The 248,840-nt window shown below is 42.5% G+C and overlaps 3 protein-coding genes and 2 long non-coding RNA genes across 21 annotated transcripts; 2 read left to right on the top strand and 3 right to left on the bottom strand.

The window, feature by feature from the left end:
* The first annotated feature begins 89,669 nt into the window (after positions 1-89,669).
* Positions 89,670-206,361, top strand: gria4a (glutamate receptor, ionotropic, AMPA 4a). 6 transcript variants are annotated; one of them, XM_037074025.1, is made up of 18 exons: positions 89,670-90,092; positions 92,534-92,692; positions 138,118-138,357; positions 141,385-141,437; positions 141,692-141,823; positions 145,112-145,165; positions 146,766-146,924; positions 152,129-152,296; positions 153,445-153,549; positions 154,426-154,536; positions 165,415-165,621; positions 167,492-167,707; positions 168,439-168,599; positions 183,490-183,688; positions 188,190-188,437; positions 194,530-194,644; positions 196,346-196,483; positions 202,391-206,361. In XM_037074025.1, the coding sequence occupies exons 1-18, from the start codon at positions 89,999-90,001 to the stop codon at positions 202,553-202,555; spliced, it is 2,724 nt and encodes a 907-aa protein (XP_036929920.1). In that variant the 5' UTR covers positions 89,670-89,998; the 3' UTR covers positions 202,556-206,361. The 6 variants fall into 6 exon arrangements, with proteins under 6 accessions (XP_036929920.1, XP_036929910.1, XP_036929939.1 ...); XM_037074015.1 differs by lacking the exon at positions 194,530-194,644 and adding an exon at positions 192,174-192,288; XM_037074044.1 differs by having other exon boundaries at positions 196,346-196,593; positions 202,391-202,529.
* LOC119005933 lies at positions 150,495-165,118 on the bottom strand. 6 transcript variants are annotated; one of them, XR_005070626.1, is made up of 5 exons: positions 161,783-165,118; positions 156,303-156,446; positions 152,972-153,125; positions 152,134-152,256; positions 150,495-152,049 (listed from the first exon to the last, which is right to left on the bottom strand). It is a non-coding gene; the product is annotated as an uncharacterized LOC119005933 (long non-coding RNA). The 6 variants fall into 6 exon arrangements; XR_005070625.1 differs by lacking the exon at positions 152,972-153,125 and having other exon boundaries at positions 150,495-151,035; positions 152,005-152,049; positions 161,783-165,104; XR_005070624.1 differs by lacking the exon at positions 152,972-153,125 and having other exon boundaries at positions 161,783-165,100.
* A 4,086-nt stretch (positions 206,362-210,447) lies between the features above and the next one.
* msantd4 (Myb/SANT-like DNA-binding domain containing 4 with coiled-coils) lies at positions 210,448-220,229 on the bottom strand. 3 transcript variants are annotated; one of them, XM_037118068.1, is made up of 5 exons: positions 220,106-220,229; positions 217,503-218,286; positions 216,276-216,371; positions 215,622-215,921; positions 210,448-213,937 (listed from the first exon to the last, which is right to left on the bottom strand). In XM_037118068.1, exons 2-5 carry the CDS (start codon positions 217,608-217,610, stop codon positions 213,197-213,199), a joined length of 1,245 nt encoding a protein of 414 aa, XP_036973963.1. In that variant the 5' UTR covers positions 217,611-218,286; positions 220,106-220,229; the 3' UTR covers positions 210,448-213,196. The 3 variants fall into 3 exon arrangements, with proteins under 3 accessions (XP_036973963.1, XP_036973970.1, XP_036973979.1); XM_037118075.1 differs by having other exon boundaries at positions 217,503-217,990; positions 220,106-220,185; XM_037118084.1 differs by having other exon boundaries at positions 217,503-217,695; positions 220,106-220,173.
* Positions 220,230-220,409: 180 nt separating this feature from the next.
* On the top strand, positions 220,410-229,009 carry aasdhppt (aminoadipate-semialdehyde dehydrogenase-phosphopantetheinyl transferase). 5 transcript variants are annotated; one of them, XM_037086997.1, is made up of 8 exons: positions 220,419-221,028; positions 221,149-221,262; positions 221,552-221,681; positions 222,402-222,523; positions 223,241-223,402; positions 227,646-227,714; positions 227,993-228,165; positions 228,196-229,009. In XM_037086997.1, the coding sequence occupies exons 1-7, from the start codon at positions 220,885-220,887 to the stop codon at positions 228,146-228,148; spliced, it is 897 nt and encodes a 298-aa protein (XP_036942892.1). In that variant the 5' UTR covers positions 220,419-220,884; the 3' UTR covers positions 228,149-228,165; positions 228,196-229,009. The 5 variants fall into 5 exon arrangements, with proteins under 5 accessions (XP_036942915.1, XP_036942908.1, XP_036942892.1 ...); XM_037087005.1 differs by having other exon boundaries at positions 220,420-221,028; positions 228,202-229,009; XM_037087013.1 differs by having other exon boundaries at positions 220,417-221,028; positions 221,157-221,262; positions 227,993-229,009.
* An 11,295-nt stretch (positions 229,010-240,304) lies between these two features.
* Positions 240,305-243,713, bottom strand: LOC119009383. The gene is made up of 5 exons (XR_005071724.1): positions 243,604-243,713; positions 242,820-242,926; positions 241,973-242,469; positions 241,420-241,478; positions 240,305-241,063 (listed from the first exon to the last, which is right to left on the bottom strand). It is a non-coding gene; the product is annotated as an uncharacterized LOC119009383 (long non-coding RNA).
* Positions 243,714-248,840: the final 5,127 nt, after the last annotated feature.

Here is a 248,840-nt window from a genome sequence, read left to right as displayed (position 1 = left end):
GAGGAGGGAGCACAGGGAGGGTCACCAAAGGCAGGCACAGCAGAGGAAACATGCCATGAACTAACCGAAGAGAGGGGAAGTCTCTTGAGTTCAAGAGCAGCAGGCAGAGAGAGAAAAGGAAACAGCTGACATGAGCGCACTCAGATCCTGGGGACAGAAGGAGGGCCATTAAATATCATATATAACACGCTGCATGTGTTAAATTCAGTGTTAGCTGGAGGAGAACAGGAGGTGGGCATTAGCTATGTGAAATGGCACAGTATATAAAATCATCCCGGAGGTGTAGTAAAGATGGCTGTCATTTCCCCCCCCCCCCCTTTACCATGGAATCAAATGCTTTAAAGAATAACTTTACCCAAAAAGGAACAGTTTTAGTCATTCTCTACTCACCCCCATGCCGATGGAACCTCGGGAGAGGTTTCAAAGTCCACAAAACATTTCTGGAGCTTCACAGCGAAACGGCGTAGCAGCAGTCCCCCTGAAAAGTGGATGGGGACTTACAGATGAAAAGGTTCAAATGGATGTGGAATTTATGGAAACAATGGGATTCCAAATTGACTTGAAAATACTTTATTTACTCAATTTTTTAAAGAATAAGACTTCATTGTAGCTGCTGAGCTAAAGGCGTTAGCTCGTACTAATCTGAGGTGGATGGCACAAGCTCATCCACACATCGAGGGTGTAAATAACGTTGTTTCAAATCAATTTGGGATCTCAGTGCTTCCCAATACATGGATTATGTTGACTGAGCTGTAAAGGGGCCATTATCTTTCTTTCTTTATATTTCTTTGTTGATTTTTTAAAAACATTTTTCTCCCCATCTACATCAGCTGTTTGCGACGCTGTTCTGCTGAAATGTTTTGCAGACTATACAACTCCATATGGCTTTCCATCGGCATGAGGCTGAGTAGAGAATAAACATTTTTCACTTTTTGTGAGAACTTATCCTTTAATTGACAAGAACAATGTCTTTCCCCCTTTGTGTGGTCTCCCTAAGATCACTCACTGTTTAAAGTTCGCCGTCAATAGCCATCTAACGCAACACAGATGACATGATTGCACTTGTTGAGGATTTCTAATGAGCAAATCCTGCCGGTGAACTGCCAGGAATCATTCATTAGGCAGCATTGTGCAAGTCAATGGCAGACAGGCATTATGTTTGAGGTAATTTCTGCAAGTACTTTTCACAGTGATTTACCCGCCGCTGTAAGATGTCAAGGTGTTACATGCTTTATTTTGCAGCCAAACAAAGTAGTGCCATCGACCCTTCCACTGAGTTTATAAATGTGTTTTTGCAATTCCCCTTAAAGCACACTCATAGATTTATTCATCCCCACCTCCTTCACTTCCTGTTTTCTCACACATCACACACTTACCGTCAGCATGGCCCGCTCATTTCTTGTCGCCCGTGTCCGTGTCCCGCCGTCACTTCTCTGTCTTAACACTTATTTTGATTTTTTTACCGGATGAACCCGCTAACTTGAGGTTTCTGCTGACTCTGCGCAAAAAGCCCTTCCCATTACCACAGCAATTGGCTAATGAGTAATGCAGCACCTTTAAAACTTAGAGCCACTTAGGGAATGATATAGGTTATTAATAGAGAGGGGGAATTAATTAAAATTAAAAGCTATTAGAGTACCCTGCTGAGCTTCAAAGGCGTGTGCGCCCGGGGACTGAATCTGTAAGCACACGTAAGGATCGCCGGCGGGGCACAGATGTATCATGCTCACGATGTGCACACGCATGCACGCTGACAGCCCCTCACACACACACACACACACACACACACACACACACACACACACACACACACACACACACACACACACACACACACACACACACACACACACGCACACACACGGATACATTTGAATATTCTTTTATACCGTTATAATTGTAGGAAGTCATAGAAATATCAGGATAAGGCACATAAGTCCCCCACTAAATTAAAAGGTGCTGGTTTAATCCCCATCACTGATAGAGTTGCTGTAACTGCTGAAGCGCCCTTGAGCAAAGCTCTGTGCAGAAATGTGTCTGGTGCGAGGACACTAACGTCGTCACTCACCTGTCATGTCATGACTTGATACTGCCATTTAAATACTGTTGTAACTTAATTTGCACTTCTCACCTTTACCTCTTCGTGGATTTGACTTATTTTTGTACATTCTTGTTTGTATGTGGCAAATTAAACCTCTCTTCAGTGATTCTATGGGCAGCAATCAATACTGCCTCATAAATACTACTTTAAAAAACATGATAAAGAAGTATTTACACAACTGGTTAATACTCCAGTCTTCTGAGTTTGTCAGTTCACTGTTTGTTAAGCCATGTGAGCACAGGTGGATCAATAAACCTGGTGCCTAATGTGATGACCAATGTGGAGTCATGTCAGAGGGTTGCATCTCTTGCCTAATGTGTGCCTCTCCCTTGCAGGTCACCCAGTGCAGTAGCTAAGTTCACCCGGGCCCAGTGTGCTGAAGTTACAGGTTGTAGGCATTTATTCTCTGGACCTCAGCACAGGCACACCACGTTCTGGTTTTGGTTTATGTTATCTTAACTTTATCTTTTTCCACATCTCACGATGAGACTATTTGATTTGATAATCCCTGATTTGATCATTGAAAATTATAATTTGATAATGATTTGGTCTAATTTGGTTTCATAGAGCATTCCTCAAACATTTATTATGGTGCTGTCTCCCTTTTTGTTGCGACCTCGTGAGCCAGGTCATGGACCCAACGACAGCGCTCCAACGTGATAGTGTCGCTGGGAACATTAGCACATGGGGGAGGTGAGCCCTGGGAATAAAGTGGCTAATAACTGTTCTACTGCTTCTTTAAGCTTTGACCCCTCTCCCCGTTTTATAATTTTGCATCTGCCCTTTGCTGCGACTGTCCATTTGTTCTCAGTTTGTATGCAGATTGCTGTGGACAAGACATGAACATGCTTAAATCCCTCAGCAAACATGATAATATGAATCAATTATTGCAATGAATCATTTTGTCTAGTCACCAAAATCTACAAACACATAATTTCTCACTTAGCCTTGTTAGTATCCAGCAGATTTCTTACACAACCTCTATTCAACAGAGGTGACACAATTTATTTTGATTTGCTCGTCACATTGTATCAACATTTGAAAGACTCAAAGGCAATTGTTATGCACCCATTATTCCACATGTTCAGCAGCCTTCAAGTGTGTTTCTTCAGTAGGAAGAAGCACTGTCGGTCCTGCAGATTACTGAGTTCTCTTTTGTCATTGCAATGTTGTTGAATTGTCCCTTTAACATAGTGTTTTTGCATGTGGGAATGCATCAGGATACTGTTTGTATAGTCAGTAAGTTTATTATGCACAAAGTACCCTACTTACTGTAGAATGTTACCAGAGACGTGGTATAAACTCGAGTCATTTGAGAGACAGAGGTGCTATCCACTTCTCTCTCTATTTCAAACACACACACCCTCTCACAAACACGCTGTTATAATAGAGTTTCTGGTTTGGGTCCAACCAGGCTGGTTTCCCAGAATTGGTGTGGTCCTGATATCCATAACTCTGTGTGTGTGTGTGTGTGTGTGTGTGTGTGTGGCCTGATGAAATCCATATTTATTAGATGAACAACAGACCTCCTCAGGTGATGTTTATGGGGCCAGCGTCTGAGCCATCGTGATATGAAGAGCCTGGCAAAAAGAGGGAAAAGAGGCAGAAAAAGAGGTCGAAGAAGAAGAAGGATGGAAAGCTAGGGAAGGAGGGAAAAGATGAGAGCTATTACATTTGGGAATGAAATACAGATACAGGAATCAAAATTAGGACTAAGAGTTCTTTTTGGAGAAAGGGAGGGCGGATGAGGGGATGAACTGAAATTAAGGTGAGACTTTAAACCTGATTTTTTTTCCTCCTTTATATACAACTTTGTGTGTAAAGATCTACTTAAAATTCTTATCGTGCTTTTAAAATGTAGAACCACACCAGCTCAAAATGCCAGCATCTCTGCAGACACCTTACATCAGACGTGCTCAACCACTAATCGCCCGGACATCACCAGTCAGAGGTGACCAGGGCAAAGAGCATTGTTCTATTTTTTTTTCCCCTCTTCCTTTTCTCTGCCTATTTGTCCTCCCTGTCTCATCTCCTGCTCACCTCTTCATCCTTCCATCCTTCGGCTTAATGTCAGATGAAGGGGGATTAGCTTTGGTAGGGGGAGACGTGACCGGTGTTTTAGTGTGGATGTTTCTGTGTGTGTTGGCATATATGCGTGCGCTGACCGAAAGCCTTGGAGTCACGACACAAACTGGCAGTCATCTTTGCCCTTTAAGTCAAAACAGCAGTCGATGAAATGTTAAACTGAGTTCTACAATGAGCAGTCATGAAGTAAAGGCAAAATAAATGACACTATGGTAGATAAAATGTGAGAAAGTGCCCTGCAGGGTGCCATTTCAGTGGACAGACATAGTAAAGTGCCCTCTTAGGTGCCATCCCAAAGAACAAAACTTGGTAAAATCCCCTCTAGGGTGCCTATCCAGTGGACAAAATATGACAAGGTGCCATCTTCGGTGCCATTCAAGTGGACGAAACATGATGAAGTGCCATTCCAGTGCACAAAATGTGATTATGTGCCCTTCCAGTGGACCAAATGTGATAAAATGCCCTGTAGGACACCATTACAGTGAACAAACACGATAAAGTGCCCTCTAGGCTGCCATTCTAGTGGACAAAATGTGATTAAATGACCTCTAGGGTGCCTTTCCAGTGGAAAAAGTACCAGTACCAAAAGTGGCAGAATGTGACAAAGTACCATCTAAGGTGACCATTCCAGTGGACCAAATGTGATTAAATGCCTTCTAGAGTGCCCTTCCAGTATACAGAATTGCCCAATCAGCATATTTCTTATTGTTGATGCAGAACTTTGTGACACAAAGCTGACCTCAGCAGACATTCTCTTCGTAGGAAGAAACATTTAGCAGCCACATCAAAGCCTGCAGGAGGTTAATGTTTGATTCTAAAATGATACTTTTAGGGGCTAGAACTGCCTTCAACTCCCACATTTCTACTCCCATTGCAGACAGAGGTAATCTCCCTGAGATTGTTTGGTCTTTTTCTGAACATGTTTTCCAAATTATTTTTGAGTTTGTGTGCGCTTTCATGTAACATCAGACACTGTTTTGGAGCTGGAGAGGTAAAACTGTTCAAATAGACCCTATAGGCACTATCTGTCAATGATCTCACCCATCATTAATGTAATTCTGTGTAGATGTAGGCCATCGAAATAACAACATGTTACCTTTGCCTATTGTTTCATTTCCGGATCATCTTCAAAGTGTCTTTTCAGGTCAAAGTGGCAGATTCCTCCAGGTTCCCACAGTAGCCTGCCTTTCTTGGCTACCCTCTGGGAATCTCTTAATGAGCTCAACATCTGTGTGTGCACAAACACACAAGTGTGTGCCTACCCGTGCGTGTGCGTGTGTGTGTGTGTGTGTGTGTGTCACAGAGGTGAGTGCACTCTTATGAAGGATGTGGTTGTGTTTGTAGGTAAGTGTGTGTGACCGTGCATGAATGTGTGTGTGTGTGTTCTGACATGCTCCGCTCAGCTGTGCTGCGCTCCCAGTTTTCAGTAATTAGAGATTCTGTATCTCCAGGCTGAGTTATGGCATCCTGTAGTCAGAGGGTGTGACCCTATGACCGTCTGTGTGACGCATGAACACACACAATAGACACACATTAGATTCACATGCAAATCAGCTCTCATTTTAGAGGACTAAAGGCATGATGCTGTATTTACTGATGACCTTTCTGGAAACAGAGCATTTGCTAAATAAAAGTTAACCTTTATAATCAGGACCTGTGACAGAATGCCTTGGAATTTTCAATAAATATAAAAAGCATCATGACATTTAGGCTTTAAAAGTTTTCCAGACAGTTTTACTTGTGAAGTATGTCTTTAATAGTGTAAGAAGAGTTAAAGGGATGGTCCAAAAGAAATCTAAATTTATATTTATGGATAAGGGAGATTGTGGTGAGCTTGATTTGATATCCAATGGCCTCTAATGGTGAGAGTGGAGAGAGGCAGTATGAACGTCTCATTCACTGTCAACCAGTCTGTCACATCGATATCCTGAGTTTGTAAGTATCATATGGTTTAATTAACACATTCTCACTCCCGACTTGTAAAATATGGCAGCTTGGTCAGTGGCCTGAGGCACTGAGCACACAGGGACTCATTGACACAAATGAGGTTGCTTTAAAAACATGCACTACCAGCCATTATTTGTTATTAATGGGAAAATGGTGTGAGTCCAGGCTAAAAAGTTGCCAGAATTTCAACTTAAAAAAACACAAATCAATCTTTCATTCAGGTCTTGAATCCTGCTCTCCTGGGATAAATTCCTGTCTACGACCTGTCCAGCTGAACACAGACTTTTCTTGCTCTTTATACTACTGCACTAGAGGGGCTCTTCAAGAACTGACGGTAGGGCACAGGGTCAATCTTAGAAGAGTAGGGAAACTTACAAGGCTGCTGTATTTTAAACCATGGAAGACGGAAGGGTTTCATATGCCACTTTCATCTCAATCCAAATGCTCATCTCTGTTAAGCCTCTAATTAGAACATGTGCTAGTTTATTCACATGAGAGCACTTCTTCCACTCCTCACACGACTTCTGTATGTACAATTCGTTTTTTTGCGTCAGGGTGTTAAAAAAAAACTCTGATTGCAAGAGTTTTCAATGAAATCACAAAATCTCTGTTTTGTTAATTTGGATCCTCATCAGCTGTGACCATTACAGCAGCAACACTGTGTTATTTTATTAGTCAGAATGAATTTGCTGTGAAAGTTACCAGCCTTATTTGTGCAGCTGGCTAATTTTTGCGACTGCAGTTAGACTTCTGTCTCTGTGTATGTGTGTGTGTGTGTGTGTGTTTGTGCCGGTACGTTTTGTGTACGCTCGTCTGTTGTCTGGCGTGTTTGCGGCACATTATCAGTCGGTACAGTAGGTGTATTAAGCTGGCTTGATACGCAAGGCGAAGGCAGGATTATTATGAAAAAAAGCTTATCTGCTCTCTGATTCTACGCGCTCCACTGACACAGTTCTCTTGTCTACAACTCACTAACACACACACGCTGTATAAACAGTGGCAGACACAACTAAAGGCACACAGGCATAAATAAAGTACAGACATTCAGACACAGAACTCTTTTATGAATCAGACCAATAGATACAAGCACTATCAACACAGCCATAGTGTACATCAGCACTTTATAGGCCTTGTAGTTGCATATTGAACACATGTAATGAACCTAACATAACTCTTTGCATGACTCATTGATGCACATAATGAACATATAAACATGCACACCAATGTAACACATACATTGACAGAAAGCAAAACAGGGTTTAACACACCACTTTCATGAACAAACAAAACATGGAGCATGCACGATGCCCCCCGCCGGCAGAGCTGATAAGGCTTAATTGCCTTAGCTCCTTATTATCAAGCACACAGTAGAGTCATAAAATGTGAAATTAATTTCTTTGCAGTCATTACAAGAATATAAAACACATTATTTAGTGCCTGAGCATTAAATACCAGGATAAAACACAGAGACATTGAGCCCACCGGGATGTGGATACAACTGAGGTTGCATTAAAAAGTAATATTTTCATATTATTACTTTTAACTTAAATGACGCCTTGAGTTTCTGGCTGTTTTTATGAGCTTCGATCTACTAAATCACACTGATCAGAGGACTCTTTATCGCTGCATTCCCATGAGTTGCCTGCACAGGAACACAGTGCTCTCTCCACACTTCATGATCCAAGTGCAGTCTTTCTATTGCAGTATTATGTGACTTGTGCTTGATAAACTTAATTTATATTTTACCATGACATTTTGTGGCTTTATTTTGGGGCACTCACTGTCTGTCACAATGTAACAAGGTGAACCCAAATGCAGGCACATACACAGGGGATTATGCAAAAAGCAAGTTTATTTAGGCACTGCGGATGGTGGAGGTGAGAAAAAGATGGCAAAGTCTGAGCTGTTGAGATGCAGGGACTGCAGTCAGACAGGCAGGCTTGCATATGAGGCGATCCTGAGGCACATGGAATAAATTCATTAAACACCAGTAATCCAAACATGAGTGATGCCACTGAGCAAAATCTAAAGCTATGTTCAGACAGCAGGCAAATACGATTTGTCTCTCGAATCTGATCTGAATGACGCTGTGTCCGCACTGTTTTTTGCTAGTGATCAGATCATTGGAGTTTTGGGTCCGGACATCACCGGCATACTGTATCGGCATTGGTTGCTGTGGTAATAACATAGGCCTCGGTAACTCTGTGTGCAACAATAATCTTGATGTCCAAACACTGTTCCATCTCTCTGGATTTGACATTGTCGTTGTGTGTCATGCTGCGAGTGACGCAAAAGACAGCTTGAAATATCAGATACTAGCGACCAGAGAATCCGGACTCAAATCTGATTTGACTCGCATTCGAACTACCTTCAAATGTGATTTGTCTCTGACCCGGAAAAAATCACATTTCATGTGATTTCTACCATTCAGATTTCCTATAATCAATCTGGATATGGCAAAAAACAGATTTAGGCTGGTGAGGTGAGCACTCAAGTAGAGCCAGAGAGGCAACCACCATGGTACCAACAATGATCCAGCAATGACTGGAACGAAGCCGGGGTTAATATACTGGAGGAGGTGATGATCTGATGAGATGCAGGTAAGCAGACTGGGACAGATGACGGGTTGATATCAGGCGCGTCCACACCCACAGCACCGACACAAAGAGAGACACAAGCAGGAGTGCAGGGACATGGGGAAGGGGGAAAAACAAGAAAACACAAGGGAGGACACTGGAGCACTGTCAAGACTGAACAAAAATAGCAGTAACCGATCATGAGCCAAGAACATTACACTAAGAGTCACATCAAAGATTGTTCAAAGGTCAAGCGATTGTACACGAAATGAATATGCCATAGACCTTAATAAATGAATATGAATAACAATAAAAAAACAAACAGCATATTCTGGTGCCTCTTCTGTTAAAAATGATGCTGATGGGCATCTCGTTGGAAGCCAGAGGTTCCAATAAGTCAACAAATGTCAGCCCCCGAACCACAGTGCAGACATTTTAAACGACATTGCTGATTAGTCAGAAAGTGCAGAAAGCTAAAAGAAAAGCTGATAAATGCTCACCTTGGCATTCTGCCGGCGGATTGTGCCGAACGCTCGAAATTATTCAGCAACATACTCCTGCAGCATGGTCATCATTACTCAGAATCTGTGGGGATCAGGTGGTGCTGGTGGTGGAGGAGATGGGGGCTGGATGTTGGCAGCGCGAGTGGCAGGCAGCGCTCACAGGTGCAGGTAATTGGGTTCATTAAGCGCATGCTGATGAGTGGACGGTTTCAGTGTGGGAACGAGAGCGGAAGCAGGAGATTCAGGCCTCTTTAATATGAAACAGACGGAAGCAGGAAAGAATATGAGAAGATATAATGAGCCAGGAGGTAAAGTTTTGGTGGCAACCTTATTAGAGGATAAGGTTAATATTCCTAAATGGATTTTTGTTAAGCTCCTTCTGATGGGGTGATGACCAGGGGAAAAAGATGATCTTCGTACAAAGAACTGGTGGGTGAATGCTTGGCAGATAGGTACCGATGATGTTCTGCCGTGGAGGAGGTGTGACTCTCTGGGCTCTACTTGTGAGGACGTCCAATATCCAGTTGCAGAGTGTTGCACTCAAGTCCCCAAGAGTGTTAAGTTTTCAAATCAACTTCATGGGCGAAAATTGTGTTGGATGCTGAGGTGAAGTCAACAAAGAGCTTTCTGATGTAGCTGTTCTGATTCTCCAGGTGTGTGAGGACTGAGTGAAGGGCAGTTGATATGGTATCCTTTGTGGATTTGTTGGTTCTGACAGCATACTGGTAATGGTCATGGCTGGCAAGGATGATGAGGTGTTTCCCTTTGAGCTGAAGGTGCCTCCATCCAGATATACACTGTCCATCATCTTTTCAGTTGCATTTTAATTCCGAAGATGTAAAATGATAACAAGTTGTCAGCATACCTACATTTAAGGAACTTGCAAAATGCAACAAGGCAGCATTACATGATCCCAGCATTCAGGTTTCCCACCCTGAGTATGATGTTGGAGGAAACTGGCAGCCTCCTTGAATAAGGTCTATCTACAAACAAAACACACAAAATATGTTTTAATGGCACATACCTATAACATTTTGTCATGTGGATATGGGCTTTTACTGTCCACGTTGAGTTTTATTGCATTTTTGCCCATTATGGAGTTTTATGTAGCCATGTGCACTGATTCGTGACGCACCAGAGGCTACTAACACTGAATATGTCATTTAATCACACTGAAAACTCAAAGTTAGAGCAGAAAATGATGAAAATTCAATAGAACCTCCTTCATAAAAGTGGTTCCACTTGTCCTGGATGCAGTATTGACTAAGTGGCTCCTCTTCCTCCTCCTTTTGATAGATTGTGCCAATGTCCAAACTACCTCAGTTGCAGGACACACTTATTTAAATGATATGTATTTTACTTTTTAAGGAGCTCAAGGTTGGATTCTAGTTATACTGGAGAGTCAAGGCAAAGACAAATGGCCAATAATTTTGCAGGCTGGGCAGAAGCAAGCTGAAGGGTGTATGTGTGTGCTGCTCCACCCCGGGGCTTGTCTGTTTTTACTCAGCCAGTGTATCATCCTGATTTATAAAGTGCTCACACCATGCATAATTTAGCTGAATAGGAAGATTGTTTAACTGATATTGACTTTAAAACTGATGGGCTAGCCTACCTTTACAGTTTATTGATAAATGGGACCGTACATACAGTATGTGTGTCTAACAAACTGTTAATACTGTGAGTCCACTGTTAAATCTACCAGCCAACTTTGATTACACATGTTCTCTCTCTGCATATATCTATGTTTTGTACAATGTTTGTGTGTGTGTGCACATATTGTGTGTGTGTGTGTGTGTGTGTGTGTGTGTGCGTGTGTGTGTGTGTGTGTGTGTGTGGGGGGGGGTGCATGGGGGGGGCTATGTTACGAGGTCTCAGTTGAGCATGGATCAGGTTTGCTAAAATCTCTCAGGTATTTGCCTGTTTACACACCTGCATCCGATTATGTAAGTGGATTTTTGATTCCTGCATTGTTTGCCTGTGCGTCTCTGTGTGTGTGTGTGTGTGTGTGTGTGTGTGTGTGTGTGTGTGTGTGTGTGTGTGCGCCTGTGTGTGCGTGGCAACAGGGGTTGTGTTTCTCATTCCCCGCAGAAGAAATAGGCATCAGAAATGTCAAGTGGCCTCCAATGGCCCATTAATCCCCGTGCTTCACTGGTGGTGGTCTGCAGAGATATTTAGCATGTTACGTGACAGGAGAGCCTGATGTGCGCGCTCACACACAGGCTGAGGCTGCTCAGACAAGGACACACATTCGGACAAGGACTCCCTCCCCGCTTGTCTCTATTTTATCCAGCTCGCTCAGTCTCTATAAAGCTGTGTACAGTTTTGTTTACTGTAAATGCAACTGAGGACTCAGGATTATATGGAGTGTGTGATTCCCCAATGTTAAAACTGTTCAATCCAGCCAAGTCTGAAGGGCACCCACTCACTGTAGCTTTTGATGGTAATACGCCACTGGCTGACAAAACTCCTTTTTTCCACCCCCTTTATTATATTCTCAAACAATTTCAAATTTTTCTCTAGGGAGGAAATATAACGTGGAGAAGGAGTTGTACACTACTGTTGTTGGGAGTGGTTACTAAGGAATAAATCAGGAATATCAATAAGAAGTTTCTGACTAACTCAAGGACGACACAGTAGGTAATGGTAAGCTGCTAGAGAACAGGCTGGGAGATCCTACATGAATACATCATTAAGTAATTAGTTGCGAATGAGTCGTTATTAATTTGTGCCGATTCATAGTTGAACAAGGAACAAGTCCTGAATACCAGATATTTCTCAACTCCCTAATAATTCTCATCGTGTCTCCAAGTCTGTTGTCTGGTCTCTAATTATTATCTACTTAGTAGTCATTAAATCTAAACTAATCTAATTCATGATTCTTTAATTATCAGGAAATTTCTGAGTTGTTCTTTCACTCATTTCACACCATCTACCCCATTATTAAAGTAACTAATACTGTGAATGGGATTTGAGAAGAACACTTTGTTCTATATCTAAGTATTAATTAAATCACACTTAAGTATTTCAATACCAGTAGTTTTGCTTGCAACTGAGTAATAATTCATTAATGTATTTGTAGTGGTACTCGGGTTCAGAGCTATTTGCATTACTGAACAACTTGTACTGTTTTAATGTAAATCCACATCTACAACAAGGCAAATTCATAATACTGTGAGTGAGTGAGCCTATTTTAACTCCTTTGTATTAGTGCTTTTTAATCCCCTGTCTTGCATGATTTAGATGTTTCCGTGCTCCAACAACCCTTAAAATGATCAGCTCGTCATCAAGCTCTGCTGAAGCCTGATACCAAAAACCATGCTTTATATTCTCTGAGCAGATGCGTGATGAAGCTTCGGAGCAACTGAGAAAAAGCAGTGTTAAACCGCACATGGACAATCATTCCTATTGTATACTGAATGAAAAAGTTAAAAAACAAAAACAAAAAAATCCTCAAATGAAAAATGGCGCAATAAGTTATGCATAGACTTACATTTCCTTCATAGCCCGTAAAACAAATTTATGACAGAGGGAGAATGTGCATGAGATGTTAATCAGCTACCTGACAGCAGTGCTACAATGTATTCTCTCCACCTTTTAAATCAGTTTTACAGGAAGGAGTGCTGCCTCAGTGGAGTGCAATATTTCTGAGACATCCGTTCAGAGGCAGCAGCTGAATATCACAGTTTATGTGGCCACAAACTCTTTATGTCCCAAAATGACATACAAAGTTTCATTGGCTTGAGTGACAATAGCTTTGTCAGTTAGTTGTCCTCTACTGGCATTAAAGACTATATTAAACCATATAGGAGCAATTAGCGTGATTAAAATATGCATCTAATAAACAGGCTGTTGTAGTACATATGCAATGCATGTAAGAAACCAAGGTATAAAACAGTTATAGCAGAACAATTCAGCTTGTCTGGATACACTGCTGAACTGAGAGCTAAAAAGTATACATAGAAAAAGTGACTACACTGCACCATCCCTTCACGCATGCTAATTATTCAGAAAAATAATTCCTAAATCCTCCTTTCTTCTTTCTTCTTTAGGGGCTCAGTGGAAACAGGTCAGTGACCTATTTTGCATTTAACAACTCTTAAAACTTTATTTATCCAGGGAACGCCTTCTCTGACACTGCCCTACTTCACATTCATGCACTTCCTTTTTGTATATTCACAGCAGGGAAGCCGCTGTTGACCACTGAGCTGCTCCATTGAAGCAGCCGGGGTTTAAGTGCCTTGTTTTTGTCTGTGCTAGCTTTTTTTTGCCAATTGGAAGGATCAAACCGATGATCCTCTTCTCAAAGGCCTCTTCTTCTCTCAAATGAAGGTCACAGCTACCCAAGCTGATCAAAAAAAAAAAAACAAAAAAAACCTTCGCTTTTACTGAACATAATCATCATCAGTGCTGAAAAAAATGGAAGTTTAACATTTCAAGATGAAAGAAGCTTAAAACTGCAGGTGAATGCCGACTTCTGAAGAAACTTGTCAGCTCAACACCCCAAGATTATCATCCATCAGCTGGTTTGTTTATGCTGCAACAGGAGCAACAACTGACACTAAACTCTCTGAGAATCAATACTGAGCTTTCTGAGGTCATGATCACAAGAAAATGTTTCAGACTGTGATTCCAGATTATGGTCATCCAGCTTCTCTCAGAGTGTGAAATTATCTTGATTATAACAGTTTCAATCGATGCCTGCAGCCCCCAATCCTCTAGGCCATCGCCCTTAAAACTGATGACAAAAATGCCACCATGTCGTACAATTAAGTGAGTTGATAGTTCATTTTATGGTGTCCTGCCCTCCATAAGCCTTGAACTATATTATGCACATATTGCATCATTATTGCACCATTATTGCAGGGATGCATTTCATCATTGTGATGGTATTTGGATGCTTTCCTTATCTTTCTGATTCAAAATGCAAATGGAGAACCAACACTCATTTGCCTAATCAGAGACATATCTTGGACGGATGACTCTATCAAGATGATAACATGACAAATAACATACTCATACAAGACCCGTGGATGTGTTATGTATATATGTCTCCAGGATGTGGAAACAGAAGGGGCCAAAAGAAAAGCAGTTACGACTGTCGAACTACAAGTAAAAAGGACTCAAATGAACGAGTCAGAGGTCAAAGTAGACTAAAGACGTTGGACTAAACTCATGACCTCCAAGTGTTCCATAAAACCAAAAGTTAGAGAGGGACAGACACGATTATACCATATATTTTACGGCATTGTTACACTTGGAAACATATCAAAACCTAATACGAATACTGTCCGTACATTCATCCAACCTCCTCCCCATGAGTGCATCAATTGTTTTGTGACGTTAGACTTCTTCTTATAAGAGGTCGGAAGTTTTCAGGTTCTGAGGTGTCTTGAACACAACATGGGAAAACCAACAAAGTGGTGGTCATACTTATCACTGCAAGACACAGATCGGAGGACACAGGATGCAGAATTTTGTCTTAAATGCGACAAAATGTGAATATTTCAAAATAAAACATGATCTACATGAAACATAATGGATGTGTCAAGGGGCTCGGAATAAAACAAGGCTGATTCTGTCCACCAGCACCGAAAACTCTTGATGACGGATCTTTTTCACAACAGACATTTCAACTTGAAAAAACAGGAAAAGGTGGAATTGGTAACATAAACAATGGCTGCATACCATTTAGTTGAGCTGATTTCGGGGCTCTGGTAACGCGCATGCTCATTCACTGACGTGGCTTGCTGGGACACATTATAGAATGGAGCCATCGTCACACCTGTCAAAATGACTGTTGTGTAGAAAAACTTATATTTTGGGGTAAGAAAATGTGTATTTTTTTAATTTAGCACAGAAGCTACTGCTTCAGACAAGTTGACATCCTTTTTTTTCTTAATAATACTTGTAAGAAAATACATGTATTCACATATATATGAACGATTGTCATAATAACAAAAAAAATACACAATCAAATGTTTGATAAAGTCATTTAAGGGGCATGAAAGGTTGATAGGGCCATATCCCATCTACATGAGAGAAAGATGGAGGTATATACTGTCAGAAGAATAGTGTGATTTACTGCTGATTGAGAGTCATATGAATGACTTCTTCTCTTGGCCCGAGCCCAAAGTGTTGCTGCATTAATAAGAAAAGACTGATATTGTTTTGTTGCATCCCACCCCCGGGACAAACAAAACCGGGCAACAACTGCAAGTGTTCATACTCCAATTATTTAGCAGCTAATTATTCATTCCCCTCTGGCTTGTAGTGCAGAAATGATTGGCACAAAATAAATACGTACTGTAAATAAAGATGGTGAAATCCTTCTTGCGAGCAGCTGAAAGAGATGTATTGCGTGCCGGTCCAAGCGCTGGTGTCAGGCGGAAACATCTATTTCCCTCGCTGCACCCTCAGGCACTCTGAATGAAAGCACCCACTTACATTTACTTAGTGTGTATTACATTTTACAGTATTTTTTTATTATTATTACAGTCATGGCCTCAAGGTGAAGAATTTTTTGGCAAATTTTCCCACTGAGAGGGAATAAGTAATCATATCTTGGTGGTTTTCTTTTGTGTGGAGGCAGGAGGGAGGAGACGTGTTAATACCGGAGAGACTGGCTGGTGTATAGCGATGGAATGAGGGGTGAAAAAGACAAGTTATGTCTGAGGGAGGGAGAGACGGAAGGACTGATACATATAAATGAATCGAGAGTATGAGCATACGCATATCTACATTCTACCAAAGTACACTGCTGATTCAGCTGGGATGATCAAACACTCTCGCCCTGCATGTGCATTTTCTCTGTCTTTATCGCTTCTGTCTCTCCAGTCACCCCTTTCTTTTTCTCTGTTCTCTTTGCGTCTTTCTTATCCTCACCATCTATAAAAGCTGTTATAGATGTGAAGCTTATTGTAAGAAACGAGACATCATCCTTTAGAATTTAGAGTCACATGCTGCCGGGCAAAAGTTCTCTACTCAAGAGGCCTAACACACAAATTCAAGTGCTTTATCTCATTGTCTGTCCTGTTTTACCTGTTTTGAACATGGAAATGTATTAAAATGCTAGACAGAAAGTCCTTCAGCTGGCATCATGTGACTTTCTTTTGATCCCACAATCTTTTCTGTTTATATCTATCTAACATCCATGTTGCTTCCACGGACAGAGCCTCTCGGTGAAAAGTGAAGTCAATGCAAAAGTGCCTTGAACCTGCATTTTTTGTCATTGCCATCAAAGGACAAATCCACTAGCTTCAAAACAAAGTTTGAATGTGTGTAAGCTTATGAGAAAATGACCCAACTTCTACCTCCATTTCTTACCTTAAGAATGTTTCATAATGAGTTTGTGGTTTCAATTGTAGTTCCAAGTTTTACTCAACACAATGATGTTCATTAAATTATGGTCCCATTGAGAGCAAGATTGATGATAAAGCTGGGCATACATTAGGGCTTGACTACCTTGTGATTGACAAGTCACTTCTCAATCGGATCCAATCAGTGTCCTCATCAGCAGAACCTGATCATCCATATCAGTAATCCACTGCTTGGGTCCTCAAAAACTGTTTCGATTGGCATGAAATGCTTGAAGTGCAAACATTCGTGGTCTACAGAAGTTTATCTCAAATGGCTTTAGTGATCCGTTTGACGTTCCTCTTGCACCTCCCAACCCAATTGGCAATCTGTCTGTGTGGTTGAATGTTCTGTTTCTCTTTTGTCAAGTCATTTCATTTGTGCTCTGTTCAGATACAAAAACCACTTGGCTAACGTTAGGAAGGTATCATGGTTCGGCTTAATATACCTGTTTTGGCTGCCATGCTCACAGATGGAGATGGTCTGACTGGGCGAATGTGACATGCCATTTTTGATCACCCCCAGACTTTTCATCACCACTAGGTCAAGGTTTAAACCATCACCATGTTTAGACTTATTTCCAAGTATAATGGCACAAACCCTTCTCCTTCCTCCTTCCCTTCTTCAACCCTTCCTTTGATCTACTTATTCCGTCTTTCTCTTCTTTTACTCTATTACCTAAACCCACAACTCTTTCCAAATCGTCTTTTCATCTCTGCCCCTTCCCTCTTCCCTCCTTTCCATCTCTGTATTTTTACCATTCCGTCCCCTTCTATCTGCCCCCCCCCACACCTCTCACCATCCCTCTCCTTCTTCTCCCTCCTTTCCCGTTGTTACACTCCTTCCTCAATGTCTTTCATCCTCTGTCCCTCCATCCCTCTGTGCTCTGCCCCCACCCTCTTTCTTCTGTCCTCTAATCATCTCTCGTTTTTTAATTTCCCCGGCAGACAGCTCCAGTGCTGGTCCATTTAGTCACAGGCTTTTAATTAGGAGAAAGCAGATTAGGAAGGCCACTCTCTACCCTGCTAATGGTGTACACGGACACACACACACACACACACACACACACACACACACACACACACACACAGAGCCACCTATGCACACAGTATTTATTTAGAAATGCCAGTCCATGTTTCCGAGATGTTTTATGTTCACAAACACATTTATGCACATAACCTGGCACCTAACAGAGGTAAATCAGTGCGTTCGAAAATGTGACTGTATTGCTTTGAAATATTAATACACCCGTGCTCACACACACATACACACACACACACACACACACACACACACACACACACTTTGTCAAATGGAGGCCGAAAGGGAAAGCGCCGTGACTATTCTTCTGGGGAACATTGCTGGCTAGAGTAATGTTATGTAATTAATATTTGAACTGCCCTCACTTCCCCAGTGTTGCTGATGTTGTTGATGAAAGTGGCCGTGTTAGTGCGGGGGCGTCGGTGAGATGTTTGAAAATATATAGTTTTAGGTGTGTAAATATCAGTTTCTCCTCCCGAATAATTTATGCAAATGCAGATCCATCACAGCCGTTTCAGACTCATAGCTATTTCTATAACGGCAGGTCGGACCCATCAGCGCTCTCCTGACACAGCTGTTGAGTCATTCAGGGGCTTTAGATGATTCATAACAAAGTCTAAATGATCTAGTTTAAGCAGTGCTTGGAGAGCAGTGATATGGCAAATTGACAAGAGGAATAACAACAACAGTTATTCCCATTACGTCTTTCGAGGGGAAGGCTTAAAGTAATCCCACTTGATCAGGTGGAAAGACTGCGAGCGAAAGAAGGAATTATGATTCACGGAAAAGTGGTCTTTAATTGGCGCGTGGGAGGAGGAAGGCCGATCACAGCTGTTATAACCCCCGCATTCAAATTAAAGTGAATTCTAAAACAAATCTTAAAGTGTGAACAGACTGTGACATGTGCTATAAATGTGCAGCTTGTGACATTCACAGTGCGGTTTCACAGTTTGGCATGGAGATAAGAAATCTTTCTTCCCTCCCTCAGATGTTTGAAGTGGCATATATACAGCAAAAAAAGAGAGAAGAACAGATTAATAACAGAGCATTCTTACATATACAGTTTTTATTCATTTCATCCAGATATGGCTGGTCTCCATATTCTCACTGCGCAGTTTGCTTGGAATACATATAATCCAACTTGTACGCAAAGAGATTATCACATCTGACACGGAATTTTTACTCTATCCAATCTAATTCTGCGTTTCTGCTGCAGCCACTGAAGATTAGCGGTAAAAACCTTATTTAGATTAGATGAAATGCGCATTGCTTCTTTCCAGCACCTGTCAAAACACAAACACAGAACTCCAGGGAGGAAGTGTTTGTGTATGACTTGTGTATATGTTTGTGTGTGAGCCTATGTCGGTCATCAAGCTCCTCTTAACTTGGAGTTTTCCAGCAGAGTGCACGTGTGTTACTGTCAGCATGGGCCAAATGAGATTTGCCCTTAAGCATATTAAGTGCCTTTCTGTGCACACATACAGACATTAAACTCATGCACGTTATTTGTGTGTTATTCCTCTTAATGGTGGAGTGAATAAACATGAATTTGTCCTTTTCTTGTTTCCTGCCCAGCAGGCAGCTACTGCAGTACGCAACATCAGCAGCTGTTCTTCCTGCAGTCGGACAACAAAGCCAGACTAAATCGTGACACGCACCACGGTGTGATTTTGTTTTTCCCACTATGTGAGACAATTGGAAACTTTTTCTTGAAAGTAGAAAAATGTTCTGCGGAGCCGGGCAGGGCACGTGCCAGCAGAAACGTGTGAATGTGCTCTCCGCTGGAGTTCATCATTCCTCCTTGTCTTGACTAACCAGTTGTTCGTCACACACAAGTTTACTTCGGTTACACTCTGGTTTGGTGCCTCGCGCCAACCTTTCCCTCTGTTCCCTGACGACGCCCACGCACACCACTGAATGCTAAATCGGTGCTGCTGTTTATCACAACAGAGACGGTGATTCACGCCGAGTGAGTGGCTGGCATTTTAACAATACAGAAGAAACATCAGTTTTACAGCTCGCTCATTAAATGATGACCTAGCGGTGCCGATAATACCGCACGATGCGTCTCATCTTTCGGCACTGCGCCGCCGGTGATTCTTTTTCCCCACACTTGATTTATACTTCACGATGATTCTTAAAGGTCACTCTGTGGTGAGGACACACGACCGCATTACTCTCTGATGGAGAAAATGGTGTAATTAACTCTCGTGTCGAGTTAACTCTTTTAGTGAATTGCAGTCATTTGTTACGAGAACCGTGCCATTTTCTTGTTCGTGAGTGTTGACTGGACATAATATCCGTCCTCCTCTGCAGCGGCATATTAAATGTACCTTTCCCCTCTCCCTCACTCGCTCTCTGTTCATTTGCAGCTAATTGAGTGGTCCCACGGAGAAAGTTAGTGATGCGTTAATGTGAGTCGGAGAGAAAGCGGCTGTCTCGCTTCTGGCTTGTAGGGTGTATGTGTGTATTTCTGTTTGCACATTCTGTATGCACTTGTTTGTTTTCGGGTATCTGCCTGCTGATATGCCCTCTGAAGCCAATAAAAGAGCAGCTATTAATAAAGCATTGGTGCATCAGCCCTTTTTCACACGCGCACAGACCCAGATATTAATTCCAGCTCCACTGGTTTTGTCCAAACTGAAGTAACTCTCTCCAGGGCTGTTTTTTTTTTTTTTTCCTGCTGGCATCTTTCTCACAGCCTTGAAGCCAGGCACGGCGTATCATTGAGGAGCAGGCTGCCCTGTGTATTTATGAGTGCATGTGTACTTCTGTTCTCATTCAAATTCAGTGTCCCTTTAATGAGCGCTGCTCTGTATTATAATTATATAATCCTGCTGTCAAAATAAACCACCAATTATTGAGCGAAGTCTGGTCTGTGCTGCAAATTCTAACGTTTTTGAGTGAAAGCCAGCGAAATATCTCCAGATTCGTCCACATGACTACACTCTCCCTGCTTCCAAAGTTTGGGGTCCAATTTGCAGGATGTCAAGATGTTTGACACGTGTGAACACACACGTACAAATGGATATGTAGACATGACTTAATGCTTAATGCAAAGAAAGAGACTTTTGTTTCTGCTCCCCCTTTTTCACAAGTTTAAAAGGGTGGCTTAAAAAGAAAGGGCGGTGGGCGGTGTCAGTACAGTGTCTGAATACAGGTTGTGGGCTTCGTTTTAATGCTTTGACAGATATAGCACCTAGACCTGCATTATAATGAAAAAAAAAAAGACAAGATATCTTACTTTCCACTTTATGGGACCTTTAAGCAGTGGAGGAGCACCATCTATCCGTACTAACTTTTATCTATTTCTTCCAAACAAAGTAGTTCCAATTAAGGATTATCCAGGAGCACTGGATGCTAAAAAAAAACAAAAAAAAAAACAGGAGTGGTGCCATGTTTTTCTAATTTTTCAGAATTCCTGAGCAAAGACCCAGCGAGTGGTGTGTTCATCCAGTCAGGTGTAGAAAGGTTTCAATTTGAGGTCTCAGTGATGGAGAGAGCCGTCAAGCTTCTATTAGACAAGCTTAAAAATACATCTGTCTTAAATTCATGCCTGGCCTCGATGGACAACAGGAGAACAACTGCCTTCATCTGACTAGTCTCATACACACACACACACACACGCACACACACACACACATACAGGTCAGCAGGCTGTCGATTTACCTCCTCCTTTGCACCACTTCATTGCCTAATTGTATGTATACTGATTCAGTACTGCACATGTGTCTGTACAACATATTTATTTGTCCTTAAAGACCTTACAAACCCTCCTTCATGCAGCTATTTCAATTTGTATTTAATCTTCTTGACTTAAAGAACAATAAGAAAAGTTTTTGCCTCATTGCAACTGGTCGGTCTGTTTCTCCCTGTTGTCTGTCTGGCATATGTTCGGTTTCAGTGTGTGTATAATTCAGCCTGAGAAAAGCAGGTTCTGAAGCAGCACTTGGAGAAGTGGGAGGTGAGCTTGAAGGAGCTGATTAAGCAACGGTTCACTCCAAAGCCGAGACAAACACTATCGCTGTCTCTTCATCTCTATCGCTTCATCAGCTACAGCGCTGCATTTATCAGCCACTTACCTTCAGTCTCAGTCAGTCTGTGTCTCTACACACCGGCACAAACTTCAACACACACGCTTCAACACACGCAAACGTGTCACGTTCTCACGTTGTCTGCCTCGACGTCTGTAATGCGATTTTAAACAAAGTGTGTAAAGACGCACAAAGAGTGGTAATATTCAAACACAACTGCCACTAATGATACTGAAAACACACTTAGCACTCACTTCCATGCACACACACTCACACACACACACACACACACACAAGCTCTGTTTTCTCTTTAAGTTTCTAATGTGCCGTGCTGTCTGTGAATGTCAGTCTTCTGGCCTTCAATTCCTCAGGAAGGTCAGCCTTTGCTTTAGAACATGCAGACAGCCGAGGCTTTCGCGTGTGCTTTATCAGACTGAGATATGAGTCATAGCACACATTCCTTCTGTATTTTTTTTTTTATTGGTGAAAAGGTGTAACGATGCGGAAACAAGGACAGAACAACAAGGAAACAAGACATGTACGTAACACACGTTCTCATGTAGTTAGATGACTGCACAGACCCACTGTATAGAAGAGCTGAGCGTGAATCTGTGTGTGTCAGCGTGTCTTTGTGAGAGAGACTGAATGATCTGGCGTTGCGTGTCTGCGGGCTCCGCTTTTAGCTGTGAGCGTCTCTACAGGCCTCTCTGCCTTGCACTCATCTGCACATGTTCATCCATACTGCATAGCTGTGTTGTACACCAGTCGTCATTAGGAGACAGCCCGGTGGATCCATACTGTACCTGCCAATCACACACACACACTGATACACACAGATGTTCAGCTGCTCTGCTTCCTCAGCACCTGTGTTGAATTGCTAGTGGCAGAGCTCTACACTACTGATATGGCTAATGCTAATTAGCTGCTGCATTAGAAATAACACAGTTCACGCTGATAGCCCTGCCACTCATTATTTAAGCCCAACAGGCCACATTAAAGCTGAGGAGAACTTGATTGCCTACAATGCCGCTGCTGTGTGTAGGAGAATGAAGCTCATATGTTAATGTGGAACAGTCTGCCTTTATTGTCATTGTCAGTCGGCAGTACAAGGAAATTTCAGTGCAACTCCTGAGCGGTCATACAAATAAAAACACCTGTATACTTTTTTTTTTTTTTTACATGTATGAAGGGTTGATGTTGGAGTAGAATACTCTTGTGCACACAAAAATAACACTAATTTGAGCACAGTTAGTGCGCAATTATTTGACAAGACAATCCATCCGCCTGACAGGTGTGGCAAATATAATGTACGGATGTGCTTTGGACTGGTCACAACTAAAGGTCCATGTTAAAAGTGTATTGAAAAAAAAAATGTATTAGGCAATGAACAGTGGATTCCAAAGAATAATGGGGGAAGAAGTTGTATCATGCCACACACCATACATAACATCTCCTTCCTGCCGAGTGTAGTGTAAACTGGGATAAACCCTTGAAGAGAGCATTTCTCTCTTAGCTAAATAAATATTTGACCATTCAAGTTGGTCACGACAACAAGCTGCAGTTAGGTTATAAGACCTTGTGGTAGACAAATACAATTTTAACTCAAGCGCAAAAGCTCTGATGAACATTCCTGCGTTCAGCATGCCAAGTGCACATTTCCTCAAAGCTTGCAGCATCTATGGCATTGTGTCGTGTGATGAAACAGAGTGGCCTTTTATTGTGACCAGCCCAAAGAACACACTAATCATGTTGTGTAATCAGTACCTTGATTAGCCACACCTGTCAGGTGGATGGATCATCTTGGCAAAGGTGAAGTTCTATCATGGATTTATCAAATGTGGTCTCAAAGAAACAAAAGTGATGTGCGTTTATTTTTGTTGCGTATAGAAATACAGTACAGGCTTGGCAGCAGCACTCTCCAGTGGTTTGAGTACAGTGAAAGAAATCAGATCAGGGACCACAATTAGCACTGCTCGCGTGTATCTGTGTATGTGTGTGTGTGTGCACCTTAATTAGTGTTTATGGTGTTGCTCCCCTGCTAGTAAAACTAGAGCAGCAGTAAAACAACCTAATTGCCCTCGCAGCCTCTTGAGGTGGAGAGGGACAGAAGGTAAGAGGGGATGGAGTGAGTGAAAGGAGGGATGGAGGAAAGAATGAATGAAACTAGGGCAATTAGGTAACAGAGATGCTTGTTTTGGAGCGGATGGCGCAGGTCTGATGCATTACACTCTTCTGAAAATATTAATTAAATCCTCCTAAAAGAAAGGATGAGAAGACACAAGGCGAGAGTTTACTCAAGTTACATTGATGCTTACCTCAGACATTTCACCTTAATTGTTCTGCGCACCCTCACAGGTGTTTTCACTTATTCTGACTAATTAGGCCGATTAAATTAGGTTTACGTTTGGCGCCTCTACGCTGGGAACTGATAAGGTCACCAAACTCCTTGTACGTAAAAGCCTGTAAGAGGCGTACCTCCGCCCGAACAGATGCAACAGAAGATCACGGTATGTGAACTCACGCACACACGTCTGAGATGCAGTGTTGTTGGCTGAAAACACCTGTGTGGCTGAGGTATGTGTGCGCAGAAGCTTTAAACACACAATATGTGATGTGACTCCTGCTGGTCAGAGGTGGCCAGTTCTTAAGGAGAGGGGTCGGGGCGCAGAGCCAGGACCTTCTGGAGGAATAAACACCCAGAGTCACTCCAGATCGGGCTTTAACTCGGACACGGTCACGGATGGGAGGAGTGCTCAGATACACTCCTGTTTATCAACCTAACTGCAGCAGCAATCCGCTGAGGTGACCTCTGTTATTAGGTGTCTATGTTCTGTGATTTTGACTGCTGAGAGTGAAAATGTTACTGCAATTCATGGTTGCAATGTTATAGAGAGGAGAAAGGGAAATAAAGGAGAGCCAGGGTTTCTGGTGAGTGCTGAGTTTAGTCACTGACCTGAGCGTAAACACACAGATACACACACCCTCTGCAGTAAAGTAATCTGGCAGTTTGGGGTGAATAAATGCTGTGAGGGAATGTTTTAACGTAATGTTTTGTTGCATTTGCAGACTTCCTTCCTCACTCTGTCCTGGAAGTTACAGAGACTGGTGACCAAATGAAACACATCATTAACTTGAATTAAATAACTCAACTAAATGTATAACAAAGATCATCTTTAGACATTTAGACATTAATGCAGAGTTTTTACATATTGTACATGTAATGGAGCACTGGAAACATCTTTTGATAAACACGATTTTACTCTTTTATACACTTAATGGATTGGGGGTATAAAGGTGAATGATATGAGCATATGGACATAAGCATCCATGACCTTAGAGGCTTTGTGTTGTGCATTTGTAAAGGAAATGTCTGCAGCTTTCAATTAAGCTACTTAAATACCATTTCTCCAGAAGAGCTGTTCAAATTCAACCTCCTTTGATATACCATCTCTTTGTGTGGCTGCAGTTTCAATCAAAATTCCACCTCTCCCTATTTATGTATCGCTGAATGACAAAATTAATCGCCAGGGCAGGGTTTGACTGGCTTTATCCAGTTCTGTTAGACAATGATAGCGGCCTTCAAAACTGAAACATTCAGGCACACAATATCCAAGAGAGAAAAGTGCACTTGTTTATGTGGATGCAATTTCACAGATACAGCGCACACCCAAAAGAGTTAGATGCACATGTGTCTCCATGGATGTGCACGCATACATCCTGGTACGAATGATCTCTTATCTCTGATGTGTGTGTGGTTGTGTGCGTGGTTGTGTGTGTGTTTCTATGTCAGATTGTGTACCCAGGCCTCGGAGGTTCCCCTTGTCATGCATTCTGAAATTTGCCCCGTGGCTGTTCCACCGAACAGCTGCTCTCTCCTCAAAGGCTCGCTCTCGTCTTCTGCTCCCATTCCTCCCAAGACCAATCTTTCTGCTTCTGTCTGTTTCCCTTTTCTCTCTCTGTATCTCATTAGCTGTCATGCTTATGTTCTTCCTTCCATTTTCATGAGGGAATATACACGGAGTTGCACCTGGTTACGCCTCTCAGACCTCATTACCCTGTAAACATCTTCACACACTAGACATCCTCCAGATTTCAGTTACTTAGTCGGTTCCTGCAGAAAGATTTGCCAGTTTGAGGACATTTTTCTTGTGTTGCCCTAAAGTGTGTAGAACTTTTTCAGGTCCAGTCTGTAAACTGAAAATCTGCAGGTTCAAGTTACGTTACAAAGTTAGAAGTTAGACCTGGGTCACAAATGATACCTTTGGATACGACCTGGCAAATTTTAAAGTTTAGCCTGAACTATAAGTGTCTTGTGATTTCCCTTGGACTTAAAATAACTTGGAAAGTTAACTTATTGTTGGTATCTATGACAGATGGACAATAATAGCTCAATGTCACTGCTCTTCAAAAAGTAAATTCCTATTCTCCTTACCGTATGTAACAACCAATGGCCAGTTAAACCCATAGCAAAATTGTGATCAGGTATTCAGTAGCTACCATTTGAGAATAGCTATCTTAAACTATTTCCTTAAACTTTAGCTTAAACTGATTTAACTATTAAACAGATGATGATAAAACTTAATACACAGTAATGTCTGTAACATTAATGCACATCAAAGCATTGTATTGGAAAAGTGGTGAAAATCAGTGTGTCCACCTGGGATTCATGTTTCCATCACTGCTGATTGTAGCTAGATTCCCAAAAAAAAAAGAATACCCATGACTACTGCAGAGTCATTTAACCCAGGAATGAATGACGACAAAACCAGAATACAGCAAGTGTCAGGGTTTCTTGCCCAGTGTTAAAGGGGTTTCACTGTGTGTTCACACAAAAAAGCAAAGAGAAAAAAGACCACATCTGTACGAACGAAAGACGACGAAAAGGGGCGAAAGACAGAGAAACAACATAAAGAAATGAAGTATCTGGCAAGTTCTGAGTTTAGTCAGGGGCTGAGTCGCCACAAAAAAAAAAAAAAAAAAATCACATGCACATATCCATGTATCCATTGCTAGCTGGCTTACAGCTAATGTTAATGTTTGCAGAAAATTGACTCAGACTGAACAAACAGCCCAAAAGTCAAAATACACATGGCATGGTTTTTGTCCAAACTAAACTAGTCTTTGTATTGAAATAAAACAGCACATGTAAGATAACAAAAAAGTGGGATAAAGTGTCCTCTCAAAACTTGAACTCTAAATCTTTAGTTCATTTTCCATCTCCTCCATCTCTCTCTGTCAGTTTTAACCCGACGCCCCCTCTACCGCTCCACCTTACTTTTCAATTAGAGAAGTAATGGAAGTGAAACATGACAATGAGGCATTTTTCTATTTCTGCTGGCCGGAGAGGAGCAGACTATTGAATACTGGATGAGAGGAAAGGATAAAGCATAGAAGCAGGCGAGCTGGTGGCTGCTATGAGATGGAAGTGACACGCTCTCTCACGAAACAGAAATGCACTATCGCTCATTCTCTGCACGTCCCTCCATTTTTCATTTTATCTAACACAACTTTCTGTCTCTCATCACAGCTTCCCCTTCTTGAATCACTTTTACCTGTCCATCTCTCCCCTCTAATCTCACTCTCTCTGTGTTTCTGACAAAGTCTTTTCCCATCTACACCCTCCCCCTCAGCGGGCTCTTTAGATTTTTAATGAGCCTATATTTAGCTTTGCTGGATAGGAGAAATGCTTTTTTTTTTTTTTTTTTTTTTTACCCAGAACAGCATTTCTCCTGTCACCTTGGACATTTTTCCCCATCTGCCACATTAGGTTTGTGTCCTACCTTGTACCACTCTCTCTACCTGTCTGTCGATCCTTCCAAGAGATTCATTATGACATATTAGATGCATTAGTGGAGGGAATGGGGGCCAAGTAGGCATGTATCCAAAAAACAACCTGTTTTTTCCATTAGGAACCTCTGTTTCCTCTCATATTTTGTAGGTGTGTTTGTGTGTGGGTTATACCCACATCCATATTTTAAATGTCCAATAGACATTTCACTGTCCCTAAAAAGAAGGTAAGCAGAGTGCATGGTGATGTCTGAAAGTCTCTCCTTTTGACTTTTTGGTGTTTTTCCGACTCTAGATTACATTATCCATCAGTCTAGTGCAGGGACCTACAGTGTGATCTAAATGTTGCAGCTTATGTGAAGAGAAGTCATGTGGTAATTTATTTTGGCAGTGTTAGTCCTCATACATTTCCCTCTGTCATATGTGTCCATATACAATAAAAGGCTTTATTTTATACTGGCATGTATTTTGCACATTCACACATGCAACAGCTGTGCCATTTTGCCATTTTAAATATTCACAATTCAAAATAGTGTCATACAAACTATTAATTTGAATTGTGTGTTGTTTTATATAAATGTTTAACCATTCTTTAAGATGATCTTATAATAAAGGTCTATGGAGGAAAGGCTCTCTGGTACACGGAGGAGTTGTTTTTAATGTTGTAACCCAGATGGCCATGGGGGGAATAAAGCCAGCAAAAAAAAAAAAAAATACATGGGGTGACCTTGCTGTGCTCCATCCCAGGTGAACATCATCCAGAACCAATGACAATAGAGCTTCCTTGGGCCTAAGGACTGCATTTGATTTCATAAGTTTCATAAGTCTAGGACGTCTTTTCATCCTCCTTGCAAGCAACTAAGATAAGGGCCATCAATGTCACAAAACACACATTTGTGTGTTCCTTTCAATTATTTGTACATGTGTAGATTGAAATAGAGACAATACTGGTTAGTGTGAGGATATTCCCCCAAAGTAATATGATCTACATGAAGATATAATTCAAACATGTGTAATGTTATTTTAAAATGTCATAGCTGTGAGCTGCCTGTAGGAACCTTCCAGGACATCATAGTGGGAGCAGTTTTCTCCGAGCATATTACTGCTGTAAGGTGTTTGTGCAAGTACAGTGTTGAAGCTTTCACTACTCCAAACAGGGATTTTGTGGACTGAGGTGCAAAAGCTGAAGAAATGAAAACTTTCTTCAGTAATATGTGCTAGTTGTTGTTCTGTGTTGTCCTTTGGAGTGGAGAACGGAGACCGGTTTAATTGCAGAGTCACACTTTTAGATATTTGACTGATAAAATTATTGATTTCCATTTCATTTTTCCTCTTCTGAGGTGGTGCCCCCTAAAATGAGTGCAAAATGATTGAGATTCCACTCCACAGTTCATTAAATGCAAGGTTGGAGATTTGAGCCCAGAAGGCACATTTTTTAAAAATCTCTAATGTGCAAATACTAGCCTATCGTCATTCTGAAGCCAGATGAAGGAAATGCATCCAAATGTCTCAATTGTGAATGTAACCTTGTTTAAACGTCTTTTCAACTAAAAAATGCTCACTGGGGTAAGATGGGCTGATTTCCAAACCTCATTTCTGTCTCTCCACTTTGATTTCTTCTAATGTCTCTGATCCAGTCTGACATGTCTGTATCTCAACCTGCACACTGACTGCATCATAGCATGGGCCAACAATCATAGTCACTAACAGCTGACATTTTCTTTTTTAATTGATTTTAAGACAAATATCTGACAACTGGAGGAGGGATGCCATCCAGTTCAGTGGATTTATCATCATATTTATGAACACGAAGCATATATAGATGTACTGCACACACCTGGAAGAGGCAAACACACTCACTGGCTTGAGTTCCCTGGCTCAGTAGCTTAGTTTGCTGTCACAGGACTACTTTTTTCTTACACTGTCAGGCTTTTGTGATGGCGGTGAAAAGGCAAAATAACAGTGGAAGGCCACCCTAGCTTAAACAGCACACCATTTTGTTTTGAAAAATCCAGTCCAGGACTGTTTGAAATCTGCCTACAGTGCAGCTGAAGTGATTTTAAAGAAAAAAGATCATATGTTGTCTGAAATAATAGCATGCAATAGTAGCTGATTTTTGAGTGGACCTCCTAGAGGTAGAACAGGCGAAGCTCGTTTTCTTCTATTATAAGTTAGACGATTTTTTTTGCATGATACACAATCTGCTCTGCTCAGGAACACAGACTGTGAAATGTTCCCATGGTTATTATGTTAACACATTTCAGAAATCAAAGGAAAGCATTCTTTAAAAGCAAGACCCCCTGGTCATTTACAACAAAGCCTGCATTCCCCCGTGCAAAAGGTTGTGACCCCGCCATGGAAATGGTTGACACTTAAGGTACACAGGTTCCTCTGGCACACACATACAGGCAAATTAGTGCTGGGTGGAAGCTGGAGTAAAACACAATAGCAGGAAACACACACACACACACACACATACACACACACACACACACACACACACACACTGAAAAACTGTGGAAAAAATATGGTAGATAGAGTGCATGAAGAACAAATGTGCTCAGGTAGGAAAAGACACACACACACACACACACACACACACACACACACACACACACACACACACACACACAGGGCTTTTCTCAGCTGTTTTTTCAGTGCTGGTGGGGGATCAGTGCCGCACCATTAAAATTTAAGCAGAGCTCGCTGTCAGGAAACTGTTCTTTTATCACCTTTGGGTACTACATGAACACATTTGTTTCACATCTGACCATCTTGCCTTTCGTCCACAGCTCCTCTCCTTCATCCTTCATGCCTCTCGGCTCTTTCACTTCCCCTCTCACCTGACGTTCACCTCTCCTTTCCTCAATCCTTTTAGAAACAGAGTTGTGAAAACCGGAGTGTCGACCTGCGAGATGCCCTCTGTTGGTTTTACTGTTTCAGAAAAGGATCAGTATTATTTTCAGCTTGTTTCCTGGCTTTTCCCTTTCTGTTTTTCTTATACTCGGCCTCTTGTGTTACCTCATTACTCTTCAGAATCTTATCTCCCATGTAATTCAATTACATTTAATAGCATTCTTTATAATACCTGCTTTCTGTCCGTCATTCAACTCTCTGTACTCACCTTTCTGCTCTCTTGTCTCTTTCTTTCACAGTTTTTTTCTCATCTTCCTGGAGTCATCGAGGACAGGCTGATCTCCTGGCTGCAGCCTGAACACACACCTAAACCCATGAACACACACCTTAATCAGGAAAGGGATGGGTTCCTTTTCTATAATAGATCATCATGCTGCATGGCCGTGTGCGTGCATCTGTGTGTCTGAATGACGTGGGCCACACTCTGGGTATGTGTGAGGGCATGCGATGGAGGACAATAACAGGTGATCAGGAAATGGGGGAACTCCAGGAAATTCTTCGGGGCATGGGAGAGAGCAGCCACAGGAATGCGCAAACAAGACAAATACATTCAGGAGCATGAATGCACGAACACGTGCACACTCAAACACAAATCAAAGTGCTTATTCCGATTCGCTGGTAGGTTTTCAGTGGGAGCCATTCATAACTTGGCGTTTTGTATATCCTGTGGTGCAAATGTATTTTTCCCCAAAAAGATTTATATCGTAGAAATATCAAAGTAAATCATGAAGGTAAGTAGAGCAACGGTTGTAACTTTTAAGCCAGATGTAACATTTTTTCCTGTCAGTTCTAGACATTTAGAAGGTCTTTTTTCAGACCTCAAGTGTGGCAGAGTAGAGCACAGGATTTTCATTTTTAACATGTTTCTTTTAGACTGCACTTTTACGTGAATGATTCTTATTCTTTATTTTTCAGTTTTTAATCAGCTACAAATGTCAGAGCAAACATTGAGTATAATGCACAGTCACATTTTCAAGAGCAGAAGAAGATTCAATTCTACCACCAGGAGAAGAAAGCTACCTTTTGGATTAGGAGCAGGAGTCTTTGAGTTGAACACTGACCAGACCATCTTTTAACCATCCAACCTGACCAGCCGATCTGCCCCATGGAGGAGATGAAGAGAGTCGGAATTGGGGCCATGCTAATCCATTTTGGATTTAAGTCTACTACTGGCTAATGTCCATTTGCAGGGAAAAGAAAGTGGGACTCAGCTGGCCAAGCAATGGGAAATCAGAGAATGTTGTGGCCATAATGGTACAGAGATCTATCTCAACCACAAAATACCGGCTCAACCAAGGGCGTAAGTTTGCATAAGGAAGATAAGGACAAGCCACAACCAAAGTTTGGGAAAGACAGAGTTGTCCTTACCATTATTTTGATATATTTTAATGTAACTATTTTACTGAAGTGCCCTCGCATCGCAATCTTCAGTGTAACCTGCAAGGCATCAGGTTTAGATATGCTGCCATTTGATTGGCTGAAAGGTTATCATGTTCTCAACACATGAAGGTATCAAAGCCATGTGACTGTTTCATTTGGTCTTGTCATTTTTGCCTGGGTTTCTGCTTTGTAGATGGAAAATGCCACCAAAAGAGAGGAGGAATCCGAAGCTATTTCACCACCCAGAGGGTAAGTAGTAGCCTAGCTGCTAGGCTGTTGTTAGTTAGCTAACTACCCACACAATGCAAGCCTCCTAGCCTAACATTAACACCCATTCTACTATGGAAAAGTGTTATAAAGTTGTCAGTGTGGTCAACATAGGCTAGTATTAAAGCTAACTGACTGCGGGCTCTGTAATGTTTGCGGGTCGATTTGAAGACAAGTGGATGCGGTCCCACACAAATGCAAACATGCTAGCCTAGCGTAATATCCCTAGTCTTCTACTGTGTGAAACATAACTGGTGTCAAGAATTAGTTTCAAGGGTAGTAATAAAGCTAACTGTGTCCCTTCTAGTCTTTCAACCAATGTTAGCAATCACTGCACACAGGAAAAACAGCAGCAGGAAGCTATAAATGTAGAAAAAGCTGGTGATGACTTGAATTTGAGCTTTTTTAAAAAAATTTTTTCCCCTTTGTGGGCTGGACACTGGCAGTGTCCCTACCAAAGCTGAGACCAAAATTATGCCCTTGGGTTCAACAACCATGTTTCAAGCTGACAGAGCACGGGACATGGAGGGATGGACTCTGTGTTTATATCATGGATGCTTTGTGCTCAGACAGTCTGGGCTGATGGACAGGGTTTACCAGATGTCATACTTCTCACGTGAAGGTGCTGAGCATATTATCTTCCCTGTTTTGCTGCTGCTGTGCACATTCACCCAGACTCAAATTCTAAAAATGCACTACAGGCAAAGTTGATCCCTCACTGGCTTCCCACCTACGAATAATGACAGTTCAGAGAGTTGTTTTTGAACCCTACTTGTTGTCATATTTTTTTTCCCCCTCGATAGTTCTACCAATAATAAATCAATAAAAGGTACCACAAAAAAAAAAAATAAATAAACAAAAGGCATGCTAGTGACATCTCAAATCAGTAAACTCTCCTATGCCCATCTATCGTTTGCAGGTATTGCAAAACACAAGTGAACAGCCTTTAACAGAACAGACTCTACAGAAAGCCAATGCCACACACACACACACACACACACACCAGTGCTATTTCCACAACCTTAATTTAAGTGATAATGGTTTCATGCTCTGTCATAAAATGCTTTCCAGCAGAGCTGTGATCTCATGAAGATCAAATGACCACAGCTGAGAAGCGCAGCAGGAATCACGCTGCAGTAACGAACAGACGATGGAATGATGTATTGGGATTGGGAAGCATGAAGGTGAGTCCGGGGCGCTAAACCTACCTGCTGTCTGCAGGAGAGGGAGAATACTGATGAGACTGAAGCAGACAAATGGTGCGCGAGGAGGAGAGAGACGAGGGGAGAGACGGGGGGCCGGGGGTAGATGACATAAAGCAGAGGGGAGGTAATGGTGGTGGTGAAAGGGAGATAAATGGTATGAGAAAGTTAATAACAAGCATTGTGGTTCCTCAGCTCTGAGAGGAGGGAATCATAGAAGAGAAGAGAAATGAGAGGAGGAAAGTGGCTGAAATGTGAAACCCCTCTGAGGACTTCCTCTGTGGTGGAGGAAAGAGTTGAAACAAATGAGATGAACGACTTGGATACCATTCCCTCTTTGATATGAAATAATAAAAAGCAGGCTTAAAGACAAAATAATGCCATTCACGAAAACCACATTTCACACATACAAGATTGCATCGATGGAAAAACCTGCAAAACCAGCGATATAGAGCAGAGAGGTCAATCAATGCGGTGCTCATTTCTGCCAGTGATATCATACAGGAGAACTGCCTATTAACCACTGATCTGGGGATTTTTGTGAATTACTCCCCCAGCTTCTACTTATTCCAGGTGAAGTTTTCTGCATAGTCATATGTTGAACACAGAAACATTATTGTGCCTGAGATACGATTCAATACTGCAGAGGTACTGTTCAGTTGACCCTGTTTGGGCGTCTACATGATCTAGAGGACAACCGTACAGGTTGTTAAACACTCAGACCTTTTTGATCACATATATTTTTGTGATGCGAGTTTTTAAGTAAGTTACATTTTTAGAAATCTTTACTGGCAGCTGCACAAGAAAGCTGCAGTGGAGTGTGGAGGATGAATTGAGGAGTCTCACAGCCTGAGGGAGCGAGTGGCTCTGTTGTCTGGTGGCATGGCAGTGGGTACCTCGCTATCGCTTGTCAGCCGACTGCAGGGTGACTAGGGAGTGTCTGGGCTGGTTGTTTGTCTTGGGCCTCAGCACAAACACCTTACCAATATCACTGTTCTTGGTAGGTGGGTAGCAATACTCTGGGCAGTTGCAATCACCCGCTCCAGAGCCTTGCAGTCCGAGGCTGTGCGCGATACCCACCAGCTTGTCGAAATCAAGATGCCATCCATGAAACCTCAGTACAGCTCTGAGGACTAACTTGAGTAGACTCGGAGAAGACCAGTATCCCAGCAGGAGCTCAGGGGAACTCAGGGCAAGGCTGTTGGCTGCAGAGGTGCTGAAGGCTGGGTAACTGGGAGCTGCTTGGTAGATGAACAAGGTCAAAACACTGAAGGCAAAAGAGCAATAAACTAAGTTAGATCTCTCTAGGGGGGAAAAAAAAAAACATGAGAAAACTCTATAGAGAATTAGCGCGAGCAGGGGCCGTTACCATTTACCACTCAGTACTGACAAAATCATCTGGCAGCAGGCAGCGTGCAGACCAGGGCTTATCAGCAGGCGCTGATTGCCAATCTGCTGCAGGTGCGCGTGAGTCAGCGGCTCCGGTAAGGGAAAAACCCCGCCCAGCCTCTCAGCGCACCTCTGAAAGCACAACAAGCACAGGAAACATAAAACACCACGGCACGAATCCACGACAGAAAAATGACTCAATGTGACACTGCTGGGTTCAACACGCCAACTCCCGAGGATGTGTGTTCGAACTTGACACACCCTCGGCCTAGAGACAGCCTGGATGTTGATGCTACTGATTGAATTGTGTGTACCTAGTTGGCACACAACTGGATGAGTGTGATCTGTATTGGACATATAAAGGGAAGTAGGTGGTCCCTGCTGGAGATGAAGGTGACCACAAACGCTGATGTATTTGGTAGGCGAAACACGCTACAGATGACCAAACTGCGCCAGACAAATCAGGAAAGAGCACTCTGAGGGATAAACAAGGAAGGAGTGAGAAGTGTGCATCCGTGAAATGAGAACATGGACGAGCTGTAGTTGGCGGAGACGAAGATGTCAAAGATATTCCCAAACTGGCTCCAACTGCCACAAACTCAAGACATCAAGAGTGAGGAGTGTGCGAGAAAATGAGCCGATGGGAGCGCGAGATGAGAGCCGCAGGCACTCAGAAAATGAGGAATGTGACACATACAACATGGGATGGCACACATATGTTAGCTCTCTGTCAGCCGCATCTGAGTGAGAGAGAAAAGAGAAAGGTGGCTAAGAGGCAGGGGAGAGACCGACGCAGAGGGAGGCAATTAGTGTGCGAGAGAGAAAAGAGGTATGAGAGAGTGAAAAGATCGAAAGTGACGCCGGGGAAGAGGAGACAGACTGTAAATGGGGGGGGAGTAGGTAGGTCATGGAACAAACAGTAAACAAGTATAAAGTAAAGTGTATGATGCCAACAAAAACTGTTATCATCAAACCCAAATAAGCAGCAGGACATGTTGTTAGTCCTTCAGGTCCCTCCAGGGTCAGGGTTTTCAGATCTGACGCCACTTTGAGCAGGACGACAAATCCCTTTCGCTCTTTCCAAATGTTAAACGTTAAAAAAATAAGTGTTTGATGATGTGGACATGCTGTGGTTATGGGTTGGTTATGTTAAGGAGCTGTACATGTGTTCTTCAAAGCCATTGTTTGTGCGAGATCGGTCTCTGAGGCTATATAGCAGCTGCAAAAGCGCTTTACAGCTTGGGATGCTGCAGTAAGTGTTGCGTCATCGCCAACCCGTTTGCAGCACAGAAATTCAGGATGAAGGAGTTCGTTAACGTTCGCAGAGGTGTGGTTTGAGTCGTCTCACGGCTCACGCAGACTGCGGGAGCTGAAGGACGAATGTGATATTTTCCCTTCATTTATTTAATCGAAGTCAAGATACCAGATGTAAAACAAATCAGTTAAATCACGTGCAAATAGTAATTTCAGATTAAGGATTTGAGTGCACTAAGGTTACCACAATGCTACTTTTTAAGGGGCCTTTTTAAAGACTTCTGTGCGGTTATGTCTTAAAAAACTAAAAGCAGTTCCACCAAGCTCAGCACAAACTTAAGGAACTTTTAGAGAAAGACCAAGTTTACATGGTCAAGAGGTTCCAACTTGCGAAGATGCGATATGAGATGGCAGTTTTCCAATGACGGCTTTGCAGATCAACACAAACAAACACCCATCACGTCTCTGAGACAGAGAAGGCCACCCCAATTTTTTTTTTATTTTTTTTTTTATATATATACAGGATGCAATGATGAGCGCTATAAACATCACCGGTAATAAACTTGAGCGCAGAGTGATAGACAGCATCCAAGGGCTTAAGAGGGGAGGCAGTTGCATGCATATAAATCACATCACTATAATCCATAAGAGAGAGATAAACTGCTTCAATAATCCTCTTCCTGCAAAACACAGGAAAGTTAATTCCTTTTCATATACAAAACTATTTTTTGGCCTAATTTGTTGACCAGATTGTCTCTGCGATGTTTGAAAGTGAGTTTATCATCTATCCAGATACCAATGTATTTGTATTCTGTAAATCTGTCCATAATGAATCCATCCACCTCCTCATTATGTGTCGAAAACTTGTGTGTTGACGTAAACATGTACGCAAAGCTGTGATCCTACACTCTCACCGAAGTTACCAAGTGCAGGAACAAATGATTACAAGTGTATTACAAACCACTGATCTGTCAATTTGAGATATTTAGAAGCTGTTATTTTATGGTAAAAAAAAAAATAAAAAATGACATAATGTTGCTTTCAAGTTAAAAGAAGGTGTCTTTCAGTCAAAAACAAGAAATGAAGTGTTTTCCTTCGTTTTGTTTACCTCCAATGCCCACCTTGACTTTTTCCCCACAAAATGTTGAATTACACATAAAATACACACTAAAAATCACTGGGTTAAATAAAAAGTTGTTTGGTTGGTTTTCTACCCGTGCCCGCAGCCAGGTCCATTCTTAGCCCACTGATTTCCAAAGTGTCCTGTCACCTTCCTCCTTCGCTGCTTTCATAATTACCACAGCTGCTCGAGGGCTTTTGTCACTTGAACGTAAACATATGTTGTTTTTGGGGGCGCTTGCTGAAAGGACCGGCGCCGTCGTTCTTCTTGGGAGGACAATTTCACATTAAGCCGGTCTGAAATTGGATTTATCGGAGGGCTGTTCTTTTGGACCACATTAGATTAAGCTATAAGTGCCCCCAATAAACTGGTAACACAGTGTGTACTGTTATAAATGCTGCAGCTCTGTGGGCTGTGGAATTGTTCAGTGATGATGAAGGTTTGTGCTCCACTCAGTGCATTATAGTATTACTAAGTGTTACACTGCATGTGTCCATTTCATTTACTCTAAGGGCGTCCACTGTTCTCTTGTGTGTGGAAACGTGTTTCTTTCTGTGTGTGCGTGTGTTTCATATTTCAAGATGGCCTATTTATTCCGCTTTTATGTACGCGTCGTTGTGTAGGTTTAGTGCGTGTGTGTGTGGATGTGCTTGGAGAATTGAATATGCATACATACTGTACATGCCTGCGTGTGTGAGCTAATGTGTGCACACTGTATCCACACTGCTATATGGCCATCGTGCTGCAATCCTTCAGCCCCTCGGGGTTACCATCTTAGAGAGAGACGGGGGTGGGGGGGGGGGGTGATAGAGCGACATAAAAGGATGTTTTAAAAAGAGATGCTGCCATTGAAAGAGCTGGGGAAGGGACGGGACAGATGGAGTATTCTAAAGATGAGAGAGTGACTGACATTTTAGGGGGAAGAGTGAGGGGAGATGGCCTGCATACACACATATAAATAAATAAAGGCAAGGAGACATCATGAAGCATCAGTGTTCTAAGAATGTCTGCTTTTGCCGTTTTCACACAAAATCAATTAAAGCCAATCACTATCGTAAACGCGAGATCGAAAACAATAGGACAAACAATGGAGGTTTCTCTGTTATCCGCAAATGTTATTTGCACAAAGACATTAGAAACATGAACAGAAGACAAGAGGGGGGAGACGTACTGTTGAGACAACAATGCCAGAGGCAGAAAAAGAAAACAGCTGAAGATGTTATTTTTTAGTGAGAAGGGATGGAATGGGCCTGAGAGAAAAAAAAAAAAAAAAAGTGGGTGACAAAACCATTGAATGTGAAGATCAAAACAATAACAAGGGAAGAACCAATGTGAGAGACGAGAGGGAGCTGCCGGTTGTGCGTCGTGATGTCGATGCCGACACCCTGCTCCTCCACCGTGTCAGAGGTGCATGAAAAAGACATGAGGCCAGTGAAGCATAGTGTGTAAACAGCTGACAGTTGCACAGAAATGGCAGCGCTCTAGGAGATTTTTTTCACTGAGTAATTTGGGGTTTCAAATGAAGTCGTACCAAAAGCGTGTTCATTGTCACAGCAGGTGAAGTCGAAGGATTAATTAGTGCTGTGCTCTCAGTCGTGCTCCCTCTTTCATTATCATCAATAGACATTCCAGGAAAAAGATTTGTTTTTATCCTCTGTGGCCACACTATTGACTGCTTTTAATAACAAAATGAATGAAATTCTGCTGTTTCACTCATAAAGTCACCAGCTAGTGTTCGACATCAAAGAGGCAATGGGACGGGCGTGAGGATTGAAGCTGAAATGATGACAGCATGACACGTAGAGCAGCGCCGTGTTAAACAGAAGATCAGGCTACAAAGACTATAGGGGCAGAGGAGAAGATGAGATGAAAAGGAATTCAATCTATTTGGCAAATAATGTCACTGATGCTTGTATGCTAATTTCCGCTGTGCAGTAATGTTAGTTTAATTAAAATCTGTGCTTACACGGCAGGCATGACCGCCTAAAACAGCTGCAGCTGGGAGCTGTGACATCAAGCGAGAGCTCGCGACTATCCCCGCTCAAATCACAAGTTGCAGATAAGAAGTCGTGCCATCGTGGGCCAAAAAGACGAGGAAATGACACTGCTGAGATCAAAGTGAAAAGTTACAAACTAGGGGGAGGGTGTGAGAGAGGTAAATGGGGAGCTAAAGGAAGGGAGAGATGAATGAAAGATGAGCCGTGGAACGTGGAGAGGAGGTTAATAGAGAATGCTGAGGTTCAAGGTGGTTGGAGAATAAAGTAAAGAGGTGGATGTCTCATCCTGGGAGAGTAAAATGGAACGAATCGTATCTTTTGAAAAGTTAAATCTTCAGAGTCTGCAGGGAATAACTTACCCTTTCAGATGATTCATGGTTAAGTAAAGAATTACCTTACAAAGTAGATACGTTAAAGGTTCTATATGCCACGTTCACTGCCATTAGATGACGCCTTGGAGCACCAACATCTCAGACCAAAACACATGGGTGAATCTGCCACACCTCCATCCTCCCCAGAAACAGCTGTATCGCTCTCCTCAAAGCCACCAGGCTCCTTTGACAAGGACGGGCCTTTCACTTTACAGAGCACTGTAAAAAGATACTTCATCCAGGAGATCTGGGACAAGAGTCATGCTAATCCAACTTGGATTTAAGGCTGCTCCTGGCTAATGTCCGGGTTGCAGGGAAATGAAAGGAGCAAAGATTGTTATAGGCTGGCCAAGCAACGAGAAATCAGACTGCCGTGCCCACATCAGAGACCTGTCCTCACCACGACATCCCCGATCTGCACTGTTGGACTGGGTGGTGTAACGGGCCAATAGAGCGCAGTGTTTTCATTGGAGTTTGGTTTGTCCACTCTAGGCTACTGTAGGAACATGGTGGATTCCATGGAGGGGGCCTTCGATCTCTCTGCAGATATAAAAAGTCTCATTCTAGGGTAATGAAAACTCAGTGTTCCTTAGTTTCAGCAGATTATAAAAACATAACCATGAATATCATAGTTTGTTTATGCCAATAGATCCCATTTAAACCCACACACTGAAATCTAAATGTTCAGAATCTGATGAATAGAGCCTTTAAGTCGAGTGATAGAAACACACTGCCATATTATTCTCTCGCGTGCGCTCTCTCTCCCTGTAAGCAGAATGCAAGTCTGATGACCGACCAGATGTAACAGATGCATTTACTGCTACAACCATTGTTCAAAATAAGCTCATCAGCAGAAGTGGTGGGTACAAAACAAAGGCACATTGATATAATCTACATTCTACAGTTGTAGCACATTAAAATGTCTGGGGTGTACGCTACCTGATTCTCCTCCACAAAGCACAGTTCAGGCTGAGGCTGCTGGGTACAATAACATCAAGGTATTTTTTTTTCTGCCAGTAGCCAAAGTACCACAAAAATACAATTTCAATTTCATTTCATGCCCACGGTGTGACGGGCGTGATTAAACTGATACTAACAGACCATTTTGCAAAAAAAAAAAAAAACGTCCAAACTATTGGTGTAGCTGAAGAGTCAGAATCAGTAATGGTTGGGTCCTCGGGAGTCTGCTCAAGCATCTGCTGTACTAATGTATTTATTCATTTGTTCTTTCAACTCAGTTAAACATCTGTGAGGAAATGTGCCCACTCTATTGGCCCAATCAGATATCCACTCTCTTATGTCCACGCTAGATTTCTCTAATTGCCCACTTTACATGGATGCACCAAAATGGGGTTATCGTTCATTGCTGCAGTGTGGTGACCAACAGGGAAAGTAATAAAGTCTGAAAAAAAGTCAGACTGGGGGAAAAAAAAAGAGATGATAGTCTGGACAGAGCTGAACCATCATCTCTGCTTTGGGGTTTATTCTAAATGTTTCACCTTTACATTACAATGTAAAGGTGAAACATTTAATTATTCAGAGTTAAAAGTAGTCTATAAATTATAATGTAACCTAGCACATAACTACTTTTAAGTGTTGCATTACAGTTGTGTTAGAAAAAAACATACAGGTTAAAAAAAAAAAGTGCTAGTTTTGTCTTTCTGTGTGTGTGGGTGGGTGGATGTGTGTGTGTATGGTCACGCTTGTGTGTGCATGCTGCTTGGGAAGAATCTGCATGCAGGGCTGCCTGTTCTTTACGTGGAAGATTTCATGATAACTGATATCCACTATATTGATATGGAGCTAGTATTATCACACATGTGGGCAGACACACAGACGTGACACTTAAAGATGCTGTACTGAACACCTAAACAATTGAGCATTTAAACACACACGTGTAAAAAAGACACTAATGCACAGTGCATACAAACATGCACACACACGCTCTTTCCCATTTCCCTCGATGCATAGATTTTCTCCCAGACGCCACAGTAATTGAGATCTTCTTCCATTCAGCGCGCTGGACTTGGTTTCATCCACGCGCTGAACAGTTGTGCAGTCTGTTTGAAGCCCTGGCTGATGTCAGCTCAACAGATTCTCTCTTCTTTCTATCTTTATGTCCATCTTAGATCAGTGATCTCTCTGATTAGCTAGTAGCACATGACTGCACATTTCCAAACTGTTTACATTGGTCGGGGGAGATGAACAATGCTAGTGCTGTAGTCTGACAATGTAGCTGTTTGAAGTTAAACCCAGTCCTGCATCCACAGTGTGTACATTCACGTTTTGTCTGGTTTGACAAAATAACAAACATTTGCAAGCTGCTACATTTCTCAAAATGAATGCAAAATGACGGGGAAAACAATCTCAGTGCTTCGTTAGACCGCCTGCTTGATATACACCAATCAGCCATAAAATTAAAGCCACTGGCAGGTAACGACTGGTTGTCAACCTGGCCTCCAAGCTCCCAGATCCCAATCTGATCGAGCATCTACTAGGTGTCCCTGAACAAGTCCAATCCATGGAGGCCTGATCTTGGATCCAACTTGACTCTGACTGCTGATGTTGCCCGGTGGTGTCTTGTTCCAGCAGGTTCCATGGATGCTGGACTGGATTGGAAACTGAGCAATCTGGAGGTCACGTCTTGTGCTCCTTATTACATTCCCTGGGCCGTCTTAGTGGTGGTGTCCTGCTAAGGACAGGGTTGTTTGTGTTTAGTGGCATCCACATAGATGCTAAGGTTTTCCAGCAGAACAGTGCATTGTTGATGATGACTGTTGTTATCTACTTCCTTTGTCGGTGGTTTTAATGTTCTGGACAATCGGTGTGTCTCCATGAAGTCAATATTGTCCTGCCTTTCTTTTACAATCTTTCCCAGATGCATCACTAACCTCTCTGAAAAAAGCATGAACTTGATCTTCTTCTCTCCTTCTCACCCTTCTTTCCTTTCACTCTTTGCTTCCTGACTCTCCTTCCTCCTTCTCTCTTCCAGTAGTTGTTTCCTCACTAATCTCCTCTTCCCTCTCTTCTTATGTTACCCTACTCTCTCGCCTCGCTGTCCTCCACAGACTCCTCCTGGTTTCTCTCTCTCTTCCTCTCACTCGCCCCTCCCATGCCTCCTCTCCTCTGTCTCTCCCTCTGCGGTCGGAGGTGAAAATTGAATGAGAGTGAAAGAACCCAGTAGAACTCCCATTAGAGATTTCTAAGGTCTTCGCAGTTATTAATTAGCTGCGATATTTATATCGGCATAAGCTGTGGGGAAGGATAACATGAGCAATCCTGAATGTAGATAGAAATGTATACGCAAACACATGCACATGCAGTACACTGGGGAGGAAATGAGGGAAACAATCTTATCTCGTATGATACAATAGCCAAGACCTTCAGAACCAGAGAAAATTAAGTGGGATGTGAGGGGGGTGGAGGTGGGACAGGGGAAATGGAAGAATGGGGGCTATATGTGGCTTGGGTTTGAGATTTTGTCTTTGGAGACCTGGGCTTTAAAGAAATATTCCACTCTGCTGAGTCTCAAACGCTCACTCCCTGTAGGCCTCAAAGGTATAGAAAAGTTTATAACCTCCTGTTGTCAGCTTGGACTCAACAGTTACAATAAATCGCAGGGAATTCGTGGCTCAGGAGGTAGAGCTGTTCAATTGATCCTTGTTGATGCTCGGGCAAGATACCGAGCCCCAAATTGCTCCAATAGCTGTTCCATCTGCGTAAGTGGCTGAGCATAGTTATCATCGGAAGCTTTGGACAGGAAGCACTGTGTCGCTCCTGGTGAACAGGTCGGCTCCTCGCATGGCAGCCTCTGCCGCCAGTTTGCAATTGTGTGTACAGGTGAATGTGACAGCACCTTGAGTAGTTGGTAGGCGGGAAAAGTGAGTCCTTTTACGGTTTACCATGAGTCCTCATGGTGACCTTGAGATTTTTCTTAAAAACATAAATCAAAACATCTATTGAAACCGCTCCTGCAGCACAATGATGAAAAAGCAGCAAGAGATGGATTCACTCACATGTTATGTAAGGACGTCAATAGAGGATCGCTGGCCAGAGGTGTCTGAAGGTAAACATGTTAAGCCCGGCTCATTGAGCAGCAAAACATTTAATGATGGACTGAGTCACTACTGGAAATTCTCATGGCCAGAAAAGAACTCAGCACCGAGTTATGGCCGTGAATTCAGGTCCAGTGCAAAGAGCAGGTAAAGAGCATTAATGTCTTTTTGGCTAAATTAGGCCAGATGATAGATAAAGGCAATAATATGTGTGTGGAATAAGAGGGAACTTTAGTGCTCAACTGAAAATGGGCCATGGTGGATGCATCCCTGGTTTGTCCTTCCTGGGCTACTGTAGAAACATGTCGGTGCAACATGGCGGACCCAGTGGAGGCAGGTGCTGCTCCCTCTGTGGATATGAAGGGCTCATTGTCAGGGACAGTTCTTAGTTTCAGGTAATCATACACAAACAAAGACACAATTATGTTCATTACATTTCTTCCTAAATCCTACACGCTGCAGAAGTAAAGGTTACAATGTCCGCTCCTTCACCCACAAAAAATATACAGACTAAATTTGGAATGTATCCACTTTGGCCCCTTTCTGATCTCTTCACCTGCTGTCACATTCACTCATCTCTGCACTGTCACCTGCAACCTATTTGACTTTCATACATCTGCCCTCACATTTGTACAGTGCATTGCTTGTTGTGATTGCCTGCACCCCCCCCACCCATTTTTAACTTCCCTCTGACAACCTGCTGCAGACACTCACTTCCACCAATTTTCTCTGTTTGCAGCTAGATTACTTAAATGCTTCTCAGCCTTAATTATTATTATCCTAATCATAATTATCACAGTATGTCTGACTTTAAACGGGAAGTCAGTCTGCGGTGCTTATGGGTAGAACATATAAAGCACATGAATTTCACACTATTCATCTCAGACAGTTCATGTCTTGAGATTGTGTGATTTGGTCACTAGATGGTCATAAGCATCTGCCAATTCTGAGTCTTCAATCCACATGTTACTCGGAGGCAGGGGGAAACACTCGAGCGTACAGAGTCACTGAGCCACCTTTTCAGCTTTAGGAGAAGAATGTGCATGTTGTGAGGGGTTGTGAAGGACAATATATACTTACATGCTTTTACAGTCTGCCGCACCCGCGCACACATGCTCACATGCACACATGCACACATATCATGCTGGGTCGATTTGCGTTGTGGATGAATAGTCATTGGCGTGAAGCATTTGTATCGACTGGCAGAACAGCCTTTATTGATAAGGCCATAAAAGACGGGGCATCGTAGTATTAATAACTCACCGCAAAGCTCTCCTCCGTATATAACACAGATATCATTAACTGTGGCACTGCTGTCACACTGGTAATGGCTATAATCAAGCTCCCCGCAGCAGTAAAAAGTTGTGTATGTGTGTGTGTGTGTGTGTACACAGTTGTCTAATGAAGGAGTGTGGAGCAGCCCTTTGAGCCTTGTTTTGACAGAGGATGGATAAAGTAGGGCTGCATGCATGAGAGGAAAGGCTAATTTCGTCTGATATGGCGGTGCCTGACTTGAGGATAATTCTACTTTACAGCCTGTAAGGTCTCATTACACTGGTTCCAACCACATGCCCAAACAGACGGGGCTATTTGTGGTACATGTATGTGTTTGGGGATATTCATAGTTGATAGTTGTACTGCTTAAAACATACACAGTCATTATCCATATGTGATATGTAATGCTGACTATTATTAGAAATTATATATGATTTTTTTAATACATGAAAAGACATACAAGAGACATAGTCTTTTGATCATTTGATTGACAGACATCAGAAATGTTATGTAAATCATGATCAATATAGTCATTTATATGGATGAAATTATAATGAATTATAGTAGACCTCCTGTAACAACCTTACGGACCCCTGGGTGTCTTAAGACCCCCTTTTGATGACCACGGCTTTATAGTACAAGTAAATGGTTCATTTGAAAAAACAAGTTTTTCCATTGATATGTAATCTCATGACTTTGTGTTAAATGATTACTCCCTGCTTTCATCCACATCTGTGGGCAGTTTCAGTGTTTTTACAGGCACTTGAGACACACTCACTTATTTCTGTATTCTTCAACACTCAGACACACTTATTCCCCGACATACATATGTGCTCAGGAGCTCGCCACCAAAGATAGTTTCACTGAAAGCGCTTTTACCCATCTGCTATTTTAGGGTTAAATATGCAGGAATTACCTTCAAATACGGAGAACACAGTTAATGCATTAGCGCGAGCATGTGTAGAACATACAACATATGACATTAAAACATGGAAATCTACTCTAGTCAGTGGGGTTTTTTGAATTAGTTTTTGGCTTAATGCCTGAAATAAGGTCTGTGGTTACCATAGACTTAAGATATTTTTAATCTACAACATCAAATAAATCTGAAATAGTCCCACAATTTAAATATAAAGTATTTATGTGTCTTAAAAAGTGGCTAAATGAGACAACAGAAGTTGTCAAAGACATAAAACAGTCACAGAGAGCACAGAGACTCATCAACTCACCAGTTCAAACTATTTCACAACTTATTGATTGATCGATTGAGAAAAAAAAAAAAAGCATGCAAAGTAATTGTGTACTAAGATGCTTAATGATGTCATTTAAGTCATGTGACTGCAATGTAGTCATTAGCTTTGTAGTTCTAGCAATTTAATTAACGCTTCAAAAAACACAAGTGGTGTTCATCTGTGAGGATGATTCACACGTAAGTATCATACGCCTGTGTTTGCCACAGAGCTAGCTAATCTACATCTAACATATCAGCAGTTGGTCTCCACATTTTCATTTCTGCTCTGACCCAGACTGACAACCACTGGCTCGCTCTGGGAGCTACATCCATTGCTCCATATCTTGCTTTTACCTCTAAATATATGACAACACATAATTATGTGGGATAAATATAACTATACAAGACATTGCAACACATATGTAACTAGTTAGCGAGTCATCCTCTCAGGCGTTTTGTCCTCTAAATGCCCTTCTAAGTCTTCAAGGCTTAGCAGTTGTGCTAAACACAAAAACATGATTCAACATAACAAACTGTAGTCATCATGAATAATTAAAAGGGCCATTCCTTACAGCTGTAAACACAATGTGCTGTACTTGGAAGTGTTGTGTAGGTTGGACCAATGCATGAGTGAACTTGATGAGGTCATGAGTGTGTGTGTATGTGTGTGTGTGTGTGTGTGTGTGCGTGTGTGTGTGTGTGTGCGTGCGTGCGTGTGTGCATGTGTGTTTTCCAAGGAAACAAAAGGAAGAAGGAAATAAATGTTTAAAGACATTATTAGCACATACGGACACACAAAACGACAACACGCACCTACATGAGAGGAATGCATAGTCTTGCTAAATATTGGAAAGATAAATACTTGTCACATCCTTTATGCCAGATGCAGAGTTTGTTAAACATTTAAAAATGTAATGGTTGCTTTACATTTTGAAGTGTTCAACCAATTTCTATTTTACTGACACACAAAGCATGTTAATTGAGAAAGGCAAGCAATGTTTTTGATTATTCGAGGGCCTGTGATACACTTCTGTGTTCAGTTCAAGTCCCCTTCTTTGTTTTTCAGACTCTCTCAAGTCCAATTCGTTCAATGACTGTGGGGTACAGAGGTAACCATTGTATTCATCAAGCCCAGTATATGTTTGGCAGCAGTGTGACATTAGTAATCATTCAATAATGTGTTGATTTTACTCTAAAAACATCAGATCACAGTTACAGATCCAGTCAGACCTGCCTAACATTAAAATTTGACATGCAATGTCACTGATATCCACAGTGTGTCATTGATTCTGACTCAAAGCCAGTGCCGCTGTAGACTATTGATGTTGGGGATTTACAGAGTGTGTGTGTGTGTGTGTGTGTGTGTGTGTAAGTGATTGTGAAATGACAGTTCAGATATAAATAGAGTGGGAGTCACGCAGGTTAAGGGGGAAGTAAAACCCTGGTCATTTATTATGAATGACATGACCGCACCACCTATGGCGAAGAGAGCCAGCGCAACATGAGCGACCAGAAAAATGGCAAAATGAGCGCAGGCTGAAAGACAGAGGGTCACGTTGACATAAAGAAGACCGACTAAACCAAGAAAAACATTTAAAAGGATGGGCAGGGTTGAAAAACCTTTTAAAGAGTGGAGGGAGTGCTAATGTGTGGAAAGTCCTTCTATGCTGAAGGTGAAAGAGTTCTCACCCACTTTTTAGCAGATAGGGTAGCCTATATGGCATTGAGTCATATTTTCGCCTCTGGAAGGGCACCAATCTGTGCCCTTCACAACGGATTTTTCCACTAGGGATGCTGCGTCATGTTTTTTCAAGTTCTATTAGAATGGCACCGGACAAAGGTACTGCATCAGTTTCTCCAAGGGGGAGGGGCACTGTGGAAGGCACGTTATCACATATTTTCCACTGAAAGGGTACCACTGAGAACACTTTATCATGTTTTCTCTTCAATGACAGGGAAACCTAGAAGGCACAGCATTGTGACTTGTCCGATGAAAGGGCACACTAAAAGATTTTTTTGATCACATTTTCTCTTGTTCCCTCATTTATAACATTTTCTCCAATTGAAGGGCACGCTTGAGGGCACTGCAATACATTTTCTCCACTTCATGGGCACCAAATACTGCACTTCAGAACATTTTCTCCACTGGAAGGGATACATTGTGTTGTGTCCAGTGGTATGGCACCGTAGAGGGCACTGTATTGTGTTTCCTCCATTTTTAGGGAACCACACTGTTCACTTCATAACGTGTTTCTCCAGTGGAGGAGCTGCAATGCATTTTCTCCACTTGAAGGGCGTTATAGAGGGCATCAAGTTTTCTCCAATTCAAGGACACACTAGAAGAAAGTTGTCCACATTTTCACCCTAGAGGGCACTACAATTAGTTTTCTCCACTTTATGGACACCTTTGAGTTTTATTAAGTTAAAGCCTGAGACACACCGGGCCAAACTTTAGCTGTCTGAAGCATTTGGGGGACTCGGACGAGTTCGGGAACAAATCTGTTCAGTGTGTTCAGCTGCGTTGGAAGCTTTTGGAAGCGCGCGGACAGCGTCTGCTCCGATTCAACGTGCGAAGTCTGCGAAGGTTGGCTGTTGGCCACCTGGGCCAGTGGATTCTCTGATTGGTTGTGTGCTAGCTGTATGAATATTCTGACTGGCGGTGTGCTAGTGAATCAATGCAGTGTGTGGGAGGGGCGGAATACTGTGCGCGCTTTGTTTTTCCATGCGCTCGTTATGTCATGTCTTGGAGTACTGGCACAAGACTAACGCCACCCTCTGTTAAGGAGGTTTATTGCATCTCTCGCAAGCGCAGAAAGAACATGCTACTGTGGCAGCACATCGAAGCGATATGTTCAGTGCAACTTTTCTGCCAAATGGGTCAGAGAGGCAACAGAGTGGTTGGATAAAGGCAGTTGGCTGTTGGTTTGAGTCTTGGCGGTGTGTAGGGGCCTTAAGGAGCAGCCAAGAAGGCACTGCATCATGTTTTCTCTAATGGATGGGCATCCTAGAGGGTACTTGACCACATTTTCTTTTCTGAAACAGCACTCCAGTGGGCACATGATCACATTTTCTGCATTTTATCCGCCATATAGGGATCCAAGAGGGTACGTTCTCTTCAAATATGGGGGCACCAGGGGGAGCAATTGCCTGCCATCCACCCCTGAATCTATCAGTGTATTTGACTATGCTTCGAATCTCTATGTAATTATTAAATGATTCGTCTGGCAAATAATGGGTTAAGCCCTTCAATCCCTAATCACTGTTAAGAGCAGGGTTCTTGGCTGAGCGAGGAATTACAGCAACACATTTGTTCCATGGAACGACAGAAGGTCTTCTGGCCTCTCGAGAGGATGTCAGGACACAGAGTTATGTAATATCTTCATTGTGGAAACCAAATTAATGAATTTTTCATCTGAGAGGGGCTTCCCGTGGAATCAACACTTTTTCGACAGCCAACACTTTCTGGCATACACAAGCTGTTTGGTTTGTTTTCAAGGTCTGAGGCTTGGAAGCGCTGGCTGCTCGCTGCCTGTGTTGACTACTGCGAGAGCTGCACCCCATCAAGAACAAAACCAAACCAAAGCTTAAACAACAGTTTCAGACGATGTGGGGCACAAGAGTGGTCATCACATCAAGGCTTTGATGACACGAGTGTGATAGCATCTGTCAGTTTGTAGAGGAAAATTAAGACAGCGGAAGTATCGGCACTCACCACAATTAATGATGCCTAATGCTCTGGATTCTGTCAGTAATCAATGAAACAGTACGTGTTCCTGTAAGTGTTATTAGCAGCCTGCATGCATCCTTTTTGTGTCCATCCACTGCAGCAAAACGTGGGTCTGACTGAACTCCAAACTGCTCCCGGTGAGCAGGTTGGCACATTGCACAGCAGTGTTGTGCAATTGTGACGGTGTTGTGAAGCGCTCTGAGTCGTCAATAGCGCTACAGAAATGCAAGTGCATTCACCATTTACATTAAGGGTGAGCGGAAATGTCACCTGAGACAAGATTTCAGCAACTATAAAATACAACTGAGCTACATTTATCCAGGTCTGAAGAGGTTAGGTGGTTCGTGTGACGGCAGGATAAATGAAGGGCCCGTGTCAGAGGGTGATATATATGCACCGTGATCATGTGTGTCGGAGCAATCCCACATCATTTACTTTGTTCACTCGCCATAACGTGACAGCCCATAATTGGATATTTGGATAACAAGCTGACAGCTGATAATAGGCGTTTGTTGTTCTGGATACATAAAGCTTTCTGACTTCGGCAATTATCTACCCACGCTCCGTCATGCTGCTACGTTACTTCGACACACTGATAATGTGCAGTTTTAACCACGAGGATTGACGATTATGATCTGGGGAGGGCCTTCCTGGTTCCACGCGTGCAGATGTGTACGCACCAGCACGATGCAGCACGTACATCAACTGTAGCTTAGAGGGTGTGTGATGATCACGGATAACACTTTGCTGTTACAATGTGTGTAATGTTATTTCGAGGTCACGGTAACCACTCCTTACATAGAGTGCAAATATATTCACAAGAGGTGTTCTTTCCACCTACAGTCTATCTCAGCTGTTTTTCAGTACACAGCAGGGGGCCCCAGCCTCTGTGGGCTGATAATTTATTAATAGTGGAGAGACAGAGACAGAGAGACAGAGAGAGAGACAGAGAGAGAGCATAACAGCGTCCCAACAGAGTCCCAAATGATCACACTTAATGAAAACACGGTCAGAAGAATAAACTGTACCATTTGTGTTACAACAAAATCATTTTTCGTGTTGACCGAACAAAAGGAGCTTCTTAAAGCCGCCCTGCAGCCATCGGACAGAGAGAAACATTGCAAGAGGATCAATGTCACAAAATGATTGTTTTATCATCCAGTTATGTCAGGGAAATCTCTAAATGAGTCGCGTGCTGTATTGGCAAGTGGATACTATGTAAAGATTTTGCTCTTTCGCAAATTTCATTGATTTTGTTGAATTCTTTAATGGGTTTTGAAAATTGCAAAGCGACATACTATATAGGTTACTCATGGGAAATTGCTTATTGACCAGAACTTATTGGCACTAAGTGCATTCATACATTAATTAAACGACATGACCGACAGAAACAAGTAAAACAATGCTCCTCACAGAGGTGAAAAGTAACAGAAAAGTAGAAATACTAGATTTTGACTTTTTCTTCCTACATTTTAACACAAATATCTGTATTTTCTACTCCTCAGATTTTTAAAACAGGGTCTTCAACTTAGTTTCTAATGAACTCTAGGGGAATTATCAATTATTTTGATTCTGTGTCATTGTCTTCACTCCACCTTCCCGGCATAACTTGATCGATTTCAACCCATCAGCGCGGATCGCCAACGGCTAACGTAACAAGAGGGAAACTTGGGAGAGGGAGAGGGAGACTTGGATGGGGAGCAAAGGTGCATTACTGTATCTGCAGAGAACCTGCAGCCCTCGGCCTGGATTCCCTTATTCTCTCTCTTTTCTTTTTTTTTTGCTGTGCTCGCTTTATTGACCCAACATGTAGTTGTTTTACATCCTGGGAACGAAATGACACAATGAAGTATCTTGGTGGTGTGTTTACTAACAGTTCGGACAACTCCTGCTGATTCTACCTTTAGCTTTCATAGTCTTTGAATTATAGTAATGAAGTGAGGTTCAGGTAGCTTTCCTTCAGAGGGATATTTTTTTATCCTTTATACTTCGAGCACAGGTCAGAGCCTGAAACTTCAAGTTGAATCAGTACTTTTGCTTTCCCCAGTCTTTTTTCTCCACCAGTATCTTTACTTCTACTTGAGTAAATAATGTGTCCTTTTGCCCACTATGCCTCCTCAGTCTTTTAAAGTTTTCTCTTTTTTTGCCTTTTAACATAGCAGGGAGCCTCCAGTTGAACTTTGTATGCCATTGTATTTCTCCTAAGCCCCACTGAGCTCCACAGCAACATTTACTCGGGAAAATCAAATCCCTCACACATATTCAGATAAACAAGATGCAATTCCATTTGACTCTTACAGAATTCAGCAAAATAAGAAAGTAAACCAAGTGACCCACAACTAAAAATCACAGTAACTGACGTTTCTTAGTGGCCTCGAAATTGCACAGAGAGTAGTGTTGTTGCACACCATCAGCGGGACCATCTACCGCAGGAAGTGTTTTATTTTTCTGCCCTAACATGATATTGGAGTCCTTCAAATCATACATCACATACAAAGGAAATAAGCTGGCTCACTGCTGTGACGGTGCTGTTGTAACTGTAAAAGCCTCTGCACAAATTCCCCCTTTCTGATTTTGATGTCACCTCTCATTGCTCGGTTTACAGAAGGCAGCTAACGTTAGTTAAGTAACTGAGTTCAGTCTGATCCATGGAGCCCCAGAGGTAATAAGAAAAATCTCACATATCAAAAAGAATAAATAAATAAAAGTTGTTTCAGAGGTAAACATCTGAATCTTTATTTTCAGTATAAAGCCCAAACCACTTGAGGTGTCGAGTTCGGTAAATCAGCGCCTGCATAAACACAATTATTCTCTCCCTTTGATTGTTAATGCTGCTAGTTCAGGAACTCACTGACAATTTTTTTAAGGTTATTGCCTGACAGGAAAATAGAGAGATATAGATGAAATGAAAACCACTCAGACTCCAGACTTCAACTGAAAGAGGTCTTCTTTCAGGGAAAATTCAACCCAAAAAAATGTTTCAGCAGCAGACTGTAAAGTAGCTTCAAAATATCCAGCACAACACACAAGGAGTCTACTTTGCATATAAAAACATGCAAGGGATATAACAAGTTGAATAATGCTGGAATTATTCATTGGGGACAGTGGGAAGTGAGATATTTCTTTGTGTTGTTCTTTTTTCTTATTTTCATTCTCTGTCTTCCAGCCTGGGATGTGACTAACACAGAGGATATCGAGGTCACAGCTTGAATTTTGGAATTTTTATGTTCTGGGGACTTGGAGGAAGTGAAATTCTATAATTAATCTGCTTGTACCAAAATTAAAAAGTTATTAAGAGTATTTTAGACTTAATATATTAAAATCTGACTACCTTTTGGTCATATGAAGTCAAAGAATGAAGAAAGAATTTGACATTCTGTGGGCCTTATTCAGCCAGAAATATATTCTAGGCAAAAACTGAGATTAGAAATACATAAGACATATACAGATTTGAATACACATGCAGTAACATTAAAACAAATAGCAACTTGCAGTCATGACTTTGGTATCTTTAAATTCCTATAGCCCTGATTTATAAACTCCTCGAGCAATTCATTTAAAATCTTTTCTCTGCAGTTCCTCTAAAAATATTCTGCTCCACTTTTTCATTAATTAGAGCAAGACACATGAATGTTCTTCACATCTTACTTGCTATTGCGATAATTGGCTGTTTAGATATCCAACAGCGAAATCTTTTCTGAGGTCATGCACTCGTTCTCTCATATTCCTGTACTAATTGTGAATTTTTAGACGCGCTCGTGTTACGACTCGTAGGATGGCGATGTTGGCCCGCTGGTCCATCCACGGCTTTGGTCCAGTCTGAATTATCTCAACAGCTAATGAACGGATTCCCATGTAACTTTGTGTGGGCTCTCGTGTTCTCCAGAGCATATAGTCTACTGTCGGAGGTGATCCCCTGACCCTCCCTGTGGCGCCACCATGAGGTCCCCCTGTTTGTCTTTTAGGACACGATGAGATGTTTCAATAAAACACTGAATCTGCTAAACATCAGCATGTTAGCCATTTCACTGTGAGCACATTAGCATGCTAGCATTAGCATCTGGCTCATGAGGAACTCCAGAAGGACGCTAGCAAGGAGACACATGCTAATTCTTGTTTTTACAATAACTCGGCTAGGTTTGGTTGGACTGCTGCAAAGCTGGGACAACCCACTGGACCCAAAATCCTGTCCCTGAAGTTTGGACAGGATGAAATTATCAAATGTCGGTGGCCAAAGGTCAAAGGTCAAGGTCACTGTGACCTCATGAAAGACATTTATGTGTGTGTGTCTAATGGCATGGATATTTGGAGATCTTATTTAAGATGGTAACATTCCTTCATTGTTTTGGGGTGAATTGATATAGCACAATTTAGCATACTTTTTTTTTTTTTACTTTATTTTTCTTCAACATTTAGCATACATTTACGTGCGCGCACACACACACACACACACACACACACACACACACACACACACACACACACACGTGGACCAAGAGATAACCATCTCCGTCTTAATTGAAAGATGTAATCTTGCAAATGGAAGCCATGAAACATTGTGTGTGTGTGTGTGTGTGTGTGTGTGTGTGTGTGTGTGTGTAAGCCTCATGAGACTCACTCAGAGACGATTCTGTCTCAATGAGAAAAAAAACCCAAACACTGGTGACCTCCCTCCATCGCCTTTCATCTCCCCCCCTTCCTTTAACGCTCACTCGCTCAGTTCCTCTTCTTCTCCGTTTCCCTCGCGCTCCCCTTATCTCTCTTCCTCACAGCTCCCTCTCCACTCATCCATCCACCCTCATCATTCTCTGTATCTGCATCTCAATCCCTCCCATCCTGACATATCCCACCTCTGTCCCTCATCCACCTCTCCCTTCTCCCCTCCTTCCAATGGCTCACTTCTTTCGCTTTCCCATCATATCTCCTGTCGCCTCTGCTCCCATCTCTCACTTCCATCGCGCCCCTGTCATCCCAGACACTTGTCCACTCAATCACTCTAATTTCTGCCCCTCCCAGTCACACTTGCTCCTAATAGGTACCGTGTCTCTCAGCCCCCGCTCATGTTTTTTTATGCTTTTTCATATCTGTTCTTTTTTTATGTCCACATGTTCCCGGCAACATCTGTCACTCCCAACAATATCTCGCAACGCAGTAATAACTTACTGTGTGCTGCTGTCAGATGGCTACAGGGCCGAATAGGAAAAAGGAAAATATGTTCTGCACTCACATTCCATTTCACAAATGAATAAAAAAAGCATGTATATTTAAAGGGATCTTTGTGTTACTGATATTCACATGCCAACTTGCTACAGTATTGACGATATGAACATATGATTCGTTTACCACAGCTTTCAGTCTATTTTCAAGAATACGTAAAGGAAAACAAAAAGGGGATATAGGTCATAACATAACATATTACACATATTGAAACATGATGTGGCATTTAATGACTACATTTTCTTACAGTCATATTATAGTTGCAGTTGAACTGCAATATCTGACTGTATTTCACACGTTATCAGGTAATTCCTGACGTGGACGAGTCTACACAATGTGCCATTCCAACCCAATCAGCAGACCAAGCGTTTGTGTCTCTGCAAACAAACGTCTCTTCACATTTGTTCTTTACAATTCAATTTTATGTTCTGATAGATGTGATTTAGGGCTAGTTAGGTTTACGCAAAAAAAAACAAAAAAAACTGTTAGGTTTAGGAAAAGATCATGTTTGATGTAAAACACCCTGTTTTATTGCCCCTAAGACAGCTGAGAAATGTCTTGTTATCTGATGTGGTCTCCAACAGTGGTCACTGCCATCCCCTCCTTGACCTCTGTGGGTTAGGGTTAGGGTTATGGTTTGCAGAAGCGTACAATGCCAATGTTTGATGCCAGCCATTACCACAAAATGTTATTTTCATATTCTGTTATTCTATGTAGTTTTGGCAGAATCCATTTCAGACCAAACTTGATAAGAAAATACTTTAATTACAACAGTACAATTATACATATGTGGTGCAGAAACTTACTTAGCTACTTTCTGTGCTTGAATGGTTTTCATCTTGTTTTTGGCCATTTTCTGATGAAATGCTTTTTCAGTGTCCATGCTCTGAATCTTGGTCATGTCATTTTTACCTATTTTTACTTCAAATGGTTATTTTCTGGAAACATTTTCACTTACCCTTGAGAGGAGGTGCAACCCTTTACGATGGTGTCTGTAAACACTGAGACGTACTGTTTGTATTTTCTATGTATCTTTTCACTTCACTTTCTGTCATAGTATGCCTTTAGCAAAATTGCATAATTGTCTATTGAGGCTACTGCTAAAAGGGAGAACTGGTGTCTTAAACCACCCCTGCAATTGAATCCTGCAAATGCTTCTTGTGCACCTGTATTTTTATGCTTTGTATTTGAAACCTGCAAAATGTAACAGTTCGGTTCACCGGGCCTTATTTTCTGCTGATTACTGGTTGTCACTATAATCCGTCCTGCAGTTTTGTTTGGAGAAGGTTGGAAGAGTTCCATTCTCAGAAATTGCAAAATCACCAACATTAACACCATGGATCACAGACGGTCCAGAACATGAAACATCTGACTGATACTGAAAAAAAGAACACCAAAACTGTGTTCATGCATGGCAGTATTAGGAAGAGGTGAGGTTTAGACTTTGAGGGCGTATTTGTGCAGATGTGGTTGCCAGAGAAGTGTGCTCATGTGTGAAGCATCTAGTTGGAGCAGTTGACTCTGAAATGAAGAGAGACACTGCAAAGCAATGGATGTCACTGAGCCTATCACATAACAAAATGCAGGCCCAGAACTAGGGCTCATTAGATTAGAGTTAATCGATCTTTTGATAAGTGGTTCAAGTGATCCATCATCTAGCTCATAGAGGGTCAGAAATATCGGGAAATGCTCAAGTCCAAAGCAGATTTTGCTTAATAAGCAACAATCAAGGTTACACTTCAGACTGAAAAACATCCATCATCATGAGTTAACCACGCAAAAACTCTGGAGACATAAACAACCCCACAATTGTAGGATCATTTAGATTCAAATGTTGCTAAATGATAAATGGAGCAATGGTGCAAGCTATTGAGTGCAACGTCTTTAAACTAGTGCAAAAATACAAAAAGGACATAACACAAAAGTCTAAAAACCACTCTTCACAAGAAGCAGATCAGGGTAAAAACTGGTTATTTTCCCCAGCCAACACTCAAATGTTCCACATGTTCATAGTTGGCAATTTCATAAAACGGAGAAAAGCAAGCAAATCCGAACCTTTCAGAAGCTCTAAGAGAACAGTGGCAGTCTCATTTTCCATTTGACTGCTGGAGGAGAAAATTCCCATGTCAAATTGGTACCTCAGCAATTGGCCACTTTTACAGTTGAAACAACAATCAGGGAAAAGAGATGTCCAACTAGGTTCACCTGCAGGCACTGCTGCTGACATCAGCACTGACGCTGATCACTGAAACGCACTTTAAGACCCATGAAAAGCCGACCTAGCTGTTTGTTCCACATCACATCACATGTGGGATAATTCAGCTGCTCGCTGCTTAACTAGCCAGAGGAAAACAATCAATTGGTTAAAAGCTCAAAATGTGATACAGTACCAGACTCACTTGTTGCCTTAAAGTGAGCGAGGAGAGCGGGCAGAGGGTCATGAAATGAGCTCATCAGGAGGTGCACGACAGATCAGTTCACCAACCGTTAACACTATCACCACAAAAAAGAAGACACTTAGCTGTTTGAATGAAACCCTGGAGCTCACAGCCTCCATCAGAGCTTTGTTCAGTGAGCAGCACCACACTATAGCCACAAATTCAACCGCACACCCTGAGAATGATGGGAAACGGCTGCACCTGCAGAGAGCACCTTTGTTCAGACCCAGCGCTGCTTTCGGAACAGATGGAAGTGTCTATCCGTTTTATTTTTCACATGTTACAGCGTCAAGCAAGCAGCTGTGAGACTGAAGTAAAAGCAGTTGAAGATCATGAGCACGGACCTCACCGCTGTCACGTTGCGCCACACCAGCAGGGTCCATTGACTCTGGTACAGTAGACTGACAGAGAACTGACCTGTGAGTATCACTCACACTTCACTGTTTGGCTGATGGAGGGCAAAGTCACTGGAAACTGACATGTCCGATATGGTTAGGAACAATGAACAAAAGAAGGCAGTGTGTCAAATTTGACTTCAGTGCCAGTCATGTCATTTGCGATCACATTTTTGGTTTGACTGCAGCAAAGTGTGGCCAGTCCGATAAACCCAGTCTGTCCCTGACTGAATGATGCAGTTTGAACAGTGGTCGGTAAAATGTTGGAAGTTTCCGCACTGGCCGCTGCTCATTTAAAAATAGGGTCGCGCAGTCTTGAATTTCTCCCTCTGGAGGTTTTTTATTTCACGACACCAGGATGTGGGTGTCTGCAGATGGGGGGGAGCTATGTACATACCGAGATCTGCGGTAGTCAAGCATTAACCTCACTGGTTAACATCACCCATTGGTTTTTATCGACTACTGTTTTGAGGCTCTGAATTAACCATTTTTGGATGATGGGGTGGAGCATCTCTGTCTGAGAACCTGAGGATAACTAACATGGTAGTGACTTGTCAATTGCATGGTGGCTAGGCCCTAAATCACACCCTGTTTGTACGCATTAAGAAATTATTTACCAAGGTAATACATCAAGTGGGGTCACTTTCCACATAAGCTTAGATACAATCAGTTGATATAGAAAAGACAAAGGTGTAAAGCACTTTAACACTGGCTTCCAGACTCAATGGCTCTGTATCCATTTTATACAGTCCATTGTTACAGTATTGTTCAAAACACATAAAAGACCAGAATTTACTCAAATGTGGAGTTTTAAGATCTCCGCATTTTTCTGTAGCCCTTGAAACTAATTTTCAAGCTTTTGATAAATAAAAACATACACATTAATAATACAAATGATTACATGAGATCTGATAGATAAACACATCGAAGGAAGAGAAGCAGCTAAAGTGTCACTTAGGAAATGTAATGATGGCAGTCAAAAGAGTAAGAGGGAACTTTGCAAGGAGGAATCCTCTGAGGGATGGACAGAGAAAAAGAATCTGAGATGCGGAGTGTGACAGAGGGAGGAGAGAAGGAGAAGCTAATGACACGAGCAGAGCAAGAGCCATTCACTAGATACTCATCCTCGCTCAGATATAGTGAACGCGTTTGAGTTCACTCAGAGGGAGCAAATGGGAGCGAGACAGTTGTAAGGATGGTCAAGATGAGAGTAAGAGTGTGATCCAGAAAGCGACGGGGAAGGGGGGTGGGGGGACGCAGAGACAAGCTCAGAATGGGGGCTCGTCTTCCGCTCAGCTGTGTGTCTTGGCCGGCTGTGAAAAGCAGCTCTCTTCCTGTCAGCACAGGAAGCCCACAGGGCGCCATTGTGCCAGACTCGGAGGGAGAGACAGGGACAGAGAGAGTGACGGACAGCGGTTTGAATAATTTAGCGGAATTATTGATGAATTTAAGTTTCTGAAGGTTAAGTGTGGGTTGATATTCGAGTCACGCTGGTTTGCCTTATACTGCCGTGCTCTTGATTTTGCTGGCCAGTATCAGGCTAGCCACATCAGGAGACTGATTCGTGTTTGCTCGATTGATTCAGTCCAAATCACCACAGAGACGAGAAACAAGGCTGGCTTCAAACACGACGGTCGTCAAGCTAAGCCCCGATATGCCCCCCCTCCCTCCCCCCGTGTCTGTATTTCCCAAGAAATTGAATCATGGTAAATTTTACCCCTGTTTCACAGAAAAACTCTATTGTCTGCTTTTTTGGGGGGTCACAATTGGCACTAATGCCAGTCAGAGATTAGTCTGCAGCGGTGATTGCCTCTCCTCCGGGGAGATGACTCTCTCAGCAAGACGAGAAAATCTTTCATTTCATTTCATTTCATTTTTTTGTAAGTAATTGAGCAAGTCACATACTCAGAGGGAGCTGGCTCAAATAGCGCTGCACAGCTGTGGGTGCACTGGTACAAGAACATGAATCACTTCTCCTGACTCATTCAAGCGCTCGCATTAATCGGCACAAATTGCACATCGCAAGATTACAGTTACATGACAGACCAAATTCTGTCTTTTTATTGTTTTCGTTTCTTTTCTTTCGGTGTCAGAAATCAGTTTGGCTTTGGATTTGTTGTTTGGCTCTTTCTCCTCATCCTTTTTCCTGGCTTTTATTAGATAGAGCAGCTGGAGAAGTGATGGGAAACAGGATGAGAGAGGGGAGGGGTGGCGTGCAGCAGGGGGCCACAGGGCGGATTCGTACCCGCGGCCGCTGCAGCGAGGACACAGCCTCTGTACAATCGGAAGAGCACGCTCTACCAACTGAGCTACCAGGGTGCCACTTTTCATTCTCTCCTCCTTTCTTTGATTTTCTTTTTTCATTATTTGGTCTCCCGGGGAGGCGGTAGAGTTAGTGGAATAAGTTTGGCTTATCAACCACTGAAAACAACGATTCCATTATTCCAGCTCGTTCAGAGAGTAGCTGCTACATATTGCTTTTGACACACCCATTTCCCCTTTACTGTACATCCCCTTTCGTGACCTCATTCAACCGCCTGTCTCCACGCTGTGCGTACCGCAGTGATGTGTGTCGCATTTGTTTGTATGTGAGCGAATAACAGACGCTCAGATGGAGACAGGCTTGTGACCACGGCAGCAGAAAGAAATGGAGCTTCACATCTGTTTATTTGTTGATGTGTAAATGCATGTTTATGGTTGCGTGTTTACATGACCCCACTCGATAGCCCTGTTCAACAATGAAAAAGCGCGTCCATCCAGCTCCATTTACTGAATGTAGGTCTTGTTTTCCCGCACGTGAGGTAGTTTGATATATGGTTGTGACATGGCTCCAGAAATTAGAGTAATTGGTGGCAAGGGTGAAAGGGCAGGAAAAAAAAAAAAGCAGCAGGAGAAAAAAAAAAAAAAAACATAAATAAGAGAAACAAATGCTACAAAAGGAAGAAATAGTTCCTGAACCTGAGAGCAACCGTGAAAAGAAGATGGGATGATCGAGGGATAAATGATGTGAAGCAGTGGATGAAAAAAAATATGTCTGCAAAGAACCCTCACCAGGAGGGAACAGCTCCAGGGAGATCCCTCCACCTTTTGCCGGACTTTCTCTTAGACCTTCCCTTTGTCCTGTTGCAATATCTTCTCCTCTGACACTGTGTTCATTTTTCTGTCCGCCCTTGTTGTTTTTCTCTTTCTTTCTTCCTTCCCCACCATCTTGTGACGTTTTTTTTTCCCCCTCCCCTGTCGGCCGATTTCACTTTTCACCAGGAAATTTACATCCACCGATGCTTCTCCCGTGTTTACTGATTTTATCCTTCTTATAGATCTGCCCCGCAAAGACGTACATGTGGGAAGATTGTGAACAGAATGAATTGTGTCCAGCGCCGCCATCTGTGTCGCTGGGATCGGATAAAGTGTGAAATACATCTCATTTTTTATGCAGGAGACACACCAGACCGTCCTCACTCCCAGGTCCTCAAATATTGATGTTTTGTCACACCCCTTGATGTCTCATACAGACGCCAAAGGTTATTTCGTGCTACAGTAGTACCAGACCTTCAACTCACTCGATGTAAACTCATCCATAGCATATATTACACCCTCAGAGTAATAAGGTGAGGAAGTTTAAAGATCCACAAAGCCCATGTATGTCATCGCAGCTGGAAATGGTGCCCTGAAAAGACACACAGCAGTGTGACACAAACTGTAGCCACTCTATTCGGCAGCCTCTTTGGCTCGTAATAGCTTTGGTACACTGACGTGTCTGTGGTTTGCACAAACGTTTGCTTAACATCATATCCCTGTGTCGGGGCTGCTGTTCCTCAACATTACCCAGGAGTTAGAGAGGCTCGCATGATCACAAAGACACCAAAGGGTACCTTGTGTGTCTGTACGAGATGCTGATGGCTGTGACACAACATTGTGTTTGACGAACTGAGAACGAGAACGGGTTGGACGCACCTACAGCTTACATCTGCCTTTTGATTAACCATAGTCTTCTGTAACCTTAACCATGCTGCAGAGTCCATATGCATATAAAAATGTTGGCACTGGTTTTGAAAAATGACAGTCGTTGAGCATAATTTGTGGTTTAACAGAATCGTCCAATATCACTTTCTTGTCTGGCAGGTTGCCTTTGTTCATATTGCTTTATCCCCGCTCCGACCGATGTGTTTCACTTTTACTTTTTTTCCCCCTCTCACTCTTCTTTCATCTTGCCCTTCCCATTCCTTCACTCGCCCCTCTAAACTAACACTTCCTACTTTCCAAATCCCTGGTCTACTTTCCTCTCCATTATCCTTGCTCCCTCTCCTATCCTGTTTTGTTCTCCTTATTCCGTCTTGTTCTCTCCTTTTGTCTCCAACTCTCCTGCTCCCCCTCTTAAGCCATCCTTTCTTTTCATCTTATCCTTCCATATTCCCACTCTCCCATCTCATACTTTCTCCTCTCTGCGCCAGTCCAATTTCTGATTGCTGCCACTGTGCTTCTTGTTTTTTTGCTCCACTCGTTGCCCTCCCCGCTCTTGGCTTCTTCTTTCATCTTGCCTCCCCTCCTCCCCTGTCATGAACCCCTGCTACCACTGCTCCACCCCCAACAAATGTCACCATGGATCAGCAGTAAGGTAGCCATTCACCCCAATGCCTTTATATTACTGTAAAGCCAGGCCACAGTAGCCAACACAGTGTCTATTTTACACATGGATGATGATGTTTATATAAAACTCCTCGGGCCAGAACATTCTTAAACACTAATTCGATCTAGCTTCCAGCTACTTAATGCACATGCCCTGCTGTATATTAATATGTCGCACCATAACAGCATAAGGGCAGGGTTTTTCCTCAGCTCATGTTTTTCTGTCATTTGATGTAACAGCTCCAATCGGCAGCTAGAGTCTGGCATTCAGATTTATTAACAGCAGCGGGTTGCCGAGCTGACCTAAGCAATGCGTATAACATGAAAAGATTAAATGACAAGAACCATGGAAATACAACACAACATAATACCATACAAGTGCAAACCCAGTGAAGCGGCAGGGGGGTGGAAACAGGATGGAACGCAAACAAAACACTCAGCCAGCACAGACCGACTGACAACTGAAAGGCAGGAAACACAGGAGGCTAATGAGGGACTGGTGAACCTAATCAGGACAATCACAAGGGAGGGAATGTAGAAAGTAATGTCTTGTGTCCACAAGGGCATCATTTGACTTTAGGCCATGCAACGCTTCCCAGCTTTGCAGGCTTGACCAAAAACATGTTACACCCTCAGACGACCACGCAAACACTCAATGGCTACCTCCAATTGGAAGAACGCCATTGCTCTGGGATTTCAAACTGAACCAAAATGTCGACTCGTTTGGAAACTTTCTCTTGTGTTACAAAAACAGCTCAGTGACGTGTTTCTGAAGACATTTTAGGTGGGAAGGTGAAGGCGTTTTAGACACAGACAGGTGAAAAACGTATGGGGAAAAACGACAGTGTCCGGGTAAGGCACTGGTCCAACACCTGCCACCAGAAAAGCTTCAATCCACATTGGTATTGGCTCTGCCAGCCTGTGGATCTCTACTGGAGGGATGGAAACCCAATTTGCCAAAGGATATTCCCTCAGTTGGTTTAGAGAGGATGGTGGTTGAGATCTCTGGCAAGCATGTAGGTCTGGAAACAGCGTAGGTCACAGCATATGATTCCCATCAAACTATTCAGCAAGTCCTCGTGCCCGATGGAAGGGGGCTATTGTCAACCTGTATGAGACCACTTTCATCAGGATAGAGATGTTTCATCAGAGGATACAGGATATCACTCAGAACAACTTTGTTCCAATTTGAAGTGAACCTCCAATGCCCCCTACAGCATAACACTGGTTTATTTCAAAGCATGAATCTGATCCCACATCTTAGCGGTTATTATTGTAACTATGGCTTCTTAACCATAAGAGGTCAATTCAGCCCATATCATGATTGTTCCCTAAACCTAGCCGTGTTGATTTGGTGCCTAAATCTATCAGCCCTTTACCAAAGTGTTATAATATATATTTATTTTTGAATACTAATCCTAATTTGCTTTGGAAGTAACAAAGAAACGGTGTCCTCCTGCAGACTAAAGAACCAGATCAGAAAACCCTTCTATCGGAGTATAGCCTATTTTGAACAGCTAAATTTGGAGAATTTGCAGAGTGTGGCAGTGCTGTAAACTCAGACATGTTTTCTGTCTGTCAGATGTATCACTGTTAACAGATTATGTGCTCCTAAATGTGAAAGAGTGATGACAGGCATTGTGACTATGCAAGGCAATTCTTGAACCCTCAGTGAACTAAACCCAGGGAGCCTCCAGGGAACTAAACTCAACAAAGCTTGTGGTGTTAGGATTCAATACATTCTTTCGATGTAATGACAAAAATATTCAAATTCATTTTCTGTAAAGCCAATTCAGGTGTAAAACCACTTTGTCCCATACAAGAACATCTCATGCACTCAAATGCCTTAACTTTTCCTTGGCAATATAATGAAATATGACAAACTCCTGCTGTGGTGGTGTTTGCGGGGTGGCACCAGGCAGCGCGAGAAAATAAATGAAAAAGATGAAAAAAAATAAAATGTTGATGCCATAAAAATGATCCAGCTGCAGCTTTGCTTGTTACTGCAAAGTTCACCCTCTGCTCCCCTACTGTATGTGAGCACAATTAATTCACTGTGTCACATGTGAAATCTTAATTCTGTGCTACTGTAGCGAGGCGGCTATAGCCTATGTGTTAGAGTGGTGTTGACAGCCACACGTGCACACACATGCATGTACACCCACACAACCACTCGCTGTCACCCGCCATTATCATCATGATCATTTATTAAACGCGGCTTCCGCCAGAACGAGTGAGACTAAGAGTGAGGGAGCTCAGGGGAAGGAGGGATTGCTTTCTTAATTAAACGAGGAGAAAAAAGAGAAGGAGCACGGCGCCACAGGCTGGGCTCCTTTGAATAAAAAACATTTATCTCCTTCACTGCATTCCCCTGCTCCTCGTTTCTCCCTCTCGGAGTTGGCTTAGTTACTCTGTGGCAGACGCGTGCACACACACACACACACACACACACACAGACGTACACACACACACAGCTTCTGCAGTGTGCTGCAGCTCATATTATTTGTAGAGGTGTAACATGAGCATTGTTTCTTTCAATGTCATAAGAAACCATGCTAAATTATATAACGTTAAAGATTCCTGTGCACCTGTCAATTTGGCTACATGCTCTCTGTCTCTCTCTCTCTCTGCCTTGGAGGGCCAGCACATTGTGAACTATTACTGTTGTTTTTTTTCCTCTATGTACAGCAGTTACCGTATCAACTGAATGCCAACTCGCATGCACACATGTGCTCAAAATCAACCTTCAGATAAACACCAAGAAATGATGTCACGGGAACGTCACCTGTGCACTTCGTCTGGTCGATCCCTTGTTGAAACACATCGCAAAATGCTAAATAAGACCTTTAAAGGGACAATGGTTGCTGAGATATTGACATTGCACACGCGATACATTTGATATTCTATGAAAATGATTTAACTGATTTCTCTGTTCATTGTTGTCATTGGTTCGATCAGTGCTGTTTGCATTGCATCACTGAAAAAAAATGCACAGTTCCACAGTGAATTGAAAAGTGCTCTAATGGTCTCTGCAAACATAGCAAACATCTGCTTTTCTTCCTGGTGAGATGATGAGCTGCCATGATTTAAAGTAATTGCTGATGTTCTCAGGTGACTGAGCCGTGGTGTGACGAGACATTTGCTCCTATACATTCTCTATTAGGAAAGTTCATTGACATTGTGGTTTCGCTGACAGCCTGCGATTTTCTTTTTTTTGTTGTTGTTGTGGTTGTTAAAGGTTTCAAGTGTGTTCAAACTTTTGGAACATAAAGGTAGAGAATAATTTCAGACCAAATACCAACCCAAAGCATTGGTATTTGATGACATGAGGATGAGACTCAACAATCAGGTATTTTTCTCCAGAACCCGACAAAGAAACTGCGATGCAGTCGTGGGCGAGAGTTTTGTGTTCACCAACAGTGTAAAATGTCTTTGGAGGAGATGATCCATATCCGCCGACATTAGGCTGTGAAAAAGAGCATTATTTCCTGGGGTTTTGGCAAATATCGTATCCTCGATGCCTCCGCCCCCATACAACCCTGCACCACAGATTAACAGAATAAATATGATGATTAAAAAAAAGAACATAAAGAACATCCAAAACGTAATCAAAAGTATACAACAATGCCAAGACGAGGAAGGAATATGACAGGAATGATGACATGATGCAGTCGACTGATTGTGAATATGGATTTGTGTACAGTGTAATAAGTTGTCCACTCTGAGGTTTTGCACAGAACAGAGTTACATGAGAAAGCGTGGTTCCTCTCATTGGGACGCGCTTTATCCATTTCCAGAGGCAAACTGACCAGAGGGCTTGAGCGACCATGGGAACAATTGACAAGCAATTTGCAGGGTCATTTGCACACGCTCACGTCTCCTTCTGGGTTTGAGTTGCCAGGTAACATTACATATATCCCACACAGAAAACTAAGAAACACGTATTTGATTTGTGTCACTTGGAAACTGTGAGATCAACAGGAGGAATCACCAATCAGGAGATATAAAGATATTGCTAAAAATAGGTATGATGATCATTTTTTCAGTATCTGTTTGTTATCCTTGTTCTTTTGCTTCTAGCTGGCTCTATATAGTTGGGTGTCGAATGAGCTGGTGTCCACAAACCCACAACTAACTTCGTTGGATTGACAGTGGACTGGTGTGGATATTACTCACCTTCCCAGCTGAGGTCGAAGCCAGCGGAAAAGCTATCTTGACAGGGAGGACCTTAAATGAAATCTACTCGATTTGCTCAAGGAGGACTCCAGAGAGCATTGAGCTCCAGCGGAATCTCCCACTGAGGGGATTTAAACACACTCTGTGTCCTCTACCTCTCTCCCTGCAGGAAGCATATTAAGATAAAGTGACTTAACACAGCCCTCTTGCCCGACTTCAACTGACAAGAGGAAATGAGTGACACATACACCTGATAGCAGGATGAGACAAGCCTCTGTCCAGTGGAGGTTGGCGTAAAACAATGTGGAGCTTATTAAGCAGGACAGTGGGGATCTCCTCTTTTGACCATAACACTTGTAAAAAGTCTACTCATGTATAACTTTAGGCAGAACTGATGGACAGAGTAAGTGTACTTTTGTACCTATTTACACCATACTCATCCACCACAAATGGCCTGAAGTGCTATATGGCCTATTGCCAGAGTGACAGCATCATTAGATGAGTCACCCCTGCCATGCACTTGGGTATGTGCGGTCACCACACCGACTGTTCCCGCCTGATCCTCACCAACAGGGGGCATATCAGATGTGGCAGGGGCAGCGCATAAAACAGCTTTCTGCAAGCGCAGCCACCTCCAACAATGGACTGTCATGTTGACTCAAGGGACACCACAGGGGGACAATGGGCAATAGGGCTCCATCCACATGAGCCGGAACTCATGATGCGAGGGTGCTGACAACATAGCATTTATTTTGATATGGCCCACATCTAGATACGACGTCAGAGCTGAGGATGGGGACGCATCAGGAAAAAGAGAGCTGTCAGGGAGAAAATCTCTCCATGGGCCATTTCCTTACCAGCACATGCTCGTAGCAGAGGGGTGGCCTGAAAATGAAGAGGACACAGAGCAGCCCATCCATCATATCCGTCTGTAGTGCGTTGATGTGGCAGCTCCTATCAGCAGGTCACACACCTCCAACTGATTGTGCCATGTAGGTCTGTGGATGTCTCTAGAAGGACACTTCTCAAAGGAGTGTCTTGCTGCAGGGGGGTTCAAGGGGTTTGGGGGCAGATTGATTGCTATATTAATGGTCAGTTGTCAGACTCACAAACAGCATTCATGACAGTTGGAGTATAATTGACAGACATACTATATCTTTGTTGTACCGGACCTGTCTTTACATACAGTTAATATTCTGTTTGTTTTGGTTTAGGCACCAAAGTACTTCAATCATGTTTTGGGTTTAATGAAGTACATTAGTTACACTTGTTACATAAGTTAAAAGTAGATTTGTGAGTCTCATTCCTTACTACTGACCCTTGGGGACTGTCAGTCGTGTCAGCCATCACCCGAAAACATAGATATCTGACAAGTTGGGGATGAGGGTCAAAAATCTATTTTCTTGCAAAGTGGATCCTGGAGAAATAAAGATGTGTTCATCCATCCATCCATCCCAACCTCCTCCGTGTACCTCTGCAACTGCGTCCCCTTACCTCGTTCCTGTCATAATAAAAATTGCTGCAAGAGTTTACTGGCTACAAAGAAATGTAAATATGGATCATAATAAGCTGCTTGCACAGTATATATACACATATGGCATTTTTGTGAATGATGATCAGCTGGTCGTTTCTGGCCCCAGGAGTGGATGTTATCACTTAACTATAAACCTAGACCTTACGAGAGCTTATGAGACCGACTGTAGGAATTAAATGAATGCTGACATAGAGGGAGGCACCAAAACAAGGTACACAGGTTGAGTCAAAGTTGTTGTTATATCACAGCTCTAATAGGTATTTTCAAGTATCATGCAAGTCTCTAATCTCTACCATAGAATATCCTTCTCCTGAAAGATATTCCCTTGTTTGATGTTTCGATCGTTTATGTTGGCAGCCACAGATCACCAAGAGATATTTACTATAATTGGATTAAGATCTAGTGACAGTGAGAGCCACAGCATGCGATTCACATCAAACTACTCACTGACCCCTGATGCCTTGTATGGACACGTTTGCTATGCTTTGTCAGTTAATGCACACAGTACATGCCAATTCTGAGTGCTGAAGTGGAGAGGCTGTGGTTCTGACTCTGAATCTGTGAAATAGAAACTTTCATGCACAAAATACTAAGGAGGCAAAATGAACAGCAGTCAAGTTATGCACACCATCATCAGTCCACAGTATATTCTCTAATTTTACCCTTACATTTCTTAACTTATGACATGCTGTGCTTGGAGTCTGCACCTCCCAGTTCAATGAGGTTTAAAATGATGGGCTATTTCCTCCTCATATATAATGATTGTTATTATTTATTCATCTATCAGGATAAATACCTGCAGAGAGAGGGAGAGAAACCTCATTGCACTGCGGCTAAAAGGTCAGGAAAGGTTAGCAACTCCTCCCACCGCTCACAGCTGGTGCTTGGTCGGAGAGGGGGATGTGGAAGAGGTGAGAGAAGGAGATGGAGAAAGAGGGATGGAGAGTTACTGTAGGAAAGATAGCGGGAGAGCGAGAGAGAGAAGGTGAATTATACAAATGTGAGGATGGATTAAGAAAGGGGAGTTCAGAGAGAATAAATGAAGAGCAAGAGAGAGGAGACCTGACAGATGAAGCTGAAAGAGAATAAAGATGAGCAGACAGAGATGGGGGGAGGTGGAGAGAGAGAGAGAGAGAGAGAGAGAGAGAGAGAGAGAGAGAGAGAGAGAGAGAGAGGGTTTCACACAGCAGACCACTGACGGATGGTTGGCATTTAGCTCCCCACTACCTCCGGAAATAACTAATTAAGCATGGTCTGGCGTGTGTGTGTGTGTGTGCGTGTGTTAGTGAATGTGTTTGTGCATGGGGACAAAGCTAAGAAGTGTGTTGAGAGGATTTTATCTGAATCATGAATGTGTCGTATTTCCATTCAATTTAAAACATTTTTTTTTTCATTTGGTAAAATTGAAAGGTCATTTTTTTTGCTCTGTCAGGTCTTACAGGAGCTTCCTGCATAGATTTGGTTCTTTTGACATGCTTCATTGCTTGATTCTTCAACAACCCCCTCAGTTAAAATGTTTTACATCCTACTGTCCAAAGTAAAATAAAAGTTCACACACACAAGATGATCAAAAGCTGCACAAATCACAGCAACCACACCTGAATCAGCGTTCATCCCGAGCCCCAAATGATGTTAAACTAAACAGGCACAAGAGAGGGTTTGAATTATGCCAAACACCATGATGTCCTGACACACACGCTTTTGTTTCTGTCTATCCCGTCCACCATCAGACTGTCCTCTCCTGGAATCAATTTCCTTTTTTTTTTTTTTTTTCCCCCTCTCTCTGCATGCACACCACATATTTTCTCTAATGCCACTGAGAGCTGTGGGATTGCTTTCGTGGAAGTAGTCCAACACAGTTGTATGGCACGCCAGGAGTATATGACCTCCTGGCAAGTCGCAAGATGATTTTGGAAGGGTATTTTCATATTTTCACCCCTTTCGCTGTCACACCCAAGCCAGAGTGCTGCGATTCTGCCCTTCTGACATTAGCTCAGAGGACCAACATATATTGAAAGTATACTGCACATATAACTTTTGTAAAAAATCTACACTTCAAATGACATTTCAGGAACATGAGAGGATATTAGAGAAGGAAAGTGAGTTATTATGAAATTAAAAAAATGCTAAACAAATATGTTTATTATCATGAAGGGGATTATTCCTCACTAATCTTGAAAGGAGGCACAAGCATAATGCACACGTATTGTTTACTGATTTATCTATTAGTCAAGAGAACACCTTTAAATGTCCTCTGTCCTCTTTCCTCATCTTGGTCATCATCCATGTTTCAGTCATGACATATGATATTAGTCAAAAGACTAATGAACACAGATTGCACATGAAGAAAGCCACTGTTTGCTTAGTGAAGACATCATATTGCTTTTTAATACAGACTCACATAAATGTGACAGAAATCATTAAGCGCATTTTCACAACAGCCCATTGGCTAGATGAAACAGAACCGCTCATTGTTGCCAATGTTTGTGTTGTATATCATGCCTGTCAGGTTCAGAGAGTTTAAACACAGGCTTTCTACGAAGACTATTTTCTCTAATCCATCTGGCATCTTCGTCTGCAGCTCATTTATCCTGTTGATTATGTGGAGGATGGCCAATGAGCCAACAAAGGGTTGGGTTGACAGATTTTGTATTAAATAAACAGAGGAGGGTCTGTTGCACGGTTTGGATTCATTAAAAGTACAAAATTCACACAGCAGAGAATTAGCTGTAAATTTTGATTTAACAGTGATATTTAAGGTGTGTGGCCTCAGTTTAACCAACCAGATTACACCACGATCTTCTGCAGCCAATCTTTGTTGTTGTTGCTCCCAATCTTTGAGTCTCTTCTCTTCTCTGCTGATGTTAGTTATTTCAGTGCGATTGTCACAACCTTCCTCCAACCTGCCAAAAAACCCTAACCCTGCCAAAATCTCAGCCGTTCTCTTCATCCAATCATGTCCACCAGAGTCTGAACTTCATTTTGGTGCAATTCTTAAAGCCAGGTATCAGTACCCCCTTAAAATACTATCACGGTGACAAAACATTTGTGGTTGCAAAATGGTGATATTTTTGATGGGATGTGAGGACATTTCCAGCTGTGTTTTGCCGACCAAAAAAGGTATTTTCAGCCAAACCATGATGTTTACCAAACCCTTACTTTGTGTTTCTTTTGGTACCTAGTCTGAAAATGTCAGTGCGTGGTGACAGTAAAATGCTTACAAACAAGCCCCAATCTACATAAAAATACAATCAAATAAAATGTACATTACAGGGGATGCCAAATGTCAACTACTTATAAAGTAACAAATAAGGACAACCCTGATGCAGGTAGCCTAGTTGACAGTGACTTTTGTGGTTGCTCAACTTGGCTGAAGAGTAAACACAGTTTCACTCAACTGGAATTAAATATTGCAATTGCAGTACGGAAATCTCCATAGGGGCCTGAACAGAACAGAGTCTCTGGCTGGCAATCTAACAGGATGATGTCCGCAGTGCGAGGTCAATTCCCCACCTCTCTTAAGCCTTCACAAAAGGGCACCGTCACACCCTGATTGGCTGGGAGGGAAATGCCCCAAGCTGCTTCCCTTCATTAATTATGACTCAAGTCTCCCCACCTTGCGCACAGGTGATTTGAATCCTTTACACAACGGGACTGCTACAAGTGGATGACAACTGATGCTGCAGACCCTTTTACACCTGGAGCAAATTGCAAATTTGTGCGCACAGCGGTGTAGAGCTAAGTGGCCAAGTTAATGGACCCCCAGAGTGCAGCGGCCATGCAGGTAAACCGTGAACAAACATCAAGTCCTTTTGGGCACAGAGCTGCAGTGTTGAGAAGAGAGGCTGAGTGAGAGGGAGGGGATGTGGGAACAAGAAGTTAAGGACAGAGGGAGAGACACCAAGACCACTGAAGGGAATGAAGAGATGAAAAGGGACACACAGACAGAAAGCTTTTATACCAAACGGTGAAGTGACAAAATGATTGTGAGAAGGAGGGAAAAAGGTCCAAGACACAGAGATGAAAAGAGACAGATACAGCTAAACCCACCCAAAGAGGCAAAGTGCTCTTCAGGTATCTCAAGTTGCTACTAGCAAGCACTTACACACACACACACACACACACACAAAGATGAACAGATAGATGTCACACACCTGAAATGCAGTCACACACATACACACCTTAATTTTCTAAGAAGGGGTTTGACAGACAGTGCCCGCACCCTCATTATATATGAATCTGCCACACACACACACACACACACGGAAAGAAAAAAAAACACCCCACACACACTTCATTTGCTTGACATTGTCTCCACGTATACACATTCGCACAAAGTCATACATCCCATACAAATCTGAAATTAAATAATTGATCACAATGATATTTGCGCGGCGTCTGCCATGCATAAGGTATCGCCATGCAACACTCAGAACACGTACACACACACACACGCGTGCTTTTGTGTCTCGTGCGTACACACACAGTACATGTCGGGGCACGTGCGGAGCGCAGACATGACTTTCTGCAGTTTACAGTGAAAACAAACGAGCGTTCCATTATTCATGTTGATTAAGGAAACAGCTCTGTTTCTGTGTTCCACTAACAAGCTAAACAAGAGGACCGGAAGAGTGGGAAAACGGCACTTGTCTTCCCATCAGCACATTCACAAACACACACACACACACACACACAGAGCTACATTCAGCTAACTGCTTGCAATTCATAAATGACTCATAGCTCATATTTTACATGTCGCAGTGAGTGTGTTCGATTGGTCCTTTGTCTCACACTGGGGGTTTCTCCAGCATACTGATGCTCAAAAATGTTGATCTCACAGACCCAGTGTATTGATACCAGTGTTGTCGACAAATCCCCCTAAACCAAGACGAATCTCGATACCAAGTACTTGTACACTACTCAACACAAAGATGATCTCCACTGAACTCATCATGTGACCCCTCAAATCTGGTTGGACCAGTGATGATTACTCTCCACTGCCAGAATACATGTTGGCAATGTACGTTTCTGCAGAACACTGATGTGTTTTAACTTTATTTTTCTTAATGTTACAACCTCACATTTCTTTTAAATGTCATATTTTGGCTTAAAAGACCTGTTTTGGTCACCACAAATACAGCTGGAGATGTCAAAACTTCCCCTTGAAGATATCTGGTTTTGTTGCCTCAAAAATTGGCTTAAAATTGTCCTGAAGTCTTGTTAAGATGATCCAGTGGTGTCTCTCTTAATAAATCTGTAGTCCCCAGTTGTTTCACGTCAGCAAAGGTTGAGGACCCTTGGAACTCCATTCATAGGCTTGGCAACCTTCCCACCTGGAACTGAACGATCGGCCCTTCCTCCTCGTGATACGAAAACCAAGTCATAAACGTAACGTAAACGTGATATGACAGGTTTTGTAGAAATGTCAATATGGTACACATATGCTTATAAGGAGCTTTCACTTTGACATATTAGGGCAGTTAAGGATTAGATAGATCAGAACAGGATGTCATTACAAATCTCTGGAAATCATGCCTGGGAGTCTCAACATAATTCATGTTGTTTCTTGGAGGGAAATAACCTTGTGATATGTGAAAATGTACAAAGTTGCTGGCACAGAGAAAAGGACTAACTCAGTTTCTTACATTCATACAGAGAACTCTAAGATTCCTGCTAAACTGTGTTTCCCACGGTGAACCCGACTGTGCATACTGATGAGGGACAGGCCACTCGCAGAGAGGCGCCTGTTATGTTGCTAAACTGCTGTTGGAACCGCTGTGATATAAATGCAAGGAAAGAAAAAACATACATATACATTCATATTTCCACATCCCCATATACCCTGAGTGTCTCCATCCCGCCCACATACCTGCCTGCGTGCACACGGGTAATGTTGATTGGGTTGAAAAGCAGACATTTGGACCACTTCCCCTCTGCTGAATATTCATGAGCACCTGCTTTCTGCCAAAACCCATGAGATCACCAACACAGCGCTGCCACAGGCATGTATATGTGCTTCTTTTAGACTTTGTACTGTACTTGTGTGTGAGTCTGTTAGGAGTAAGTCTCGTTGAAGTAGGGAAAACCATTTGAACCTGGAAAGATGGAACATCTGCACTGTATAAATGACAGTGTAATAAATGTGGAGTTTTTTCTTTCATTATATGTATATTCATTCATTTAATGGATGATTTAATTTGAAGCTACTTCAACCTCCAATGGAAGTGGTAGGGATGGATGTAGTGGGCATAATGTTTCATGTGCACATTTTTATCCAAAAATTTATCTCATCAACAGTATATCTAAATTTTAAAGAAAATGTGCAGTTTTGTGTCTTTTTCTCCTGTTATCTACACCTACTCCCCTCTTTTTGGTAATGCCGAGCTTAAAGCAGTTTGTGATTGAACAATATCATTGCCTTCTCATATTTAGAATGACTGTAAATGCCTCGTTATTTGCCGGAAGGAAGAATGACTTTGTCACTGTGAAAAGTGGAGAGCAGAGCCAGCTGTCCTTGCACATAATGTCCATATGATGCTGTGTAATAGGCCTCTGTACAATCTACAACAAAAGCCAAGATAATTTAGTAAAGTATGGCTCAGCTTTATTAGTTTTCTTGGAAATTGCTTAATCTACTTAATGCCAGGAGGCAGAGTTGCCTGATATCTAAATTGCTAACGCTAACAGGCCATTGCCCTTTTTAATCCCTTCCTCCTTCTTTATTGTCGCCAATTCTTATTCTTTTTGGATGTGTTATTGCAAGGTGATAGCACTGTTTGTGGTTATATGTGGAAATGAATGATGGTTACAGTAATAGAGGGGGCAGATTAAAGTGTAAAAAGGTGGAGTTTATTTTTAATACTACACAATATCTAACTGCTGACTAAAAGTGCCAGTATAAAACATTTACATCATTAACTAACATCAACAGAATGTGGAGAAATATCTTGTGTCAAAGACGTTTATGTTCTGTGATACAGAGATTTCATCAGAAGTTAGCATGCTAACCAGCTAGCCCTGGCCTGTCCTGTCTCCTGAGGCTACTTGAGGCACACAAAGTTTCACAAGCTCTCTAAGCTTTTAGTTAATTCTTTACGTCATTAAAACTCAACATAAACAAGTAAAAACTCACTCTAGTAAAACTTACCTAAACAGTTTCGGGTTTCGTGTTTGCACATTCACCGCAGCTGTTTCCCCTGACTTTTTCTCACTAGTGGCTGCCTGCACGGCTAACTGAGCCACAAGCTAATTAGCTAATGGCAGCCACGACTGAGGATAGCTAGCAAAAAGCCTCAGTTGTCAGTTTCTCTGGTGACATGGCGCAAACTTTTTTGAGCTACCTTTGAGTTCTGTCCATATTTTACAATTTACACCTTAAATGCCGATAACACCTCCTTTTTATCATCATAAAAACCACAATAATACTATAAAGAAAAGGAAAGATAATTATTTTAATGCATTATTTACCACTACTTAAATGTGGGTAACACACTCAGACATGTGACCAGGCTTCCTCCCAGCCCTTCAGGTTATTGCCACTTCAAATGCTTCGACTCCTGGTCATATTCACAAAGTTGGTGATGTTTTTTGCCCCGGCAGTCTGAAACACTTTTCAAACATGGTTTATCTGTGTGCAGCAGTATTAGAGGAGGGGGCGTGTGGCTCCGTCTGTGTCAGTTATCAGGAGTCAGATACCATTTGGCTACGGTTTGCTTACAAGGCACTTTTTTTTTCTTTTTTTTTTAATCCTACTACATTATTGGCAACATTGCCTGAGGGGGCCATTACACATTCGTTTGTGCAGTGAATTTATTCTCCGAGGGCATCACATAAACATCAAGAAGAAATAGTAGACTACATGAGCTCTATATGAGTGTTTCTGAAGACATAATGATTATCATTAAACTGGCTTTGCTTAGGATTTTAGCAATGTTTTCTAATCATTTCGAAGGGCCTGTGTGTTGACCTTTGGGAACAATGAAGATTGATTGTACCGAAAAAACAGCTCCAGGTGATGAATTTTAAAGCAGTTCAGGTCAACGATGTCAGTGGTGAGCGTCTGACTGTTACTGCTGATAAGCTTGTTAAAACATGCAAGCGTGTACAGCGTTCCACCCCTCAGAACTCCGCACACCGACACTGCTGTTTAAGCAACAACCATGTGGTGAGGACGTGTCATGTGATGTGCACAAACACACACACGCGCGCGCACGCACACACACACACACACACACACACACACACACACACACACACACACACACACACACACACACTGCAAGTCATATTCGGGCTGACATAAAAACCCCGATGTAGACCCCCACCTTCCCCTTCCAATTCAATTCTCTGCAGGCACATTCACATCACAGTAAAATCTTTCCTCCTGTCATTCACGCACACACAGACATGCACACACAGGCGCACACACACACACAAACACACACATAGCTGTATGCCATGATTGGGGTTAACCCTCGGGTTATTATCGAGGAAGGTGGGTGAGTGAGGGGAACATGGATGGTCAGATATATTGTTTGTGTGTGGGTGTGTATTTGTGTGTGTGTGTGAGTGAGAAAGACAGGAGCTGGAGATTCTGATTTAAAATCTGCTCTTGAAATACCATACCAGTACCAAACCATCCCCCACCACAACAAGCAGAGAGTAAAGGACACACAGAAATCGATTACGTCATAACCAGACACATCTACTGTCATGTATTTAGTTTTTTAGTTTTGTGATTTCCTGTTGAAAATATTTCCCAATTTCTGCTTCTTCTCTTTGTCGGTTGTCCCGCTCTATCTCTGAGTACACCTGTATCTCATTGGTAAATCACTTCCTGTGTCTTCAGGCCAGAGTTTCCCCTCACTCTTGGTTGGCTCATGTGTTATTATTTGTCTTCTGCATCTGTTCCCTGGTCCATTTTATTAAATTATGTTGCTTGTTGTTATCTGCACAGTGCTGTCAGTGCTGGAGAATGGTCTGGCTGCACCTATAATCATGCAGATATAGGGGAAAGAAATGCTCTGGCTTTTTTGTGTTGTTTACAGCCATCACAATCTTAAACCCAGGATGCAGCCACTGTAGAAAGTGTCAGCGAAGGGGAATTTTTTTTAAAAAGGGGAGGCGAGCAATGGCATTAAATTGGTAACTACTGCATGCTCATTAAGGTTCTTCCCTTAGCGACCAGGTAAGGGTTAGCGTAACTTGCCATTTACAGCATGAAGATTGCTAGGAGGTTGTTGCTGTTCACTGTCACAGTGGGATTTTGAAGAAGAGAGGAGAAAATAAAATATTTTTAATTTCTTTTTCCTGGTATTTTCAAGCCATATCATTAAACACAACAAGGCATTGTTACAGAACTTCCTCTGAATTTTGGTTATCAGCATTTTATTGTAATTGGTGACCATCATTCACAAATGACTGCAATACATCATTGCCAGTATGTCAGCTCACGGCCTTATTAATTTTGTCCTCATACTATTTGACATGACAGGAGGAGGTGATAGTAAGTTTCCATATGTATTATAACTGAAAGTGGGCTTGAGATAGGTTAAGTGTTGCTATAAATGTGAAACACATACTGGAGGACCTAATTAGCCACACAGGCACTAATTATAACCTATAAAACATCGAGAGCTACTCAAAGCTGAATTATGTAACTTTCCACACATTGTTGGTGCCAACAGCGAGAGAGGTAAGTGTGTTCATACAACAAAGAGGCGTATCATCCACAGCGACTGTGTGTCACCTCGTTGTTGTTTGCACACATCTGCCTATGTGTAAGTAACCAGGGCTTTTATAACACTGCATATGCTCTCCGTAACGGCTGACTTGACCAATACACAATCATGGTTGAAATGAATGGCATAAAATATATATTAATATATCTTTAAGATTGTTTGCAAAATAAAGAGCTATTAATGTAATATTGTGTCTGTTGTTCCTATTATTTGGGTGTGGAGTTGCCAATTGTGAAACAAGGGTCTCTGCAGATACAGACGCACCACACACTTAATAAGTGATGATGGAGAGGGGTCGCTTTTGCAAAAGTCGGTTGTTTGATGTTTTTTTTTTTTGAGTCCCATGTATCATGCCTTCAAGTGGCACAAATAGGTACAAAGAACAGGAGGGTAGAATTGGATAGAATTCGGAGAAAGAAGCAAGAGATGGGTAAATCATCAGACTAGTGGGGAGGGAGAGAGATAGGAGGACGGAGGCAGAGGTTTGTGACCGCTACATTAGCCTCTGTGCTTGTCCCCCTCCAGCACCATTAGCATATCATTAGAAAACATCTGAACCCACAGATGTTGGACTCTTAGCCTGGCAGGCTTGCTGAGAAGCCAACACACACTACGCACAAACAGGCTCACTGCAAATCTAGTGCACATTCACACACACACACACACACACACACACACACACACACACACACACACACACACACACACACACACACAGTATGAACTCCCAGATGTTTTATGTTGGCCCGTGGCAGGATCAGAGAAGAGGAGAAAGGAGCTGGCACAGATCTGGCTGAGAGATGTTCGGTGTGCATTCATTCAGTAAAAGCATATTAAAGTGCAAAATATTCAAAGATGGACCTGCAGACCCCACAACACATGCCAAGTCTGTCCATTTTAATCTTTTTATTTGTGCACAAATGCATCTGTTAAGATCTGTACTTGAATATAAAGGTAAGAATCCACTGGCATAAGTGCATATTTTTGTGTGTGTGTGTGTGTGTGTGTGTGTGTGCGTGTGTGTGCGTGTGTGTTCATATGGCCATATTACCAAGGCTGTTTATAGCCATCTGCCAGCCTGTGGGGACAGTGCTGTCTATGATCTGTCAAACAGTCTGCATCTAGTCTGCCTTGCCAGAACCCGGGCAGAGCATTTAGACAAGGTGTGTGAAGATCCAGGACCATCGCGCACGAGGGTAATCATTATCTGACAGGCACCCAGGGATGGCGTTTAATGGTTTTGGCAACTAGCCCGACTAAGTCATTTGCCTGCCAGCTCCATACCATCCCTGTAGGGATACGTCAAAAAAACGAGGCGAGGAGGACGAACTGAGACGTGTGTAGACTCAAGTACAGCGAGTGCAGATTCATAAAGGCCCATGATGCACAGGGTGACTTTGAAAATAAACTATTTCAAAACTTAATCTTGCATTCTTCATACATTATGTTGACAAAACGTGCGTGTTCCTTCTTCAGAGGGAAGGACGAGATTTCTGGGAGTTATACTAACCCCAAGCAAGATTATTCAAACGGACTGGACGGTGTTAACACACACAGTGATCATATATTCTCAGCATTAAAAGGTACGTGCACAAAGACAGACAAGCAATGCAACTCCCAGTCAGGTGTTGTGGTAGCATCAGCGCTTGAGTGCATATTGTTGAGTCGCTCCTGTGAGCTCCTGTACATATTTATCTAAGCAGGGTAGAACACTTTCGGCAAACTTACATTATCACAGACATACAAGAGACATACACAGCTATTCATTACAGTATATAAACAAAACGCTTCACCAGTGCAGGACATTGGGAGAATTCAGTATGTTTCTTTGTGTGTTGCAGAGTACATGTGTTATTGTGTGTCTGTGTATTCTTTTTTCAGTAATGAGACTGTCACTCAACTGAAAACTTCTGAGGCTCGCTCCTAACGGATTATTTCAGTGCTACAGAATAAACTCACCGTCCTGACAGGTTGACACAGTACTTTTTTGTGAATCCTCAATGCCTTCCATCTGCAGAGATAAGCAATTACAAAACAACTCTGCTCCTCTACTAGATTGATTACCAGCCGCGACAGCGTCGGCTGGTGATGTTTTCACTTCATTAGTCTTTGTGTGTGTGTGTGTGTGGTCCTGAGGACACCTAGTGTAGTGGGAACTAACACAGAGGCACAGATTTTGTTAACGCAGTAGTCACAACATCTGCGTAAGATGCGGTCATTAAACTTTACAGGTGTGCAGCTTTGTCATATCGCGTGACGATATAGTGACTGTGAATTGTTCATGGGCGGTGCTGCTGTCTGTGCAACAGTGGTGCTGCATTCAGAAATTGTGGGGGCGCCAAATCACACAAAACACCAAAATCAACATCAAATATCGAGTCAACAAAAATCAACCTGAAGCTCCAGTCTAACCATGCTCCTCTGTCTTGTAGCGCTTAAAGCTCCCAGTTCCAGCGCAGACTTTCTACATGAACTCCGCCCTGCAAGGCCTCTTGATGTTGACTCATTTCATGCAGGAGGTCCACTACCAGCCCACGGTGTGTAATAATCACCCCCAGTCTCAGTGAGTTCATCAGGTGAATCACCACCACACACACACACACACACACACACACACACACACACACACACACACACACACACACACTCACACAGATCAATGTTTGGTGTCTCTGCTAACTTTCCAGGTCAATATGAAGGAGCAAAAACAATACACAAGAATCTCTCAGTCCTCTTTTGCTGTTCCCTGATTGTCTGACAATGTGGAACTGTGCCATTCCTCCAGCGACAGGCAGGAGAAACAAAGTGTACCAACCTCTGTCAAATTTCCGTCTTCTCAAACTCTTTGTTCAGTGTGTTTCTGTGTAGGACGCGTATGATTTTCTCATCTGCGTGCTGACAAAGATGAGATCCCTGTCTGTGGATCTGCACCAAGCAGCAGTCGACATGGTGCATGACCTACACCTGCCCCGTCAATGCTCACATGGCCCTCCAGATGCTGCGTGCCAGAACCTGCACGAGGTATGAACTCAAAGCAACAGACTATTTTATTGCCAACATTGTCGAAATCCCTGATGGTGCTCCCTAGGTGCGCGATTTTGTTCCAAGTTGTTCAACCGCGATGTGCTCTCATAATTTCTGTAGCAGTGCTTCTAATTGGAATTGTCCCTCTATTGTGCAGATGTGGCATGCAACCCAAGAGCATCATGGATGATGTGAAGCTGTCTCTGGACCTTACGTTTCGAGGCGCAGTGAGCCAGTGTCTGCAGAATTTACCTGAAAGTTGCACATCTGCTCATTTCCTGACATTTTTCTGTGCTTTCAACCATAACACTTCATCCTGCCTCTTGCTCCTGTTCCCTCCTGACGAGGAACCAGGTGGAATATCGCTGAGAGTCCTGTCGTACTCCGGAGTCATCACAGCAATGGTTCATGGGTCTCCCAAAGTGAGTAACATCATCAGTAAGTCAAATGTGCTAAACAGTTCCAGTCTTCCTCTGTGAACTCGGGAGCTGAACCGACTCCTCCACCTCTTTTCTCTCAACAGTGTGTTGGTCATCCAGCTGCAGAAGCTGGACGTTTGCATGGATTTGGATTTCTGACTCCAACACCACCGAACAGGTAAATCACCATCATCAGAATCAGAATCAGAATAATTTATTAATCCTCAGGGGGAAATTGTTTTTGCTCCAGATGTTCCGAGCAAAGTAGAAATATAAATACAGCATGAAAGGAAACATGAGATAAAGATAAGGATATAAAAAAAGGAAAGTAGACAATAAAATAAGATAATAAAGTATACAATCTCAAGATGACGTTCATTAATGAAAGGAGGCTTTTTACTGTCTGACAGCTTTGTTTTCTGGATATACACTGAAACTTATTTTTGACAGAGTCAACCGTCAGATCGATCTGTCAACTGCAGCACAAGACAGCATACGTGCTGTTCTATGAGAAACAACCATAGAAGAAGCTGCCCACCCTGAGCCTGGATCTGCTAATTGTTACAGATGATGACAGTGGTGTTGCACTCATAAACTGTGGGGTGCACCAAATGACACAAAATGCCAAATTCTATACAATGTTGCTTTAAGATACATCATTTTGTTCTTTACTGTGCTCTATGTTCTATGATCCTGAAAACTGTGAGCACAAATGAGTGGAGTTAGAGAAAACATGAAGACATTAGATTTTTTTTTTGACTGCAAAAGCCACTACATATATTATCAACACAGTTATTTTAGTACGGAGACACAAGTGAAAGAAGTATGGGGTTTTTTTGCAGCAGATGATATTTGATTGTTGAGTCTTGTCAGAAAAGTCTTTGGCACTCAGACTCAGATTCCCCCCATGGAGTCCAGACAGAGGTGGTGGTGGTGGTGGTTGCTGAGACGGACAGGCAGATGGAATGATGAAGCTGCAAGAGAGAATCATATATAAAAAGACTTGCAGCAAGGCGCTCGACCGTGTGTTACTGTGCTATAGACTCTTTTCACAGCAAGCGTTTTGTCTTGTCGAAGCAGGAAAAGCACAGGCGGAACTCCCAACATTAATGATGGCTGCATTCCATTTAGGTGAGCTGGCGAAAGGGCTCTGTTATTGCGCGTGTTCACTCACTGGCACGGCTTAGTGGGACACTTGATAGAAAGGAGTCATTGGTAACGTTATTGGTCATACCTGTGCTTTTTCCTGCTTTGACGAGTCAAAATGTCCACTGTGAAAAAGGGGATCTATTGGATAGATGTGACCGGCTGATAATGATGGCAGGAAATGACGAGCGAGCACGAGCTCGGGAGAATCGGAGTAATTTCTCTCCTCAAGCGCTGTACGTTCGTGCTTTTAATTAGAGCACACATTCTTCACACATTAGACAATGTCACTTTTAAAAAAAAACAAAAAAAAAACACACACACAACACCGCGACTGCATCTTGTCAAGACAATGACGACCACGACGGTGCTGGCTTAATCGCTGAATTACTAGCTACCTCGCGGTTCCAGCCGCCTGTAATTTAGCCTGACGTTAATTCTCGCCGGTAGTCATATTGATGCGGCACACTGCCACTCTGTCACTGAATCAAACCATAATACCATTTATTTACAAGTCACGGTTTATCGCCACAGAGGGCTCTAATTTGACAGGAGAGACTGAGTGGAGTCTGTAACCGTAATGAGCATGCTAGTTCAGTCAATCACCAGTTTGTTCTGCAGAGGCCTTCAAAGCTCCTCGGAGGTTTGTGAGGCTGCAGGACGCGTGGGCTCGTGCGTCAGCCTCGCACTGCTGTAGAACAAGCTGCATTGAGCTGTTATGACACTTTGCTACCCTTTTACATGCGCTGAATGTTTTTAATTGACTTTCAAGACAACATTAGAGCCATCAACACCCACCTCTGATAGAGATGCTTGTTTTCTGGAGGTGGGTTATTTTCCCTCATTCAAGGAAAGTTGTGGTTTTCGCATAAAAATGAGAATAACAACCTGTCTGTCTTTCCTCAACTGCCTTCAGCTCACCAATCCATCCGTCCTTTCAATGAAGACATCAGCCACGAGTCACGGGGGCTGAACAATCGCCGGCGCATGTTATAAATGCACTGTTCACCAGCCGACATTGACTCGCATTGATCGCCACCTTACTTAGAGTAATGCAACGAGTCCCCAGCCGCAACCTCACAGTGTAATGCCGTCAATTGATTTGTATCTGCTAATGTTCTTTTTGTCTGTTTCCAATAAGAGACAAGATAGCTGGAGGGGGTTGTGGGGAGAAGGAGAGAAAAATGAGCGAGAAAGAGAGAAATGAGTGGCAAAAAAAAGAGAGAGAGAGAGATTCTTCAGCAGAAACAAGGAGGAGAAAAAAAGGCGATTTCCCTTGGCACAGCAGGTTGAGTTGGCGGAAAGATGCTTCGGGGCAAATGGGAGATGAAAAGACAAAGGTGAGGTAAGGATACAGAGAGGGCTGGTAGGTACTGATATTACCCTAATTATGCGCTGGAGGAAATGCAGGAGGGTTAACGGGAAGTCGGGGGTTGGAGGAGCGCGGTTGAGGGGGTGAGTCATAGGGCACTCGGCAAAGGTGGCGGGTAAGGGGGGGTGGTAAGAGGAGGATGAGGAGGGCGGGGAAGGGGGAGGACATTTAGATTGATGAGTCATCACACGGATGGGATGGGAGATGGAGGAAGAGGAAGAGAAGGGTGGATGGATGGATGAATGGATGGATGGAGATGAAAGTGAAGGGGAGGAGTGTTATTCTTGTAACCTTTCGAGCTGGGGAGGTGTCTGCTAGCACAGACATAACACCTGTGATGCAACTTTTAATGGCTTGTTTGTAGATAGCTAGCTAGATAGCTAGATAGATAGCTAGATAGATAGATAGCTAGATAGCTAGATAGCTAGCTAGATAGCTAGCTAGATAGATAGCTAGATAGATAGTTGCCTCCATATGTCCTTCTTTCAACAGAGCGATTTTAAAGGCAGCCACTAGCATGGTGTCCATTAGTACATAAGTACGATCTATGGGAGGTCTAACCATAATGACCACCAGCTCTGCATGATGACAGCAAAAATAGATGGAGCTAGGTCAAAGAAAGATGGGGGGGAGGTTTAAATGCGCGCACACACACACACACACACACACACACACACACACACACACACACACACACACACACACATTTTACTGCTTTAATTTACTCCTCACACATCATAGATCCATACAACTCTTCCATGTCAAAAGCGGGTTATTTGTGTCTGTCTTAAACATCCCAGCACACGGGGAGTTCATCTTGACTCCAAGGTCTCGCGCTATTCTCTAACCAATATCAAAAGGTCAACTGCAAGAGGTGGATGGCGATGACAGATACAGATAGGCAGCATTAGTGCTGTTGTGTATCGGCTAACAGAGAGCAGAGTGTGAGTGTCGGAGCGTTACATTGTCTGCCACAGTGGAGTAGCACATTTATAACTCCTTGGCAAGAAGTGCAAAATATGTGCTCTCTAATTCTTTTGAATTTGATCTTGGAATCCTCGTATTTCCTTTTTTTTTTTTTTTTTTTCAGCCAAAGGTAAAATGGGTGAAAAAAAAAGTGTCAATCCCAAAGCTCACTTATGGGTAGCCCATTAGGTCGACTTAGAAGCCAACAAATGAAAGGAAAACAGGGAGAATATGAAAGAATAATTGATTTAATTCAATTCACTTTAATGACCACACAGCGAGGCTGCAGGAATATGATTCTGGTGCATTTTAAAGTTGGACACGATTAAGAAAACGAGCATCACAGAATGACTTCAGTTTTCTCATGTCGTACATAGCACAGCAGTTACATACATACGGAGTAATAGATGCTTTGAGGAGCTGAGGGCTTCAAAGGCCTTATTGAGGGGGAAAGGATGGGAGGTGAGGTGGGTGAGTGGGGATCAGTAGTTGGTCTTTGAGGGTATCCTATTTTTTTTCGAGGGTTTGTGGACAGTGCAGCTTAAGAGTGAAGGGAAATGTCAGGAGAGAGATCGGGCCTGACATGCAGCTAAGGTCCACGGCTCGGATGGGGTGCAAGCTCTACAAACTGAGCTACTGGGGTGCCCCGAGGCTGTACTTCTAGCTACAAATGCCAGCAAGAAAAAAAGTTTAGTAGGTATGAGTTTGATCATGTCATCATCATGCTAATGGAAACTAAATATGAGCATCTGTGGCTGTGCAGGCAGGGTGCAGCGTCCACTAATCGCTGGGTTGATGATGGTTGATGTCCTTGGGCACAAGACTGAACTGCTGTTATGGAACACTGCTCTTAAACTGATTAAAAATGCTTTGCACCGAACAATATGGGAAACAGTGTACAAACAGGATTGGCTCATCAAAATGTACCGAGAAGTATCAGGAGTGAAAGGTAAAGACTTCTTAAATTCACCATCAGCATGTCAATTTTCACCTAATACGGTCCACAGCTAACGTAAGAGTGTCAATTACCACATGCTGATGGGACGCTGTGTTGATGGGCCTCACCAAGGTGGTATATTGACTGGGACTAAGTAATTGACTTTGGTCTCTCCAGCAGTCAGTGACTTTGCCTGGGAGGCAATGGATGTATGGATGGATGGATTAAGATGTATTGGATACTGATGTAAAGATAAAACGTACTTTGTGAAATGGAAGAACGAGCAATATTTTCCCTCTGTGACATCATCCATATTGACTCGCTATGTGCAGAGCAGAAAGATGTTTAACTGTATCTGTGTGCGTAACGTTTTGTGTTGTAACTCTCATTCCATGTGCTATACTGTGTAATAAGATGATGTAGGTCCTGGATTAGCAGAAACATTATTTGGTTTTGCCAGCGCTGTGGAGTATATTGAATTTATGCCCTCACAGAATCCTTTGATTCAGATTTGTTTTCCCTAAAAGGTCTGCTGGTTGGATAAATAATAAAGAAAAACTTTATTCTTAACATTTTATAATGCAGTGCATAAATAATGTATCCCAAGGGCATGGTCCATTTTCTGCAAAATGCAATCTGCTCAAAATGGGAAATAACCAGAGATACAAGGTTTCAGGGGCCAGCAGACAAAATATAATCTTTTTTTTCCCAAAGTACATCACTAGTGCTGGAAAAGGTTGTGGATTTGTTTGCAGGTAAAGCAAGGTATGTCTGCAGGTATGTCTCTTGTTGAGTTGTTTACTTGCGTGCATCATCCCAAAGGCTACCAGCAATCTTCAAACCCAGAGAAAATCCACACACTTACTGTTACAAGAGCGTTTCATGTGCTCGCAAGTTGCTAAATCTGAGACAGGGAACGCATGAACGAAATTAAACATACCATGAATAAATCTTCAAAACATTATCTTGCCTGCGAACTATGTGCCTGAGTCACATCAGATAGATTTTCTTCAGCAGTCGAGGTTGCGTAATGGTGGCTGATTGATTTTTGATTGACCAGCCTGGGGTTAGGATCACACTCATATGAGAACATATGAGTCACTTGGTCGGTTGATGTTGGGCTCTGAAATCTTCGCGCCAGTCGGAGGAAATCACAGACTTCTACCTTTGTGGTATTCTCAGGTAAACTCCTTTTCAGTTTTTTCTCTTTGAATCAAACAAGTACTGGAGCCGACACCTGGAGGCTATGTTTTGATATGAATGTGCAAATCAGCAACAGGGCTCTTCTATTCAAAATAAATAGCCAAAATAAAAACAGTCCTCTGAACATTTACTCACTAAACATTGTTGATATGGGGGCGCATTTACTGGGTGCCTTTTTTCATAAAAAACGCACCATATTCAATTTGTTTTGAACTCGTGTGGATTACTCATAAACAGCCAAAGGTGGATGCTCATAATTATTGTTTTCCAAGAGCCACTGATGTCAGAGGTTCACCATGAACAGTTCCATAAAGAGTTCAGCGAGACACATCCCTTTAAAAGATTCCTGTGAACACCCACCGAGTCATCCCACTGTGCAAGGAAACTATTCCCACTGGGAGGCCTCACAAAGGTGCTGCACCCAAGGGTCTGCATGTTTGTGTTAGTAAAATGCAAGCAGAGCTGAAATTGCACTCTGTTGGGAAAAAAAACACATTTTAAATGTGCAACTGTGTCATGACCTTCTGCTCTATTTACATACTGGCAGTAAAACCTGAGGTCCCAAGTTGGACTGAACATGCATGGAAGCACACTTCCGCAGTCAAAGACAGCGGTGGAAGTCACCGTCACATCCAGCGAGCATTCATAAATAAGTAAGAGACGTGAGTCAGTGAGACATATTGTTCAGAAGTTTACATCTGCAGAGTGAGATGAAGGTAAGCTGCAGTGGCTCAAACAAACAAATCATTGTACAGTGCAGCCACTGCACTGGTTTAACCCTGGTTTACCAAAGGAAAAGTTTAAGAAACTGACTTGAGGTGAGTTTCCCTGCACTGCATCCTGCACACTCTAGTAAGCAGGCTGCTGTACAAATCCTGCACAGAGTGAGGTGGAGCTATTATGGCTGCAAACCTCCTTATATTAGGTTACAGCCAGGGGAAACTACCCAGTCACCATATGCTCATTCAGCTACCTGGAACCAAGCATAAGTTCACCCAAAAGTGAAAATTCAGACATTGAATGCTCCCCATGCTGATGGAAAGTCAGCCCTGGCTCTCCCTGGATGTACTTGCAGCATATTGCCAATGATACTGTGTGTATCTATTACATCCATGTAGCAGGTAAAGCTTGGACTGCCTGTATCTATGGGTCCGGTCTGCAGTAAGCAAAGCATTTTAAAAAATCGGTGAGACATGAGTTGGAAGGCGTCAATCAGAAAATACACTGCGTGCCCCCACAGCCTGGGTTTGTGGCGTGCGGTGCGCACACGGAGGGCCAGGTGAAGGAGTCACAGTCTGCAGCGCGAGGTGATTTTCCTAATTAGCGCACATTTATCCAGAGAGAAGCAACTAATCACTGTAATCTCCCGGCGTGGTGTTTGCTTTCAGCCCTGCCTGCAGCCTCTGTGCCCCCGGTGGCACACGGTGCGAGCGCAGCGGAGAAGGAGCCAGCGCCCCCCCCTCCCCCTCCCCCTCCCGCTCCCCCTCCATCCCCCTGCCGCCAGCACGAAGCGCATCCTGGCTTCAGCACCATGGACAGAGTCCGCCGGAGAGCAGCTGCATTCAGAAATCTGTCTCATGCGCTTCTCCTCCACACGCCTTCCTCTCTCATGCAGCTCCTCGCGCTGAGGCAGATCTAAAAGGCTCCTTTTCGATCATAAAATCAACTCCAAATCAAAGTTGGAGGGGGAGGAGGGGCGGCATCCCAGCGCCCAGCTTGTCATTCAAACTAAATAAGCATCATGTGTTTTTGTAGAATGTGCAATGAAATTTAAAAAATAAAAAATGTTGAATTTGCAGTTTTTCCAGGCTGTTTGATGCTCTGCAGCAGACCGGGGGAAAACCCCTCAGAGATGGACGGACCGCATCTTTCACTGGGACAAGCCGTGAAGCATCCCTTTCGTTTTGCCGTCTGGGGGAAAATGAAACTGTGCTCCCTGCACCGTGTAACTGCGCGATCCCACACCGTCTGTTAGTTTTTGTTTTCTTTTTTTCTTTTTTTTTCTTTCTTTTACCGACCGGCTACCGGCAGGCGAGATGAAACGACTCCGTGAACGGGACACGGCTGTGACACAATGCGCTCTCACAGAATCTGCTCCAGGCTGTGATTCCTCTGCGCCTCTTCCATTCTCTTAATTGTTTAAGCGTCACGTAATTTAATTCACTGATTTGATCATGAATGTTCCCCCCGGATGTTTTTTTTTTTTCTCCCCGCTCATGAGGTCGTGACGTTTAACACGTACGAGGATGATGTTGGCGGCTCCCCAGGGCGCCATCAGTGTCCCGCAGCTGTAAGGTTCCCCCTCGCCGGACCGATGCGTCACGATGGATCGGGTCTGTAATGCAATTAGCCAGGCGCAGGAGGAAGCTGTCTCCTCCCCAAGTCCTCCAAAACATCAAAAAAAAAAAAAAAATCACAACAAATAAGCAGTTCTCATCTGCCACTCACTCTTCACCTTGTTTTTTGCTTTTACGCGCATACATGTCGTGTGACACGCAGACAAATATATGATTCCTGTCAAAGCGCACACACGGGGGGGCACGAAGTAGTGTGCGCAAACACGCACACGCACGCGGATCCCCTTTTTTTTGTGGAGGGCTTTTCCTTACATGAACCCCGGCCAAGCCTTATCAATAGGCTACAGCCGCGAGATTCGTCGCTACAGCAAGTTAAAGAAGGCAGGCAGAGGAAGGGAAAAAGTGTGAGATGGAGAAGAGGGAGGAGGAGAGGGGGAGAGAGGGTGGGGGGGGGTGAGAGAGCAAGGAAAGAGCGTGCGAGAGAGAGAGACGGGGCGCGCATGTCCAGTGCGTCCATGCAGACTGTTCTTCCAGCTCACCAATCATTCAGCGACTTTCCCCACTCTTTCTCCCTCCGTCTTTACATGTGCGCCCGACACACCACCTCCACCTCCACCTCCACCGCCGCCGCCGCTACCAGCACAGCTCTCTCCCGAGTGGACACACTGCAGGGGAAGAAACCAACGAGCCCACCATGGAATAGGAATACAGCCGGGACCAAAAAACGGGGGAAAATAAACCTCTCTCATCTTTCTTCCTTTCTCCCTCTTTTTTTTTTCTTCTTCTTTTTTTTCGCTTTTCTGACGCCTCTCTCGCATCTCTCCCCCCTCCGCACCACCACCTTCTCTCTCGATGTCTCTCAACAGTTTCTGAAGGGATCGAAGGAAAAGGAAAACCATGAGGATTATTATTTTTTCTTGGCACTTTCTCGGGGTGTATTCCGCCCTTTGGGGGCTGGCGGCGGGGGCTTTCCCCAGCTCGGTGCAGATAGGTGAGTTGGAGGATGGCTTTTGCTTTTTTGTTGTTTTGTTTTGTTGTTTTTTGTTTTTTACGCACGGACACTCACACCCGACACACTACACTGCATATTAGTGGCTCTGAGCGGACCGAGGGGAAGGTGTAGGCTGGCGCACCGGGACTCTCCTGAACACACACAAATCCGTGAAAAACTCTAGAAAGATTCCTCTCAGGAAACCACACGTTTCCTTCTGGTGCATCAGTTCCCTCCAAGATCTTTTTTTTTTTTTTTTGCGTTCAGGGGAGACTGAAGCGTCTCCTCTGCTGCCGTGACTCATATGGTTCATAAATGCACTGACTCTTTCACTCCATCCACCCTTTTACTGTATTTGCGTGTATTTTAAAGGCTGTTCTGCGCTCATGAATGTTTCAGCGAGCTTTGTTCCCCCATCTCTCGTCTTCTTCACTGTTTAGACACTGCAGTACTCTCTCTCTCTCTCTCTCTCTCTCTCTCTCCCTCTCTCTCCCTCCATCTTTCTCTCTCTCTGCTCTGCCCTCTCCCAGTCACCCTCGTGTCAGTGCAGTGTCTTACAGATCAAAGATAAAGTTAACTCAATCTGAATAAACCACTGGTGTGCTCAGTGCATATGGACCACACATGCATTGCATCTCCTCTCTCTCCCTCTTACACACACACACACACACACACACACACACACACACACACACACACATTCCTACAGGCATGTGTGTGATAATGAATGCACTGCATCACTCCTTGTAGGGGGGCAGCTGGGAGGTCCTATAATGAGATTCGGCTCCTTGACTCTGTCTCGCTGCAGCTGCCAATGAACTTAATACGCTAAATATTTTCTGCTTGGTACACACACACTCTCTCTCTTTCATACACACACACACACACATCGAGGTTTTCTGCATGCATGTGCACACCAAGTCATAAAAATGCATACATGCTGTGCACACGTCATGCACAAGCAGCGTGTGGGTGCACACTTTTGCACAGGGAGGCACGCATGTGCGCACACATCGTCCTGAGCGTATGGAAGCAGCACACACATGCACTCCTCTCGTCCTCTCCCCCTCCAAACACTCGCACAGGATCATCCACCGGTGATCCTCCGGTTCACTTGAGGAGTCATTTGCATATCTCTGCATTGCACACAAGTGTGATGTCGGTGGGAATGGAGGCACACGCCGCTTCTTTATGCATGAGTTGCGTGTGCGCAGAAGAGACGGGGACTGACACACATGAGAATGTTTGCGAGATTTCTTCGAGGAAACCTGGTGCAGTAAGGTGTCAGGCGCACCTCCACTCCTCATCTGGTCGAAGCAGAGTGTGTGAACGTGTGTGTGCACTCTGCCCACCCTCCCCCCCCCCAAAAAACAGGAGAGTTTAATGAATTATTCCTTTTAATGCATATGCACTCGAGATGCGGTGTCTCGGCGTGTGCATGTTTCAGGCTCGTAATGAGAGATTCCTGGATGCACTGCAGGGAAGTCAGAAAAATCCAAAGATGATGCAAACTTTCAGCACGAAAGGCACACGGTCACACACACACACACACACGAGTGACATGTTGTGTAGTGACGACTGCTCCGTTCAATATGCTCTGCCTCTGGACTCCTCCCCTGTCAGCTTCCCTCCCTCCCTCTCACTTCCCAGTGCGATGTCAAGGCTTCACAGCCTGCAAGTGCAATCCAATTCAGCTGAGTCGAGTCTGATTTTGTCAAACTTAAGTCACATCACTTCAGTTCAACCAACGCAGGAGTGATTTATAGAATTAGCAGAAGAAACCAGTTTGTATCAGAGATATCTGCAGAAACGCAGCCAGTCAACACTACGGCAGAAGACCATTATCTCTCTCGCTCATTCCCACACCTCTTTCCTCTGTTCTTCTGTTATTCTCCTGTCTCTAATCCTTCATTTTTTGTCCGCCTGGACATATTGGTGGACTCTCATCTTTAAAGGCCAACAGATACTTAGCCCTCTCCTCTCTCTCCCCCTTTCTTTTTGCATCCTCCTCCTTTATTTAGCTGACACCTTCTGATCTGCTTTTCTTTTGAGTCCCGTCTGACTCATTTGCCTCTTTGCCCTTACTTTCCTGTCCACTTCTCTTTTCTCTGTCCCTTGCCAACTTTCTCTGATTTCATCAAAGAAAAAATGTGCAGTGTGGCTATCAGCGAGTGTGCACTGTACTCATGTTAATGTGCGCGGATGTGCCGCTAAGACAAATTACCTTTTGTTACAAAGCTAATGAAGATCTTGGCTTTCTCTCTCTGTTTTCTCTGCCCTCCCTCCCTATCTGTCTTCCCCTTCCCCGCATTACTCTCCTTCCTCCTGTCTCTCCCACCACGCTGCCTTCTAACCCCCTCTCCGCCCCACAATAACTCACTTCCTCTCCTCTCCATCATGCTCCTCTCCTCTCTGCCCTCTCTCTTTGTCACTCTCTCCAGGTGGGTTGTTCATTAGGAATACTGATCAGGAGTACACAGCGTTTCGACTAGCTATCTTCCTTCACAACACCAGCCCCAACGCTACGGAAGCTCCCTTTAACCTGGTCCCACATGTGGACAATATAGAGACCGCCAACAGCTTCGCTGTCACCAATGCATGTAAGTATTTAAATGTGCATGGCTGAGAATGGGGGTGTTCCTTTCTCTCCTGCTCTCTCTCTCTGTTTGTGTTTCGGTCTCTGTCACTGTCCTGTTGGATGAACATGGTTTAATTAGGAACCCGAGTTGTTTGAAGAATCAGACAGCACCTACTTTATCTCTGCCACGCACGGAGCAGCTGCTGAGTGGTCCGTGGCGGTGGACGTGGTTTAAAAACGCTGGCTTTTCTGCAACAGCTGGCGAACAAATTTCATTTTGAAATGTTGATTTTAGACTCTGAACTACATTTTAATGATCCCGCACAGAACAGCAATTATGGCCAATACACTTATTTTAGTCACACTTTTGCTCCTTGGATGTTATTCACGGCTATTCCCATGTCCCATCCAATCTGCAAAAACAGAAAAGAAAGCGACAGCACGGATCCCAATTACAGCTTGATACAACTATGAAATTAAACTTGGAACAGTCGCAGACGGTGATGAAAAAGGCTCCTTTGTGTCCAGAACAGAGGGGGAACATTTGGTGCTCGTGCCCTCTCTGATCTGTTGGAGGATGACAGCTAATCTTTCACCATCCCTGTATGATCGCTGGGAGTTGAGATCTAATCTGTCACACTCCCTCATGACCTGGGAGCCTGAGAGAGACTTTGTGATGTTTGTTCTGGCGAGTCAGTGTTAACAAGGCTGTGTGGGCAGCCGACAGTGGCCAGGCTGCCCACTCTTCCCCAAGGACGGGTTAGATGCAGAGTTTCACTATGCTGCACTGAAAGGGATTGTGTGTGACATCATGAAGATCCTCCGCCAAGTAATATCACAGCACATTCTAAATAATATGACAAGTTACTGAAAGTATTTCTGGACTGGAGTCAACAATAGTTGCTGAGCTCTCCACACAGTACCTTTGGCCCCTCTCATACTCTATCTCAGTGCCTCTGCTCGAGGTGGTGAAATAATAAGTAAGTTGCTCTGCCAACTTTTTTTTGTTGTTACAGTCTTTTCTCACTTCTTACATATGCTGTTGTTCGTTGTACATCTGATCTTTCTAAACCGAAGTCGCTGCCCTTTTGCGAACTCCTTCACCGTGGAGCAGGCAGCTGTTAGGTGTTAGCTTTCAGCCATCCTTGTATGTTGCTATGCGTAACGTTATGACGTCATGAAGCAGAACATTACCATTATGATAATATTTCATTACAGTCATATTAAAAATAACACCATCACGTCTTGCTAGACAAAACAACACAAATGATTTCATCAGCGACGGTGGAGGCAACTCTGTTTGCTGCTGCCTGCCTGCAGTGACAGCAGCATGGGTAGGTAGATTAAAAACATAAGACAGTGGCTCCCAGCTATTGATTAAGGAACCTTATTTAGACAGCGATCTTAACATTGTTCAGATTTTTTATGTTACACATATAGCAACAATAGCCCAAATAGATATTGGACAAATGAGAAAAAAAAACAACAACAATGTACTAGCTAGCTTGTGCAATCAATTAAGCGTTGCATTAAAGCCAGTTACTGAGTAAAAACTCCTAACAATCCAGATTACGTAATGAATATGTTTTGTTATGAAGGCATTGACGATTATATCATTAATTTCATTAATGAAATTAATTAATAATCATTTCATAACTTCACAAAAGGCCAACTACACGTCACTCTTAGAGGGTCAGAAACACAATAATACTTTGGAGGACTGCTTTTATTTGAGTAATATTACAAAGCATCAGTATCAGAGCATCAGAGTGGAGCTTTAATTAATCAAATATGATTACAGTCATAAGTTCTGATATTCTTGATCCACTTCTGGCAAACATCTTGGTCCTGACAGGGGGGCTCTTCATGAAGTAAAGGCGTGTCTATTTCACGCTGAGTTTTTTTTTTTCTAAAGTTGAATTTTGCCTGCAGCTGAGAACTGCACAGGGTCGTCTGAGACATTACTGTAAAAAGCAATGTTATAGAAAGTTAAAAGCAGAAAATGATTCACGTCTTAGGACAGTTTGATTCAAGCGCCTACTTCTGGCAATTCCCCAGATTTGGGTGTGCTCAGTGTCTTTGTTGGATATGCTGGACATGCTGGAAGATATTCCTTTAATGTTGCACAACACTTGTGAAAAGCACTGCGACCTACTGAAACCGACCATATATCATCACCAACAAAAGAAGCATTAACATCGTCACAGCCACTGCTTCATTCGCCAGGACTGTGAGATGTTCTTACTTTGCTTACTCTTGGTCTCGCTGACAGTGGCAGAGCTCTGCTGTGGCTCCCTGCATATATTCGCCTGACTTAAGAAGTTTGGTTATTTGCTCTGTGGCATCTGCTGAGTGACACTGGTTTATGCCACGCTGATCTGAATGCCTTTGATGTTGTTAGGTGTGTTTTCTGTGCATGCCTTCGCCTTTGAGATGGGAACAAATCTCCGAAGAATACCCGTTGTGTAATTCTCCCGCTCATCTGCCTCCTGGTGAGATCTTTTCATGTCAGTGCACGAGGAGGGACTGCAGTTCTATTATTACTTTGAACAATGTCATTTAGTTTTGCCTGAATATGGCGAGATTATTTCGTGCGCACTTTGATACCACACAAAATTAAACATTAAAGGAGCGGGGCTGAGCAGTGTGCGGTGGCTTTGTTGATTCAAGAGCACAGCACAATATGAAGATCTGATTGCCTCGCCGTGAAATGTGTTCGGGAGGTTTTTGCAGCGACCTTACAAGCTGAATGTCTCTGAAAAGGTGAGGCGTCTCCTCGTGAACAAGCTCATGCGGTGCATCCATCTTATTTTAGGGACATTTCCGTGTCATTGTACTGTAATCTTTCACCTGCTTATCCCAATAAACTTTAACAAACATCGACCGCAAGGGGCTGTTAACTATAGGCAGGGCAAACAAAATCAATACGCTGTGATACAACAATAGAGTGATATTATATCACAGTGTTTAACAAGATTATTTTACTATCTCCAGGTTGTAAATGAAAGCTCGTGCTCATAGCTGCTCTACAAGCGAGGCAACTGAAAATGGCAGAGTGTTTCAAAGTCTGAATGATCCTGAACGTGATCCAACAATGTACCAGTGTTTGTGTGTGTGTGTGTGTGTGTGTGTGTGTGTGTGTGTGTTTGTAGTACGCATGGGTAAAACAAGGTAAGACATTCTATATCCCCCGGGAGGTGTTTTTTTTTTTATTTTTCAGGATTTAGCTGCCGCCAAATAGAATCATAAATCAAAACTGTGTAATGCAATTTCCTGCCCCCCAGCACTGTAGCCCCACGTGAATGAATAGTCTAGTTAATACAACCTACAATGATTGGAAAATTAATTGTCCATCTAGTACCTCCCACCCACAAATGTAATCAACTGCTGCATCTATTTTCTGCTCTCTGTTAAAGCTGTGTGAGCGGGCAGGTACGCACCGAATGCACATCAGGTTGCTTATGATGTAAGGGGAGGAGTGAGGAATAAAGGGGTGCGCTGAGGGGGGAAATGATTGGGTACAATCACCTCTGAATGCACAAAACAATCCAGTAAATGCTTTACAATGTGTGAGTGCGCAGCTCCTCTGACCTACCTAGATGTGTTACAGCGGGCATCACAAAACCCCGCTCCCCCTTTGTGCTCCTACTCCTACAATATCCACTTAAACCCCAATGACCTGCCAGTGGTTTAGTTATAACAAATTCATGCTGTGCAGCCAAACGTTGTTAAATCCCAGGGAATTTGGTTTAAAAGCCTAGCAGACGTCCTGGAGTTCCCACAGTTATCAAACGTGCCTGGGTAAATTTTGGGGGAAATGTGTTCAGTGTCACGCACAGAAGATCCAGAATGTTTTCCAATTAACCAAAGGGGAAAGTCGTTTTTTTGTGTTTTTTTTTTTTTTTTGGTCAACACATTGAATTAAGGGACAAAACCCATCAAGAAATTGATCAACAAAATATTTCCATTTGTCCGAAATCCACGGAACCAACAACAACAAAAAAAAAACTTTGCTGACAGATCATGAAAGTTGAGGCAATTATCCCAAGAATGGGATGCCTTTCTATGTTGTAAAATGTATACATGTATGAATGCGCGGGGGCGGCTGTAGCTCAGCGGGTAGAGCAGGTCGACTAGTGATCGGAAGGTTCAAATCCCAGCTCCGGGCAGGGCTGAGCTGCATGTCGAAGTGTCCTTGAGCGAGACACTGAACCCCACATTGCTCACTAGTGAGGGCCCTGCGATGAGCTGGCGACCCATCCAGGGAGTACCCTGCCCTCGCCCTGAGACAAGGCTGGGATTGGCTCCAGCAGCAACACCCCGTGACCCCATGGAAAGGGATAAGCGGTTCGGACAATGACATGACATGACATGAATGCGCGGTACCAGCAGGGGGCAATGAGGATGAAAGTAAATGACAACACTGTACAAAGAGGCAGAAAGTTTATAACAAGGGGAGATTGAGGATGGTAGGTCGGTTCACTCATACGACTTTTGGACGACCAGGGTTTATGTTCAGTGTGAGGCTAAAAGTTTATATTCACTTTTGCAGGGAAGCAGTTATTTTAGGGGAAACTGTGATGATTTCCTAACCCTTCGGACGTAGTGTTGATTTATTAATGTGGTGGTCATTTTAAGCCAAACCATGATCTTTACCTTAACCTAACCAAGTAGTTTTGGTGCCTTTATTTTGTTATTGTTATTAGTTATTGCTGACTTGACATTGGAATGAGACCGCATTATTTCCATGGTTTGGCTAGGAAATCCATCCTTCACTACCTTGAACATGATGGTTAAGTTCATTTTAAGTTAAGAGATCTTACTTTGGGAACCAGAAGCATCTGTGAGTTCGTGTTTTATCTGTTCGGGCAGATGTGTCTGGTCCAATTGTTGGACCAGCGGAAAGTCCAACCAAGGTGGATTTGATGAGTTTTATATTATTTTGGTAGAGTTAAAATGAAAAGTATTCTATGATGATCGCCAATGTAAAACTACGATTTTGGTCAATTGAGGTTGCTGTGTGTGAGGAAGGCAGTATTGCGGCTGATTCTGGTCAAATAAAAAGGATTTTAATCCTTAACAAAAAAGTCCATATCTGTAGGGAATCTTTCCATAATGTTGTCAGGCACTAATATAATATGTGTACTGTATAAGTAAGTATGGATGTGTTTTCACTGGCATATTGATGCTCCACCGTCACAGCTAATCTCTACACTCTGAGGCCTGTTTAGCACAGTGATGCTAAGGACCAGCCAACTGCGCCCAGAGGCATTTTGGTCAGTGCCTGTTGATAACGGCCCTTGGAAATCTAAAATGCACTGAGAGGTTCAAGACGTATTTGCATTTGCTAATTGGTCTGGTGTTGCCAGGCTGTATACACTGTCCTGGCGCTGTGAAAATTCGCTGCGCTCAACTAATCCGCCGAGTGTGTATCCCTCCACAGCTCAAAATAGTCCCCAACAAATGCACAATTCATTCGTGTTTGAGTAAAGTTTGCTGAAGCTGCAGTGCCCAGCTGTTTGAGGAAATTAAGCAGCCTATTTAAAAATTAAACTCTATATTTATGACCCAATTTTAAAGATTTATGCCTTCAGTTGAAACGAATGGGCTTAGGGCTCAGAGCCACGACCAGCCGAGGGGAAGTTGGACAGTTTTGAGGGAGACGGACTAACGCATTGTTGGTTCTGGTCTTTTCGTGGGACTTGCTGACAATGAGGAAAGTATACTGTAGAATAATGCCAGCCTTATCCTTTAAGAGGATATACATTTCTTCTCTCTTCTGTGTTTTACTTTATTTGACTTTCTCCTCTACCAACTACCAACTCTCTTGCTGTTATCTTCCTCTCTCTTTCCCGTAGGCCTCTCAACAATTTTCCTTCCCAGAACTGGTCTCTGTCCACCTATCGTCTCTCTACCTGTCTGTTATAGGTGTACACACACACGCACACACACACACTCACACCTACACACACACTTGCAGGCAGTGGGCCATGAGAGGACGAGTGTTTGGAAAATGAAGCTCTTCTATCTGAACCGTCTGCTCTCTCTCCGCAGGCTACACATAACAAGCGTAGCCACCTCTCTCTCACTTTCTCTTTCTCTCTATCCCTCTTTCCCTTCTTCACTTGTTCTATCTTCTCGGTCTCCTCTCCGTCACTCACCCCCTTGTCTCCCCATCTCCCCCGATTCTCTCCCTCTTTACTCCTGCCTCTCTATTTTTCATCGTGTTGTGCCGTCTCTCCCCTCCACACAGGCGTGGTGAATGGATCTCTAAATTAATCCCTGACTCTTGCTCCGGGTGGTGAGCAACGCTCCGCATTAGAATAGGGAATTCTGCCTCTGACCTTGGCCAGTTCCTCTCTATTCTGGTATTCAGGAAGCATGAACGGATCATAAAAAAAAAGTCCTCGTCCCCATCGTTTTCCCTGTTCTCTGAGGAATACAACCCATTTTCTTGTCCCAGGGTCACACGACCATATATGCTCTGCTGCTGTCAGTCTATGTTGTTTCCTGCCTGCACATGCATACCCGTGCGTCCATCTCTTTTGTGGTATATAGACATGTGTTCCTCTGTAGGTGTGTATTTCTTTCAGGCTCTCTCCTTGCTGTGTTTGCACGTGTGTGTATGTGTGTGTGAGAGAGAGAAGCCCACTGGGCTCACCACTCTCCATTCACTGGCTTATAGTAAATAATGCACATGGATTAGCATGACCAAAAAGCTGCAATGAATGTCTGTGTGTGTGTGTTGGCATTTCTGTCCATGACAAACGATGTCAGCAAAGCCGCGTGTGACTGAGGTGCACAGGAATATACGACTGTGTGTGTGTGTGTGTGTGTGTGTGTGTGTGTGTGTGTGTGTGTGTGTGTGTGCGCTGGTGGAAGAAAAGCCGGCTGAGACAGAGCATGATGAAGATAGACAGGAAGTGATAAGGTGAATTAGGGACGGAGGAGCAAGAAATGGAGAGGAAAGGATTTGTAACAAAGAGGTGGTTATGGCTGGTTTGTGGCGCCAGAGCTGAGAGGCACAATGATGTGCTGTCATGGCCGTAAATGTGATCCTTGATAGGAGGGGTAATAATTCTATTTTAATCCATTTCGGGTCCAAAACAAAAGAAAAACGATTCCACTCTGTCCCTCCTGCACTGCAGAGGATTCACGATAATGATGATGATGTGTCGTGTGTTTGTGGTGGTTCCGGTGGTTGATTATTGCGCTGATGCATATCCTCATTCATCACCTAGAGTTAATATAGATCGCCTATAGTGAATCATTCACAAATCAATACTGCTTATATATCGTCGACTGCTGCAGATTGCATTTACATGCAGGCTGCAGCCGATTATCTTTGCAAGTCTGACTGTCGCAGTCAGAATCTCCTTGAGGTGTCTGTCGAGTTGTGTTGTTAGGAGTTAAGGACAGAATTAATTATTGCAGAGTTCGGAAGGCAATTAAGCTTTCTGAATTAGGAATGGTGGTTAGACCTCCGCTCATGACAAGCAAAAGTGGCCATCTCATCGGTCCTCAACATCATTAATTACTGTATTTGCATTAAAATGATATTCTAATAAAATATTTACACTTCACCTCAGTATAACCTTGGCGACCATGCTGGCTCAGAATAAATCTGTGGTTGGGACACTTAGGGACCTGGGTCATATGAAAACATTGCTGATAACATGTAATTGGGAGGTAATCGTGGTGTGAGTTACTCTGGATTGTTCAGATTGAATCTGTGACCACTGCTGTCAAAGAAAGATGTGCATAAAATAGAAGCTGATAATTTGCCTGTTCTTTTCTGATATAACCTGAATTTAAAACAGCCCTAAGACCAGTCGTACTGCCAGATAAAATGTTGGCAATCTAGGATTAAAAACATTGGATATGTTCAAACCTTAATGCTTCTTTATGTTGCTTTAGCTTCAGTTTTGTATTTTATGTTGTGACCACTCTGTGCTTATGGCCTGGTTAGATTGAGGCAAAAAAAAATAATTAAAAAATACTTACTTCGTGTTTGAAAAAAAACACCACATTTTGACTGATTCCAGGTTTGGTCACCACAAACACGGCTGGAGATTAAATACACTTCCTTTTTTCTCCTTAAAGCAACTAGAGTTCTCCAGCTTCCCATCCACAAACATGGCGGGAAATAGTCTGGAGGTCTCATAAAGGCATACATTTGATGTCACACCTACAGATGTTGAAACGCAGCCTCGAACTGTGGTCCCTGGCTTGTGACTGGCTTCTAGCCTGTAACTCCACCACCATCCTCTCCACCTCCTGATGTGAAAGTGAAGCCATAAACATGTTACGATATTGTGATATAACACATTTTATAGAAATATCAACAAAGTGGACAAACTGTGACATCTACAAATGTGTACTGCCGCCATTTTATCCTGGTAAATAAGCTGCAAAACAAACATATTCTGTGTTTGTCCTTATCAACGTCAGTGATTTTTGTTATTATATGCCTATTTTGTATTAGACACATCTCTGTGTTGGGACTGGGTGAGCCGAAAAAACACATGTTACATTTCACAGGTAAACAGGTTAGTTGGTGATAGTATCCTGATTTGATATGAAACAGGCGTCCTCACATTTATTCAATTCATGCATCTACTGTTCCTGTTAAGCCTCTACATCTAGTATTAATCCATCTTAGGAAACATCTCTCCTTTTAGACTCTTGCAAAAATGAGGGTAATTTGTGCAGTCGAAACAATTACGGATTTTCTGTGTAATTCTAAAAGCTCCGTGAACTGATCAATCACAGTTTGAGGTTGGTTGACATAATTGTTCTCAACCCCTCTTAGTGCCATTTCCTTCCCTCCAGGGACTCTTTTTCCAGAGTGCCTTTGCACCTTTCCGCTCATCAAAGATGCCAAGTGGAAACACACCCTCACAAGTCTTTATTCCCATGTTGACAAGAAAGTGACTGCTCCTGTGGTGAGTTAGTTGTTAATTGAAAGGGTGTTAATACAGTGATGACCATACAGACCCGCACAGAAACACAACACCTTCGAAGAGCTTGTCGGTGTTTCACATTCAAGTCCAGGCTTGGAGCTTTGATTGAATGTTCCTGGAACTCTCTGCTACATCTCAGCAACGCCCACACACACTTACACAAATGCATTTTTTTTTTGCAGTCTCTCTGACATGTATACTCATTGATTTGCCAAGCTGCCCGTATATTTCTACGTCCCCACTTATGGCATTTCTCTGTGCCTTTTCCTTGCTCGCTCGTTTCATTAAACGGCTCAGTCGTCTTGTAGATGACGCTCAATAACGGCACTGTACCGGCGTCTTTATTGGTGACGTTTTGCATGGTTATATGTCTTCCTAATGGCCACACTGGGGGAAGTAGAGTGAAAAGATATGTGAAACCCTGGCAAGGCGAGGAGATTTATTTTACAGCGAGCCTTCGTTTATTCATGTTACTGGCATACCGAGAGCGTCGGATGACTCTGACAGCCTCTAAAGGCTTTTCCTGGCATCGAGACACATTATCAGGTTCAGTGCTAATAGCGTCACAATAATGGATCAATTTCATTCAAACTCCACAGGGTTACTGCCGCTTCAATTTGTTGGTCACCTGTTTATGATAACTGTCTTACATAAATGCTTAATATGTTCCATCTAGTCCTGAGTTAAAGTCAGTTTATGTTACTCGAATAATGAAACCGTACAGAAGAGCAATGATACACAGAGATGAATAGCAGTTACTGACTTTATTTGTTATGTGCCTTATGTAACATCAGGAGTCCCGAGCCTGCAAGCTTTACAGATGGCAGATCCACTGATCAAGAGGTTCAAAGCTGCCTCTTGAATTAGATGGCCCTTGTTTCATCCAGTCGAGTCAGTTTAACAGACATTACCACATTTGTATTTGCATTTGGAAGCTTACTGGCTGAAAATCTTTTTCAAATTTATGTGTTATATCATATCGTATCGTATCGTATCGTATCACGTCGCATCGCATCACATCACATCACATCGGGTGGTTGTCAACAGTATTTTATTCAATTACAGCCAACCCAAAAAAACGTTTCCCCATAAGCTTATATTGTGAAAATCGATCGGTCAAACAACTCAGAAGATCTGAGACATTTTGTACCCCGGAAGTCAAGCTGTTTTTTGGCTTCATGATCCAGTGAGCAGTTTTTTTTTTTTTAATGGGAATGAATTCCCAGGAGAATGAGTCTCAAAAATCAGCTGTCTTCATCTAGGATCACACCCCACCTTTAAAGCAATACAATATAACTCCCTGAAGAACGATACTTGATTGGAAAGTCTCATTCTTAGGTTGAAAAATTGTGATGCTTTATGGGTGCCGTTGAACCCGAATGACAACCTGGGGATGAGACTCAGTGATCAACTATCAACAGGAGTTACTGTTTTAAAGCTAACTGCCTCACTACATTATTCATTGATTAAAAACTATTGTTTTGCTAGGACTTAAACAGCCATAGCTTTCTGTTATTTTTCTCATAATGAAAATAAAAAGCACAAAGTAATGCAGGTTTTTGGGTAGCAAGGTGGAGCTGTAAAGGGAAATCTGATTGTGTTTCATTCCCTGCTGCTGTATTACAAATTAAGGGAATGAGACTGCGGAGGAACATCTTGTAGATTCACATTCTGACTCAGACAACTTTATTGATTCCAAGAAGAGCAATTCATTTGCAGCTCACCCAGTCCACAGATACAACCCCAACACAGACACAAGACTCACAGGCAATATGGTTATACATCAGAGGCGAAAAGATCACCATATAGAGGAAATCAGTGACAAGTAGGAATAAATACAACTATTTTTTATAGATCTGTAGTTAATTTAGTCTTAACATAATGGCGAAAATCAATGAATGCTTAAACATTCACAATCTTGTTGGTACTTTAATCTGTTTAGGTCACGCATGCGTTTGTGGTCACATACCTCATTCACTGCAGTATCCTTTAATCACCAGTGACGACCAAAAGCTGAACATTATTCTGTGTGTGTGTGTGTGTGTGTGTGTGTCTGCTTGCTTGGTGGCTCATGTGGCGTGCTTTAAGTGCTCCCTGAAGGATCGCTGTGTTGCATCATTTTCTTCTAGCCTCAGCAGTAATGACCAAACAGCAAGCAATATTATTAGAGCATGCAGCATGTCGCAAAGCATCGGCACATTTGCTCCAGGTAATCTGACTTCATTTAGTTGTACAATAAAACAGACTGTCTCTCAGTGTGTCTCGCCGCTTTCATTAAAAAGTCCACAGCCAGGGAGTAAAACAGACATCCTGCTGCACTGGCAGTAGTCAGTCAGAGGGGTTTTTTAAGGCCAGTGGATTTTCTTTCATTCACAGATAGTGTTGAACGCTGTGATACACCAGCGGCAATATTACAAACTGTTTCTTTTCTTGTCCTGTTTTGCCAGTTGCGCGACAAACACACAGTCCTTTTGATTATTTCAAAGATCCATGGTGAAATCAGTGTTTCTCGTCTTCGCTTGCTGTCATCTTTAATCCTTCGTTCTGCAGAAACGCATCTTTAATATGGTGACAATTGCAGTTTAATTTGACGCTTCTCAAGTGGCTACTTTGTCAGAAGACAAAACAGAGGAGCAACATGTGTACCTCTTCACAGTGCAGCCGAACAAACTCATGCTGCTTTGACAATAGAAGAGACAGACACTCTCACATAGTTTCAACTATGATCCGACTTCATGCTGCAGACAGTGTGAGTAGATTTCTATACCACATCGGTGCTTGGTAAAGTTGGCAACCATGCTGAGGAAAAGCTCACTGTGGCTGCTTTCTCTTGTTCCATTACCCCCTTGCATGTTATAAATGATCATCTGACTAAACTGCAGTTAAAATCCCATTGCATATCCTGTGTCTGCTTCACAACACACACCTCTCTATGTTTCACCAGTTTAATGCTTTTAATGTGACATAGCAGCAGCATCAGCTGCTCTGATACACTAAAGAGAAATGAACAGCAGACAAAGAGGCTGTCATCACCGCTGTCCCTCATGTGGACTTAAAAACCTGAAATCAGTGCAAAAATGGCGGGCAATGCCACCAACAGTAAAGGGCAAAAAAGTTGATGGCTATTGCAGAAGAAAACATAGATGTAGTTAAAAAATGTGACTTGAGGCAAGAAAGAAAAGAGTAGAAAGATAAGAAAATAAAAAAGAAAAGCAACAGCAGCAGTTTAAACCTCAGGGGTTTCACATCAGGTTATACTGACATCAGGTTATACTGAGATACAGTATAAACAGCACTCAGTGAGCACAAGTCGCTCTGTCTGGTAAGACTGACGTGAATGTAAATTGATGGCAAGTGAGCTATATTTATAGAACGCTTCTCTAGTCTTAACAGCTACTCAGAGCACTTTACATTCACACACAAATTCATGCAAGTTGCATGTTCACCTCATCAGGAGCGCTAACTATCCATACGCACTTTGGTGCAAAATGAGGTTCAGTATTCGAGGACACTTTGACATTTAGACTGCTTGATCGGTAAACAACCGCTCTACCTCCTGATCCAAAGCCGCTCCTTATTATGTGTATATCTGACGCGTCTTAGGACTCGTCACCGAAGGCATCTTAAGACTTCATGGACTTAAAATGTTTCTCAAGACATTTCAAAGCAATGCTGAGAGCTGGGTGTGTGTTAGGTACTATCTCTTTTTAAAAGGCAAGGCTGCAAAACTGAACTTTGCCTACACCCTAAAGCCAACAGAGGCAGCTATATCAGTGAAATACGAACACGTCTTCAAAGATCAGTGACGTCAGAAATGGCTTTGGGCCACTGACGTCAGTTGGACCCACTTTGCACTGATGTTCGTTAGCCGCACATCTGACGGTTGGAGCACAGCAACTTTTAGTTATTAGGGTGGGGGAAAAAAGGCCAATGAAAGATGCAGTAAGGGAGTCACACTGATACTAAATCTGCACCGAAACTCGTATTAATGATATTCCTTTTTGTGTGCCTGCACTTCCTCGAGGCGAGATGAGGCAGAGTGAGACAGTCTTATTGCAGGTTTTTACAGACAACCGAGCCTGAAGCTGGCTGAGTGAAATCCTCCCACAACATGCAGCAGTGTTTTGTCTGGTTCAGCCAAGTGATTTTAAAGCAACAATCAGAAGAAAAGAAGAAAATGTTTTAATTAACTTGCAGAGGGGGACGTCAATCAGCAGAACGGAGGGGATTTTCATGAATTCGAGGTCAGCGCTGTTATTCTCTCGCCTGTTTGTTCAGGCCCCAGTAGTAATGAACACTGGGTAATATTATTAGACCATGCAGTGTGTCTCATTGAATAGCCATGTTCCCTCCAGGTAATCTGACTTCGTTGGGATAAAAGGCGGACCGCGTCTCTTTAACCCACACGCTGACCCACACCTACACACTTGCGTACACACACACACACACACACACACACACACACACACACACACATACCGTTAAGAGCCTCGACTGCCTCTGTCTGTCTAATGTGTTTCATTAAAAACCTCTATTTTCCCACTGGGTATGGTAGCTGCGCTGTAAACAGAAAAAAAAAGTGTCTGTTTCCTCTGTTTGTTTTTCACGCTGTGGCGTTTGGAAGATGAAAAAGCATGAGAGGAGATGACAGCGGATTTTAAGTGTTACCCATCGCCTTAGCAAAACACAGGGGTGTTTATACTGAATGGAGCCATGTACGCAGTAATTGTCTGTGACGTCTTTTTGTTGTTCTTAGCTCTCTCGGCTTAGCTGCCGTTGTTTTCATGTTCTGATCAAAGGATTCCTATTTCCAGTCTTTCTTCTGTGCTCCCTCTCTTTCATTCCCCTCACTTTAGCTTTTTTTTTTCATGCGCTTATGAGCGCAAGCGTGCACTTGCGCATAATCGCTCACAAGCACGAACCCGGCATGCTTTCTCTGTTGTCTTGTTTTTTTTTTTTCTGTTGTCTTTTATTCTCACCTTCAGTTTCCTCGATGACGACGCTCGCCATTTGTCTTTTGTTTTCACCACACTTACAGTACTTCCTTCCTCGGCATCTCTCTGTCTCTGTCTCCCTCGCACTCCCACCTGTCTGTCATTGCTCTGTCTCATTACTCATTAGCTGTTAAGTGGCTCTTGGTGTGGGATAAAAGCTGTGATGTGTGTGTGTGTAGTGGGTTTCTTTAATCTCCAACTGACACTTCAGCTGCTGAAGTGTACCTACACCTACGTCACCACATCTGTCACCCACAGTCCCTGTGTTTGTTATGATTTGTCCATCTCTGCTCATCTCTCCTGTGCATTTTATTTGTGTTTCGTCCACCATCTGAAACTTGTATTTATGTAGACTTTTACTGTATAACTGGCTGCACGAAATATTCTTATTGTGATCATTTTGACAGGTATTGGGACTGCGATATGATCAACCCAATCCCCAGGAAGAATTTAGCAAATAAAGTTTCTGCAAAAATGAGTTTATACTTTAAGTTTCTTCATGTTGCAACTTCACATTTTCTTAGCTTTAATATTCTATCACTCTCTTGTCACAACACTGTGCTTATAGTCTGGTTAGAGTTAGGCAGGAAAATCACTTGGTTAGGGTCAGGGAAACATTTTTATACTGTCCCAAGGTTTCCTTATAAAATATCCAGTGGTGTCGAGCTTACAAAATGTTGAGACATTGGGCCCCCTGACAGACATTTGCCCAGTCGCCAGGATATAATGTAATTAACTTTTCTGCAAACCGCAGATACCTTCAAGGTTGACATGTGGAGCAAACGTGGAATATCACATTCACATTTAAGCCTTATTAGCTAATGTTCAAATCAAAAGGACGAATGGAAGGTGGCGGCACCATTACAGCCAGCAAGGCTGCCAAACAGCCAACGACAGTTCGAGTCACACGCGGGGACATTACCACGTGTTTGGGACGGGTCAAAAGTGGGAGTTTTTGTACAGAGACCGACAGACATTTCCAGCAATTTTTGTGGCGACCATTTCCATCAATGATTGTGACAAATTTAAGACAAATCATGACGTTATCTGAACCTTAATCAAGTGGCACACCCTAAAGAAATGTTTAACTTCTCTTTAGTTTTGCAGAACAGTACTTAGCTGACATTTATTCTGGTGACTGGGCTGACAAAAATTACTGAAAGACAGATTCAAGGTGAGGTCACGGGTTTGACAGCCTTATTGCCTATAACACCACCAACACTCACTCCACCTCCTGATATGAAAGTCAGTAACATTCACAATTAGTAGAAATGATTATTTTTTTCATCACAATTTCAATTCTCAACAACTAATGAAAAAATCATAATGCTGTAACATTTGTTGGTGTCCATACCAAACAAACATGTTTTCTTACATCTGGAGAACAGGATTGACAGGCTGAGGTGTTTCCATCGTACTAGGACTTGATTATAATGTTGATTTGTCCAAGATTTTTCAATTTCCTAACACTGCTGCTTCTGCGATCTCTAGACAAATATTTAAGGCACACTGTAATACTGCAGCATTGTAGATTTGGATATTTCTTTTAGATCATAAGATTCACCATGTGGTCTCCGTTTCTCTGGTCTCTCCCTCTCTCTCACACACACACACACACACACACACACACACACACACACACACACACTCACTCACTCACACAAGACACGCAACAACTCGTCCCAAACCCTCATGTGTGTGTTTGTTTCCATGGATTTATGATGTGGATGAAAGGAAGGGCATTAGTTAATATTGATGAGTGCTGCCACTCAGTCCTCCTCACCGCTGCTCACTTAGAGATGAGAGGCATGACCTTTACACACACACACACACACGCACATGCACACACACACACACACACACACGTACACACCCGTGTGTGCACCCTCCCTCAGATACCACTCACACTTACACTCAATAATGCACACAGAAAACCCACAAAAAACCCCACAAAGGCTCAGTGTACTCATTGTTGTATTATTTAAGTTGAACTATTCCGACTCTGTGCCCCTAACTAGAGAAATACAGCATCTGCACGTGTGTGTGTGTGTGTGTGTGTGTGTGTGTGTGTGTGTGTGTGTGTGTGTGTGTGTGTGTGTGTGTGTGTGTGTGTGTGTAAGCACATTGAGATTCTCCCACACCTCAAAGCCAGTGGCGGCCTTGAACCGTCGTTTCATCCCTAATGGCCCATTGGTATTCCGCAAGAGTAATAGATTCCTAGGTAACCAGCAGGTAATTCATCACACTTACAAATAAGAAGAGACAGGGTAGGAAGCAAGAAAGCCATTAAACAGATCAGAGCAGCAGTGGGGTTCATGTGAAGAGAGAGAAAAGGCTCTCATGGAAATGGAGGAAAAAATTAATTATGCACTCTGTAGTGATTATCATGGGGCAGATACACATAAAGAGGCAGGCAGGGCCGGCACATCAGAAAACACACGCGCACACACACACACACACACACACACACACACACACTCTCACCAATGCAGTTGGAGCAAGTCATCTAACCTTTATGCTAGACAGGAAGATGGCTGCTGTGTGCATTTGGACGTCTTCCTGTTTGTGTGTTTGATGGCCTAAGAGGTCAATTTCCTCCTGACAGTGGTGGTATTTATCACGTTAAGCTCACGGGTTTACCTGTAGGAGTTCATGTGCCTGTGTGTGTGTGATGTGAGAGAGAGGGCAAGCGAGAGAGAGAGATCACACAAGTGTGTGCGTGTCCGTGTTTCAAACGTCGCATCACAGTTTGCCCACTCACATTCTGGCTCTTCTCGCAGACTTAGTGGAGTGCATCAAATAACACGCACACACACACACACACACACACACACGCCATCGATCTGGCCCTTCAGACAGTCACAGTGATGGATGGATACTCCCTTGCTTCTATTTTTACCCCTGAGTGTCTGCCTTCTTGTCTTCACAAGTCTAGTAACATGAGGAAACAGTAAAAACCACAACTTGGATCTTTGTGTGTGCTGAGAGGATGTTGGCGATTGTTTGCATTTCAATGACTTGCTCGTGTGTTTTCTGCCCTGGTAGCAGCCCAGCAGGTTTTTTGTTTTTTGCTGTGTTTTTTTTTCCTGTCCTGTTTTACTGTCACCCACCTCCCTGTCTCTCCTTCGGAGGCAACGGTGAGGTAGAGCCTCGCATCGTACCACTTGCTGCCTCACAGGGAGCTACCTGTGGAGTTTTCACTAATGATACGGAAATGAAGACGTGTCCAACCACCTCGTTACATGGTGGAAAACGTATTCAGATCCTTCACTAAAGGGAGAGGAAGAGTTATATCACACCACGGAAACGCTTTACTAGTAAAAGTCCTGCACTGAAAAACCTTGCTTTGGTGAAAGTGTGTTATTTTGAAAAAAATGCTCGTTGGATAAAACGTTTTTTTGCCATATCTTTATATTCTGTTGTATAGATGTAGGGTTATTAAATATATGGTAATCCATCAGATTCTGTCTGCCCCTTGATATCTTGCACAAATTATGGGTGCATCCTGTCAGTTATCCGGAACAGCCATTTTCCATGGTAACAGGGTGCTAATCTTTTGTCTTAGAGCTCCTAGTACAGCACGTCCTTCATTGATGAAGACCTAGGTTAGCGACTATGTTGAATCAATACTACTAACTCTGTTATTCTTACTTAGTCCACAACACTAACACTTCTAAAGCCTTGAAAGTGGGTGGTATCACCCATAATCATTTCGACTTTGACCTCCCCAGAGACCTCTAACATCTGAATATGTGCTTTGTCACTCCATAGGAAGGATATAAAAACTGTAATCTGAAAAGTAACTAAAGCTGTGAGACAAATGTTGTGGAGTCAAACCTACAATGTTTTTAAAGTACTAATGCCTCAAATAAAATGAAGTACAACTCACTTATTGTACATACAGTGTTTTGATACACCCCTGATCACTTACTGAGAAACTCTTACTTTCCGGTATGTAACAGATGCATTTCACAGCTGAAATTCTTGTGTCCAATCCTCTTTTCGTCCTCACTGGATGCTTGTTGTTACTGCTCTCCTTTCTGGCCAGCGGCGACATGTAATCAGCTACATTTACTTAAGTACTCAAGTTCATTTTGACCAGGCTCGGCACACCCAAAGAGGTGGCTTCTATTACTCGAGCAGGTTAGACCCTGAGTCAGGTGTAAGTTGGATGCTGCTAATTTGGGAAATGTCTGATGTGGCCATACTCCACAGGCACAACAAAATCAATAGGAGGGTGAGCGAGCTGTCAGAAATGGAGTTGGAGAGACCATTCTTCATAGAGGGTGTAATAATGTAACATAAGTGAAAACACCCACACTTGTATTTGTGTGCATCAGGTGTTGCAAATCATTAAGATATTCTTTTTTTCTATAAAATAATGAAAAAGATGGTACTGAGGCAAGAAAAAAAGACAAGCTGTAGTTAACAATCCCCATATTTCCTCTTCGACCCTCATTAAAATTATGTCTGATAATTTTTGGAACTCCTCTCCGCAGGCTGTGACATTGGCATCGACACTCAAGGACACTTTATTATTTCACTGACAATCCACTCTGTTTTCTATCATCTTAACACCAATCAGAACGGCACCCAGGCGAAGCCTGATTGGACCCCGATGTCTCTAATCTAATTCAGATGTAATAAATGGAGTATGTTCGCACTTTTTACCACTTCATTATTAAAAAAAAAAACATATTCCAGGTTCAGTCAAAGTGACAGTCACAGTGACAGTCTTAAGCATCACTTCTACGGTGACTCCATTTAGAGAGGCACTGAGTTGGTAAATTTAAACTAGCTGAGCATCCACTTTACCTCTTGGCAATGCTGAAAAAGTTCAAAACAAGGTCAAATCCTTCCCATCTGGGGCCCTTTTAGTTGGAGGAGTCACCAGAGGGTGCTTATAAATGGGATCACCAACCGCCTAGAGGACCCCACTGCTGTTGTTTTATTTTCCCCCCGCTAATTTTCTCAAGGCAGAGGGCACTGCTCATTGTCCGTTCCACATTCATCGAGCCGTGTCTAGTCTGTCTCTAAGTAGATTACGATGTAAAAATAAATACTCTTTTTCTAGCCATCCGTCCGTCCACGGCATTTTATATCAAGTCACTAAATACCTTTCATTAGCAGCAATTATTGTCTGGCAACTGAGCAGCTGGAGGAGAACACTCCACTCTGTAGCCGCTGATTGCAATAGTTGTCAAAGTACATTTAGTAATTACACGTATAGAAGTCCCATAGGTAAATGTCACACTGTGCGAGGGAGTGTGTTTTATGTCAAGCTAAAAGCTCTGCTGTCTTTCTCTTTCTTTCTTTCTTTCTTTCTTTCTTTCTTTCTTTCTTTCTTTCCTTCTCTTTCTTTCTTTTGAAATCAGCCTGAGTTTGGATTTCATTCTCCACTTTTTTCATCATAAATCAATTGTCAATTCAGCTCAGTTTCAAAATAGCCTCAAATCACAAATCACATTGCCTCAGTGGGCTTTACAATCTGTACAGCCAACAACAACGTCTGTCCTGTGGTTTTTTTTTGGGTGGGGAAGACATTTTAACAGAAAGCGAAAAGAAATGCTTAAAGAAACTAAATAAACAGACATGAGGATGAATTCTCATAACTATGGCCATTCCATAGCTTTCCATATAGCCCGATCCAGTCAACGTTTTAATAATAACAATTTGATTTGCTCAAATCTCCTGGAAAAGTCCTGGAATATGAACAACATTCCCGTCAGCCTCAGTTGTACTCACATTCTAAACTAAGACGGATAACATTTGGCATGTTACCAAGTCAATGTTAGTCTTACCTCAGACATATCTTTGATTTTGGTGTTTGTGAGGCAGTAGGTGAGTCTTCAAACAAGAAGGAGAGATTTGGGTCAGGCGTGTGTTTGGTGTCTGCAGAGAGGCAGGAGAGGGTGCGAGAGGGCGAGAGGGGGAAGAAATCAAGATAGAAGATAACTGTCCAGCTCACCAGGCGATAAAGTTCAAGTTATGTTTGTGTACAGATCTCTGTTTGTATATGTGTTTATCTGATCACATCTAGGGTCTCCTCTGTGACAGGCAGGGAGGTAGATGCTGTACTAGATATAACACATATTTTGTGTCTGATTGCGTAAGAGTAACACAAATGCAGACATGCACGTGTTAAACAGACTGTGAATTGTATTTAACCGATGTACATGCACCTGAACTCTCTCTCTCCATCTCACTCATTTCTGCAACTGTGTGTGCGCACACACACACACGCACACACACAGCCTGCCATCTCTTCGCTCATTCTCCCACAGGCTCTATTCCTTGCACACAAACACGCACTCACACACACACACACACACACACACACACACACACACACACACACAAACGGTCACACGCCTGAGGGGATGATAGGATGATAGTACAGATGGCATACTAGAGTAATATTCTCCATATGGGAAGGTAATATCGTCAGAGAAGCCGTCTGGGGAGAAGGAAAGAGGGAGATTAGATCGGCAGAGAGAAACTGAGGGAGAGAGAGTTTCTCCTGTACACGGCCACAGGATTGCACCAAACTGATTTTGGTAATTTAGTATAATTGCTATTTATATTATAGCAACTAGATAGATGGAAATGTAGTTGTGATAAGAAAAATAGCACAGCCAGCATTATCCACCTTCACACCACACAGGAACTAGCTCAAAATGCAGTCCACACAGATTAGAACAAAAAAAAAAGTTCACATTCTTCATTCACATTTTTCCCCAGCTATTCCTTTTCAACAGACCCTCTTGCCCATCCATCCCCAGCCCATCCCTGATTGTTGGGCATAGCATGTTATAGAAGTAACACATTACAGCAGTTTGTCAAAAAAAAAAAAATAATAATCACAAGATGCATTGTTAACAAGAATTTAGTTAGATGTTACATGTTACATGTTACATTTACTATGTCGAAAAATGCATTGCCACCAAGCCTTGTTGTCAACAGAATCAAACGCAACATACTGAATATCTCTTTCAGCAGCTTTAGAGTCCAGCCTTGAAGTGCAGTGATTTTTTGGAGTCATTGTAAAACAAATCCATAATCATACATGCAAATGCACAAGACTGAGCTCAGCTATAGGTGTCCATTAAGCTGTATTTGGATGCATTTTTAGACTTGTGCATCTGGATAAGGAATAGACACTGCAGACACTCAGACACTGGTTTTGTCTTGGAGTGTTTAAGAAAGGTTATTTAGAGCTAAAGGAATGGGGCTCTTACTTTAACTCAAAGGTTGACTTTCTCTTACATTCACTGATGTCGACTTTAATCATTTAATGCACACAGGTCAATGGGATAAGGCCGATGGCTTTGGTTAGTGTGGTGATTGGTTGCGTGTGTGAGCACAAGCGCCTCCGTCTACTCCTTTCCAAACCACTTATCAGGAGGTGAATCACGACGAGTTGAGTCGAGTTAGTTATTGCCCAAATTTCCATTACAATTTTTTTGTCACTGCACAGTGGAACTATTCCTCGGTTCAGCTGCAGCAAATCATTTTGATTGAGCTTATTGGAATAAATGAATATATTCACACACTTTTATTCCATATTTGAAAGATAAATGCATATTCAAGTAAAGCTGCTGCAAAAATGTCACTATGTATTTTGTCCTCAGTAGTTTACCATACAAATTCAAACCGAGACAAACAGACTCAAATGAGGAAGAGCTACATCAAATTTCATGTTGACAAATTGCTAATTGCTTTGATTACGCCTACATGTCAGTTGAAATCCCCCATATTAATGTATTGGAAACACTAATTGTGTTTATTTCCTTACTGTATCTTGTGGATTAATATTATGGATATTATGATGAGTACTTGTTTCTGCTAATTAATGCAAAGACTATTATCCAGACACAGTTGAATAAAAATAAGGTTACTTTAATTTACTGCTGTTAATGCCCATATAATCATGATTAATTAACTACAACTTCCTCTTGTTTGCATTGTTGCTAGTGTTTCTGATGAGCTGCTTGATGTTACTTAAGCGCTGACATGGGCCTTTTAAAACAGGTACTATCGAGACCTCAAACGCAATCCTGCTTATCTACTTTAAACCATTGTTTAACGTTACACCTTTTTCACTAATAATCAGCAGTGATGCCATACTGTATCATTTTTTTTACAACTTGGTCCAAGTTGTGTCTCCATTACCTTGTCTTAAGTTTTGCTGAAAAATGGGACATCTTTTTATTCATGACCTCTTCTTGCAACAGATTCCCACTCCTTCAGTACTCCCTCCAGTTTAATTACTGGTGTCTGGTTAGACTTTCCAAATAAAGCAGGCTGAGAAACAGTTCATATAATATGACATACCAACACTTTTTGATTGTTAGTGTTTTCCGATGGTCAGTGTTTGGTTGGGTTTAGGCACAAAAGCCTCTTGTGCTGGGTAAGGCATACAACTAACGTGGTTATGTTGATGCACAACACAGCTGTTTGGTAAGGTAAAGACGGAAAACCTCCTTAGTTCTGTTGCCTTAGGGTTTAGGCATGAAAACTACTTGTGTACACTTAGGCAAAACAATTTCTTGGTTTTGTTTAGGCACAGAAAACAGCACTTGCTTAGATATAGATACAAAACCTACTTCCTTAGTTCTGTTGCCTTAGGTTTAGGCAGCAGAACTACTTGGTTAGGTGTAGGAGCAAACACTTCTTGGTCAACAACATTTCTTGCATAGGTTTAGGCACAAAAGACACGTGACTCAGGCTTTTCTCGCTCTTTATACTACAAGATGGACGCCTACAGTGTCAAACATAGAGGTGTAAGGCCACTGACCAGGCAGCTGTATTTTACGCTTTAGGAGAGAGAACGGGGTCCGTGTGCTCTAGCATCCATCTCTTAATGGACCTGTCCATTACATACAGTAAACGCACATATAGATAGAAAGAGACAGAGCAAGCAAGAAGACAGCATGGTGGGCACTGACCATAAAGAAGGGCAATCAACAACATAATCGCCATTCATAAGAGAAATTGAACATCGTTATTCAGTACAGTTTTTGGAGAAACAACTCAAATAGACTGGAGGATATAGGTTGTAGCTTCTTTTTATAGAACAAATCTATATTTCATGAGATGACTTCTGGACTTTTTTTGAGTGTTTTCCTGCTTTGGATGTTACATATAGCGCAGCCAAGAGAAAATTAACGATGGGAGAAATAGATATGGAAAAACAAACAAACAAACATGACACTTACTGCTCATCAAGGTTGGAAAACATGTCTTTTGTATTAATTGGAATGAGACGGGATGTATTTCCCTCCGGGCAATTACAGATTCACTGAATCTATTTGCGTATGTGCATCCCAGCATTTGTACTCATCCGACCATCCATCTCAGCAGTTGTTCATATCCTGCTCATGTCCTTGCACACTCGTATTTCATTTTGTGTGTGCAATTATCTGCCCTGTTTGTTTGTGGTTATCTGTGCACAAACAGCTTAGCCTCAAGAAAGAGAGAGAATGAGTCATTATCAGACGCGGCCCCTGAGAGTCTGATGTGCAGATAAAGCTCGGAATGTTCTTCTACACATGTGTGATGGTTTGTGTATCGTGGATCAGCCCAGGGATGTGTGTAAATAATAGCCTTCGTGTGCCACAAGGCAAAAATGCGTAGCTGACCTTAAGCCAGTCCATGGATGATGCACAACATAAAACACTCTTTATCTGGCAGAAATGAATAAATCCTGCACTTAAGACAAGTATAAGGTACCACGTAGCAAAAAGAAAGTTGTTAATGCTGTGAGTATGATTCATTATGTATAGATAAGAGGTTTAACCCCTAGCTGTGTAAACCAGGCTAACAATGACATACTTAGAAGCTGATATACAGCATTCTTCCACTGGTCCTTGCCAATGGTTCAGCCAGAGTTCCCCAGCCAATTAGCTGTAAATTGAAAATGTTTATTGAGCTAATGGGGCTAAACACCTATTTGTGGTTTTTTTTCATGGGTTTGTTTCATACGCATGTGTTCACTGTGACTGTAATGCTAATAAGAATTAAAGTTTAGATTAGAAGCTGCAGTGTGAACTGCTGCAATGCCTAAGCTGAGGAAAAGAAACACACTTTACATTTCTGTTCACACAGTTATTTCTGTCAAGGAGAAATGTGTTTCCACCAAGGACATTCTGCTACCGGGGGTCTCTGATAGACTTTTTTTTTTATCGTATTCAGTGGATACATCCTCAGCATTAGATTCCCAACCCAAGCAAAAAAAATAAATGACTGACTGACACAGGGTACAGAACATTTAAGTAAGAAAATGCAATATCCACAGCTGTGTTTTGGGACTCGTTCTGTAAGCACATAGCCTGCACAATAGCTGCAGTGTTTATACATCTTGTTCAGCTATGTGCATGAGCATCTGATCGTTCAAGAGCATCCTGTTTGTCATGACTGTGGTTACTGAGAGCTTTAACTGTAACTGGTTTTCCTATCTCTCTAACCCTGCTTCTACAGTGCATATTCATTACAGCAGTTCACTGTAAGTTCTTTCCATTTTTCCACTAGTTTCAAAGTAGACACTAAGTAAGCATTAGCCAAAGTGACCCCCAATTGAAAATCTGGGTTAGCTTGAAAAGATGGCTGTGCTTAAGCACAAAATGGCGATTTTCTGATCGTGATCAATCTTGAAGATGCCGGCAATCTACTTTTCAGGTGACTCATAGAGATCGTGGTATTTGTGTCGTCTCAGATCTCTTTTTTCTAAACTTCACATAACCTGTTTCGGTGTATTCTGGTCCTTTTCTTTTCTAAAAAAGCATAAGACAATTGCTACTAGTTTGCTGAGGTTTCGGTAGCTAACTGGTCAGCTAAAATGACACTGTTATGCTGACAGTCCCATATTTTAATGTATTTCAACATTGCATTTCCATCCTTTGATGGCAGATCAGTAGTCCAGCAGTAAAGGTGCTACACTTAATCCTCTAATATCAGTGCAGGCTGGCAGGGTAGGAGCACAGGTTGCTAATGTTGGCATGTAAAGCACCACTACTAGCCACGTAATGAAACAGTGTTCTTTTGTATTTGATGACTTGATTGACAGCGTGATGCTGTGGATGAATTGTGTGAGTGTCCATGCTTATCTATCAGATAATGGGAAATGGCTTTATGAAAATACCAAGATTGCCACACTAGGACAAATACAGTTGCGTCTGTTTATGTATCCGAACGCTGATGATGTATGAAGGTATTGAAGGGTTGATCCCCTTGTGCCTCTGTTCTGAGGGGCAATGGGGCAGTCAATACAATTGGTAGGGGCAAGAGTGTTATTTCTTGTTAAAAGGCTGGTGTACCAGGCAGCACTGGTTTTGTCAGGAGCTATTTAATTAGTGGGAAAATGCAGCAACCCTACTTAATACACTCCTTTTTGTCCTGGGAAAGTTAACTAGCAATGCCCTTAATTTCAATTACGTGACCCCACTTGATTCATTGGAGGCTTTTCTCTACAACCATATCTGCTCTTTTCCACAGGCGACTGAACAGCTTCCACTGCAGCAATAAATATTGAGTGCCTTGTTCAAGGGCACCTCAACAGCAGTTGATGAGAGACGTCTGGGCACTACTCATTGCTTCGCCAAAACCTTTGTTGAACCTGCCGTCGTCTGATCACAGTCCTGTCATGCCACCTAAATATATGCCACCACCCTAAGTGGGTTTAGTATGACATTTGAAAATGTTTTGCATGGTTAATCCACTAGCGCCACCCCGGCATTTGATAATAACAGCCTTCAGTTTCTGGTCTCTTGTCTCCCTGCTCACTAAATGTAATTCTCTGGATGGAGGCCTCAGCGAAAGGCTAAAATGTAAATTGAAATATTTTGTAAAAGGGGGTTGAAGAGCATGCAGCAACCTTTGGAGACGTGAGACTTTTGAAGACAATTCATTATCCTTTCACAGAGGAAAGGCAAAATAAAACTGCACTCGTAAACCGAGGGCAGCCTGCGAAACAGATTAGGTTCACAGTTATATCTTAAAGGTCAGTATAAATGCTTATGTGGGCAGCTGATGAAATTTTAACATCAAAAGGTTTCAAAAGGTTTCTAAAGGAAACTGAAAAGCTAGTTTTGTGTTTGGATGGTTTGGTCAGGCAGGGTCTAACTCTTTCCACAAGGACCATGAGTGGGCAAATCGCGATTTTTGTGTGTGCTTTTGCACAATATCTATCACTGATGCTCTGAAGGTGTTTGTAAGTTCATCTAAGGTTATGGTAGACTGTCCCGAGGGGAGAGGGAAATTTATGAGCATACAGCAAAGTATGTGTGTGTCTGTTTGGCTTTCATCAGCAGAGGCTGACTTCTTGCTTAAGGACATGTACTGTTTGCTGTGCTGCTACCCTGCAGTGTGTCTGTGTGCCCCAGGGTGACTGAAAGTGTAGTTACACTCTGGGCACAAATGTGGACACTCGCAGGAACAAGGAGGCAAAAAGGTCGCGTTCCCCCTGTCCCTGTCTCTTCTTCTCTCCTTCACTCATTTAACTTTTTGTTATTCATGTGGGCATTGCCTTCCGAGCCTTGTGAGCCAAATGGCCCAGGAGATAAATGCAGCAACAGACACATCTGGCAGCGCTATCCACTGACAATTTTAATCGGGGATATTGCTGATTACATCATGCTAAGTGTTAATCAATCAGTGTGTTTTTGTAGGTGCGTACCAATTAGGAATCGAGGCAATCACAATGTTTGGTAAACAGACAGGAGCATGTTAATACATTTTAAAGTCCAAACAACATTACCGCCAAAGATTTGCTACTTTTTTTATAAAGTTAATTGAGGGTTTTTTTTTTTCTTTTATACTTTTTAAAACAGCAATAAACCCTAACTTTCCATCATATTACAAGCATGGAGGAAGACCTAGGAAGTAAACAGGCATGCCATCAGCACTGTTACAGGCCAATTGCGGTAAACACAGTAATCTTACAAAACATTGCTCACAGTTTGAATTTCATTTTCAAGCACAATGTTAAATAGAAAGCTGACATACATGTGGTAAGTTACAATACCAAAAAGCAATAACTAAATGTAATACAACCCAGTTTTAAGGTCATATTGTCTTGTTCCTTATGTTGAAGTTACTGCAGAGCATTGACCTGCAATAATGACAGATGAACTTTGTCTTGCACAGAACTTACCAACGACATGCATCTACATCTGAAGAAAGATATTCTTAAAAATTGTCACCAGCTGATGCTAATCTGTCTCCTGAGCCACTTAAGCACCAGCCTCCAGATGATTAATGCACCATGGAGCTGATGAGATTTCAAATCCATGAGCATATATAAATTAAATGAGTTCTAAAACCCCACGCTTGGAAATTGTGCAAGTTTATGTGACTTTATTCAATTTCCTCTTTGTATCGGCCGTTCTTTATATGCACAAAGTTGGTGTAAATACAGAAATGGAGCTCTACAATGAGGTTAATGCTCTTGTTACTCTCAATTAGGGGTGTTTCGAGGTCACAGAATGGCATTTTCTTTTGCAAGCACCTGGATATTTAATTATAAAAACGTGTTGAGTGTCAAATTTCAGCAATATTGTTATTCAATCGGAAATTGGATAACATGAGACTAAATGATGTGGACCCATTGTGGGGATGATAATTGGATCTGACCCAAAACATTGATGACTTCCTCTCCTGCCATTTTTTTTTTTACAGGAGCTTAAAGTAGAGCCCACTTTAGTTTCCTTTATTTCCCTCCATGCACAAACTTGCGCTATGAAATGTTGTATAATTTCTGCGGACAAAGACTTTCTAACAACTGGACTTGGCTCATTCCTTTCACAAAAATTAACTGGTAGAATCAACACATAATATTACAACAGGCAGGCTATTCACTCTGCATCAACTAGCCAACCCTATTATTCAGCAGATTATGCAAGATTATTCAGTGTTGACTTGCTAATTAGCTTCATCTGTCCTGTTAATTAACGTTTTATAAACCAACTAGCCCAATTTATTCCCCCATGTCTAGGGCCCCATTTTGGTCCTTGACAACTACATTAGCATTAGAAGTAACATGTCATCACCAGACAAGTTTGTTCACAAGTTTTCTTTAATGATTAATGTGTTGGTTTTGGATTCCCAAACCTTCTGTCTGAGACAATCTGTGTTTACCCAGGCTGGGAGCTCAGAAGACACACAGACAGTAGCCACAGTCTGGTGGTTGGTTTGAAAGCAGCTTTGCTCCCAATTTGTGACATTTGGTTTTACATTTCACAGACACGTGCATAAAAAAAAAGGTTTGTACTCAATTCTACAACCAACAAGTCCACATAATGTCAGCCTATATGAGCCCCAATTCTGCTATGCATTGCTAGTAACTATAAAAGTATGTAATATTATTTTTTTTTACTATAAAGTAGTTGATGAGTCTAAATTCTTGTACTGTGTCCAAAGTTAAATCCTTCTCAGCTGGTGCTGCAAACCAACTGCCAGGATAAATGTTGGCATGAATGATTGAGGAAAAAAAAACTGATGAGTTTATGTTGCAACTTCTCTTTTGACTTAATTTTAATCAAATAAATGTTTCCTCTTGCCATAATGTTGTTGCGCTCTGGTTAGGTTAAGGCACACAATCGTCTTGGTCAGGATAAGGAAAACATCATGTTTTGGCTCAAATGACCTGTTTCGTCACTCCCCGTCAAAAACATAATGTTTATGTTGCAGCACACAAGGCCGTAAATCTGTCCCACAGTTTCCTTAACAAAATCTCGCGATGTGCTGTTAGATTGAAGCACCTGGTCCACCGTTAAAAGCATGCAGCGGTTTCACACTTACAAATGTTTAACCGCAATCTTAAACAGAGGTTAGTGCCTTCCAATCCCTGTTGCCAATAACTCCACAATAAAGTGAGTAGTGAGTCAAATTTCTTGCACTTGTGCTAAGTGTTACCCTTCTTAGCTGGTGCTGACACTGTACTGTATACTCAGCTAATGTCCAGACTTCATTAGATAATGTATATAATTGAATTCATTCATGAAAATAGAGAGTCAGCCAAGAGTTTGTGCTGAAACAGTCTGCTATAAAACCGACAGAATTTATCGGGGCCTTAATTGATGTCTTGTACATTTGGGTAAGAAAACATACAGGAACCAGTTTATTACTAGATCCAAATAAAACAGTATATACAAGCTCGTAACAGGCTACTTTACCGATCCTTGTACTGACATGTTATCTTCAGCTTGATCAGCAGGGCAGAGACTGCAACAACGCTCCCTGTGCTCCGTCTCTGCAGGAGCAGGAGGCATATCACTGAATTGGAATAAATACAAACAAATACGATTTGGTACTCCTAATTAAATAGCTGTCTTTGCTCATTCTAAGAGAGATATGAGGCACTTAGGGCTTGAGTCCACCAAGCACCTCTTTTTTTAGCTAGCAGCAACACTTAGCAGATGCTCGGGGAAAAGTGCGAGTCATGGTTCCTACTGTTGCTATGAGACGATATGGGACTACTGGAAGCACAAAGCTCTTTGGGTAAAATTGGTTTTTAACTTTAATCACACTGGCACATTGAGTAAAAATATGCTCAGCTCTTAGCACTTTAAGGAGGAAGCATCTTTTTCACTGCAAACAAGGAGGTAAAGAGGCCGTACACAGTCTGCCTCTGTACAGGCAGACATCTGCAGCTGAAATGAAAACACGAATTCAGGAATACTGTTAATTGAAATTAAATTGAGTTGCTGTGATTGCATTGTAAAACCTATCCAAACAAGGTACCTTGTTTGTTTGTTTTTTATCTGATAGCTGTTAAATACATCAATTTAATCATGCACTCATTCGCATGCTGCATGTAATCTGAAGAATAACTAGTAACTACTAGTAACTAATGTAGTGAGTTCAAGTACAATATTTGTCTTCAAAATGTACTCAAGTCAAATATAACTACCTCAAAACCATACTTAAGTACAATGCTTGCGTAAATGTATTCAGTTACATTCCATCACTGTTCATAATAATAATAATAATAATAATAATAATAATAATAATAATAATAATCTTTTACATTTTAGTATTTAGCAGATGCGTTTGTCCAAAGCAACCAAAACCAATTCATTCATACACTGATGCTGGTGTCTGCCATTCAAGATGCCGACCCGCACACCAAGAGCAGTTCAGGGTTTGAGTATCTTGCCCAAGAACACTTTGACATGTAGACCAGGGGAATCTAACCAGCGACCTTCCGATAACAAGATGCTGTCTTTATCTCTGAGCCACAGCCACCACTTCTGCCGATCCTTTTGATTCCAAGAATTAATGATGTCTTGTTACATGACTATATACAAAAAGGAGGATTTTAAGACTAAGAAAGGGGATTCGCTAAAATACAAGCTTGTTTATATCTGATAAAGACTTTTTAATGTAGTCCGAGAAATTAGGTGATTTACACTTGGGTAAGAGGGTATGGTATTGTACTACTGTTTTATTTTATCAAATACTGACAGATCTTACCTTTAAGGTTTGATTGACGTTGCATCAGCGACTTAGAGACAGTTTCTATAACATGATCGATGTTTGTTAAAGACTTTGAAGAAATTCTGACATTTAATTTCAGACCTTTTGACTCTAGAGGTCTCATTCTCGCCAGTAACACACCTAGCACCGCCAGGACATCCAAAATGATCTGAGGTTCAATGTCTTGCTCAAGCGCGAGCACACGTGGAGCCGGAAATCGAACAAACAATCACACAATCAATGGACAGCAAGGCTCCACGGTGGAAGCCTTCGCAGTGCTATAACAAGATGAGTCAGCTGAGATTGACCTGACTTGAATTGAATCGACCAAATCATATCAAAACAAGTCAAATTCGATTTGACGGTACAGTAAAGAGGAGCAGAGATCAGAGGCCAGAGGATAGGGAGAGCTGAAGGAGAGGACGGTGCGAGGAGCAGGACAGTGAGATGGATGGACTGAATGAGGGATGAGGAATAGTGAGGAGAGAAGTGAGACAGCAGAAAAATGGGTGGGTGGATGTCATTTCCTCTGTTAAATTACTGCTCTGTTTATCTTGTGAGCACGCTCAATCATGGTGGTCCTAGTCAGCTGGAAGGGCATACACCAACATCTGTGTGTGTGTGTGTGTGTGTGTGTGTGTGTGTGTGTGTGTGTGTGTGCCAGACAAACATATTCACAGAGATGAGGACATATTTTTATTACTTTTTTAGGACATTCCATCAAGTAATATTCTCCCATTGCTGGTGGTTATAAGAATGGAAAAGGATATAGATACAACACATACCCACACAGACACACACACACACAAAGATATGAATACACACCGTTGTGCCTAGATGCAGTTTTTGGCTGGAATACGTCTCCGTCTCATCTCTCTGCTCCCCTGAGAAAACACATTCACACTCAATTCACCTCCGATATCTCTCTTTCCCTCCCTCTCATTTGTGACCATCACATAGCCATACATTTTACTGTCAAAGCATGGAGGCGAGGTCGATGTGGAAATGAAAAGCGATGGAGGCAGGGAGACGTTTTGCGTTTCTGACGGTAACTGCAGCCAACAGTACTGGGAAGGTTACGCTGACAGCTTCTCAATCTGTCGCACTGTCTGCATCATTATGCATCGGTCAGTGCTTTGTTCCGTCCCACAGCGAGGCGAACTTCTGAAATAAACCTTCATTGATTTAAGTTACTCTGAGCTATTTGGCTTGCTGTGTGTTAAAAGTGTAAAACTGAGCTTTTGTTCTTCTTCCGTGGAGAGCACACCAGATGCAGCGCTACCTTTAGCTTTGGACGCTAATCCAAATCCTCACTGATGCATCCAATGTTAAAACTACCAGGAATTCGGCCCATCCGCGTCAGTAGTTTCAGGACACACAAGTCTTATAGTGACTTAAGGATTTTTAACTCACATCCATCGGGAGCAAAGGAGGATGTCAGATGATGTTATTAATGAGCCAGAGGCCACTAGAGCAGTCCTCTGTCATCGGCGCCCTTTTGATTGATTACTTAAATGTCTTTTGTGTTGCTGCCTGCAGACTTTTGTCAGAGGTCCTCTAATTGTTGTAATGAAGTAAATTAGATTTTAAAAAAGGACAGAATCGAAAATATTTGATATCATGCATTCTGTGCGTAGTGAGTGTGGCTGCGCGAGTTGGGGACAGAGAGCAACAGAAAACGGAAGGAGTGTCTGAGCAGAGGAAAAAGTTTCTGCAGTTTAAGCCAAGAAAAGTCTTATCTGTTGCTGAAAAAGTGACAAGAGTTAACTGCCCTGTAGCCTACATAACACAACCTCAGTACATTAAGAATGCGGTCAGCATTGAAAGCATTTTTTTTTTTTTTTTTTAAGATCTAGGGTTTATGTACAAGCTTAAAAATGTGTTTTGGATGAAGAGAGATTACCCTGGGATGCTTCTAGGGCAAAAGAGCTTTTTTATGAATGTACAACTTTTGCCCAGCAAACTAGCAACTAACTGGCTCCAGCACTGACTACAATCAAGGACGTATTCTAATGCTGTCACTGAAATTTGACTCTACTATCACTGGCTGGCTACTCATGGTGGGCGACTATGGTGGGTTAAAATCTGAGAGGAGGAAGTAAACTTTATATCAATAGGGGAACACATACTCCTTTTCCCTAATATTGCTATTATAACAAATCCTTGTTGAAATCAGTGGAAGGATTGCTAGTTAGCTGTTAGCAGCCAGTGGGCAGCAGAGTCATTTGGTGTGTTTGGCTAAAGGGACCAACAGATAATGGAGCTAACGCTAATAAATAACAGATCATGGAGTTTATAGAGCTAACAGCTAGCACACAAAGAGGACTGTGAGTTTCTACCTTGAGGTATATGATGTGTTAAAGGTGCAAAATGTAAGAATTGAATTGAATGAAAACATTAAAAAACCTAATTAAAATGATCAACAGAATGTCAAGAGTTAGCAGTTTTGACGTGTTGCAAACCTTGTGCAAACTATAGACAAAAATATGAAAATAAGGAAACAGCTGTTTAATTCTGGGATGGTTCACATTCACCTAGAGGCATTTAAAACTGTTGGGATGGTTCCGGGACAGTGCCGAACAAAGTTGGAGTGGAGCCCTGTTGTCTGAGATGGTTTGTGACACAACATACAGAATGGAGAGAGCATTCCCCAGCAGTCCCTGCTACATGCACACTTCTGTTATAATATATGTTCTCATGCCCCAGTTAGGTCTCTGCGGGGTATGCACGGGACACAGCACTCACCATGTTTCGGCACTCTTAAGGAGCAATCACGCAGAGACGCGTCACAACAGAGGCATCTGCCTCTAAAAACACCTATAGGCAAACCATGTTGAGAATAAATAGCTCCCTGCACCTGCGGGGCTGCCTACCCTGTGTGTGAAATTGACAAGATGAGAATATTTGAAGGTTTATGCACGGCTACAGAACTGCAAGGAAAAATCAAAAAAGCACATCACAAGAAGAGGAGCGAATGCCGAGTGTGCCACACCGTAGGAAGTCAGTGGTGTTTGCAGGTTTCTCCGTGAGATCGCTCCCACGGAGGGGGATGAAAGCGCAGTGCTCACATACAGTATGAGGCGAGCATAGTGAGGGAGATTCTCTTCCCTGGCTCTGTCTCTTCTCTTCTCTTCCCTCTCCCCCTGTCTGCTGTGATGAATGGTTTTGATATCAACTGTGTGTGTGTGGGTGTCTGAGTGTGTGCGCACGCGCGTGTGTGACGAATGACTGTGTTCGTACCGGACAGGCCCGCGGGGCTTTAGCTACTGTTAGTAGTGCTTAAAGATGACTGGAGTAAAAGGCTCTGTGTCACATCTCTCTCTCTCTCTCACTATCTCTTTCTCTCTCTCTTTCACACACACACACACACACACGCACAGATTAGCCATGTTTAAAGGATTGTGTCCTAAGGGTACGCAGCGCAGCACCATGACAGGTGACATGTGGGTCCTTTCTTTCTCTCTTATCTTTACCCTGCCGCTCTCCCTCTCTCTCTATCTTTTATCTCTGTGGCTGCAGCCTCGTCAGGCAAAGTTTCCGCAGCACATTGGCAACATGTGTGTGTGTGTGTGTGTGTATGTATGTGTGTGTGTGTGTGTGTGTGCGCGCACGTGCTTTACTGGTGTATCATGCTGTGAGCAATTATGCCCTGAGCCACAGTTTTGCCGTGAGCCTCCTTTTGCCAGGTTCAGTATTACAAGATTTATGACAAGCCTCAATGAACACAGGTCCCGGGGACATTTTTTAATAACGGCGCGGCGATAACGAGCATTGTTTCATTCCTTAAAGGGCACGGAGATATGGACGGTTGTAATGCTTATTGCAAATGCCGCTTGGATGTTTGACAAAGATGATCCTTCGCCGTGGTGACACATCGATTTTCTGGATGTCACGGACCGAATGTGTACGGCAGTCATCGTCAGCTTAGCAGCCAACACAGCGTTCAAGGATCCTGATTAAGGGAACTCTTTCTTATCTGTTCCGCCTTGAATGTGCTTTTAAAGGCCGAAGATAACCCTGCTGTTATTAGGCTGTGGTCAAGTGCTGTTCTGGCCCATCGTGGTGCATGGAGCACTAGGCGACACTACAGCACCAACTCCAACCAAACGCCAACGTCAAATTTTTCCTTGCTCTGAGGGGTTGAAGGTCTAGTCAAATGTGTCCAGAGGACTTGGTTTGAGCCTGTAGAATATGCCCCTTGGAAATTGATAAAGAAGTGAGAGGTTCAACAGTAATTTGCATTTGCAATTTGCATTATAATTAGCATTTGCAAATGAGTCTAGCAACACAAGGCTACAGTTGACTTAAGCAGTTTTCGTGGGTCTCTTGGTCGATTTGAAGGGAGGGCACCAAACGGATACAACTCTGTCACTGTCTGAGCTTGACGAGCCTGATGTTCCGAGTGAATATGCTGAGCTACGAGATATCAACATCAGGACACTAATGAGGTGTCACCAGAGTTTGTTGATTTCCTCCTGACTTTGCAAAATGGGACACAGAAGAGCTGATTGGTCACACCCATGGCTCATTGGACTGAGATAATACCAGTTACAACCAACATCACTGTTCAATGTTATCCCAGCACTCCCCATTTCTTTCTTGTAATTCTCCATTTCCACTGATGACTAATGCAGAGAAACACCCCAGACTTCAAATTAGGACGTTGTTTTTGAGGCCCACCCTTTCCCAGATGTGCAGGGTTTTACACGACATCACAACAGGATAATGCAAATCGTGAAATGCAAAAATGGGTATTTATGAAATGTCAATTTCACAGTCCATGCAAATACCATGCATTTGTCCCTCTGTGAGAGTCCTGGAATATTTCCAATGTTCAATTTAAAGTGACTTCAAGGAACAGCAAATGAGACCGTCAGTGAAAAGACCGCTATTTCTATATAGTTATTATTTGTATTGCCTGAAATCTCTCTCTCTCTCTCTCTCTCTCACACACACACACACAATTGGTTATCATACTTTCCACTATAAGGGTAGGGAAATAAGAAATGCTATAAATGCTGTGCATTTTGAATAATTCTAGTTGTCTTGAATAGAGGAAAACCAATCAGAGACAGAGCTGTCAAAAGTGTACAACACGTAACACAAACGAAATGATGCGTACGCAAGTTTGAAACTACGGCGTGGATCGAAGCCAGCATCATCCCTTTTGTATCCTAAACATTTTCCCCTGTGAACAATATAACCATTTCAAAGCAATTACACTCCCACTACCTTCCTCATTTATTCCACTGTGTGAGTGTAATTGAGGTTTAAACTTTCTATCTTCACAGGCAACTGTAAAAAATATCCCTTTTTTTCCAAGTAAAAGCTGAATTGCACAGTTAGTGTCTGTGATTTTTTTTTTTTCTTTTTTAAATACTTCTTTATGCTGCCACGCTGATGACTGCCATGGTGAGAGCCGTCCGTCCCATTCTCATGAACTCAGAACTCCTTGAGGGAGTTTCTTCAAACCTCCACTTGGACTCAAGCCTAAACTGATGGTTGGAAGTGACTTTCACTTCGACCTCACAAAACACATTTCTTGGCCATAACTCAAGAATTCATACACTAATTGTGACAACAAATTTCTAGATGGATAAAAAGGATGAAGTGGCGACATTTTATATCCCAAATGCAAAGGTCAGCTTCACTGTGACATCATGACGTGCTGCTCAAACACTTCATAACTCGGGCCATTGTTCAACACCATAACTCAGGAACAGAAGGGGAGATAATGACTATATCTCACACACATACTGAATTGGTGACTCTAATCTCGGGTGTCCAAGTTGAAGCCTTGCTCTTCTCTGCTGGTGGGTTGAAAACGTGGGTGACGCGTCCACATTTTACAATTTGTAGCTTCTTTGTATTCTTTCAAGATCAGCTTCATCGGCTGAGCATAAGAACAAATTAGAACAAAGACTGTTTGACTGTTTTTTTCCTCACTATTAACTCAACCACTCATTCGACATACAGAATGCAACTCGACTGGCTTGCAGGAGACACAATAAATGCAGTTTCTTTGTTTTCCGATGGCACAAGGGAGGAAGCTATGTGTCAGCAACTATTAGCATATTCTCTAACTGCGACAACGCCGAAGGCCACAGATATCGCTGCCCCCCTTTTGGGTACCTGTCATCATTTTCCCCAATCAGTGCTCTTATTCTTAGAAGCTTCATTCATGCAGCCTGAGGGAGAGAGGACCTGGAGGAGCAGTCAAAGGTGGTGAAGGAGGAGGAGGAGGAGGTGGATGGCAGCAAGAACAGGTTCGCAGAAGTGAAAAGATGCAATCAAAGAGCATAAAGAAGTGACAGGGGAGTGTGGCACTTTTACCCAGGAGCCTTTTCTCCTGCTGTCCCTCACCTCTGACTCCAGATTCAGCCCTTTATTCAGACACACGGGGCAGCTGTGCAAGAGTTTCAACCTGAGTGTGTGTTTGTGCTGCATTCATTTGACTGCGCACAGGAACACACATGCACAGAAAGAGCCGTGAGAGCACTTAAGGACTAATTTCCAGTCTTTTCTTTGCCTTGGCTGGCCTGCTGGGCAGCATTTTCTCACTTTCTCTTTCTGCCTTTTTCTCCATATCAGCCTTTATTATCCAATTTCTCCTGCTTTCTTTCCCTACCTTCTCCTCAGTGACTGCTTGGCAGACATACCCTCTCTCGTCACTGTCAGAGCCCCCTTGTGGGTTTTGAAACTACACTCTTTCTCTCTTGCTCTCTCTGTCTCCCTGTTTCTTCTTTCCTTCCTGGCTGAGAACAACTGAAGCCCCCTTTTCCTCTCTGCTTGAGGCAGTTTTGTGAAAGAGGGACGATAGACAGACAGGAGGCAGACAGAGGGATAAATGGCCTCATTCACGAGCACAGCGAACCGCACGCACACTCAGTTACAGCACAGCACACAATACGATATCACTCTCAATAATCGCTGCACTGTTTATGAAGCTCTTGCAGCTCAGTTATCTTGTAAACTATGTTCAAGTGGAGAGGATCAGATATGAAATCCATAAGGTGGCAGAATTCCCCTGCCAGACTATTGATCGTCAAGTTTTATCACTTATCCCCTCTCCATGATGATGCTGATGACCACGCTTGAGGCCACCTTGGGTCAACATTAACACGTCTCTGAACACTGCATGTTACCATGTTTTATATGTTAAATGTATAATTAAACAAGATATAAGATAATAAAGACATATTCACTTGTTATAATTTATAGACAGCACTAGTGTCTGTGTATTGGAAAGTAGAGAAACACAGATGCATGATTGCGATATCTGATTTTGGATATCTGACCATTCTGATACTGAGACCAAAGTTCTGTTTCTTGAATATCAGTATTATTGTTTGTTTGTTTTTAGCACTTAGTGTAAAGAGAGTGAAATATGAAACTGAAATGCATCAAATTTAAATGAGGTCCAAAGAAATGCAAGTCAAGTGGGCTTCCCACACAGAGGTGTATGAGTGCAAGTTGCGATGGCAACTCATTTAATGATTTGAATGTAAAGAAGAGCATTTCAAAGAATGCAATAGGAAACTGACAATCAAACAGTCAATTGGTATATGGAACATAATTGGTAAATGGATTATGGCATCAGTCCAACAGCCAATAAGTAACTACAGTACTTCAGTATCATCACCTGAAACAAACAACGGCCTTAATTCAGTATAGAACTATTTGATCCTCCAGAAGTCATTTATAACTCTTTGTTTGTTTTGGCATCCTCGGCTGAAAATAGCTGGTCACTGCTTAGAGAGTTCCCCTGCTGCCTTCTCATTTTTATGTTGCATAAAATCTCCAAGCGCGCTCTCCCTCGAAGAACATTGATTCCCAGGCTTTTAGCTTGTCATCATGACATTGTTGCTTAGGGTGGATGAGAAGTTGTTGTCTGGGTTAAATATAATCCATGTTTATCTGGGGATGGATCGAATGGAGGGTTTCTCATAAGGCATTGAAAAAACAATCAGGACTGACTTTAATGTTGTCATTTGTATGGACGTTTTTACCTCTGCACGTATATCAAATCACCAGGTCATGTTATTTTACTGAGCTCGTTCTGATGAAACTCCCTCTGACGTCTGAGTCACTGTGTCTTTTTTTTTGTTTTGTTTTGTTGGAGAAGTTGCTCCATTGTGCCATGATCTATGTTGTAGTGTAGAGGAACAAATATGAAATCCATACGGTGACTGTGCTCTCTGCCAGATACTATTGATCTCCAGCCTTTGTCTCCTGTCTTGTCTTTATAATCCTCCTCTTTAACAGAGCTGTGCTGCCCCTGTCAGAGTAAAAGTACTCTTTCATTCTCACCACAGAGAAAACCTCTCCTGTAAAAATGGCATGTTTTCTAGACAATGCAGTCACAGTTTTACATAATATTATTGGGTCCCTCACAGCATTCAGTCACTGAATCGATGTTCAAAACACAGAGGCATGAATTACATGTACAATGTTCCATTCCCTCTCTCGGGTCTGTTTTTACAAAGCCCCTGGTTTTGAGCGCTGAGAGCGGTTATCAAACATTGAGAAAAGTAGCCAGCGTTGCCCAGCATGCAAGTGCAATCCACCGAGCGAGAGCTATGCCATGAAATCACCTATTCTTCTTCATTGACTGTTCAACACACTAATGCTACCCAGAGAGCCAGCGGCTTGCACAGGCATTTGAGAGGCTGAGGCTTACTTCAACAAATGGTCCTCCCCCTAAATTTTATGGGAAGGTACTGACACAAAAGTACTAGTTATGATTATGTTAGAGCTGGCTTTGAGATATTTTAGTAATGTAATTCACTTCAAAACCAGTTAAGGCTTCTGTCAACCTTCTGTAAATGAAGTGTAAAACACTAATTAGTCACAACAATCACATTTTGGAGAAAAATATGCTTGTTTGAGTTTTTAAAAAGAGGAAATGCATCTGGCACTTGCGGGAAGAATTCATCCGAAAATGAAAATTCAGTCATTATTCACCCCAGTGCAGATAGAAAGTCAGGCAGAGTTTCGTAGTTCACTGCTGCATTGCAGCATTCTCCGAAACAAGTGAAGTAGATGTGGATTTCCATGAAAGATCGTCTGACGAGAAAGATGTTATTTACGCCCTTGACGTGCTGTCAAGTGTGTGCACCCAATTTGGACTGGATGTGACGCTCATCTCAGCAGCGACAGTCAAGATTTCCACTTTAAAAGGGTGTGAATAACCTGTTTTAATAATCAATTTGGGATCTCTGGGCTTCTGAAGACTTGGATTACACCGGACAAGCTATGTGGAGCAATGTCATGTTTTTTTTTCAAAAGTTCCTATCTACCTCAGAACACCGCAATGCTGTTTTTCGCTGTGAAGTTCCAAAAATGTTTCACGGAGAACATGATCATTTTATTGTTTTCAGCCAAACTATCTTATGATATTTACTCATGGCAACTAAACAAACATTCGAAGAACTTATTTCATGATTGTATTTCAGCCCTCACACTGCTTGGTTAAGGTTAAGGAAACATCCAGGTCTTCAAGAAAAAAACAAAGTCCTTTTTTTGGCTGAACACATCCTCTGATTATGAAGTTCGCTGATGTTAGCGGCAAACATTTCCCATTTAGTCGGTTGATATAATTATTTTGAAAATGTTGCCTCCATAAAAACCGGGATGAAAATGATTTGTAACGGTTCATCAACGTACCTACAAAACCTTTGAGACCCAAGCTGAACTTCAATACGGGATTACCTCATGCAACACCATTCCTCTCACTTCAATCAACGGCTGCAAAACAACTTCTCCAAACTAGCTTCTTCTTTGCACTTCATAATCACCCCTTCTCCAGTATGTTAACTGATCACGAGTGTTAATTTATTCTACATGATGAACCAGTTGTGTCAGTCTGGATTAAGAGCCTCAGACATGTTAGAAAAACTCTGCCGGTTGCCGCAGGATGCTCCACTCTTTTGCTTTCCTCTGTATAAAGAAGTCATGCAGCGCTGAAACACAATAGAAACAGGGGCTTTCCTCCCTCGAGCATACGACTGTAAATGGCCAGGATGTGAAATGCCAGTGTAAAGCACTGGGCGGTGGATTTCTCTCTAATTATACAGCCCATAAAGGCTTATCATTGGCATTATCTTCCCCTCACACTGTAGGTGTCACTGTGCTGCACTGTAGGTAAGCCCAGGCAATGCCAGGAAAAACACACAATATGGCTTTTAAACTAGCTTGTACTCCTCATTTACTCAGGTGCGCATCTTGCCCTTTACCTAAAGGTAATGAAAGCTCCCAGAATCACTGCAGTGTTTCTGTGGCTGTCCAGAGAATCTCTCTGCAGCTAGGCGGTTGTTGCTCAGACTAATCGGTGGGAAGCGACCGCAGCATCAGGAGAGAAAAAGTAAGAAAGTTGTACGATACGATGTATGAGGTGTGTGTGAGTGTGTGTGTGTGTGTGTGTGTGTGTGTTGCTTTTTATGTGGCGCTGTAGTGCAGTGACAGTGAAAATCAGTAGCGGGTTTATCTGCGAGCATCTGTTCTTGCTGTCATCTGAAATACAAACAAGTGGCCCGCTGTGCCAAGAGAGGTATAGAAGGAGGGAGGGAGGGATGGGAAGGGGGGGGGGGAGAAATATGGGTATAGTGCAAAACACACAGATAACAACACCAGGAAAAGCAAAGAGAGCTGAGATGTTAGTCCGTAAAGTGTCGTACTGCCTAGGCAATACATTTTCTCCCCCGTTATGCAAATTGGATACATTTAAATGTGGAAAAAACAAAACAAGAAATGAAGTGATGTGCAGGATAGGCCCATGATGGAGAGGGCTTTTCTAAATGCACAGAGACACAAACGTAATGAATCAGAGGGGATGGCTGCGGAAGACGACGCGGGGATGCTGAGGCTTGATATACGGTGCAGAGTAATGCAGATAAAGGAGGAACATTTTGGGGGAGATTTATAGAGAGGTCCGCACAGGGGGAGAAAAAGGGGAGACATTTTTTACAGACAGAGCGAGCTATTAAGAAGCAGAAATTGACGGGAGATTGTACAGGCGGAAAAAGAAAAAAAAAAATCGAACATATGGAGATGCTGGGAGAACAAGGCAGTGGGGTGGGGGGCAATGAGAAGTAGAGGTAGAGAAAGTCCCGGGGGACCTATTGTGTCCGATGCTTTTACTGTGGTGATGATGCACCGTGCCGCTGGTCCCCTCCTCTCATTAAAGCTTTATGAAGCAAGCTTAGCACACATTTTATTACAATGACGCCACTGTCTGGCACATTCCAGCCTTGCGGCGGAGGTGCGGGTGGTGGTGCTGATGGTGGTGGTGGTGGTGGTGGAGGGAGTTGCAGATAAACAAGCCCATGGAGACATACATCAGAAAAGGGAAACAAGGGGAAAAAGAAAAGGATGAGTGAGTCAAAGCCTGGATCAGAAGCAGTAGATAGAGAATAGGAGAATAAGGGAGCGAGGTGGCAGAAGACAGGGGAGAAGAAAGAGAGTGGATGAATGAAGAATGAGACACACTTTTTTTTTTTTTTTTTTGCTATGATCTCTGAGTGAAGGGCTGCAGATGTCTCATTGTTTAAAAGTAGAGCGGTTTGGGATCACGGCTATCAATATTTCCTTTACGTTTCGATGGAGACCCAGGAGGTGGAGGAAGAAAAATAACATTAGCAGGCAGTGATGTCATAAAGCAAATCTAGGCCGGTGGTTTTGGGCATCAGTTGGCATGAGAGCAGCACTCCAGTCCAGTGGTGGAGTGATAGTAGATTTTTTTTAAAGGTTGTTATAATAATGATGGTTTGGATCAGGAGAAGGTGATAGCCAACTAACCAGTTGATTACTTAAACGATGAAAGAGCAGTTTGGGGAAAGTTACTTGTTACAAGTGTTATAAGTTACTCTTTATATATCACTTGGTTAAAAGGCAATAATATTACTCTTTACTAAGCATCAAAGTAATTAGTTATGGTACTTGTTATATTACTGCATTACCTTTACATGACATTGGTGACATTTCCTGCTTTTTAGATACTGTTTCTCAACAATGGTGTCCTGCTCTGAAATCTTGTTTCTCTTGTTTCTCTTTATCTTTATTTGGAGTGCATGCTGCATCGCTCGCCGTACACACCTCAATTCCAGCAGCGGTGTTTCACATTTCACATTTTCACATTGCTTTGCTGCTGCATTAGATGCCTCGATGAGATATACATTGTCTTTTCTGCTTCAACGGCGCACAGTGCTCTTTGCATGTTTGGCTGAGACAGTCTCACTAAGACATACTCTGCCTCTCTCCCTCGTCCTCCATCCTTCAGCGTTTTGGCTAGTAGCCGACGTGGCCTGCCCTGACCGAGGACGTATCGATAAACCTGAATACAGTGCTGCAGACGGCGCTCTGTTCATTCCTGCAGAAAGCTGCTCAGTGGCGCTTTGAAGCTAAGAAAGCTAGCAAAACAAAGAAAGCAGCATTCACTCTTATGCATTAATGAGTTGTACTAGAACATTGCCATGCTTGTAATTTACGATTAAAGCCATTTTATGTACTATATAAGATAACTTTCACTGGAATATACACAGTATTATCCCCGGTATACATTGACCGCGCCGCCACCGGAGCCATTTCGTCTGTGAATCGTCCTATTGGCCAACCTCTACTCGTCCGTCACAATGTATGTCAGTTCATGTGTGCAATGCTTTCTGTTTGTTCTTCTGCTTTTCTATTCATGCTCCGATCCCCAAAACAGCTGATAACAGAAAACACAGATTTATGTGAAGCAGGGGAATGGGATTTGCCATGACACTGCCGTCAAAGAAATTCAATTGTATGTTGCTTCTCTTTTGTCCTTAGACAGCGTGAGGACGTCATTCCGCTCAGCCAAAAGCCATTTTTCATCAGCGAGCTGCCACCACGACTGAACTCTTGAGCGCCTGTTTCAATCTGAATATTTGCACGCATCATGCCAGTCTGTCTCGTTTGCTTCGATCCTCGTCGTTCGGCTGTTTTTAGATTAAACATTTTGCCCTCATCTTCTGAGCACTTACGAAGCCAGCTTCGGTGATTAAACATGAACATCGTTGTGGGTTCCAGGTGCTGGTGCCTGACTAAGATGTAGCACCCATCATTTAGTAATTTATCACACGTGTTCCCATCCCTGTAACCATCTTCCATGATGTTATGGGCCCTGAAGTGTAAAGTAAAAGCTGGAAATGCCATCAAAATCGTCTCGGAAGACACTAAGTCTGTCAACTTTGAGGACGCCGTGACTCAGCTCCTGCTGAATGACGCATGCTAAGTAAGTAGTATGCTAGTTCTCTGAATTGAAGACATTTAGCTCCTGTCATAATCAGAGGATAAATCCCTGCCTTATCGCCTCCTGGGTGCAGGGGCCTCGGCTTTGTTTAATTGCCACAAGCCAAGCCGTCAAAGCTGCATCTCCCTCAGTGTTTACCCCCACTGAGGCTTATAGCTGATAATGGAATTACTCTGAGTCCCAGGAGGAGGGAGAGAGGGAGGAACAGAAAAAAGGAGGCAGTCAGGGAGGGAGAAAGGAGATGAAGGAAAGTGGATGTTGGAAGCTGAAATAGAGAGGATTGATGCAGCGTCCGCCTCGGAAAAAAAACGGGAGAGAGCGGAGAAGGTACCGCGTGTATTGATGCACGAGGAGATCAAGAGCAGGGGGAAAGAGAGAAAAGGTTACAGAGTGATGGCCGGTTGTTGCCAAAAGCAAAGTCTGCAGTTCCTGCTGCCTCACAGTTTACTCCAGTGTGACGTATTACAGGGCGGAGGGTGAATTATGACGCAGGACAGAGCTCGAGCTCAAAGCACACCAGCCTGAAAGAATCCGGCTGAAAAGGATGAATGGGGCTGAAGAGAGAAAGGAGAGGACGAAATAAGAGGATGACTGAGAGAAAGGGGGCAGACAAAGAGGAGCATCAAAAACTGCAAAAAAAAAAAAAAAAAAAAAAAAAACTGAGTCAACACACAATTCCAGTCAATCCCTAGACAGTGAAGCACATCTTTGGTTGATTTGTCAGAATATGCACCACTCGTCACTTTTTTTTTTTTTTTTATGTTGTTCAAACACACTTTCCCTTCGAGGTGCACGGATGAACGACAAAAAACGAAGCGGGGGAGAGATTTTTGTGGAAGCGAGATAGCGGAGGACGTCAGTGCTTTTTCACTCTTTCTGTCATGGTTGAAAGCTTCGGGGGGTTTTGAAGACTGAGTTGCAGTGTTGTAGTGGAAAATGAGTTCACATTTGAAGTGAGCTCGCGGCTCGGTCAAGGGTTTTTATATCTGCTGCCGCGCGCGTACGTGTATGTGTGTGTATCTGTGTGTGAGTGTGTGCTTGCACAGACGGATCTCAAGGATGTTCAGCTCTAAGCAGGTGGGATTATTTGACTGTAATTTCCTTAACAACTGTATAAGTAGCCATGCCAGTTTTGGCTAGTGGGAATGATTTTGTGCCAGTCGGAAAAATTCTAAAATTGCTGGCCAGGGGCTTGTACGGCAGTCGGATTCACTCCACCAACGTGCGAGCCAATGTGTGTGCTTATACTTCGTGATTACATTTACATGTAATGATGTGGCAGACGAGGATTTTGCCCTTTAAGTGCCCTAAATGTGATGTGTTGTTCGGGATAAAATTAAAAAGTCTGGAGGAAACTCAACAAGACTCCCTTGAAAAAAGATATGTGTCAGTTTCACTGGGTTTGCGTTGCATTTATGGATGCTGACACTCAAAGAGCACAGTTTGTGGGTCTAATTAGCGGCGAGAATCTATAGCTGACACAAGCTGAAGCTGTCGCTCATTAAAATGCTTCAAATGTGTAACCAGATTCCTCAGTGGGAATTTAATTAAGAAGCGTGTGTCTCTCTCTGCCCCGTTCCCTTATTTGCTCTCTTTTTACTTCTCCATCATTTGTCAGATTATTGCAAAGCGCTTTAAAAACAATCTCACTGATATGTTTTCCTCTTTTTTTCCCCCCCTCCTCTTCCATCTGGGACCCTCTATCCCTAAACACCCCATCCCTCCTCTTCCCTCCTCACGTCAGTCTGTTCTCAGTATTCGAGAGGGGTCTTCGCCATCTTTGGCCTTTATGACAAGCGCTCGGTGAACACGCTGACGTCGTTCTGTGGGGCCCTGCACATCAGCCTCGTGACGCCCAGCTTCCCCACTGAAGGCGAGGGCCAGTTCACCCTGCAGCTCCGGCCGTCCATCAGAGGGGCTTTGCTGTCACTGCTGGACCACTACGACTGGAGCCGATTTGTCTTCCTTTACGACACGGACAGAGGTAAATGCACAGCGGCCGATACGTTAACAAGGTTCACGCCTTAAATGTTCTTCCGTCAGATTTATTTTTCAGGGTTTTGAAAGGGTTTCCATTTCGAAGAGGTTCAAACGTCCAGGGGAAATCAATGATTCACTTGTTCTTTTTGTTGGACCTTGAAGTTGATGGTTACTGTTGCAAGATTAAAAAAATAATAATAAAAATAGGCATTAGTCATGGTTAGTCACAGGGTTCAGGGACTGGGGGAGGGAACTGCACAACTGGAGGGAGTTAAAGTGTATGCTAATCTCCTCCATCAAAGTTAAATTCCTCCATCAAAGTGCTGCAGTACGGAACCGCTTGTTTTGTCGTAACCGAGACATGGTCTTACAGCCCGGCCCTTGTCTGTACTCTACGCTCCTTCCGTGCTGGTTTCAAAGAGAAAGGTCAGAGAGGGATTTGGGGGAAAGTAACAGGATTAAAGTCTGTTTTCACTGTATAACAGAGCTGTCTAACTAACTGCGACTGGAGCAGCATCGCGTCCTTACGGCACCACCGGAGGTTCGTGCGCTCTGCGGCGATAACTAGAGCTCGCTGGGTAGATTCTTTATCTGGGCTTGAATTTAAAAACTCAGTTAGAGAAGATCAAAAATAGATTTCCAAATGAGTCCCCTTCCAAACGTGCTTTTTTTTTCTTTGCATGAAGAATTCCCTTTTAATTTGTGTTCAGTTTGGGCATGCCACACTGAGAAAAATATCATCAAATTATAATCATATCTCTAAAAGTCTATTTGCCTGAGATTAATTTTGGCCCTTAATTTGACTCCCAAATTGAGTCTTGTTTTTCTTGTGCGGAGAAAGAACAAAAGCTTGTGCCACTGGATCGACTTTCCGCTGATGAGAGGATACAGCTGCAGAGACGAGGGTGGGGTTAGAAGCTGGGGTTTCGGCGTCGACTCTCCCAGCGTTCACCTGCTTTTAATTCAAACATCCCATCATGCAGCACACATAAGTTAGCAGGGCAGGCACAGCTGACGCCCTCGGCCCCCCGAACCACTGTCATGGGAATGCTTAGCACGTTATCTCTCTCTCGCACACACACACACACACACAGACTAATTCCCTGCCACAGGGAGAGAAACACAGGTCAAACATGACGCAGAGTCCCCAGACCACGGTATAGCGGCGTGTTAGAGAAGCAGCGAGCCGCGCAGTGTGTGTATGTCTGTGTGTGTGTGTGTGTGTGTGTGTGTGTTTGTGCTCTGTCTGTGCCTCTGCCAACCTCCCTCTGGTCCAGGTTGTCTGAGTTAGTACCCGGAAGGGGAGGAAGAGGAGGGTAGAGGGGAGGCGGGCGAGTCAGGTGAGGTGAGTGGAGCTGGTTGAGCAGCGGGGAAAGAGGAGGGATGGAGGAAACAAAGGGAGGAGGAGGCATACAAGGTGAGAAAGCAGAGGTGGGTGGGAGGCGAAGCAAGGGGACGGGCAGGATCACAAGCCTCTGGGGATATACAGTAGCGTATAACAGGAGGAGAGGGGGGATAGAGCGGAGGATGGATGCGTAGAGTTTGGGCTGTGCTCACCCTTGACTAGGCCAAGGCAGGGTCCTTCATTATAGGCTCCCATCAGGCCCTGCTGCCGGTAATGTGCTGGAAAATGGGCAGTAACGCTGCGATCTGTTTTACGCTCCCTGCTCTGCTCTGCTCCACAGACAGCCTGCAGACACACACTCGCACACATGTACGCGCAAACCTGCACACAAAGCCAAGCAAAAGCATGCGCGCGCGCACACACACACGCTCGCGCCGACACACGCATAAATTCACACACAGTAGATGAATGTACGTGCGGCCGCGCGTGGCATTACATTAATACAAGTTAAACCCATAAACATAAACAGTTCACGGACGAGTGTAACCTATAACACACACAGGCATTCATTTAGGAAACGGACACACTCATCACACAGTATTACTGTCGAGGCTGGAAAGGGGCACACGCTTCCTCACACATGACATGTGAGGACAAACTCCACTTCACTGCAGTAACACACACACACACACACACACACACCGTGATTACTGAGGCTTCAGAGGTGCTTTTTGTTTCAACTCAAGCAGGAAATAGCTGCCTCCACAAGAGTGGAGATAAAACAGGGTAACAGTTGGCTCTGTTGCACTGCGGCGTGTGTGTCACTCGGTGTCGTTGCGTACATACATTTTCTTTGTGACTTGCGAGGCACTGCGAGACCGTGACTCTGGGAGGTATTTTCGTTGTCATTTTTCCCACTTTAGCTGAGAGCAGACATAATTCGAGGTTTTGGCGAGAACAATGCTCATTACGATAAAAAATACATTAGCTGTATGCCATTAGGACAAGGGCTTATTATTATGATATTGACTTGTTTCTCATTGCTGTTATTCCACTTGTTTTGTCCCATCATGACAGCTGCTTAATGATATATATACTGATATCATTACCTCCGATGTGACCACCTGCTGCTCGTAAGATCATATTAACTGCCGAAATCATCTAACACCATGCCGAGAGGCGTATTCACTCTATTCAAACACTTCTCCATCGTTTTTTTGTTCGAGAGGGAACTCTGTTTTGTTCCCGGCTATAAAAGTGATAAGTGGCAGTGTGTTCTCAGATGAGCTGCATTTGAATCAAAGTTCACTACAAAGCAAAACGCAATAAGAAGTTTAATTTCACTGAGATGTCTCTATCAATGAAGCTGACAGTCTTGTTGTTTTGGCACATAGCTCTTTGTCGCGATAAGCTGCGTGTGTCGGATGATGAAGTGACATTCAAGGGAGGACTGTTGCGTGAGGTACGGAGCGTTTCATCCCCATGATTGAAGACCAGACATTATCATGTTTTGCAGAGATCAAAATAAAAGATTTTGCACATACTGGTGTGATTTTTTTTTTATTTATTTTTTTCGGCTTTAAGTTCTACCTGAAAATTTGCAAAATACAATTACTTCACGTCCCAAGTACGGCTTCTGCCTAGTACAGCATTAATTCTCTCCTTCTCTTCTTTGCTGTTGTCTAGGTTATGCAATACTGCAGGCAATTATGGAGAGAGCAGGGCAGAACGGATGGCAGGTCAGGACACACACACAAACACGCACGTTCCTGGAAACAAGCCAAAAACACATCACACACACACACACACACACACACACACACACACACAGTGCATATACACACTTTAAGACACTTGTTTTGTTTCTGTATACTATTCGAACACAAATGTTAACTTGCTTGTGGTTTGCACACATGACCTTATTCCTACATGCTGTATGCGTCTGTGTGCATACAAATGTATCATTTGATTGCGTGCGTGTACATTAATCCAGGTGAGCGCTATCTGTGTGGAGAGCTTCAATGAGGCAGCATACCGCCGACTCTTAGAGGACCTGGACCGACGTCAGGAGAGGAAATACGTCATTGACCTGGAGCCAGAGAGACTGCAGAGCATCCTGGAACAGGTAATTATACAATTATGCTGTTATACTGTGCGAAAACAGGAGCATACATGCACATCCAAACCAAGAAAGGGCAGGAGCTGAGTCGAAAATGAGCAAACTCAACATCACTCCTTTGGTGCATTAGATAAGGAGATATTGAAGCCCTGCTCTGTGTGAGCTGTCTCTTTGTTTATTTTTCTTTTCCTCCCAAACAAAGTTTGTTAGCGCCTTTCTTAGCCACAATGATATGATGCACACTTTTACAGAAGCAGTTGTCAGGCATGTAAAACCACCATACATAAAATAATGTCTTTGTGTTGCAGCTTTGGTTTGTTGAGGTTTAATTTTCTATTTCTCTCTTTGCAATGTTGTGTTTCTGCTCTGCTTAGGTTTAGGCTAAAAAAAAAAAAAAACAATGTTAAGGTTAGAAATACATTGTGGCTTTACCTGTTTTGGGCTGTACAATCATGGATGGAAAATGGTCCGACTTGCCATGAAAAAAAAGACAGCTTGGTCTCCATGATCACGGATGGAAATGACCCGATTTCCCCCTAACTAATTGCCAGTGCTGGTTGTCATGATCATGGCTGGAAATGGTCCAGCTTCCACTGATAAAAGCCAGTTTTGGTCACCACAGAGAGATGAAAATGTTTGCTAGTCCCCTTAAAAAAACACCTGCTTTTCACGCCACAAAAACAGATGGAAAATATACCCGGGCATGCTTAAAAATATCCAGTGGTCTGACTCATTTGGTAGCCTTGTTATGTTGTTACATCCTGGTGACTGGGCTGCTACAATACATCACTAAACGTATTTTTGTTTTAAAAAAAAAAACACTATTAGCTTATTACAGGCACTGGCTCATATCTGGCACTGATCTGGAACCTGGAGAACCGTGCACCAATTTAAATCATCTGCTTTAATGGAGGTTACTATGACTGAGATTACTTCACTGACCTGGACTTAACAGCACTTAAACAACCAAATCACACTGACACATTTTTACCCCCTCAAATTACACTCCATAGAGTACAGCATGAGCTTTTTATCTAAAACAAAACCTTTTATAACAATTAGCATAAGTATTACATTACCGTTTTGGAGCCCCATATTATTTGTTTGTTCACTGTATTACTGGTGTCTGTGGGCTGTCGGCTCCACTCAGCTCACTGCAACGGCGCTCCTTATGCTTTCTGACATGTGGACAGAAAACAAGATTTCAGTTTTTCCCTGGAGTTCATAACGTGGAGGGGAAAAAAATGTGACTTCCCCAACAGCTACATCAGTGAGGGATCACATTAAATGCACCATACTGTCCACTCAGATACAGATTTCCATCACACACACACGCCCACACACACACACAAACGCATACAGTACATGAAGGCACACACTCAGACACCTTATGCTTGTCTGGGTTCATTACATTATCTGTCTTCCTTGATGGTTTTGCTCTGACAGGTGACGCAGATGTGTGTGTGTGTGTGTGTGTGTGTGTGCATGCTTGTGCCCTTTGACCCGGGTTTCAGTGTAACATCCCATTGGTTCTGCCACCTGTCATCGCATCTGATCCTCTGTCTGCACATCTGACAAATTCAGTGACACACACACACACGGCAAAACAATCGCGCACACACTCACATACGCCGTGCGTGCTAATCCGTGAAATACATATCAGTGCATAATACAAGCAACAGGCAAACGTATACACACACACACACACACACACACACACAAACATACACCAGAAGCAACATCCCAGACAGATAGACAGACAGACACTTTCTTAATTGGCTTCTGTGGTGTGTCAACAGACAGACGGGGACACTCACAAACACACACAAATGCACACACACACACACACACAAGGTATACACTGAGACAGGCATACAGACACAAACACACACTCCCGTCACAGTGGGCAATGCAGTGCTGGCGTTGGCGAGCCTCCCTGCTCTGAGACAGAGACTGCTCTGTTTGTCTGCTCCTGCCAGCTGCGATCTGTGTGCGTGTGTGTGTGCTGTGTGTGTGTGCCTGAGTGTGTGGGTGCGCGTGCATGCATCTGTCTGCGTCAGTATGTAGCTGTTGATATCTGTGGGTATGAGAGACAGAAAGAAAAATAGAAAGCAATTTATTCGTTAGGTTTATGCATCATAACATGCATTAATATGAAGATGCACACCATGAGCCGTATTTCTATTATTGTCTGCATCACACTGTGGAGATATAATGATGGCAAAAAACATCACGGATTTCAGTTTTGACTTTGCCATGCAGTCTCGCACAAATTCTGCTCATTAGCGGCGCATACTGACAGTGCCTGAAGTGGAGATGAAAAGGTGATGAAGTCAAGGTGACTTTGACATCCAAGACATGGTTTCATGGTTTCAGTTGCCTGAACTCAACTATGTCTTTGTCAGCCTTTAGTTTCAATAAACTGATGTTGCTGGGAAAGCTGAAAATGATTACTTTTCAGTTTTTTGTACCACTGTTCACACTTAAAGGAGACTAGTTTTGCTTTCAGTTTTTTCCTTCTTCACACTCCTGCTGTGCGTGTCAAAGATGTTGAAAGTTAAAAAGGTCAAAGTCCGCACCAACGGAAGCTCCTCTCTCCCACAGAAAACACTGCTCCATGAACGTCTCGTTGTGTCATCAGGCTGACTTTGTGACATCACTCTACGTCATAGTCACATTTTTATGTTTAATGCCCAGCAGCTAGATTGAAACACAAGAACTGATTCAGTATCTGTTGTTGTTAACTGTGCTAGGTCTGGCATGTACAAGCTGACCAATCAAAGGAGACCGGGTGTTTGGCGGGGAATGTATTTCTTTTCAGCAAACCTGTCACTGTCGCATCGTGGCACCTCTTTAATGTCCAAAACAAGTTAAATCACCCTTACACAATGCAGAGTTTTTAACACAAGTTGGGCCAGACAAGTTAACACAGCGCTGACCTGGACATTACCGAGGCTCTTGTAAATGTATTAAGAGGCTTCGGAGTCTGAGCCAGCATGGTGCAGAGGACAAGTAAAGTCCTCACAGGCTCATCACTCCCTTTTAATCAGCATAAGAAAGTAGCTGCAACAGCTGTCGGCTGAGGTGAGAAAGCTACAGATGGGAGGGCCTGGGTCCTTGAAACTAAATTGAATTACCTTAGGTTCTTGTCAATTAGTTCAGTGGATTGTGGCATGTTCATTTCGAATCCTTCATATCCTCTGGTTTACCACAATGCATGCATTTTCAGGTGATAGCACAGAAATTATATTTTCTCTCTCTACTCTCTCTCTACTTTCTCTACTTTCTCTCCAGGCTGTCAGTGTGGGGAAACATGTGAAAGGTTACCATTACATCATAGCAAACCTGGTAAGATCTCTCTCTTTAATGCACTGACTGTTTCTCTGTGAAATGTACTGTAAGAGTGTTGGTGTTTTGATACACCCAAGATACACAAGATGAGTTCTTCAAACAATGAGTGTGTCCTTAGCTCTTGAGCCAACATTATCATTATGGGACATCTATTTACTTACCACTACTTTAACATTCAGCTTCCTCCAGAGGAAGGGTGGAGCTACAGAAAAGGCTCTGTCACCCCCCCCCCCCAGTCCTGTGCTTATGGTGCGTTCCATTTGAAGTCGGAATTTCCGAGTTTCCAGTTGCCACTTTTAACCAGAATGCCCCCTGAAGTCATATTTCCAACTCAGAAAGTTGGACACGCCTCAAGAAACATCACAGTTGGATCAGCTGTTTTTTCAGCCCTTCTGTCTTATTTGCGACTCATTAAATCCATCTTACAAACAGTTCTGTCAAACTCCAATATGTGGTCAGTGTTTGTATGTGCACAGCACCATGTAATGCCCTGTTAATCAACTGGCATTATAAACAGCAGCTAACAACCCCTAACCTTGCTAGAACTGTTATTGCATCTTGTTGTCCTGGAGCACAGTCAACTCTGGAATGACGTCATTCCCAGCTCCAACTTCCAGCTTCTGGGGTAACTGGAACGCACCACTGGTCCTGAGTGGTGGAGACAGGAGGTTGGCATCAGAGGAGCAGAGGCTGTGGAGAGGAACGTAGTAGTGGAGCATGTCAGGGAAGGGACCTTATGGAGGACTTTGTGAGTGAGAAGAAGGAATTTAATAGGATCTGCAGCAGCAGAGTTCTAGATGTACTAGATGCATTTTATTAGGACTTTGGATCACAGCATGCTGTTGTAGTAGTCTTGTAAGAATGTGATGAAGGCATGGATTAGAGTTTTGACATTAAGGAGGTAGAGTCATGGGCCGAGATGAGCCATCTCTTGTAGGTGGAAGAAGGCAGATCTGGGGATTTGATTGAGGTGTCTTGAAGGAGAGGCTGCTGTTGAAAATGACTCCAAGGCTGCGGATGTCTGAAGAGGGAGGCAGTAGAGTTATCAATGGTGAGGCAGACGCTGTTTCTCCCTTTACTTTAGAATTAGTATTTTATGACTTGTCTCTCCTCGACAAAGTCATAGCTGCAGGATCTCACCCCGGTAAATGAAGTATTGCTTCAGCTTTAATCACTAGAATCTGTTCCACCGCATTTCTCTCCAGGACGATGAAAAGAGGGCCAGTGAGCTAAGGTCATGCTAGATCGGTTGTTAGAGCTTTTAGCAATTAGCATCCATCAACCCAAGATAACCCTCACATGTCTTCACGCTCTAGCTCTGTCTATGGCCCGCTCCCAAATGGATGCCTCTCCACGACCACTTCACTGCAGAGTGTCACTCTGCATGGAGTCACTCTCGCGGCTGTCGAGAGTTACACTCCACATTAATCAGGGCTATAAATAATCGGGTAAACTGTCGAAGTAGGTGGAGTATGATATTTCAGCAAAGGTTCGCACATTCTGTTGAATGGTTCTGTCGTCCACTCCCCCCCCTTGCTGTAACTAGTTTCGGATGTTTAGAATCATCTCTCTCTTCTGTCTCTCTCTTCTTCCTCAGGGCTTTAAGGACATATCTCTGGAGAGGTTCATGCATGGCGGTGCCAATGTGACTGGTTTCCAGCTGGTGGACTTCAGCAGGCCGATCGTCATTAAACTGATGCAGCGCTGGAACAAACTGGATCAGAGAGAGTACCCCGGATCTGAAAGTCCACCCAAGGTGATAAAAATGTTCTGTCCCCTCCTTATCAATTATACAGATTGGAAACTTATGCCTGAAAGAGCTGCAATTACCTCATTTTTTTAGGTAATTGCAGTGGCGGGGCTTGTTTTTGAAATGGCGTTCTCTCCAGCAGCCCACCTACTATCACTAGCTTATTCAGGAAACACATTTTCCACCATAACACACAGCTAGTGCACCTTTGTATACACTAGACACACACACATTTAGCGGCGGATTCGGTGTGCAAATAGCTCTGCGGACATGAAATTCAACACAGAAGCCAAATTCAGCCTCAAACAGGTAACCAGTCACGGGCTGATGTGCTGCATTTGAACCATTCAGACAGCGATACAGTGCATTTGGTTCAGTTTCTCAGCCAGTCAGAGTGTGACCTCAGGATGTCGGAGACGTCGAATTGGCTGATCCTACTACGATTGAATACATAAATTCCTCCGTGACTCACTGAGTTGGTGTCAGGGTTGACGTGATGCAAGCAGATTATTCAGACTGAAGAGGGGTTATAACTGTCTCTTGCATGACATTCCTCCAGGATACTTGCCCTCACTTTCTATCCAGTTCTGTCTCCAAAATGCATCGCTTTACCTCTCTAGCTGTATATATCCCTTCTTTTCTTTCCATTCGCCATCCTCAGTGTGTGTTTTCTCTCACTGCCCATGTCCCTTTCTCTGTCACGTTAATGTGCCTCTATTTACTCTCCGCCACTCCCCCTTACCTATCTGTCCCGTCTATCTCTCCTCCTTCAGCACACCTCTATTGACCGGGTAATGACCTGCTGCCAATTGCGTTGGATTGGTGCATATATTAGCTGGAAATGTGTCCACCTACCTATTAAAAATACATCATACTGCAGCACTCTGTCCCTGGCTCTTAGAAGACACACACACTGTGGTGACTTTAAAAAGGCGACGCTCTGTGTGATTTTCAGTGCTGTATATACATGTTGACGGTCATATTCATTCGTTACTGGAATGTCATTTTTCACCCAGGACCATATTAATTGGCTAATCATCACTCTCTGATTGGCCTGATAAATTCTCATTAGTGGATGTGGGACACATCAGTCAACCCCATACCGTTCACACAACAACACAAGGTACACTTATGCACGTCGGTAAGCATGCTCACTTATTCAAAACAAAGTTAAACACATCAACTCTACATAACTTTGTGAAAATCTCTGATTGAATTCCTCCCGCGACCTCATAAATGATGTTTTACATCGACCTTTTGCAAACAAGACAACATGATTTGAATGATTTAGCACAATGACAGAAAATCAGATTTCTCTAGTGACAACAGATGCCTCCAAATTGCTTTAGGCTAATTGGTTGCTGTGTAAAAGCTGAGCTCAGTTAGCCTTGGGCCAACTCGTAGCCTCAGGCCATGTAGAACTCTGGTATAATAATGTGCCATGTGATAATCACTGTAAGGAAGTTCTTGCACTGGAGACTGTGCTTTTTTGAGCTAACTGCGTTTGGCCATTGATCAAAATCTCCTCACCTGGTGATTCTCAGCTGGCGTGCCTGGAGAGTCATGTTGGAATGTAATGAAAATGCTCTGTAACCTGGATCATTTAATAACCTCATCAAAACGCAGCCACATATCCTCTCCATGTAACATTCTTCTTTACCCCCCCGCATCACAATTTTTTTCCCCACACGCGTTCTCTAACTGATCAGAATGAGAATGGGTTTTTGCAACATCTGCATTAGCATATTTAACAGATAATGGGGCTGCCTTTATCAATATATGTGCTTGTGTAAAGCATGGAATGTTTGCAAGACACCGGTGCAGAGCTCATTTTATGAATTAGATATGCATGTCCAAATGGTTTTAAAGCTACTGTTTTAATTTTTAATTTCAGTTCCTCATCTCGTTTGGCGAGAAAAATTAATGACAGAGTTTTGTGTGGTCATTAACCCACACCCACTATATTATGTTCCCTTTGGTACAGTCTATACCAAAGTCTATCATTAAAAAGCAGCACGTACGCAGAGTTTGTAATGGATTTCATATATCACTGCATAAAAATGATCATGCACACGTGTATTAGTAGAATGGCAGTTTGCATAGTTATCCCTTAAACAATGCTGGTATGTCTATGTCTAAGATTTGGACACAAATTAGACAGCTTTTGCGTCCTTATGCTGATGTAGTGTGGCGGTTCTTTACTGCAATCATTTGTACTTGATACTCAGACAAATAAATGACCTCTGGCTTGAGAAACTGCAGTGGAACATCCAAGTCAGATTTTCAAGCTGGAAGCAAGATCCACCGAGCCCGACTTCACCGACATAAAAGAACATGACATTACATAGTATTGTGACACAGTCAGTAAACAAATACATTATCACTTCTAATTGCATTATTTGTGTTGCGAAATGTTGCCATTTCCTTTTCCATTCAGTTTCTGTGTGTTTGATAGGAGTCTTTGCGAGCATGCAGTACCAAGCTACTCCTCTCGTTTCTCTTTAATTGTGCTAATCTGACAAATCAGCTGCTGTAGTTGCTTCTGAATTTAAGAGAGTTGCCATGCAAACATCTGTTTGCTCTGAGCGTCCAATGCCTTCCAGAGTCGCTGTGGCCCAGTCCCAATGTCCACTCTCACAAACTCATATTCCTACTACACCATTTTGGACCCTTGCAGCCCTTCTCACTCAAACACTTACCCAGTGACGTAAGCTAAATCCCTGAGGGCTTTTGTGTTTAGTGGGGACATTAAGATTGAAAGATGGAAATACCAGCTTGGAACTATCGACTTGGATTGCAGGGTTAAACTCAGGAGTGCTTTGAGCTAAATGCTAACACCTATGATGTTACCCAAATGTATCTTTTTATTCGAACATGATAGCATGTAAAGATAAGCTAATTAGCAGCAAACATAAATTATAGCCGTTGGCAGTGTTGTTAGTTCTGCAAATATTTGATCATAAACCAAAGTGTTGAACCCGATAATGGCGCTATTTTAAAAGCTGCGTCATCGCTAGAAGTGTTGCAGTGCATTCTGAGGGGACAAGAATGTCAGTGTCAAATATGGCAAGCCGTCCAATAGTTGTTGTTGTTGTAAATACAGTACTTCAGTCTGGACCCAAGTGGCTGTCCGACCTACCGACTGACAGGCACATAGAGAGCTTGTCTAAAAATAAATGAATAATGAATAAAGTAATTAATGAAAAGATTGACTACAGAAAAATATCTTATGGCTGCAAAGCTACTTTATTTCACTCAAGTCAGTTCACTCGGTCTTTGGTGTAAAGCATGAATGCAGATATGTACATTCTAAATGGGCTTCATGCATTTTTTATGACACTTTCTGTGTGTATGTATGTTCTGTTTCTGTGTAAAAAGTGGCACATGCTTTCTTTTATTGCATATATCATTTATAAATGTGCTCCTCGGTCTGATACAGAGCTGTAGAGTAAACCTGTGTTAGGCTGTGTGTTTTACCCTGTTCGACATTTACAAAGAAAATCTGTTTTAATTGGTAGATTTTAGCTGAGCTGGGAGATTTGAACTGATCCTAGAATCCGTGGGGTTTTTTTTTTGTTTTTTTTAAAGCCTACACCATTTCATGTGTGTCCCCGAGGTGTTTCTGTCCTACACCTGACACACACAAAAAGCAGTATGCTAGTTGGCTCAGTTTTGCCGTTGTTTACTCCTTGATTTGGATTCTATACTCGTCATCTGTCAGTCACACGCCTAAAGGCTTCTCTCATTTCAAAGGGGAGTGATGAAAGGTGGATGACATGGTTGCGCAGCCTTCCAAAACACGCCTTTTGGGATACAAATCAAGGGATGTCAGTGAGAGAGAAAACCACCTGGAGAGGCATGGAGAGCGTTGGTGGAGTCTCTCAGCCGTCTTCCCTCTTTCCTCCCATTTTCATCTCACCACTTGTCTCTGCGGTGATGTGAAGGCAGCCCGCTGAGTGTTTGACTGCCTCTGTCTGTGTGGGGCTGTGTGTGTGTGTGTGTGTGTGTGTGTGTGTGTGTGTGTGTGTGTGTGTGTGTGTGTGTGTGTGTGGGCAGGGTGCGTTTGTTGCCCCTGAGTGTGTGTGGTGCTGTTCCCTGCTGCGCTGTGTCTTCTTACCTGTAATGAATTTGTCAAACAATCTGTCAAGATCACCACAACTTTTAAGAGTTTCATTAGAGAACGGCTGCTGAGAATCTCTCAGCCTGTCTCGTTGTCTTACCAAGTTCCCTTACACATCAACACCTCACTCCCTAAGTGCTGCATCCTTGAATAAAACCCAACAAAGCCCCGTGTATTAATCCAGGGACTCTGTATTAATTCCAACATCTAGGGGAATTCCCTCTAACAAAGGGGATTTCATGAGCAGATTTACCGTATAGTTTTAATGCCATTTTAATGGCCTAGTGAATGTATATTTTAAAACTATAAGCCTGTCTAAAAGTGGCACATTTACAGTGATGTTACATTTACAGTGGTGCTGATTGATGTTCACTGGTGTTAACTGTGGAAGTCAAATAAAAGTCAGAGTAGTAAGACAAATTGAGGCACAGGTCAGCATGTCTGCCTGCTGATGAGGTTAAGTCCACATGGATGGATGTTAAGATGGTCTGAGGTCTAGCGCAGGATAACAGATGTCATCAGAATTAGATTGGTTCCCATTTTTAGGAACAGGTTACACAGAACAATGGTATATCCCTGCAAAATTAACTTAAGCTTTGTAAATCACAGAAGGCATCTTTTTAAACACTGTTTGCTGTTTATATAAACCATGCAGACCTGCAGAGAAGGCTACTGTCACTGAGAACCAAAAACATCAGACACATTCAGTGGTGATTTAAAGTCTTTTACAGTATTTACATAACCGTACCGATGTAGTTTAAACAGTGTGTTTAAAGGCACAGAAAAGCACCTGAAATCTACTGAAACTATTTCTATGAAGGAGTCTGATTCTGTTAGTTTCCATCTTGTTATGTTTTTTTCATCTTCCCATCTCTCTACATCTGCCATCCCTGATGTGCACTGACAGACTGAAATCAGACTTGTGATGATGCAAAACAAAGTATGTGTGCTTTTTTTTTTTTTTACCTCCCAGCTCTGGCCACACTCTCTGACAAAGAAGTCATTGTTTTCCTGTCAAACAAAGAGTTTCAAAAAACGTGTCAAAATGATAACATTTATTTTCTTTCTCCGCTTGTCCTTCATTCTTCAGTATACCTCATCGCTAACATACGATGGCGTCCTTGTGATGGCCGAGGCCTTCCGCACCCTCCGCCGACAGAAAATTGACATCAGTCGTCGCGGCAATGCCGGTGACTGCCTGGCAAACCCAGCTGCTCCCTGGAACCAAGGAATAGACATGGAGCGTGCTCTCAAACAGGTTGGCACAAGTTTAAGGTTGTGTATTTCAGTATAAACAGATTGGCGAACGCTTCGTAAACACACAGACACATGCACAAACGCAGTCTGTTAAACAGCTGGCATGAAGAACAAGGAAATGTTCCACAAAGTCATGCCAACATTTATAGTTGTAGATTGTTGTTAGGACTTTGATGGAGAACCCACCACTGTCCAAACACACTTACTATAACAACCAAATGTGTGATGCTTTACTTGTGGAAACACTGTATTGACTTCCTGTCACTTCTCAAGAACTACATGTGTATTCCAAATATTATCATTATCATTATCATAATTCCAACTCTGAAATACCAGATTTTTCGTTATCTGACCCATTATTTGTATTAAACTGACTATTCATGTTATTTTGGGGGAAATCTATGATGCTGAGTGACAATCCTGAAGATTTTCAGATTTTTATAGCAGTTTAAAACTGCAGCAGGGACTGCTCAACTGGTTTCAAAAAGAACTGATTATATGCAAGCTTATGAGAAAATGACTCCACTTCTCACTTGATGTATCACCTCACAGTTTCCTGGTGAGTCTAGTCTCTCATTTGCTAGTTTCAAGTGTTGTTGATGTTAATCTTTTAAATCGTAGTTCCATTTAGAGTGAAACAGATGAAAATGCAGGGTATGCTTTAGGGCGTTGCTACCTTGTGACCGACAAGTCGCTACCACTATGTGTCCTCGACTGCCCAGTCATATCCAATCAGAATCCTCCCCGGCTCAAACTGTCGTGTCCACATCTGGTCACATATGATATCTAAAAAAGCCAAGATGGTGTCTCCCATCATGCCAAACACAAGCCTGTAAAACAGTAGCCGACAAATCAATGGGCAGCTCTGTCCATAATTTATTATTTAGTCTATGGATGAACCATTACTGTTACTGTAATATAACCTCAATGACATGACCCTCACCGCTAATTGTCCACTAATTTACTGTAATGCAAACCAAATACGTCAGTGGTTGAACCATTTACCTATTTGTAAAAACAATGATTATACAGCTGCAATATATGCAAAAAAGAAAACGGCTGGCCAATCAGCCTTGACTGAAATCATTAGTGTTTCATTTTTCTTTAGTTTTCCTCCCATCCTCACTGTCATTTCTGATGTAAATCCAGGTTCGCATTCAAGGCCTGACTGGGAACATTCAGTTTGATCACTACGGTCGGAGGGTCAACTATACCATGGACGTGTTTGAACTGAAGAGCAACGGACCTCGCAAGGTAGGCTCTCCTCATGGCTTAGAGGCAAAAATGAACAACACTTACATCCCATGGTCAACTTATTGCATTCAGTTTTTGTGATGTACGTGTGGTGATGAAAAAAGTTATTCATAAATGTTTTCAATCGCATCAGCCAAAAAGTGAAAGTGACTTTTGGTCACCACTGAAAGAGAAGGCGCTTACTGATACTGTTCAAGGAGAACTTCTTTAGTTTTCAATATGTGCTGAATTTTTCTCATTTAATCCCTCATAATCATGATTCTCAATTAATAACTGTGTTACTGTAAGGACAAATATCTTCAGATAACGTTAAGTGCAACTGAACCATCGCAGCTTGTGTTCAAAAGGCTCTTTGGAGTGTTCAGTGGAGAGCAGCTCTCAGACGACATAAAACTCCACAGTGACAAAAAAATAAGGAAAGTTTGAACATAATCCTTCTTCATAACTGGAAAAAGTAGGAGGATGAGGCCCAGGTTGAAAGTACTCATAATTTCTCTTTACTGGAAAAAAAGGATACATGTAGCTATAATAAAGAAGTAACACCATGTTCCCGCTTCTCAAGTGTTCCTTCGACAGCAATGTGTGTCTATTGAAAGTTCTTGGCTCTCACTCAAGATCTCTCAATATCTTCTACAGTTCCGATGGGAAATCTGCTGGAATGAGCTCATTCTATTGACTCTTTTTTTTTTTGCTTTCTATTCCTTACCTTCATCTCACATAAGTTCTGTTTTTTTATTCATATCTCTTTATTTGTTATTTGTCTATCTTCATTTTATTGTGAGCATTTTAAATTTCATACTTAAAGCATGAATTGCGCCATAAAGCCGCTTGATTGAATGTCGATCGCTGTCTTTTTTATGCCCCTGCTTCTCTCAGATTGGCTACTGGAACGACATAGACAAACTCGTGTTGGTCCAGAATGAAAACACTCTGTCCAATGACAGCACAGCGATGGAGAACCGGACAGTAGTCGTGACAACCATAATGGTAATGTACCCTCAGACTTCTTTCATTTCTGAATAGTTTGGTCACTGTTTGAAGCTGTAACACTGACATTCAGTCTTTTCAAATCCCAAAACTCAATTTCAACAAAACCTTGCTCATACTGGATTTTCCAGCTCTCAGCTACCTCAAGTAGAGGCTCGGAGTGACGGACATGCAACAAGGTGTAAATCTGTTGTAGAAAAGACAATCAACCTGCAGTTTGGGACCTCCGCAAGGGGTTACAAGACACTTCTAAGCGATCGCAAAATGGTATAGGATAGAAGCAAATAGTTTCAATTTTTTTCGCTTTTTCGTATATTTTTAACATTATTCAAATAAAACGAGGAAAAGGATTCACTCTTGGTTATAAACAGAACACATGAGCTATATGCAGCCAATTAGGGGTTGCGAGTGGGGTTGTTCTTATACTTATATGTAGTATCATAAATTCCTGTGTCACTGCCTAAAATGGTTGAATCGAAAACAGCGAGCACAAAAGTCTATGCAGCGACCTGACACAACAGCATTTATTTATTAGAGAGAGGCCACTGCTACCCCTATGTATGTATATGTATATGTTACCTTAAGGCAATAAATGTTTATCACATACATACCTTCTTCAATATACTATAAGGAGATATAGGTTTATAACATATATCCAATGCCCATGGACAATTTTGCACATAAATTGAATTGAGATTTTTTATATATTTTATGCAGTTGTGATACATCTTAACAATATATATGCAATTAATGTATGTAAAGACATGAGTTTATATATGAAATACTCATGGTAAAATGTATATATAGATAAATATTACATTAATTATTATATGATGCATTTTTCATATATACATTCATGATACTCTATCACTATAAACACAGTTTGTATATTACACATTAATGTGAATTCATACACAATATAGTATATGTATATATGATTATATATCTGACAAATATGCCAACATATGTAATTCATATATACATATACATATGAATCAGTATCGTCTGATAAGCAAAGTCCAGCCATCAGAATTTTACGGAAAAAATGGGCATCTGTTGCCAAAAAAGGGAAGTCATTACACTTTCTAGTCAGTGTACAAGTCTTAGGTAGGGTTTATGGTTAAACCATGAGCCGGGGGCAGAAACTTAATGTCCTTAGTGGCCATCAGGAAACGTTTAGTGTCAGAAAGCCAGGGGATGAAGTACAACGGGGGTGTCATGTGGCAGAGTTTTGTGAATGTCAAAGAAAAATCAAGTTGGATGTGTACGAGCTGTAGCGAGCACTCAGAGCACAGCCAGGAGGGAGTGGCACTTGTCCAGCTGGAAGATTACACTAATGTCTCATTAGTAGGCAAATCTAAAACTGACCTCGGATCACCATTTAGAAATGACCTCAGTCCAGTCGCTTCTAATGGCTTTCACATAGACACCGGTCTGCAGCCCGGTGTAATTATTCCGCTTTCTTCTACAAACTCGGATAAAGGAGGGCTATTCGTTGGACTTGTGCACATCCTCTGCTTACATTTGATTTCACTCGACCCATCTGCAGCCTTTTTATGGTGGCCATCCCCTTCCTGTAAAGGCAATCAGTCTAATTCAATTGGGCATGCAAAGTGATGCAAGCGAAAGCAACTCAAAGGACTAATTTCAGCCTGCAGATAAAACAAGCCACAGATGCTTGAGCTTTGGCAATTCAGCATTTTTGTTTCAAGCCATTCATCCAGCGAACCCTTGAGTATCGCCAAAATATCTGTAGTTGCACTTACAGTAAAGCAGTGCTCACAGGAACACCTATAAATGGACAACTTTCCAGTGACGAGTTGATGACACAGCTGAAGTCTACAGTGCCTCCGGTGGCCAGACTTGGGAGCAGCCAGCCAGGTCTGCGCGGAGAGAAAGGACCACACATGCTGCAGGAAAGAGTGGAGAAAAATGAATTCAGCTGGACTAAATGTCCCTGGTGACAGCCCCCCGCCTCCAGACATGCACACTTCAACTGGCAATGTATTACACCTCAGCGCAGTGTGTGGTGTGGTGCCCACACCCAGACCCAAAGCAAGCGAAACACGTCTACACACTCAAATAAATCAAAGGGCAGGCTGTTGATCTTTGATAGAAATCCTGTTTTGATTATGTGTATATCAAGTTGTACTGTTATGAACCGTTGTGTTAATGAATACATCACAGTATTTTTTTTGCTGTCCGTATGACTGCTTGGCTTGTGTTTGTAATTGCATTCAGTTTGTGTGGCTGTAAAAGAGATGAGTGTGGATTTGGCATCACTGCATTCGTCTTCTCGGTGTTTGTTCCTTTCCACGTTTCTTCCCTCCCATGTCTATCATCTGATTTATCCCAATGCCATCTCTCTCTCTCTCTCTCTCTCTCTCTGTCTATCTTTAACTCCACTTATCTCTTTAACCCCCCGCATTCCTTCCTCATGTTTACCTCCATGCCTTCCCCACCTGCATATTTCTCTGTGGCTGGTGACCTCAGCAGGCCTTGGCTAACGTGAGCTCAGCCACCTCCTCCTCTTTGCAGCCTCTGATGATGAGGAAGCCTCTGCTGCGACACTGATGCCGGGTCTGCAGACAGAGCAACAGACTGAAAACGCAGACTCACCTGAGTCACGAACCCCTTCGGGAAAGACAGAGGACAGACAGACTGATAGACCGAGCGTCTTTAAAGCTCTGTACAAAGACTCATTGTGCTCCGTTTTTTGTTTTGTCCTGAGGGCTTTTCTCTTTATGCATAATTTCTTTGAAAAGGTGCTTTTTTTTGTTTGTTTTGGAATTGTTCATTTGTTTAGAAGTGGCTTGCCCTGCATTAGCACAGACACACAATGACAAAGAAAGACGAGACACGGCTGCCGTGTTCTGGGATGCCTTGCTCACCGTGCACTGTGTCTTCCCCTCAAGACAAAAGGACCACAAGAGCTCAGCGAGGGATTCTGTCAAGATTTGACATTTGGCTACAGAAAAATCACCAGACCATTGGACAGCAATGTTAATTCACATTCTTTTCAGTCTTTTCACCACCACCTTCTGTATCACACTGCAAAGCACCTACAGTATGACAAATGTAACACCTTTCTACATTTCCTCATTCTTTCTGTTTGTCTTCGTAGCAAAGGTGTAGGAGGGGAGTTGTATATGGACAGGTCCTTTTGTCAGTCCTCCTGCATTTTGCAGCTTTCTCCCTTGGATACCACTCTCCCTGTCCCTGTCCTGCTCTTTCTGCTCCGTCACTCTGTAAATCTACTCAGTCATGCTCACTCGGCCAACTTTCCTCTCTCGAATTTCGGCTCCTCTGAGAGCACTACACCTGGACGGAAAGGTTTTCAACACTAGGGGCGCTTTGTCCGAAGCAGAGAGAGAGATACACACACTTAACATCGAAATGCCATCATTTAAGTGTTTTAATTGGTTTTCATTTTTTTTTTCTGATCAGCAATGAACGTTAACATTAACGTGTTAACATTAAATATAGTAGATGTCCAAAAGCATCCAACCGACAAAGGAGGAGGGATATATACAGTTGCATTAGCCTCACACTATTAGAAATAAATGCCTACATGCACATATTTGCACAAACACAACCCATGTCAGCAAAGTGCATTGATGGAGCCTGTTGTCATTTGCCTTTAAGTATTTGCTGTACTCTGCATAGCCGTCAGTATAAGACATCTGTTTTTCATGCTTTTGCTTTAGTCTTAGATTTGCATGTCTAGTTGACTTTGATGTGATATTTAATTATAAAAAAGATCTATTGAATTTGCCTTTAAATGTATTTTTTTATGGGGGATAGATTATCAGGAAGACCAGCCTGCTGAGGTGCAGCACACAGAGCCATAAAAAATGGTCAACTCACTGTCAAACTTGCTCCAACAGTGTGTTTATAAAACACACAGAGCTGAAGTTGGGGACATTGATATTAGGAAGGTACATTATTTATGCGATCGCATAAAGTAGGTCAAATTACAGAATACTGAATATGCAAGCGTCTGAAAGTGTTGGATTTGGCAAAATGTAGAAGTAGCGCAGCCAAAATATTGTCTGGCTGCTGGTTGACAGTGACTCTTTGAAAAGGTTGGATCATTGGTGAGACTCGGCCTCAGGCTGGGTGGTCACCTTGAGGACCACATACTGATGTGGGACTTGCTCTGTGACCGGCTGACTTACTTGCTGTGAAAAGCTGTTGAACTGACAGGCTTCCACATACAGAAAAAAGCCAATCCCAAATGTATTTTAATCACATGTGGAATTGTACATTTCTTATGAGGAAATCACTGTGTGACAATGAATGAAAATTTTAAGATTTACATTTTATGTAACGTGTTTTGTTTCCTCATGTGGGAGTTCAAAAAAGCCAATCGCGTATGAGTCTTTGGAATTTACATGTGAAAATTAAATGTAAATTTCACATGTTGAAATTTTAAGTAATATTTTCTTTTTTTTAAAAAAAGGCAATCACTTGCAAAAATGTCCAGTTCCTAGGTATTATTATTTCATTTTAAAAAGTTGAAATAAAACTAAATTGGAATTTTAGTTTATATCTGAAAATGGCCAGTAATACATGAAAATGTGTGAAAAAGTGGAACTTAGACGTGAAGAAGCACATCTCATTTCATGTGCTATATTTTGTTTCTATATTTTGTCTATGTAATTCATATGTGGAAATAATAATAACATGTATATTGATAACTTTATCTATGTAGCACATTCTGAAAACAAAGTTACAAAGGGCTCTATAAAAAAAAAAACATGGTCAAAGCAAACAAGATCCAGAAGTTAAGATATTAACATAATGAAATTATGATTAGATAGTATAGATATTAGATAGTCAATTTTGTGTGTAAACTGTAAAATTCTAATGTTAAAATCACACGTGACAACATTGAATTCACATGTAAAACTGTGATTGTCACATGTGGAAAGGTACATTTCACACATAAACTGAGTAGCGGCTGATTGGCTGCTCTCTTTATGGCTGGATATCTGTGAGACTCACATGCTGACTCACGCTCTAATATGTGACTAGATAGATGATTATGTAGTGTAATTGTGGTAATTAATGAATGAGTGGACTGATTGACCAACTGACTGACTGAAGCGTGACTAACCGGCTGTCTGGCTTACCCCTCTGGTCATCTGAATGGACAGCTCGCGGGCTGATTAAATGTCTCTGCGGTTGGCTAACTCGTTACGTGACAGTCCAGCTTTTTAAATGCTGAACTGATTGCGTGTCTGCTTGGCAGCCTGGATGGATGGCGGGACAGTTAAGTGACTGTCCGGTCGGGTGCCGCTTTTCACTGGCTGGCTAACTGGCTTACATAGCAAGTCCTGTCTGCCTCTTTGGCTCCAGTGTGAAGTGTTTCATGTCTTATCAGCACCAACCATTTGCTTCTACAAAGCTGCTCCCCCTCTTCATGTCGGTCTGTTCACCCTATACCCGCTCTTGCTCTCTCCCTCTTTCCCCTTCTCGTTTTTCACTTTGTCATATTCCCTCTTTATCTCTCCTTCATGCTTCCCTTTTTTTCCATTCCTATCTGTCCTCTATTTTCCCTATAGCTATCTGTTTGTATTCTGATCAGCCCCTTCATCTTTCCTCTATACTTTTACGCAGCCAACACGCCCCACGTCCCTCTCTCCATCTGCATGTCCTCCAATTTACTTACTGTGCCCTCCTATTATCTTTTCCTTTCACCCTCCTGGTCTTGACACGCTTTTCCTCCCGTTTTCACCTCCCTTTTCTTGCCATGCCTTCTGTTGGCACATGCAACACCCACCCATGATGCGTTCGTCCCAGTGGGCGCCATCTTCCGGGACAACACAAACACACAGAGCCTTGGCACCTTCACACCAAGACAAAGGCGTCTGGGGCAAACTGATAACAGACCTGAAAGAGGCTTTGTAAAGTAGAAACAGCAGAGCTCTTACAGGCTTGTGTGCATGTCCGGTTATGTGTAGCTGTTACGTAATCACAGATTTAACTTTTAAGTCAAATCAAGTGGCTGCTCTGATTTCAAAACCTTGAACTTGTAACATAATAAAGCTGACGCTAATTTGATGGAGGGAACTGAGATGGTTGTATTCTCATTGTTAACACATACTAAGTGGATGATTCTCTTTGAGATTCAATAATGTCAGAAGAGTAGGGAAAAAGCCATTTTACATTTTTTCAAGTGGTAAAAATGGAGAGGGGTGTTACCTCTCTCACGTTTGCTTATCATAGTGTAGCTGGAGCCAACAGCCAGTTAGCTTAGCATAATGACTGAAAACAGAGGGAGATAGTTCTGATGCAAAGTGTAAATGTTATATATACATGAATACATAACGGGTGTATGTCTGTGACTGGGTACAGGGAGTTCCTGAAGTCTTAGCTGATTGCCTCACAGTGATTAAGAGTCCAGTTACTGTGCTAAGCGAAGCTAAGCTAACTGTCTCTTGGCTGTGGTGTCATATTAAATAAGTCAAACTGTTCCTTTAAATCTCATTTTGATATTGCTACCCCTTAGATGGGTAGATGATAATATCCACACAAAGTTGGCCCAAAATATTCCATTTAAGCGGTTCAAGAATTTGTAATTTGTTTCACTGCATCCAAAATGAGTCTGCTCACTACACAACAGAATATTAATGATTTTTGAGTGACATAATTATATTATCTGGTCACAGCATTCACCATTTGTTATTTTGCTTACTTTATCAGAAATAATCAAATAATCCCTCCTTGTCCAATTTGTATGAAAGCTGATTTTTGAGTATCATTTTCAACCCGTCAAATACTGATGCTTTGGGATTGCCAGCATTTAATGAATTGGGGATAAGACTTAGAAAAAGGTCCCGGCGCCAGCTCAGTACACAATGGGGGGGCGGCTGAAAACCGAGGGGGGCGATGACGTGATGCATAGTATGATAAAGCTAATGCAGCCAAACTGTTTTATTCAAGCCAAACACGTTCCAAACAAGTTACAATAACACACTGCCACAAGTAAATATACCTGCTTTACTAACACAACGTTCATTCTAACCCGACCGTTAAGAAACAGACGAAAACCTGATTAACCGCACTAGCCAATCAGAAGCAAGAAACAAGCCAGGTAACCCAGAGCAACATAAAAACAGACTCCACAGATCAGACGGCGCTGATCTAACATGTGATGTCCAACAGCGTGTGATCAATAACCACACTGGTAACAAACACAAACAGTAGCAACAATACAGATGATAAAATAACCAGCTCTTACCTTCAGTAGAGTTGCAGTCTCCTCTTTCCTGATGAGTGGAACCTCCTTAACAGCATCTCCTTCCATTCATCTTTTAATTTCCGACGGAGGTCATTCTCGGATGCCAGCTGGATGAGATGGGCTTTCCGTCTATGCAACGTGCTACGTCTGTGCTCGATAAATACGTTCTTCAACGTGGAGACTAAGTTTTCGCACCTAGCAGTTGATGCCCTGAATGTTAGTGCGTGTTTGAACGCAGTCATTACCGCTGGCATGGCACTGAACATCATGTACTACTTTGATACAAGTTGACTCAAAGTCACCAGACGAACCTGAACTGGCTTGTCAACTCCGAGGTCCTCCGGTAAACCACGCTGCTGCTGCGAATGCGATGACGGGCTCTCCGCTCCCGGTGAACCCGGCCCAGAGGCTGTGGGCGCCGGCGGGCCGGCGGGCAGTTCACTCTGCTCCCTGGGCCGCTAAATGCACTGCTCCTTCTCCGAATTTGGCCTCGGCAGGTGCTCCTCGGCTTCTCCGGTTCTCCTGTTGCTGCTGCCAGGCTGCAGGGACGCCGACGGTGTAGTTTTCAGCCATTTGCGAATGTCCATTGTGACTGATAATATACGCTAGCTGCTGGCTACTCCTTGCGGCGGGATGATGCACTGACGACATAACGTAAGGTGCGTGATGGGATCAAGGACCACTGGAAACTCGGAATTTAATTTCCAAAATTATGGTTCATTATGGTTTTAACTAGTAAGTGGAGTTTCTTCCGAGTACAGTATTGGGTTGTTTTCAAGACATCATAGACTGAAAACAATATTTTTTTAAAAAAAAATGAAATGAAAATACATACATTTTGACTGAGGGGGCGGGACAATCCGACAGGCCACGCCCCCTCATGACGCAGGGACTGCCTTTAGATCATTTATTATTAATTTTCTTGAAAGTTCCTGTGTTGTCATTGTGATTTCTTTACTAACTGCAATCTCCCTTTCTTGTCAGTACTATTTGGTGCATGTCTGGAAGGTAACTATCACACCAGTTTAGAAGCCATCAAGCTGATGAATGTAAAACAAAGTTAAACAGAAAAAAATATGGTGTTCACAGCGAGATCATTGTGAAAAATGTAAATTAGACATAAACAGTAATGGAATTGTCCTTCAAGACTTGTTTCTCAGCTCACATGGTAATTATTGTTGTTATTCCTGCTACAGAGCAGTCCTTGTGGCGGTGTTGATCTAGCCGAAAGAATTTACTTGAAACTGTTTTGCTGTTCATTAACAGTTTGATTCATGATGAGTTGATGGAATGAGAGCCCCGGGACCTGCTCAAGTCCCTGATAATGACATTTTCAGAGAAATGTTTTTGTATCATCTGACATTGAACGTAACAGGGACAATTTTTGTGTTGGATGATGATGATTTTGATGATGTTGGTGATAAAAGTGTTTGAGAAGAATGTTCAGCATAAATTAAGAACTCAGTTTTGTTTGTGGGGTGGTTTTTGGAAGAAATGTATTTTGTTTTCACTAATTTCATACTGGCAAAATAATGTGTTGTAAGAAATATGATCATGCAGTGCTTGGGGTGTTTTTTTGTTTGTAGGGTTGGGGTTTGTTTCATATTTGTTATTTGTTATACACAAAAAAAATCACATGAACATCCCCCCAAAAAGTATTGACGAATTCCTTTTTAAAACCTGGTGCCTGCATTACCCACAGTGCAAGTTAGCCACTGAGAGACAGAATTGGAGGCAATTTATCAGATTACATGCAGTCTCCTCTGGAGTCACAAAAGGCTTTATACTGCAATAAATGCGGTAGTATTTTCCAAGACCTATAAACACACATTCACATTTAAAATTGATGGTGTTACCCTTTAATGATAAACTACATTTAAATGGATGTAGAAACAGAGTCTTCAGCTATGCTAGGAGCTCTGTGAGGCATGATTTGGTACAGCTTTGCGTTTAATGCGAACATCAGTGTGCTAACGTGCTCACAATGAATATGATGTTCAGCAGGTGTATTTACTACCATGTTCACTGCATTAGTTAAGCTCTAGCTGGAGGGAACGTCTTTAGTTTTGAAGGTAATTAGTCATAAACGAAAGAACTGGACAAATAAAAGCAAGAATATTTCTTTAAGAATGAAGCATTTTTTAAATCTAGATACATGTGAGATCATTGAATAACTTTATAAAACAAACACTTTACATTTGAACATGCACAAGTACACATGTAAATGGCTATATTTTTAGCCCTTTGTTTACTGAAGAGAAAGTAGATCAATTTGTAAATCCAGCTTCGCTTCAGAAGATTTGTTTGTAGAGTTCAGTCTCCATTGCAGGATCTCTTCTAAACCCCTCTTCCTGCTTGCTCCCTTTTCCATTTCCTGGATTGAAGATTGTTCTGTCGATTCCTTACAAATCCGTGTGTCTGTGACTTTTCTGCTCGTTTGACCCCTTTTACAACATGTCCTCTTACAATCCTCTTTGATTAAACTGTACTTGTTTTCAATGTGAATCAATTTCCTGAATGAGGAGATCAATAAGAAACACACTATCATATTGTATTGTGTTTTATGATCTTCATAAACCGTCTCACAGCTCGGGAGTGTTGGATATTATGAAAGCCTGTTTGATTAATTAGATGAGATTAGTCTTTGATTAAAAAGGGTTTGATGACATTTTAATAGGCTTGGTTTCAGTTGGATTACAGGGTGAGCAGCCTCCGGCATAATACCATAACTCACACGCCTGTGATGGATGCGCTGTCACTCAAAAAGTCTGTGTGCCCGCGTCTTTTTTCTCTGTGGATATCCTCTGTAGGTGTGACAGTGTGTTTCCAGGGCTTGTGTTTGCTGATGAACTAAACTCTCTGTTTTCTTTCATCGTTGTTAACGGCACACACAGAAACCGTTCTACCTCTCATGACCGATTACCAAAACAGACGTCTCCGTCTGCTTTTCCCTTTTTTCTCTCTCGTGTTTTTCTGCTCATTTCTCTCCTCTCAGCATTAGTGTTGTACTGAGTCAGGTGCAGGTCCCAGTGGGGGACCATGTAGAGTCAGACGGAGGCATAAAACATGACACTAGAAGTTAGAAACACAAGATTTAAAAATTCTTCCTCAGACAGGCTTTAAAAAAAAAAAAAAACAGCTGTAATATTTTTCCCATTTTACAAACTGTGCAGAATTTCTGGGTGGCTGCTGTGTTATACTGGTAGGACGGTTCTGTCTGGGACATTTTTTACTAGACCTTTATATGTGTGGTTTAAATCAATCCCTCATAATGATGTGCATACATTTCATAATCTTAATGTTTTGAGCAAATATTTGCATATTTTCATAGATGCTGCTGTCCATTTGTGAAATTGTAATAGAAATATAATTGTGTTTTTTTGTGTATGATAATAAAGCAATATAAGTTTCTTCTGAAGTAAATATACACCTATAGTATATTTATTCCCCAGGAATTATAATATGCACTGGTATCATTTTCCTTGTACTGTATGTGTTTTAAGCTGCCACACTGTCTGTGACTGTACTGCTGTCTCCTCTCGATAAGTTTTCACTTTCTGTCTTTTAATAATCCCTGCTGTCATGTTCCTCCAAACAGTTGTGTCTTTCTCCCCTTTATGCTGGTCTTGTAGGAGGGTCCCTATGTGATGCTGAAGAAGAACTGGGAACTGTACGAAGGCAACGACCAGTTCGAGGGGTATTGCGTGGACCTGGCCTCAGAAATCGCCAAACACATTGGAATCAAATACAAAATCTCCATCGTGCCTGATGGGAAATACGGCGCAAGGGACCCAGAGACGAAGATATGGAACGGCATGGTTGGAGAGCTCGTGTACGGGGTGAGTGTGGATCGAAAGAATTTGGACCGATTAATTTCCCTTGTTATTTTTGCAATGCATTTTCCCGTTGTTTAGCCTGCCTAATGCCAGAAAACAGGAGATATTGTCCATCATAAGCTCAAATTGTAGACTTCAACTCAACCAGTAATCAGAGAGGAAATCAGTTGGATGTTTACTCGGCCAGTGAGAGTAGGAGGGAGAATAGCAGAGAGTGAAAAGAGGACAACCGAACAATCATTGATTTTTGTTATTTTGTACATTAATAAATTGTAAATTAAATGATTCTATAACATTGTCAATATAAAAGGCTCATTTTGAGGTAACAAAAACACAATGATTCTTATTTTCAGGTCATTGTACATTAATGAAAACCTGGTTATGAATATCATAATCTATTTCTGGCCCCCGTAAACTGACACAAACACAAATTTGATTGAATCTGTGTTTTTGTCAGCAATTTACACACAATAACGCATAATGTCAAATTTACAGTGTACTGCTGTACATAAAAAAGGGTAGGAAAATAAAAGGTGTACAACTCAAGAATCGTTTGTTACAGGATCAACATTACTTGAACATTGTAATCTTGATAGAGATCATATACATGTACAGTATATAATGCAGGACTGTTACAGGGCTCCTACTTCTGTGTACCCATCTATGGGCCATCAAACAAATAGCTCCAAACAACTCTCATGGAGAACATAAACTTGTCTCCAGCTCCACGTCTCCTCCTGTCAGTATCCTGCGGAGGCGCGGTGTGTCGAAGGGTTCACTTACTTCCTGAGAATTTGGCGAGCTGCCTAATTATGCTACTGACAGCCACGCACGGGCTGAGGGTTTCACACCTCTGTCTCAACACAAACTTTATCAACATGCAGAAGACAATGTCAGTCGTCACTGTGCGGAAGAGTGAAAGTGGAGACGTCGCTGCAGAACAGCAACAGAATTAATTAGCCTCCGGGATCCGGATGGTTGGAAGGTGACACAGCAGAACCGCTGGAATGACTAATCAGTTTTGATTTGTTCCCCAACACTCGCGGCCCTCTCTGATGCAGAGAAAAGACGCCGTAAGACTGCAGCACTTTGTCCTGCTCTGTTTTATGTCCTCTACTCTCTGTTTAACCTCACAACTTTTTTCTTCTCCTTCTCTTTCATGTCATGTACTTTTGTCTGCAGCTCTCCATTTATTTTGAGCAGCGTTGGGGGGGGGGGGTTTGATATTCCTCTCTCTCCTCGTCTCATCTTCTCGTTTTTCTCTCGTATCTCATCTGACTTTCTTGTCTTTCTTTTGCTGTTCAGCCTCCTCGCATCGTAACACCCTAACGCCTCACGCTGGCTGTTTGATATGCTGTTTTTGTAGCCCCTTTTTTTCAGTTAAGACTGCAGACGCTGTTTAGACACACGCTGCTGCTCAGAAACAGATACTCAGTGTGCTGAATGAATGATGTTTTTGACTCCTCTACAGATTGTGCGTGTGTGTGTGTGCTTGTCTGTGCGCTCGCAAGTGTGCGTGAGACCTTGCAGGCTGCTTTATATTCAGGCTGTGTCACTTTCATGCCCACATATGAATTACTTCTCTGTCGTTCTGCCACTTTTTCCATCTACCTCCTCTGTCTCTCTCCCCCGCTGTACCAGTCAACTCTTTTTCCTTTTTCCTTAAGTTACTCCTTTACTGTGCTTGTCTACTTTAGCAGCCTCTTGTGTTTCAAATTTTGATTCCCCGACTCCTTCATCTTTGTCGTCAGAATCCCCCCCCTCCTTTCTGCAGACAAGGGAGTTCACAGACAGGTCCTGCTCATCATCACTCACCTGTTTTACATAGAGCTGGCTCCAGGTTGACTAAAACAAAACATGCTTTTCTCCACAGAAAGCAGAAATCGCCGTGGCCCCACTGACCATTACGCTGGTGAGAGAGGAGGTGATCGACTTCTCCAAGCCATTCATGTCTCTGGGAATCTCCATCATGATCAAGAAGCCGCAGAAGTCGAAGCCAGGCGTTTTCTCTTTCCTGGACCCGCTGGCCTACGAGATCTGGATGTGCATAGTGTTCGCCTACATCGGAGTCAGCGTTGTGCTCTTTTTGGTGAGTGATTGTTAAAAACTAGAAATCAAATAGTCAAGAGGTCCCTGTCAGTGTGTTACTGTTATGTCTGATGATTTTGGAGTAATATAACTGCTGCATTTATGTGTATGCTGCATTTCTCTGCCGGAGATGTATGGGTGAAATGATTTTACCTGCTTTATATCGTGTTTGGCAGTTTAATTCACAGCAATGCATCTTGTTATTTAAGATCTTTGTATGTGTGACTATACAAGAGGGCTTTAGTATTTAGTTTATTCAGTATGAGAAGAAGGAGAATTCTCTCAAGTCATAAAGGAGCACCAGGTGTTCTCAATCACAGATAAGTGCCATATAAAGTTGTGCAAAATGGAAATACTCAAGCGTAGTACAGTCCTTGCATGTGCTTTGTTACAGTCAAGTGTTCACGGAATGTGAGATTCTTCAAGGCCTCCTGTTAGACATGAATAATATCCCAGACAGGTCTGCGTAGGTACACTCGAAGTGAGATATTTCAGATAAGCAAGTTCATGAAATCAAGATCATGTCAGCGTAACCCCTCTGACACCAACGTGTCGGCATATTCAAGGTAACATATTTCCCTTCCAAACAGAATCAAGAAGTGTTTCCTCTGTGTCTTTATATAGCTGTATGATCATTCTATTCTCCCTCTGTTGAATCTGTATCAACATAAAAGCTTAAATGAGTTGTTTTTTGGGGGGATTTATGACATTTGTTTTCCTTTACTGTCTCAGGTGAGTCGCTTCAGTCCGTATGAGTGGCACGCAGAGGAGCCAGAAGAAGGCACAACAGAGCTGGGCCCCACGGACCAACCTCCCAATGAGTTTGGCATCTTCAACTCCCTCTGGTTCTCGCTAGGAGCCTTCATGCAACAGGGCTGCGACATCTCACCACGGTGAGGAAGGGAAATGATGTGTGCGTGCCCAGGAGTGTGTGTCCAGGTTGGGGCTAGCATGTGTGTGTGTGTGTGTGTGTGTGTGTGTGTGTGTGTGTGTGTGTGTCTAACTGCCTGTAATGTTAAAGTGCTTTACTATACAGCTGTGATGATTCACTGTGTTGACAATGCGAATCAGCTCTCTTAGCACTTTCCCTAGCTTTTACCGACCTGGACTGCTTCTTGGAGACGGTGTGTTACAGATGCTTTAAGATGTGCTAGAAATACACAAAAACATGCACCAAAAAAAAAAAACCACACACACACACACAAAAGTGAGAGAAAAACACCTGCACACAGTCCAGCGGCCATGTTCATACGGGTGCGTTGTGGTGGGAAGATTTAACAGTTTGCTGGATGTGTATGAATTTTTAACGCACCACTGAAGAGGCAGAGTCCGGCTGTATTTTTAGAATATTTATAGGAATATGGCATTTTATTATTGATAACCTGAGAATGCAGTTTAGTGAAATATTCATGGCCATCATCCTCGGGACCTTAAGGGAGCAAATCCGAAGACAGAGGGAACAGCAGATAGAGGAGAGTGATAGACGATAAGCTGAAAGAAGGAAAAGGTGTGAGCAAAATGTGAGTGTGCTTGAGAGAATAAGAAGAAGAGGGAGCAAGTGTGTGAACAGATAGTACTCACTGCACTGTCGACGCTCAGTGGTTTATATTGTGCTGCAGGATAAAGATGGATAGATACAAAATTAGTCTCACTTCTGCAGTTATAGATTTTTTTTTTTTTGTTCCGCACCCTTCACATGATAATGTGCAACGTTTGCCTTTGTCCTGACTTTTGTAACTCTCTCAGCGAGAAGTCGTAGCTGTGCAGTTGTGGAGGAAGATCTTTTAGTAAAGTAAAAGCCGCAATACCACAGTGTAGAATTACTCTGTTACAAGTGAAAGTTCACTTCAATGTTAAAAGTAAACAAAACCTTTTTTCTCACACCTCTATTCAACACACCCAGTGTGTTTCCACAACAGCTCCGCCTCTGATTTTGCACCCACGGCTGTGTTGGGGGGCGTGGCTGAGGGTGCTAACTGTATATTTATGACAAATCTGTTCGGTGTGTTCAGCTGCATTGGAAGCTTTTGGAACTGTGCGGACAGCGTCTGCTCCAACTCAGCATGCAAAGTCTGAGAAGGTTGGCTGTTGGCCGTCTAAGCCTTTAAGCCATTGGATTCTCTGATTGGTTGTGTGCTAGCAGTATGACCATTTTGACTGGCAGTGTGCTAGCGAATCAGCGCGGTGTGTGGGAGGGGCAGAATACTGTGTGCGCTTTGTTTTTCGATGCACTCCATTCCATCATTTCCTTTTTTCATGTTTTGGAGTACTGGCACAAGACTTGCACCACCTGCTGTTAAGGAGGCTTATTGCATCCCGCGCAAGTGCAGAACGTACACGCTACTGTGGAACTGGCAGCACGCTGAAGCTGTGTTCAATGCAACTTCTCTGCCGAATGGCTCAGACGAGAGGCAACAGAGTGGTCAGATAAAGTTGGCTGTTGGTTTGAGTCTGGGCGGTGTGTGAGTGCAACATGTTAGAATTTTTAGTCTGAAGATAACTGATAACAATTTTGACCTTATGTCACAGACGTTGGTCTTTTTTTTCATAAAACCACCTTGTATCTGAGAAGGCGATATTCCAAGCACAGGTCTGACATACCTAGGTTGGTGCTGATTGATGCCGACCTCTCATGCTTTATGCCTCTCCTGTCTGCACCTGTACCTTCATTGCTCCAGAGTCAGAGTCATGGTTGAAGCCACTGCAGACTGCGAGCTGTATGGCCAACTGAACTAATTAGCGAACTGCATTTATAGTTGACGGTTACATGGCTTATATGCCCTACCTGCTTTGAGTGAATTCGACAGTTGGCTGATTCTTACATATTGCAGCTGTAAGTCCAGTAGGTGAAGTAAGTGTACCTAGTTACATTCCACCATTTCTGTCCATCAACAAGCATTCCTCTCACATGCACGATAAACACACTCTGGTCTAGACTGGTGCCTCCTACATTTTGTTAACTTTCTATTTCTCCCACACAAACTGTTGTTATTGCTCCCATATGTATTGAAAGGTTTTAAGCTAAAACACATCGACGCCGCGAGGCAGAAAAATGATTCCGGGTAATAGCTGCTTTGTCTTGTCAGTGTTCAGAATACTTAATGTTCAGCATTATGAATATATATAAAAGGTCGATACATTTTCTAACCCCAGAGGTGCTTTTTCACTATTAACATTAATTTACGCTCAAAACAAGATATCACTGACATACATATGATCTTGAACAATGTGTTCCTCATCTTAAGGACTTTTCTACCTTTTCTACTGCATTCCCATTAGCATTTCACTTTTGGGAGTAGTACAAAAGTTCTACATCGTCTGCCCAAACTTCACTTTCTTCCTCCTCCTCTTTCGCTCCTCTGCCCCTCTCCGAGGCTCTTTCATCCATCTCTTTCACTCCCTCTCTCTCCCCCTCTCTTTCTCTCCCCCGCTCCCCGACACCTGTCGTCTCCCACTCCTCCACCCTTTACTGTGACTGACAGGCCAATTCTAGCTCCAACACACAAAGTGAGGAGAAAAAAAAAAAGAAAACACTCACCAACTGCACGTCCACACACACACACACACACACACACACACACACAGGATATGCACAGAAACACACAGGCACTTCACATGCTGACATTGCTTTTGCAGAGAGAGAGAGAGAGAGAAAAAAAAAAAAAAAACATTGTGCAGTTTCGCAACAATCCAACACACACATGCAGACCTCTCCATCACTCACAGGACTTGTTATAGATCTGTGTGCATAAGCTACAGCTGTCACAGCGATAATGTGATACTTAACATGAAGCCAGTGTTCGTCACACAAATCACCCGGCCCTGTCACCCCCAATACAGTACAACTCGTCTACGGGCCAAGATTACAACAGGCCTAAATGCCAGATCATATTCGGAGGATCTGAAATCTGTCACTTAAACACGTTTTCTTCTTCTGCTTCATTTCAATTGCCAGAATTTTGACACGAGCGGTTTCAATGCAAACTTAAGTCTATGATGTTCACATAACGGCAGCTTATACAGTATTAATTTATTATTCAACATGATGTCTAATGTATCGCAATGTCAGTCTCATGATATCAACCATTCTCCAGTGACTGGTGCGACAGCTCCTTTTAGTGGTGTGGCTCCCGTCCCAGGATGGTCAGGAAGCAAATTGGTGGAAATCTGCTGCACATTTGAATCGAGGTGTAAAATCCCGTGGTGCCTTGAGACCAGGGCTTGGGAAATGCATGTCTTTTAAATGGAATATTGACAATATGAAGTCACGAGAGGACTTGCTCAGCACCGAACAGCACACAGACACAGTTAGCGACCAAAGTGGAGCATTTAGCAGCTAGGCACCCACATATTTCCCTCAGGAGTTGGTAGAGACCGAATGCAAGTTACCACAAACATGACAGCAAATGCATGATCATGTGATTGCTGAAAAAAAGGATGTTAATCAGTTTGTTATTTCAACTTAAGATGCAATGATGTCAATGTGTTCAATACTTGTTTGCAGTGCTCCAAAATGGACGGGGAGCTGTTTTATAATCACGCTCCATTTCAGTGGTAGAAGAGCGTCAATATACAGTTGATGGTTCTGTATGTTTGAATAGAACCAGGTCCACATTTCAAGGTGACTGTTGAGTCAAACTCGAGCTCTAAACTTTAGAGATAAGCTCAACAAACCCAAACAAAAGTTTGACTAATATAACCTTTTTGTTATGAATTTTTTTTTTTTTTTTTTTTTGAGAGATTATAGTGAGATTGTCAGCCTGCCCAATGCCAATGTTGGACAGGTGTTGTGAGGGAGGGCTTCAGAAACTGTGTGACACTTCGTTTGAAGCATATATAGACCTGACCATGCAGGATGAGTTACTGCCGCAGAGTTCACGTGTCACGTGCTCTCGCTTCTTGCCCGAGTGACACTCAACACCTCAAAGGCTCTGACGTGAGCAAAAACACAACACAAATACCGTTGCATCGTGCTGCTACTCTGACACAACACACGCTCCACTCTTTTGCAACACAAACCCACATGCTCGTCTGTTTAATCCGTCACGCTCTGCTCACTCTTTTGTTACACACCTAAGCTGCTAAGGCCACACCGCTCACTGTGAGAATAGTGCATCATTATCATCGTCAACATAGTTATGCTGCTTACGTACAGCATTACATCAGCCTCATCTCCGCCGCCCCAGCTTCACCTGTAGCTGCTGATTTTAGTGAGTCACCCATTAATTTCTCTCTCTGTGTGGGCTTAAGTCTCTGCAGTACTGAGTGATGACTGACGTGTTTGGACTTCAAACATTTTCGGTACATTTTATTCACATTAGTAGTGATTCAGTTCATGATTATGCATGAAGAGGTAGAACAATATAAAGACACGATGATCGAAGAGTTACATTAACTTGTTCTGTAGAAATGAAATAATCCTGTAGAGCAGGCTTGCAGCCATAAACCCCGAGTGATAGATGAGCCTTTACTGTGACAACGTTCTCTGCAAAGGAGACGTGTCATGCATATCGCCATTTGATATCATCTTTTTATCCCCTCAGTACGTTTCCTTCAAATCTCGTCTCCTTGTTCACCTCTGCAGGCAGGCAAAGTCATGACGCCGACTTCAGTCACGAGTGGCAGCAGAAAGGTGCTACAACCTGGATGTGAACTGCCGGGGAGGTGGGGGAGGAATTTCCCCCCTATCTGCGCTTGATATTCCCCCCTGTGGTCATCATTTGTTTTATCTCTGATGTTCATAAGCCATGCTGACTATTTTAAAAACACATTATGGATCCTCCTCAGTGGATGGAGGGACTTTACAGAGGCTACTATTAACAAAATTAAGGTTTGTTTTGACTTTATCATGCCTATCCCAGTATTAGAGCAATCAACCCCCCTCTCCGTCTTTGTCAAAAAATACTACGATATTATCATATCACAAGATGTGCTCCTGCTGCCTTATGCAACTCCATCTTTTTGCTTGAAATATCCAAAGTCTAACATTTACTTTTGTCACTTAATAAAGGATTTAGCATGAGCATTAAATTAATCATTTGCTCAGTTTTGTCTGCCCTCTATGAGCTGCATAGCAATGTCTACCAGGAGAAGACACTGAGCCACGTACTCATGAAGGAGAATACAAAGTAGAATCTGGGAATATTTTTTCTTGCTGGTGTCTCCACTCAGCTAGAGTTTCACTCGCAGATCAATCCACAGGGTCTCAATTAAGGAGCATAACACTCTTTTTGTGTGGTGTGTTGACTTAAGCCAATAAGACGAGGTTCATTTTACACTGGAATCTGGGTTAGTGGAGCTTTTCTGTGTGGTTCAATGATCAAGTGAGTTCCTCAAAAGTACTACAAGGCAGTGATGATGCTAACGCAAACCATGGATATGTTAAAGCTACACATTTCTGCAGGTTCCATTTTTAATAGTATCTTCTGTCAATCTTGTGCTCATGCTCTGGTTATACATTGGCACAAACCACTTGCTCAGGGTTTTGTCAGAAAAGATCATGTTCTGGCTTAAAAAACCTGAGATCGCCTTAAAAACACTTACACATTGTGGAACATTGTCTCAGACTGCGGTCACTGGCTTCCTGGTCTTCTCATTTGTGACATTCCATCACCATCCCCTCCATGTCCCGATATGAAATTCAGGTTAAGAAAGGTGTAATGTGAACATGATAGGACACATTTCATAAAATATGGAACACAGCCTATAAAATGCACAAATGTGAACGTATCAGTGGTTTGCAGAAAAAACGTTGATGGCTAGCATTTCATCGAGGCGTCTGGGCTGTGTGGGTTTGAATGGAATGATAGCATTAAAATACAAATTAATCAACCATTTTATTTTGGTTTTATTACATTAGACCTGTTATTGGTCTCTGTAATTAAGTATTATGTTATCTACTTTGCTAGTGATTAATGGCATCGTTACCTCCTTATGAAAATATCTGAAAAATCTGAAATAATCTCTACACACTCTATCTATTCCATTACACCACCCAACTACTTTCTTTGCCCTGAGGTCCATGAGAGAACATCGGCATTTTCCATCTCATAATCATAACTCTTTTTTTTCATCTTCCATATGTCTGCCCCATCCAAGTGATTCTTGTCCAGGTTTTATCCATTTTTATCCATCCTGCCACTTGTAGGGATCAGAGTATCACAGCTGACATTTACTGTGGACTGTGATGACGGAGGCAGCTTCTCCAGGAGGAGACTGGTCGAAGGCCTTTCCTCCAATATAAATACCAACTATATCATCTATTATATATCATCTACCAGTTTATTTGCTAGGCCCTTGACTACACAATTGATAAACATTACAGGGAAAATTTGCACATTTTTAGATATCTTATTGAAACAACCTAACTGCAGTTTGATTTATTTTCCGTGGAGGGCACAAAAAGAAATTGAAGAAAATAACTATCAGATATGCAGATTTTGCAAATGAACCATTGGTATGCTTCACAGCCTGCCTGCTTGGCCGATTGTAGTTCATTTGTGTTCCTTCTCTCTAAAGTCAACTCTTCCGTCTTGTTTTATGTGTTGTCTCACAACCTTTATGAGCACCTTCTTTCCGACCGGACGGTGTGTCACAAACAGATTTTTTGACTTTAGACACTATGCGCAAGTGTGAGTGTGCGTGTGAGACTGCGAGACTGTGCGAGTGGTGTATTGTGTACTGAGCTGCCATAGTAGGCCCATTGGTATTCAGCGTGGGTCCCTCTCTTCCTGCTGCAGTCATCTCTGCAGTCTGGGAGACACAGCATAACACACACTCCTCTCCCACTTTCTCTCTCCTCTATCTATCTATCTATCTATCTGTCTGTCTGTCTATCTATCTATCTATCTATCTATCTATCTATCTATCTATCTATCTATCTATCTATCTATCTACCTGTCTATCTATCTATCTATCTATCTATCTATCTATCTATCTATCTATCTATCTATCTATCTATCTATCTATCTATCTATCTATCTATCTATCTATCCTTTTTCACTTTTTCATAGCTTTCCCTTATTGCCTGTTCCTGCTGTTTTACAGTCCAATCATCACTTTAGTTAATGGACTTTTTCATGGCTATAAATAACAAGGACACGCGTATGGTTGTGTGTGTGTGCGTGTCGGCATGCCTGCGTGCTTCACTTTTTTCTGAATCTTTTGCAAGCACCCCGACTTTGGGTTTCCTTCACCTTTCCAATCAAGCAGAAGGCAATGGCTGCCAGCAAACACATTCACACACACTCACACGCCTTGTCAGAGTGACCTTGAGATGGCATTTTGCACTGCACACCTGCCATCTTTCGGCACTGGGCTTTGTTTGGGGGGGGTGTGTGTAATGTCGATGATTGGGCCAGTCACAGCACGAAAGGGGTGATGGGCAGTTAGGTGATGGGTGCGGAATTGTTAAACATAGAAATTAATAGATTGCAGGAAGGTGAAGCGGAGGAGTGTACACTAAGAAGTGAGGGGGAGAGAGGGAGGTAAACTGATCACCATCGAACATCTCAGAGGGATTGGATGTGTCTCTGTCAATAAACATCTGAAATTACAGCTCTCTTCTGTGTGTGTCTGTGTGTCTGGGTCTGTGTCATGTGTAAGTATTGAGTAAATGGCCATGGGCATGTTGAATAGTTAATGGCAGCAACAGATCCAGCTAATGGTTCGACTAACTAACTACAGCGGAGCACTGAGGCTCAAGGTCACTGATTAGAAGCCAGTTGCTCTTTAACTGACTGTGTTTGTGAAATTCGGCAACAAATTTTTTTATCCTCTCTGTCTCTCCCTCTGGGTGTCTCCTATTTCTCCTGCTCCGCTTTTATTATCCCAGTTATTATTTTATTTCATTATGCCCTTCATTATCTGCTGCATCTAATCTTCAATCTATTAATGTGGTTTTCTTTCTGTTGGCCTTCACACGCTCATCTACTGTGGAGCCTCTCCGCCCGTTCCAATCAGCCAGTCGATTCACTTTGTCTCACAGCTGTTGTCCACGAGCAAGAGAGAAAAGACAAGAAGAAGAATATTATAATTGTCCATCTTTCTCTCTTCTCTTGTACATTAAATCAAACATTAGTCACCCCCCCCACAAAAAAAAAAAAAAACGTCAGACACGCTAATAACTGTCGAAACATTTCTGTCACCGTCTCTTCATTCCACTCGTCTTGTTTACCCAACTGGAATGTAACGGCTGCAGTAAAAAGTCTTGGATTTCCCATGTCGGCGTGTATCAACAAACAAGGAAATTAGTTTTTAACAAGCTCGCAATTTGCATAATCAAATGAAACGCCCATCACCCGTGATGTCTGGCGTGCAAAGCAGTTTGAAAAATGTGATCTCATAACGATTCGTGGAACAAGAGGGAAAAATAAAAAATACCACTTGAAGTCTGTTGTGAACCATTTCTTTGTTTTGTTTGGTAAATTCACCAAAACATGTAGAACTACTTGATAATATGAGGTATAACTGCATCAGAAAGAAAAGATTTAATGTATAGGTTCATAATGTTCATAATTTAAAACCGTCTTTTATAAAACGATCAGTCATTTAATCGATTAGTCGAACGGAAATTAATTGCTATTACTACTTTGATTAACGATTAATCGTGGAATAACTTTCTTGCTAAAATTTTAAAAAAAGTCTGGCTCCAGCCTCTTTTAAGTTGATGTAATGATCTGATGCTTTCCTTCGTCATTGAGCATTTAAAATGAAGAGTCCTTTTTTGGACCGCTGGTTGGACAAAACAAGGCAATTTGAAAATATCACTTAGGACTCTGGCTGTCTGTCCGAAGACTAAACAATGAATCAGCTGGTATGGCACTCAGTAGATTGCATACATCTGCCAAAGCCTGACAGTCCCCTTTAATGCAATGCAACCCAATCCAATAAAACGTGTTAGCCCTGCATCAGTCTGACTTTAAAACTACCTCTAACTACTTAACCATGATTTAAGCCCACCTGCTCTAGGATCAGCATCAAAATATACGCACAAAATAAAGCAATATCATGCTGTATCCATCTTCATCAACATCACCTAAGTATGGCTATAAAATAAATGTGGCTTTTCTACACTGTATGCAACTTGAATAGCACCCAGTAGAGTGCATACCCCCGCTGACATCTATCAGTCACCTTTTGTCCTAACTCACAGATATCAGCCACCTAAGTACGCCAGGTTTTTGTCATTGGGATACATAAATTATTCCCTGATAGTTTAAAAAGCACAAGTAAGAAAAGGTCCCTGTAATTTTCTCGAGGTCTATTCTGGACGGAGACCCATCCGCCATTCAAGTTTCGTTGCAATCTGTTCAGTTGTTTTTGTGTAATCCTGCCGACAATCCAACGATGTGACAAGGTTTAAAACAACCTCCCTTTCATTAGATTAAAGGATCATGAAAACAATCCTTGCCTTCCTAACATGCAACATTTTTTAACATCCACCATTAGTTAATAAGGGACAAATCCACAGTCTTTGTTCGGTGTAAAATAAGATAAATTACAAAGTTAAACATAAGGCTTCAACAGATGGTGAAGAAACCAAGTGGGCACCTTTCAAATGTAGTCCTTGTTTTTAATACTTCATTTCCTTCTTTGTGTTTCTGTCGCTCCGCTGCAGCTCTGCACAGACTCTAACATTGTCTGTGGAAACATAAAGAGTGAATTTTGGACTAAAAAAGACATCAACTTTGGAGGATACCCACATGATTAGACTCTTGGAGCCAGAAACAACAGGAGGAGGAAAACAGTTTCATGGTCCATGTTGGCGACTGGCTATTAAGACAGACTTTACAATATTAGAAGGCATATTTTAACTTTAACTGTCACATTGCTGTCTGTGTCTCTTTGATACTCTTTTTTTTAATATTTGCATTTGCATTGTGTATGTGTTTTGTTTCTATCAATCTATCCTGAAGAGTTGGCTCAATGCTAAATTATATAGATAGACACATCAAAACTGAAAACAGTACTTATGGACAACAACAATTTAGCTCTGGCTCAGTTTGTTTGTGTGTGTGTGTGTCAGCATCAATCTACTTTAGTGCTTCTGTGTGTGCTTCTGTGTGTGTTTGTGTCTGTGTTTGTGTGCTGTTGTTATGGTAATTGCATTAACGGGTTTTTCTGTCAAGATGGTTGCAATCGCTGTCATACTTGTAGGCTGCCAAGGAGAAAATAAGTTGATGATTGAGCTGCGTGAAACATCTTTGTCGTCCATCAGTCTGACACGGTAGACAGTAAAACACATGCAAGAGCGTGTGCACACACAGCCGAAAAATTACAGTTTCCTCTGAGAGAATTCAGATGAAAAGAAACTGTATAGCTCAGAACTGTGTTTTTGTGTGTGATGGAGTGTGTGTGTGTGTGTGAGAGAGAGAGAAAGAGGAACAGCATGCCATTAATCTTTCACACAGAGGATTGGGGAGGCAATCTGTTGGCTATCATAGATGATACATGACCCGCTATGGAGCGATTCGCCTGTTGCATACCAACACACATGCTCAGGTGAAACACACATTCACGCCGCCACAGACGCGCTCGCCACACTCCCGCTGACGCGTCACATACAGGATCAAGGACGTCACTCCTAAAGCTCGCCCATGTACGTGCACAGAAAATGCATGAATACGGCGACAAGCTACGTGTGCACACTCTGAAACGCATGCATGCATGCACACTCTCTAACATGATCTCGTTTGATTGGAGCATGCTCCATCGACCCCGCTCTGGTGGGTAAACATGTTTTCTAACTTCGCTCCAAGGCCAAACACCGGTGAATACATCCCTCTCTCTTCATTCACACACACACACACACACACACAAACACAGATACACACACATACATGCACACACACACACACACACACATAAATCAAGGACAGCACGTTTAGAAATAGACATGTTGTTAATCATGTTGTCCTCCACCAATCTGTATTTTATTCCTCTACGGGATGGCTGTTCTTTCGTGCCACCTGAGATAGAGAGACATTTCAGATGTGGCGTCGTCTGCTGCCTCCGTTCACACTGTTATTCATTCAATAATTCTTTCTCAGAAACCCTGACATGAAATTTTGTTGACAGGATAAAAGCAGTGACATTTTCGTTCTTGTTTGGTTGGTTGGCTTTGGCTGCATGTGGCAGCTGATTCATTTCAGGCAACTCAGTCTAATGTGGTCTTGTCACTATCCTAAACAGGTGCACAAAAAAGAAATGCACTGTGTACATTCAGCTGCTGCATTTAAATTTATGGACCAAAGAAATTCATCAGTCACGTAAATAACTTTAAACAAAATACAGCTAGAAAAGCAGTTTGGTTTTGACGAATGCAGCGTTCATTCAGGAGAACTCCAATCAGCTGACGAAACAACTGAACCAATTGTTGACGTGCACTAAAGAGTTCACATAAATCTCACGTTGCTGCAGAAGTCCAACTTCTGACACAAGAAACCCGATTTCATAAGAGATGCGCCTGTTCAGCGGGTCTGAATAATGTGGTTTGTGTTATATAAACACATTTTATGTGCCAGAGGGTTTAATTTGACTGTTTGAATATTTACACACACACAAAGAAAAAAAAACAAAAACCCACTTGTTGCTTTTTGTTCTTGCTGCCAAACTCTGGTCCAAAATCTGACTCCACTGTGCCAGCTCAAAATTAGGGGCCCTAGATAAGTTAATTTTCACAGCTGAACAGTTGGCAGTTTATAAAACTCTACGTGCATTGCCACCACAGAGTCTTTTCTTAGTTTCCTCCCTCTCTCTTTGTATGTGGTGCATTTTAGGTATTAGACACGCAAGCAACACTCTACTACCAAAGCTCCTGGGGTTTAAAACGGGTCCAATTACATTTTGATCAGGCAGTCAATAAAGTGTCACTCAGTGTGGACACACCTTTCCAACTCCCTCTCCTAATCTCCTAGTGTTTCCCTGTTGCATTACAACCACAAGAATGTTGGTTTCGAACCATCTCAGTCCAACACACATCAGCGAGGGAACAGACTTTGACACCGATGCTCTGCCTTGAGCCCATCGGTTCCCTCTTCCTCTTCCTCCCACTCTTCCTCTTCCCTTTCTTTACCTCCTCCACCAGCATGGTTATTTTTATTTTGCAGTGTCTCCGCAGCTATTCCAGTTGTTTCATCATGACCTGGGGACCTGTGACATCGATGTCTCTGCCTGTTTTTGGTTGCGCAGTACCTGGTCCACTTCCCTTGTGCTGTAATTCAACCTCCATTTTTGCTGGAAAAGCTGGGTTTTGTTAACTACTTCATACTTTTATGTTTTAATGATGGCGCCCACTAGCTTGGCATTCATTTATCTATTCCAGTCTGTGTAGATGGGGACCTTATCTCCTTATCTATCAAACATGAACACACGATTTGTCCTTCACCCAACAAGCTACCAAATGAACGACTCCCTGTCTTTGCTGGTTTCATCCTCTTTTCCTTTTTCCTTTCCTCTGTCTTCCTCCTCTTGCTGTTCGGATGTCCATTTAAATCACACAGGCACTCCATCAACTCAGATTAAATGCTGTCACAGCTCATTTACCAGCTAACCGATCAGATCCCATGCCCTTGGTGGCCTCTGCTAGAGACCCCATAGAAAATATGATGATGAGCTCCTATACACATCGTCCAAGCGCACCACCTTCCTTCTCCTTCACGTCATAATTATCAACATTATGTTTCGAGCCTTGATATCATTATCACATTGTTATAGTCATTGCCTGTGTTTACGTTAAAAGCAGTCGCAATGGTTGTCCAGCGCTTTCGAAAGTCTGACTGAAAATATGTTTCCACTGTCTGCTAATGAGTTTAACTACTCTCTCTGAGGAATAGTGTATGGCAGGTTCATTAATTCAGACTAACAGATCAATGCGTCAAGGACACATGCCATCAATTTGTGTGTGTGTGTGTGTGTGTGTGTGTGTGCGCGCGTGTGTGTGAGGATTAAGAGGTGTGCTGGCTTTTGAACAGCAGCAGAATGCGGAGTTGCTCAGGAAAGGTGACAATTTATGCCAAGTCAGGCATCACTGCACCTCTCAGCTCTCTCACTCCTCTTTCCTCCTCTCCAGCCGGCACCTCCTTAAAACCCATCCCACCCCAAAAATAAATCATGTAACACTGCTTTCACGTCAGAGTGGCCGCATGGACACACAGCTACCTGTCCAAGAAATGTAAAGCCTTATTTTCTGAGGGCTTGTTTGAGTTTTCCGACCCCAATTCTGTTCGTGGAGCTATAATCAATACTTTTATAATAACAAAGGATCAGAAGTGCGATGTTTTAGGTGAAGGGGCTGTGAAGATAATCCCCCAGATCTAGTGTCAGGGCTTTCTTAAGCTCATTGGTTTTGTTTCACAACTCACAACTTCACCGTTTGGGTTCTCTCTGGTTCTTGTTTCCAGCAGCAGCAGTCAGCTGCTTCTGTAGAATCTTCCCAAGTACCAAGTGGCAAACAAAAGTTAGGAGTCGCCGGTGAACAAAGAGGAGCTTTTAGCTGCTAAGAGGGCAGACATTTCCCCAAGGACATGGTGGAGACCAAAAACAGAGCTAAAAGGAGAATGAATATTGAATGAAGATGGTGGCTCATCGGTTGAGTAAATAAGCCTTGCAACAAAGTATATCAACTATGGTTGTCATAGATATAAATATATGGATACACATTGGGTGGCTGTGGCTCAGGGGTGGAGCCAGCATTTATTATCAGAGGGTCACTGGTTCGATTCCCCCTTGTCTGTTTGTTGAAATGTCCTTGGGCAAGACACTGAACCCCGAACTGCTCCTGATGTGCGGGTCGGCACCTTGCATGGCTGCCACTGCCATCAGTGAATAACTGTAAGTCGCTTTGGACAAAAGTGTCTACTAAATGTATATTGATTCCGAATCTTTGGATGTGTTTCTGCAGTACTGATATGTGATACGATACCAGTGGTGCGTTCACACACACTCAATCTCACAGCAAGTTGAGACACACTACCCTACACAATAATGTTTCCAAAAAGCTAAAATGTGAGTTGTCTGCTGTTCTCTGCTACCAGCACACGAAAGTCAAGTCAACAGAGATCATTCACAGCGGACAGACTGAGCGCATGTCCTCACCACTTTTTTATTGATTTTTTTTTATACTTAAACGAAAACAGAGGAACTGTAAGAACATGTCCCATCCAATTTCCTTACTTTCTTACTCCTTTGAGTTTCAAGGTTGCGAAAACAAAACTTCACATTCGGAACTTCACATTTCCTCTCCCTTTAACACGCTCACTCTTGCTCGCTCTTGTCCCTTTTAGACAGTGGAAGCAAGTTTGCACAAACAAACTGAAGTGCCTCTTACTTTGATGCTCACAAATGGTAGATAAAGAGCGTAAACATGGAGAAAGAGAAAAGACAGGGATGAGGTTGAGGGAGACCGAGGAGCGCCCAGATTACAATCGGCTGCATGTTGCCTTTGTTATTGTTAGCGCCGAATTGGTTCGATTGTTGAGAGACAATTACTTTGGCGGTTTTGTCATTTTCACAGTCATGCACAGGGTGGCGTCGAGAAAGAAAAAACAGTGTTTTGTTTTGCATATCTCTGAGGAGTTAACCTTAATTATGTTTCCTTTTCTGTTTTTCCCTCCAACGCTCTTTTATATTCCTTTTATCCCTTTAACCTCCATCCTTGTCTTTCTCCGCTCGTCCTTCTGCTAATTTCTCATCTGCAATTCTTTCCCTTTATCTCCTTAATCTTAATCTCTCTTCTTCCTTGTTTTGTCCCTTTTTTCTCGCCTCCATCCGTCTTCTCTCCAGGTCTCTGTCCGGACGTATTGTCGGAGGGGTGTGGTGGTTCTTCACCCTTATCATCATCTCCTCTTACACGGCCAACCTGGCTGCTTTCCTCACCGTGGAGAGGATGGTGTCGCCCATAGAGAGCGCAGAGGACTTGGCCAAGCAGACAGAGATAGCCTACGGGACACTGGACTCGGGCTCTACAAAGGAGTTCTTCAGGGTATGGACTCATACGCTCATTTACTTAACTCCTACTGAGGTTTCAGGCTTTAACTAAGTTTAATTTGCTACTGAGCTCAAGACGGGAAGAAAGCCTTCAAGTCACAGACGACCCTCAGGAGGACTATTTTCATCCAGCTGGTCTCGCTGTTAGTGCTGCATACAGATAACAACAATACGACAACAATATTTTAAATTCTGGTCACAATCTCAAAATCTCAGGGTGTCCATGCATGTTATAATGATTTAAAGAAGACATTTACATACAATGGTCTTATTTACATCTAGATTATTTTCCACGACAGTCTGAAAAAGTGACCGGTGGTGCAGTGGAACAGTATTCCTGCAAGGCTCCCTTCTTAGTTTGTATCTAGTGCACATAGGTACAAAACACCAGTGGTTTCTCACTGTTCAAATCATCAAAATGCTCACAGCTATACATCTGGAAACATGGCAGTAAGCCAGCAAAATGTGAGAGACAGAAAGAGAAACATAAGATTGCAAGCTATTAAGCCTGGGTGTTAACTTGATTTATATAACAATTCTCAGAAACAAGTTAGAAAGTGCTTTATAAAGACAAAAACAGATATGATAAACAACATTGCAATTTAAGCGAGGTAAGAATCACTCAAATACATTAAAAACAAATAAGAAACTTTCTTAGGAATGGATGACAATGTTCACATTCCTTGTCTCTGTCTTTGCTAATTTTGTGTCTAATTGGCCATCACATAAATGTGATGGTATCCCTTGCAGGTGAAAAATACCATCCTACCATGCTGTGCAGCAATTGTCCCGTCGATACAGTTAACAGATCATATTGTGATTGTTTTGAGACATATCGCAGTTGCAGGAATGATCATTTTGGATCACAGTTTCCATTTCCACTGCAAAAAATTTAAATCATGATGACATTTGTTGGGGTCTGTACAAAACAAACGTGTTTTCTAGAGAACAAAATGCCACAACGCTCTGCAGCATTACAGTGCTTTATTATAATGCTGTTGTGTCACACATTTTACCTGTATCAAAGGAAAAAATGCTGCTTCCTATGATTTGTATATCGCAATAAGCCATATTGCAATTCTGATTACAATTCAATTAGAACAGTTGTACCTGTGGCACAGAGGTTAGATAACATAAGAAGACTTTCAAAACAAGCAACACAGAGTCAAAGCAACCTCTGATATAAACTGGCAGCGAGGAGGAAACGAACATGAGGGAGGTGTTGTCAGTTTTATTGAATCCAAACAAAAGCCAAGAGCAGAAATCTGCTCAGGCTGTAGGTGGGACAAGGACGAGTGACTAATGACAGTGTAAACCCATTTACAATAGTCCAGGTAGGAGGAGAGGACTGAATGGATGACTTTCTCTTGATCTTGAATTGAGAGAGGCTTATATTTTGGAAGTGATGCTAAGCTGAAATATCTGGCTTTCGCTCTTTGGCAAGTTGGTGAAAAACACTTGGTTTCATCAAAGTTCATGTCAAGGTTTAGGAGTACAAGAAGAAAAAGAAAATTGCATGTTTTTTTTATTAGAGTCACTCCTCTTCACCGTCAAATAAATAATAACAGCAATAATGATAACAGTACTAACAAAGAGCAAAAAAAGCAGAGATGGACAGAGGTGGAGCAGTAGATAATCCAGGGAGCTGTTACTGTAAATTGTGAGCTGGAAAATGATGTGCGAGTGGCCCAGAGGAGACCCACAGTGGCTTCACCCATTGACCTGTTCACCCATGTGGATTGAAATTACATAAGCACATACAGGCACAAATAACGCTCACAATGCTGATGAAGACAGAATTTTTTTTTTTTTCCTGCGGACCCGGGCGAAACACCAGTGTCATCAAATGCACAAAAACAAATCTGCCCTGTCACATTGTCACGCTCCGCGGGGAATACTCGGGATTGTTTGTGAGCCTGTGCGTTGTGTGTTCGTGCGTGTGTGTATGTGGCAATTTACAGTTATGCTTTGTAAAGATGTGTGCACTAGTGTGTGTATTCGCGGGGGGGGGTGGAGGTTGTAGCAGACAGTTTGTGCTTCTGTGAGCGGCTCTGGCATCATCAACATAACGAGCGGGCTGAAATCTGTGGAGGGTGAAAAAGCAATTTACTCTCCCACAGCTGAGGGGGATTCGCCACCACCATTAATTATCTGTGTGTGTGTGAACACACACGCGTGTGTGTGTGTGTGTGTTCGCATGAGTATGTAAGCATATATGTATGCATATATGCGTGTGTGTGTGTGACGCAGATTTGTATGTGTATTTAAAAGTGTTTTTCCATAGCGTGGGTGCCTGAAGGTGACTCGCAGCATCCATTTCCTCCTTCGCAGCCTCGCTCATTGTTAAAGAATCTGGAAAGAATCGCACCGTATTGTCACACATCCGTCCCCTGATGAGGCCAGACGCCGCTTTACACATGCACAGTCATCATCATCACTGTCTCTCCCACTCTCAGTTCATCTAATATATGCACGCACACACAGGCAGATAGAAATGCATGTGAAGAATGCTGCAGCCATGCAAAAATGTGGAAAATAGGTGAAAGATGGATGGATTAAGCTTGAGGCTAAAGGTGTAGAGAAGTGGATGATTAGAAGCATTTTCTTTTTCTTCTTTTTTTTTTTAAAAATCTCTGATGGACTTTGGTAGACGGAGAAATGAGAGAGAGAAAAGATAGACGGGAGAGAGGCGAGGGGCTCGCCGGCCCTCTTGGTATGAGTGACATTATTATGGGATAGGTGTCCGTCACGCACTAGTAACACACTCACACACACACACGCACACCATCTCCCCAGGCGCTGGATTCAGTGGCTGAGGCCATGGCTAGTCGCTTGCAGAGCGACAGAATAACACTTTATCACCGGGAGAGAGAGAGAGTAGAAAGAAACAGGACGCTTGTGGAGGATAACAGTTTGACTCCTCTGCTTGTTATTTTCACCCTTGAGTACACACAGGCAACACACACAGGAAAACACAAAACTTTACACACACACCCACATACAGAGTACATGTATGCATGGTACACGCACAATATAATACGATCTATCGCATCGCGCCCGACAGATGTCCTCTGAGAAGCTCCTCTGTCGCAGCAGGCGACTAAATTCATAGCGGCTGCACAATCGGATCAGTATGCCACTATTCCCGTCACAAACTCATTTAAAGCACGATTGATGGCTGACTTGTCGAGGGAGATGTAGTGTTACATTTTAAATGTGGTTATAAATGTCGTTATGTGCCAGAGGATCCAAATGGAAGATGGAAGACACAGCCCCTCCATCAGCGGTGTAATTTCACTCAAGGACTATAAGAGCGAAAATCAGCCTCGGCGGTTTGTTCGACTCCACGAGAAGCTGAAGCAATAAAGGAACTGAAGTAAAAACGCATCGCACAAGTCTCATATCAGAACCGTGCTGCCGTCTCTATTTCAGAGCCACTGAAAAAAAAGCACTCGTGCCCAATCAGTAAACAGCATCGAACGTCATTGATTGTTCTCAATGAATAGTGCTCATTGTTCTCCGCTCTCCATCTCAGATTCACCCTACTTGTCTCGGTGAGAATCAGCATGTTGATTTGAATAATCAAATCTGTGGTTAGGGAAGCTGCGAGAGCGCTTTGGGCATCAGCGAGGTGCGTCCTGGAGTGCAAACAGAGCATGGATGTGTAAACAGTAACGCGCTGTTCTGAAATGATGAAGCCAGTGTTGTTCAGTATATAGCCAAGCCATGTCTGTGGTTCTCAGCTCAGAGTAGAGTCCTTCCTATTGACAGGTCTCATATATATGTTTTTTTAAGGGCTCAGTACAAAATCAGCTGGGCTCTTTATTTTTTTTTCGTCAGTATGTGTAGCTATAGGGCAGTGGATGTAAGGTTGACTCCAAACAAAGAGTCTTTCCTCATTTGTCATGTTTTGTTGTACTTTCTGTCATTGTGTCTTGTCCCATCTGTTTCCTGCGTCCCGTCAGCTAATTAGCTTCTTGTGTATTTAGTCTGTTTGTTTTCCCTCTTTCAGATTTGTGTTCATTGTTTGTTTTGACCGTAATTCCCAGGATTGGATGACTCAATACCTCAGCTCTACAATACCTTCAGCTCCGACTGTTACAGTTTTGTCCAACTGCCTGAAGCCCGTTTGACGGGGTCACTTCAGTGCAAACTGTTTTTGCTACTGAGTTTCACTCAATCTGCAAAATATAGCTGAAAAGGTCCCTTTTTGTTCTTTGCCTGTGAGACCTTGCATCCACACTGCTCTTCCTTATCAACAGCTGTCAAAGATTGAGGTAGTTTAGGAGTGACATGGCGTTGGTGTTTTCTCGGTCTGTTATCTCTCTGCCTGAAGTGTAATCATTTGTAAGCGGCCTGGCCAACATGGTCTCTCTTCCCTTGGCAGTCTCCTCCGCACGAAAACGTCATCTGTGAGAAAATCTGTCCTCATATGTTTCACAAAATGACGCCCATTCATCTCTCGTTAACCTCCGCTCTCTCCCCCTCCACCGCAGAGGTCCAAAATAGCCGTGTACGAGAAGATGTGGTCGTACATGAAGTCGGCCGAACCGACCGTCTTCACCAAGACCACGGCGGAGGGTGTGGCGAGGGTCCGCAAATCTAAGGGGAAGTACGCCTTCCTCCTGGAGTCCACCATGAACGAGTACACGGAGCAGCGCAAGCCGTGCGACACCATGAAAGTCGGAGGGAACCTGGACTCCAAAGGATACGGGATTGCCACACCGAAAGGCTCACAGTTAAGGTGGGTGGAATAGTGTAACAATAGTAGACAGTAGCGGAGCTGATACTGTACTATTGCTGCGATATTCCACCTACCCTGCTGTGCCTTTTTTAATGCTACATTCAGATTTAACCCGTCACTGCTGTCAGGTGAAAAAATTTAATGGGTGAAAAAAAAAAAAAAAAATCATTCTAAGGATTACGGCACAAGAATAATTTATGCCTGTATTATTATAAACTCCCAAAAAGCAAAAAGGGCAGTTTGTGCAGTTTTCACCCAGCAGCAGCGATTTAGATGTTGAACATGCAGATTATGTGTTTCATCACACTTTTCTTTATCCTCCCCATTCTGGCCTCTATGTTTTTTTGTCCGTCTCTCTCTCTTTCGTTCTGTAAACGCCCTCCCTTTCTTCACACTCTTCTGCTATCTCTCTGTTAATTTAGGGCCCGTTAGCTCCATTTTCTGAGTCCTGCGTCGCTCTCATTCATCCGTCCCTTAATGCCCACGTCCCTTTTCTTTCCCCCTCTTTCGATCACCCCCTCTCTTCCTCCACAGGGCCACCTCACAGGTAACTCTGTCCATTCTCCTGTCGTCTCGTCTCTTTGTTCCTTTTCATCCTAGGAAGATGGTAGTCGTTATGGTGATAATGATGATGATGATGATGATGATGATGATGATGATGTTGATGATGATGATTATGATTATCGTAGGAGAGATTTATGAACTGAATGTGACCGCGAGGAGTGGCAGAACCTCAGTCTGCTTGCCGCTTACATCCAGAGCCACGAGGGGGAATTTATAGACGAACGGGAGACAGAAAAATGAGAAACAGGAAGTAGAGGGGCCTGGCCAATGGGGGGACTAGAAACTGATACATGATACAGGATCCCACACCAAAAGTTGATTGAAAAATGCCAAATTAAAAAACCCAGATCAAGGAGAACAGTGTGCTAAAACTTTAATAAGGAGAGCACAAGCTGGAGGAATTGACTGAGAAAGTCCTAGTCAGTCCTTTTGTTTTGATTTTTTTTTTCCCTCGGCAGACGCTTGTTTATCCATCTTGTTAACTTGAGCCTACAGTAACAGTCCCAACAGGTTTCACTCCGGTGTGCTGGCAATGCAAATAATTCATTTTCCAGGAGACTGTGACGGCAGTGTGGAGACTTTGTCTTCTGGGGGGAAAATAATTGACTAAATTCAGCAAAGCCGGACAACTTGCTCTCTCTTCTCTCCCTCCGTCTCTCTGACTCCGTCAGCATTTCTTGTGAAAGGCAAAAAAAAAAAAAAAACAAACGCAAACAGCACATCAGCCTCACATCCCGTCCTATAACTTTCCTCTGTGTGCGGCGCAAACAAGTCCCTCCAAAAAGATCAAAAACCCCGAGTCACTTTCCCGTTAACAGGTTTTTCCGTTTATGAGGGAAAAGTGACAGACAGCGGGTGGATAGCTCCCTTCTTAAGCCCCCTCTCACCCCCCCAGAACACATTGCTGGGACTATCCACGGTTGTCTCTGGCTTCTCCCAATCAGCGGAAAACCTGACCCACCAGGTGCACACGTGTGGCTGCGAGCGTGCACGTCAGGTGAGCCTGTCGCTCCTCTCGGTGAACTGATCGCAGCTTTAATTAGACTTGATGATGGTGATGAGGAGAATGAATACCCTGATGATTAGGATGAACGATAGGAATGCGTATGCTTCTCTGAAGTGTAGCTATGATTATTAATGTGACTGTTTTTTTTGTTTTGTTTTTTTTACCATGAATGACAAAGACATGTTTGAACTGTTTTACATTCATACCTCTTACGTTAATGAGATGACCCATGGCTTGTAGATCAGAACACCCAGGAGAACACTGTCCCCTCTCTAAATCTCTCGACTTTTATTTGCTCAGGAGAGCTCGCGCCTTTGCTCTCACTTGCCTCCTTGATTCCAAAGTGACAGCCTTTCAGTCATGAGAGATAGGACTTCCAGATAGGCAGGTGTACGGACTAACAAACAAGCAGGCGGGCAGTGACTGCGGTGCCCTTTTTGGGGGAGATTAGTCGGGCTGATTGCAGCATCTGGCAAACAAAGGAGTGGTCAGCCAAGGGAGGCGGCAGGAGAAAAGAGCGACAGGAAAGTCTTTTACAGGTCGCTATACAAAGCAGAGATGTACCGCAGCGGCAGAGACAGGACGGAATGAATTTATAAAGGGCACGGAGGGAGCGAATTGACAAAATCAGTCATCTCCTGCAGCCACATTTTGTCGACACTCCTCTGGACATCACAGTGAGGGAACGGGCCACATACCGAGGCAATCACCAGACATTTGCAGGAATAATCAAGTTGAAAGTGGTTTGTCTGCCACATTTCCTTCTGTTGGATTGTCTGTCCGATGAAGGGCACTGTTTTTATATTCTTCAGCTCAATATAATCTAATGTTGCATACACGCAAACATGCATACATGTTACAAGACTTGACTTTCGCCATTCTAATTGCCCTCACATACAGCAAAGTCCAGTGTTGTGTGCAGGTGATACGCCAATCCATCCCATTTACCCTCTGTGGAGAACAAAACCCTCCATCATGTGACCGTAAATCTGCATAGCAACAACAAGAAGATAACATCCGTTAGCCCACTGAACCCCAACAACATGCAAACAGGCCAGAAGATCGTTGCCAGAAACAGATGTTTAGCATTTTCTGTAAGAAAAAACAACCAAACCTAAGCTTACGATGCTACTTCATACTTATATACTTCATCTCCCATCGAGATCGTGGTTTCTTTAAAGTCTTCTGGTGATACTGAGGGGCTAATGAGATGCACAGACGTGTCGCATCTGAGACTTGGCTGCTACGTGGCAAAGCATTCATAAGGTGCGCTTTGCTGTTTGAAAAAGCTCATTTAAAGATAACCGAGCCAACGCTGACTTCATGAAAAGAATGTCAAAAAGCTGATCCAAAATGTTGAAGCTTTTCCCAAAGCAGCAACCTTTAAAACTTTAAAACAAACCCACGCTTTCAACTGCACTGCAGGGCAATGATGACAACTGTTTCAACAGACAACTGTTTTACATATTTTTATGTCAACTTTCAGGAGGCTGACTTTGAATATACACCAAAATAATGAGCCGCACCTCTTCTCTTGCCAGATATATATATTAAAAAAAAAAAAAGCTTAGCTGTACACATGTGCACACGCAGCGTGATTGCCTGGTATTTAGTCCCGTGTCCCTGAATTTTTGTTTGGAGGTCAATCCCTTCAGGGGTGTGAGCAGGAGGGCTGTAGGAAACTGGAGACACACACACACACACACACACACACACACACACACACAGTAGTAGAAAGGTAGGGGAGCAGTAAGAGGGGAGAAGAGCACCATCAGCAGGCTGCCGAGACCTGGTTAACACACTTTATACCAGGAATCTGACACTCGCTGTCGAGTGTCCTCTCTTCACAGCCTGATACTGAAGCACAACAGAGGAGAGATACAGTAGAACAAACAGAATAACTAAAAGTCTTTTTTGAAAAAGGGGAACATATTTTTAAAAAGGACCTCAAGTAGAGAGATAAAGAGTAAGTGAGAGTGTTGTCTGGGGTGCATCCTCCCTCACTAACCCGCCTTTTTCCCTACAACCCCTCTGATTTCTCCCCCCTCTCCTCCTCGTTTCCCTCCCGGCTGTGGTCCACGTCCATCTTGTCTGTCTGTCTGCCCCCCCCCCCCATCCTCTGCTCTGACCAAACTATCTTATCTGTCCCTCCTTTTTTACTTAAAGAAACGCGGTCAACCTGGCCGTTCTAAAGCTCAACGAGCAGGGCCTGTTGGACAAATTGAAAAACAAGTGGTGGTATGACAAAGGAGAATGTGGCAGCGGGGGAGGGGATTCCAAGGTTAGCCCTCTCTGTCTGCCCACCCCACCACTAGGGGGACGGGGGCCGCTCACCGGCTAGCAGCCCGCAACAGCCCCCGTCCTGGGAGCGTAACGCATGCATCTGCCCTGGCGAAGAGTCGAGAAGCAAACAGGGAGGGCAAAAGTGACACTGTAAAATCTCCCGAGACACCCTGCTGCTACAGAAATAGGCACAATGTTGCATCCGTTGTCAGTGGTGTCGGCCTTTTTTGTGAAAAAAGGTTCAGACCCAGTGATGAAGGTGAAACACTTGAGCTTGTTGAGACACAAAGAAAGAGAACCTTGCTTTCCCGATGAGAAAAAAAAAAAAGTCAAATGAGGCGGTTCTGAAAGAAATCAATTGGCTGAAACCCAAACGGGAACACACACGCTTTCAAAAAGATCGATGTGTTTTATAATTTATGTGGAATCATCAGAAAGTCGTTCACTGTCAGTATCATTGAGGGAAATATGTCCCACTTTTGCAGGTGAGTGCCTGCCAAGATAAATCAAGCAAACCTCATGATAATAACTTTAAGTGATGATCAGATAATGCCCCCCCCCCCCCCAAAAAAAAGGACAGAGTGTGAGGTAATGCGAAGAGTGTTCAGGTGGAAAAAATAAAGAGAGCAATTACTGTCAAGGCAGGAATAATCGCCCCCTAGTGGCAGCTCTGGGGAGAGGAGCGAGAGGAAGGGGAGTCTCGAGTGAGAGTCAGATTGCAGGAGAGACAGAGAGACACCAAACTGACCCTTATCACTTCTACAGCGGAGAATCTGTTGCTCCAGCGCATGGCAGGCAAATCGGGTTTTAATGGAAAAACGAGACCCCACTGTAATTGTAGCTCTCAGATTCTTTTAGGCTCAGGTTGACTTGAGGCATAGTGGAGGATGAATAATTGAAGGCAGCCGAATGCAATTACTGGATAATGTTTCCTACATCTCTGGTTCGTTTGTCAGATTTCAACAAGTCTATTTTTAGGGTTCAATTTTTCTCTATTTGTGTTAGGGATTTAAACATTTATCCTACTCTCATGTCACTTTCAGGTCTTGAAAGTATATTTATTATCTCTGTTGTTTGAGAGGAAATTGATTCTTACAAAAATAGAGAGCAATTTACACCACAACAGCACCGATGAACACTTTGATTAATTCCCCTGCCTGGCAGTCACTGCTTTTGTGTACAAGTTTAAAGACTTTGTTAAACAATTAAGGTGTCACTTAAGGTGTCACTTCTCCCATTGATTAGTTGCTTAGTCCGTCTTTTCTGGGCCTGTGAAACAGTGGAAACTCGCTGATTAGCATTCAACACAAAGTACAGGTGAGGCTGATGGAAATCTAGTTTGGTGTTAGTCATATATCAAAGTATTGGAATGATTGTAATTTGGACTTGAGGGACGAGTCATAGGATCTCCCAAATTATTACAATTAATCTTGGGGGGAACATGAATGTCATTACAGATTACATTCACATCTCATGGCAGTTCCAATGGATGAGACATTTCAGTTTGACAGACCAGCAGACTTGGCATCCATTAAAATCACAGCGGAGCTATGAAAACAACCTCAGAACCCAACAACTGTCATCTGATGACAATTTAGTCTTTGGGTGCAATGTTTCAGGACATCCAGATAACAGATATCAGGACCAAGACTTGAGACCTTTTTTTTCTGTGCACCCCTCATCATTTACAGCAACTTGAGATGGATGGAGTTGGAGACGGCGTCTTAACTAACCTCTTGTACCTGATATCTGGATATGATGGCAAATTCTTCCTGTGACAGTGCTGTGCGTATGCTCTGGTTAGTTTCAGGCAAAAAGTTCAGGAAAAGCTCATACCTGCAACAAGACAGAAGTCCTCCTTACAGTCAGTCTCACTGTAGCTCACTCTCCCAGTCGTAGCACAGCGCTGGCCTGACGCCAATAGTCCTGGCTTTACAGTACTTGCCTCTCCAGTGTTCACCGTAGGACCAGCTGGGGCAGTATGGGTGTGTTACCTGAAGTGACAAAGGTGGGTCCCACTCATATGTCTGTAGCTCGCCTTAGCTCCTCGCTCCCCCCAGCCCCTCCTCAACGAGCATACACACATGTACTCAGTGGGATCCACGCTAGGTCACTCGATCTGAACAAAAAGTACCTTTTTTTTATGTGTGACTGAGCTGTGCAATGCAAATGTGAAATACTCTAATAACATAAAATAACATGACCTATGATGTTATTTATGTTATTTTTACACGCGAAGAACCCCGGTAAACCTTGCAGTTTTGAAACTGAGCGAAGCAGGCGTCTTAGACAAACTGAAAAACAAATGGTGGTATGACAAGGGAGAGTGTGGACCCAAGGACTCTGGAAGTAAGGTCAGTCTCACGCTGCTGCGGCCCACAAAAAACGCTAGCCTGAAACTCTCATCCTGAATACGCTCCAGATTACTGCAACTACTGTTTTTATCAATAGCAATGCTCTCATTTAGCCTGAAACACACCTTGAATGTCCACAATAGACTATGTTGTAACTTTTTCTCTATTTCTGATGGTGGACATTCACTTAATTTTGCATCAGATTGACTCAAATTCTTGTTCAGTTTCTGTAGCAATCTGTGGCAATCCCATTCTCATTACAGTTAGCATTAGAGCAACACAGATGTAAATGTTGATTGTCATCAGTCAATTTTCACTTTCATGTTTTTGTTTTGATGTCATACACTAGCCCATGTTTGGTGACCTGAAACCAGACGAGAACACCACAGTTTCATTAGCTTTAGCAACTTGTGAGCAACAGTTGGCTTTAGCCTCCATGTTTAGTACGCTATCTGTTTATTCCTATTACTTGGAGCAACATGCGGTGGTAACGCTTTGTTTTACAGGTGCACAGTTTTTTAAATATTATCCTACTATCCTATTTTTCTTGAAGAACTCTGTTATTTGGCGCTATTTACAGGTCAGATGAAGTGCAAATTGTGTTCACTGGCAATTAAATATTCAGGCTATTACAAGTTAATTACTGATTCATGTATTGAAATGAATTAATTATTCAAAAATGGAGATTAAAGTTCTCGACAACAAATAAACACTGAATTAATAATTGCTTGGTTTAAGTGGAGCAGTTCTTTCCTCTGGAATAAACAACTGCACATACTGTGAGCTCACATCTCACTTCTTACTCATTCGCCTTGTATTCAGAAACCCAATGATGTAGTTCATTTTGAGGAAATTTCATGTGAGATTAGTAGAAAATTATGGACCTGTAATATAAAGCGATACTGTACTTTTTATTAGCATGTTGCTTTTAAAGAGCTACTGCCTTCCATATGTCTTCCCACAGTCGAAACATTCATTCCAGAGTAGGAAATAAGTTCTCAAACACTCACATGTTTACAATTTAGGACACAGGAGCTGCTCTACTGTAGATGTTTACACTACTGGAGCCTTTAAATTCCATTCAAACTGCAATGAAATGTCATCACGGCTCAGATTACAACCTGCTATTGTCTCTTTTTGACTTAAACTAGATGTTGATTCAAGCTGCTGTTAAATATGTTGACATGTAGAATAGTTGTATTGACTGTCACAGATGTGTAGTACTATATGTAGTGGCTGTTGTGCTTGTAGGATTATGATTTGTAGTTTGTAGAGTGTAATTGTATTATAATTTTAATGTCAGCATCATAGAATAGTACATTACAATGCCAGACTTGTTTCACTAAATGATTTTTTCTCTGACAATCTCCATTTCTGTGACTAACCCACTGTATCCTATTTTCTCTTTCTGCTTCTTTCCCCTACTCTTTCTCCACTCTCTCGCCTGCTGCTTCCTTGCTTTTCTCCTCCGTCACTTCTTTCTTCTTACTCCTGTTAATCCCTCCACCTCTCACTCACACTGTGCATCTCTCCTCATTGCGTCTTCTCTTTAATCCTCCTTCATTATCCTACCGCACTCCCCCCCCACACACACACTTTTTCTTTTTAATTTTTCCCCCATTCTTCGCTTCCTTTTCCATTTGACCCCTTGACACTCGTTGGTCGCTCTTCCCCAAACCCCACCCCCCTCCCTCTCTCCAGGACAAGTCGTCCCAGGCTCTCAGCCTGTCCAACGTGGCCGGGGTCTTCTACATTCTTGTGGGCGGCCTTGGCCTGGCCATGCTGGTAGCCCTGGTCGAGTTCTGCTACAAGTCACGGGCCGAAGCCAAGCGCATGAAGGTGGACCTTAGCCCCCCCCACTGCCCCAGCCCCTCCCCCAGCACCCAGAATCTAGCCACTTATAGGGAGGGGTACAACGTGTACGGCTCCGAGGGGGTCAAGATATAGGGGTAGGATTTAGAGGCTCCCATATAGGTGGGGTAATGGTGGTGTTGATCATGGTGGTGGTGCTGTAGATTATTGTATTGTCGATGTAGCGGCTGACGCAGCAGCCCCACGCAACCGTGTTGTTCTTCATGTGGTGATGATGAGGATGCGGTCAAGCATTGTGGAACCAATGTAGCTTTTTCTTGCAGTTTCTTTAAAGCCTATTTTGGCTCTTTTGTTTGTTTATTGGCCAAATATTTTCCTGGATTTTTTTACAGTCGTTATTTTTTTAATTCTTCAGCACGTCGCCCCTGGCTAGATTGGGGTTAGACATGTGTGACTACAAATTTGGTTCCATCGTCTTTGGCTGCAGATGATGATGACATTGATGGTGATGCTCTTGGCTCAGGACTTGACGAGGCACCTGCATTGTAATTTTAGCTTATAGTTAAAAACATGATGAACCAGGGATGCACAACTCCATCCTCAGGGGTTAAATTAGACACGTACATGCTATGCAGGGCTTAACTAACGATCATTTTGATTATCGATAATCTCACAATTATATTCTCATTTATTTATGGCTTCTCTTGTCCAACCAACAGTCAAAAAACCCAGAATATTCAGTATGGTATCACATAAGTGAAAGAATACAGCTAATCCTCATGATTGAGAAGCTGAAAATAGGGATAGTAATGTTTAGCAATTTTGCTTAAAGTTGCAGTATGTGAGAATTGTAGTTGAAAACAAAAACTAGTGAAGAAATAACAGTTTGGACATGATGTCTATTTATTATGTATATTATCTATACCGGTCCGATGCTCCTTTGCTAACGTTGTAAACACCAACATCTCCCCAGTGATCCGAGGTCCCAATCGATCTGCTAGCTGAGCTAACAAGCTAATGGTACCTGCAGTTAGCAGCAGTTAGTGTTTTTTCTGATGATATGCTGCCCCTGATTTGGGGGAGTATGAATTTGAAAGGGCGCCAGTTCTTAATATTGCACCTTCAAAAATAACCTCAATAGTTAAAGGTGAAATATTTAAGAATTCTTTGAAAACTAAAAGTAACAGTTTGGACATTTTGATGTCTTTGTATATGCAAGCCTCAACTCATCCAGGTTCAAAGGTCCAGGCTTCCGGTCTGAACACCTAGCTGCACAGCTAAATGAGCTAGCTAGCTAACTGAAGCTACAGGTAATATTTTTTTGTCATTATGAATTTGACAGGCCTTGAATATTTACATATTGTACCTTTAAAAGGTTTCAAAACTAGATCCCAGACACGGGGCTACACAGTTAATCATTTAGGTTCTGATGCTTCAGGCACAAATCTTTGTCAAGTTTGTATAAACACCAACAAAACGTAAAGAGACTTCCTTATAAGTTTCAAGTTTATTTGATAGTTATACCTGAAACGCATATCTCAATTTTTTTCCCTAATATGTTATTTTCTCTAAAACTATCCAAAACTATTTTAAGCAGATGAAGCAGTACTCTACCATCTTCACTTTACTTTCATACCCTGAAAGCAAAAACTCTTGTGTTCCTCATTAAAAACCTGCTTCGAGCTACAAATTAATTAGCCAACGTGTGACAGCAATTATCACTGATTTGTGTCTGACTAGAACTTTTCCAGCCATAATGTGATGGATATCTCAGGAATAAAAATACTTTTAATTTGTTTTTCACGTCAATGGACGTCCACCGTAATTTTCTTAACAAGACAAGTAATTCCTAAATCACCACGGCAATGTTAGGAGGACGTGTGGGTGAAGCTTTGTGCGAGCTGCGGCATGTACATGAAATGCCTCGCTTGTTAAGAGCCGATTCACGCCGAGCCAATTCAAACCAATTTTGGGTGAGACTGAGGATTTTGACAGCATGAGCATCGTTTCAAATGTTCACTTGAAATACAGACTTAATCTCCTTTATTCAGGTAACACGAACTGTATAATCAGTTTGAGTTATTAAGTGAACAAGTGGAATAATAGAATGGATTTTTATCTATTTTTTTTATCCTGCAGCACTTTTTGATTGCTTTTCATTCTTGCCCAATGACATTAGTCATCCTGCAAAAATCAGACTTTTGTTATTCTAAATGCCTTAATGCTTAAACAGTTTTTATATATTAATTATCAGCCAATAATTAGGAAAAATAAGGTAAAAATGAAAATATTTCTAGTCCCGGCTACAGCTAATCACAGCAGATAATTAAAATAGATCTATTATCATCACATTATAGATAGACTCTGCATTTATAGGTGTTTAATTTCAGATTTAAATCAGACAGCCCAGGACTGGAAGTATGTGGTGTTTAAATGTAAATATAAAGGGTTTGTTCAAATTTTCTGAAGTGGGGTTGTACGAAGTATGTATTCATATTCATTGTATTACTTACAGTAGATGGAGGTTGGTGGTCCTGAGTTTGGAGAAGCAGAGTAGTACCAGCTCTAAAAATAAGCAACTTACCGCTGTGGACGAGGGCAGCAGAAAAACCTTTTTTGCTGCCACCTAAAATTCCCACCTATTAAAACAATTGATAATAGTTTAACTCCAAGACCAAGTGAGTTGCTTGTCTACCGCTGCCTCAATCAGTAAGTTCATTGTGAGACTATGGTGTTTCAATACGTTAGCTTGTATTCAAACTAACCTTTCAGAGCACCAAAATCACACAACAGAAAGAAATAACTAACTGATCGACGCTGCAGTAAACCAGCAACTCCGTTCTGCAAGATGAAAAGTCATGTTTTTGACAAAGGAGCGATATAATGATTTAAATTTCCTGTTGGAAAGGGCTGATTGATGGCAAGGTAAAGAGGTGATTATTTTATTTTAAATAAAGATTATGATTTAATGAATAGGGTTTAAATGTATTTTTCTGCTGCCACCCACCACAGCAGTACCTTGCTTAGCGTCCATCCCAGTACTCCAGCTACTTCTCCAAATGGGAAAGTGCAGACCACCATCTGTTGAGGTGATACATTGACATAAGAACCTCATACAAACTCACTTCAAATAATCTGACATAATCCTTTAAAAATAACCAACAACAAACCAGGGGACAAAAATCTTCTAAAGTTAGTTCACTCCTGCTGGCTAGTTGTCAGCACTCTTTCCTGTCCGTATACCGTACCGTTAACATGTCATCCATTAACTGGAGTTGTGCACCCCTGTTATAGATGGTCCAAACAGACAGTCTGATATATTCCAGCCCTGACAACTGCAAAACAGCCCACTTACTTAGCAATAATGCTGAGGAATAATTGATGAGGCAAACACTTCATATAGAAGGGCTACTTAGTGATGTTGCTGTAAAAACATGGCGCACTCTTAATGATGTAAAGGAGCAATTAACGAGAGTGTGAGAGGAAAATACTGGACTCGATGATCGTCTTGAAATATTTAGCAGGATCAATACCCTGGATGCAAACACAACGACAGCTAAATGCAGCGCAATAATTATTGGCTATTATCAGTGCAAAGGTACTGGTGCCAACTTTAAATGACATAGAAAGTTTACCACAGCTCTCAGCATTCCCTCCGTGGCTGTAGTCTGGACGTAGGCCATGTTTTCTAATTTAAATCATCCAAAAGAGTTCCAAGTTGCAATAGTCTCGACCAAGACATATTAAAACATTAAGGGGTTCCTTGAAGATCGCCTTAAATCTTCCTATAGTGTATCTATGGTATGTTTTCCCTTTAGTTTTTAATGGAGCTGTACATCAGCATGACAACACTCATTAAGAGAGGAAGAGGGTAAACTTCTGGCAGTGTATTAGCAAACACTGCTGGCTGTTTGTAATTGTAAATTAAAATATTGTAAATGCCAGTTTTCAGATGTTGTCCTCCAATTCATGCATCCCAAACTAGCTAGATACTACATTAGATGATGCACGGAACATCAAATAGCCGTTGTTCCAAAACTGAACCATTTTCCTCTCCGAGCATCATTTCCAGAGGTTATTCTCTCTAGATTGTCAGTGATTTCCATTGAAAAGCCTCATTTATAGCAGAGACATTTTAAGAAGCGCCCCAATCACCGCACCACAAACATCCCAATCATATAAAACAAATGCACGATTAATCAGGAAATAAAAGCTTTTTGACTCTCAGAGATGTGAGGTTATCATCGAGCAGCGCACACTGAAACATCACAGCGCAGCCCGTCTGTGTGAAGTGTCACCCTACTCTGAGCAGTATAGTCAGTCACTCCCTCTCTATAAATCTGGAACCTTGAAAGAAAAAATCACTCCTTCATGTTTTTCCTTTTGTATTTTCAAAGTCCTCACCTTCCAAATCCTATCCTTTCAAATCCTCACCTGAACTTTTCTCGGATTACTGAAACCCAGAATTGCATGGTCACCTATGAAATGCAGTTGTCTACAACCCAAATCCTCTCGTCTACTATGTACACGTTTGTTGGTTGTTGCCTGCTTTTTTACATTTGCCTTTGGTAGAACTATGTAACTGTGGTGAAGTTTGGATGTGTAGCTCCGGGTGCAGTCACACAGAGTCCGCTCGGAGTCATTCGGATGAAGACTCCTCTATACGTTGTTCAATTTGTTTGAGCAGGGAGGAAAAATGCCATTCAAACTTGATTTGAAAAATTATATATAGAGAGAAAGGAGAAGAATGTTCTGATACTCACTGAATATGTTTGTGCTTTAAACTGTTGGTTGGACAAAACAAGTCATTTGAAGGTGTCATTCAAATGACTTGTTTTGTCCATCCAACAGTTTAAAGCACAAACATCTTCAGTTCACAATCTAATAAACACCCGTCAGACACAACATGAAACCACTGATGGGTGAAATTAAGCTCTTACAATGTTCTGCCGTGCAGCGCCGGGTTCCTGTTGGATACCACTTGACACGTATCACCCACCAATCCGCTACGTTGAGGCACAACCATGGATCAGACTCAGTTATGACCCATAGAGACATGGACACCAGCTCCCTGTAGTGTCTGGCACTGTTGGGAATCAATATTCATTATTGATTATGTATTAACATATTATTATTAATTAATACAATTATTATAGTTAATTAATGAAATGTAGGTATGATTCATTAATTAACATGAGGCACTACCCTGAAATCAGGGATCAGTAATCCAATGAGATATCTTGAAATTATGTGTCAGGTGGCATCCACATGAATGCCAGGACCCAAAGTTTCCCAGCAGAACATTGCTATGTACATCACCAATGTTGTTGACTTGAACTGTCAGTGTGTTGTGTATGTTTTATGTTGTGGCTGATCGGATATATAGTAGCAACAGATCCATACATTTGAGAAACCGGAACCACCAAATGAGGACAAGTTACTGTAATGATTATCTTGAGTTGATGAATGGTTTCAGCTCTGGTTTGCGCCATGGCTACGAGAGCTCGGCACACTGAAATGTAAGAAAAATGATGCAAATAGATGAAAAACAAACCATAGACCATAGAGAGGTGAAACCCCGTTTAGGTCTCTCCCACCTTACGTTTGCTTTCAATTAAAGTCTTAAAACAACAAAAAGGAATGCAAAAAGCTGAATCTCTGCAGTATTGTTACAACCGTATGTGTGATTGCACCCTCAGATCTCTCTAAGTGTCAGCAGACTCGTGTGTACACTGTGTGTACAGGCACATGCATGGATGAGTGTTTTTGGTGCATGTGTTCGTATGGAAATTTCTGTGTCTTTATGCAATTGGTTGCATTTTATTTAACAGTTTCTGCACTTATGAGGCACTTATTTTTTTTTTTCAAACAACATCTCCACTCTGCCATCTCCACCCTCCTCCTCGACCTCCCCTCCATCTCTCCTCTCAATAGCTGTCTTTCTCTGAAGCCATGCGGAACAAGGCCCGTTTGTCCATCACAGGAAGTGTGGGGGAGAATGGCCGCGTCTTGACGCCAGACTGCCCTAAAGCCGTGCATGCTGGCCACGCCTCCCTCCGACACCCCGGCCTTGCAGTGGTCTCCTCCGGACTGCCCTGAAAACCAAAAACACCTGCCGTGCCTTAACGACACACAGACATACAAGACTTCGACAAGGACACACGCACACATGCGCTTACATACAATCACACACATATCCTTGTCATGCGTACCAAACATACACACACACACAAAACATGCATATATACTCAGATACAGACACAATGAACACACATTCTTACACACTTGAAGACACAAACACACACTGCGCATCATCATCATCTCACGTTCCTGCTGCCATGACTTATTTTACCAGAGACAGGTGAAATACGACTGTGGAGTGAACAGTGGAGGGGAAAAAAGACAACTCTGACTATCACACTTGCCTGCAGCATTCATTTTGTTGTTTTCCTGGGAGGATACCATCCTGATATCGACAAACCGACGAGAAAGCCAGCACAGACTGACAAGAAATGAACTATGAGCTGTGAACGTGACCACGATCCCGATCATGATGATGATAGTGATAAAGATGATGATCGCAGCTGACAGTAAAAGAGAAAAAAAAGAGACAACCAAACAACTCTGTTCCCGCTCTGTCGTCATTGGACAGTGTCGGCCAACAGGCCGCACCCCTTGACAACGCCTTACTAAGACTCCAAACATTGTTTTCATCATCATCATCATCATGGTCAACGTCATCTTAACTTGCCTGCAAAGACTGAGTGCCAGGTATAATCACCCTTAGAAGACCAGAAAACTGTAACCTTGAACGTTCGGACTGTGCAAACCCGCTACTTTGCTATGGACTGTTCAAACTGAATGAAAATGCTTTCTTACTACGCATATAGAATGATTTCTCGCCCCGGAAACAGGTGAGATAATCAGCCAATGTAGAACAGAAGTAACCTCCAAAACACACACGTGTGCGGCTGAACTTGGCCACAGAATTCACAGGGGTTTGTAAAAGGAAAAAAAAAAAGCAAAACAAGCAGTAGTAATTTACAAAGTCCTTCATCAACAGCATCATCATGACTGTAGAAATGCTAAATAGCAAACCGATGATTTCTTTTTTTGCCGAGGTTTAAGGCAAAGGCGAGGTTTAAACTGTATATTCAGTGGTGGAAAGAAAAAATAAAACACGTGGGCAGATCTCATATGGCTACCGAACATAGTGCTTCTCAACCTGAACACTGGGACCTTAAAGAGACAGAGCAATACATATGTTGTATAAAACATTTGGGCTATAACCCTTTCACTTGTGGCAACAAAGTCCACATCCGTGTCCTTTTGAATCATTACAGGTTCAGCATGCTAACCAGCTAGCCCCTCGCCACTCTATACCCTAAACAACACTAACACGTGCTCTGAGCTCCCAGTGTGGGCAGAATCACAACGTATTAGATAGTTTACAGCTCGCTGCACGGTTAGCCGATCTCACGAGCAAACGGCGGTTACAATTAGTAGCAGTTAGCGGTTGCTCTGGTGACACGCCTCCCCTGAATCCAATAGGTGTCCTTTTCTTACATGTTGCACCTTTAATCCAAATATCTGGGCAAAGTTAAAGGCAAATGAAAGTTCATTATACTTTGCACTGCTCCAAGCTTTTCCACCAGCTAGGAATAGGTTTGTATGCCCAATTATGAACCGTTCTGGGCAGTTTGACCAAAAATAAATTGATTGGGAATTTGAAAAGTTGGTTCCCAAGCGGTGATTTCCTGTAACTTTAAGTGTGAATTGAAGTGTGGGTGCATTGTGCAACCACTCCCATTAAAAACGTGTTCTTGATTACAGTGGTTCCACTTGAAACTTGCAGGCAGGCTGCTCCACCTGATAGCGCCGAGAATCTTGACGGAACCGGTTCAAAGGGGGTGATAAGGTTGAGAACCACTGGTCTGTGATGTGTGTGCTTCATTTGATTTGAACTATAAAGACCCATAGGTGCAGTTTTCAGTTTCTCTACAAGTAACGACTCTGACCAGTGGTTTGGTGGCCATTTGAGATCCTCAGTCTTCTCCAGTGGCCGGGGAAAGGTATCATATCAGAAAGCTTGCTTTTTAAAAACTGTTGTAAATAACTGCGTAGCAAAACAGAACTCACTTGTCTTTTTTAATCATCTTAGATAACAATTCATTGCAATAATGAATATAAAAAGAACAATGCCACTACTTGTAATTAAGATCAAATCTTTTTTATAAATCTACATATTATATATAATACAAATGAATATATATCTATACGTCTATAGAGAGCTATAGAAAACATTGCTCACAGATTGTCAGAGGCCATGGCATACATTCTGTTATATGGCTGTTTTTTTTGATATCTTGGGAATATTGATATGCCACAGTCTTTGTGTGTCCTACTCAACACTGAATGTCCATCTGGCACTCACACGGACACACACGTAGAAACGCACGCACATCGTTGCATACACAGGGTCAGCTCAGAGTGATCACTCCAGCGCCATGAGAGGGTCGGACAAATTGATTTCTGCCTGCCCGTCTGTTTTATGAGTAGTTAGTGACTGTTTCTCATCGTCCAGCGATGTTTTTAATTTCAACATCTTCAGCTCAGGCTGCAGAGGCTCCTGAAACCGTACGGAGATGCCAGTGTTCGACACTGAAGCCCACACAGCCAGAAGGGGGAGGGAGACAATGCTGTCTGACATTTTGGAGAGTGTAGCATTTGTGTCGCAATTCATACCGCCTCAGTGCTTTTTGTTATTTGTCTTCTCACCAGATGTGAGTCAGCGACAGATTGAAATCCAGCAAGAGTTCACACAGAGCAGGGTTTGCACTTTTTGGGGACAAGATTGGATCCCGCGTGCTCAGCGAGAGCGATCAATCCTACGAAATGTTTGGAAATCTGCAATAAAAAAAGATGGCAGCCTGTTTTGGCACATCCACTCCCTGCCAGCCGTTGAGAGAGGAGATATACATTAATATCTGAGGACCAATTAGGAAATGAACAAGTTTTACATGGTTTAGCGCAGTTTTACTTCTACGTGCCAACACAATTAGCCTGGTGGTGACACTCACAAAGAGATTGTGTGGGATTTAGATATTGTGTTCTCTGCCCTGCTCAAACCATCTATTGTTAGTTTGTTTAATTCTGCTGTTGTCCTTGTTCCCTCTCTTGTTTTGTCTACCCTCCATTCTGCCTTCGTCCTTCCTACTGTAAGACAGAACTCTCTGTATAAAGTGCATCTCAGCAATGTCAAATTACTTCATTTTCAACCCTGATACACGGCAGAATAATGGTATAGAGATGAATCGAGAACTCGCGATGCCAATCGGACAATCTGAGTCTCATCTGGTCCTTTAACCCCGGATATTTGAAATCTTTTACGATGTATCTGTTACCATTTAGCGAAAAAGAAAAAAACAACAGAAGACCTTCCACTACTTTGTAAAACTCACACACGTACCTCATAATGCATCCGTCCTGCGTCAGACATATTCAAATCAAACTCAACTCGAAGACCATAAACAGAAGTATCTCAGACAGCGACCCTCCCTATGGCTAAAACAAACAACAGTTTCCTATCACTTCCTCTCAGCCCAGGGGATCACTGCAGCAGTACTGCAGCAATGAGAGAACCGGTGGAAATAGTGGGTGGATGCATTTGCGCAGAGACGCGGATCTAGCTACACTCGCCACACCAGACACCACAGGCAGTCAAACTATACATGTTACTGATGTGTTTTGTTCCGTTGCCACCTCCAACACGTGAGATTTCATGCGTCGACAGCACAAAGCGGACCGCTGGGCTGTCAACACTCTGGCTTTAACACGGCCTCTTTTCTTCCTTCGTTTCTGTCCTTCCATTTGGTTTCTTTTTCTAGTAAAACATCAATGCTGAACCTACTCCTCTCTGTGTGGTTATTTATCCTCTGATCCTGTTTCCGTTCTTGTGCGGCGCAACCAGCCTGCAGCCCTCATGCACTCCCAGATCATATAAATAATGATATTCACTGTATTGGATTGGTGTGAAATGGACCAGAAATGCAAAGCTTGTTTTGCAGCACGAGTGGGGTAAATACAGAATGCAAGAATCTGTGTTAAATCCCACAGGAAAGCAGTCAATGTGTGTGTGAAGGTTGGGTCTCTCAAATGTCGTGCTATGTGGTAACTGGAGAGGAAATTAAAAATGGATTAGCATTTAAGAAGACATATTGCATATGAGGAAAGGTGTTAGTAGTTCTTCCACAGACTATCTATCTATCATTTCTTGTTTCATCTCGTTGGAGAACAAATGCCCTTCAGCTATCTGACCTCAATATCAGGTCGATATCAGATCAATCAAGGATTTAATGCTTAACAGTTCACCATTGAACCTCCAGATGCCAATAGGTGCCAAGATAGTGACGCTGGACACCTCTCAGGCCTGTCAGCCAGTACAGGCATTTATCGAAAAAGCTAAAGTTGATCAAGCAACTAGTTACTTGCAAAAACTGAACTCTCTTAACAACAACAACAGCATAACAGCAGGCTGTAAAAACAGAAATTAGTCTGACAGAGACTCTATGAGACTATTGCTTCAAGCTAAATGTTAACATTGGTATGCTAACATGCTCACACCTGTCATGTTAACGTGCTAATGTCTAACTGTCAGTTTAGCATGTTAGCGTGCTACGTTTTTAAAAAGTTTTGTGCCAGTCTTTCAAGTAGATATTTCCATCTGGACCAAAGTGGTCGAATGAATGACTGGCACTGACCTACACCGCTGTCACTGAAGAAAATGACATTTGTTACTATATTTAAAATGATAAATTTGTAGATTTGTGACGTGGTTTCGGCTGTAAGGAGAGAAAATTACGACACAGTTTTAGTGGAGGATGACCTGGGAACCAGGTTTGATACCCTGACTGACAGAGGAGTGTCAGTGGTTCATATTTGTAGTCATACCACATCTTGACACCTTTGAGTTGTTTAAAGAACAGCAAAATGTTTAAGCCCTAACAGAGTTTTTATGTGTATCTGCTCAGTCGCTGCAGTAGCAGTTACAGGGTTAAATCCCCCACTGCTATTTTGTCGTTTGGGCTCCTTTTTTCAATCCATTGGGACCTAACACTTCTAATGCAAAGCCATCAATGACAAGCATTTCCCATTATTTCCCCTCTCACTCACTCTCACAGGCACACACACACACACACACACACACACACACACACACACGCTTACATACCATGCTGGGTTATTACTGACAAGTATTTCCCATTTGCCCCGAGATGAAGCAAAATAACAATTTCAGGGCGGCTCTGCCACCCTTTTAACCTTGCACCTTCATGTGCAAATGCACACATGTGCGCACACACACGCGGGCACGCACCTTCAATCTGCCTCTTTTATCGTCACTGCGGTGAGACAGCAGCCTTTTCACCTTTTTTTTATTTTCATTGGCTCATTTCATCTCCCCCTCCTCAGTCTGTGTCTTTCCCTCCCTCAGCTCCGCATTATCCCCCACTCTGTTCAGCCCCTCCTCATTTCTCCTCACTCTGTATTCCTCTGCTCGTTCTCTTTACCCTCCCTCCCCGTCATACTTCATTTCTCCATTTCTTTTTTTTTTTTTTTGCATCCTTCTCTCAGAGGAATACATCTCAAGCCCTGATTTCTCATCCACGGCTCCTCTCCCATCATGACCGCATTCCCAGCTCTCACTTTTTTTTCTTTGGGGCGTCTCTCATGATCGGAGAGGAAATTGAATTCCACCAGCACTCTCGGCGCAGACGGGCGGCTCAGCCCTGCATAGTTTGGTTCTGGCTGTTGCTGCTGCAGGTGGTGTTGTGGTCTGTTTATTTCAATACTGCTGGGAAGAGTGTTTACATGCTGCACACACTGAATTATAATATACACAGATGACAGAAGACATGAGATGACACGCAAAGCTGTGATTCTACAGGGCTGAATCGATAATCATATTAGTATTATCATTTTCTGACTAAATAAGAACTGAATCAGATTGTTATTGTATTTTAATGATGTTTGAGAAGTGTGGCAGAAATATCCAATGGAACAGATGACAAGTTTATTGAAAATAAAAGGATTTGTTTCAGATCTTTCACGCCCCAGGAAAAATACACACTCGCTGCTGTGCCACCAAACATTCCTTCATCTCGTGATGAATAGATTTGACAACATTAAAATGTAAACTAGGAGCCACAGCAAAAAGCTGACCCTAAATTTACAAAGTCCCTTTCTCATTATTTTCAAATCTTGGAGGAATAGTAGAGAGGCTTGGAAAACACTTCAGCGATGCCGTTATGAATGCACACCGGGTTCACTTTTTGAAAGTGGGTGCAAAAAGCAGCACATCGCCGGAGTGCTTCTTTAAAAACTACTGACAGCCTCTTAAATCCAAAGCCCAGTGGCCACAACAATATCACGTTCTCTCCCAAATGTGAGGGGTTTACTGAATATTTCAAAGATATGATAACAACATTTGGGTTGTGTAATAAACTAAAAGTTTTTGATAACTCCACCCAGTGTCAAAACATACAGCTGAAAGCGTGGCTCGCACTGAACTCGTACTTGTAGATAATGTCTTAAATCTGATTTTAAAAAATCACATTTTTGCACAGTTCTTGCTGTCCTGTATGACAAGTGCATGCAAAGCGCATCACACGCAGAGCAAAATGTGCTTCAGAAAGTGCCTGGCTTTGATGCAGGCAGGTTTTACTTCTTAACTGTATTTTTCTCCTGTCTAAACTGCAAAAGAAAATCTTCTGTAAAATGGCAACATTCAGCTGCCAGTCTGCTCACAAAGACCCCAGATCATCTCCAAGGTCCGTCCAAGGTATTTCAAACCTCACAGCACCTGGGTACACTGAATGTCAGATATGCTTTTAAGGTATTAGACCCTTTAAGTCAATGGGCAGAGACCTTTTAGCCGTACAAAGAGCGAGCTCTGGTTACCTATGGGCCGGGTGCTTTAAGTTTCTTTTTTTACTTTTTTTTTTTTATCAACGCCACCTGTCGAACAGTCGGTCAGAGGACCTGAGGGCATCTCTGTCGGTGTACAACCTTACAGCGTATTCTTAAGAGATTTATCTCTTCAGATCGGTTTCTAAAAAGATTTTCTCTCTCATTTTATTCCGCAATATCATACATCTTCTTCTAATATTAATTTGCATTTCTTTAGTAAGTAAAGAGGCGGCAATAAATGTTCATTTAAAAGTATCAGAAAGGAAATATTGTATTATTTGTTGTCTCCAGCCGTCACGTCTCAGATGGTCTACACAGCAGTCAGTCGAGTTGCTGCAGCCCTCCAGAGTTGAGGGATCCCTTTTCATGACAATATAGTGGATTTTCACACCAGCTCTAAATCCATACAGAGCTGAGGAAGAGCCTTTTATGTATAGCTTTCATCTCACGGGCAGACAACAAACCCTTAGATTGAAAAATACTCAGCCTCTGTGATTCGATCTGCCTGCTTTGAGTCTCTGCCTGCGTGTGTGTGCGTGTGTGTGAGAGAGACAATCTGTAGGAGCTCAGGTGATTTAGACATCTCACGTATGGCTTTGTATTCTTTACTGACATCTCACACAGTTCAGTTCGGAGTCTTGGCTCCCGTTTTCCGGCAGAAAACTTCCCCGTCCGCGCTTTCATGCCTGCATGATGCAGATAAACAATTTAAATACGAACTGCAAAGAATGGCACGAGTGTCACTGGGTTACATCAGCTCCACTGAAATCCTCAAAAATGGACTCTTAAGAGATGCAGCGTTACGCTCTCAAAGTAATGTTTTTTACGCTCGTCTCTTATTAGGCTGCATTGATCCAGGGAACTCCTGATGGGCTCGCTGAGGAGCATCAATACAGAGGAGACGCACAAATGTAATCATCTTCTTATTCTCTTTTAGCATAATTCTTCAAAGGCAATGCTGAGAATAAAAGGCGCGAGAGAGACCACAGAGGCAGCTCATCAAAGGCAGCACTTTGGGGTAAAATGTTGTAACATAGATTTTATTCAGCTCTGATCATTACAAACTGCGTCTGGAAGTCACATTTGTTTTCTTCAACAAACTTTTATCCACCACAGATGCACAGCGACAGAGTAAGAAAGCACAACCAATATGTAAAACACAGACAGTTGATTTGTGTTAGACACACAGTAACATACATTACATTTGTGCTTGATTTGTCTCGTTTTTGGACAATGCAGCAGAATTACAGCAGCATATTGCTGCCACGCCATAAACCAGATATTTTCTCACCATTTAAAAAATATATTTTCATGACCTGTTGACAAATGAGGCCCCGCTGTCACATCTGATTCTGCTCTCTTGTTGGGTGTTCACAAAGTGTGATCTTGACGAAGCTGGAGGGGAAATGTACTTTATGGTTCTAACTCCATTTCTGCTTTTGCTCTTCTTTATACCTTTATATTATGTCATTCATTTTTTACTATTATTATTATTATCATTATTTTACTGTTATACTGAACCGTCCTTTGGCTGCTGTGATGCACAGATTTCCTTTGTTTGCGGTACTAATAAAGGAATGTCTGATTCTAATTACTACACAAACAACATTACAGAGGAAAGAGGGGAACATAAGACAGAGAACCAGAGTCTCTGGTGAGTGCTGAGTTAAGTGAAAGTTTAAACACACACACACACACACCCTAGATATGTACCATGGCTCACTAGCTTACAGTTTATGTAATCTTTTTTTGTTTGTTTGTTTTAATGAGAAATGATCATGCTATTACAGCAAACTTATCACAACATCACAAGAATCTTTTTTTGTGTTACAACAATATTAACCTCATGATCATAAAAACTTTATTCATGTAGCACCTTTAAAATGTTATGAATTCACAAAGTGCTTTGACAGACAAAGCAAAAGCAGGAAACTCGGGAAATCAGCAAAACAAAATAAACACCTGGCGGTCAAGCCAAACAGGAGGAGGATTTAAAACAAGAATGCAAAACAAAATGGCCACATGAAAAGTCTAAAGTCACATATAAGCAATACAAATAAAAGGGGAAAAAAGGAAAATAAGAAGACGACATCTTATCAGAGGAATTAGAAACAGGTAAAAAAGATTAAGAACAGTGGAAAGATTAAAAGGAGTAAAGAAGAGGACGTCGCATAAAAATAAGTCTATAAATGTGGGTTTTAAGAAGTGACTTTTAAAAAGTGACAAAATTTGTGAGCCCTGCTGGCAAAAGCACAGTCACCTTCAGATTCAAGCCTTAACTTGGGAACAACCAGAAGAGCCAATGCTGCAAAGAGGCTCACATGGGGTCAATATTTCTGCTATCTTGGGGCAAGACTCGGGTGAAAAGTTACCAGTAAAATCCTAAAATGGATTCTCTATCAGACAGGTAGCTGATGGAGAGAAGTCAGAATTGGCGTGATGTGATATTCTCCCTTAGAGGCAATGAGAAGTTATCACATGAAACATTTTAAATTATAATACGATAATATGACGAAAAATACCTTGTGACAACATAAAACATCTTGTGTTGTAAGATTCATGTTATAACAAGACAAGTTTCTAGTCACAGGATGATCAGTTTGTATTTCGTAATAACATGAAAATAACCTTGAAATCTTACGATGCATTTTTCTTTTTCTGGCATGGCAGCAACGTGTTTTCATACAGAACAGTAGCCGGCAACGTTTTCACAGTATATTTCTCAGTACAACAGGATTTAAAATAGACACTGAAAGAAAACCATTAAAAGTAGTATTTCTCTTTAATTTTTCTGGCATGCACACCAAACCTCCGGCAGCTGCAGATCGCAGACGCTCAGGCTCTTTTCCAAGTTTTTCCACGTCGCAAAATATCATTTACATGGTAATGCTTGTGACTTTGTACATTTATTTACTGACATACCAACTAATATTTTCATCTTTTTTTTTCAGATATTGTAACTTGTCACTGCTGGGAGAGCACAGGTGTGGACAATAAAACGAAGAAATGAGTTTGGTGGCCCTGGTGTTGTGCAGGCTGGCTCGCTGGGACAAGTCGAAATGTCAAAATTGAATGTAAAAAGTCAAAAGCATTACAAACTATATTTCCACACGAGCACTTAACAGGAAAAATTAGATAACACACACATCTCTGTGTACTTGTCACTGTTGTGAGAGCTTCTGTTTTTTTTCATAAATACATAGTTAAGCACCCATGCAGTGGATTAACTGGCACTGTTTGGTGCATAAATGCAGAGTAAGACATCGTGATGATTCCATCCTTCTTTCCCACATTTCTACACAAGAGTCGAACGTGTTGCGTTCGCACTCCAGCATTTAATGTCCCGTACACTGCACATTTGGTGCATTAGACGTGGCACTGAGCAGATGTTACAACTTGTCACGTTGTAAATCAGAAGGTGTACAGGGCTGCGCGTGCCAGGCAAATCCTGGATTTTATCATCGCATCTTTTTTTTTTTTTTGTCCCTTTGCGCGTTTTATGAAGACATCATAAGGCACTGCTTTATCATGACGGTCATAAACATGCCAGCCCTCCATCTCCAGTCTCCTCCTTGGCAAAATCCCAGTGATCATTAAAGTGCCTCACACCTTCCCAAAGGACACGTGTGTGGTAAAGTTGATAAGGGAGCAGCTGCTGATGCGAATTCTCTTAATCCAGGATGTTTTCAGAGTTAAATGTTCCACTGGGAGCTGGTGAGAGTCTTAATGTATTTATCACTTTCTTACTGCTTCTCTCTCTTTTGAGTTCGTCCCTCAATGGCTCTGATGATCTTTGTGTAGCTGCATTCTCTCCTTCTCCACTTGGAGGCGCTCTCTCTCAATCTGCAGTCTGCCCGCCTCGAATTTAAAGAACTGCAGCCTCTCCTTCTCCAGCAGCAGCCTCTCCTTCTCCAGCTTCAGCTTTTCGGTCTCCAGATCCACCACCGACATCCAGCCTTTACCTTCCCTCTCCCTCTCCCTCTGCCCGTCGTGGGTGGAGGACAAGGAGGGCGTGGAGGACGAGGGCGGGCCTTGTTGTGGCGGCAGGTTAAAGGAGGAGTCGACGTGCTCCGATTGGCTGAGGAGCTGAAGCCTCAGTCTCTCCCTCTCCACCTGCAGCCTCTCTCTGTCCAGCTGCAGTCGTTCCCTCTCCACCTCCATGTAACGGAGTCGCTCCTTCTCCACCGCCAGACGATCCTTCTCCACCACCAGGCGTTCCGTTTCCACAGCCAGACGCTGTTTCTCCAGCTCCAGTCGCTGTTTCTCAGCAGCCACCAGGAACCCCGGCCCCATGTTGTCGTGATTGTTTAGTCCGCCCGGTATCGCCATCAGGCCTCCAGCGAGCGGCAGGTCTCTGGTGAAGGTGGAGGTCGGTGCCTTGGAGGAGCTGAGCAGGTCGTCGTGGGAGTAAACATCCCCAATGTGCCCCTCGCCACGGGACTCAATGTCGCTGAGCAGGGAGGGGAAGTCGTCCTCATCTATTTCTCCGTCTCCCACGTCGCCATCGGCATCCAGCTAGAGGGACAGAGTGACATCATTAAAGGGGCACGCCACCTGATTTTACACATACAGTTGTGGGGGGGAAAGCAGTTGCATAATGTGTCCATGGAAGGAATTTTTTTTTTTTTACAGATCCTGATAAAATAACCCTGATGAAAGACAACAAAGCATTATGGGAAATAGTCTCCAGTGTTTTTGGAGCTTAACCCAAACTAGAGATTCAGGATATTTATGTCTCTGCAGCTTCCACTGATCTTATCCAGCTTCAGTACTGTCACTGAACACAATTAAGAGCTTTATGTGTGAGGATATAAAGGTTTTTCAGTCAGATTAAAGGGACATTTCACCCAGAAATCACAAATACATACATTTTTACTCTCACCTGTGCTATTTGGCTATATGGATCTATTCTGATGTGAGTCTCCTACATCAAACTGCTCACAGCAAGGCCTGTGGATTATCTTGAGTAACAGAGTTGTGATCTGCGATGAGCTGGCAATTCATCCTGGGTGAACCCTGGCCTATGCCCATTGTGTGAAACTGGATTTGGCCCCAATAAGCCCCGCAGCACCTTAGGGGGAAACAGCAACATCCCGCGACCCTCACGGATTAAGCGGAAAGAAAACGAAACGAAACGAAGCAGAGTTGTGATGTCTCAAAGGACACGTTGCTGTTAAGTGCTCCGAGTTTATGTTTTTGGCACTTGGAGCACCACAAGCCGAGTGAAACATCTGGTTTCATTATGCTGGAGAGAAGGCAGACTTCTCTACAGCTGATCTCTCAAAGATTTTGCAACTCACACCCAAACAATCCAAATGGACGAACAGCACTACAGGTAAGATAAAGTGTATGTATTTTAATATGGGGTTAACTTCCCTTTAAGGCAGTATTACATACAGTAGCTCATATCGAGCCATAGAGATCTGTTTGTTAAACCATTTACACGCCAAAACAATAAGACTCCAACTGAGGCCTTGATGTGATCATGTCGTGGTCTGACACACAAAACTGTTACCTCGATTCCTGCTGCAGACTATCTGGCTGCTGAAATGAAGAACTTTAATCGTCTGGATACAGTTTAATAACACCGTTAAGAAATAAGGCGGAAGATTGGATCGCGGAATTGTTGTGTGATAATTTTGGAACATCGTAAGTGGACGGCTACCGCAGTGTGAGCAGGTCTTGATCTGATCTGAAAACAGACGTTAATGCAATCAGAGAAAAGTAGAGCACTTAAAATATCGCCTTCAAATTAAACCCTAATGAATTGACACACACTTAATTTAAATTCATCGCTACCTTGTGAACCTACAGGAGCCCAATCAAAAGGCCGGATTAAGAGGAGCCACTTGAGCGACATTATGCGGCAGAATAATCACAGCAATATGTTAAACATAGCTGCCTGGGCTGATGAGGACATTAATGAAGCTAATTAACACATTAGCAAATACTTGCATGTCGAGATAGGCTACTTGTCCTCTCATAACATGAACAGTGATATTATGAGCATGAAGGTGCGGAAATCATTCCGTCATCAATTACATGCAAATTTAATTAACAGACTCTGAGGTTAAATCAGAATATCTGATCTACAGAGGGCACGTGGTGTCAGAGCACAGCTTCTCTCTCATACTGTCATGGTACACACACTGTCACTACTGTGGCGCCGCTGTAGAGATGATGACTTTCTGCTTCTTACTCTGTATTCACCCATGTCGTCCTCCGTTTTCACACTCGGCGGCGCCATCATGGCCTGCCCGCTCAGCTCACCGACGGCCGGCAGCTCCGGCCAGTCGCAGTGACAGTCTTTCGGGAGGCCTGAGAGGTCAAGCAGCTGGTCACACTCGGAACCCAGAGAAGCTGCCTCGGGCTCAGGAGACGACTGCTCATACTCAGTCTTCAGGGCCACAGACGAAGAGGAGGAGGAGGAGAAAGAGAGCTCGGCCTGAAGCTGTTTTCTCTTCATCAGGGCCCGCCAGTCCAGGTAACGACGCTTCACCTGTGCAAGAGGTCAGGAGGGAAAAGAGATAGTGCGTAGAACTAAAAATCTGGGACTATGATTTAAATGCATATCCTGAAAGAGTCCAGAAAGTACTTGAACGTCTCAAGACACGATTTCTTGCTGTAAATTCAGCTTTTGTTGCTGTTTCATAAGCTGAAATGATGTTCCTGGTTCATCGCTAATCATGATGTTGCAGGAGCAACCTCTACAGGAGTTGCAAAGCTAAGACATCACAGCAGCCTGATTGGCAAGTTGTAACAATGCTGTAACGATGTTGTAATAATGTTGTAACAATGGTCCAGCACGGCAATATCAGACACGTGAGAAATCTTATCGAAGACATGGACTCACTTCAGCAGCGGTGCGCAGCTCTCCCTCCCCCAGTGAGTTGACACCTCGCGCCACCTCCTCCCATGCCTGTCTCTTCAGCTCATTAATGGCCGTGTTCTGTTCACACGCAGAGAGAAAGAGAAAGATGAAAAACAACATTTAGATTGTTTCATTCAAACAATCCTGTCGAGGCTTTTGTAGCGACTGCATTGCATTGCGGTGAGTGAAGTGACACTAACAGGTCTGTCTAAACAGGTCAGCAATGCAGATTCCAGTAAAAATAGAGAAATGCAGGTTTTCCAATAAATACAAAGCCGCCACGTCTGTAAAACAATAAATCCTCTGGTCTACATGATCATTTTTGAAGCCAATACCATTAGTGACGTGTAAAACTTTTAGATGATGATACATCAGCTGATAGGATTATTTTTTCCATAAACACATAAAAAAAGAAAAAAACACATTTGTTTTTCATAGGACTTTGACCATGATGTGCGCTGAGTGAGATATCTTGCGGTTGTACAATGAACAGTGTCAGTGCTCTCTGGTGGACAATGGAGATAATGGAAATGCTGCTTCTAAATTATTTCTGTACTGTTCATTTTACCGCAGCATACAGAATGTTTATTTCAATGTATCTACTGATGTCAGCCAATATATGACCCAGATGATTGATCAGTCTGGGTTAAAGTTGCCTCATTATGTGTTTGGGTTTTTTTTTTAGTAATGACTTGCTTTTTGGTCGAGCATTTCAGCTAATTGTGTCCAAGTCCCTTAAGACAAATCTGTCATATCGAGTATTAATCATTTACCTTTTCATACATTTTACAAGAGCATACAAAGAGTTGCTAATTGGATAAGACAATAAGACTGGAGAGTTTGCTAATCGCTTTGTGCTCCTGTTTTCATCCTGCTGTTGATCTCTCGTACTCGGCTCACACTTCAGAGCACAGAGATGACAGATAACAGTTTCTCTGTCAACACGTTTTGGGAATAAATGCATGTGAGAATGAGGAGAAAGGCAGCATGTCAGCAGCATGGCTTGATATTGTTTTCACTGTCAATCATTTCCAGTCAGATGTTTGGCCTGGAATGTGTCAGGAAATGGAAAAATGTCGATCGGTGTGATTCCAAAAGGTTGCCGTGTTTTGTCCAGTGATGTTCAGTTTACTGTCATAGAGAAGTGGAGAAATCAGAAAATAGCTAGCTAGCTTAGTTAACAGAAGAAGAAGAAGAAGAGATCTACACCTGCTGTCTGGAGAACAACACGTCCCTCCTCTTGTGGATCTCCCTGATGAGAGTCTGTGTTTCTCTCACGCTGTAGTTGCTCTTCCTCTTCCTCTTCAGATGCTTCATCTGCAGGAAATCCAGTTTGGCAGCAAGGAAGTGGGCAGAAACCCCAGAAACACAAGGAGAGACAAACAGAGACGAGGAGAGACAACTGGGGGAAAATAAGCAAGAAGGTATAGAAGGAAAAATAGATAAAATAAAGAGATGAGGGGGCGAAATTGGAAACAAGAGTTTCAAAGAGAGATAGATCAAGGGTCAGATTAAAGGTGGGTTTCGGTCCTCAGACGGAGAAGACATGCGTTTGGTGTAAAGGTCAGTTCATGTCCAGCAGAGGAGCTTTCCTTCAAAAGCACAGCAGTTTCCGTCTGGGAGGAATCCCTCGCTGTGAAGTCTTCCACATGGGCGAATGATCCCAGCTGCTACACTCGATGCTGGCTCTGTGAGACCTGAAGTTGTGGAAACATCAGGTGAAGAAGAAGAAGTGTGTGTAGCCGCAGAGGTCAGCTGGTTGGCCTGAAGAACAAATCATCAAAAGCCTTCTTCCTCTTTTTTTTTTTTTGACCCAGTTTGAGCGGAGGGTTCACTTTTTGCAGTGAAGAGGCCCTGATGTGATGTAGGTAAGGCCACAGAGAAATACAGAAGACAACAGGCAGGCTTTTCCACCTGTGTTTCCTGGCCTGGACTGCTGCCAGGTGAGCTTACACAGGTAAGCATCACAGGCTGAAAAGGTTCTGCAGTCTTCCTGTAGGTACACAGAGAGTAGTTTTCTTTATTGATATACATGCAGCAGTGTTTGAGGACTGATGTACAGTTGGCCTTGCAGCACACTTGTGTGGTATCAACAGGAAGGAGAGATGTTGAATATGGAGAAACTGAGTTACAGTGTTACCACAAATACTGAGACAGCCACCAGTGACTAAAATGTTTAATAACATTTGAACGACTAATCTTGTCACGATGCCTAAAAAACTCACATAAAGTGAAGTTGCTTAGCGTTTCACATCTGGCTGGGACATTCAGGGGCTCTGTAGTGAATGTGATTATGCCATTACGTTCCGCAGCACTGATCTGTCAAAGAAACCTACACAGCTTCTTCCTCCTGGCCAACGGAGACAACGCTTGTTGCCAAATTACTTGTTGTTCTGGTTCAGTAGATAATATATTTCTCTCAATAAAATCACTTTTCCTTCACTGTACTCTGTTATGATTAAATTACTTTTCTATTTTCTCTTTGGAAAGGTCAGATGGAAAGAAAAGTTCATTTTAATGTAAAAAAGAATACAGTTCTTTTTGAGGTTGCAGCAAATTATCCTTCTTAAGCTAGAACGCGATATGGGAGTTGATGGTTAACATACTGTGTACCGTACTGAATTTTACTATAATATTGTTATTAAAGATACTGTAGACAGGACATATGTCAAGTTTTAATCATGTTTCATGTCTGTCAGGATGTGACTTTTGAAATTATGATAAAGCATTTGCTCAAATGACAGACAAAAAAAAAATTGTCTTCATCCCTTTAAGGGCCGTTGTATAATTCTGTTACAACAATTGTATGACACTGTGATATTTTCACGGATGCTATCTGTACCACAGAAAATCACAGTGCAATTTTATTTATATAGATAATTTGGTACATTAATGCATTCTTAGACCAAGCTAATCTTAAATGGGAGCTTAAAAGAGCCTTTAGGTTCACAAATGATGCCAAATGGTGACAGCTAAAACAGGGTAGGAAAAAAATACATACATACAGGGGGGTCAGCCACCCCATAACCTATCTGGCTCTTTAAGGGTTATGTAAATAAATTAGCTATGTAATACACAGTATTACATACATGTGAACTGTAATCAGTTAGTCTGTCACTTTATTTTGAATGAGAAAAGCAGACATGTTTTTAATTGTAGTCATCTGACTTCTGTTTGTATGGGAATCATTTTTTAAAATACTTGGTGTTCTGAGTAATGGATCTCTCATTAACATTAACATTGACATTACATATCTGCTAATATAGAGAAATGCAGATTTAGAGATGTGTATTGGTGAATATATGTTGACACCAAAGCAACACTGCTGATGTTTCAATTCTCTCTGCAGCACATTAACCTGTTATCAGATGGTTATCACCCCTCCTCAGTGGCTATTATAAGCAGAGAGTACACTTTAACATAGTGTGTCTTTTGCGTGTATTTTCTGCTTTAAAAAAAGCAATATATGCATTTAATGTATAAAATGAGAATATAGCCTTATAAAAATATACATGATTTTGAATTTCTGTTCATCCAGTATGCGTTTCTTCTGTTAGTCCACATGCAGTAAAATTCTAGGTAAAGCCTTTCTGAATCTTTCTCAAGCATTTCTTGTAAAAAGACAAACAAAAAAAACAAAAAAAACAAAACGTTTTCTTCCCGAGGTATAGTAGCTTCAAGATAGCAGTCACATTTTCTAACCAGACGAGTGAATCACAGTTTCCCACATCACACACAGAAATATAATGTCGACCATCTTCCCGCCGCCTACAATAAAACGATATGTGTAGTAGATTATACAGAAAACTCACCTTAAGCACACAGATGCACTGCAATCAAAACAACATCATAGAGGAACAATTTAAATGCTGCTTTCACGTGTAACTCGGAAAACTGGTGTTTTCCGAGCTTTCGAGCTCTAAATATGAGTGTGTTGTTGCTATGGTGATAAATTCAGTTGGAAGAGAAAATTGAGGCATTCAGTTGGGTCATTTTTGTTTGTCTTTGTCCAAGTAGCATGGCGCAACCATTGCCCTTTTGGTACAAAAATGTTATATTTATGAATTTTAAGGATATAGCTCACCGAAGGGATGTTATTTGAATTAGAGAAATAAGGATATACCCGAGTAACAGTCCGACCCCTTCAGTCAAGCATGTCTACATCTGTGATATCACAAAACTGCCATATTTTCTGACACCCGAGCACAGTATCTTCATATTTCCAATAATCAAGAGAGCATTTGAGGGTATCCTCAGAGCCGCACCGTTTCCGTCGCTCCCATTGGTCAATCCCCCACCGCGCCCACTTATGACGACATCGAATCTCGCCGGGCTCTTCCGGGCATGTCCGCGCCGCTGTCAACCCGAAATGTAAACAACGAGGCGACGTTTTGTGTAGTAGTTTATCACAGTTCGCCGCCTCTTAACTGTTCTACAGTCAAGATGTCTGACATGTAATATTTCCTGTCTTGTGTCGTCGCTGAACTTCTGCCTTCATGCTAACGCGTAATGCTAACGTTAGCTCACTAACTAGTTGCGAGCAGCCTGAAGTTGTGGAGGAGTTCAGGTGAGCAGACGGAGGTGAGGGGACATGGGCTCCGTCCGCTGGGCTTTCCGCTGCGGGTCGTGGACACCGAGCAGGTCTGACTGGCTGCTCGCTGCTCGCTGCATTCAGCGGGAGGAGAAAGACAGGATCGGACAGTTCGTGTTCGCCAAGGATGCAAAATCAGCCATGGTGAGTGTCTGACTGGGAACTTTCTGACTCTGCTTACCTTGCTGCATGGTGACTTACTGCACCAGCTCCAGCAGCATATATTATACGTGAATTACACCATCTCTCTGTTAACCCCACGAGGCTGGTAGGTTGCTGCTGAGGAAATTCGTGTGTGAGAAGATGGAGGTCCCCTGGTCAGAGATCAGACTGGAGCGATCACCCAGAGGGAAACCCTACCTGGCTGCACCACTGAAGGTTAAACAGCACTTTACCTCACGTATACTGCTGCCCCTAATTATTCACTAATACTAAAGTAACATCAGTATTAACACATCTACCTTTCCTCTTTCAAATATCAATGGTACCTTTAAACACCATATTCACATTGAAAGCATTCTAGGAGTAAAGTTTGGATGCACAGTATGAATTGCACAGCTGTGATTGCTAAAAGACGGCGATAAACTCATTTGATTCACTTGTAAAGAGCCCCCAAACTAATCAAAAGTATCCACTGTTTGGTTACTGCCTCGCTCTCTGCATCCAGGTCGGTTTAGATTCAGAGCCTGAACAACCAGCCTGGAGTTTCAACGTGTCCCACCAGGGTGACTACGCTGTGCTCGCTGCTGACCAGGGACGCCAGGTCGGAGTGGATATAATGAAGACCACCATGCCAGGTGAATGCAGAGATCCACAGTTAAAGTAGAGCAAATTGTATCAAGCAACAGGGGCATGTTTTCTGTCAACGGGCTGAACAATTTAAGCATTAATTTGTGAGGGGTTTTTTTTTTCTTATTTATTTTAGGCTCCATTTTAGGCTATTTTCCTGCTCCAAAATACAGGTGTATTGGACGATATTAATAAAAGAGGGTTAATCACAACCTTTAGTTCTCATTGGTTGTTTGCTGGTGTGAGTCTTTCTGATATTCGAGCCACCCAAAAAATATAACATGCTTCAAATTATTTTAGAGCTGCGTGAATCTTGATGCTGCTTTATCAGTCAGTTGTCAATTTGAATTAATCCCTATCAGCCTGATCTGTGAGTATAATCAGCCTGTAACAAGGCGGCGAAGGCACTGCTTATGCATTCTCCAACTCAACCACAAGGGGGCACTGTTGCCTAATGTATGTGTTGGCTAAGGCTGCTGGCTTTTGTGTGTGTGTGTGTGTGTCACAGTCACATTCAAATTTGTGTGTTGAGAGACATTCTTAGAGAGGAAACTGCCACACTCATCTCAAAAACAGAGTCCTATTAGTTTAATCTTGGAAGTGCTTGGTTTCTACCTTTGACGCCTGCCTCGGTCTTCCCCTTCCTGTTGTCTCCTTGCTTTTTTTTTCTTCCTTCCTTCCTTCCTTCCTTCTCTCCTTCCTCCTTCCCTCTCATCTTCCCCCTCCAGGTAGCAGCTCTGTGCCAGAGTTTTTCCGCATCATGACTCGTCAGTTTACAGCGTATGAGTGGAGCGTCATCCAATCAGCCGGCTCGGAGGACCAGCAGCTCACCGCGTTCTACCGCCACTGGGTAACCATGGCAACCATACTACCCTTTCTTCACGCATTGCATTGCTGGAGGGCCCCATAGGCGGTGTTTGTTGCGCGTGTGTGTATGTGAGAGAGGGGAGGAAATAATGTTGCTGATGTCCTTTTAAGACACAGATACATGTGTGGACCTTCTCTATATCTGCATTTTACCCTGTCAGATACACAACAGCCCTTTGTCTCTTTTCACTTTCTCCATTTTTGTCTTTCTCTCATGTGTGTTTTTTCTTGCGCACACACACACACGCATGCACACAGATGGACAGCAGTGGTGCTAAGTAAAGATGTTGTGAGATTGAGAGGGTGGCAGAGAGACGTCAAGCTCTGATATCATCACCACACTGTTGACTAATGGCAGAGTTCGACGGTTGCCATGGCGATTAGCCCTGTAATACTGTTGTTGTGGCTCATTGGCTGCCGAGCGGGGTCTGTTTTGGCTGAGCGCACACACATTCACACGCGCAGAAAGTCGCTCTTTTGTATACACACTGTTATACATTCGTGCATAGATCCCCATCTGTTGTGGTTTTGAGTTAATGCGCCACTGAGCCAAAACACACACACGCACACACACAGAAGAGATGCACACAGACTGTCCTTCTCAGCTTTGTCAGACACACAGAAGTCCTGTTTTTCCTTATGTGCTTGTGATCGTTTTCTACATGTAACTAGTTATACTGTTTCCTTCCTCTCCGGCAAGGCCCTGAAGGAGAGCTTCATCAAAGCCATCGGCACCGGTCTGGGCTTCAACCTACAGAGGGTGGAGTTTCACCTGTCCTCTGGGCCGCTCACACAGGGCCGGGCACTGCGCCAGACCAAGATGCATCTAGATGAGGAGGAAGAAGAGGACTGGGTGTTTGAAGTGAGTCTGTTTGAAGAGAAGTGTGAAAACGGACAAAAAAAACCCCCACGAATTCCAAAAAGCTAGACGCATTCTTTCTTCTGCACGACGGATGCAAGAATAGTACAGGTTCTAGATCTAAAAAAGAATTAGACCCGAAAACATGCCAAAGAGGTTGCTGACCGCAACGTGCAGTTTACCTACAACTCCCATGCCAGCCAATAGGTCACACTGGAAGCAGTCTGCAGGACTCTTGAGCTTGTGATCGATCGCCAGATTGGCACTCTCCCAGACTGTCTTGTTTTCTGTGACTTGTTGCTTAAGATTCGCTGGTTTTTATTCGCATTTTCATACTTCAGTCGGACCAATTTCACAGTTTTCATATTGCCCAAAGTGCTGCTCTTTGCAGAAAGGAGCACAAATTAAAGGATCTGCACACATTTGTATTTATGGACTTATACCGTGATAGATGAGAAAAAATGTACCAATCTTTTTTCTATCCGTCAAATACGAAGCCACAGTGAGAATACGGTAAACTCAGCTTAGCATAAAGACTGGAAACCCAGGGCAACAGATTGCTTGACTCCGTCTGAAGGTGACAAAATTGTCTGGTTATAGTGTGTTTCTGCACAGATCTCCCATAGACTTCAATACAGCTGTCACCACAGTCTGGCACCAAAGCAAGATTCAGTGACGTAAACGACCCTTCCTTCTTTTTTAGGTTCTTTGCAACCAGCCAAGTAATAGTCCCACACCCAAACCCCTGTAAAACCATAGATTGTTCAATTGTCCAAACGTGTTTGCATGCAATCACAATAGACTATGTATGATGTAATACAAACAGTTCAGTTTGCATGCAATCTCAATGACAGGGGTGACAGGGACATTTGGGTTATCAGTCCCATTTAGCTGCTAGTACTGCAGTAATCAGCATATGACAAGACATTTAAATTTGCAATAGTAATTTTGACTTAAGGTTTGTGATAATATCATATCGTACTTGCTGAATACCGCTTGGTTACTTGTTATTAGCGGGTCTTCCGGCATATTTTTTAGAATAGCAACATGTATAAAATCAGTTTGACTCAACCTTTAGGAAGTCAATGAGCTTAAATGCAGCGGTTCAAAGGAATCGGCAGCACAGCCGGAGGGTCCTCTGCTCCACAGTGCCTGCCCCCTTGAAAGCATCTGCAAAGTGCATCACAGGTGGTCTCACAGAGAAATACACAGAAGAGATTGCAATAGAGGGCCTCTCAAGTGGCCCTCCAGCTCCCCTCAGACCACGACAAGAGATTAGAGGAGTGTCACATGAGAAGAATCATCTGCTGCCGTCACTCCTCCTGTTTCCCATTTCGTCTCCTCTTTTCTGCTCCTCTTCCTGCTTTCTCTCTTCTCCACTTCTCACTTTGACGTTTCCTCCAATGTCCTCTCTTTCTCCATCCTCTCTCATCATTGTATTGTACCTGCTCTCCTCTTTCACCTCCTGTGTATTTTTCCTCCCTGTTCCCCCTCCCCCTCCCCCTCCCCCTCCCCCTCCCCCTCCTCCTCCTCTCGCTCTTCCCTTCAGTCCCAGTGGCAGAGAGATTAACAAGTGACTGCTAAAAGGTTACCACTGGTTTGAAAAGCCCGACGTCTCCTCTCCTCTCTGGGTCACAGAGTCTTAATGCTGTTTTAGTGTCTGTTTTTTCACACCAGAGAATAACAGCTCACTTATATCGATCGCAGATAGAAGGTAATGCATGTGTCCTCTTTTTAAGTATAGATTGCAGGGCAAAGTGGAGCAACAGCAACATATAGGACATGGAGGCTGTTTGGAGACGGAGGGTGAAGAGAGGAGGGTTGCAGCAAGAAACACTGAAGCAAAAAGGAATGAATCGCTGGTTTATTTCATATGTATTTAATGTGACGTTTTGGTCAAAATCAAAACTGTTCATCTGAAAGTCTCATATTCAAACACAGATGCTGCATAGATTGTCCAATTAGCCGACCCCCCAGCAGAAAAGAAGACCGAAAGATAAATAAGGCTGGTATTTGTGAAAAAATCAGCGCTAAAACAGGTCATCAACGATGTGGCTGAAACTAACAATCAAGTTCATCACTGATTAATCAACTAATTGTTTAGTGTTTAAAATGTCAGAATATAGAGGAAAATGTGTCCATACACGCTGTCCCACGATTAGTCAACAAACAACAACAATGTCCATATAAAAAAACATTTAATTATCTTTGATATCTTCATCATCAATGGAGTAACTTAATGTTGTCCAAAACATGAGGCATGAAGAATTAGCTATGGTGATAGAGGTGTTCCAAAACATGCACGTCTGGTTAGAAAATAATACAACAGGTGATGACAGAATACTCCAGCTGGCATTGTAACGTGTTACTGGTCCTGACAAATACACATCAAGTCCTGTCCTATACAAGAACGGCGACACACATCATTGTTTGTGATCAGTGACGGGTGGCGGTGACTCCGAGAGGTCAAACAAACCGGAGCTGGTTCGATTTGTCAGATTTGTCTCGTATACGAGTCGACACGCACAGGCTGTTAACAGAGAGCGGAGATGAGCAGCACTGCTGTTGACCGCGTGTCCTCTGGCTCACCGCGTGCTGATCAGAGAGCAGCGATGAGACATGTTACTTCCTGCCGACCTCTAGTGATGTCACCGCCGCAGCCTCTGGACTCAGACACAGAGGGAGACACTAACACAAATTGAAAAACAGACCGTCACAAAGCCACAACTCCCTCTTTTTTTCAACAGCAGAATGACAAAATATTTTAGATTATACTACAGTCCCCGGAGACACAGCTTCCTCTCTGCGCTCCATTACTATCTGCCATTTTGTGACTAACCCCCCCCCACCCCCCACTACACACACAACGCCACCTGTTACTCCCACATATACACACTCAGCTTTGGCCTTTAATGTCCAAGTATATTTCTGCCAGTTACACAGAATGCAACACAGATTGTATTTGGAGTAGAAGTTATAGAGCGTATAAAAAAAGCTGCACCCGCTTAGATTTAGAGCATCTGTATATGGAGGACTGAACGTACTGAAATCAAAAACAAAGACTGTTTTATATTGCATTAAATTATTCACTAATTAATGTATAAATTGCTATTTATAATTGCAATTTAAGTGCTTTAAGATAACTTTTTGTGTTTTAAATGATCCAACATAAAGTTAAATGATTATTATAGGACTGCATCTTCTTTGTTAGTATTTCTCTTCATAATTTATTCATTTGTTTATTCTATTTTGTCCTTGTCTTTGTCTTAACTCAATTTCAGTGAAAAAGTGAGTTACCCATCATTGATTTCACAACCATAAATAAATGTTGATTGATTCACTGATTGAAATAAATAGATGGCACAGTGAACAAATGAATATACCATTAAATGCACCAAAAGACATATTTTTCTTAAATGTAGGCATGAATTAATTTACAAAAGGTGACAGAAATTGATGCTTCCGTTTTAGTTTTGCACTGTATTTATTTAATCTCCAATTTCATTTAGCATTTTATATTATATTTGATTAATTTGTATTTTTTTTTCTAGGCATATTTATTTCTGTATTATTATCTCTTTGTGTTCCCCTCCTACTTATTATCACAAATGTATTTGCGTCTCTAAAGTCTTTTTACATTTCGTTATGCTTTCCTGCTTCATTATGCAGATGTGGGTGCTGTCATTCAAACTGTGTCATGTGGTAGTTTCAGGCAGTTTCCGTCCTTGTTATGTGACCTTGTGAGATTGTTGTATAGGATGCATTAATACATATTGCATGTTTAATGCACAAGTAAGGAGGTCAGCAGTGAATAGTGAAAATAATCTGCTTAGATTTACATGAACATGGCTGGAGAACGGGATATGAACCTGGCTTTTGCCCCACATATTAATCATACATGCTGCCGAACAGATTTATATCTTTAAGCTCGGCCCTTTTCAGAGAATACGTTCATGCTTGATGTTCTCTCTGCACCGCTCCTGCTTAGGAAGTGATGAATGCAGTGGTCATCTGACTGAACCGTGCTTTCCTTTCATGCACATGTCCGCTAAATTTTCACATGCATGAACTAGATTACACACAGGTGGAAGCATGCTGATAAGAATGCACATATGCATCATTTGACGAATAGTATTGAATATGAGGATGATTTTTATTTATTTTTTATCATTCAGAATGAAATGTTGGCTGTTTGTTTGCATGTTTTTACGTGTGTGTGTTTGTGTGCATGTGTGTGTTTGTGCAGGAGAGTTTGCTGGACGGTGACCACCATGTGGCTGTAGCACTCGGACCACAGGACAAAGCAGGCTCTGAGGTGATGACCCATTACATTCACATGCTCAACGTTTCAAAGTGGCTCCTGTTTCTAATGATGTCTACTGAAGTTACCATGCTAACCAGCTAGCGCAGGCCCGTCCTGTCTCCTGATACCACAGGAGGTGATAGTCTGAGAGTACGGCTCTCAGTAGTAGTATAATATAATTTTGTAGGCTAAAAATAACAATTTTAATAACCTAATAATGGAATGAATCATCAGTCACGACCCTTTTCTGTCAGTAATTGAAGACTCTCTTCTTCGCTCATCCATCGCAGGCTCTTCCTCCTCCCTCCACGTTCACGCTGCTGTCGTTCAGTGACCTCATCGCCTCGGCCTCACCTCTGACAGAGGAAGACTCCGACTACTGGGACAGCTTCAAGATGAAGGCTGAATCTCCACAGAGACAGAGAGACACACAGGCATCCAAATGACCACCTGTCTCACAATGACACACACACACACACACACACACACACACACACACACACACACACACACACACACACACCTTTCAGAAGTGCCGAAAAAGAAACACACAGACGCTGACACTGAAGCTGCTTTCTCATTCAACATAAGTCCAGTCGAGTCAAGTTTATTTATAGAGCCAAAACTCTCAGGTTTTTGTCTCGGAGGACTTCAGAATCTGACACCGTCTGTCTTCTGATCCGTGGTTCAAATCAAGAAAATCTCCTCAAAAAGAAAACTTAACACCCACACACTGTCTTCACAGTACAGCCAAACATTTGATATTAACAGATTTATAGCTTGTGAAGTTATTTTTCCCATGTGTTTTGCTTATATTAAAGCATTTTTAAAATTCTGAATGACACAGTTCAGTAGCTTCATGATCTATAACAGAAACCAGGAGAACAAACACACACAGAACATGTGGAACTTGCATATCTACCCAAACAAACATTGAAAAAACGATAAGATAAGTAACTTAGGGGGGTCAGTGGATATCCTGGGAATTGAATTGTCTTAACTTATCCCCATGTAATGATATCGTGTTTATAGAAATATAAAGCTAGAGTATGTGATTTCATAACACACACATTGTCTAACATTATGCACTGAGCTCTTCATTATTGATCCTCTTGTGCCCCAACAGCTCTCAAACAATACAGTAGTTTGATGAAATCTGTTATACAGAGTGTAAATAATGTGTAATATGTAGGATAAGTGGTGCATAACTCCGGAAAAATAGATTACCATTGATGGACTGTTTATTTTGAAGATCAATAAAGAGTTGCACTTAGTGGTGACGTCTGTGCACGACTGAAACCCTCAAAGTCTGTCCTTCATCTCTTCGTCCTCTAACCCAGTTATCTCAGCAGCTACTGAGTTCATTGCAAAGCAACACATGAAGCGTGTGATCGGTTCTGCATGTTGTGCGTGCATTGTAAGTTTTGGATCTTTTCAGTCCTGCTCCCACCGCTTTTCGACCAAGGCGGTTCAGGTGCCAGTGCCTATGCTGGAACCATTCTCTTTTTCATTCAGCAGCCAAGTTACAGCAGGATAACTAGTTCCAGAGCGGCACCAACACTTTGCTGGTCTAAACTAAAGAATCGCATACAATCGGGGTGGGGTTATCTTGACCAAGGACCAACTAAAATTTGTGCCATTTTAAAAAAAACAGATCCATGGGAGAGTTAACAAAAGATTTTCATGATGGGCGCCTAATCGAAGCAACATTGGTCCCAGGACCGGTCATGTTTGGATGCCGAAGTAGGATTGTAAAATCAAAGAGTAACACTTGTAAAGAATCAGTATAGTCTTCCATAGTTGTTCCTTGCAATGCTGGAAAATTGGAGACGTTTCCTTTTTCGTCTCAATCATCTGTTTCCATCTGGTAGTGTCATCTATTTTAATCTGGTCCGTTGAGTTGACCATCGCATTCCCTCTCTCTCCGTCTCCTTCTGGTTTTCTTTGCGGTTCCATCTCCGCTCCGCCCTCCCCCGTCTCGAGGACGGCTCGTCGATGCAGTGTCGGCCTGCACGTTTAACCCCTCTCCCTGCATCGCATTACTTCAACCGCAACCCATAATCATGAGCTTTCTCTCCTGTGCGTACCGAAAGAAAGGAGGCTGGCTGGGAAGTTAGAGGTCAAGTGTTGTGTATGTGCAGCCGCACGTCTGTGACATTACATCCTCCACATCCCCTCGTCACCCCGGAGGCGAACAGACACATAAACACACGAAGTGGCTGTGGCAGAGGGTGCCTCCTGTTGTCTATTGACTATTTGAGAGATGTGATAACATAGTGAGGCTCAAATCGACAAGAAATCCAGAGAGATGATCCCTTCAGAGCAGCACTGGCAATTTAATTCTGACCGACAATAGTCTGAACTGCTGTGACCTCACGCATCGCGATCCCAGCAGTCGTCCGAACTGTGTGACATCGATGTTAGATGTCACGGACCTGACCACCTGCGGTTGAGATGGCTTCACGGAGCCCCCTTTGTTTGTGGTTGCTTGCGACACATGCACAGGTATAGGCATTGGGGGGGGGGCAGTCATTCAAATGTTTATGAGCATGTTGGTGTACATGTGTACTTGCGAGTGAAAGAAATAGAGCTTGAAATCACCCCAAAAACACGTGCACAGACGTACAGTCATTGCCTCCAGCTGGAGTAAATTAGTTTGCCTCCTCGCCGCCTTAAATCTCGTGTTCTCTGCAGCGCTGAAGGAGGAGGAGAGAGGAGGCAGCGGGGTCAGACTGGAGTCACATGGGCCTCCCTTAGAGAGAAGCCATTTTTAGTTGCCTCAGGTTTGCTTATGTGTAAGCAAAGAGATGAGACCATAGGAATAGATTTTTTTTTCTTTTTTTCAGAATGTGGGGCATCAGGAGTTTATCTCGAGGTGAGAGATGAGACCCTGCTCAGCCTGCTGTTGAGGTTAAGTGCAAAGATCCTTCTGGAGGAGGAGGAGGCAGACATTTTGTGCCACATCTGGTATTTCACCAGCGAGTGAAAATCCTTTAGGCTTTTTGCTGAGGGAGCCAGGGCGATGCTAACTTCCAGGTTAGCCCATGAAAATATGTCATCCATACACCACTGTAAGTGTAGTTGAGCATGCTAGCACGCTATTGTTAGCACCCTCTAAGCTCAAAGTAACGCTATGCCCGCATACGGCCTCATAGATCTGCAAGAAGTGACTTAGTTTTAGGAATTATTAGCAAAGGGCCCTCATATTAGATGTCCAACTCTTTTTAAGGAGAGAGTGGTGGCTGAATATGTTTGCCGGGACATCAGGTTTAAAAAAAACACTATTTAGAGCACATATTCAGCCAAGTGATTTACTGTCGTGTCAAAGACCAGACTTTGTTATGTCTGTCCTGCCGACTGGAAAACAAACTCAAAGGTTTATTTTTTTCTTTCCTGCCTCTTTTTTTTCTCATGGATACTTTCATGGATTCTTGGGCACTTCTAAAAGAGTTCGGATGGCACTTTGATTTCGCTGGCTGTATGAAAGTTAGGGAAGAGGAGATTGACGTTGTCCTGAGTGAAACTTTAGTTTTTCAGTCCAAGCTTTGAGGTTCATGTTTGCTTAAATAATAAACAGTGTCACTGCAGCTGATGAGAGGACTGGATCCATCATACTACTGGCATTAGATATCACTCAGTCACTCAGACTGTTTACCCAGCAGGCTGGTTACCCAGCAGTTCACTGCACAAAATGCTGTGAAGAAGCCATATATTTTTCCAAGTGAGAGGTCATACTTAAATACAGAGCGAGGCCTGATATTATGTGTAAATTTGAATACTGGACACATGGTAGTAGGTGTCCATAAGTCCAACTTTCGTCATTGTTCATAATGCACTCGGTGATGGTGGTGCTGTCGACATGCTGGAATGCGGTCATGGGTGTGCAGTGTGAACAGGAGGGGGCTGAGCACACTGGTGTCGAGCACCTGCAAGTAGAGGAGTTGTGAGTGTCAGTCCAATATCCAAATGCGATTCCAACTGAGTGTTAAGTTTTCCAGTGAGTTTCATGGGTGGGATTGCATTAAATACTGAACTGAAGTCGAAAAACAGCATTCTGATGTAGCTGTGATTATTCTCAGGGTGCGTGAAGACTGAGTGGTGGGCAGTGGATATGGCATCCTGTGCTGTTCTGTTGGTTGTTGCTGGTGGGATCCCTGTTGTGCTATAATAATAATGTCAGGTAATATTTTGAAATGAGAGAGCATAGACCAAAACCAACTTCTCATGTAAGCGTCACCCCATCATCAGCATTTCGTACTTTATGTCACTGATCGTACATATCGTACAGATGACAGAATCATACACACGCTGTCACTGTAATTATTGTCCAATATGACAACACTCTAAAGGCACCAGACAATGTTTTTTTATACATATGTTATTATCATTATTGTTTTATGACTATTATTATTTCAAAATTCAACCAATGAAGCGCTCTGTAGCTAACAGGGCACTTTGGGGGCCAATCCTGTTTCAGTTAGGGCCTATGACCCAGCACCCTGGATCCACCTATGACAACATCCAGTCAATCAAGTCTAAATCTTACTAGATTATTATGATGGAAATAACAGGTGAGAGTGAGTGTCATAAATCACTGCCAGATGGATAATCCCAAGAGACAGTCATAACTAAAATGTAACCTCAAGTAATGGCCCCATCGTCACACATCTCTGGTTCAATAATTGGGCCAAATGAGTGTATAGTTACAACAGGGGAACGTTTAGATCTGGTTTTATTTGATTTATCAGAAAACACAAGGCTCCAATCATCCCTCACCTCTGGTTTTGCCTAAATGTGAAAGGTTGAGCGGGGTTCTGCCAGATTGTTTCTTGCACCTGTGTGTCATCAGTCATCACAGTGTTTATTGTTCCCCTGCTCTGAAACATGCTTTGTGCAGCCCGATGTGTGATTAGCAAGTTACGCCACATTTGACGCAATCAGAACACGCACACACGCAGTCACACGCACTTACCGGCAGACGCGGGGCAGATATGTCATACCTCCGCGACCCAATCAGAAAGATTAGCACATGTTTACACTTGTTGGCTCGCTCTGATTACAGACGCATCCATTGTGACGGTCTGCTGCATGCCTAAATAATCAGGTGTTTGTGTTAGCTCTTGTGCTGAGTGTTATGTGTGTGTGTATGAGTGTCTAAAATTGGATGGGAGGATTACAGGGAATTACAGAAGGTAGTGCAAGGGATGTTGAGAAATCCATGTCCCATGTTTGAAGTATTTGTTCATGAAGACATTATAGCATGTGAAGGAATTACCTTTTCAGTGGGCAGGTGTTTACCAAAGTGTCGGCGTGCGGACGTAAAGGCAATGACATGCAGAGAGGAAATGGAACACAGATTCTTTGATGATAATCGTTGCAGCAAACAGATTGGAGAATAATTCCCGCAATGGTTTGACGTCTGTAACACTTAAATAACATAGCATTAGTCTCGCGCTCCATGCTGCGTGTGTCCTATATTTACGCACTGAGGTACTGGTGTGTATCTTCATCACGAGCCTCACTGACAGCTGATCGGTCAGTCCGTTTTTTATGTTTTATTGCCAATGCAGCATGGAATTACACCAATTCTAGTATAATTTGAGTATTACGGCCCATTACTACGCATACTGTGTTATTACTGTACGTGCAGCTGAATGGTGAAAGATGATCAGAATCCTAAAACACAACTAGAGTATGCCTCCGTTGGATTAGTAGGTTACAATAATTCAGTTTGTCTTTGTAAATGTTCAAATTGCACGTCCGTTCTTCTCATCTGTAGATTTCTTTTGTAGACAGTATAAATTACAATATATTTTAAAACTATCAAATGTAACATTTCTGCATTGAAATGTCTAAGAAAAATGACAAGAATGTTGTTAAATGTTGTGTTGAGTTGTATACTTGCATTATCCAAAAAGAAATCTGTGTTTTCATTAGAGATAACATTTCATTTGGTCGCCTGTTGCTACAGCTACAGCGAATATTCAGGAAAATCAGCAACCGTCTAAAAATGACATTGCGCAAAACTTTAAAACTTTGCTTGTCTGCGAACGTTTCTGCCTGAGTCACGTCGGTTGGATTTTCATCCACAGTGGTGATTGTTTGATGACAGTGAAGACAGCGACTCCCATGATCCCAAGCTACTTCACAACACGTTAAAATGCTGTCTTTTATATATAGTGGGTTTTTTTGACCCCTAGTGGCAGAAAGTGCATACTGTGCCATTAAATTGTCAGACAGAGTAAATTTCACACAGCCAGCAGTTAGGGCAAAGTTAAGCAGCCAATCAGTGATGAGAAGACGAGCCAGAATGAATAACAATCCAGGCAAACACAAGGGAATAAACAGGCTAGGCATTTTCTGGATAGTCATGATTGTTTGTTGGTTAAAAGGCTGTTTTTCCTGAGATTCAGGATTCTCAGTTGGCAGTAAGTTTCGCTCCGCAACGCAGACAGCGATCTGCTGACTGTTTGAATAGTGCATTATGCCAAACTAAACCTGATAATCCTGATGTAATCCTAAACCCATTACCTTAGATCAGATCCTTCAAGCTGCGAGAACTAGCAAAATATTCAATAAGGAGGATTTTACTTATCATTGTATCCCTGGACACCCACAACCACACACACACTCACACACACTCACACACACACCAGTTTCCAGTTTATGACATTTGCTCACCCATGTCTTACACGTGAAGAACAAGCGGCCTCAAGACACACATTCACACAACTTCATCACAATCACCGCCCCTGCCCCATTTTCCATATGTAACTGGGGCACCTACATCCAGCCAGCTGTATTAATGCAACCTGTGTGCGTGTGTGCGTGCATGTACTTGTGTGTGTGTGTGTGTGTGTGTGTGTGTGTGTGTGTGTGCGTTGCCAGCCATCTGCACAAATGCAATCTAGTGCTTCAGGCAGAACTATGGCATCAGTCACAAGGGCGCGATGGAGGGGAGGGGGGTTGACGAGGGCAACAGGAGAGTTACTCCAGTTTCCTCGGCGAGAAACGGGGATGGAAAAAGAAGAGTGAAGCAATGAAGGATGAAAAGAATAAAACACAGAGAACTAAGGAGAGGTGATCATGAAAGGAGGAAGTCGGGGAAATGTCGCCGTTTGACGACCTGAGAATGAGAGTCAACGATCGAGAATCTTTTTTTTCAGAAATGCTCCCCCCACCTTTAATTAAGGGGCAGAGAGAGCAACCGTCGCTCAGAATAAGCATCTTCCACTGTGTTGTTACGACCAGACAAGTCTGGCAGGAAGTCAATATTCGAGGAGACTTGGTTAAATCTGCACCAAAATACTGACATGCCAGCAATTTTGGAGGACAGTTGGTCTTATTCCCAAACTAAACTACTCTCAGCACACAGTGATGCCAAACTCATTCTGCTGGCGGTGAGCAGGAAAATAGCATTTCAGACATATTTTCAATCCTTAAATGGAGACTCTCCGACTGGTGAGTGTTGCAGGAGTTGCTCGTTTGGAGAGAGGAGATGAAGAGAGAAATTGATCTTTAGGCAATGGAGACAGGATGGAAGAATTTAAGAGAGATAAAAGTTACATGAAATGATGGTCAAAACTGAGAGCATGAAAGAAAGAAATGCACTGCATCAAAGTTCACCTTCAACCCAACCTGTTGCCAATAACGATCCTTGGTTGACTTAATCAAACTGAATGCTGGACTTCCAGTCGTTTCATTAACACAGACACGTGCAGAAGCCCATGAAAGGGATCAGTGACTGTGAGTGTTCAGGGGTGCACAAAATCAATTCACATTTAGGCATTGACATGCGTACATACAGAGCGTTGACGTCAGAGCAATGCTACAACCTGCCACAGTGGATTAGACCTCAGGCTTGGTCCAAAGCCCGTCACCTGTCCTCCATGAAACATGTTGCTTCTTACACAAAGGGGAAACAAGATATATGACGGCACAAGGGACTGATTAGGAAATTATTGGTCTCTCTCAAATATTCACTTTTAAACTGCATTAAAATGACTTGAACCCCAATAGGACAAAGAGTTCCTGCTCATCAGAAAAACGACCATGTAGGTTGATTGTGCAAGTAGCTGATTAGCACCCATATTGTCATAATTACTACGGCAGCAAAAGAGGAAGTCACTGCCGTATCACTGCCTGTCAAAGTAAAGTATATGTGTGGGAAACACTGTTATACATTTAATAGGTTACATGTATCAGGAGACAGTCCAGGTTGACATTGTGGTCAAGGGTTAGCCTGTGAATCTAGTATTTATTTACATTTCATTTACTAATTTTAACTCGGAGCCATTCTCTGTTTCGTCACACACTGCATCAAACAGAGGGGTCAGTGGGAGCCGTTGAGACCTGACCATATGGACCTGCGGACTAAATAAATCAGCCTGAGAGCTGACGCTGGATTCTGTAGAGCTGCAGAGTCAGGTGTTGTTTCTCTGTGGGCTCAGCGCTGCTCACAGGCCTCTCTGATTACAGGGAGCTTGAGTCGATTCGCCAAATATATTTGAACAGCGGAGATTGCCACCAAGTTGATTAATTCAGATGTTTTTTGCGCAACATTAAATCAGTTTTTAGACTGATAAACACCCACAGACTGTACATCTGTAAATTGGCTTTATATGGGCATGAAAACTCTGAGGTTTGTTATGGCCATCTCATACTTTAGTATTTGCTCTAAGTTTATATATCTTAGCAGCAGAACTGCCCTGCTGTAGCTGCTGCCCTAACACAGTTTGACGGTTTGAGATTTAAATACCCAAAGTATTTCCGGAATTTTTCAGTTTACAGAGTCTGAAGTTGCTGGACAGTGGGTCAAACAGCTGCGTGTCACGGTGCACTGTGAAAGTCGGCACACACGCAATGACATCCGTGCACTGTAAGCAGCGATACGTGCTGATGCATACGTTAAAATACAAATAAAAACAGCCACACCCACACCTGCAGGCCCAAAGGAGCAAACCATCATCGCCCCCAAAAATAAACCTCACTCCTGGGTAGGAGACAAAGGGCATGGGCAGCACACACACACACACACACACAAGAAGAGCAAGTGTAACGTGTGTATGTCTGTGTATGTGGAGGGGTTCAGTGTTTTAAATGTAAAAATGTTGGTATTTTTAAGCCAAAACTTTTCTGAATCTTTTCTGAAACACCTCGCGGTTTACAGAAAGATGCACTGCCAACATTTATTCCAGCGACCGGGCTGCCATTTTTCAGCATTATTAGTGTTTCATCTCTTACAACTAGCAGCTCATTGTACAAAAGATCGGTTCAAATGTTACTATAGCAGACATCAATTCTCCAGTCCAGTGAAAACAACGCCATTCATCCGCTGCTTAACCTCAATAATAAAACGGTTTGTGATGGATTATCTCGGTCCGCACAGCAGGATTTTTTTTTGTCCTAAAATGAAATAGGAGGACAGCAGCTTCTGACGATGACAAATTCTGTATATCATCAAGGTTTGAGTCTCTACGTTGATTAATAATGCAGCAGGTCTTTATCTAGCTGCCCTTGAGCAAAGTCTTTGCAACACTGCTTCTACTCAGCCGCCTCCACCGGACGAGAAATATTCCACTTCAGACCGCACGCACCGGAGTCCAAATATTTTACCTTTAATAGAAGAATAAGGAGTTTGAGCATCAAGATGAGCTGTCACGTTACCGCGCCACATCCAAGCCAGCTCCCCACCTTATCTGCCCACATCCTTCAAGTTGTCAGTTATGTCGGCTCTCGGCATTAAAACTTGACCGACATGCAAAAACAATGTCCTTAATAACAGAGAGCGCAATCTCTCACTGCAAGCCGACAACTGCTCGTCTTTCTTCCATTGCTGTGTCGGGCAAAAGGCCTCGAAAACAACAAATCAACATTTCCTCTGCCAACAAACACACACACACACACACACACACACACACACACACGCATACATACATACCTTCCTTTCCTTTCTGCAAACCACTAAAGGTGAAAAATTATCAAAACATCAATAAATTCCCATCAGTTTGTACGTGTGGACACATGCACGTACACACACACACACACACACAGTGAGGAGTGTTGTTGCAGCTGAAGACTGATGATGAACAGCACTAGATCACAAAGGTCGAATGTCAAACAGGCCAAAGGGATGTTTACTGTTCAACTCTGTTTAAACCCTGTGTGTGCTAAAATGTCTCTAACTACGATGCACACGATACAGTGTGTGTGTGTGTGTGTGTGTGTTTGTGTATGCGCGAGTGCGGCCACATGTACGTCTGCCTGCTCCTTGTGAGAAGACGCAGACGAGGAGGGTCGCGGTGAATAAACGAGGAAAACATGGAGAAGAAGAAACATTCCGATCCACTGTTTTCACTTTGATCTGCTTATGATTTATTAATCCTGCGTTATTTCTCCTTATGTGGTAAATTTATGCTGCAATCAACCTATCCGTGATAGAGAGAAGATTAATATCTAGGACTATCGCATTACACCATCGAAGTGTTACATGAATTCGGCTTGTTGGAGGAGGTTTTGAATTCTAAAGAGATGTGTCATTTTGGCACTCTGGGGGAATATTTTCTTGACACTGTGCATGGCCGCCAAAGCTTGTATGATGAGGAGAAAACGGCTGATACTCACACTTCTAATTGCCTCCATGTACACATTATTTAATATCAATAATCGTCTGCAAATACCATGTTATTTTCATCATTCAACTCAATTATTTGGACAATGAATAAAGTAGTTGAATTCGATTGATTTTGGTATTTCTTTAAAGGTGAATTAAGCAGATGATACGGCTTGAGTTGTTTTCTTGTAGAATAACTCATGAAAACATTATTATTTAAGAGGTTTTTAAATGCTAATAGAAAATACTTAGATGGCAAATACCCTACAGTTTTACTCAAACATGCAACATATTTTAGTGTTCCAGAGCTAGAAGTGGATTTATCTTCACTCCAGTTTTATCAACCCGACTGCAGCAGCGATCCACAGGGGGGACCTAGCTTACAGCAAGCGATGTTAAGTTATCTGTCAAACTCACTTCGCTGGTTGTGACCTTTAAACTACCACCACTGCTGGTGCAAATCTACATGACGTGATTCAGGCAGAGAAGCTCACGCACGAGAGAATGCTTCAGTTTTATTCACGTTACAAGGGTGTTAATGACAGGCGAGCAAACGCACCTTTGTTACCTTTGGTGAACGTGTGGATTTCTCTGGGTTGAACATCAATTCGAAACATTTGTAATAATACAAGTATACATGTACACACAAGTATATACACACAAGGTCTAGTCGTTTTTAGACATTTTAATGCTGAATTGTTACATTTTATATATTATATTACATATTCAAAGCAAAACAAATTCTAAGTGTATTTGGTTGCATGTTGGGGGTTTTTTTCTGCCTGGAGGTTTTGCATGTTTAGGGCCTCTAACCTCATATTGTTTCTGTTAACAAAAAGTAAAGATTAAAAGAAATGCAAAGTGAGTGACTTATTGGGCTGCAGTAAAACCTTTTAATAAATGCCACCTTTACACTTGAAATATTGACTTCTTAATGAATCCCTGCCTTCATCTCTGTGGAGATTCGTCTTTGACTGATGAGCAACATTTTTCTCTGCTGTCTCAGAAAGCGTTTTATTTCATTCCAACAGTTTTTCCACATAACAACCAGCACAACTACAGCAGTGTACTGGGAGTGTCCAGCCTGATTTAATAAAAGCACTATAGATTTGTGCGCGTGTCTTCCTCCCTTTCGCTCACTTACTTTCTGAACTTTTATTTTTCCTCTCTCGTACTCCCTTTTGTCCGTTCCCCATCCTCTCCTAAACCTCACCTAAATCAATTTAAGCTCTCCCTCTCTCTCTTACTGTAAATCCCCTCCTCAAACAAGCATCTGCCAAATCTCATTTCTGCTCCTCACAATCACCTCCATCTTCCACTTCGCTTCTCGTTAAGGAGGTTAGAAGTTCCTGTCAGCTGTAGAAGATGTCCGAAAACAGCCTTAAGACCGGCCGACTCTTCCACACAAAGACTGTAGTGAAACAAGAACACACGCGCACACTTCCTGAGTCATAACGATCAAAGCTAAGATAAAAAAAAAAGTACCGCCAGCACCACAACAAAACCCGGCTGATGTGTGATGAGCGATTGGGACGAGGTGACCGTGTCGCCCATAGCTCTCACTTTACAAAGGGTGGTTACTCGTTAGAAATAAATCGGGCCACACACATCAGCACATTCACATATCTCACTCTCTCTGACACACGCAAAAGAGCAACAGTGAATCACACAGTGTTGTCTTTCTCCAAATCCGTTGCTCCACAATGTCCTGTGGATCCTCGACGCTGTGCAAGGACACAAACGCGCAGCAGGTGGTGCGTCCCAGTTCTAATTATCTGGATGTTTGCAGTAATAATGGATTTCTCTCATCATTTATACAGAATGATTAGATTACAGAGCAGTCTGATTGGTCTAAATGAGTATCTAATGAGAGCATGGTAATGAAGTTACAGGATGTTCCAGGAAGTAGGAGGATACCGAGAGCGTATCCTTAAATCACACCCATAACAACACACACACACACAGTTACATACAGTTTGTTTCATCAGCTGCGCCTCGCTAGTTCCTTTGAACAGTCACGGGCTGACTTCAAAGACACACGCACACACACATACAATTAGATACAGTTAGTCTCGGGAGTGTTACACGAGGACATTGTGTATCGTCTCCTGTCTCAGCTGTAACAAAACGCCATTTTTCGAAACATCACGGCAGCGTCACGTCCATATTGAAGGAATAATTTGTTTGCTTTCTTGAGGCATGTTGGACGAGACGATTCGCAGCAGTCACACTTCTCTGATGTAGCTTTTAAGCTACATTCAGCAGCCGGTTAGCTTAGCGTAGCAAAAAAGACAGGAAACAGGTGGAAACAGCTCGCGTAGCTCCGTCCAAAGGTAACAAAATCTGGATACCATCACCAAGAAAGTGCACTAGTTCTATATATTTTGTGAAATCTGTTCAAATGCTTGGACTTCCACAATGAACATTATAATGTGAAAAATATGGATTAGTGCAGCACAAAATAATCAAAACTGCCGTTCTGCTTGATGATGGATAAAAAAAAAATTAAAAATTAAAAAAAGGCCCAGTCGCAAGTATACAATGTTGGCAGTTAGCGTTTCGGGTATGTTCACATCTTAATGTGTCATGGGCTATGTACCTTACTGACATTTCTACATGTTCACATGTTTAAGACCTGACTTTCATCCTGGGATGTGGAGGGGACGGTGGTTGAGTTGCAGGAGAGAAGGCTGCCAAGCCAGTGACCACAGTTCAAGACGTTGTTTCAACAATTGTTTGCATGATACCGCTGGATATTCATCAGGAGAATTTGTGTGGACATAATGTGACATTTTCTTAACCCTGACCGAGTGGGTTTTGTGCCAAAACTTGACAACAAGATCATGAGCATTGTGTTGTAAAAAAAAAAAAGGACACGACATGAAGAAATGCAAATCTTCAATATACTGCATTGCAAACACTTATTCAACGATCTATTATACTGTAATAAATATTATTGTCTGTAGGAATATAATCTGTTAAAAGGCCTTAAACCTGCAATCACTGATTCAACATATCAACATTTACTTACTACATAACATTTCTGCATTTAAATGTCCAGAAATGACTAAAATTTCCTATATATTTGTTGAACTGTGTACTTACAAGATCCTAAAGAAAGTCCATCATTTTCTTCAAGGTAACGATGTGTTTCATTTGTTCGCCTGTTCTGTCAATTGAGGAAAGAGGTCAGCAAAATCTGTAAACATATCATGGATAAAACTAAAACTAAAAATCAGTCTGACTGGTGGTTGCCTTACAATGGCAACAACTCCCATGATCCCACTCTGTAAACATCTTTCGACAGACATGTTGCAAATATATGCTTATTTACACATCCAGCAGTTATGGAACAGCTCATACCACATAACTGCGAGTACAAGTAGGTTCCGGTCGACTTGCGTGACTTAAATGTTAAACTGACACAGACCTCTGACAAAAAATGCGTCAGATTTCATGTGTCCACATCACGAGAGAGAAACAGTCCTGACTTTGTGGGTCACTGGACATTATGTTTGCTGTAACGCTGGTGCTAATGGCGCGTTTTCCAGTAATCCTGTAGGTAAAATCGCTGTTTCAAAGGTATTAAACCCTGATCTCAGAGATAAACCAGGATTTTATATATGGGTAACCACAGAGATTTCTAGGAAAAACATACATTTGTGATCCAGTCGACGGACTATTCCTCACTTTGTTCAGCCCAGGGAGATTAATGGAAGCTAAATGTTCACACAGCTGCATTCGGCACAGGCAGATTGAAGTGCTGGGGGGTGGTTACAAGCTCTCTCACTCGCAGACACAAAAACACATGCAGATTCACGCAAAGGGCATCCTACTCACACAGCCTTGTGAGGTTGCCTCTATGATCTTTTAATTTGCATGGATCAACACTAATCCTCCAATCCTGCTCATCTCGCTTCCTCTCCGCTGACCCTGGTGGAAAATATCAGAGCGAGGCAGGATATGTGGATTATTGCTTGTTTCGGATAAAGTCATGCGAGGCCTCGGCTTGTCTGTCATCCTCTACAGCTGTTTTCTTCAACAGTTGTTTGTCGGCTTTGGAGCTGTTGAAATCGTCCGCAGTGTCACTGAAGTGTCGTATTTATTCCGCATCAGCTTGTTCCAACTCGTCATTGAAGCTTTATGATGTCTGCACTGATTTAATCATTCAAAACCAATGATTATTTATGATTTGTGGTGTGTCAGACAAAAATAATCTGGATCTCTAGTGCAACATTTTAGACATTTTCCCCAAAGTTCAGCTTGACATGCTTGGTGTGTTTGGAAATATATCTCCACGTGAATTGATAATACAATTCTGTTGGTTTAAACCCTGACTAAAGCGAAATAATACATTTTGTTTTTTTGATGGTAGGAGTTAGTTTCTTTGCCTGTTGCAGAGCAGCAGTGCTTACTCTGGGTAAATAGGTATATGTTGTAGGTAAATCAGTGAAATGAGCCATGGAATGAAGACATAGGAAGACATCAAAAACAGAGAAATTTACGGGCATTCTGACCGGAGAGGGACTCCGCTCGGTAGAAAGCGATAGTAGAAGCGATCGACGGGAGAAAGATGAGAGGGCAGCAGCGATTCATCATTGAGGACCACGCCCTGCATACAGAAACACACACACGGGGAGGCTGGAACAGTGGTGGAGTGGGCGTGAGTAGACACACCCTGTTCACCGAAGAGTCTGACAGCTTATTAACAAACAAGAGCCACGAGGAAGGTCAGCCCTTCCATCATATATCTTCACCTACATGTTTACAGCCTACAGGTACATATTAATTTGATGAAGGTCAGTGCAGGCTGATGCAACATGTAGTGCAAAGCCTTAATATCCATGCTCCGTGTTCCTCTACGTATCAAAAGGTCACACTCACAGTACAGGTTTGTACAGTAAAATTGTCAAATTTCAAATTAAAACCTGAGCTCCATCGGAGCTGTTTACAATTTATTAGATAAATGTTTGATTCTGTTCCCCATGGAGATTTTCCATCATCCTGTCAAGTGCAGCTTTTAGTTTTGTGGCTTAAATGTGTTACAATGTTTGTTGCAGGTGACATTACTCTGCAAATGGAAATGTTCAAAATGACTGAAAGCAGCTTCTCTGATCATCAAACATCTGCAATCATCATTAAACATGTAGAGGTACATCTTCCTATCTGAAGAGTGTGCCTTTTAAATAGCAGGAAAAATCCTGCCGCTTGAGACCAGATTTTTGTTGGTCTGTGGCATAGTCACTTTCTGCTGCCTAAAAGATGGTTCAGAGTACATTTGCTACTTACACAGCTTGGGCACTCGGCGTGAAAAGGACAACTGCGTTATACTGCGACTGGCAATGACCGCTTGAGCTGCGCTGAAAAGGGCAAAGTCAACATTGACGAGGAGTCCAAAAGGGCAGTAGATGAAGGCAGCTCATACATCTGTAGATCTCCATGACAACTGTGAAACTCCACCCTCTGATGAAGACTATGAAAATGTTGAAAGCAGAAGAAAAAGCTAGTAAGTATACCAAGAGTGGGGTATTTTTTGTTTTGCCAGAAGTGATTGAAATGACCGTCCAAAACAACATTCAGAAATATGCTAAACGACAACCCTGCATGAAATATCTTTAAAAGACGCACAGTATGTCAGTTGTGTGCCAATTGCATCATCATGTTCAGAACAGAAATTGTGTAAAAGTTCAAGCTGGAGAGTAAACACCCTGTATGTTCTTCAGTACTGACAGCACACAGAGATCCGGGAGCATCCAGACCTCTACTGATGCATCCATGAATAATGACTGCATAATTCATTCTGATGCAGAGTAGTTGCACACACACACACACACACACACACACACACACACACACACACTACCCCTCCACCACCCCATAACTCAGCCCTGCTTCATTTGGCTAATATGACAGGCACCGTGTGTAAATTACATGACCTTTGTTCACTCATTCATACTTTGAGTGTGTGTGATTTCCATTAACACGTTAGCTTGTGTGATGTTATGCTACAGCCCCAACTCACCCGCCTGTGCAGCCGAGATAGATGGTCCATGTGAAATATTCAATCCTCCCCGAGCCAATTAGTGTAATGGGGACATATTTGCATATGCAGAGAGTGTGAGGGGGTGAAAGATAAAGGGAGGATGGACAGACACGGGGCTGGAGGGTTAGATGAGAAGACTCAGCCGAACACAGGATGAGCAACATCTCTGAAATTGTCGCTGAGCATCTTGCAGGATCCAGTTTTAAGTGTTATTGTTAAGACTAAGGCTGTAACAGAAATACCAATGACAAGGACAAAAAAATGACAGGAGGCAGAAAGCTTTAAATGATATAAAGACTCCAAGACCACTTGTGTCAGCATTAGCGCATGGCGCTGGTGCTGATGGTGATCGAAAGCTGAGACACGTAACAAAAAGCAAATCACCTTTGTGCTGTAAAATACAGAACATAGGGGGGGAAACAAATGAAGTACCTAAAACCTGGTAAGGCGAAGACAAGATGAAGCCTGCAAAAAACTGGACAAACCCACGCAGACTTTTTAGTCTTTGACAATTATTATTCTTGAGCCAAAAACAGTGGAATGCAATATCATATTTGCAGTGCAATCTGTGCTAGAATTGTTTAAAAGGAAAAAAGCATTAAAAAGTGCAGAGGTTTGGTGAGACCCTAAACGGAGATTGTTGGGAGAGGGAATCAGAGATGGGTGAACTTTCTAAAACAACGTTATCTTGTCTTAGAATTTTTGCTTCTTCCTCGGGTGTCAGAGCTTACCTGGTCACCAGTGTCAGTCTTTAGAGTTGGGACGCTTTAAGGCTCTTATTTCAGCTGTGATTTTTGTTGGCCATGATGCAGCCCACTCAGAATAAATGATTGTATTGTATCTCTCTGCAAACCACAGATATGTTGAAACTTAGCGTTTATATAATGCTGTGCTCAGGGTCTGGTTAGGGTTTGGGTACAAAGACTACTTTGCTAGGATAAGGATCAAAAGATGTCCTGGCTTGCCTTAAATAGCTTTAAAATGCCCCGACAGTGCAGATGCATTCGATTTATGGTCCTTCAAATTTTGCAACATTTTATTTCTTGCTGTAACAAATATGAAACAAGCCCAGTTGTGGTTTAAGAGCCGAAGAGTTTGAGACAATCGTCTTTTTTGAACCTGACCATTCTCACCGCTAATCTAGCTTGGAAACAGGACTGCTGTGTCCATGTTTTCAGAGGCGTGTCCCCACCATGACACCCTGGATCAAACTGTCGCACTTCACGATCTGTTCTGTGTCTTTTTAGCATGATACAAACTGTACATCTGTTATGCAGTCCTGTGTTGTCTAATGGAATCTGGAACAGTAGTCTCTTGCTTGGCATGTTAACATGAAAGGAAGGGAATGTACACACTTAATGTATCCCTGGTAGAAATGTCGTATTTAATTCTGGTGACTGGGTTGCTGAGGAGACCTTCAGTCGTATTGGATTTTCATTCACCCTAAAGGAATGATAATGTTGCTTTCTAACTGCTGAATGTGTAAATAAGCAAGTCTTTGCTAACAAGTTCATGGTATCAGTTGTCAAAGGTGATGATCCCAACTTGTTCATGCCATCAACTGGCTAGAAAACATCAGTTAAAGGCTTAAATAAAGAGAGAGAGAGAAAGAGAAAGGACCTAAAAAGCATGCTTGGTATCTGTCCTCTAGACAAACATGCCTCAATAAGGAGAGAGGGAGATGAAGCTAAAATGTGACAATCCTGGAACACAAAAGAGTGAAAAATATTGCCTGGTTGAACAAATTATGATCTTATGATTCATCCTGCCGAGAGCTCATGATCCATCTGGAACTATTTGGCGCTGCGCTTCCCAAATCCATCATTGTCATCCAAAACCGTTATGGAATCGGTAAGATGCAAGGATGACTTCGCTGTTAAAGGCTTTAATCTCAAACTTTTTTTCCTGGAGGAGTAAACCCTCGTGTTTCATTATCCATGTGATCCACACGCGCTTGGCGAACACATTCTATATGAACTCTATGTCTGTTTGAAATGCTACAGCAAAAAAGACAAACAGACTCACACGCTCATATCAGTGATACACAAACATGTAGATACATGTATATATAGTAACAGCCACAGTCTTTCTTCCTTATTAAAGATACTTGGTGTTTTTTATTTACATCATATAAGACAGAAGATGTGCCCTTAATGTCAGTCAGAAACCAACAGCTGTCATCACGCCTCTTCCACATAAACACCTGGTTCCAACCGCAGGATCAAACAGGGTTCAGGTCCAGGGTCAGCTCAGTGTGTTTACAACATGACATCAAAGTACAAAACATCGAGCATCTGAGAGAGATCCCAGTTGAAATGCAGGAATTGTTAAATGTCTTCAACATCTTTATTAGTTCTAAACCAAGCTCGTGAACAAATGTTATGGAAGCTACTATTCTCATGGGGGTGACGTTGGAGATCCGTGGGTGACCCTGGACATGGATGACGAGCATCAGCCATGTTTGTTCCTGCTGTTAAAAACAAGCCAGTGTTAAACAAATAGAGACCAGTTTCCCATCAGCTTAGTCCGTGGGGGTGAAGTTAATCTTGGCAACAGGACAGTTTATAACAATGTCCTGTAATAATATATGTTAAGCAACTTTAATTCTTTTTAATAAAAATGACACTGTCATGCTCGTTCAGTTGAAGAAAAAGTCTCATAAATCCATCATAAGGAAAATCATTCAAAATTTGATGTGGAATGAAAAAATTACAATAGTGTTCATGGAAAAAAAAATGTTTTCTTCTTAAGTCTTGATATACAAAAAGACACAACTTGAGGGTGGGAACATTGTGGGACACTGGCATGTTGGCTTTAGATGGCACATGTACTGACATATAAAACATCTGGCTGAAATAGAAAACGGACAACAAAGCAGTGGAAAATGTGATAACATCATCATTTTGTGAAATACCCCCTTCCCAAAAAAAAAAAAAAAAAATCTGCAATAGAATTTCATTACATTTTTTTTTTTTTCAGTTTAAATATCTTAAATATAATCTCAATCATCCAGATTTGTCACAAGTAGGCCATCATCAATAAAACTTTGTGTTTGTACATAGAGTGGCAGGGATGACAAGTTAGCATCGCCCTGGTTCCCTCTACAAAAAAATCCTGTGGGATACATCGACCGGATCTGGATTATTGCAGAAAATAAGCTCTGTGGAAAACACAAGTTTATGACACTTTCATGCTTTGTCCAGTAATCTTCACAGATGAACACCACCTCATTCATTTCTTAAACATAAATGAAAAAGGTAATGTTATAATGAAAGACACCATGGTTGCGTGATTTCAGTGTCACCACATCGAAAACCCTATCTCCCTGACAACCTCTGTAGTCTCATTTAGCCACTTGTTGACGACCCCCTTTCTTAAGACACATGAATATTTCAATTACTGTGGAATATTTACTGATGCGTTTTATGTTCTTGAGCAAATGTGAAAGCGTCTTAAGCTTGTGTTCAACCACAGCTCTTACTTCAGGCATCTAAACAAAAAAAAAACATTGACTACAAGACGAAGGAACCGGAAGTGCAAAGATGCTAACTTATTTTCCCATTTTTTGGACTTATTCCTGCCACGCTCTATTGGCAAACTCAATATGTTCTCTCACACACACACACACACACAATGACAACAGCTGCTAGATGTATTTGGCTTTGTCTCACTGGACCCTCCTACACGCACCTCAGGCTCATGACAACATTTGTTCATGTCCGTTGTTTGTCGTGGATGATACAGTACAGCTCAGATGTATTGCCGCCGCAACTGTGTTGTTCACCTGTACACACACGAGCGTACGCGCCAAGGCATCGTGGTCCAACGACCAACAGCCAAACTGTAGAGAACCAGTACCTGCAGCACCTCCACATCATCATCAACAGGTCTGACCAAACATTTAATTTTTCCGCCAAGATTTTACAGACTTGGAGACGATAGCGTTGGACACAAGTTGCGTGGGTGGAGCGCTGATGTAATGTCCTTTATTTAGCCTGGATGCAGAATTCAGGCACTGCTGAAGTTGAGTGTAAATGACACCAGCACTACATTAATGCTACAATAGATTTTGTGTACATTTATGTGTGTATGTATAATAGAAGACAGGCAGGGAGGCTGGCTTGGAAGAACCTTACCTCAGGCTCAATAACACAACTGTCACATACACTTCAGACTGGTTCAACTGGGCTGACAAGGACCCTGAGGAAACTCAGTCTTTCTTACTGCAGGACACAATGCAATGGTAGTGTCCATGTTCCTTTTTTTCTTCTCATTTACTTTGACATTGTTTGCCTAGATACACTCATATAAATAAACTGACTTTGGGTTCATTTTCCATCTCATTCTATTCATGAGCGTCACATTTAATGCAAAGTTTTTACCATCACGTTGAGTCAATGTGTAAAAATTAAACAACTAGATGTTTGTTTAGGGGAAAATAACCAATGTGAATACTAAACAATCACATTATGTTTATGTAGAA

The sequence above is a fragment of the Acanthopagrus latus genome, chromosome 2 (assembly GCF_904848185.1).
Source record: "Acanthopagrus latus isolate v.2019 chromosome 2, fAcaLat1.1, whole genome shotgun sequence".
In the NCBI taxonomy this organism is placed as follows: domain Eukaryota; kingdom Metazoa; phylum Chordata; class Actinopteri; order Spariformes; family Sparidae; genus Acanthopagrus; species Acanthopagrus latus.
The sequence above is the reverse complement of the archived record's forward strand: the minus strand, read 5'-3'. Positions and strand labels throughout refer to the sequence as shown.

Bases quoted from the DNA above. Each gene is read 5' to 3' on its own strand.
- gria4a (XM_037074025.1), top strand. From the start codon at position 89,999: ATGAGGATTATTATTTTTTCTTGGCACTTTCTCGGGGTGTATTCCGCC. The intron at 92,693-138,117 runs GTAAGTATTTAA...TCCTCACGTCAG, and splicing joins CTTCGCTGTCACCAATGCAT to TCTGTTCTCAGTATTCGAGA. The intron at 165,622-167,491 runs GTGAGTGTGGAT...TTTTCTCCACAG, and splicing joins TTGGAGAGCTCGTGTACGGG to AAAGCAGAAATCGCCGTGGC.
- msantd4 (XM_037118068.1), bottom strand. From the start codon at position 217,610: ATGAAGCATCTGAAGAGGAAGAGGAAGAGCAACTACAGCGTGAGAGAA. The intron at 216,372-217,502 runs GTGTAGATCTCT...GCGTGTGAACAG, and splicing joins TGTTGTTCTCCAGACAGCAG to AACACGGCCATTAATGAGCT. The intron at 213,938-215,621 runs GTAAGAAGCAGA...CTGTCCCTCTAG, and splicing joins ACGACATGGGTGAATACAGA to CTGGATGCCGATGGCGACGT.
- aasdhppt (XM_037086997.1), top strand. From the start codon at position 220,885: ATGGGCTCCGTCCGCTGGGCTTTCCGCTGCGGGTCGTGGACACCGAGC. The intron at 221,682-222,401 runs GTGAATGCAGAG...TTCCCCCTCCAG, and splicing joins AATGAAGACCACCATGCCAG to GTAGCAGCTCTGTGCCAGAG. The intron at 227,715-227,992 runs GTGATGACCCAT...CATCCATCGCAG, and splicing joins AGGACAAAGCAGGCTCTGAG to GCTCTTCCTCCTCCCTCCAC.